Source organism: Bubalus bubalis, chromosome 4, assembly GCF_019923935.1.
Source record: "Bubalus bubalis isolate 160015118507 breed Murrah chromosome 4, NDDB_SH_1, whole genome shotgun sequence".
Lineage (NCBI taxonomy): Eukaryota > Metazoa > Chordata > Mammalia > Artiodactyla > Bovidae > Bubalus > Bubalus bubalis.
This window is the reverse complement of record NC_059160.1, coordinates 9,578,176-9,861,845: the sequence shown is the minus strand read 5'-3', so window position 1 is coordinate 9,861,845 and position 283,670 is coordinate 9,578,176. Positions and strand designations below refer to the sequence as shown.

Sequence of the window (283,670 nt, the reverse complement as noted above, 5' to 3'; positions counted from 1 at the left end):
AACTTATATGCAGAGGACATCATGAGAAATACCGGGCTGAATGAAGCAGACGCTGGAACCAAGATTGCCAGGAGAAATATCAATAGCCTCAGATACGCAGGTGACATCACCCTTATGGAAGAAAGCGAAGAAGAAGTAAAGAGCCTCTTGATGAAAGTGAAAGAGGAGAGTGAAAAAGTTGGCTTAAAGCCCAGTATTCAGAAAACTAAGATCATGGCATCTGGTCCCATCAATGCATGGCAAATAGATGGGGAAACAATGGAAACAGTGATAAACTTTATTTTTTGGTGCTCCAAAATCACTGCAGATGGTGACTACAGCCATGAAATTAAAAGACACTTGCTCCTTGGAAGAGAAGCTATGACCAACCTAGACAGCATATCAAAACGCAGAGACGTTACTTGCCAACAAAGGTCCATCTAATCAAATCTATGGTTTTTCCAGTAGTCATGTATCGATGTGAGAGTTGGACTATAAAGAAAGCTGAGCACTGAAGAACTGATGCTTTAGAACTGTGGTGTTGGAGAAGACTCTTGAGAGTCCCTTGGACTGCAAGGAGATCAAACCAGTCCATCCTAAAGGAAATCAGTCCTGAATATTCATTGGAAGGACTGATGCTGAAGCTGAAACTCCAATACTTTTGGCCACCTGATGCAAATAACTGACTCATTGGAAAAGACCCTGATGCTGGGAAAGATTGAAGGCGGGAGGAGAAGGGGACGGCAGGATGAGATGGTTGGATGGCATCACTGACTCAATGGACATGAGTTTGAGCAGGCTCTGGGAGTTGGTGATGGACAGGGAGGCCTGGTGTGCTGCAGTCCATGGGGTCACAAAGAGTGGGACACGACTGAGCGGCTGAACTGAACTGAACTCTGTGTCATGCCCTATGCCAGATTCTGAGAAATATAACCACGAACAAGCCAGAAGCTAAGCCTGGAGCTTAAACTAAAACTTTGGTGGTCTGCAGAACCCCTGAAGAGACTTTGTTAACATGCAGGTCCCCGGGTCCCATCCCAGACAGGGTGTCAGGGGTCTAATGTGGGACACCGGAATGGGCACTTTTCATCAAGTACTGTCCGATGGAAATAAGTGAAAGTATTCGTTGCTCAGTCCTGTCCAATTCTTTGTGACCCCATGGACTGCAGCACACCAGGCTTCCCTGTCCATGGAACTCTCCAGGCAAGAATACTGGAGTGGGTATATGGGAGCCACAAATACAAGCCAATTTGTCAATTTAAATTTTCTAGTACTAATCATACAATAAGGTGAAAAGAAACAGGTGAAATGTTCTTTACAGAAAATTTTTATTATTTTAATACATAAAATATATTTAATATAGAAATAAAATACTTTAATTACATATTTTATCTAACCCAATATACCCAAAGTATAATTCTTAACATGTAATCAATCATAAAAAATTATAAATCAGATATTTTGTTTTCTTTTTTTAGGTACTAAGTCCTCGAAATCGGGTGTGTGTTTCACATTCACAGCGCTTCTCAACTCCAAGTGTCAAGGACACTGTGGGTCGTGGCTATTACACGGGACAGCGCAGTCGTGACCTAGGCTGGATGCCCGGGGCCACAGGGGGAGCAACGCTGGACTGGATAATGACTGCGAAGAGCACTTAGCAGATCTGGTGCCCCAAACAAAATATGCGCACGAAGACACCTGAGCTCAGATCTCGCCTCCAGCCTTCCGCCCCTTCCTCGCTGCTTGACCTTGACACTGGAAGCTTCACCTCCAGGGCGTAGACCTCTGAGCCTAGAATGGGCGAATAGTGGTGGTGGAGGAGGGTATACTGAGCCGGTGTGCGGCGCCCTCTCAGTGTTGGTGAAAGCGAGGAGTCAAGGATGTGGACAGGTTTGGAGATGGAGACAGGGCGGAGCAGGACTCCAGGGAGATACCCGGGGAGCGATGGACGGGGACTCCCCCACCGTGGGGACTGGAGTGAGGGTTCAAGTTCGCCGGGTGCACTCAGACTGCAGTCCCTGAGGCCACCACGGGGCGGCGCTGTGGGACAGGGACCCTGGGGATGGTGCAGGGACCCCTGGGGCTGGCATGGGGCCAGCGAAAGAGGAGGCGAGAACTGCGTATGAGTAATCACTTCCCCGGGGAGGGGAGGATGGGATCGTTCTGGTTCCCTCTGCAGCAGGAGGGGAAACTGAGGCGAGGACCAGTTCCTTCCCTCACCTTTTGAAAGTCAACCAGCAGCTGCTGTGATGGAAGGAACTCGGGCTTAAGAGTATCGGTGACGTCCCGGCTCTTACCCGACGAGGAACCTTGAATCGCAGGCTGTTCAAGCTGCCAGGGCTGTTTTAACACCTGTAAGACAGTACAGGTGTGATGCCAGTACCTCCCAGCGGAGGAGCAGGACCATTGCAGGTGATGGCTAGAAAGGGGCTTTGCCAACTATCTGATAGGGATCCAGGGTCAACACCTGCACAGGGATTAAAAGGTGAACTTCAAAGGATGAGGGTAAAAAGAACTGCCATGAGCTAAGTACTTAATCTCCTTTCCTTTCTCAAAACAGCCCATGAGGTGGGTACCACTATAGCACCCATGTTACAGATGAGAAAGCTGAGTCTCAGAGACGTGGTGTGGTTTGTCTGGGGTTACACAGCCAGCAGAGCCTGTTCCCTGACTCCCGGGTTCTGTGCTCACATCTGACCAGACATTAGCTGAGGCTGGAGAGGGGGGCCCTCTTCCTGCCCAGCTGTTGTCCTTCATCTCTGGTTCCTGGCTTCCTTCCTCTCTTCTCAGCCTCTCTGGCCTCGCCTTCCCCCTCCCCCGCCCCAGGTTGCCAGTCCCGTGACTAAAACAAGGAGCCTCTCTGTGTCCACAACTCATGTTCACCAGTCAGAGGGGTCCATGCCCCTGGCCGCAGTGGTGGGCTCAGAGGTGGGCATGTGTCTCAAGCCTGGCCAGTGAGGCTGGATTATGGGAGGACTGGAACTATTGGAAGAGGGACTCTGCTTTGCCTGCTGGGCAGTTGTGAGCCTGGGCTTCTGGAAAGGTTGCTTGAGCCTCTGATGTTACTTTTAACCCAGAGGAGCTGACTGACCCATGGCCTTGTGTACTGGGATGCAGCTGAACCATCTCTAGCCTTCTGCCTGCCCCGCCCTGCCCCCACCTCCCATCTATCTCCACCACCTCCCCACCACCCACTCACCAGACCTGGGATCTGAGATGTGGGTCCCCCAAGCCCCTACCTCCACAGGGAAAGTTCTCAGCGCCACACTGACAGGTGAGGCAGGTGAGCTGAGCAAGATATGCAAAGATGCGCAGCTGGTGAGCAGTGAGAGGGGCCACTGGCCGGAATCCCATCAAGGCTTTCATCCTCTTCCCATCTAGCAAACCTCTTGAGCCTCTGCCCAGAGGCTAGTTAAGAGGGTTCAGGGTGTGGCACTGGAGACAGACGCCCACACACCCCTGCACCCCAGGCTCAGATTCCAGCTTCCTCACTCAAAAGTGATCTTGAGCAAATTATTTCACTTCTTTGTGCCTGTTGTCTGCAAAACAAGGGAAACAGTGAAGTTTCCTCGTGTCTCCAGAAACCCTAAACATCCTGCCCATTGGCCACAGTCCCCTCTTTCATGAGACCATGCTTTGCTCCTGCCATCCCTCTGCTTAGATCTCCTTCCAGAGTGACCATGGTGGGGCTAAAAGCATGGCCTCTAAGCACAGGCCACCTGTCACCCAGTCGCACCTGGTGATGAAGGAGAAGGGCACTCTGGTCAGGGGAACTGCAGATGCAAAGGCCCTGAGGCAGGAAACTGCATAGCCCCACGGGGTCTGTGGGGCTGAGTGAGTAAGCTGTGCGTCTGCACTGCTCACTCAGCATCCCGTCTCCCTTGTTTGCCCCCGTGAGAACTTCTGCTCCCCCTAAGATAGGACTGTGGCCACAGGGACCAGACTGAAGGCCCCGGGGGGGCCTCATTGGAAAAATACAACGAAGAACAGGGAGGTCCTGATTCTCATGATGCACCTCTGGAAGAAATGGCATCCAGGCAGCACTGAGACCCTCAATTAAAACTGGAATAATTGGAACCGAGCCAGGAGGAGCAGGCAGCCCAGCCACAGTGGAGGGCCTTGGGTGCCCGGGACAGGGGGAGGTTAGCAGGAGGCAGGAGGGGCCCAAGGGCACAGCTTGGCCGTGCCTGGCAGGATGGGGGGTGGGGAGGGAGGTTGGTGCATGCCCTCGGCAGCCAAACACCCTCGCATGGCGCTCTGGGCCTCTCCACGGAGGAGCTGGAAGCTAAAATAGGACTCTATTTTGGGGGCCCAAGGCAAGCTGGAATCACTTCCCTGCCAGACGGGAGAGGTTGCCGCAGTCTCTCCGAGGCCAGGCTCTCTGTCCAGCAGGAGTGGGGAGGTGTGGGCCTTGGCAGTGGGGTGTGAGGTGGTGGGGGGCTCAGGCTGAGAAGAGGGGAAGACAGTGCTGCTCCAGGGCCTGAGGCATTCGTTTTCTCTCTGTCCTCCTGGTTGCCCTGGGAGAGGGAGCTGGGATGCTCCCCATTTCTCTGAAGAACAGACTGAAGTTCAGAGAGGCCACGTAGCTTGTGCCAGGCCGCTCAGCGGCAGCGCCAGGGGCCCGGATGACGCCTGAGGCTGTGTGCTAACCTCAGCGGTGTACCCAAGCGTGACCTCAACACGCAGAAGGCGAAGCCATGTCCTGAGCACCGACTGCGAGTCCACCCCTCTCCCACGCTAGCTCGGTGACCCCCTGAGCTGCCCCCGGGGACGGAAGCCCCTGTGACCCCCCATTTCACAGGTAGACCTGAGGAGCAGGGTCAGGCCTGGGCTGCCCTGAGTGACTGCGCAACACAGCACAACACGGGCAAGTCCCTTCTCCTCTCCTGGCCTGTCTCCCCATCTGCTCATTTGAAGAGATGGGCTCAAGGTCCGTGTCTCCCAGGGAGGCTGACAGGGAGCCTGGCAGGGGCGCTGGAGGGGCTTTTCCAAGTCTAGCCTCTGCTAGCCTCTGCCACTTCCTGTAAACCCATTTCTGGCCCTTCAGGTCAGGCCCACCTGTCTCCAAGGAGAGAGGAATGGGCAGAATGGTTATTATCAGGTAGCTTTTACAGATGAAGCCCAGGGAGGGCAAGCAGGTGGGCCAGGACAACCCAGAGAGGAAGGGGCGCCGCTGGCCCCTCGCCAAGCCTGCCAGCTCCCATCCTTGCCCTCTCTGCTGCTCCTTCCTGATGCCACTGAGAGCCAGGGCCTTCCTGAGCCAAAGGCTGTGCCCCCGCCTGCCCCCAGCCAGGGTTCTTGGTTGCTGGGGAGTGGGGTGGCAGCAAGGCCATTGCGGGCCCTTTCTCACCCCCATCTCCCCTGCAGAGACCCAGCCAGAAATAGTCCTGTCCATCCTCACCGCGGGTTCCCACCTTGGCCGCTTGCCGTGCTCAGCTGTGCATGTCCTCTCCCGGCTCATCTGTTGGGGAGAGGACTGGAGCCACGCATGCCATGCCTCCCATTTCCCCGTCAGTCACCTGTCCTGCCATCCCCCACCCCCCATCCCTGGCTGAGGCTCCTCTGGCAGCGCCTGGGGTTCCTGCCCATCTCGTTGCTGAGCCCAGAAAGCTGCCCCATCGGGTCCCATTGTCCTGGCCAGCTTCCTTCCCAGCAGCAGCTCACAGGCTGTACTGAGGCCGGGCCCCCTCAGGGCTGCCGCCCTGCCCGCCCGGGTCTGTGGTGTCTTCTCCCTGCCCACTTCCCACCCGGGCCCACTGGCGGCCATGTTCAGCCTCCAAAGGCCTCTCCCATCTCTCACTCCTCTGCTACTAGACCACCCAGGTCTCCCCACGACCTGCAGGGAGAGACCCCTTCATCTGCTGAACTCTCCTCCTCTCCTGGCGCAGCCCCCCGCCACTCCTCGAAGTAGCTGACTCCCCCCACATCCACGGCCCCGCCCCATCTCGCTCTCCTCTCAGCTGGTGTCCACTGTGTTTGGCTCAGGGCCTGAAACACCATCCACCGTGAGGCCAGAAAGCCTGGGTGGAGCCCCGAGCTGCTGCGTGACCATGGGTAAGACACGGGGCCTCCCTCAGCCTCTTCATCTGTGGAATGGGGATAATAACAGCATTGCCCTTCCAGGGCTGATGGGGGGTGGGGTTGTCAGTCAAATGAGAAATCAGAGGTTAAGAGGCTCTGTAACCTGTAAAGCACGGGCGTTTCATTGTGAGGGGTTGCTGAGATTAACTTCAAGTTGTAAAGGGGGTGTGTGCACTGGGTGTGAGGGGCGGATTCACGGCTGGGGTTGGAACGAAGTTGCCGTGACCCCACCCACAGGCTTCAGGGACCAGCATCCGTGTTCCCCGTCTTGATGGTCAGGGAAGAGGCTGGGGTCACACAGCTGCTAAGCGAGGGTTGACACCAGGCCTGTCCCCAGCACTGGTGTCCCGGCAGCAGCTGGGAGTGGGTTTCTTTGTCCCCTCTGGCCTTCTGGTCATTTCCAGCTTGGGTTTTAGTGGCCTCATAGTCCAGCCCCTGTAGGGCCTCAGCAGGGAGTCCAGCCATACAGGGGACCCCAAACTGCCCCCTCACTGGTGCACAGGCTCTTCATCAGCTGCTCTGTTGGTCAGGCTGCCTTGGCCTTTTCCACGGAGCTGCCCCCCCGAGGCTTCTCCTTGAGAACGCCCCTCGGGGAGGGGCTCTCTGCTGGCCTCTCTGCCTCGCTGGATGCAGGCCTGGGGTTTGTCCATCTTGGGGCCCCAGAGCATCCAGCTCCTTCCCCATAGACCCACCAGGCCTCATGTGTGGGGCAGGCCACCATCTGCACCCCCAACACATCCCTGCCCTCCACTCTGACTGAGTGAGGGTCTCCCTGCCGAGCTGGCGCCTCCCTGCCTCCCTTGCTCTGGGCGGCTCTCCGCTTGGCTGTCTGAGTTGCCCTCTGCCTCCCTCTGGCTTGCTCAGAACCTTCCGTTCTCCCGCAGGCCACCTCCCTCGCCCACCATCCCCATGTTTCTCCGTCTCTGACTCTGTCACTGGCTCTCTGTCTGTGTCTCTCCACCTCCCCCACCGCTGTCACAGCTGCTCCCGCATCGCTGTAAAATATGCCCTCCAAACTGTCCACACTCCCTGAACCCTCTCCCACATTCCTGGATCCCTCCTTCAGTCCCTTGGCCCAGGTATTGGCAGGGAGGTCCAGGAGGAGGAGAGGAAGGAGAGGCTTAGACAGCCTGGAAAGAGTTGAGGAAGGGAGATAGCCAGCTGAATCTCTGCTCTGCCAGGCAAGGAAGGTCCCGGAAGCATGAGACACAGGTGCTGGCCTCCAGACCCTCATTCCAGGGACGCCACATCCCAGGAGGAGGTAATCCTAGTGACAGGTGGGGGGTCAGGGGTCTGATTCTGGATTTGGGGCTCTGCACCTGCTTCTCTGTATGGCATCTCAACCCCCCCCCCCGGGCCTGTCTTCCCCCGTCCATGGGGACCAGGGGTCCCTCTTGGCCTCCTTCCCACGGCAGGCACTGTTAGAGCTGAAGCCAGCTCTCAGCCAGGAGGGGCTCTGGCCTACCTGCCCTGTTGCTATGGTACCTGCCGTGCAATGGACAGCTACGGCGACTGTAACCAAGTTTCCCTGGCTGATGTCCCAAGCTTGAGCATGGAGTGTCGGGAATTGCCCAAGGTCCCATTTGGCATTGGTGGCAGGGCCAAGGCCAGAGGCCTCAGGACTCCCAGCCCAGACTTCTCTTCCAGCGCCACAGCCCAAGGCTGAAAGGCAGTGGGCCCAGGCCCCAGCTCCATCTTTCCTGTTTGGTTCAGTGCTAAATCCCTTCTCCTAGACCAGGCTCTTCCTTGCTCGCAGCAGGTGCTCAACAAATGTTTGTTCCACGAAGAAACGGATGAGTGACACAGAAGCCCTCTAAAATCTGCAGTGGCTGGGGCTGATGGCCAGGACCTGGGCAAACGCCTCTGGCTGGGATCCCAAAGGGCTTATGTAGGGATCTTATAACAGATTTGAGGCAGTGAGTGGAGTGAGTTTGGGGGCGGGGGTGCTGGAGGCTACCAGTAATTGGAGGAGGGGGCCAAACTAGACTTGGGTGTCCTCCCAGTTTTGCCAAGTGTCAGTTCTGTCCTTCCCCACCATGTCCCCAAGACCTCCAGCTGTCCTGAAGGATGTCGGAACAGAGCACTAGGTTGTCAGATGTGTCAGGGCCCTGGAGGTCATTAAGTCCAGCGTCTTAACTGTGAAGATGAGGGGAGTGAGCTTCAGAAAATGGAAGAGATTAGCCAGGATCACACGGTAAGTCAGAACCCAAGCTCCTTCTCTAGCCTCCCAGTCCTCACACACTGAGAGCTAAGTGAGCTATCAGGCTTCCCTTTAGTCATGGCTGCCAGGAAGCTCAGAGGTCAGTTTCGCAAACTGTGTCTCGTGTGGTCAGCTCATCAAAATCCTGCCTGGAAAGCAGTTCACATGATTTGGATCCAATAATATGCCCAAGACCACACAGGGCCTGGTCACATATGAAAGTGAAAAGAAAGTGAAAGTGAAGTCGCTCAGTCCTGTCCGACTTTTTGGGACCCCGTGGACTGTAGCCCACCAGGCTCCTCTGTCCAGGGATTCTCCAGGCAAGAATACTGGAGTGGGTTGCCATTTCCTTCTCCAGGGGATCTTCCCAACCAAGGGAGCGAACCCAGGTCTCCCGCATTGCAGGCAGACACTTTAACCTCTGAGCCACCAGGTCACATATGAGATCTCATTTAATCCAAACAGCAAAGCATGTGACATAGATACGAATGGCCCTTTTTAACAGATGAGGAAACAGGTTCAGAGACATAAATCAACTTGCCCAAAGTCACACAGCTGGTAACTGGTAGAGACAGAATTCAAAGCTAGGACCCCCTAGTTCTCATACTCACGATCTTTATAAATATTGACATCAATGCCAGAGCTCTCGGCTCCGTGCCCCGGTGCCAGCGCTGAGTGTGTTGCCAGTCAGTCTTCCGCATCTACTCTCACCCCGTCCACGGGGAGCCCCTTGAGGAGCTTGTGGAGGTGGGGCTTGGTTTTGAAACTCCTCCCCTTTCCAATCCTGGGAGCCCCAGCCCTACACTGTCCTTGTGGAAAGATTCAGGTGCTGGGGGTTTGCATTTTTAGAAAGTCTGGCAAACACAGTCCAGAATTCTGTTAGTGCTTAGCCTAAGCAAACAGCCACAAGAAGGAAAAAAAGTTAAAAAACAAACGAAAAAAAGGCACAAAGATGTTGATCACAGCGTTGTGTATCTTGGAGAAATACTGGAATTCATCCACTTACAGGAGGGAAAGGGAGCCTTGGAAGAAAAGCTGTGACAAACCTAGACAGAGTATTAAAAAGCAGAGACATCACTTTGCCAACAAAGGTCCATATAGTTAAAGCTGGTTTTTCCAGTAGTCCTGTATGAATGTGAGGGTTGGACCATAATGAAGGCTGAGCACCAAAGAATTGATGCCTTTGAACTGTAGTGTTGGAGAAGACTCTTGAGAGTCCCATGGACTGCAAGGAGATCAAACCAGTCAACCCTAAAGGAAATCAACCCTGTATATACACTGGAAGGACTGATGCTGAAACTGAAGCTCCAATACTTTGACCACCTGATGCGAAGAACTGACTCATTGGAAAAGACCCTGAGACTGGGAAAGATTGAGGACAGAAGATGGGGACAGAGGATGAGATGGTTGGATGGCATCACCGACTCGATGGCCATGAGTTTGAGCAAGCTCCAGGAGCTGGTGATGGACAGGGAGGCCTGGTGTGGTGCAGTCCATGGGGTCACCAAGAGTTGGACATGACTGAGCGACTGAACAACAACAACACCCTGTGGTTAGGATTCTGCACTTTCGCTGCTGAGGCCCAATGTTCAATCCCTGGTCAGGGAACCAAGATCCTGTAGACTGCGCATCGCAGTCAAAATAATAAATAAACAGATAAATAAAACCACCAGTATCATCAGCTACACCCTCACCCTGCTAGGGGTTGTCTCAGCAGTGCTGGGCCACAAGGACTCTGTATTAAAAAAAAAAAAGAAGGAAAATGTGTAGAATCCACCAATACCAATAAACACCAGAAAAAGCTACAGTGAGAAAAGCCAGATCCAGGAAGAAGCGGCCAGGGTCACAGCCACGGGAGCTAACTAAGGCCTGACACAGATAGGGCGAGGATTTGACGGGGTCAAACAGCTGAGTTGAATGCCTTCTAGATTCTTTTCTATTTCTCTTTAAGCAGTGTGAGTTCATAAGGAAAATGAGTTGGGTTTTTTTTTGGAAGCTGGCAGGAAGGAAGCAAGCAAAGATGAACCTACAAGAATTAGGCCCCAGTGGTGGGGCTTTTATTTGGGATGCGGGTGGCTGTCAGCTGCGTGAGTGGCACCCTCTTACGCCTTGGCCCCCACCTTGGTTCCCCTTTCTCCCACTTGATGTCCCGCCAAGGCTGTGACTGAAGGAGGGTAGATGGGGGAGAGGCAGGGTCCCCACTCTGGCTCCACAGGAGAGAGAGAGGGGCAGGAGCTAAGGAAGGGCTTGACGGCGCCTCCAAGGCCCCTTCTGTGACTACAAGCTCGTGATAGCTAATGTTCTTACACCCCCAGATTCAGCGATCTCCCCGCACCCCCATTTCAGGGCCGCCAGGAGCTGGGAGTGAAGGAGTGAAGCGAGAGATCAGAGGAGCTGCCTGCTGGGGAGCAGGGGAGGGGAAGGCAGGTGGGAGGGCTGTGAAGGGAGCAGGTGGGAGAGCCAAGGTGAGTCAGCACCGATGGAGCAGCAGGCTTGCAGCCTTGGAGCCTCCCTGCAGCTGTGTGCTCGCCTCTGAGCTCTGGGCTGGCTCCGCTGCGTGCCCCGCCCTCCCCAAGTCCCTGTGCTCCCCACCCCATGTCCTCCACTTTGATACCCCCGAAAGTCCTTGCTGCGGCTCTCGTCAAAACTTGCCTACCCTGTATCACATGCACATCTCAACAGCTACCGGGGCCTTTCGTAAGGAGCCGCTGACATGAGTGTCTGAGCGAAGTGGCCAACCAGTGACGAGGAAGGTGTTTAGGAGGGATCTTGAAGTGCCCCCGTATCGCTCTGGATGGGAGGCCCGCTTAGGGTGGACTGCACACTCTGTCCCCCTGGTCCTTATGGGAGCAGGGCCGGACAACCTCTACCCTGTGTTCCAGGTGGAAGGTACCCGAGTCTGAGGTCCTCTTTAGCTACTGCTGGCTACCCTGGGTGCCAGAGCATCACTGAAATGAAGCAGGCAGGAGGGGATGAGGTCAGTGAGTCCTCCCACAGGCCTGCAGGGCTGGATGGAGGGATGTCACTGGGGTCAGGGAGCGAGACCCTGGGGTGCGCACACCTAGGGCCCTTCTGAGAACATGGGCAGGCGAGCAGCCACACTTGTGTCTGGCTGAGTGGTCCCTGTAGGCCCCTTCAAGGCCCCCAAAGGTCATGGGTGCACTCTGGGAAATCTGGATAGGGACAAAGGAGGAAGAGAGGAAGCCCCTTCCACCCTCTCTTAGCCCGGACCTCAGGAAGAATGGGAGTGAAGGGGAAGCTGGCCCCTGGGCCTCTGACAGGTCTCACCTTGGTTCAGACCAGCCCCTCAGTTCTCTGGGCCTCCATTTCCTCTCTGAGACCAAATCCTTGTCCCACCTACCTTGAAAGGTGTTATGCAAGTAATAAGAGACACTGTGATGCGTTCTTGGGCGCTTGGCCCCCTTTTCTAGGAAAGAGGCCTCAGGGTATTTTCTTAAACTGTTAAAGCATGTGGAATGCACCATGATTTACCCAAATGGCCAACATGAAATGTGACCCTTCACAAAGCAGCCAACCGCCCTTGACAGCAGCTGAGCCTGCCTCCAGTTCCCTGTGTTTCCTGAGAGGATGGGCATCTGTGTAGCAGATTCCTGGGAACAAGGAGGGTGCCCTCTGCTTCCTTGTACCCCGAATGTTGGGCACACAGTTGGCACATACAGTAGACTTAGAGCTGGAAGGAACCCCCAACTCAAAGATTCTGGGATAGACTAGCAGGGATGGCCACAGGTCCACCTGGTGTGTATGCCTTTTGCCAAGGGACTTGACCGTGCTCCCAGAGGATGGAGTCAACTTCCTGCCCTTTGAATCGTGACCTGGATTAGCGAATAAAATGCCATGGAAGTGACGTTATACAAGTTCAAGATTAGACTCAAGAGACCTTGCAGCTGCTGCCTTCACCCTCTTCGACTGCTGCCCCAAGACTCCGTGAAGTGATCTGGTGTAGCCTGTTGAAGGAGGAGAGGCCAATGGAGGAGAACCAAGGCCCCCAGGCCGGCAGTGAGACCTACTGCCCGACACGCGAGTGAGTGAGGACCTTATGGCCTGGCTGACCTCCACGCTAAGCAAGGCTGCTGGAGTGAGCCCACAGAAACAGGAGAGGAGCTCCCACCAGCCCACCCACACAACCTTAGAAAGAATAAACCAGTGTTGTCTATGTTTAGGGTGGCCTGTTACACAGCACAAGCTAACCGAAGCCTGAAGAAGGGAAGAGGCCCATCCAAGGCCCCACAGTGAGGAGAGACCAAGCCCAACTATGACCACGCTTCCCAGCTGCCCCCAGAGCCCTTCCGGCCGCAGTGTCCCGCAGTCAAGCTCATCAGCCCGGCCCTGTGTGTGTGTGTATTTCGAGGGTGTAAACCAAGTAGGCCCTTGCCAATTTCCCCTGAGTTACAAAGGGTTGGCTGACATCCACACAGGATGCCCATCGTCCCTTGAAAGGAGGTATGGTTCATTCCATTCTACAGAGAGTGAAACTGAGGCCAGGAGTTGGTGGGCAACTTGCTGACAGCCACACAGCTTGTTAATAGCAAAGGTCTGACTCAAACCCACTCAGGCCTTCTATGCCCATTTAGGGTCCTTTCCACTGGCTCCCAGAAAGGAGACCAGCAGGTAACAAAGTTCTCTCCAAGGGTCAGTCTCTCAGAAAAGGGCACACACATATACAACTATACAACACACACATACATACCACACACACATACATACACACCATACACACATACACACCACACATATACAACACATACAACACACACATACATATAACACACACATACATACACACCATATACACATACACACCACACATATATAATACACAGATACATACACACCATACACAAATACATATCACACATACACAATACACACATACATACAACACACGCATACATACACACCACACACACATACATACCACACATATACAATACAATACCACACACACATACATATAACACACACATACATACACACCATACACACATACATACAACACATATACAACACACATACCACACACACATACATACACACCATACACACATACATACCACACATATATAATACACAGATACATACACACCATACACAAATACATATCACACATACACAATACACACATACATACAACACATGCATACATACACACCACACATGCATACATACCACACATATACAATACAATACCACACACACATACATATACACCATACATACCACACATATACACACACACCATACACACACACATATGCAGCACACACATGCATACCACACTTACATACACTTCATACACAGAGACACATGACACATACACACACACCCCATACGCACACACATACCACACAGAGACACACATCATGCTGATCTCTCTCTGCCCCTCTTTCTCTCTGTCTCTTCTTCCCAACCCTCCATTTTCAACCAGCCCACCCCTAATGGACCATATACTTTATTAAAAATATATAGTTACAAACTCCATTGTCAATCTGGGCTGGGCCTATGGGCCCAGAGGGACCGCAGGGAGGGATGGCCCTTATCCTGCTCCTTGGGGTCCCACTTCTGCACCCAAACCCAACACTATCCAGGGGCCAAGGCAGCTGGCTCTAAGGGCCTCGAGGGACCAGCCAGCTGGGTGGGGAGGGGGCAGGGTGCCAAGAGAGGGCCTGCACCGCCTGGTCCTGCGGGTACACATGGCAGAAGGTGGATTCGGTGCCTCCATCTTTCCATTTATAGATATTTACAAAAGAAAGTCATGAGCAACAGACCACAGTCATGCAGAAGAAACGCACCCCCCTCCCACCCTCCCAAACTAGCCAGTGGCCCACCCCAGAACCCCAAGATGCCCACCCCCCAACAGTCCAGGCGCCTTCCCCAAGGTTCTGAGAGCAAAGGGGGAATGTCCTTGAAGGGTCGGTGGGGAAAGGGTGGGGGGTCTGGGGTTCCTGAGCTCGCCAGTGGGTAGGTGCTGGGGAATCGAGCCGACCAGACCAAGGGTGTCCTGGCCCTTTCCCAGGCCTGGGTTCTGGAGTCAGTAGGAAGGGCTCTCCCAGTCTTTGAAGCCCCCAGGTCCCTCCAGAAGGTCCGGAGCCAGGGTGAGTTCTGTCCTGAGTGTGGAGGGGGTGTCCTGGCAGCCCACCCCCCAGTGAGGCTCCTGTGGGAAGCAAGAGGGCGGGCTTGGAGGTCAGATGGCGGACTCCCTGCGGTAGGAGATGTTGTCCAGCGGGAGGGTGGCTTGCATGCGCTCCAGATCCAGGTGGCTGCCAAACTCCAGCATCCGGATGATGCCCGCCTCCTCCTTGGAGCCCGCCTCCAGGCCCAGGCCCGCAGCCACAGCGGCAGCGGCCGCAGCCTCCTCCTCCATCTCCTCTTCCTCCTGGCTCATGAGGGCCAGCTCGTTCTCGTAGCAGAAGGCACTGGGCGGGGGCGGCGGGGCGGGCAGCACGGTGATCTTGCTCTCCTGCAGCTCCCGGGCGGAGCAGCAGGGCGTGCCGGCCACCTCGTAGGTCTTGTGGAAGCGCGAGTAGTCCACTTTGTAGTGGCTCTTCTCCTCGAAGACCACGGGCTCAAAGCGGTGGCCCCACAGGATCTCGCTGGCCAGGTAGGAGCTGCGGGCCTGGGTGGTCATGGCCGTGGCCTCCACCATACCCTCCAGGATGACCACGATCTCGAAGTCCTCCGACTCCAGCTCCTCCTTGCCCATGCCATACAGTGGGCTGTCCTCATCGATCTCATGGACAATGATGATGGGCGAAACCAGGAAGATGCGGTCCAGGCCGATGTCGTAGCCCACGTTGAGGTCCCGCTGATCCAGCGGCAGGTACTCGCCCTCCTGGGTCATGTAGGGCTTGATGAGCTGGGCCCGCACGTGGGCCTCCACGATGTGGCTCTTTCGTAGGTTGCCCACGCGCCACATGAGGCAGAGCTTGCCATCGCGCACCGAGATGACGGCGTGGTGGCTGAACAGCAACGTCTGCGCCCGCTTCTTGGGCCGGGCCATCTTGGCCATGATGGTGCCAATCATGAAGGAGTCGATGACACAGCCCACGATGGACTGGACCACCACGGCGATGACCGCCAGCGGGCACTCCTCTGTCACACACCGGAACCCGTAGCCGATGGTCGTCTGCGTCTCCACCGAGAAGAGAAAGGCGCCCAGGAAGCCATTCACATGCATGATGCAGGGCTTGGGGGCCACCGGTGCCGCCCCACTGCCTCCCGCCGGGGCCCCCGCCGCGGCCCCTGCCGGGCTGGCCTCCAGGTCACCGTGGAAGAAGGCGATGCACCAGAAGAGGAGGCCGAAAAACAGCCAGGAGACGAGGAAGGCCGCAGAGAAGATCATGAGCATGTAGCGCCAGCGCGTGTCCACGCAGGTGGTGAAGATGTCCGCCATGTAGCGCTGCGACTTGTTGCTCAGGTTGGCAAAGTAGACGTTGCATTGGCCGTTCTTTTTGACGAAGCGGTTACGGCGTTTCCGCCGGGGCACGTGGGCCTGCCCGTTGCGGCTGTGCCCGTGCATGTCCTGAAGCCGGCGTGGTCACCTGGGAAGACGCAGGGCCTGCAGGGGAGAAGCCAGACACATGAGGTGCCAGGGAGCGAGTGGGTACTATGGGGGACGGCTCTCCAAATGCCCCCAGGGACCCAGGTTCCAGGGTGGCAAGGAACCTGCCCAAAGATGCCCAGGAGGGGAAAAGCCTGGACTAGGACCCAAAGTTTCCTTCACCCCTCGGGCAGAGTGTTAAGATGGTTCTGACAACAGCGAGAAAGTGCCTCTGTGGCCAGCCCAGCTCCAGGGTTGGGGCCTGCTGGACCAGTAGCTGAGGCCAGTGGGATTCAGGTCCGAGTCCCAGCCCTTCCTGCTGCACCCTCTGCCCATCATCCCCCCGCCAGAACCTCCTTTGATTGCTCTTCCTTTTCCTTCCAGGAGCTTCTGGATGCCCATCTCAGCACCGCCCCCCACCGATCATCCCACTGGCCCTGAACAGAGGCTGTTGTGAATGCTCTGGGTCCCGCTCCCCTCCCTGTGTTCAGCCTCTGCCCTTTGGGTCTCTCAAGGGCTGGACATTCCCTTGTCCTGTCCAGTTCAGCAGCCACTGGCCACCTGTGCCTTTTACATTCAGTTAAAATTAAATAAAACATCAGCATCAGTTGCCCAGTTGCACTAGCCACATTTCAAGGGCTCAGTAGCCACGTGTGGCTACTGGCTACCACGCCGGACAGAGCAGGTTCAGCACAGTCCCTTCAATGCAGAAGTTTCTTCTGGATAGCACTGGGACCCACAGCCCCACCTCAGTTCCTATCCTGTCCCCAGACTTGTCGGGAGCTGCGGTGGATGAAGACTCCAAAGTGGTGGTCAAGATGGAAGGAAGGGGAGCTCTGAGTTTTGACCCCCGGGTAGGCATCCCTATTTCATATCACAGGTGAGGGAATGGGGGCTTAGAGAGGAAAAGTGATCTATCCAAGGCCACACAGCAGGTAAGTGGGTCCAGATCCAGGAGTGTCTAACTCTTCAGCCCCCAGGCGCTGTCATTATCACTGAGTTTACTGTGTGGAGACCTGGGGCAGGGTGGAGGGGAGGAGGGAGGCATCATACTACTACTACCTAGCTATGTATATAACTGCAGACAACTCATTTCTCCTCTCTGAGCCTCAGTTTCCTCATCTGTAAAATGGGGATGAAAACACTGCCTCACAGGAACCCAAGGAGACTAGGTGCTCTGTGAAAGCCAGTGCCTCCTGCCTTCCTTCCCGCTTCCCAGGGAGCAGGAGGAAGCTGGTGAGAGGTAGGATTTGCCTGTCAGCGTCCCCAGCTGTTTCAGTGGAGGCGGCCTCTCACCCTGCTGGGTGGTGGGTGTACCAGCTGGCCCATGGAGGGCAGACCCCCCTATCACCTCTGCCTTCCATGGGGCCCCAAGAGAGAGATGGTGTTGTCCAGGGCCCCAGCTGGCTGGCAGGGCTGGGGCTGGGCCCAGGCCCGGGTTCCTAGTAACATTTTGGCCCAGAATTATATAAGGCTGGAAGTTTCTATTTTCTGTTCTATTCTTCTTCCTGATCTAATTGTGCATCTGTGGCAATGTTTATACACTTCCCCGGTTCAGGACAACTCGGTTGCCGCAGCAACCGGTGCGTGCCAACGCTGTAATTTAGAGATCAACGGCTTCAGCGCCTGCCTCTTCCCAGGAGAAACTCCCTCTCTCAGCCCAGGGAGAGCGAGCCCTGCCCCCCCCCCACCCCCACGGTCACCCCACCCTGACTCTGGGTTCATCTCCCTTCCCCCTCTTAAAATGAGCTCCCTGGACCCCCCCAGTCCTGGAAGTCCCAGATCCACCATGTAACTTGGGCAAGTTACTTGACAGCTCTGAACCTCAGTTTCTTCATCTGGAAAATGGGACCAGTGAGACCCATGGGTCTGAAGATCTCACAGGTGATGAATGGGGGTGGGCAATGCCAGTCCTTAAGAGGTCCTGGTTTTAGTTGGGAGTCAGCCCCTCTCTGCTACCCCCCTAGCATCCCAATGGCCAGGGCTCCAGGCGGTAGTTCCAAAGGGATTGGGGGCCAGATGTACCTCCTAGGCTATAAATGGCTTTCAGGGAAGTCTTCCTTCACTAAATATGTCCCTTTTCACCTTGTCTCATCATTGCCAATGCCTCCATGAGCACCACAGAAAGAACCAGAGCCCAAAGGAAGGGTTTCAAGATGAGTGATTTCAAGACCCTCATTTTGGTGTTTCCCTGGTGGCTCAGTGGTAAAGAATCCACCTGCCAGTGTAGGAAACTCAGGTTCGATCCTTGGTCCAGGAAGATCCCACATGCCTCGGAGCAACTAAGCCCCTGCAGCACAACTACTGAGCCTGTGCTCTAGAGCCCGGAAACCGCAACTACTGAGCCCTCGCGCCACAACTACTGAAGCCCATGCACCCTGGAGCCCACGCTCTGCAACAAGAGAAGCCACTGCAACGAGAAGCTGAGCCCTGCAACTAGAAGTAGCCCCTGCTCATCACAACTAGAGAAAAGCTGGGCAGCGGGCAGCAATGAAGACTTAGCACAGCAACCCCCCCCCCAAAAAAAACCCAACAAAACCCTCATTTTACATCTGAGGCAAGGAAGCTCAGAGCTGGGATGAACTTGCTAAGGGTCCCAGAGCAGCTGGGCCAGCCCTGGGCGATCACCTCAATCCCACTCCTGGAAGGTCAAGGTGCTCCTGGAAAGAGGAGCTTCCTCCCTGGAGGGGGTTGGGGTAGGGTGTGGGGTGTGGGAAGAGAGGGCCCCAGTCCAGCCAGGCAGGCCCTGGACCCAGTGGCCACGGCCTTGCAGGATAGAGCTAGAGGGGACAGACAGCAGTGATCTGAGCTTTGGTGGCTGAGGATGGTGGGGCCCAGAGAGAGTGAGAGTCCTGCCCTAGGCCACAACAGGGGCCCTCGGAGCTGCGGGCCTTGTCTGCTGCCCAAAGGGACTGGCCCTGACCTTGGGGATTCCTCTGGTGCTGCAGGAGAGGGCGCTCCCCGCTCCAGCGATGCCCGCTGTTTCCCATCCCTGAGTGGAAGTGACAGGAGTCTCAGTCAAGCCCCAGGAAGAGGCTCCGCTTGTCCCTGCCCCCATGCTCCCCACCCTCTACACTCACATCCTCCACTTCAACGCAGCCCCAGCCCCGCCCTCTAATCAGCCCCGCTTCATCGGCCCCCACCCTCTTATCAGCCCCTCCCTCCCATCAGCTCCGCCCTCTCATAGGCCCCGCCCTCTTATCAGCCCCGCCTTCCCATCAGCTCCACTCTCCCATCAGCCTGGTCCTCCAGCCCCAGCCCCACACGGTAGCCCGGTGGGGACTCTCATCTCCAGGCCCCGCGCCTCCTCTCTCGGTCACAGCACCCCATTTCCCGAGCCCCTGCCCTAGGCTAGGCCCTGGGCCACCCCCGCCGGGTGCATCAGCTCGGGATCAGAAACGTCCACTCCTGGGGGGCTGGGAAAGCAGACACCGAGAGCAGGTGCTGCCCCCAGGCCCGTCACCCTCCACCTCCGGGAGCCGGTGTGTGGCGTGTGCCCCTGAAGACCCTGGGCTGGTGAGAGGCCCAGCCCCTCGTCTGCAGTGACCCGTCCAGATACACCGCTGCCCCGTCACCGCAGCCCCTGCAGGAGCCGGGGTGGGAGCTGGGGCGGGTTGCGCTGTGCTGCCGGCACCAGCATCACCGCAAAGCGAGGAGTCCGACACTTGGCGAGTGCCCGCGGATCACTGAGGCCAGAAGATGGCCAGCTTTTCTGTCCCTCACTTGTCACACGGGTCTTCCTGGCGAAGGCACAAGGGCCAGAGGGAAAAAGTATGAAAGAGAAAGGGCCACAGATCATGGGAGAGAAGCGACGGGCATTGACAATTGGGCACCACCCCCCTCCTATTGAATATAGATACTTTATTAAAAGAGAGAGCAAGAGCCCTGGCTGTTCAGGTGCCTGCACCATGGCTACAGTTAAGTGTACTTTTCTGGAAGGCAGGGAGCTGGACTTACCCACTTGCACCGAATGTAGCTCTTGAGCACGTTCTGGAGAACAGAATTTCCAGAATGGGGGCCCTAAGGGTTGGCCCCCTGGCTGCCTCCCTGGGTGATCTGGGACAAGCCCATCCCCTCCCCGCTGGGTGCTTCCTGCCTTTCCTGTCCTTTATTCTAAGAGTGCAGCCTGCAACATCTTTCGTGGTGAATGTTCTTGCTTTTGGGGAAATGATGGGGATGGGAGATGCTGGTTGCTTTTTTTTTTTTTAATGTAATGTCCTTTCTTGGCAAAGTGGAGCATCGACAATGCTGTGCAAGTTACTTTTTTGAGGGGGTGGTTAAGTTCGCTATGCGGTGAACATCTGGATCCTAGACAACTAGGGAAACTGAGGCTGAGAGCAGGGCTGCAGCACGCGAGTTGGCAGCTGGCAGATACTTGAGCCTCTGGGAGGGAGTGAAGGTGACCAGCAGGGTTGTCAGCTTGCTCTCCTGCCCCTTCCTAGGGAGTTAAGGAGGGCTGGACCCTGCCTGCCAGGGGGTCCGGAGAGGCAGGAGGACCACCGCGCCCCTGTGTCCTCTTACTTTCCTTATGATTTTATGACACTGAATGCTCCCTCCTTGCCCACAACTCCTTTTGCTAAAAAAAAGAGAAGCTGCTAAAGTGGCAGCAGCTCCTGCAGGCTCCAGCAGCCCAGGCAGACTGTGGGGTGAGTCTCCCCACGAGCACCCTGCCCCTCGTGGGAGTCACAGTGGTGTCTGCAGGCACATCATGCAGGCCCTCCGGCCCCAGACAGCAGCAGCAGTGGGTCCTGAGACCCAGGGCAGGGGGGTGCACTCAGCCCCGAGATGCGGGAGGGAGGTGGGGGGGCAGAAGCCTGGATATAGGAAGCCCTTAGCCCAATGGCCCTGGAGAAGAAAATGACAACCCACTCCAGTATTCTTGCTTGGAGAATTTCATGGACAGAGGAGACTGGTGGACTACAGTCCATGGGGTCGCAAAGAGTCAAACACGACCGAGCGACTCACACTAGCCCAACGGCAGGACTGCGGGCATTCCTTTGGTGTCAGTGGAACAACAGAGAGGTGAAGGCTCTGGCCCGCGGTCACACAGCTCAGCGTGGGCCCTGCTGAACCTGCCATCCTTCTCGGTGGCCGCCCTCAGAGAAGGAACACTCTGGAAGTGCCAGCTCTATGCCAGGCGCTGCCTGGTCTCTCTCACTGAAGCATCACTGCAACTCTTTGTTAATTTAACAAGTATTTATTAAGCACCTACCACAGCAACAAGCAGGGCAATTATTTCTCTTCCCAGCTGAAGAATCACAGGCTGGGGGTGGGGTGGGGATGGGGGAGTAGAGATGGGGGTCACACAGCAGACGAGGCAAAACCAGGATTCTGACTCAAGCCTGCTGGCTCCAGGCCCTGGCTCACCCTGATTCCCAGCCTCTGGCCTTCCAATCACCTCTCACGATGCCCTATGCAACCCAGACCGCCTCGCGCCTCTCCCCAGCCCTCCAGGCTCAGCCCGAGCCCCCTGAAGTCTTCTGAGGCTGCACTGCCAGCTGCCAGCCCTGCTTCCTTGCAGCCCCTTGGCCATCACTCAACTTCTCTTCAACTGGATGAAAACATGGGCTGGTTAAAGCCTCACATTTGGGGCTTTAACCAGCACGTTAGGCTCTTGGGCTCAGTTCTGTCAGCCTTCTAGCATGTCTTCTGTGAACCTCAGTTTGCTTATCTGCAAAATGAACATGATGCTAACAATGCCTACCTCACGTATTTAATAAAAACATTGGCTGAGGGGTCAACAGGGCATTGCAGGTAAAACGCAAAGAATGAGATGAGATGAAAATGATGATGACGAGGATGAGGTAAGAACTCTGGCCTGGAAGACCAGAAACCCAGCTTCAAGACCCGGCTCCACCACTAACTGTTCCAGCCAGGGGCTCCTTCTCTCCATTCGTAAGATGGGGGACCGTAATAGCTCTGCGGCAGGAGAGTGGGGAAGAAGGAAATGGAATGAAAGAAGGGCCCAGCACAGTGTCTGTAATTAGGCAGGCGATGGGGTGGGTGCTTCTGAGTCTAAGCAGCCTCCCCCTGTCACGAGCCCTTCTTGGACCTGGAGGGGAGACTGACTCTTCTCCAGAGGGCGAACCCACAGGGCAATGCAGGTGGTGCAGGGCTGGGGTGGGAGGTATAATTTCCCTGGGGGAGGTGGGAGGAATTAACACCACTGTCCCATTTCCCAGCCCTCTGAGGGGCACAGGGCCTTCCTCTACCCCAGCTCTGACTGAGGCCTCTCAGGCCTGGACTATCTGGTTGAGGGATTGGGGGATTGTCCTTTAATCATATACACCCAGGGATTTGGAGGAGGGAAAAGACTTAATGCAGGCAGCTGAGCTCAGTGCCTCCAAGAGTAAGAGGCACTGAGGGCGCAGGAGGGTGTCCTGTCCTGCCCACGGCCCTCTGCAGGCCCCTGTCCTGCTCTGCAGGCCCCCAAGAGGTTGAACTATCTTCTCTTGACGAGTCTTGAGATCCCACACCTTCCCCTTCCCAGGGCAGTGACTCTGACTCTGGAGTCTCTGTGCCATTTTCTGACTGTGTGACCTTGGGAAAGTTACTTAACCTCTCTGGTCCCTGCGAGCCACATCCTTAGATGGGACGAATAGTATGTCTCACTGAAGAGTAAATGGGATCATGCACAGGTGCCCAGCACAGAGTAAGAGGTTGATAAGTGATACAAACAGTCCTTTTCTGAAACTCCATCCCTAGATTTCAGAAGTCCTGCCCTGCAGCCCACCCTGCACCATCACGTGGCCACATCCAACTTTTCTTCCACCAGCACGAGGGAGCAGGTGAATAAGAGCAGTGGCCTCAGACTCTCACAGAGCTGGGCGGGGAGCAGGCTCAGTCCTGTCTGGCACCAGCAGGATCCTTGACCTCTAAGCTTCAGTGTCTTCATTTGCAAAGGAACATAGGAATGCCTACCTTGCAGGGTGGTATCCTGAGGGCCAGAAGCAGATTGTCAACTGTCATAAAAGTGCAGGGCACACTGTGGGGACTCAAGAAATGCTCTTCCTCCCCCACACCTTCTTTGGTACCCCAAAATCCCACTGTACGCGCAGTCCCTCCCTCACTGGGCATGGTGTGACGGATCAAAATCCACACAGAGCAGTTAATACGCACTTGCTCTGGGCGGGCACTGTTCTGAGTGCTTTACTCTGATCAATTCCTGCCGTCCTCACCGTGACCTCAGAGGAAGTTTCCATTTTCAGCCCTACTTTATTTATTTATTTATTTTTAATTTTTTTTTTGGCCACACCTCGTGGCTTGCAGGCTCTTAGTTTCCCGACTAGGAATCAAATCTGTGTCCCCTGCAGTGAAAGCGTGAGTCCTAACCACTGGGCTGCCAGGAAATTCCCTGTCCCTGCTTTAGAAGTAAGAAAACCAAGGCACAGAAAGGTTCCGCAAGTTGCCAAAGGTCACACAGCTCACAAGTGGCAGAGCCAGGATTTGGGCCCAAGCAGTTGATGCCAGCGCACATCCGTTAGACAGTCTGCTCTCCTGGCCTTGGAGTAACGCTGTCACATCAAAAGTCTCTTCCACTTGGTAAGCATTTATCCCTCCTGCCCTTCTTCGTGCCGAGTTCTGTCCAGTTCAGTCTTGTCAGGAAAGGAGAAACTGGGTCAGAGGGCAAGCTGGGGCCAAGATCTGGGTCTCTGACTTCAGGCCTGGCCAGGTCTGAGCAGTGTGGGGCGAACTGGCTCATTCCTCCAGCTCTGCACCCCACCTCTCCCTCCAGCCATTCAGCCATCCGGTGAGCAGGTTTGGAAAGCGAATTCCCCAGAATGTCCAGATGGGCCTTCCGGTCATGGCCAAGTGGCAGGAGGATCCAAGGACCCAGCTCTAACCTGCAGAGATGCCCTCTGCTGAACTGCCGAGGCCTGGCCCCTTCTATGACTGATGGCGGCTCCCTACCCCCAAAGGAACCCCTTCTGTTGGCCAGACAGTCCCACCAAAGAGGCCCCTTAAACACCTTTGTCCTCTTCCTTATAGGAATTTGAAGGCGGATCCCCAAAGGCTTCTCTTTCCCAGAACAACCTCAGCTCCCTCACTAGTAGGGGAGCCAAGGCCTTGCTGTGGCTTCTAGGGACTCTCTCTGCTGCCTGCTCATCCCTCAAGGGCACTCACTCCTACTGCACACTTGCCTCGGTCAGGCACCACGTGGACTCATCCAGCTTCTGGGTAACACATAACCAGCATTTGCCTAGGCGGCAGCCATGGATTATAGCGAGATGCTTGAAGGAAAAGTATGGGGCGATATGAGAAAGAAGACAACGGGCCCTGCTTTGATGGGGGTCCCTGAAGGCCTCGTTGAGAAAATGATGTTTAAAACTGAGACCTGAGGAGTTGGTGGGAGCCAAGACAATCCGGAGAGTTGTGTGTCTGTGTGAAAGGTAGGTGTAGAACATTCCAGAAAGAGAATCTGCAGCAAGACTAGAGAGCAGGAGTGAAGTGAGCCAGAGGAAGGAGAGCTGCCCCAGAGGAGGCCCCGGGGAGCGGGGCGCAGGGCTGTGGAACTCACCCTCATGGTTACGGGAAACGGCAGGCGGTCAGGTTCTGCCTGGTTTGATCCTTTAAACTTTCACATGACATCTTTAAGACAACTAGGGATAAGCAGCCATTATAATAGACCCTTGTGTATCCACCACTGGGCTTCAGAAAAAAAACATCCTCAATATGGCCCCAGTGGCACCCCTGTCCTTGTCTGGCCTCAGAGGCCACCGCTGCCCCAGTGTGCCCGCATACTGGGGGATGAGATGTGCCAGGATGCTGTGTGGGGCACAGTGGAAGCTGGAGGTTGGCAACAGGGCTACTGCTGCTGCCCAGGCGGGCGATGATGGGCAGCTTGGAGCTGCGAGGGTAGTGGCAGTATTGCTCGAGAGAAGTAAACAGGCCGGGTCACATTCTGGACAAAGAGCCCCCAGGCTGTGGGGGTGGGCTACATGGAGGGTAGGGAAGAGGGGTGTCAGGAATAGGTGGTGGTGAGATGCTGAAAGAGGACCAGGTCTAAGGAGCAACAGTTCCCAGTGAGCAGTGGCCTTGGAATGGCCACATGGGGAAGTCCAGGAGACCCATCTGATGGGCACACCTCGGGGAGGTTGTAAGGTGTGAGAGTGGATGAGATCTCCTGGGCAGGAATGCTGGATGAGAAGAGAGGGGGGCTTGAGACCCAGCTCCAAGCATCTCCTGCACGTCAACGAAAACCTGGCTAAGCAGATGGAGGCCAAGAGGCAGAGGGAGGGGAATGTGAGGATAGCGGGGCCCTTGAAGCCAGGAGAAGGGGGGAGGTGAACAGAGTTGACCAGTTGACCAGACCAGCCCAGCCCACCAAAGCCAGTGGCCCCACCTGCCTTCCCCATTGGGACACATTCTCTCTTCCCAGCCAAAAACGGGTGAAGACTCCTCACTGGCAGAGGAGAAGGCAAGGTGCTGGGCAGAGCTGGGGGAGGAGGGGAAGGCAGGGCAGGAGCAGAGGTGACTTTAGGGCAGCCCACGACTGCCCTCCCCACCCCAGCTCCCCAGCCAGGGTGGGGGTGGAGATCCTGGCCAGCCCCTCCCCCATTGTCCCCATGACCAGCCCCTTCTGCATTGTCCCATCCTTGGCTGCTCAGCAAACACATCTCCAGGAGCTGGGGCTGGGCAGGTAGGTCTCTCAGACTTGCGGGAATCGGGGCTGATGCCCCTGGCTCACACAGGATTCCCTGGATTCTCCATGCGGCTCACAGGCCAAACCTGAGAAGAGGTGTGTGTAGCGGGGGTGGGTAAGGGGATCAGAGTTGAGCGCCAGGGGTAATTCGGCAGAGGCCACCCCGGGTGGCTTTGGAGAGCCACAGGACTGCTGGCGACAGTTGTGTGGGCCCTGGGACCAGGGCCACAGACAGGCAGGCACTTGAGGAGCCAGGTGCCGGGTGTGCCTGGCCCAGACTGGAAGCTGCCCAAACAGGATGGCGTGCCACGTAGCCAGGAAAAAAGGAGGGGGAGGCCGGTCAGGAGCAGTGTGGGTCTCTAAGATGTGTTTTTAAGTGAAAAAAAAGGCAACCATGGGGAACACTGAGTATAGTATCTACCATTTGTACAAAAAAGGAGACGGAAGAAATTTATAGATACACATATTTGCTCGTCTGGGCTTGTCTGCGGATGGAGACCCAGGAAACTGGTGACACGGGCTGCCTCCGGGGAGGGGAAGCAGGTGGCTGGGGAAGGGGTGGGAGGAAGAACTCTCACTGTATTCCTGTTTGTGTCTTTTTAATGTTAGAACCGTTTGAATGTATCACCTACAACAACAACAAAAAAGACACATAGAAAACTTTCAAATTAGTGTGTCCATATGTGTAGAAGGGTCATAGCATTCATAAGGTCCTCGAAAGGGACTATGATCCCGGAAGGCGAGAGAACAAACACTTCACTTTGGTGCTGACTGGCCTTGGAAAAACGTCTTAACCTCTCTGAATTGCTTCCATAAAAAGGGGAGGGATAACGCCCACTTCACAGGCATGTTGCAAAGATGAAGAGTGACCTTGGAGGGTAAACGGTTATCAGCTGTGCATAGACGCTTCTTGAAGGGGATGACTTGTCCTCCAGCTCTCTCCACAGCCCCTCACAGCCCCTCCTGAGAGCCCACGGTCTTCCCAGCGGTTCTCATGGAGGCCGCTGGCTCGCCCCTGCCTCCCTCCTCAAGTCTTCCAGGTCTGACGGCCTCTCTCCAGGTCACCCCTCTCCCAGCCTCTCTGTTCAGAACCCACTCAGTGTCCAGGCTCAGCCTCCACTTAAGATACCACCTGGCCCCGATTGCTCTCCTGCTTTGGGGTCAGGAGGCATCACGAACCCAGCACAGCTAAGATGGGAGGATCGCCCCTCACCTGCCTTCCCCATCTCAGTCTGTGACCTCCTGGGGGCCGCTCAGGCATCACACCTTCAACCCTCCCCAAACCCAAGCATCAGGATAACAGCACAATAACCAACATTTAGTGTTTACTCTCCCTAGGGAAGGAAACCACAGACAGAGGAGCCTGTGGCCTGCAGTCCCTGGGGTCGCAAAGAGTTGGACACGACTGAGCGATTAAAACAAGTGTTTACTCTGGGCCAAGCCCTGGAGGCTCCTTTGACCGTCATGACATCCCAGAGTTGGGTGCAGCTATTTTCATTCCCCACTGTCCCCCCAGGAGTTCAGGAGCTGCCCCCAGCGGGTGAACGGAGGGACTGAGACCTGGACTCGGGCCCCACGCTGAGTCCATCCAGCCTGCAGCGCCCTCCCTGCAGCCAGCCACACCCCCGCCGGCAACTCCGTGGGGTCCTCTCTGAGCCTCCTGCCTCCACTCCCCATGCAATCCTGTCTCCGCACGGGCTGAGGACCCACGTCACTCCTCAGCATGAAGCTCTGCTTCTCACCGAGCCCTCCTGCCCTCTGATCTCCCCTCTCCACTCCCACCCTGACCCCACGCCCACGCGGGTCTTCCTTTTTGTCCCTTTGGGTCCGTACATTGGCCGCCCCTTCTGGATAAGATCCTCCGAGACTCCCCGCTCGTACCTTCCTACCATTCCAGTCTTGACTCAAAGGCTGCCTCCTCCGAGAGGTCCCCCAGGTGCTCTCCGTCTGCGTCCTGATCTTCCGCACAGCGTTTGTCTGATCCAAACCTATTTCACCCGCAGTCTTTGCAAGTGCTGAGGGACCTCCACCCTCGGCTTCACCCCGAACCCCAGTGCCTGGCACACAGGGACAATTTATAAACATCCGACGACTGCCAAAACCAAGATAATTTCAGCTTGTCATAATTCCCGTAAAGGACCTAAGGAGGGTGATGTGACAGAACGTGACCAGGAGGAGCTATTTTTGTCACCAGAGTCAGGGAGAACCTCTCAGTGGAGGTGGCCTCTGAGCGGGGACCAGAAGGAGACCTTCCGCAGTGCTGGAGCGGGGCAGGACGTCTGGGGCCTTGGCCTGCGCCTCACGCTCTCATGGAACACTGGCTTCTTTGCAGGTGTCCCCAGGTGTCCTCCCAGTGGGGTGCCCAAGGTCCTAGGCCCAGAAGAGAAGCTCCAAGAACAGAAGCGGGCAGTGGTGGTGTGGGCCACAGGCAGGGTCAGCAGGAGAAAGCGGTAGACAGGCCTCGGAAGGGCCAGAGACAGCAGTAGGAACAGTCCTGCTCATCCACAGCCATGAGGGACTGTCGCTCTCAGAATGCCTACTATGTGCAGGCAAAGAGCTACAAGCTCACCCGTCATTTTTGACCATCTGAGCTGGCTCCTGAGGCCAGACTCTCAGACTCCATTTATTCATTCCTTCATCACCCTAAAAACATGCTGAGCTGGAATGGCAACCGCCCTCCTGCCTGATGCTAAAGCTGAAGCTCCAATACTTTGGCTATCAGATATAAGCGCCAGCTCATTGGAAAAGACCTTGATGCTGGGAAAGATTTAAGGCAGGAGAAGGGGACAACAGAGGATGAGACGGTTAGATGGCATCACCGACTCAATGTTCCTGAGTTTGAGCAAATTCTGGGAGATGGGGAAGGACGGGGAAGCCTGGCGTGCTGCAGTCCATGGGGTCACAAAGAGTTGGACACAACTTAGTGACTCAACAACAACTCCTGCCTGGTGTGTGTCCAACACAGTCCAGTGCCTTCCCTCGGAGGGCACTCTGTGAATTATTGTGGAATGAATAAACATTTATTAAGCAACCTACTGTGTGCGGAGAGAAACAAATGAATACGACAGCACTCTGCTTTGCTGAGTTCTGTGTACAAGTATCTGCAGACAGGAGGAGAGGGTCCTCACGGCCAGAGGGCTTAGAGAGAAGGTCCCCGGAAAGACATGGAGCAAAAGACATTCCCCAAAGGGGAACCAGGGCTGGGCGGGGCAGCAAGTGGGACCTAGGACTCAGGGTGGGATGATTAACCAGGAGGCTCAGGGGCCTGGAGCTAAGTGGGCTACTGAAAAAAGACAGAGAGGTCTGAGGAGAGAAAAGCAGCAATTTTTGGCACGTACATTCTCAGAAACCAAACATCCCAGAAAAAAATAATCTGGACACTCAAGCCTTTCTCAGTGGCGCTTCCAAGATTTCTACACAGAGGAGAAGCTTTCCAACTTTCTGATCAAGACCCAGAGTAAAAGCAAACATACTGTACTTGTTACACAATACGGTCCATATATTTTAAAAGCTGAAATAGGAGCCTCACCCTATTCGCTCAGTTGGTAAAGAGTCTGGCTGCAATGCAGGAGACCTAGGTTCGATCCCTGGGTCGGGATGATCCCCTGGAGAAGGAAATGGCAACCCACTCCGGTATTCTTGCCTGGAGAATCCCATGGCAGAGAAGCCTGGCGGGCTACAGTCTATGGGTTCGCAAGAGTCGGACAAGACTGAGTGACTTGCACGCACAGGAGCATCACAAAGTAATATTTGCCCTCACTACATATAAGTGTTTGAAATCTTTTTATTTCATTAAAAAAAATAATAAGTAGTGGACCCACAAACTCAATTTCACAACCATTAACAGGTCAGGACCTGGACACAGGTTGAAAAGCACAGACCTTCGTGGTGCTTAGGAGCTGTGAATGGTTTGAGACGGGATCTAGAGCTTATCTTGACGCTGTGAGTGACTATTCTTGGGTCGTGGGCTTTTTTCGGGGTCGGGGGCACAACTGTGGGGTGAGTTGTTGGAGGCCAAGGGGGAATATTTGGACAAGACTGTCAGATCCTTACGATTATAGGACCACTGTGCTGTGGCCCAGACAGGAGTGACTTCAGTTCTGGGTCCAATCCCTTCCCCGGTTCTGGGTTAGAACCCACTGCTGTCCCCTACAACAGATGCTAGAGCAGTTGCTTGCCCACCTCCCATGATAGGGATCTCAGCCCCTTCTCAGCAGCTCCCTCGAGTGTGGGGAGTGAGGTTGTGCCAAGCTATTAGGGCAGCTGATGACTAGAAGTCCTTCCCAGGGCTGACTGTCTGTTCTCCCTGTCCCCTGGCCTGTTATCTCAGGGATTCGGGCCAGCTTGAGCACGAGGCTATGGCCTGCTCTCTGCTCCACTTGGGTCCCTCTCCTCCCTGTGGCCCGGCTCCTGCCCTGTGTCTAGGGGGTGGCCCTGGGGCCCAGCCAGAGAGAGGCTCTTTCCAAGGTCAGCTGGCCTCAGGATCTGCAGCTGCACAGCCCAGCGCTGGTGCTCAGCCAGCCCTGCACCCCCACCCAGCAGGTCTGGAGGGCTTAGCGGAGAGATCAGGTGCCGACACTCAACACGGCCAGAGCAGCAGAGCCTGAAGGTGATGGCCGAGGACCTGGAAGTCTGCCAAGAGTGGCCACTGAGTGGGCGGGACACACAGAAGCCCATGTCCACAGCAGGCCAGGTTATACTCCCAGGCTCACGAGATCTCCCTGGTGACCTGCAGGCACAGGGGCGCTAGCCCACCCAACGAGTCAGGGGATGGAGGCTCGGAGGGGTGGAAAAGCTGCTTAAGGCCACACAGCTGCTCAGGGGTACGGTTGGACTTAAACCCAGATTTTCTGTCCCTCACCCACAGGGACCATGGAGGCCAAAGGAGTGCAGCCTCAGGGGGAGCAGGGGAGAGCTGGTCTGCCTCTGGGAGGGGAATAGGCTGGAGTCCTCGGGCCCCAGGGTCAGAGCCAAGGCGACAGGGCCAGGCAGGTAGCAATTAGCTGAACCTTCCAGACACAAGTGGGCTGCACCAGGAGATGGGGAGCTCCGCCTGAAAAGGGTGTGGGGGGCTCTGATGCCCATGCGTGAGTGACTGCAGCTGTGTCTGCCCCCTCCATGTTGCCCACAGCAGGGCCCCTGTAGCTCTGGGCCTGCCACCTCCCTTGGGTGGCCTCATGGAGTTCCCAAATTTCTGACCCCCATCCCATCTGTGCCCCAGGCTGAGTGACACCTTAGCTCTTCCAGGCTGGGGAGGGAGGGCTAAACTCCTCAGGGCTGCAGTGGGAGAAGGGAGGCTCCAACAGGAATGTGGGGTGGGAGTTGGAGAGAAGTTGCCGGGTGGGGTGGGGTGGAGACTTCACTGGGGCATCCCAGATGCCAGATGGTAAAACTTGGTGCCGATTCTGCCTCCAAGACAAGGTTGGGTGAACACCCCTCGGAAGGCCTCAATCTCCCTATCAGTAAAATGGGATCAGCCCCTCCTGGTGGACACAGCCCCTCCTCCTTGGCCTCGCTAAGGTCCTCTCCCATCCTAGTAGCCCGGGTGGGGCTGGGTGGGCACGAGAACAGATGGGGTAGCAAAAGGAAAAAGCCAGGCTCTCCCCCCACTCCACTCCATCACCAGAGGTTGTCCCTTTACACAGAGGAGCAAAGAGAGGTTCCCAGGGGACGTTGACCTGGTGAATGTCACTGGGAACAAGTAAGTGATCGAATCCCAGGCCTACCTGACTTGGGCAAACTTCGCTCAGCTGTACCCACTGTGACAAGGGGGGCTACTGCGCCTGCCCTTCTCTCCCACCTAGGGGTTTTCCCCAGGAGATCAGCTCATCCCCCGCATAGATACAGGGAGCATCTCACGAGACAGGGGGTGTCGGCAGCCCTAGGAGGGGAGAGGCAAAGGAATCAGAAGGAGTCCTGGGCTCTGGTCCAGCCCCAACTCTGTCACCCTCGCTGTGTGACCTTGGGCAAATCACTGTGGTCTCTGGGCTCCCAGCAGAGTGCTAGAGAAAAAACAGACACAGGAGCAGGCCAAGGCTGCAGGGTAAAGGTGAAGAGAGTGGCCTCCATTGTCCAGGGGCTATTTCTGCCCAGCTGCACCCATACTCCACCACATCTTGCCCCTGCCCTTCTGAAGTCCCTCGGACCCCACACCAAGGCCCACCCAAGCAGGCCTAGACCCAAGCTGCTGGGTGATGGGTCACCATGGCAACGCCGACTCCCCACACAGCTCCAGCTGGGGTCTGAACCACCAGGGTCCACCTTTCTTGGTAGCCCCGCTCCTTGACCTGCCAGTGTCCCTCATGGGTGCCTCCCCCTGCTCATGGGCCAGATGTCGCAGCATCTGGAGTAGGGCTGGTCAATGACTGGCCAGGTAGCCACGGGTGCAGGGTGGGGAGGGGATGGGCACAAGGAGAGGATGGAGAGCCCTGGCCGGACAGGGTGCACCGTCCTTCCCTCGGGGGCCAGATGGAGGGGTGAAGGGTGCCTAGAACTGGGGCTGGGTGCATTCCCAGCAGGACAAACAATACATGGTTCTTTCCACCTGTTGGACCTGGAGCAGACTCTACTTTCACTGAGCCTCAGTTTTCTCATCTGGGAAGTGGGAGTGATGGCCTTCACAGGGTGCTGCGGAGGATTAAGTGAGATCACAAACATAAAGTCCAGTGTAGAGCCTGGCACATCTGACTGTGTCCCGCTCCTGCAACTGGACCTCTGGGAAAACCTCTGTCACCCCAGCTGCCATCCATCAGAGCCGTTCACATGTATGAGTGTGTGAGTGAACGGATGTGAGTGTGTGCAAGCGTGTGAAAGTGTGTGTGATAGTGGGCCAGAGAGCACAGGAGTTAGAGGGGGTGTGTGTGTGTTGGGAGGGGATGAGACAGGGGGAAGCATGGGTGGGGGCCCTGGGGGCCGCACCCCAGCGCTCCTCCCACCCGTTTGCCTGGCCTGTGAGTCCTGAACAGAAGCAGTGGTCTGGGAGCCTGGCAAACCCGTTCGGTTTCAAACCGGAGTCTGGTCGCTTTCCATTTGTGTCCAGTCGGCCCCTCCCCCTCGTGGAACCTTAGTTTCCCGGTCTGTGAACAGACAGAATCATCGACGCCCAAGTCAGGTTCAACATGGGGACCAGACAGCGGGCTGCGGGGGCAGAACTGGCCCAGGCCCTTGGGAATGGGGCCGGGGGAACGGGGCGAGACCCAGAGCTAGCTGGAGCGTGAGCTCTCCCGCCCCCTGGCTGCACCCCACCCACCACCCCGGCAGTCTCTTGTGTGCGCGCCTGCAGGAGCGCGCGCGTGCGCGCGCGCGCGTGTGTGACTCAAGGTCTATTCATAGCTGAGCTCCACCAGCTGCAGCGTCACAAGCAGAGGGGCCTCAGCCCATATTATTATTTCAATTACCATCTGAATTAAAAGTTTGAGCAGTGATCAGCCCACGTAGCGAGGAGAAGAGGGAGCAGGAGAAAAATAAAGATGAAAAAGAGAAGAAGGGCTGCACTCCGAGATCCCCCCCACACTCCAAGGAGGACTGAGTGGCTGAGGAGGCTTAAAGGTTATGCCAACCCCCAGGATTCCTGCCTGCCCCTCGCCCGGGGGCCCAGGGTCCTCGTGGGAATGGGAGGAGCATTTCTAGAGGACAGCCCAACCACAGCTACTTTGTGGACACAGATCACCCAGTCCAGATTCTTGACCACCAAGCTCAGAGAGGGTGAAGAACTGATCTAAGGTCACACAGGGAGCCACACCCACGGCTCCTGGCTCCAAGACCCTCTCTCTCAGCAGACAGGTCCCACCCATGGTTTCTCCAGACCTCGCATGTTGTATGCCACCGACAGCTGCGGGCAGCCCCAGGTCAGGACCAGGGAGGACAGAGGTGGACCTGACGCCCCCATTGGCTTCTCTCCCTGCTCCCTTCTCCCTGTTCCCAAGGCTGGCTCCCCCAGCCCAGAACCACGCACGTAGCTCTCTGCCAAACCACCCGCAGTCTGCACCCTCAGCCCCAGACCTCACTCCACCATCAGCCCAACCTTGCCGCCAGTGCAGGGGATGGAGCCCTGGCCCAAATCTAACTGTTCAGTCACCTTTGGGCAGGCCATTTGCTGTCTCTGAGCCTCCGTCTTCCCCTTTGTAAAATGAGTTTTCTTCCTAGGCGCATGTCTATTTCTATATCTTCAGAATGGAGCCCTCAGAGGATCTCTGAGGGGGTGTCATGTTGTGGGGGCGACACGCCATCTCTTGCCAAGCCCCAGCCCAGGGGAGGGACATTTTCCACTCTTCCTCAAGGAAGTCCCAGGGACAGCCCCAGAGAATCGGACTGGCCCGCACTCAAATCCAGGCTCCTCCACTTCCCTGCTGTGTGACCTTGGACAAATCACAGAGACTCTCTGAGCCGTGGCTCCCCCATCTGTAACACGGGGACCTCGGTTCAACATTGTGGGGTTGCTGGGAGGGTTAAATGAGAAGGCTTTTTACAAAGGCTCCTAGCTTGATGTCTGGTGCGACGCTGTTTCTTTCTGGAAGCCGGTAAGTGACGGGGCTGCCTCCCAGCCCCTCCTGGAGACAGCAGAGACCCTGGAGATCTTGGAAATGAGGATGTTATCAACCTTACCCAAAAAGCAGGAGTCACCAGCTCAGGCCCCTGGCAGGTACTCATCTGGTTCTGCCTGAATAGCTCCTGGAATGAAGGGCTCACTACTTCACAAAACATCCACAGAGGCACCTCCAGCTCTGGGAATCTTCTAGAAGGGGCCAGAATCTTCCATCTTAACCCCCAATCCAGCCTGTCTCTGATGGAGACTGCCTGAAACGGGCTTGAAAATTAGTCTGAAAGACAGCTTTTCAAATAGACTAAGCAAGGGATGGGATTAATGGTCAGAGAAGGTGGGAGTGGGACAGCCAAGAAGCAGGCAGGGAGGAGGGAGGGACCAAGGGTCTCTTGGAGCTCCTTAGAGCTCCTGGGTCCTGTCTGGGCTGGGCTCAGCCTTCCACAGGAGGCGTGTGTGTGCCTGTCTGTCTCTCTGCTTGCAGCTGGGGCTGGAAGCCAGCAGCTCTGGGTTCAGGCCCCAGCTCTGCTTCTTCCAACCCCAAACCATCACTGTGACCTTGGTGGGGTTTACTTCCCTCTCTGGGCTTAAGTTTTCATTTTTGCAAAATAAATAAATAAGACTATCAGATCAGTGATGTAAGTGCCAATCCTTCTGTCTGAATTGAAACCCTGTCTTGTCAGTGGCTGCTCAGCTTGCACCCCACCTCCAGGCTGGCGTGCCAGGAGCCATGGGGTCTCCGAGTGTCTGGTTTCAAGCCAGAGACCTTGTCTCTTCCCTCATGCTCCTCTTTCATGTCTAGTACCTTTTTCACATCCAGTGCTTTTGAGGGCTCTATCCCAGCCAGCCCTATTTTACAGGTGAGGAGATGGAGGCCTAGGGAAGTGAAGTCACTTGCTCAAGGTCACAGAGAGCCAAAGTTCAAAACTCCTACTCTGTGACCAAGAGAGCAGCAGGACTCAAGGGCATCTGTTTTCAGGAGAGTCACCAAGATCTCAAATGGCCAATTGTTTTCTATCCAGATGTAGACTCTGCCCAGGGTGGTTGTGTCAGGGGGCTGCCCAAGGTCACACAGGCCAAGCAATGACAGATTGAGGTCCAGAACCCAGGCTCCCTGCCTCCCGGGCCTCACCCTGCCAGGGGGACAGCAACACGGTCTGACCTCCTGCCCTGTTCAGGGATCGCCACGATTAGACCCTCATCCTGCCTCAAGGCCTGGCTTGGTGGCTTCCAGAAGCCCTCAACACCTGAGACTGAGGGGGAAGAGTGAGCAGGAAGACAGGAAAGAAAGTTGAGGGTTGGCCGCTTGCCCCCAGCCCTCTGTCCCTCCCTCTCCTTCTCTCCTCGTGCAGGGGGAGCGGCGCTGATGTAATGCACTCAGCTTTGGTCCCGGTGCCAATCTCAGAAGAGAGACGACAGATTGCGTGAGCCAAATTTGGCATCCTAGGGGGAGAAGCATGAAAAGTGGAGATGTGGAGGAGAGGAGCGAGGAGCCTGGGAGGTGCGGGAGAAGGCCCCCTGCCCAGCAGACCCCCAAATGCCTCCCTCCTTCGACTCCGGCCCCCTCCTCCTCCCTAGCTCAACCTGGGCTCAGGGCCTCCCCTCCTCACTCTGAGGGGCCAGCCTGGCTGCTCCCTGGACCCTCCAGGCCCAGTGCTGCCGGTCCTGCCTGCCCCCCTACCCCCCCACAACACACTGCTCCAGCTCCATTTCCCACCGCCGCTAGTCTCCTGGTTACCATGTTGCTGGTTGTCATGTCGCTTACATGTCCTCGTGACTCAGTGGTCCCCACAGAGGGGCCCCCTCCTCCTCACACCCCCCACAGCACACGCCCCCGCCTCCCCCAGATCCACATTAAGAACCAGCCCGCCCTGTAAGCCTACACAGTTCCTCCTCCCCTTCCCTGTTAGATCCTAAGCTGAGAAATTTTTTCACAGCATCTCCTGAAGCGACTTCATTCTCAGCTCTGCAAATGTCTGTTAAGAACCTACTATGCTCTGGGCTTGTGTCCGCTGCTTCCCAAGACCTGACATAGTCTATAAATCACTCAGCAACCCAGTGAAAGCAGTACCATCAGTACCACTCTCCAGTTGGAGAAACTGAGGCTCAGAGAGGTCAAGCGAGAGGCCCAAGGTCACCCAGCAGAAATTCAAAGCCAGCTCTGTCTGTTCCGAGTCACCCTCAAAACTTTTTATGGGAGAGAAGCTTCTCATTCAAGGGTAACCCAAAGGTTCCTGAGGACTAGCTCCCAAGCCCCAAGTCCCTCCTCTAATTCTGAACACTCCTCTTCTTGGTCAGCCCTATTTCAGGCCATATTCCCCTCTCCTCATTAGCTCTTCATCTTCCCAAAGGTAAAAGGAATCCTCACTCCCAACTGCTCAGTGCGTTCCCCAGCCTGTGAACAGCTCTCAGCTCAGGTGAGTTAAGGCTCCCCCACCCCGACTTGGAGGTCAGTGGGACATGCAGTGGTGTCCTCATTCCACAGATATGGAGGCTGAGGGTCAGGGAGAAGAGGGACTTGTCCACTGTGCTGGCTCCTCAGCTAGCTGAGCTGATTTCTAGGAGCCTGAATGGAGGATATACAAGGCCCACTGCCTGGCATGGAAAACCCCAGAGAAAGCCCATCCTCTCAGTGGAGAACAGAGTAGAATGTTCTAGGTTCGGCCTTCTGATTTGGCTATGGGTCAGCTCAACAGCCAATAGCCTTGGCTCCTGCCATGTTGCACCTCAGCCCTTACCCCACTGCTCTCTTCTAAATTTTGTTCCCTTCATCTTTGTCCAAGCTGGGGCCACAGTTTGGCTCTCAGGCCCCCAAATACTGCTAAGAGCTCCCCCAAATCCCAAAGCCCTGGACGTCACAAGACTGGATGTGGGGGAGAAGCAGAATAGACATTTTACACACACACACACATGCACACATACTCAGCAGTCCAGCTCCTCTCTGAACCTTGCATGGATGACTCTTGGGCCTCCCTCTCTTAGTTCCCCAATACCTCAACCTGCTTCTTGACACCCTTCTGCTCTTGAGGCCCTCACCTGCCAACTTAGCCAGGCTACCCTCCACCTGTCTCTCCCCTACCCCCAAACCCTCCCCATGGTAGAGCCTGGGCTCTGGAAGCAGAAGTGTGATGGAGATGCTGGTGGGGGGAATGCTGGACACTGTCGCGGTTGCAGGGAAGTTTCCCTACTCCAGGGCTCATTCAAACCTCTCTTTCCTGGGGGTTCTCCGTCTGGGCAGGGAAAAGCAGTCTAGCCTCTCTCCACAGCCTGCCTCCCACACTGTGAAACATGAACTGCCTTCTTCCCTGGATACCCGTCCACCCACCCTAGGGTCTTGGGGTCCAAAGTAGGTACTCGAAACACAAGTGGGATTTTGTTCAGGCAGGGCCCTTTGCCAACAGGCTGCAGTTGGGGAGATGGAAAGGAGACGGACCCTTCCCCCCTCCCCCCTTGCCACAAGTCACCTGCCTCGAAACTCCTCCAAACCAGTGTGACAACTGGAGGTGGGTGGAGGCAGAGAAAGGTCATGGCCGGGACAGGAGGTCAAGGCGCCTTTCCCTCACCTCTACCCCCGTTTTCTGGCAGACGCCCAGACCTCGATGCTTCCGACGACGACGACGGATAGAGGACAAAACTCACCAGATCCCGGGGAATCGCCTGACCGCGCTGAACGCGCGCCTGGCAGCGGAAACCCGGGTTAGAGATCAGGTTCAGAGTGAACGGGGCCCGAGCCGCTAGGTCCCGGGACACACAGACACGCACGAGGCCGGACAGACGGACGGACAACGCCAGCGGCGAGCGCGGGCCCGGCTTACCGCGGGGCGCAGGATCCGATGAGTCTCCGGGAGGCAGCGAGCAGGCTCTACATCCCAGGCGCGATCGGGCGGGCGGCGTCCCGGGCGGGGAGAGGGGAGTCCCGGCACCCCCTCCCCGCGAACTCGGCGGGCCGGCCCCGCCCCCCCCCTCCCCAGCTGTCTGTGGGTCTGTCCGTCGGTCCCCGGGTCTCCCGGTCTTCCGGCTGTCCCGCGCCGCTCCCCGCGGGCTGCCCAACTTTTCAGCGCTGCCCTGTGCCGCGCCCTCGGCGCCGCCTCGGCTTCAGCATCGTCGGGCCCCGGGGCCGGGGCTCAGAGCGCAGGGGTCCGGGGACCCATGGCGCTGGCGCCCCCCGCGCCCCCGCCTCGGGCGCCTTCCCTTCGCCGCCCCCACCGTTCTCTCGCTGTCCCCTCCGCGCAGTCGCCCGCCTTGCGCTCGGATCCCTGCCCCGCGGCGCTCGCCTCCAGCCCCTAGACCCCCGCGGCCGGCAGACCCGGGCTCCGCCGCCACCTCCCCGCCGCGCGCTGGTCTCTGTCCCTCCCGATCTCTGCCGCCCCCTGGGTCTCTCTCCCCGCGGGTCCCGGTCTCCGTCTCCGTCGCCCTCCCAGTCTGCTCCCTGCCGTCCTCCACCCCTGCCCGGTCTCTCCCTTGCGTGTCTCTCTCTCTCTGTCTCGCTCGGGGTCTCTGTCTGTCTCTCTCTCTCCCTCCCACTCTCGCTGCGGCCCCCTGCGCTCTCGGACCCAGGCCCCCGTCGCCTGCGCCCGGTCCCCGGCCCGCCCGCCCGGGAGCCCGAGCTCCCGCCGCCCGCGGCGCGCCGAGAACTCCCAACTCGCGGCACCCGCTCCGCTTTGCGAGACTTTCGCCCCTCCTCACACGTGACCCGCGCCCCACTGCGGAGGCCGCGCCCCCCACCCTCCCAGCCCTGGAGCCCCGGGCGGCCCGCGGGGCCCGGCCCTGCCCCTTTCCCCTCCGCCTAACCGGGCATCACACCCCGGTCCCAACCGCCCGCCGGCTGGGACCGAGCCCGGGCTGGGGGGCCGCGCGGTCCGCTCCTGCCCGAGATCCTGCCCGGGTTTTCCTCCTCGCTCCAGGAGCGCTCCTCCCGGAGCCCATTCCGATAATCCGCTCCCGGGTTTTTTCGTCCCCCTCACCCCTCTATGGGCAGGTGGAGAGGGTTCCTTCGTGCAGCGAAGGGACTGTGGGTGGGAGAGGGTCGGTACCCGGCTCTGTGGCGCCGGGCCGCCCCTCTCTGCGGTCCCCTTACGCTCCTGAAGGACGAGCAATTAAGGACCCTACACACCCCGCTCCCGTCGTCAGAGGTGTGACCCTGCTGGAACGACCCTCACAATCAGCTGGGTAGTACCGCCCCGTCTTACAGACAGGGAGACTGAGGATCAGAGAGGGTCACAAGCTTGCCCAAGGTCACCCAGAGGTGGACCAAACCCCAGGCTCTCTTTCTCTGCATCCCCATTACCCCAGAGTGTCTCTAAAAGGGAAGATCGCGCGTTCTCGCCCTGAGTAGCGCCAAGGTTTGGGCCCCACACTCGACGTGGGGCGAAGACCACAGCGCTTCGTAGTCTCTGGCTAGTCAGCCACTTCCATGGCCTTTCTGTCACCTCACTCCAACACTCTCAGGATGCAGGAGGTTGGAAGAGGCAGGGTAGGAGGATGAGAGAATGCCTGCAGTTAGACAGCCAGAAGGACTTCCCTGGGAGCCTGGACATCTCTGACTGGCCCCAGTTAAAAGACAGAGACTGAGGCACCCCAACGCCAGACTGAGAACTTATTGAATACGAAATCTCTGGCTCCTCCTTCAAGCCGATTCTCTGAAGTTGCGCCAGCCACGGGAACCAGAGCACTTGGACCACCATGACGGTTTCCAATCCCCGCAGACCCTCCCCACCTGAAAGCATCCAGTCCCGACTCCTCCATGTGGTATACAGACAGGTCCCACCTTATCCCACACCCCAGATACCCACACATACATCCTGGTTCCTATGGATTCCAGAACACACCAGATGCCTCCACACCTCTCTGCCTTTGCACATGCTGTTCTTCCTGCCTGAAATGCCCTGAGAATTCCTGTAGTTGCCCAGTGCAGCCTCCACGCCGCCTCCCCTAGGAAGGCCTCCTGCTGCCCTCAGCAGAAGTCACCCATCACCTCTTCATTCACTCATCCAGCACTGGGCACAGGTTTGGTTCTTGTTAAGTGGGCTTGGGAGTCAGGCCAACCTGGGCTCAACAGCACCTAGGAGCTGCATGAGCTTGAGCAAATTTTTGTATTTAACCTGTCTGTAAAATGAGCACCCTCACCATTGTGAGGACCTCACAGTCACAGATCAGGTGAGGTGGATGCACTAGAAATGCACAGCTCATAGTAGGTGCTCAATAAACAGGACCATCCCTTCTCGGTCCTCCCTTCAGCCCCATGCAGAGCTCCGTAGCGCATGGCCCATCCCATGCCCCGTGTCCTCATTACCCTGCTGTGCCCTCCCAGGCAGGCAACTAGGACCCATGTCCCATGGGAATGAGTCTTTGATGTGTGAATGGCTGGGGAACTCAGGCAGCCTGAATGCTGGGTCAGCGGCCATGTGTGCCTGGTACCTTTTCATGAATTGAAAGTGGGAGATGGTGCAGGTGAGACAAATGGCCTGTGGTCTCTTCACCTGGCCAGAGGCTTAGCCTGATTGCTGCCTTGGGAGTGAGGGGTTCAGGGGAAGGAAGAGGAGTGGGAAAGAGGGGGAGATGGGGACAAGGGTATCTTTAGACCTAGAGCGTCTGTTTTCCTGGGATCGAACCCAGTGCTAGGCCTCTGGGTGGCAGCTTAAGGAGAAAGTGGGGACTCAGGGGTAGTGACTTCAGCGAGAGGGGAGGAGGAGGCCTGGTGGCTGTGAGTCACAGGGGTTGAGAGGAAACCTCTGGTGATGGTCCACTTGCTAGGCCTGGGGCTGCAGTCTGTGGCCTCCACTGCTCATCTCCTGTAAGGAGCAGAGTCCTGTGGAGGCTTAGGGTGGGCTGAGGGGAAGTGCGGAGAGGCTGAAAGGGGACCTCCGGGCAGGGAGAGCTTTACAGACCCCAGAGAAGAGTCTCTTCAGCATCACCCACTTCCCTGTGACTCTAAACAACTCACCTCGCCTCTTTGGGCCTCAAAGTCCTCACATGTAAAGCAGGGAGGATAATATCCACTTGAAGGGGCTATTCTGAGGATGATTAAAGACTAAAGAAGAATTTTCCCTTTTTGCATAGAGGGCCGGGGCAGGGGTGGGGAGTTGGGGGGAGGCTTGAGAGACAGAGGCTGCAGGGGGTAGGCTTGGGTGTCAGAAGCTGGGTGACCCTGGGCAAGTTGCTTGTCCTCACTGGACCTCAGAGGCCTCAATCCGTCATGGAGCAATCTGGCCTGGGGTCCCAAAGGGTAAATAGGCTTTGTCATGATGCTGGGAAAGACTGAAGGCAGGAGGAGAAGGGGACGACAGAGGATGAGATGGTTGGATGGCATCACTGACTTAGTGGACATGAGTTTGAACAAGCTCTGGCAGTTGGTGATGGACAGGGAACCCTGGCGTGCTGCAGTCCATGGGGTCGCAAAAAGTCTGACACGACTCAGTGAACTGAACGCAGAAGCAAGCCTCCTTTGAGTGCCCGTCATCAGCCAGCCCTGCTCTGGGTCTTCACGAGTGTTGTCTCATGTGAGCTCTACGACACAGCACTTGTTACCAGTGGGGAAACTGAGGCATGTGGCCTGGCCCTGGGTGGCGAGGAACTACTCTCTGCAAGGGTGAGACTTGCTCTGAAGTCTGATGGGAATGATAGTAAAAACCTTCATTCATCTGTACATTTTGCCAAAGCTTCCTGCCCATTCTCTATTCTCCCATTTGACCCTGATAACAACTCTCTGAGGTGGAGACTCTGACTACCCCGAGTTCACAGGTGAGAAACCTGGAGAGAGGAAGTGGCTTGCCTGGGGTTGCTCAGGGTGTTAGCAACTGTCTGAGCCACGATTGGAACCTTCTCCTATTTTCTGGGGAAAGGTCATCCCAGGCCAGCAGAGCACCCACTAACCAACTCACTCTGGGAGCCCAACCAGGGCTCCCTGGTTCAACAGGAGCCCTGAGAGCTTGTGCAGAGAGCTAGGTGGACTGGAGGGGAAGGGAACTTGGGCCAAGCAGCTGGGACAGCTGGGGAGGGGAGGGAAAAGTCTACCTCGAAATAGCAGAGTCATATTGTCCAGAAATTTTCACCTAGAGAGTTTCTTAAAGTCAGACAAGCCCATTCTACAGATGGGGTAAACTGAGGAAGCCCAGCTGCTTAGATTAAAAAATCACCTCAGGACACAGCTGGCCTGTCTTAGGGCTCTAAAGCCCCAGCAGTCCTAAGGGGTGAGGACCAGAAGTGGGGAAAGGGACATTGGGGGTTCATCCTAGCAAGCTGTGCCCTGGGAACAGAGGACTGCAGGGGTCTCTGCCACCCTCCACTCCCACCCTCACCCACCCCCCAGCACTCACTAGTCACCAGGGTGGAATATTTTAGCACCTATAGAAAAACCGCCACAGACGGCCGTGGCAGCTGTTGCTAAGGAGACGCTCCCAAAATAGCCCCCCTCCGCCAACCTTTCCCGCTGCTGCTCCTGCTGTGGGGAGGGGAGGAGGCCAGGCAGAGAGGGGGTGGCACATGAGTCCTGGCCCTAGGTTCACTCACCTACCCTTTGCCCCCGGTGCCCACACTGGTCAAAGCCCCGGGCAAGCTCAAGACCTGGACAGCCACAGGTCTGCAGCAAGGGCAAGAGCAAGCAGAAGCATGCCTGTGGTCGCAGCCACAGTGCTTAGCTAGGAGAAGGTCACCCAGATGAAGGGAGATGGAACAGACAGTCCCTGCACCCAGGACCCCCGACACACTTGCACAATCACAGACCTCACAGTTTCACACACCCACTTGCGCACACCACAAGTACAAAACCCACAAATGTCCACCTAAATGTGCATACACAGCATCAAAGACATAAATAGATGCATGGGTAAACACATATGCCACAAATACACAACACACACCTGCAAGCACATACCACACAGCCCTAAATACACACATTTACATATGCACACTCAAATACACATCCCAAGTACACGCACACACACACACACACTCACACCCCAACATATGCACGCTGGGCACATGTGTACACATACACACATATACACCAAAATATATATTTATAGCCTCACAGCACATGAATACACAACTGTCCAAACACACCCGGCGTGAGGCGTTCAAGGGCACTAAGGATTGTAGTCCCGGGTTCTGTTCTGGGACCTCAAACGTTCTGGAACCTCCAGATGTCCTCCTGTAGTGGAGAACCCCTGTAATCCAGCCGCAAGGTGGAAGATTAGGAGGGTGGGTGGAGGGTGATGTCTCTGTGAACCCCTTTAAATGGACAGTCTGGGGACCAAAGGATCCCTGGTATCTGGGAGATCTCAGAGCCCATTTCTTAGGAAGCAGAAAATGGGGGCAGGGAACTCTCACCTGCAGACTGGAAATCTCCGGGCATGGAGAGTTCCGGGCCCCAACTCCACGTGCAGCTGGCTGCCACCCAGGCTGTGGTTGGGGCTGGGGTGATGATAAGCAGAAGGCAGTAGGTTAGCGATGGTCATGGTCCTTGACACACGCAAAGCTCTTCAGAGTTTATAACACCTTTACACCCCTTATTTCACATACTTGGTAGCAGCTATGCTGAGATGGTGATATTGTCCCCATCTCCGAGACCCAGACAAGAGAGGGGACCACAGAACAGGTCACTAGCAGAGTCGAACCAGACCCCAAGGAGATGCCGGCACACAGCCCTATGTGCCATCCATTTGGCTGCCAGACACAAGCTGGAAAGCAGGCCACCAGGGTGCTGTGCTTGGCTTTGCCCCTAATTTGCTCTATGATATAGGGGAGTAGTCAAGCCCTCCATCTCCCCACCTGGAAAGCCGAGAAGGAATCCCTAGGGATGGATGAGTTCAAGCAGCAGTTTACGGCCAGGGCCAGGGCTGGGGAGTGGAGCTTGCCGGATGCCCTCGGAATACCAGCGCAAGGACAAAGGGCGCGGAGTCTCTCCCCTCCGCCCTTGGCCAGCCGCCCTCTCCCTCCAGTCTCGCTCCGTGGCTCCCGTTCCGTGATCCGGGCTCCGGGGCTTCGGTGGCACCTCGTCACTCGGGAGACGCTGCGAGAGCGGCTTGCGGTTGCCTTGGGAACCTCGCCCAGGCCCTGGTGCGCGGTGCACGACTCCCGGCTCAGAGCTCTTTGCCTGCGCCGCGCGTGGAGATTGGCCTTGGGACTCTCCGAAAGACACCTGTCGCCAGCGGCGAAGAAGGGGGCATCGCGGCCAGGGCTGGTTTCTTTTACTTTTACTTTAGGTGTAATTAACAAACGGTAATACATGCATCTCAAGTGTACAGCTCAAAACCCATGTAACCACCACTCGGATCTAGATACAGAACACTTCCAGCGCCCCAGAAGGCATCCTCGGGCGAGAGGTTACCAATGATACTCTTTTTTGCACTTCTCAGGGAATAAATCAGAGAGGGAGTGATCGCTTCCCGAGAACATGACATTTCCGTGTTTTCTCCTAGCTCTGCTTTGCCTCGTTGGGCTTCGGTGTCCTGTAAACGGGACTCGGGGCTGGCGTTTGTTGCGTGGTTTATTTCTTGCAAAGAGCTTTAGAAACCTAGCTGACTTTGACCCTGATATTTACCCTCTGAAGTCAGTACTTGGTTTACACTCAAATGACCGATGAGAACACTACGGCTTGGAGAAATGAAACAAACTGCCCAAATTCAGACAGCTCATAAATAGTGGAGCTTGAAAAATCTTAGTTCCCCCACCGGGAATCGAACCCCGTGCCCCTCGCAATGAAAGCATGGAGTCTTAACCACTTGACCTCCGGGGAAGTCCCATCCCCTCTCTTCCCACGCCCTGCTCCAACCCATTCATTGACCTTTTAAAGAGTGCTACAAATAAAATACATTGGGAGAGTAAGTGGTATCAGACACATGTCTGCACCTTTGCACCTGTAGTTCTTTCTACTTGGGACTGTACTCTCTTCCCCCTGGCTTTGTCCTGAAGGCAAGCTCCTACTCATCCTTCAGAGCCCACTCTGGCATTCTCTGAAAGCCTTCCTAACTGCAGTTCTGCCTCCTGACTCCCCCCAGCCCAGGGTAATTACTCTCTCCTCTGTGCCATATCCAGCCCTGCACAGGCTCCTGGCCCCCACGGCGCCCCAGGGGCTCCTTAGGTCTACACCTACAACAGCCGGCAAGGCACCTGGCACACAGCTGGTCTTCAATAAATGTGCTTGGGACTGAAAGTGGAGGAGAGGTTTTGGAAACTTGGTTTCCCGCCCTGTAAAAATGGGGTGCACACTAGTTCCTACAGAGTGTCACTCAAAATATATTGAGCAGAGTGGGAAAGGGGGGAACTTCTGAAACACCTACTTGGGAAAAGCTCATTCTTTCCACTGGGGGCGGAGGAGCGCCCACTCATTGCCAAGAACAGAAAAGCCATAGTGGCCCCCAGGAACTCAAAGAGAGTCCCAGGAGCCCAGACCCATAGCTTCCTCTTCTTTCCAGGGTGCTACCCAGCTGGAGGCAGCTGATTAGGTGGCCGGGCTTCCTCATGATTGCGATTTTCACCTTACATCCACACAGAATTTGAGACAGCTGGCAGGATATTCAATACAGTGGTGCAATGTACCAAAAGGCTAGGACCAGGAAGGAAAAAAAATCTGTATATACATTTTTCCCTCTATCATTGAACAACTCCCCCATTCTCTCTCCCATAAATCTGACTTTGAAAGCATACAATCTGCTTTCAGGAAAGCAAGGAAAAAAGAATCATTATCCTTTGAACTGAAGGAAATTTCCCTCTTGGCTTCCCCTCCATTTCATTCCTAGAGCAGACAAACTTCAGGTGTCAGGAAAAGTGAGGCTTAGAGGGTGAGGGACTTGTCAGGAGCCCCCCAGCATCCGGGAGAGATAGGTCTGATGGTGCAGGTGGTCGGAGTGCCGGCATGGGCTAGAGACAGAGGGGGTAAAATGAGGAGGGGGTTTTCCCTGTGCTTCATGGGGAGCTTTGAAAAATGCTCCACCTTGAAGATGGGGTAGGTATGAAAAAGGTGGTGCCGATTACTAAAGCCAGAGTGATAGAACTTTGGGGAGAAGAGGTCTATGTGACCTGTGGGAGCAAGAGACAAGTTTGAGCCTCAGTTTTCTCATCTGTAAAATGGGAGTGATGAGCTCCCTGTCCTGAGACATAGGGGGGTATCAGTTTCATAGGGAAACTGGGAAGACTAGCTGTAAGGAGGACCAAGTAACCAGTTAGCAATACTTCTTACTCTTCTTCTTTTTAATATTTTATTTATTTGGTTGTGCTGAGTTTTAATTGCGGCATGTGGGATAGATCCCAGACCAGGGATGGAACCCAGGCTCCCTGCACTGGGAGCGTGGAGCCTTAGCTACCAGACCACCAGGGAATCCCCAGTCAGCAATACTTCTATCTTCATTATTCCCATTAACAGATGGGAAAGTGAAGGCCCAGGGAGGAGACACGGCAGGCTCAAGGCCACTGTGGCAGGCCCAGGACAAACCCTTGGCCCTGGGACCACCCAACCTGAGTTCTTCTCCTTCCACCACCACGATGGTCCCTCCTCAGACTTCCTCTGGCTGGGGCCAGTTCCCCTGTGGTCCCCCTGGAGAAAGAGAGGAGGATTCGAGCCCGTTCCAGCCCCCGCTGGCAGTTGGGGCTGCTTCTCAGGAGGACAGATGTTTCACCAAATGGCAAATGCACGTGCTTTTCCCTGGCTTGGGGAGGAGGTGGGCGCCTAGAAGGAGATGCCAGCTGGTTGGGCAGAGAGAACCGTAGCCACACCTGAGGTATTTAAATAGCCACCGCCTTCTCTGGGGCGGGGAGGCATCTGGGCAGGGTTTGGGGGGACCAGGGAACACAGCAGCCCATTCAGAACCCGTCACAGCCCTGGGATGAGTGCCTGGTTCTTCCTCCCACAGGAACTTGAACCACACAGCTCACTTTGCTGGGTCTCGATAGCCTTTACCTGCAAAGCGAGGCTTTAAAACCTGCTTCAGAAGGTGACTGTTGAGGCCAAACTGAGAGAACCTAATATGCCTGACCCATGCCTGGTACCCAGTACCCAGTAAGTGCTCAATACTTGATGGTTATCCTCACCAGGGCAGGAGTCCCCACAGAGCATCCTTGACAAATGGGCACCCCCGCCCCACCCTGCATGCTTACCTCTGGTGACAGGGGGCTCATCCCCTCCTATGACAACCCATAGTGTAATGTAAGGATTTAATTGCATGAACACTGGAATCAGACTGTGTGTGGGAATCCGGGCGCCACTATTCAGTGTCTGTGTGATGTTAAGCAAATTGCTTAACCTCTCTGTGCCTCAGTGTTCCCGGTGTAGAATGGGAATTATAGTACCTCCTTCTTAGTTTTGCTTAGATCAGTGCTTCTCGAACTTTCGTGTGCACACACATCACCCAGGGTTGCTGTTTAACAGCAGATTCTGATTCAGTGGGTCTGAGGTGGGGCCGGAGATTCCGCAGTCCCAACAGGCAATACAGATGCTGCTGGTCCTTGGACCACATTTTGAGTCTCGAAGGACCGCTGTGGCCTGGAGGCATGTGAAGGGGCCGTGGGAGTGTCGCAAGTAGAGAAGTGACACATTTAATCAGGGCAGAGCCCCTCTGGCTGGCTGTGATGGGGGAAGGGGCAGAGACGAAGTCAGTAATTTAGGGAGAGGTCGAGGTCCTGAGCAGGAAAACGGTCTACAGGGGTCAAAAGCGGGGAGCACATGTGATCCACTACTACAGATGCAGAGACCAAGGCCCAGAGAGGGTGGCCGGTCTACTCAGGAGGAGCACTGACAGGGCTCCTCCCCTCCATTGGCCCTTCACCCTTCACCCTCCCAACTTGCTGGCCCGCCGCCCTCTGGAGTCTCTCCTGGCCTGTGCTCCTGTTTGACATCTTGTCACACCAAGAAGAGGGAGACGCTAGTGAGGATCCTGCATCTCCCTGAGCATCTTCCATGCTCACCATCATCCCATTTTACAGATGAAACAACTGAGGCCAAGAGAAGGAAAGCCTCTCAGCGTCCTGGCTGGAACCGAGGCCCACCTGACTCCCAACCAGAGGGTCTGGTTACCGTTGTTCAACAGGTCAGGTCAGGACAAGGTGGCTCCTGAAAGGAACAGGTGAGAGGAAGGGGAAACTGGCTCCAGCTCTTCTCCCCACGGGAGGGGGAAGGAGTTCAAACTGCAGGCTGATGATGACCATAGCAGTGGGTCACCCGTTTCTGGGGGGCTTCCAACCTGCTAAGCCCATGCCAAGCAGTGGCACGCAGGACCCCACTTCACCCCAGAACGGGTCTTCTGAGCTCTGTGTACAGATGAGGGAACCAAGGCAGAAAGAGGGGCCCAGTGGCTCGCCCACGGTCACCCTCCGTTCCAAGTAGGGGAGGCAGGGGCCCGGACTCCGGGGGGACCCCTCTCAGGGGTGTCGGCGGGGTGGGACGTGGCAGGCACCCCGTGGACACAGAGCGGCCCGGGGCTGTAGTCGGCGAGCCCAGGCCGGAAGCCCCCCGGCCCGCGGGACGGCCCGCCCCAGGAGCCGAGGCGCTGGGCTGGGCCGGGAGGCGGGATCTCGGGCGGCGGCGCTTCCTGGCTCCCTGGCACGGCCGCCGGCCCGGCCACGTCACCGCCCGGCCAAGAGCACGCTGGCGGAGCGGCCGCGCCCGGACGGGAGCGCGGAGCTCGGGGGCGCAGGACCCACAGGCCGGGGCCGGGGCCGGGGCCGGGGCCGGGGACGTGGCAGCCGCCTCGCCCGCCAGAAAAGTTTCCCAGGAGTTGGCTGCGCGCGGGCCGGACCATGAACGTGTTTCGGATCCTCGGCGACCTGAGCCATCTCCTGGCCATGATCCTGCTTCTGGGGAAGATTTGGAGGTCCAAGTGCTGCGCGGGTGAGGGCGCGCGTCCCGAGCAGGAGGTGGGGGCGTCTCGGACGGGAGGTGGGGACCGGGGGCGGAGGAGGGGGGCAGCCCCACGCCCCTGCTGCAAGGCTGGAGGGGAAGAGGCTCCTGAATGTCTCTGCAGGGTGGGGACTTCGGCTTGGGGGTGCTTGAAACTGTCTTCGCACAGCTTAGCTTCCAAAGAAAATGTACAATTGTACCGTATCAGAGGAAACGGACCCGTGCAGGTAATGGAGGGTTGCCTCCCTCCCTCCCCCACCACTTGGCATGGCCACTGGTGGTTGGAAGGGGGGGATAGAGAGGAGGTGACACCCCCTTTGCTGCCCAGGAGCAGCACCGCTTGGGGCCCCTTGTGCCCTCTACCCTCACTCAGGCCCGAGGTGGGGAATGGGAGGTTGGGGCGAAGGAGGTGAACACACAGGAAGGGGCTCCAGACTCTCAGGGTCTTCTCTTGCCCTCCCCTTCCCCCTCTCCCCTCTCCCCTGCCCCCTGTCAGACATCCCCCCATCCCACCCCCACCCCCCAGCTGGGCCCTTTCCTTGTGATGTGGCAGGAGAGGCATCAGCTAGGCCCACTTGGGCACAGAGCTGCCCATGAGCAGAAGCCCAGAGAGGGTGGGAGGGGGTCCCCCTTTTGCCCAGCAGTCTGGCGGCCCCGCTAGGGGGTCAGAGATGTTTCAGTTTCAGGACTGGACCGGTGGTGGCCAAACAGACCCAGTGCATTAAGAGGCTGCCTGAGCGGCCTGCAGCCATCTTTGTCCACTGGTGTCCTGGAGGCGCCTGCCCTGTGCTTGGCGCTGGGGTGAGGGCCTACAGAGAAGGGCACGGACTCCTCGTGGGGGCCAGCGAGGCAGGGAGTGGACCCCTGAAGGCTTCATGGAGGGAGCAGCTCTGTGCTGCTCTGTCCTGGAAGACAGGCAGCCTGGCACACAGGAAGGGCTTGTGGTGTCACAGATGGCAGGGCATGTCCTGGAAACGGGGAGCAGCCTGTCTTCAGGGTGGTCCTGGGGGGAGACCAGTCCGCGGGCGGAGGACATCGGTCGGATGTGAAAGGGCCTTGTCTGCTGAAGGCTAGGGAGTTGGGACTGGGAGTCAAGGAAAGTTTGGAGCAGGGGAGGGGGCTTGTAAGGGGACTCTGGAAGCTGTGGGAGAGGCTGAAAGAGCAGCATTGAAGCAGGAGGGAAGGGGTTGGGGGTAAGAGGCGGGTGCTGTGAGTGTCATTGCAGAGGGAGTGATTCCAGACCTGGAGGCCTTTTGGGTTTGGGGTCTCCAGGGAGATAGGCACTCACAGGTTGGTTCTCAGGTTCCCACTTACGGGAAGTGGGCCAGGAATGCTGAGAGAGGCTCCAGTGAGGGGCAGAATCTAGCCTGGACCTGTCCCTGTGGGGAAGGGTCTTGGACAGGATGAGCCACCATGACCAGGAGAGGGCGCTGTTCCCCACCCGCTCTTCCAGGCACCTGGGATAGAAGCCCGCCACACAGGCAGAGATCCTGGCCTGGTGGGGCTGAATTTAGAGGTGGGAGGCCGTCAGCCAGCAACAGTGGTAGCAACCAACTAAATTATATGGTTTGTCAGAGATGCTGAGTGGCTCAATGGTAAAGAATCTGCCTGCAATGCAGGAGATCTCTGAGTCAGGAAGATCCCCTGGAGAAGGAAATGGCAACCCACTCCAGTATTCTTGCCTGGAGAATCCCGTGGACAGAGGAGCCTGGCAGGCTACAGTTCATGGGGTCGCAAAGAGTCAGAAACGACTGAGCGACTAAACAACAGCAATGGGAAAAGCAAAGGGCGGATGAGCGGGAGGGCCCTTGTGTGTGTGGAGAGGGATCAGCACAGGTCTGGTTGGGAACAGAGGAGGTGAGCGCCTCCCCCAGGAGCAGGCCTGGGTGACACCCCAGTGACCCAGCCCCAAAGGCAGGAGACTGGCACTTCATTCGCACTCTGCCACTGACTCCTTGTGTGACCTGGGGCCTCAGTTGTCTTTATCTGTCAAAGGGTAGGAGGTCTGCACCTGGTCAGTGGGTCCCCCAAGGGACTCTGGCCAGGTCCAGGCTCCTGTTCTCCTCTCCATCCTGAGGTCTCTGTGTGTGGTTTGCTTTGGTGGAAATTATTCACTGGTTTTTAAAGAGTGTGGAAAACGCCAGGGTTTCCAAAATGCTAGGGAAAATGTGAGTGAAGCCCAGGGGCCTGGCAGGCTGGGGATGGAAAGAGTGGAGGAGTGGAAAGAAGCTATGTGGGGGGATAGCCTTGTGTCATCCAGTAGAGCCTCCTACTGGACCCTCCTGAATGCAGTTGAGGCCCCCCGCACTGGCCAGACCTAAGTGCGGGCTCTGGGAGGTGGTGTAGAGAGTCTCAGCCCGACCCGTCCCAGTTACTGCCTCCTGGACTCCACCCCCTCCCCCAGAGGGCTCCTTCCCCTGCAGCCAGGCCCCCTGCCAACCCCCCAAGAAGACACTTGTATTCCACATTGAATCCTAGTTAGGCCTCACGTCAGTCCATTTTACAGATGCCAAGTGTGAGACTCAGGCTTGCCATGCTGGTAGGAAAGCTGGCACATGGACCCAGAGCCCTCCAAACTGTGAGGGGCTTCAGCAGTGTTCATCCTCAGGCATTAAAATTGTCCCCCCACCTTCCCCAGAATGAATGCCTCCCACCAGAGGGATCATTAGAAAAGGTACCAATCAGGTGTACGAAGGAGTCAAACCCTGAATCAGGTAATGACACTTCTGGGTGTCCAGCTACCCAGCCAACCCATCACCTTTAGAGTGAAGTCCAGAGATGAGGGGACAAAGGTGAAAGAGATTCAAGGATGGCTCTTGGTTTTCTGGCTTGAACATGGAGGGAATGGTGATGGCATTTATGAAGGACAGAAGACAGGAGAAGGAGGGGATTCAGGGGGAGATGGTGGGCTTCGCCAGGCAGAAATATGTAGGTCAGAAAACCAAGGAGAGTCTGGAGCTGCAGAGTCCCTCATGCGTGGGATGGGATAAAGGGATAGAGGGAGAAGAGAGCTCACCCTCTGAGGATTAGGGTTTGAGGAGGACAGGAGCAGCCAGGGGAGGTGAGAAGCTGGCAGTGTGGGCAGTGGCAGAAACCTGGAGAAGGGTGTGGTTGGAATAGATGGAGTGCCCCAATGACTCTTGAAGAGCTGGGTGAGTGAGGACAGAGTTGATGTTTGGCTGCAGAAACGTGGGCATCATGGACCATAGGAGTGGGTTGGTGATGGACCCAGACCGCTGTGGGTTTAACGGGGCGAGAGAAACGGGAGGCAGGGCAGCTGCTCGCTTCACCCTGGAACCACCTCCATGACCATGTATCAAAAGTGGCCAAAAGTTGACCAAGGAGCATGATGGCTAAATGCAGCCTCAAATCCTGGATTGGCATCTGGAACAGGAAAAGGGCATGAATAGGCAAACGTGAAATCTGAATAAAGTCTGGAGTTTAGTCAACGGTGCTCTGTGCTGTGCTTAGTCACGCAGTCATGTCCAACTCTTTGCGACCCTATAGACTGTAGCCCGCCAGGCTCCTCTGTCCATGGGGATTCTCCATGCAGGAATACTGGAGTGGATTGCCATGCCCTCCCCCAGAGGATCTTCCCAACCTAGGGATTGAACCCAGGTTTCCCACATTGCAGGCAGATTCTTTACCATCTGAGCCACCAGAGAAGCCCAAGAATACGGGAGTGGGTAGTCTGTCCCTTCTCCAGGGAATCTTTCCAACCCAGGAATCAAAAGGGTCTCCTGCATTGAAGGTGGCTTCTTTACCAGCTGAGCTACCCAGCTCACTGTTGGTGGTCTGTCGCTTCTCCAGGGGATCCTTCTGACTCAGGAATCGAACCAGGGTCTCCTGCATTGAAGGTGGATTCTTTACCAGCTGAGCTACCCACTCACTATTGGTGGTCTGTCCCTTCTCCAGGGGATCTTTCTGACCCAGGAATCGAACCAGGGTCTCCTGCATTGAAGGTGGCTTCTTTACCAGCTGAGCTACCCAGCTCACTATTGGGATACCCCAATAGTGCTCTACTGATACCAGTTTCTTAGTTTGGCAAATGTTCGGTTAGAATAGGAAACAGGAGTCCAGAATGGCGGTGGCTACAAGATAAGGAAGGGAAAAGTCCTCGAAAATAGAACAAAGGAAGGTCCGAGGATCGGAGTGAGGACCTCAGGTACAACAAACAACACTCCTGGCTAGCCCAATTTACATAGGGCAGGCCCACAGGGAGAAAAAACATATAAAAAGAGGAGCCAAAGGGCCGGGGGTCTCTCTCTCCTGCGTGCTGGGGCGCTCTTCTCTTGGCGTCTTTGGGTCTACATGCCCTCACACCTCGAGGATGGTTTTTCTTGCTATTTTCTAAATAAAATAGAGCTGTAACACAGAGCTTTAACACTGATTTGTCTAAGAGCTATAACATGGTCTGTTCGAGACCCGAGAGCTGTGACATGCCGAGGGCTTTAATGTCCATCACTCCAATCACTCTGTGATGTCATTCTGTGACAAGACAGAACCAAGGAGCATACGCTCGCCTGACATCATGCAAGGTGTTAACATTAGGGGAAGCCGGGTGAAGGGTATATGGGGCCTCTCTATACTGTCTACAACTCTTCTGTAAATCTAAAATTATTTCAAAATAAAAAGTTCAAAAAGGAAAGAGACCAAAGGAGATGAGAAAATAGCATGGTAAGTAGGAACCCAGTTTTGTGGGTTTGAGCGTCCATTACATGTTGTATATGTTGTGTATGTGTTGTGTATGTGTATGTGTGTATGTGTGTGCCAACCAAGATCTGGAAGGTTACACATGCAGGCTTTGTGACTCAGAAGACTGCTGTTTTTAAATTTACATTTCTGTGTATAGTTCCCCAGGTGGCTCACTGGTAAAGAATCTGCCTGCCAACTCGGCTCGGGTTCAGTCCCAGGGTCAGGAATATCCCCTGGAGAAGGGGACTGTAGCCTACTCCAGTATTCTTGCCTGGGAGATCCTATGGACGGAGGAGATGGGCAGGCTACAGCCCATAGAGTCGCAAAGAGTCAGACACAACTTATCGACTGACCGTGTATTACCTGGTTTTTGTTTTACAAAGAGTAAAAATAGTTGTAACTTTTATAACTAGAAAAAAAACCTTTTTTACTCAAAATTTGGAAACATGAAATAGAATGCTCCCTGGCCCTGTGCCTTCCTCCACCTGCTGTGGTCTCCCTGATGAGTCAGCCCCTTGTAGAGCCAGTCAGCTGTTCCACAAAAAATGGAGCTTGGGGGCCCGTCAGTGGAACGATGGAGGTGGAATGAAGAGAAGCCTTGACACCTCTCCTCTCAAGCCCGACTCCAACCACCCCTACACCCTACCCAGAGCAGGAACTGAGGCAGGCACGTGCGGGGGCCGTGGGAACTCGGTGTCCATGTCTCTGTTTGGAGACTGGGTGACAGATTACAGTCTGGTGAGAGGATAGATTCAAGTGATCAATGGGAAGGAGTGTTTCCTGACCCTCGGGGGTGCCAGTGCCCTGGACAGGGTGTCACCACTAAGCGGGCACTCTGGAGGCCTTTCCAGCTCAGGCTCTGGGCTTCTGGAGTGTGTGTGAGCCTGAGAGCCTGGATTCTTATTGTCTCTTGTCCCTATCCAACCGCAGGCATCTCTGGGAAGAGCCAGATCCTTTTCGCTCTCGTCTTTACCACCAGGTACCTGGACCTGTTCACCAACTTCATCTCCATCTACAACACAGTAATGAAGGTGAGGGGGATGGGCAGCCATGGTGGGGGGCCTGCTGAGCACCCCCAGATGGTGAGACAGTTTATGCTTGGGGACTCAGGCTGGGGAACCAGCCAGACCTAGGTTTGATTCCTGGTTTTGCTGTTAGTAGCTATGGGGCCTGGGCTTGGGCAAGGCTGCTGGCCTCTGTGTACCTTGGTTTCCTCCTCTGCAAAATGAAGATCGTTATACTTGCCTCAGAGGGTTTTGTTGTGAAAATTAAACAAGGTAATGCCTGTAAATATACAATAGCTATCGTATATTAAAAACTCAATAAAAACTATTACAATGGTTAAAAAATAAGCAAAAAAGGAAACACGATGCTGTGAGCTTTCAGAGAGCTTATTGGTCCATTTATCTGACAAATATTTATTGAGCACCTACTGTGAGCTAAGAGGGCTTCCCAAGTGGCCCAGTGGTGAAAAATCCTCCTGTCAGTGCAGGAGACACAAGAAACACAGGTTCAATCTCTGATCTCCAAGAAGATCCCCTGGAGTTGGAAATGGCAACCTACTCCAGTAGGTTGCCTGGAGAATCCCATGAACAGAGGAGCCTGGTGGGCTACAATCCACAGGGTAAAAGAGCACACAACTGAGCAACTGAGCATGCATGTGAGAAATACAAGACACCCGTACTCATAGAACCTACAATATAACTGGGGAGACAGATAATGAAACAAGTAAGAAAAACTGGCTAGGGAGAAGGCTATGTAAATAATTAAAATGGGATGCTGTTTCCTTTTAATTATAAAGACAAAAAGTTTTAAAAGCAGAGTTACATGATAGAGAATGACTAGGAAGCTATTTGGAAAAGACCCTGATGTTGGGAAAGATTGAGGGCAGGAGAAGAAGAGGCTAACAGAGGATAGGATGGTTGGATGGCATCACCGACTCGATGGACATGAGTTTGAGCAAGCTCCGGGAGTTGGTGATGGATAGGGAAGCCTGGCGTGCTGCAGCCCATGGGGTCACAGAGTCGGACACGACTGAGTGACTCCACTGAGGGAGCTATTTAGAGAGTGTGGTCAAGAAGGGCCTCTCCAAAGAGGGGATGTGTAAACTGAGATTTGAATGACACAGGAAACAAAGCTCAGAGGAAGACATTTCCAACCAGAAGGAATAGCTGGTGCAAAGACCCCCCAAGACAGGAACAAGCTTGATGTACTCAAAGGGCAGACAGAAGGCAGACTCGGTGGGAGATCAGCAGGCGAGGGCTGCCTGCTGGTGGTGGGGATGCCGACAGAGGGCTGGGTGAGGGCAGATGGTGCAGGTGAACCATTTGGATTCCGTTTTGCAGTGGGAAGCTGTTGCTTTGAAGTTTGGTCCTATTTTACAGAAGGAGAAACTGAACATCTTTCAGCCCTGGGTCATAGCTGTGAGGTTGTGTTGGAGTGAGACATTTTCTGAGGCTTTAACCAATCATCCAACACAATTTAGTGGAAAGAGCCCAGATTTCAGAGTCAGTAAAATGGGAGGTAACTGGATGCTGGTAGCAGAGATGTGGGTTATTTTAATAAGGTTAGGATTTATTTTTACAGCACTCATAAAACAAAATCTGGAAGTGGGTAGTCTAAGCCTGGAATGGCAGCTCCTTTTAACTTTCTGCTCTGCCAGCTTAAGTGTGACCAGTACTTGAGTTTGTTACCCATGCAGTTGCTCAGAAGGGCCCTATGCTTGGTTTAATACTTTGCTTTTGCCATTTTGAAATTCTTATTTTTTAACAAGAAGCCTTGAAAATGATATAGCTAGCCTGAATGTGATATCTATCCTTAAGGTTGCCTCAGGGTCACAAAATAGGTACTAGAGCTCCTACCATCACATCACATTTGGGATAGGAAGGAGGAGGAAGGGGAAAAAGAGCAATAGGGTGCCTGCCAGCTGGGTAAGCCCTTTTCATAGAGCTTTCCAGTGACTTCCATCTGCATGTCACTGACCATCCTTATCTGCAAAGGAGGCTGGAATATGTGGTTTTTAGTTGGGCACATTGTCTAATAGGAGTCCTGTTTTTAAGGTAAAAAAGCTACATGGGCAGAATCCTAACAATCTTGCCGGGCTATTGTGACGATAACATGGGAATCTATGTAATATACCTAGCTCCCAGAAGATATTTAACTAAAAGTGAGTTCTCTTTCTCCATATCAGAGATGTCTTTTTGGGATTCTGGGCATCTTGTTCCTAGAATTGGTAGAATGGAGGATGCTCTTACTTGTGGTGTGTTGAACTCAGTGTGAACGTCAATCCGAGATCCTGAAATTGCTGTTTACTTAAATCCAACACGGAAGTAAGCAAACACTGCCCGCTTAGTTAATTTCTCTTCCCAAGGGTTTGACTTGGGCAGTCCTGGCGGGAACTGTAGACCCGGCCCTTGCCATGGCTGAATGAGGTCTAGTCTTCAAAGAGGCCAGTTTCCAAATGTGTGAAATGAAGAAGTGATCTCTTTCATTGATTCATTCACTCATTCCAACATTTGTTTGGGGCCCTGAGTTAGATTCAGAGGCAGACAGGGCATGGACCGTCTTAGGGAATCTTCTCTCCAAGGGGAGACAGGCTGGTCCATAGACATTTACAGAACATGTGATCACAAGCAGCGATGAGTCTTGTTCCATGGGGGTATGGTGACACAGAGCACATGTGCCTCATTCTGTAAGAACAAGGCTTTGAGGAAATAACCTGAGTTTTTAAGTGCAAACACTTTTCTAGGCCAGTGTGGTCCTGGACCACCAGCAGCAGTATCACATAGGAACATGCTAGAAATGCAAAATTCTCAGGCCTACTCAGACCCACTAAGTGAAACCCCCCCTGCCCCTGAGGGTAGGGGCAGGGGCAGCCCTCTATATTTTGATGCACATTCAGGTTTGAGAGCCTCTGGCCTAGATTAGAGGCCAATTATAAAACCATTATATGCTGGAGGACAGCTACTCTAGTTAGTAAAAGAGCACTTTTCTGAAGCATTGATTATCACCTGATTCAAGGAATTTTAGTCTTTGTAGAAGTATGCTCTCAATTCACTGATGCAGACCTAAGAACTTGAGGCTTTAAAAGAGCCCTGGAACGCTACTGCTAAATCACTTGACAAAGACCAGTTCTCTCTTTTTTTTTGCCTAATGCTCCACAGTGAGAGGACACCTGGGCACCTCAGGGTCATCATGGTAGCAACTATCAGTCCCAGTTAGAAGCATGGAGTCACTTAACAAAAAGACCATTAGCTTCAGATTCAATTCAGAAATTGCAAACACACTTCACCTTTTCCAACTGAAGGCAGAATATGCGTGCTCAGGTTTGGTAGGTCCCAACTCAGGCAGCAGTACATGAACCGTGAACTTGCAGATGTTCAAATTGGATTAAGAAAAGGCAGAGGAACCAGAGATCAAATTGCTAACATCTGTAGGATCATTGAAAAAGCAAGAGAGTTCCAGAAAAACACCTACTTCTGCTTTATTGACTATGCCAAAGCCTCTGTGTGATCACAACAAACTGTGGAAAATTCTTCAAGAGATGGGAATACCAAACCACCTGACTTGTCTCCTGAGAAATCTGAATGCAGGTCAAGAAACAACAGTTAGAACTGGATATGAAACACCAGACTGGTTCCAAATTGGGAAAGGAGTATGTCAAGGCTATATATTGTCACCCTGCTTATTTAACTTATATGCAGAGTACATCATGCAAAATGCTGGGCTGGATGAAGCACAAGCTGGAATCAAGATTGCTGGGAGAACTATCAATAACCTCAGATATGCAGATGACACCACCTTTATGGCAGAACTAAAGAAGAACTAAAGAGCCTCTTGATGAAAGTGAAAGAGGAGAGTGAAAAAGTTGGCTTAAAACTCGGCATTCAGAAAACTAAGATCATGGCATCCGGTCCCATCACTTCATGGCAAATAGATGGGGAAACAATGGAAGCAATAAGAGACTTTATCTTTTGGGGCTCCAAAATCACTGCAGATGGTGACTGCAACCATGAAATTAAAAGACGCTTGCTCCTTGGAAGAAAAACTATGACCAACCTAGACAGCATATTAAAAAGCAGAGACATTACTTTGCCAACAAAGGTCCATCTAGTCAAAGTTATGGTTTTTCCAGTAGTCATATATGGATGTGAGAGTTGGACTGTAAAGAAAGCTGAGTGCCCAAGAATTGATGCTTTTTAACTATGGTATTGGAGAAGACTCTTTGCGAGTCCCCAGCAAGGCGATCCAACCAGTCCACCCTAAAGGAAATCAGTCCTGAATATTCATTGGAAGGACTGATGCTGAAGCTGAAACTCCCAATACTTTGGCCACCTGATGCAAAGAATTGACTCATTGGAAAAGACCCTGATGCTGGGAAAGATTGGAGGTGGGAGAAGAAGGGAACGACAGAGGATGAGATGGTTAGATGGCATCACCGACTCAATGGACACGAGTTTGAGTAAACTCTGGGAGCTGGTGATGGACAGGGAGGCCTGGCTTGCTGCAGTCCATGGGGTCACAAAGTCAGACACAACTGAGTGACTGAATTTAGGGTAACTTTGAAGCCCCAAAAGTAGGTTGGGAAAATGACTTCATTGATTCCCATGTGTCTGTCTCCCTTTTCAGATGGTTTTTCTCCTCTGCGCCTATGTCACAGTGTACATGATCTATGGGAAATTTCGGAAAACGTTTGACAGTGAGAATGATACATTCCGCCTGGAGTTTCTTCTGGTCCCTGTCATTGGCCTTTCCTTCCTTGAGAACTACAGTTTCACTCCTCTGGAGGTAAGGGAAGGGACCCAGAGTACTCATTTCCAAAGGTAAACACATTCCCTAAAACCCTCACCTTGGTAACATCAGAGCTGGCTTTCTACAACTGTGGCCGTTACTTGTTATTTTAGAAATTACCAATAAGCTATCCACAGTGCTCTTCTTAAAAATAGGCATGTCTAAGTAGTCGTGTTCATAAACAAAGCAGGCATCACAGTACCACGTAAGGCTGAAACCCTCTGTTCAACAGGTGATTAATGGATACTAAAGCACAGTTCAGACTGTTTTCAACTCAGTAGGTCTGGCCTCTGACTCAAGAATCTGTGGGGCAATGAGCATCTGAGGTGATTCTGATACTGATGTTCATGGACTGTATTTTGAGAAACCATAGGCTCAATTAAGGCGAGTTTATATGATAGAATTTATATGATAAATTTATACATATATGTATATGTAACATATATACATTTATATGAGATAGAATTCTACAACAATTAAAAATTGTTCCATAGCAACATTCATACTGTTCTGGAAAAAGCAGTACACTTGAATCTTTTATTTTTTTACTCTCAAAGGGGTTGAATGACACACTGATGATAATATTTAAAAATTTCAAGAACATGATTCTGGGAGTTCCCTGACCATCTGATGGTTGGGGTTCCAGGCTTTCACTGCCTGTGGCCTTGGTTCAATCTCTGGTCCTGCAAGCTGTGTGGAGTGGCTATTAAGTAAATAAAACCTGAAAAAATGGTGAAATAGTTATCTTTAAACTGGTTTTGCGTCACTATATTCTCACCAATAAACATTGTTTTGGTAACTAAAGGTGGCCCCTTCTTGATCAGCCTCCTCTGGATCCTTCTCTTTGGCTCAGATCCTCTGGACTTTCTCCATCTACCTGGAATCAGTGGCCATCCTGCCCCAGCTCTTCATGATCAGCAAGACTGGAGAGGCCGAGACCATTACTACTCACTATCTGTTCTTTCTTGGCCTATACCGGGCTCTCTACCTGGCTAACTGGATTAGGCGATACCAGACTGAGAATTTCTATGACCAAATTGCAGTGGTGTCTGGAGTAGTACAAACCATCTTCTACTGTGACTTCTTCTACTTGTATGTGACCAAAGGTAGGTGCTGGGAAACGTGTCACTGGCATCAGCTCAGGATTAACGATCCACTCGATGTTCGAGGGGATATGGAAGTGAACCCAGGCAAGTCTGTGTGCTTCATGGTGCTTACATTCTAACGCAAAAGACAAATGTTTTCAGGAAACTAAGTGCTATGAAAAAATATAGACCAATAATCCTATTTTTATACACCGTGTGCATGGAAGACAGCTGTGAGATGACATCTGACACTTAGGTTAGGGCAATAAAGGACAAACATTGATCCATTTCTAAGTTTGTAAGCCCCAAGGCAGAAACCAGCCTGGCATGATACAAGACTAAAAGGCTAGTACGGTGAGAGGTATCAATCCAGAGTAGGGTCTCCGTTAAGTCAGGGTAAAACATTCACAATGCATTCTAATCACAGATAGCAGCAACTGGATCATATGAAAACCAGTTGCTGTGTAGGATAAAAGGCAGCCAAAGCAGGGAGATATGGGCAGTTGCAATTGCCCAGGAGGTGGTCATCAGTGGAGATGGGGACATTTCTCAAGAGTGTAGCTGATGAAAACCGTTGATGTGCTGTGAGATGTGAAACAGAGTTAAGGACAAGTGCTAGATTCACAGCCTACCAAAAGAGGGGGTGGTGGTATGTGTCCAAGGGGGAGTCAGTCTATCTGTAGTCAACCTGCAGTGGCATCTTCCCTGCAAAAAGGGCATTAGATACTAAGGTCATACAAATTGTAAAGGAGTCCTTTCATGAAAAATTCTAATTTCAGCTTAATTTTCTTCTAGTCCTTAAAGGAAAGAAGTTAAGTCTTCCAATGCCAATTTGAAGGCCATCAGAGATGTTCTACACCCTAACAAGAACACAAAGCAAACCATCTGACGTGCTCTCCTGGGCCATTTAGACACAACTGACGCCAGAGAAATACTTCATGTGGAATTTAGCAAAGCACTGATCCTTCTATTTCCTCGTCACTATCTCCCTTAAATTATAGAGGTAATTAAAATGGGCCAATCATGCAAGTATGGTACATCCTCACAATGTCAACTGAACCATCAAGCAAACCTTAGAATGGATGGAGTCAACTACTGTTCCCTGGAGTGAGACTCATGCTAACGAACAGCCAATCCCCATCTGGAAATACACCCTACTGTGTATGAGTCAAAAGCCCCAAATGAGTATACTGTTGTGGTGAACTTGTACTTTCCAGGTAGGAGACCATCATGCTTAGGGAGTCAAGATACAAAGGTGTCACCAACAGGTGGGAAATATTATGAGCAAACACCCCAGGCTTTTTACCTACTAGGTATTGTCTTGATGGTTTGTGACTCAAATTTTTTTCACATTAAGACCAATTAATCCCACCTCCCTTTCACAGTTTTAGGTGCTAAGGTGTCAAGTCAATTGAACATGGTCTTGAAGCAAATAAAAATAAGAGACTATCATTAGGTTACACCTTTTTTTAAGCAATAAAAATCTCACACCTTATTGTCAACAGTGTTTTATTTATACCTACAAAAGAAACAAGATGGTATCAAAAGTACAATTTACAAACTAAGAATAGTAACATAAGCTCTTAGCATCCTGTGCCTGAACATCACACATCTACAAATCTTTCAAGTCTTAACGCAACAGGAATGTGTTCAGAGACCAGCAAGGACATAAATAGACAGCACTGATCCCAAGCAAAAGCCACCAACCTTTTAGATGAGAGAAGTCCACACAATTAATTGTTAGGGAGCAATGGGGAGAAGCAGCCCCACAGCTTAATGCAGAACTAACTCCTTCCCCTAGATGAGTTTGTCATGACTGCAATTATTAGCATCAAATGAGAATTCTTCTGCTCATGTTCTGAAGCAAAGGCAGAACCTGAATCATGAGTGGCAGACACAAAGGCAGAAGACTTCACTCTGGAGCTATATAGGAAAAGCTCAGTAATACTAAGATCTTAGCTGTGCTCAGGCCACAACAGCTTTTGAGTTTCGGGATATGCTGTTATTTTGTCTTTATCATAACAATCCCTGGTGGAAAAAGGGAAGCAAGCAGACCAAATACTTAACTGCCTGTTTGCCCCAAGACCTTTCTCACAAAGGGATGCTTTCAGACTTACAAGAGAGGACACCCCCGTGGTGGCACCTTTGTGTTAAAAATCAGATTTTGGTGTATAAAAAAAACGTCTACAGTGGACTCGTCAGTGCTGAGACATACTTCTCTCGCAGGGAGACACTCTGGTGTGAAGCACAGAGAAGAGCTGCCGTTGCTTCTCCTGTGCCTACCACCCTCCCTCAGCCTCGACTTCCATGAGGAGGAGAAAGAGAAGTTAGGAAAGAGGAAAGTAGGGGAAAAAAAGATGTCAAGTTCTCACATGCATGTATTTCAGCTTACGCTGACAACCTACCTGTATGTTGCACATTCAACCACACTTTTCAGTACCCCTCAGAAACAATCCCTTCTCTCTCCCTGAAGAGTTTTAAGAGGAAAACAAAGACCTCAAACATTTAGATATTTTGATCTTACAAACCAGTAAGCACTCTCAGGCCTAAGCCAAAGAATGCAATGAAGCCTTCCCCTTTTAACTACACCATCAACAATACTGATAACACCAATAAAAAATTAACACTCCCACACTGGATATGAAGAGATTTCTGAAGCTGTCTGATCTCCTTGTCCTCTTTACAGTGAAACCAAGAGCAGAAATTTCTTTCCAGGCCCATCTGCTATAGGAAGTCTCTGTAAAACAGTTGGTATTACTACAAAAGGGACAATCTCACCTACCTTTCAGGTGGAGGAAAAGTAAAAGGACTTGGGCTTTAGTCCTCTAACTTTTCTTAAGCACTACCTACCTGTAAAAAGCTGAGTGTGAAAGGATGCTGAGGAAAATTTGCATCCAAAGGCTGTTACAAACCACTGAAGAGAACACAGTATGAAGACAATAAGAATTCTTTCTCAATAAACCCTTTAGACCCTTCAAGATAACTTGGCCAAAGGGATGAGTAGCCAATAGAGTTGCTGTTACTCTAGCTCTACAAATACTGGGTTTAAAAAGAAAATTTGCCCACTGACTATATTGTTTATAATTAAACGTAGTTCTTACACTGCAGGTGAATGCATATTTAACCGGTTAATAAATTTCCAATGAGCATTTATGTTCATTCTGCTCACAGCAGCTGTCTGGTTAGGAAGATGTATTTCAGATGGTCCCTGGTCATGGGGAAAAAAAACAGGCAGCTTCCACCCAGATGCTGAGACACTACATTTAACCACTGCAATAAACATTTGGGTTTTTAAAGATACACTTAAAAAACCTCTTTATCTCAGCAATTTAATTTCTAACCTGACAATTAGTTGTTTCAGTACTTGGGAAGGGGGAAGGCAGAATGTAAAGGAGACAAAGCCAATTAGGATTTTTCTTTAAACTATCAAATGCACTTAGAAAGCAATCAGCCAAAATGACAATGGGAAAGCACTGTCTTAAAAACTCATCAGGCCTAAGGAACCTTGTTCCAGCTTGAAAAAGACCAAAGGAAAAAAAAAATATACAGAAAATGTGTAGGGAACTCCCTCTTGGTTTTCTATCCCAGTACGAGAGCAATTTAAAGCACAGGCGCCATCTTCTGCAGAGTTCAACCCTCCATCCCCCACCCCAAACTCAGGACAAAAAAAAAGGGGGGGGGCTCCCACAAAAGGGCCTAATACCTTACTTTTTCTTTTAAGATGAAAAATAGCTCAAATATCCTCAACATGCAAGAAGTTGGGGGGAAAACCTCTTCCAGTCGGCTATACATACATATATATACTTTTACAAAATCTGTTATTACAGACTGGATCATTTTGGCAGGCAGAAGAAACCTGGCAGTGTATCCTAACTAATTTGCATGAAAGACAAATCACAATGGTTGGGGAAAAAATTATAAAAGAGAAAGAAAAAGGGAAGAGAAAAATAGGAAAAGATAGCGTTCCTTTAAATGTAGTTAAGTCTGCACAAGTCACTACCACTTGAGTGGCTTCATTTACGTGAAGGAGGGGGAGGAGGAGGAGGAGGGGGGTATTGGTAGGCAGTCTGCCCCATGTAACCTATCATATTAGTAGCTCCTGGAGGTTGTGCAAACTGCTGTGACATCAGTGGCTGTGGCTGCTGCCCAGACCGGCCTATCCCACTAAACTGCTGGCTAGAGCTCTGTGAACTTCTCCCAGTTGAGGTGGTGCTACTGGCCCCGTAAGTGCCAGCGCCATATTCTTGGGCTGTGTAACCACTGGTGCCATAAGCAGCTGCCCCATAGGTGCCTTGACCATAGGTGTATTGGCCTGCTTGTGCTCCAAAGGCAGAATTTGGACTTCCATAGCCACTGCCGTTAGCATAACCGGCTCTATCGGTTTCACCACGATCCCGATAGCTTGTCGAGTCTCTCCGGCCACCATCTTTGACCCCTCGAAGCCTCCGGTCACACTCATCCTGATACATCAAATTGGGATTGTTGGCTGAAGAAGTGGTCCGGTATCGAGAACGGCCGCCTGATGAAGACACAAGAATTTTCAACGCCAGATATATGATCCAAACATAACCACATGTAAAAATGTTACTAGATACGAAAGTATTCAATATTCTTTCTTGATCTTTAGCTAAATCAGCTTCCAAATAACTACTTTAAAAATATAATTTGATTCTTTAAGAAGACACCTTCAAAGAATGGTAAACATTAAAGGATATTTAACTTTTCATCTTTTGCCTTTTTTTTGAGGATTACCAAGAAACACACACTTAAAAATGTAGGGAAAATGGTAAGGATGATTTAAAAACAAAAAACCCCCAAGCAGCTAGGTTCATATGACTAAAAAGGAATCCTCTACTAGTGTACAATGGTTCTCAAATGTTACTTTCCAGACCTTAATTGCATCAGAGTAACCTCTCAAGCTTTAGGGTTTTGAAAAGTTCAGGTTCCTAGTTCAATTCCAAGCCCACTTAAAAAAAAAGTCTGTACTTTTAAAAACTTCTAAGGGAATCTTGATGTAGAGCTTCAACATATAGTAAGCTGAGGGAAAGGGCATGAAACACAGATCCTAGCTAGTATATTTCACAACTGTCCAATTCAGATCCAGTAACTATGCCTATATGACATTACTCATTTCTCCATATGGAAAACTCAAAACTTACATACTACCTAAGGCTATGACAGTCACTCAGACCTCTTACTGTCTTACTCAAGAGATTATGAACAATTATTAAGCAACGTAACATTAACCCCCACTGGATTAACAACAAACAAGGCACAATGAACACCAAAAAGATACCTTGGCAGTACCTGGAAAACTCCAGGACTTACCCTTACCCCCTCCTCCGCCGCCTCCTCTGTGGTCCACCAGCTGCATCAATTTTGGATTGATAGCCTGATTAGCCTCTTCTAGCACTTTGATCAACTCTCGGGCCTGCTTTAGGTTCCCTGGGGTAAAGAAGGTGTAGGCAGTGCCCTTGTTGGTGCTACGGGCTGTTCGGCCAATACGGTGCACATAATCCTCTGAGCTGTTTGGATAGTCATAGTTGATCACAAACTTGACATCTTCCACATCTTCAAAGCCAACGATGAGTCAGTGTGTAGGTTGATGTGGCAGGGAAAGAGAAGGTAAAGGACATGCCAACAACAGGTGGGAAGCACGAATGCAGATGACAGCAAGAGGAGAGAAGACTAAGTTAGTGACCACTCTAAACAGGAACAAAAAAGACTCATCCCAACAGAGTAAAAGAGGATTAATGATGCTTGGACATGCAGAGAAAGCATCAGCTGTAAAATCCTAAGGGAATCCCATTCAACCATTCAAACTCCTGCCTCTTTCATATTTTAACCAACATTACTGACAGGAGTTGTACCAAATTCCAGTTCCATCTTTTTCAAAACTGGAATGTTTAAGGTGATACCACCATTAAGCTACAAGGCCAAATCACTTCTACTCTGTTGGGAGAGCCTGGCAAAAATCTACCAGTAATATAACAAACTTACCTTTAAACCAGTCACAGAGCAAAATGAAAACAAAAAACAAAAAAACAAAAACTTCATATACTTTATTACTATATTTACATGGAAACTTAAGATTTTTAGATTAAGAAATTTTTGCTTATATTAAAAAAAGACAAAACTGATCAGAGCCAAAGTTAAATACACTTATTTTCCTTTGCAGAAACATCCAAATTATCTTTCTTCTTTCAATTACCACAAGAGCACATTACACTAAAATTTCACTGTACTACCAAGCCCAGCTCTTGCCAAATGAGTTTTTTTCTCAACTCAAGGTTACTTCAACTCAGTCCTTACTTCAATTATCAAAGATTATCTACATAACCTGGAAAATCAAATAGCCAAAGAGTGTGGGAAAACATCATGAAACCTTGAGACACAAGTTTAATGTTCTGTCCACTGCTGGGAATTGAACTGAACAACCTCCTAAAGTTTTAAGTATGTAAATGTTAGTGTAATGCTTCCAACTAAATGTATATTTTTACCTACTTAAACAAACAAATTTAAGAATATAACAAAGAATCCTAATGTTTTGTGGAAAAAAATCTGCATTTTACAAAGAATATTCAGAAAATATCCTAGATAAAACACAGATTTTTGTGATATAAATAATTAAAAAACATTCTCTGTTTGTTACCAGACCGATGCACACTCCCTCCTCCTTTGGGAAACCGCTGCAGCCGATCCCGTCTCTTTGCCTTTTATTTTTGGCGGCCTCCTTTCGAAAACTCCGCCTTCTGACACGGGACCACTGGAGCGCGGGGAGCATGCATCAAGGGTCCGTGGCAGTGAGAAGTCCCCACACACGCTCGCTCTGTGAACTGGCTTAGATGCTTCTCTGTAGCCCCATTTGGTTGCCAAGCGCCGGAGAACCTGGGTTCGGGTAAAAATTTCAGGTCCTCCAACGCCTCCCCCAAGGATAATTGGGGTGATTGTAGAAAAAAATAATTAATAAAAAAAATGTAAGTTACATCCAAAGGGTCAGACTGCATCTATTGCCCAGACTGGATTAATTTCAGGGGAAAGGGGAGATGATTAAAAAAAAAAAAAATTCAGCTGCTGTTAAAAGGCCTGTGAAGAAAGGGGCATTAGGTCTGTTTCTTATTACAATAAAGGCTCCTCAGTCTTTACTGACCCCTAAAGTCCTGAAATCACACCAGAAAGACGAGAAGGCAGTTATCACAGGGGGCAGCGTGAGTCTCCGGCTAGGGATGATGATGTAACAAAAGGAAAACAAAAATTTACAGGGCCAGGATGGATGTGAGATGGGGGAAGTGGGGAATTATGCTCCACGATCGCATCTTCAGAGCTAGAATGCTCCTTAGTCAGTCTCATTGTGTATGACCACAGGCAGCAGAGCAGGCTGAATTACTGCACTGGACGCAGATTTGTGCTTTCCTACCAGAAAGCACTGGGGACTGGAGTCAACAGTTCAGGTACTAACACTTGGGAGTATTTGTGGAGAGGTTCAATGGGGGGCAGATATGGTGCAAGTTCTTCATACTAGAAAGGTGTCTTGTACGTGCACACACACAGCAGGCTAAGGGCATGTACGAGCAAGTGCGGAATCTGGCTTTCTACAGTCTAGCCTGCCCTCATGTTATTTGTGCACTGTCACAATATTACCTTGGTGGCTTTAGAGAAGATGCTGTTGCAGAGTAAGAAATCAAAAGTTAATGTTTTAGCCAGCTGCCTAGGGTAACAACTTTTTGGGTGACAAGCCCTATGACATGGCCTGAATCTCCAATCACTAATTGGGAGGGACTGAGACTAGCCAATAGGCTCATCTAGAGCTGCTTCCGGCCAATGTAGATTTGCCTCGGCCATGTACTGAGTGATCTGCAGCTGCTATCAAAGCTTCTGTTAAAAAACAAAACAAAATAAATTCAATACTTTTAGCTTAACAGTGTGCAGTTTAAACAAAAAAAAAGGAAAAATTAAAAATATCCCATTGGAAGGGGAATAAATAGGATGACTATTATAAAGATGACTAGGATGACTATTATATCCTGAGGACGACTATTATAAAATTATGGGAATCAGAGAACTTACCTGAAGGGAATATTTAAGAGGCCATCGCTCGACAGGAAGTGAAAAAAGGCCTGGTGACTCAGCTGAAAATTGCACCCCTGTCTATGAGGTAGAAGCCTTCACTTTCCAGGATCTTGTAGGACCTTGGTCAGCATTCTGCCATTTTGGTGGGTTTCCCCTTTCGATTTTTACAAGGCAGCAAACAAAGGGGCCCAAAACAAGCACTGATGTTGAGTAACAAGAAACAGACTCAGATACGTTCCCTCTCCCCTCTCTTGGATGAGTGGGGGTGGGATGAAGAGTCTAAGTTATTCTAATGGCAGCCAATTGATTTGGTTTAGAAATGCAGGGGGACATGGAACAAATATTTTAAATTGTCTAGGCAAGATGCACAAAGAAGCTACCAGCACATAGCAAGCCTGTTTAAAAACCACCATCACTGAAAGCTTTTATGTAAACTGCTTTCAGGCTTCAGCCTCTTCTCCCAACAGGCCCAAGTTCTAACCGCACAGATCCAGACATGACCTCAGAGGGTAGAGACAATTTTTCAGTCATGGCTGCAAGTCACCACCTCTGAAGGAGGGAATACGATGAGTGCAATGTATAAAAAGCCTTCATTACTTTTGTAATCTAGTTCAAATACTTGCTTGATGTTGAATATCATAGGGAATATGGTTGCTTCTCGCCTTACTCAGCAAGAAATATGTCAATAATTTAAAAATATCTTTGTAATAGAAATACTCTTGTCATTTTTTAAAATTAAGTTTTGAATTACACCTATTTTTCTCAGAAAGGGCTAAAGTACCACAAAATATCTCTGCATAAAATCATAATGGGTTTAAACTCCAGAACATCAGCTTCAGATTAAGATCTTAAATTGGAAGACAGCAAGCACATCAATGATATAAGTATGGGTGGGAAGAGGGGATAACTGAGTGCTCATGATAATTTTACTTCAGTAAATTAAATTGGGCAAAGCAGATTTAATTGCTGAAAGGTTTATCATATTTATAGATTTACTAAATCCCAAGAATATATTAGCATTCATGGAATTGTACCTCCACAGATATATTCGTAGAGGGGAAAAAAGTAACTGAAGAAACTAGCTTCTAGTAGCTAGGTTCAATCAGGCTCATTCTATTCACCCAGAAAATAGAATAAAATCAGGAAGAAGTTGAGCTGTTCAACTGAATGTCTCCTCTCCCTCCAACTGTTTAAATAGTCATGCCTAGGCCTTGCTGCAGACCAAAGCCTGTTTGTTAGGAGCAGGAAGAGACTTTGAAAATAAAAAGAAAATAAAAAACAAACAAAAAAACCCACCAAGGTTTAAAAAAAAAAATGTGGGGGGTGGGGGGAAATCACGTACTTTGTATGTAAGTCTTCTCTTTTAAATATTTATCTAAACACATGTATATGCAACTCTAATGTGAAATGACAAGCAAATCTTTAAACCAAAAGATACATATACCATTGACAGAGACACCTATCTATACAAACCTAGCCCACGGGAGGCTACATCTGTGGCAATGAGAATGGGAGCCTTTCCAGAACGGAACTCTGCAAAACAAGGATGATATCATGAAAACCAAGTTATAAAATCAGAGGTATGTGATATATCTTAAAAAGTGACCAAATAAACATTCCCAGCTCTCTGGCCTTTTCTACTATGTTAAAATTTCAAGTAATGGTGTCAGAACATACCAAGCTCTTTTAAATTGAAAGTTAATAGTAATTCTTTTGAAAATATTTATTATATTCACCATTAGCTGAGAAGCAATAGATGAAAAAGTTACCTAACAATGAAGTTAACATTAAAATGGTGGGGCAGTTTGTAACAAAATTAACATGAGTTGGAATTTTTCTTCTCTTAAATTGTGACAGCAAAGTAATCTCCCAAATAAAACCAGAAGTCGAGGTAGGGGAAGGCATAGAGAAAGGGAGAGGAAGTTTAAAAGACATGAAATCAAAGGGGAAACCATAGCTTTGGCCTGTGAAATAATAGAATATATTATATAGAAATAAAATATACATTTCATGTATATATATATTCATACATGTAGGTCTATCTATAGGTCTCTACCCTCAGTTCCTGGCACTGAGCTCCTAAAACCCTCATGAAACACAGATGCTAAGAGAATCTTTTATTCTAATACTTAAAAGCCTTTGACCCTGATACCTGAACAAAGAGTTCCTAAATCCCTCAATTTCCTGGGTGATAAGAGATCTCTTCTAACGAAATGACACTTGATGGGCTCCAGAATAGCTCCCGGACATAAGTTGGTCACCAGAAAGACCAAGCCATGATTGGAGAAGTTTGGAACTTTGAGCCCCACTCTCAATCCTCAGAGGAGATGAGAGGAGATGGAGACTGAGTTAACACGATGAAGCCTCCATTAAAATTTCCGGGAGCTTCCAGGCCACTGTATGTATCTATAAAGGCAAGAACTTTTTAGATAGAGTGGTTTAAGTGGTGAAAAAGTAGTATAAAGACCCAGCATTACCGACATTAAAAGTACAGTGGAGATGACAAAAATGCTCCCAATATTCAAAAAACCAGGGCAGAGCTAGGCAAACTCTGGTCTAAGGATCAAATGCGGCACAAAGCCCATTTCTGCAATAAAGTTTTGCTGGAACACAGCCAGGCTCTTTTTATATAATGTCTATGGCTATATTTGTGCTGCAATAGCAGCTAACAGTTGTGACACAAACCACTATAAAATCTGTAAAGCCAAAAATATTTACTACCTGGCTCTTTACAGAATGTTTGTCAATCCCTGAAATACACTGTAAGGACAATGCTTAGTTTTGAACTCACCGTTAAGTACCCAATCTCTTTCTGGTTGACTCTTGTCTCCATGGATACACATAGCTGGCCAACTGTCAGAAGAAAAAAGCCAAGTACATATTAGGAATTATTGAAATATTATACAACATTAACAGTACCAATTTACAAATTCCTACTGAATTATAAAATCCGAGGCAAATTAATTACATCAGTGCTGCACTTACCCATCTCTGCGCATCCTTCGAGTGAGGTCATCACAGCGTCTCTTTGTCTCTACAAATATTATGGTTTTATTTTCCTTTTCAGCCATTATTTCTTCCATAAGTTGGATTAACCTGAAAACAACACAAAACAATGAAGTCATCTAGAGAAGACCTCCTTATACATTACGCAGAAGCTATGTTTCCAGTATCAACCCTTCAAAGTTTTAGTATCTTCTTTTCAAATTACTTTCAATACAGCTGGGAATTATCAGAGCTGGTCAAATTTAAGAATCCAGAATTCCTGCCTTTAACCTCAATGCTCTGAAAACATACATAATGGATTGTTGGAAAACAATGCTTTTCATGTGTTCAAGGCTAGGCAATACTGGCTTCTATGAATAACACTTTAATTTTAGAAGATTATTAGAGGAAAAGTTTTATCAGCATTATCAAAACAGTGAAATCTCTCATACTTGTGGTCTTTTTCACTTTCCATGCAGACGTCCACAATCTGGAGGATGTTGTGGTTGGCACTCAACTCCAGATTGCCTACGTTGATCTGGGTGTAATCACGAAGGAAATCCTCTGCCAGCTGTCTTACTTCTTTTGGCCAGGTGGCACTCCACATTAATGTCTGCCTATCAGGCTATCAGGAAAAGAAAGACTTTCTTTTAGATTAAGGAACCACTATAGGCAAAGGATATTAAAAAAACGTTAAGCTTTACACACCCTGATTTGGTCAACAATTTTACGAATCTGGGGCTCAAAGCCCATATCAAGCATTCTGTCAGCTTCATCCAGTACAAGGTAAGTACATCGGCGAAGATTTGTCTTTCCTGACTCCAGGAAATCTATCAGGCGTCCAGGAGTAGCTATACAGATCTCAACACCTGTAAAACAAAACCAAAGATCTATTCAACTAAGAATTCTTTAAATGCTGTTCAAACTTCAGCAAGTACCTAGAAAAAAACATGATGTAACAAGAATTTATGTATAAAAACCCCATTAAATCTCTAGCCACACTGGACTTTCCTAAAATAGCATTTTAACCATATTTGAGAATTTCTAAGCTACTAAAATACTGATCCCCCCCACCCCGCCAGAATCCACTATTTTCCTCTTCAATTTCATTTACAAAACCTGGTAAAATGAAACTAAAAATTCTTAAATGCTCTTTTTTCCCTACCTCTCTCCAAATCTCGAATCTGGGGACCTTTAGGAGCACCTCCATAGATGCAAGTGCTCTTCAATCTGGAACATTTGCCATAGTCATCAGCCACTTGCTGTACTTGCTGGGCAAGCTCTCTGGTAGGAGCCAGAACTAGACACTAAAGCAAACAAATCATTTGAGACACCACTCCAAGTTTAAGGGGAACAAAAAAAAGTACAAAAAGGTTATTTAATTCTCTATTGTCTAATCTGGGGTAGGGGCCTGGGAAGGCAGCAGGTGTAAGATATTGCACTGTAATGTGGCTAAAAATTATATCCCTAACATCTTACAGAAAAACCTGAATGAATCTTTTGGTCAATCCAATTTGAGAACTAATACTTGCCATGTGGTATGATGGTTGATTTTTGACACGATTCATTAATATGTGCTACGTAAGTAGATTTATAGACTATATTACCTAGTTTTAACTAAACAACTCACAAAATGAGTAAGTAGCTACAATATTCCTGTAACAAAACCAGTCCCAAAAACAAGTCCCAAACTTTATTTAAATACCAGAACAAGAAAAGAGCAGAGCTGACATTTTCCTGACATCTAGTTTAAGCTCTTGGCCAGGCAAATCTGGCAAAAACAAGGTTGATTTATACACAATGTGACAAGAAGTTGTCAAATAAAATTAAGACACTTTGAAACAGGAATCATATATGCTGGTAACAGTAACTCTCACTTGGTATATCAATCCATTAGACATTAGTTAATGATAATATTGCTAACTCCATTAGGCATATGAAATACATTACATATTACTTAATGAAAAGTTAATGCACTACTTCTTGTTGTGAATCATTAAGACATACTGTATAATGTACATACTTATAAACATATAGTGAGTGCAAGCTCTATTAAAAAAATGTTAAGAAAGTGCATTCAAAATGTTTGAAGACCACTACTGAAAGCTTACAGTAAATAGTAAATAGCATTAACTGAAAATGATCAAACCAGAAAATGGTGCTGCTCAAAAGCATTTACAAAAGCATTACTTAAACACAAAAAATACACATCCCAAACCTGACTTATATCCACAGAGCAAGAATCTCATTTTACACCTTTGTATCCCTCATAGTATCAATGGGCAATTAAGCAATGCATCTGTATTTAATGCACAGAAAATGCCTACATATGAAGGTAACAGGCACAGTAGTTAAAAGTAAGACTGATTCAAATTCAAGCTCAGCAATTTAATTACTGTCTGACCCTGGGCAAGTCACTTAATTGCTTTGTGCATAAGATTTACCAGTAGGACAATATTTCCTCCAGATATGGAAGGTGGGGTTGAGAATGAAATCTGAAAACACATGTAAAGTACAGTGCCTGAAACATAATAATAAACTGTAGTTATTTTTTGAAGTATAAACAAACTGAAACACACTTACAATTGGGCCATCTCCTCTTTCCAAGTAAGGCTGGTGGTTAATATGAACAATTGCAGGTAGCAAATACTGGAGGAGAAAAGAAGGACAGTCTTACACCAAAACTAAGCCATTATAGTAACTGTTCTAAGTTATCACAGTAATTGATAATGTCTAAGTAAAACCAGGAAAGGGAAAACAGAATTCACATCTCTTACACATATATGCAATGCAAATGTGAACATAAAATGCTTCCACATATTTCAGATACTTAATATTACTTCTACTATCTGAATTAGAATTTTAAGCATTGAGAATACATATAATATTTACAATAGTAAAATAAGTAACCACAATATAAAAAGTCTTCCCTTGCGGGTTACATACCGCCAACGTCTTCCCAGAGCCAGTCTGAGCAATGCCCACCATATCCCGGCCACTAAGAGCCAAGGGAAATCCCTGGCACTGAATTGGAGTTGGTTCTGTAAAGTGCTGATCCATCAACACATCCATTACGTATTCTGTACAAGAACAGATATTATTGCTTTTAGGTAAAACTAAGAAGTGAACCTACAGCCAAAAGAAATTATAAAAACTTGTTACGCTCACCAAAGCCAAGAATTATCCAGCTTTACATCTCTCCAAGAGAAACAGTCGTTTTGTCTTCAGTTACTGAAATTCAGTTATTTGACCTGCTGACTACTTCTCAAGAAGGCTACTGCCATAGTCATCTACCCTTATTCTCGAAAACTTGAAAACCATTGGTCTAAAGTATCTAAGGTACAAGGCATAGGTACCTAGTAGCCATTAGATACTGTTTATCTAATCCAAATTTTATCCAGGTAGAAAGCAATTTTATTTTGCTATTTTTCTAAAACGTAGAGGCAAAACCCCAAGGAAAGATGAAAACCAAATTAAAAAAAAACCTTGCAAAAGACCCAAAAAACTCCTAAATTGAGAACACATGAGCATTAAAAAGGCAACCCCGCCCCCTCAAAAAAAAACGAAGAACTTTTGTGAAAGGTTTCTATTTGTCTTTTCAACAAAATCCTGAGCTGGGTCAAAACCTCTAAATAACTTACGACCACAGTGACCATTCAAGCTAAATTAACAATTAATATCCCAGACTGAAAAGCACTTACGTGGGAAGTTAGCATGATGGAAGGCAAACACAGGTTTAGGACAAACATCTCCCCCTCTCACTGTAATCTCTTTCTTTCGGCGTAATTCATCAACCTCATACTATTTAAGAAACAAAGTAAGACAAATCAGTAACCAATTTATTCTAAACGCGCAAAACTTTATGTTCTAATATAGCATAACAATTATCAAATTCACAATTACAATGGAAAATATGTTTAACACTTCTTACAGTGCTTTTCATGTATGTTCAACTTTCTAAGTCAACGAAGCAGGCAGTAAGTTTCATTTTCCACACGAGAACAGTTAACTCAGAAAGATAAAATATAACCAACAACATATGAGAATCAAGTGCTTTCTCTTACGAGTATCAGCTTTCCTAAGAACCAAAGGAAAAGCCCCACCACACCAGAATAAAAAATACAAGAGTAAACTTTGTATATAAATATATGAGTAAACTTTGGGTAGTTTATCTACTTGATTCATTACTGTATGTGAAGAAAAGGTAAATAAATACCGCCCCTCAAACTTACTGGAGTCAGTCTTGCCACTTCTGGATGTTCGACATAAAAATTCTTCTCAAACTTGGGGAGCTCACTCAAATCCCACTTCTTTTTACGCAGACGCTCCCCAGGATTACCAAATTTCTTTGGGGGAAGGCCACCACCACCTCTTGCTCCAAATCTAGAAACATCAAAATTTTCAGTTTATTAGTATTTTTAAAGCAAATATCTCAGGTGCCATAAAAACATGCAAAAAGATGCAACTCTTAAGATACTACCAGCCCCCTCCAAAAAAATATTTGTGTAGAGTACTTAAAACAGTATCTGGCATAGTAAACAGTACAAATTGGCATAATTGTATTCATTCAACAAATAGTTACTGGGTATCAACTATAAACCAGGTACTGTTTTAAGTGGTGCTAAAAATACTAAGGTGAACAGAAATCGCTACTCTTACGTAATATTCAGAAATGAAGCTAAGTAAGGACATTAAGTTTAAATTAGGGCAAAACTGTGGACAGGTAGAAAAAGTTATCTGAGGTCTTTAAAACAATTTAAAAATCATTCTTTTTGCTTTATCTTGCTTTCACAACAGACAAATTCAACTGGAATACAAATATGGCCATTAGCCAAACTCGAAATGTTCTGTTTCCTACAAAGAATCCTAAGATTAAGATGGTCTTCAATTCTGTATTTCAACCTACTAAAGTGTAGGACATTGTTTTGGTGTACAAATATACAATGTTTCCATCCCATTTCCTTACTCCTGAAAACACTACACCAAATTTAATTCTCCTTTTCTACTCTAACTCACTCATAACATCTTCTTGCAAGTGGTTCCACTAATCAACAGGCAGTAGATGTAGTAACCATTCAATTTCAAGGCATGTCCATTTCCTGGAACTCAAAATGCTCTTAAAATTTCTTGGCTTAAAGAGCCAACTAGATATTTCTCTATAGACAAATATACAAAGACTGATGGAAGGTAATTTTATTGGGACCATTAAGTATTTAATTCAAAAAGACAGAACTTGGCAGATTCCATTTATATTACTGTTGATCAATACCAATCAACACCTTCAATACGTCCTCAGGCTTAAGACCAAATTGGAGGCTGACCCCTCCTCCTCTCTCCCTTTTAGGTGAAGCAACCAGCACAATTCTATCAATAAATAAGGTTCTCTACAAATAAAAAAGCCAAGTCTCTAAACTGTCAGTCTTGTAAAGAAAAATGACCAAAGATGTGGTTCTTCAGAAAAGACCCTAATGCTGGGAAAGATCCAAGGCAGTCCAGAGGGGAGGGAGAGGATGAGATGGTTGGATAGCACCACTGATTCAATGGCCTTGACCTGAGCAAACTCTGGGAGATAGTGAGGACAGGGAAGCCTGGTGTGCTGCAGTCCACAGTGCTGCAGAGAGTCAGACACAATTTGGTGACTGAACAACAAATGTGGTTCCTAAAAAATGCCCATTTCAATGCTGCTGCTGCACTTCAATATTACTCAGATCTTAAAATAACAACCTAGAAGAAAACAGAACTTTTGAAAAAAATGTCCAAGACGTATTCAAGATAGCTGTTATTTTTCAAAGTTTTTCCTTTTTCCCTTTTGCCTTGGCTATTTAACCAAGACAAATCATCCTTCTCTAAAGATATACTGTAATTTGAAACATGGGATTCTTAAAAAATACACTTTCTACCACCTTTATAAGGTTGACTACAATATCCAAGAGAGCCTTTCCTCTTGTAGAACCTGAGTGCATTTGTATAATCATTTAAATATCCACATATCCTAACCCCTTGCATACTATGCTGCTCCTTAATGTTTTTGAGTATTAATTTTCATTTGCAATAAATGCCAGTCTCAAAGATTTACACATTAACACGCAGAATTATGTACAATGCATTTGGACTGTACATGTACATACACTACCTCACTCATTCCCCTTTCAAAATAATACATTTCAGCTCTGTAAAGTTAAGAACAACAGCAATTCAAGTAACAAAAGAAATTTCATAGTAAAGGGGGAGTTAGGGCACACTTATGAAAGTGCCATTTTGTTTGAAACATTATTTCTTGTCTTTTCTTAGTATCTGATACTTAAGAGTCAATATGGGATAAACTAAGTATGGATCAGCAATTCACTTTTTCTGCTTTTCAAGTAATAAACCTTATATTAAAGCATATACATGGTAAATATAAAACATCCATGGTAAAGAAATAATATTATCCGTACTTTGGTAGCTTCTATGTGCCTATCTCAAGTTTAGAATCCCCATACCAATGAGTACCTCGAATTTTAGCTATTCCCTTGTATTCTGGTTTTGTCATCTGTTGGTTTACTTACGTTATCCTTCTAGAACACCTTGTATTTTTACTTAATATTATGCCTGTGAATCACACATGCTGATATAAATTTTTCTTTTTCACTGCTTTACTGTATTTTATGGAACGAATTTATCCTGACATTTGAGCTGTTTCTAATATTCTGTCATAGACAACACTGTTATAAACATGGATACCGAAGAACATGTACAAGGGTTTTTCTAGGCCTATGAGTCTAGGGTATAAAGCTTGAGAGGAATTCTGGGTCATTTTCATTTTACTAGGAAACATTAAGTTTTTTTTCCTAAGTGGTTGTATTGAAATTCACTATAACTTTGGCTATACTGTGAAACACTAAGCAAACATTCCACTTATAGTCTTCTGAATTTAAAGCTAAAATCAAGTATTTCCTTTCCGAACCAAGTGTAAGTCAAAATAATCCTTTTTATTTAGTAAGTGAAAGTCGCTCAGTCGTGTCCGACTTTGCGATCCCATGGACTATACAGTCCACGGAATTCTCCAGGCCAGAATACTGGAGTGCTAGCTAGCCTTTCCCTTCTCCAGGGGACCTTCCCAAGCTAGGGATCAAACCCAGGTCTCCCGCATTGCAGGCGGATTCTTTACCAGCTGAGCCACAGTAAATCAAATAATAATTGAGGAGCGTGTGACTATTAGGTCTGGTAGTTGTGTATTTGAACCACAAAAGACAAAAATATTTGGCGAAAACAGCTTTAACAGGATGCCTACTACTATCTCAATTCTGGGGAACAATGCAATTACTATCCCCACCTTCGGACGAGAAAATCTGCTCACAAAGGTTCAGGATCTTGCCCAAGGTCACACACACACACAATCTATATATATTAAGATGTGGCGTCCCCAAAATTTTTATCCATAGATAAAACTTTTTTTAAAGCGACTTTTTCGATTAAGAGGAACCTTAAGATTTGAATCTCAGTATCTGGGAGGACTTCACGTTTAATCCTGTTAACTTCCAGTAACCGTAGCATTACTAGATCAAAAAATTTCAAGTTAGACCAAGACGTTAATAGTTCAGGCCAATTAGAGAAAAAAGACAGAAACGTTAAAACAAACAAAAAACTCCTCCCTCCCGCCAAACGACAGTTTTAGACAGAAAATAATTTCAGCAAATGTCGCTGGCATTCCAATGGCTTCCTTCGAGTTAAAGTACAACTAAACGTAATTTTAAAATATTTTAAAATCTACAAGTCCGCTTCTTAAAAGTCTCTAGTTTCGAACCAGGTTTCCAGTTCTATAAACAGGGAAGCCATTTGCCGTTAAAAGACTTTCCCAGGGTTCTCTCTCAGCAAGAACATCCGCATTTCACGATGAACACTAGCCTTGGAGAGATCAAATGACTTGCTCAAATCCGCCGGGCTCGAAAGCCGGGAAACTGAGGAGGCCCGGGCTGGGTCGGCGGCGGCCAGAGCTCTGCGGGACTGAGGCCCGGCCGCGCCGCGCCACGACGACCATCCGCAAGAGGGGCTGGGGCGTCGCCAAGCCGCCGCCCCCTCCCCCCACCGCCCTGCCAGCGACCCGGGGGCCCAGGCCCACCAGAGGCCCGCGCACTAAACTGCTATTAAGTCCCGGGTCGCCTCGCCTCCCAGTCGGGAGCTTCGCTCTTAGGCCTGCAGTCAGCTCCCCAGTCTTCCGCTTGACCGCAGGCTGCGGTCTCCCCAGGAAGCAACCTCCTCCCCGCCCCCCGCGCACACAAGGCCTTTCCTCTCCTCCTCCCCCCTTACCCTCCACGGTCACGATCCCGGTCCCGGTCCCCAAAGCCGCCTCCGCGCATGGTCCCAAACGGATAGAGATCTGGGAGCGGGGCACGGATGGCCGGGCTCGGGAGGGCCTGCGGCTCCGGTCTGGTGACGACCGATGGCGGCGGCGCCTCCGCTGTTGGGGCGGCGGCAGGCGCGGCGCTCTCTCGCTCCGACGCGCTGTCTCCCGTCGCAGACGCCACCGTCGCCGCCTCTCTCGTCGGAGACGGTAGCAAAACACAGAGAATCGGGGTTATAAAAGCAGTGGGTAGGTTTGGCTACGCTCAAACCCGGCAGTGCCGCGGCTTAGGCGTCTCCTTCCTTACCAGCGACTGCACAAAATGGCGGCCGGCGCTGAGACTGCTCCAGCTTAACGCTACGTACGTCGGAGCCGATACGTAAACAGCGTCTCGGAATAGCCTGAGGGCTTCGCGGAGTACTACGGGTATTCTTGGAACCGTTTTACGTCAATTTCGGAGACGGGCGCACTTCGCGGTCTGTAGCAGAAAAACAAAGTACGGATTGGGCGTAGAGTTCTCGCGCCTCCTGAACCAGAACTAGGGGTGGGGAGGGGATGGGGAGAGCGACGTAACATTCTTGGCGTCCTTAGCCGGCCCACTATTGCGAAGATGCGCAGTGTGCGTAACGCATTCTGTTTAGAGAATAGAGGATTTTGCCGGGTTCCGACGCGAGACGGAATCAGGGCCTGCTCGTATAAATCGGTCTGCAGAGACAATAACCGTCCTCCATATTGCAGGCGTCAACTTTCAGGGTTTCTAGGTGCTAAAATCCGAGGACCGTCTTCAGGGACCCTGGCCGGCGCTCCTAGACGGTCTTGCCAGCCCTCTGGCCCCGTCGCCCCGGACCTGGCGAGACTAGCCGCGCGCCCCGGCGCCATTTCCTATCAGTTGCCTCTCAGCGCTGTCGTCGGCGGCCATGATGGAGGCGCCTGGTCGGTTGTTAGCGGGAGTTGGTCAGGCGCCGAGGTCTTAGCTCAGTTAGACCGCTATCCCACGCTTCGTTCACAGTGAAGTGCATTTTGTGAACAGAATATTTACGTTGTTCCCGGCTGGGCACGGTTGACTTAACAAAGAGCTGAAATGTGGGTGGAGCCCCGCTTATAAGGTAGACGCTGAGGCCCCTGGGCCGACTTTAAATGGCGCTGCCTCAGGAGATTGGTTACTGGCTCTTCGCGCTCTGCCCAGAGGAAAAGATTTAGTTTAAAAGTGGTGGTCTTCAGACACTAAAAAGATGAAGGCATAAGTACATGTTTTTAAACAGGAAACAGGCTAGACTGCCTTCTCAATTCCATCTAAGCTGACTTCCTTCTCCCTGCTTCCTTCTCTAATTTCACTTTTAAAGTCTCACAAGCTTGGCCAGACGGCTTCACAGGATTGTCAGCTGCTACGGCCCTTGTGGAGTAACTTGTTGAAGGATTCTTATTTCTACATGTGGTGAAGCCCCCATTTGGGGGGTTGAGTGGGGTCTCCTACTCTTATGAGTGATTTCCCAAATTGTTAGAGAAGTAGCATAAGAAAAGAGCTTCCCAGGTGGCACTGGTGGTGAAGAACCCGCCTGCCAATGCAGACATAAGAAATGCGGGTGGGATCCCTGGGTTGGGAAGATCACCTGGAGAAGGCAACCCACTCCAGTATTCTTGCCTGGAGAATCCCATGGACAGAGGAGCCTGGTGGCTACAGCCCATGGGGCTGCAAAGAGTTGGACTCAACTTGAAGCGACTTAGCAGGCAGTAGCAACCAACATGAGGGAAGGAGTTTCCTGACCTGCGAGAAGACGTCACTTAGGCTGTAAGGAAAATGGACAGTCATGGATTTACTGGACCAAGTGTTGAAGGTCTAATGGTCCACACACTGTGCCAGCTACTGTGGCACAGCAGTGAACAAATGAGTTCCCGCACCTGTGCCCTTAACACTCTAGAGGGGAGAGAGACAAATACCAGGCAATTGCTAACTAAAACAAAAATTTAAAGCATAGAAAAGGGATAGTGTTGGGGGGAGGGGGGACGGAGCGATGTATACTTGTAAGAGTGTTTACATGGGCTGTCTTGAGAAGGCCTTCGTGATCAAATGACATTTTAAAAGAATTTATTTTTATTTTTGGCTGCACTGCGTCTTCATTGTTGGCACATGGGCTTTCTCTAGTTGACTCAAGTGGAGCTACTCTCTAGTTGCCCTGGGAGGGCTTACTTGCTCCATGAGCGTGTGGCATGTGGGATGTTAGTGTCCCCTGTATTGCAAGGGGGATTCTTAACCACTGGGCCACCAGGGAAGTCCCATTATGTATAGTCTTTTCTAAAATTGATATGACTGAGAAATTTTTAAAAAATTACACCCTTCCACTTTACAAACAAAAATATTTCTCTTCTACTCACAATCTCAGAGGTGACAAATAGAAGGACAATTAGAAACCCTAATATTGTGAAAAGAGTAATGACTTCGTAACATATCCTTTTGCAAATCAGAATTCTGGTTCTTAGTTTTCAACAATAGAGGAGGACTACAGGGAATTTTCAGCTGATCCTTTAGTTTCTTAACAGATTACTGGATTTCTGCCCTATAACTTGGAAGATCAAATAATTGAGGGCCATTACCATAACAAAACTCTTTACAATCCCACCTACTAAATTGTGTGACCAAAGTTTCTCAGCTCTTAATGGCTGTAGAAAGAAAAAAATTGTCAAGATAATATTTTTCCATGGATACAGGAGCTACTATTTTTAGTCTATCTTATTAAAAGAGGCATTTCCATTAAAAAATTTACTTCCTGTTTAATAGTTATTAAGGTTGTCATATATTGCTTTGCTTAATTGCATTTCAATAATTGCAATAACAATCCAAAAGAAATTTTTATACACAGAGAAAATGAAATGATGAATAAGACATTTGATATGAAACTACAGTATAAAATTCTAGAAAGAAAATAGGATTTCAAAGAGAAAAAGGAACCATATATTAATAAAATGTTCAACTCTTTAACTTTTTGTCACGTGGCATGCAGGATCCTAGTTTCCCAAACCAGGGATGGAAACTGTCCCCTGTGGTGGAAGGCTGGAATCAACCACTGGACCACCAGTTCAGTTCAGTTCATTCAGTTGGTTCCCATTCTTTTCGACCCCGTGGACCGCAGCATGCCAGGCCTCCCTGTCCATCACCAACTCCCAGAGTCCACTTAAACTCACGTCCATTGAGTTGGTGATGCCATCCAACCATCTCATCCTCTGTCATCCCCTTCTCCTCCCACCTTCAATCTTTCCCAGCATCAGGGTCTTTTCAAATGAGTCAGCTCTTCACATCAGGTGGCCCAAAGTATTGGGGTTTCAGCTTAAACATCAGTCCTTCCAATGAATATTCAGGACTGATTTCCTTTAGGATGGACTGGTTGGATCTTCTTGAACTCCAAGGGACTCTCAAGAGTCTTCTCCAACACCACAGTTCAAAAGCATCAATTCTTTGACGCTCAGCTTTCTTTATAGTCCAACTCTCACATCCATACATGACCACTGGAAAAACCATAGCCTTGACTAGATGAACCTTTGTTGACAAAGTAATGTCTCTGCTTTTTATATGCTATTTAGGTTAGTCATAACTTTCCTTCCAAGGAGTAAGCGTCTTTTAATTTCATGGCTGCAGTCACCATCTGCAGTGCCTTTGGAGTCCCAAAAATAAAGTCAGCCACTGTTTCCACTGTTTCCCCATCTATGTGCCATGAAGTGATGGGACCAGATGCCGAGATCTTAGTTTTCTGAATGTTGAGCTTTAAGCCAACTTTTTCACTCTCCTCTTTCACTTTCATCAAGAGGCTCTTTAGTTTTTCTTCACTTTCTGCCATAAGGGTGGTGTCATCTTCATATCTGAGGTTATTGATATTTCTCCCAGCAATCTTGATTCCAGCTTGTGCTTCTTCCAGCCCAGCATTTCTCATGATGTACTCTGCATATAAATTAAATAAGCAGGGTGACAATATACAGCCTTGGCATACTCCTTTCCTGATTTGGAACCAGTCTGTTGTTCCATGTCCAGTTCTAACTGTTGTTTCCTGACCTGCATACAGGTTTCTCAAGAGGCAGGTCAAGTGGTCTGGTATTCCCATCTCTTGAAGACTCTTCCACAGTTTTTTGTGATCCACACAGTCAAAGGCTTTGGCATAATCAGTAAAGCAGAAATAGATGTTTTTCTGGAACTCTCGTTTTTTCGATGATCCAACAGATATTGGCAATTTGATCTCTGGTTCCTCTGCCTTTTCTAAAACCAGCTTGAACATCTGGAAGTTCATGGTTCATGTATTATTGAAGCCTGGCTTGGAGAATTTTGAGCATTACTTTACTAGCATGTGAGATGAGTGCAATTGTGCAGTAATTTAAACATTCTTTGGCACTGCCTTTCTTTAGGACTGGAATGAAAACTGAACTTTTCCAGTCCTGTGGCCACTGTTGAGTTTTCCAAATTTGCTGGTATATTGAATGCAGCACTTTCACAGCATCATCTTTTAGGATTTGAATTAGCTCAACTGTAATTCCATCACCTCCACTAGCTTTGTTCGTAGTGATGCTTTCTAAGGCCCACTTGACTTCACACTCCAGGATGTCTGACTCTAGGTGAGTGATCACACCATTGTGATTATTTGAGTTGTGAAGATCTTTTTTGTACACTTCTTCTGTGTATTCTTGCCACCTCTTCTTATATCTCCTGCTTCTGTTAGGTCCATACCATTTCTATCCTTTATTGAGGCCATCTTTGCATGAAATGTTCTCTTGGTATCACTAATTTTCTTGAAGAGACCTCTAGTCTTTCCCATTCTATCGTCTTCCTCTATTTCTTTGTACTGATCACTGAGGAAGGCTTTCTTATCTCTCCTTGCTATTCTTTGAAACTCTGCATTTAAATGGACATATCTTTTCCTTTTCTCCTTTGCTTTTCGCTTTGCTTCTTTTCACAGCCATTTTGCTTTTTTGCATTTCTTTTTCTTGGGGATGGTCTTGATCCCTGTCACCTGTACAATGTCACGAACTTCCGTCTATGGTTCATAACGCACCCTGTCTATTGCAACTGGAGGTCTCAGTGCCGCCTGAGTTTCTGTCTTTCTAGTCAGACCTCCATGTCACAGTCTCCTTTCCAGTGTATCCAGGATCTGAGGGTCAGCTGAAAGTGAAAGTGAAGTCGCTCAGTCGTGTCCGACTCTGCGACCCCATGGATGGTAGCCTACCAGGCTCCGCCGTCCATGGGATTTTCCAGGCAAGAATACTGGAGTGGGCTGCCATTTCTTTCTCCAGGGTAGCTTTCCAAACCAGGGATTGAACCAGGGTCTCCTGCATTGCAGACAGACGCTTTACCATCTGAGCCACCAGGGAAGCCCAAGGGTCAGCTGCTACTGCTAAGTCACTTCAGTTGTGTCCGACTCTGTGCGACCCCATAGACAGCAGCCCACCAGGCTCCCCCATCCTTGGGATTCTCCAGGCAAGAACACTGGAGTGGGTTGCCATTTCCTTCTCCAATGCATGAATGTGAAAAGTGAAAGTGAAGTCGCTCAGTCGTGTCGGACCCTCAGCGACCCCATGGACTGCAGCCCTCCAGGCTCCTCCGTCCATGGGATTTTCCAGGCAAGAGTACTGGAGTGGGTTGCCTTACTGACTCTAAATAGCAGGGAGGGAACACAGCTCCACCCATCAACAGAATATTGGATTAAAGACTTACTGAGCATGGCCCCACCCATCAGAACAAGACCCAGTTTTCCCCTCAGTCAGTCTCTCCCATCAGGAAGCTTCCATAAGCCTCTTATCCTTCTTCATCAGCAGGCAGATAGACTGAAAACCACAATCACAGAAAACTAGTCTAACTAATCAATCACATGGACCACAGCCTTGGCTAACTCAATGAAACTATGAGCCATGCCATGTAGGGCCACCCAAGACAGACGGGTCATGGTGGAGAGTTCTGACAAAATGTGGCCCACTGGAGAAGGGAATGGCAAACCACTTCAGTATTCTTGCCTTGAGAACCCCATGGACAGTATGAAAAGGACCACCATGGAAGTTCCTTATTCATGTATTTTTAAAGCATGATGTTGGTATCAAACTGCGTGGTATTTAAATTCCATTGGCCACCTGATGCGAAGAACTGACACATTGGAAAATACCCTGATGATGGGAAAGATTGAAGGCAGGAGGAGAAGGGGACAACACAAGATGAGATGGTTGGATGGCATCACCGACTCGATGGACATGAGTTTGAGCAAGCTCCGGGAAATGATGATGGACAGGGAAGCCTTGGCGTGATGCAGTCCATGGGGTTGCAAAGAGTTGGACATGATTGAACTGGGATGCATTTAAAAGAGTGATATGACAGCTTCATTTAAAAATGTTAATGTTTCAGTGTATCAAATTACATCCTTTAAAACAATTTAAACTGATAATTTTAAAAGTTTAGGCAGCAACCTATTTTTTCAGAATTTTTTTAGCGACTATAATTTGAAGGCCATTAATCTAAAAAAGCGAACCCAGACCAGGTAGGGCCTGAGGGAGCTGGAGAGCCATGCTCCATCTAAAGCAGCTGCTTTACTGTTCAGCCAATTATTGCCAAGCAGAAATTTAGGCACAGAGTTGTTGATTATTAACGAATTGAATGTGTCTGTAAGTGACTTCTGTATTAGAGAGGCATAGAAGAATGGAATCCCAGGTGTTTTTCAGTTTTGCTAGTCTGTAAGTGTCTTGTTTCCTATGACCTGAAGACCCAGCTTTAGCTCCACAGTCTGACATTCAGGGCTTCCAAATTCCACCTCCAACCTCTCATCACCTCCTTGCTTTAACAAATCTCTATTCTCTACTCCCCACCCCACCCCCCGCATTTCCCCCCAACCTCTGTGATTATTTTTTTGTTAATCCCTCTAGAGGCATGCAAATAGGAAAACTCAAGGTTCACTTCTGCCCCCTCCCCCCACCTTGGAATCTTAGCTATGTGATCTCCTGTCCTGTGGCACTTAGACACATTAATCACCACCTGAAAATGGTATTTTTTTCTGTTCTCTTTATAGATAATGGGGGCAGCTGTTCAGTTCCTCCCCTCAACACACAGCACACACACTAGCTGAAAAAGAGTGTACAGACTGTACAGTAGCTCACTAGGGGTGAAACAGAATTAAAGAGAATGACTCAGAGAATAACAGTATTAATACATCTTGAAAGCTTTAAATAAGAAAGGGGGATTATAATTAACAAGGTGTGACAAATACTACATTCACATACAAATATTTGGCACTTATCTTTGGGAAAGCACAGGATGCTACATCCACAGTGCCCTTTGCCTCAGCACATGGACCTTTCTAATTAGTGTGGGAGAAGAAAATATTATTTGATGACAAAAAATTGTTATAGTTCCCTAGCAGCCTTCTAAGTTAGGGAATCCTAATGGCTGAAGCCTCTTTGGTTTGTTGAATATAAATGAATTTAAAGATGGTGTTGCCTTTTGCCTTCTGAGATGGCCCACACTGTCTGTGGGGCATGTTTCTCCCAAGGCCATTCTTGCCTTTTGACATAGATCCATTCTATCTATGGAATGTCTGTCTCCCTAAGTAAATACACAGATACACTTCTTACCTCTCACTTTGTATCTCACTGATTCTCTATGAGATGAGATATATGCCTACTGAGCTTCGGTCCTGAGACCAGATGGTTCTTATTTTAATTTCTTAAAGACGGGTTTTGATGAACTTCAGACTCCAGGTGGATGATGTTCTTTCTTCTAATCTCTTGGTTCTAGAATCTGATCCTGGTTTGAAACTGAGCAGGACCCTGTAGGGCTCCCAGGAACTAAGGCCCTCACCTAGGTGGAGGATGGCAACTTCAAGCTTAGCCCAAAATTCCTGGAACATCATCCTGCTACCTCCTCACCAGTCAGAAGAAAGTCACCCACCCTGCAGTCCTCACCTCAAATTTCACCTAAAAACTTCTCCCCCAAAACCATCGGGGAATTTGGAGTTTTTCAACATGAGCCACCTGTTCTCCTTGCTTGGGCCTGAAATAAAGCTTTCTATGCTCCAAAAATAAAAAGCAAAATAAAAGACAGTGTTAAATGATGGGAATGGGAGAGTAAAATCTGAGAAGCCAGAAAAAGTAAAAAAGTTTTGTATGGGCAAAGTGGGGGAAGAAACAATAAGATAATGACTTCACCTTCAATAATTGTTGTTTAGTCGCTCAGTTGTGTCCGACTCTTTGCAACCCCATGGACTGCAGTACACCAGGCTTCCCTGTCCTTCACTATCTCTTGGAGTTTGCTCAAAGTCATATCCATTGAGTCAGCAATGCCATCCAACCATCTCATCCTCTGTCGTCCCCTTCTCCTCCTGCCTTTAATCTTTCCCAGCATCAGGGTCTTTTCTAATGAGTCGGCTCTTCACATCAGGTTGCCAGCATATTGGAGCTTCAGCCTCAGTCCTTCCAATGAATATTCAGGATTGATTTTCTTCAGGATTGACAGATTTGATCTCCTTGCTGTCCAAGGGACTCTCAAGAGTCTTCTCCAGTACCAATTTGAAAACATCAATTCTTTGGTGCTCCGCCTTCTTTATGGTCCAACTCCCACATCCATACATGACTACTGGAAAAACCAGAGCTTATACAGACCTTTGTCAGCAAAGTGATGTCGCTACTTTTACTGTCTAGATTTGTCATAGCTTTCCTTCCAAGGAGCAAGTGTCTTAATTTCATGGCTGACAACAACATCGGCAGTGATTTTGGAACCCAAGAAAATAAAGCCTTTCACTGTTTCCATTGTTTCCCCATCTATTTGCCATGAAGTGATGGGACCGGATGCCATGATCTTAGTTTTTTTGAGTTCTAAGCCAGCTTCACTCTCCTGTTTCACCCTCCTCAGGAGGCTCTTTAGTTCTTCTTCACTTTCTGCCATTAAAGTGGTATCATATGCATATCTGAGGTTGTTGGTATTTCTCCTGGCAATCTTGATTCCAGCTTGTTATTCATCCAGCCTGGCATTTCGCATGAAATGGGCTCAAGAGGGCTCAAGAGTTAAAGATCAGACCTGCCAGTTAGACTATGCCTGCTGGTGCCTGGGAGGCCCTGAGAGTCTCTTGAACTATATAGAAGGGTCTTGTCTTTGCTGGGAAATACAGACAAGTCTTTTTCCTTGAAGAAAACCAAGGTGATTGAGATTCCTGGTTTGCTTCTGACAAGCATAAGGAGGAAAGTCAGTCCTCAAAGGCTGGAGGGAAGGAGTGCATGCTAAGTTGCTTCAGTTGTGGCTGACTTTTTGTGACCCTGATTGTAGCCTATCAGGGTCTTCTGTCCATGGGATTCTCCAGGCAAGAATACTGGCGTGGGTTGCCATGCCCTCCTCCAGGGGATCTTCCCCACTCGGGGATTGAACCTGCATCTCTTATATCTCCTTCATTGGCAGGCGGGTTCTTTACCACTAGTGCCACCTGGGAAACCTAGAGGGAGGGAGTAGGTAAATGCTGAAATACAGACCAAATTCAGTAGATGAGCAAGAGTTAGAGAGGTGGATTCATGTTTTTAATAGATTACTCTGTGTTGCCCAGATAGATACAGCAGTGTTGAAAAGATATGGAGCCAAGTGGAGAGTCAGGGAGGAAAGTTGGCAACATCCTTCTAAGAAACAGAATGGAAAGGAAGAAAATTGACCCCAAAGTATATAATTATGTTACAGTCAATTGTATTCTAGAAATAGACTTAATAATATGAAGAAAAATAAACTGGCATCAACAATTAGAACATAAGGACAAAGACAGTGAAAACGTCAATAGGTCAGTTAAACACCAACTGGTGTCTCTAAGATATTAATGAGAAGGAAAACTCTGGTATTTACATAATTTTGATCACAAAGGCAAAATATAATTTGCACACACTTAGAGGAAAACCAACTAGCATTAGGGTTATCTTTGATAAAAGACTGTACCAAACAAGGACATCAATCCCAAATAAACACACAGCCCTACCTGATCTGGAGGTGGTTCATATTGGTACTGGGTGGAAATCAGTTGGAGTCGAAAGAAGGGGCTTTTGCTTTTATATACATATGTAATTCTAGACATGTTTGAGAATTTATGGAAGTGCTGCAGTCCTGTTGTTTCCCTTTAAAATGACTCCTGCTCAGAGTAATTAAGGGGACTTTCCTGGTAGCTCAGTGGTAAAGAACACGCCTGCCAATGCAGGAGACTCGAATTCGATCCCTTGGTCAGGAAGATGCCCTGGAGAAGGAAATGGCAATCCACTCTAGTACTCTTGCCTGGAGAATCCCATGAACAGAGAGGAGCCTGGTGGGCTACAGTCCATGGGGTCACAAAGAGTCAGACATCACCGAGTGAGCACACATGCACTTCATGCTGCTGCTAAGTCGCTTCAGTTATGTCCGACTCTGTGCGACCCCATAGAATGCAGCCCACCAGGCTCCCCCATCCCTGGGATTCTCCAGGCAAGAACAGTGGAGTGGGTTGCCATTTCCTTCTCCGATGCATGAAAGTGAAAAGTGAAAGTGAAGTTGCTCAGTCATGTCCGACACATAGCGACCCCATGGACTGCAGCCCACCAGGCTCCTCCATCCATGGGATTTTCCAGGCTAGAGTACTGGAGTGGGGTGCCATTGCCTTCTCCGGAAAATATACATATAAATGAATGAAGATCAATGTAATGGGCTACCAGAAGCCATTAATAATTCAAATTTTATGTCCAAGCAGCCTTATTCTGAATCTGTGTCCATCAAGCATATTTAGCTTCATATGAATTTGTTCATTGAGGCAATGGGCTGGCTGTTCAGGTCAATATTCACATCTGGTCTGCTTGACATTATATTCTACTCTTCAGTGTCACTGGCGTCCTGGTATACTCTCCCTGGCAGCTTGTGTGTTTAGTCAGGTTGAAGTTAATTTCTCTAGAAATTAACCAGTACCAGGGCACTAAATCAGAGAAGGCACTGGCGACCCACTCCAGTACTCTTGCCTGGAATATCCCATGGACAGAGGAGCCTGGTGGGCTGCAGTCCATGGGGTCGCTGAGGGTCGGACACGACTGAGCGACTTCACTTTCACTTTTCACTTTCATGCATTGGAGAAGGAAATGGCAACCCACTCCAGTGTTCTTGCCTGGAGAATCCCAGGGACGAGGGAGCCTGGTGGGCTGCCGTCTATGGGGTCGCACAGAGTCGGACACAACTGACACGACTTAGCAGCAGCAGCAGCAGCAGCAGCGGCGGCGGGGCACTAAATGGGCTTCCCTGGTAGCTTAGCTGGTAAAGAATCTGCCTGCAGTGCAGGAGACCCCAGTTCGATTCCTGGGTTGGGAAGATTCCCTGGAGAAGGGATAGGCTACCCACTCCAGTATTCTTGGACTTCCCTGGTGGCTCAGACAGTAAAGAAACTGCCTGCAATGCTGGAGACCTTGGTTTGATCCCTGGGTTGGGAAGATGCCCTGGGGGAGGGCATGGCAACCCACTCCAGTATTTTTGCCTGCAGAATCCCCATGAACAGAGGAGCCTGGCAGGCTGCAGTCCATGGGGTTGCAAAGAGTTGGACACAACTGAAGTGACTCAGCATGCATGCACCCAGGGCACTAAACATACTGAAGATGAACACTGAAGGCCTGACCCTGAGGCATGGAACATTCACCACCATATGAAATCTCCTGGGAAAAAAATCCAACTAGCTTTTCCAAGTTAAAACCCCTCTCTCTGGGCCTGCCTTCAGACATCCATAGTCTTTAAAATGTTATTTAGATATTGAAGTCATGAGTTTCTATTTAACTTTCCAAGAGTTTGTCTCACATCCCTGACCATATTGTAAGTTCTTGAAGACAAATGCCCCATCCCAAAGGGCTCAAAACAGTACCCTGTAGAAGACTACTGTACTGATGACCTCCAAGAAAGCACATTTCCTGGTATTCAAGCCCTGGTGTAATCCCCTCCTACAATGACTCTGGACCTCTTGTGTGATTTGCTTTGGCGAATGAGACAGTAACAAGCATAAGGCAAGTAGAGGCTTGCTAAGCATGTGCCCTTTTGGAACCCAGTTGCCATGTAAAGCAGCTCAGGCTAGACTACTGAATGATGACAGAAGTCTCACTTTTTCAACCGTCCCCACGAAGATACCAGGTATACAGGCAAAGCCATCTTAGACCCTCTAGCCAAACCACAAGCTGAATGCAACTGTATGGGTGAGCTATTTCCTTGCTCCTGAAAGAATACCTTGCCTTTTTCTAGATGTTTTCAAGTTAGGATGTGAAGGCAGAACTTCCATAGTCATGTTCTGACCAAAGTGGGGCTTTTAGAGCCCTATAACCATATGAGGGGAAGTGAAAAGAAAGAACATGAACCCTTGATGATATTATAGAGTTGCTGAATTAACTAACATAGCAGTTGGTTGACTTCTGCACTTTTTATTATAAGAGATGGCATATTTCCTCATTGTTTAGGCTACTTTCAGTTGGGTTTTCTGTTACTTGCAGCTGAGGGCATTCTAACTGATATACTCCTCAACCAGCTTTACTGGTACAAGTATAGAACTCCTGAAGTGCTCTGCCTTGTATATAGTAATAGACATTTGAGAAATTTGTCATTGCTGAGAAAGTAAAAGAAGATTTTGTGGTAGAAACTGGTAGTTGCTTACCAATAGCCATTTTCTTTCCTCCTTAATTATAGAACTACGATTTTCAGCTGGGGATACTGCTGCTTACAACAAAAGACAGTATTTCCCACGCCTTTGTATATTGATAAAGCCATATGACTGAGTTCAGGCCAATGAGATGTAAGCAAAAGTGTTGTGTTGGGAGAGGGCTTCATAGGAGCTGACTCAGCTGGAAAGGACCCTTTTTGGCCCTTTTACCTTTCATTTTTATTTCCCCAACTTGATTTCTCTGACCCTAGTTCCAGTATTATCTTAAGCTATGAGCTGACGCTGAAAATGGAAGCCAAGAGCAGGATGGAAGCAGAAAGCCTGGAGTCCTGATTACAAAGTAGAGCCACTGTAATAGTTCTGGACTTGCCTGGCTTCAGATTTCTGTCTACGAGAGAAAAATAAACCTTGGTTTTGTTTAAGATACAATTATTTTGGGTTCAGTCAAGTAAAATTCTGACTAATAGTCTTATCAACAATTTTCCTTTTAAAATATTGAAGACTGGTATAGAAGAGTATATGAATAATGAGGAATCATCCACCTGAGTGTTAAGTAAGCCCTTCCTGGCTTTCTTTTTTTCCAGTCCCCTGAAGCAGCATTTGGGTGTCACCTTGGTTGGAGTTCTAGATTGCAAATGATAGAATCCAACTCTGACTAGTAAAGCAAAGACAAATTTATCAGAAGGGCATTAGGAGTCACTGAATTGTCAAGAGGCTGGAGAACTACCATAGGAAAGGACAGGAGTCTAAATAGCTGTGTAGTTCAGGAGTCAGAAGCCTGCAGTCTAGTCGCAGGACAGCTTGTTCAGGTCAGTGCCACTGCTGCCAGCCTTCCTGCCCTTTCTGTCACCGCATGTATTAGTGACCTCTAATCCACGCTCTCATCCTTGTGACTGTTGCTCAGTATCTGATGTCTCAGGATAGACTACATGAATTGGGAAGAGGTGACTAAAAGAAAAGCAGAGTGTTATTATGATGGATAAATGAAAATTGTGCAACCAAACAGTGATAAACATTCACCATATCCAACAAGCCTGAGTCAGGTGAAGGAGACAGCTGGCTGAAACTTGGTGTCTAAGGTTCTGATCTCTCTCCTCTTCATGAAAGATTTCCCTTTTCTGAGTCTGGTGTATCGTATTCCCTATTTTTGGCTTGACCACCCTATTCTGATCTCCTAGCTTTCTGTCCTTGTTTTCCTTTGTTCTTTATTTCAAACTCTTCATCTTCTAAATATATACTAGGTTTCCCCAGATCTTGCCTTCCATGTTTCTGACTAGCAGGTATTGAGTTCAGGTTGTATCTAGTGCATCCTGGTGTTTGACCATTAACTGTGTCTGATTCTTACCATTACTTCATTGTGTCCACCTTAAAATTTATATGTTGAAGTCCTAACCCCAATTCATCAGTGTGTGACCTTATTTAGAAATAGGGTCATTGTAGATGTAATTAGTTAAGCTGAGGTCTTACTGGATTAGGGTGGGCCTCTAATCCATTATGACTGGTATACTTATAAAAAGAGGAAATTTGGACAAAAAGACAGGCACACAGGAAAAAAACCCATGTGACGATGAAGGCAGAAATCAGTGTGATTCTTCTACAAGTCAAAGAATACTGAAAATTATCAGAAGCTAGGGGAGACGCATGGAACAGATTCTCCTCACAGCCCTGAGAAGGAACCAATCTTGACCTTGGCCTTCTAGCGTCTAGAACTGTGAGACAATAATTTCTGTTGTTTAGACTTATGGTTGCTGGGGGGGGGGGGGGGGGACAGTTAGGGAGTTTAGGATGGTCATGCACACATTGCTGTATTTCAAACAGATAATTTACAAGGCCCTATTATAGCGCATGGAACTGTGCTCAGTGTTATGTGGCAGCCTGGATGGCAGAGAGGTTTGGGGGAGAATGGATACATGTATATGTATGGCTGAGTCCTTTTGCTGTTCACTTGAAACCATCACAGCATTGTTAATCAGCTATACTGCAATACAAAATAAAAAGTTCAAAAACAATAATTTCTGTTAAGCCATCTAAGTTTGTGGTGCTTTATTATGGCAGCCTTAGCAAAATAATAGAAACCTACCCTCCCAGGTAAAGTTCCTAGTCTTTATTTGATACTTCTTTATTTGTATTCATGATACAAACATAATCTCCTCTCATAGGTTAAAGAAATTTGTCAAGTCACCTGTGACTCTGCCTTCTCTTCCTCTCTTTATATTCAGTCTCACACTAAATCTTAACTACCTTTTTTGAACTGTCTATCCATTTCATTGCTACCACCCCAGGCCCATTCTTTATCACCTAACAATTAATTTTTCATAACTGTTTCCTAAATTAGCTCCCTGATGCCAGCATTATTTCCCTTATCTGTTTTCCACATCTCTATCAAATTACTCTTCCAACTCTCCATGCCAACAGCCTCCAATCAGAACATACCTGAAGCCTTTCCTTCTTTCCTCTATAAAGCCTTCCCATTCCTCTGCCTGCCTTTGAATCTCTACCAAAAGCAAATAAGGTCACAGACTCTGGCTGTAGCAACTCTGAATAAATAGCCTCTGTTCTCATTTGGTGGTTTTTGCTTGTTTTCACAGAATAAATAATCCATGGAGGAAAAAGGCATGCCTTTTCTAGTGGGATGTAAGTCTAGAGTTACAAGCAGCATTTTGGCTACTTACTATGTGGGGAGAGCCTGAGAAAGAACAATAGCAGCATGAAAATGAGCAGAGGCAGAGAGAAATGTCCTGAGGATTCTGTTAGAAATCTTGGCTCCAGCCGTGGATGGCTAAGGTCATCACCTCTACTTCTGGATTTTTCAGTCTCTTGAGCCAATGAATTCATGTCTTGCATTTGCTAGTTTGAGTTTCTGTGGCTTGCAATCAAAATAGTCCTGTCCAACAGCATCTCTTTTTTGCCCCTTGGAATAAGAAGCCAAAGTTATTTCTATAGAAAGATGGAGAAGGAAGACTGGAAAGACTTAATACTTTGGTCACTGGTGACAAAGAGAACCTGGCCTAGAAAAGTTCAGTGGGCACTGCACAATCTGCTATGCCTTCCCAAAGTTGGGCCCCAAGGTTATAGGCTTTTTCTTTTTAGTGCACATTCACATGCTTAGCTACTGTTCTCTAAACCAGTACATATAAGAGTGGCTGGATCCAGAGAGGTTTCCAGCCTTAGCCATGTGCCACACTGAAACCAGCCTTTCCCACAGAACCGTAGGTTTCCACCTCTATACCAATGGGTAAAGTCTTCTTTTCTGGGGGTATTCAGCTTAACTTAGAAAATTTTCCTGAATTTCAAATCTTAAGAGATTTATTTCCTGTCCTACCAAGAAAGCTCTGGGCTCCTAAACAGATTAGTCCATTTCCTCTCCAAGGATTGGCATACCAAGGAATCTCTTGGAAATGCTCAGTTTTTATCAAGTAGTAAAACCTTCCCCCGCTCAGGAAAAGTGTGCATTTATATTTGCACACTAAAAAAAGGCCAAAAAGTGACTTTGCAAAAATATAAAATGACTTTAACTTCTGCTTACTCAGAGGAGCAGCTTCTGAGATTTAAAAATAATAGTAAAATTTAAAAGTTCTTATTTCCCAGTACTTCACACTATAAACAATTTCTGCTTGCCAAGTTGGTCTCTGTTCCTAAATCCTAGCTTTTATACCTCTGCATATGCTATCCCACAGCTTAACTGTTCTTCCCCCACTTCTGAAATCACAGAATCCAAAGTACTTTTTAATCATTTGCTCTCTCATTCTTTCATAAACATTAGGAGTTTCTTTTAACTAGTATATACATTCTTTTGAGGGCAGGAACCATACTTCTTTTGTAGATTGTTTAGACTTAACATTCACTTGGTGAGTGAATGATTTAATGTATAATCAAATACCTTTTGTAACAAATGGTACTTTTAGCACTTGAATTCTCATACAAGTGGATGCAACGTAAGAAATTAAACCTTTTTGAGACCTATAAAGATTGTCAGTGTAAATATTATTAGTTTTAATTTATAAATATTTTTATTATACATACATTTTGAAAACCAGATTTTATTTTTAACACTTAGAAAAAACAATATTTTTACACATTTATAAAATTAGTATACAAAATTTTACATTTCAATTAACCTTAGTATTTTAAAAAAGATTTTGAATTCTCTTCTAAAATATAAGTCACACTATATTGACCACCTAAAACTGAAAAGATCCTAATTACCTTTGCTTTTATCTTCCCAATCAGAAGTACATTTTTAAAAAATAATTTCAATTTGTCTAAAAGTCAAATGATTTAAAAATTTAGCTTAATTTAATGTTTCATTTCTGTTGCTGAAATTGTGAATGTACAGTTGGATATCATAAATAAAAAAGCTTTTCTGTGTGTGTCCTGCAAACATTCCTCCCTCCTTTGTAAGTTTATTCACTTCTGTGTTCATAGGGAAGTTGCAGGAGAAGGGGACATTTCTGAGCTCTTAGACTTTCCATCTGCTTAGTGGCTCACTTTGAAAAGCTAAAGTGAGGTAATGCCTCCCTAATTCTCAAAACATTTATTCATTCATATACATATTTATATTCCTGAACTGACATATAATGTATAGTTATTATAAATCAGAGACTTTTAAAATAAATATGAGTTAAATCTCTTCTGCTGACTTTCCATTAGTAACACATGAAAAAAAACCAAACTCTTACTTCAAGATCTGAAATTTAAGACTGCTTTTCCATTTCTTCAGCTCCTAATAAGCACTAAGAAGCAATCTGCATCAATTCGCCACCTACTCCTTGGCATCCCCAATTCCTCCAGCAGTTATTGTGAAGGTGGCTTCATTTTCAGGCATCTCAGGGCTAACAGAATACAAGGGAACAGAAGTTTATAAAAAGCTCTATTGCTATAAATACTGTATTCATGTCACAGGCATCATATTCCTATTAGTCTGAGTCTCCTGAGACATGTGAGTTGGTACAGCTAAATGTGGATTGCAGAATTTATCTACAAGTATTATCAACTGTCACAAACATTTATAGAATAACTTCTATATAATAACTTCTAAGGTTCTGGATGTCAAGAAAAATTACCCTAAACTTGGAAATAGGCAACAGGGATAACTGTGTGTTCTTACAGTGCACTATCAGGCATTGTGCAGAAGACCTTTAGGGGTTTACTGATTCTAAATGGTATGTACCTCATACAGCTCAATAACAAAAAAACAACCCAACTGAAAAATGGGCAGGAGACCTAAATAGACATTTCTCCAAAGAAGACATATAGACAGCCAATAGGCACATGAAAAGATGCTCATCATCGCTAATTATCAAAGAAATGCAAATCAAAACTACATTGAGGTACCACCTCACAGTGGTCGAAATGTCCATCATTAAAAAGTCTACAAATAACAAATGCTGGAGGGGATTTGGAGAAAAGGGTACCCACCTACATTGTTGGTGGGAATGTAAATTGGTACAGCCACTATGGAAAACAGTATGGAGGTTCCTTTGTTTTTTGGCGGTTCCTTGAAAAACTAAAAACAGAGTTGCCATATGATCCTGTAATCCCAATCCCGGGCATATATCCAGACAATACCATAATTCAAAAAGAGACATGCACCTCTATGTTCATAGCAGCATTATTTATGATAGTCTAGACATGGAAACAACCCAATGTCTATTGACAAATGAATGTATATATATGTGTGTGTGTATGTTTATGTCATATACATGTACACAATGGAATATTACTCACATAAAAAAATAAAATAATGCTATATGCAGCAACATGGGTGGATTTAGAGATTATCATACTAAGCAAAGTAAATCAAAAAGAGAAAGACAAATACTTATACGTGGAAACTAAAATAAGACACAAATGAACATACATATGAAACAAAACAGACCCACAGATAGAACAGACTTGTGGCTGCCAAGGCAGGGTGGGGAAGGGAAGGATTGAGAGTTTGGGATTAACAGACGCAAACTATTATACCTAAAATGAATAAACAACAAAGTTCTTCCTCATAGCACAGGGAACTATATTCAATATCCTGTAATGAACTATGATGGAAATGAATATGAAAAAGAATACATATATATGTATACCAGAATCACTTTTACAGCAAAAATTAATGTAACACTGTAAATCACCTATACTTCAATAAAATTTTAAAAAATACTAAAATAAATGGGTGTGCATCTTTCCATGACTAATGTAGGGAAAAACCGTGAAAGACTTTGAAATGAACTAAAAGATTACTGAGTACCTTCAGTGGAAAAAGAGGTTGCCTAACACATCCTTCCAGGTTATACAAATCTATGAGGATTCCATGGTTTTCGTTATCTTTGAGCTATTTTACAACTCCATGAGCTGCAGAAAACTATGAGTAACACAAATTATTCTTGTCCATAGAAATGTAAATTATGTGAAGAGGAACATAATTGATTATTGTCCTATGGATATTAACCCATTTTTATCAATTTAGAATTCATTTCAGCATTACTTATATGACTGCATCTGTGTGTTAATTTGATTTTTCCTTTGATCTGGTTATAAAATCTTACTGGTTCCTGCATGACTTACTGAGTTAAATATGATCTTTGACATTTTATATTTGTACGAGTCATGATTACAAGCTCTTTATTTTTTTACCCCCCATTACATGCTCTTTTAAATTTTACATTTTATTTTACAACTCTATAGGAGTAGAGATTTATTTGTAGAAAACCGATAGCAGTGCAAATTATTCTTATTATGCCAGTCTATAACAATGGAAATGAATTTTCACTGTGTAGAGAAACAATAGGTTTCTCCCCAGTAGAAACGACAACTTTAAATGTTATAACTTATTGCCTGGCAGGGTATTAACCAGTTTTGCATCTATTAGCAAATTTATTTCTTCACTGAACTGACCAACTACATAAATCTCTGTTCCTCAAATTATCCTTTAAATCAGTGGTTTCTTCATTAATTGAGATGAAGAAAATCTCTAACACTTGTCCATCTTATGTTGATTTACAGAAAGTGATGTTTTTAATTTTTTTAACTCTTTGAAAATCAGACTTTAGTAAGTACTAGACCCCACAGAATTTATAAAATTGAGACAGCCTTTACTCTCAAGATGAAGAAAGAAATGGTAATCCACTCTAGTATTCCTGCCTGGAGAATCCCAAGCACAGAGGAGCCTGGCAGGCTACAGTCCATGGGGTTGCAAAGAGTTGGACATGACTGAAGTGACTTAGAATGGATGCGTGCATTACTCTCAAGAAGCCTAAAAGGTAAACTATGCAAAGTAAGCTAAGTTCCTTCAAGTCAGTATATGTTATAGAACTCTAAGGAAAGAAGTTATGCAGGCTAGGTTACTCAGGAAAGGTCTCATAGATTATAAAGGACTTCATAGGGGCCTGTGAGGCAGAAATGGGGGTATTCCATTTCTAGCATGAATTAAGAATAGGGCCATTCATGTAGTGCTCTGTAAAGCAGTGTAGAGATGGGTTTTTATTCTGACTCAAGATGGGGAGCTATTGGAGGGTTTTAAACAGAGGATAGATATGACGTGACTTGGTGTTATAAAGGATCATTCTGGCGTCTATGTTTAAAATAGACTCTAGAGGGGCAATGGTAACCTAACTACCTGGGACCTTGGTTTTCTCATGTGTTGTTATTGTTGTTTAGTCCCTGTGTCCAACTCTTTTGGAAACCTATGGACTGTAGCTAGCCAGGCTTCTCTGTCCATGGGATTTCACAGACAAGAATATTGGGAGCAGGTTGCCATTTTCTTCTTCAGGGGACCTTCCCAATCCAGGGATCAAACCTGTGTCTCCTGCATTGGCAGGTGGGTTCTTTACCACTGAGCTACCAGGGAAGCCCTTCCTCATGTGTAAATGGAGATAATAATCTCCATTTGGCACAAGGCCTAGCACACAGAACCCACTCAGTTAAGTGTTAGCTAGCATTGTTATTGTTTTTAGCTTCATGATCTTCTCTATCAAAATGTTTTTTTCTAAAGTCAAGGAGAATTCTTTGTGAGAAATCTTTAGGAATCATAAAGAAGGAAGTACAAGCTGCACAGAAAACTATTTTGACATTTTAAGTTCTGATCTGGTTTTGCTATTTTTATTCAAATTTATGGATATTTGACATAATTAACTTCTATGATAATTTTAATTATCCTTTGTTGAGTCTGCAGAACCCTAGTGTTCTCTTAGGACTGTAAAAATGGCAGGGGTTATTTGTTCCTAAAAGTTTAGAAGACTTGATTAAATATACAAATGATTGAACATGTAGATGGAGTTCATTCATTTGTTAATTCAACAAAGAGTTATTGAGCTCTTACTAGATGCCAAGTACCATGCTAACTGCTTGGTACTCACAATCATTGTAGTGAGGGAGATGTACATGTAATTGGCTGATTACAATTCAGAGTGAAAAAATAGTTGGGAAACTTTTAAGCACAGCAATCTGTCCAAGATATAAACCAAGAAATTTTAGTAAAAAGATGAAACAATCCTACTCTCTACTTAATTCAACAAAGTTCATTTGTAACAAATTTCTAGAGATTGCTGAAGCTCCACAAAACATAGCACTTGCATATGTATCATACTCTATGAGGACCAGTGATGAAAAGTGAAATGGTCTGAATAAAAACCACATAAAGGGACTTCTCTGGTGGTGCAGTGGATAAAAATCCACCTGCCAATACAGGGGACAAGAGTTCAATCCCTGGTCTGGGAATATTCATGCCACAGAGCAACTAAGCCTGTGCACAACTTCTGAGCCCATGCTCTAGGGCCTATGAGCCGCAACTCCTGAAGCCCAAGCGCCCTAGAGGCTGTGCTCCACTACAAGAGAAGCCACCACAATGAGAAGCCAGAGCACCATAACGAAGAGTAGCCCCTGCTTGCTGCAACAGAGAAAGCCCGTGTGCAGCCATGAAGACACAGTGCAGCCAAAACAAAACAAAACAAAACACCCAGATAGATATGGGAACTGATTATTTAATGTTTAATATTTTAAATTACAATACAAAATAAGTACTATGATTCATAGCTAAAGCCAGATTAAGAGCTCATGTGATTTCTTTCGGCTGATTTTTTCCTCCCTAGGGTTAAGAGTTATTACAAACCTTTACCTTGTTGCCCAAGACTGGCTAATCAGTCACTCACAAATATTGTGCCTCTGTTATGTCTGAGGCACTAAGAATACAGTGGTAAGCAAGAGAATAGTGTCCTTGTCCTCAGGGTATTTACTGTCTAGTGGGGATGATATACATAAATCATTACCAATGGAACGCAAGCTTCATGAAGGCAGAGTCTTGTCTTTTTGTTTGGTTCACTGCTCTGTCCCCAGAATGGACAACAGCTGAAGTGTAATACGTTTCTCTGTAAAAACCCACTAAGTTTGTAACTGTTTTCTTGTACTGTTTGATTTTATTGATTTTCTTACCATGTACATCAATTACCTTGTCAAAGTTTGTTCATATATTTGCATGTGTTTATATATTGTATCAGTTCAGTTCAGTTCAGTCGCTCAGTCGTGTCCGACTCTTTGTGACCCCATGAATAGCAGCACGCCAGGCCTCCCTGTCCATTACCAACTCCCGGAGTTCACCCAAACCCACACCCATCGAGTCGATGGACTCGATGCCCCCAATCCCTCCCAGCATCAGAGTCTTTTCCAATGAGTCAACTCTTCACATGAGGTGGCCAAAGTACTGGAGTTTCAGCTTTAGCATCATTCCTTCCAAAGAACACCCAGGACTGATCTCCTTTAGAATGGACTGGTTGGATCTCCTGCAGTCCATGGGACTCTCAAGAGTCTTCTCCAACACCATAGTTCAAAAGCATCAATTCTTTGGGGTTCAGCTTTCTTCACATTCCAACTCTCACATCCATACACGACCACTGGAAAAACCATAGCCTTGACTAGACGGACCTCTGTTGGCAAAGTAATGTCTCTGATTTTTAATATGCTATCTAGGTTGGTCATAACTTTCCTTCCAAGGAGTAAGTGTCTTTTAATTTCATGGTTGCAATTACCATCTGCAGTGATTTTGAAGCCCAAAAAAATAAAGTCTAACACTGTTTCCACTGTTTCCCCATCTATTTCCCATGAAGTGATGGGACCAGATGCCATGATCTTACATGAAAGTAAAAGTCACTCAGTCGTGTCCAACTCTTTGCAACCCCATGGACTATACAGTCCATGGAATTCTCCAGGCCAGAATACTGGAGTGGGTAGCCTTTCCCTTCTCCAAGGGATCTTCCCAACCCAGGGATAGAACCCAGGTCTCCCACATTGCAGGCAGATTCTTTACCAGCTGAGCCACCAGGGAACCCCAAGAATACTGGAGTAGGTAGCCTTTCCCTTCTCCAGGGGATCTTCCCGACTCAGGAATCGAACCAGGGTCTCCTGCATTACAGGCGGATTCTTTTCCAATTGAGTTATCAGGGAAGCCCATGATATATATATATATATATATATATATTTATATTTATATAAAATACATGCATGTACATATGTACATACATGTGAAGAGCTGACTCATGGGAAAAGATCCTGATACTGGGAAAGACTGAAGACAAAAGGACAAGGCAGCAGCAGAGGATGAGATGGTTAGATAGCAATGGACATGAATATGACTCAATGGACATGAATTTGAGCAAACTCCAGGAGACAGTGGAAGACAGAGAAGCCTGGGGTGCTACAGTCCATGTGGTCACAAAGACTGGTACATGACTTAGCAACTGAACAACAACAAAAATATATGTACATCAACCCATATGCATATACATACATACTCATGTATGACTCCTTTTGAATTTGGACAGAAAACCCCAATGGCTTCAGTCTCCATAGGAGAAGCTGAAGGTGACATGACCCTCCAGCACGTTCCAGCACCATCTTTGCAGCGAGAGACAGGAGAGGGATAAGATGTACTATGCAAACATTACAGGAAATGACAGGTTATTGCTTTTTTTAACAACAAAAGCACCAGTCTTCTTCCATGCTACATACTTGCAAATCTTGAAAAATTCCATAAAAATCTTTAGTCCCAGCCCCATGCCAGGCTCTTGTTTTGCAGTTCATCTCTAAGTGGCCAAAATATTAGCTTTCTCACTCTAAAGATTGTTTTCTTATTCTCTCCATTTATTGGCTTCAGGGGCTCAAGGAACTCTCTCAGGTCAGAGAGAGGCAAGAGCTGGAGCTGGAGTCCTGAAGCCCAGCAACCCTACCAGCTGGGCGACAGCATCCTAGGTGTTGAAGTCCAGCTCCAACAGCACCCCCATGCCCACCAGCCTCAGGGCTGAAACAAGTGCTCAGAACCAAGGGCTGCTCCTTCCAGCTCAGCCTTTCCAGACCCAGTCAAAGGTATGTCTACTGATGAACAGTTGCAGGAAGGGTAAAGGTCCCCTCCCCCGCCAACCCTTCAGAGATAACAAAACAGATAGGCAAAAATGGGGGAGGTCCACAGAGAAGGGTCAGCAGCAATGCTCAGGAAGGGGCGAGCAATGCCTCCTCAATTCAAATCGCTTTAGGTTTACTACTGGTAAAATCTAAGCTTATAACTATTAATTAAATAAGTAAGTACTGTGAAAGAATATATGGTGTAATATAGAGTATTAGCCTAGACTGTAAGGGTCAGGGAAATGTTCCTTGAGGAAGTGCTGTTTAAATTGAAACCTGAAAAGAAAACTAGCAGAAAGAAGAACATCCCTATAACATGATGCACTTTTCCTGCATTTACCTCACTTAAAGTGAAAATCAATTATTTCATTACCTAGCTTTACTGTAAGATTTGGAAGGTCAGGAACCAAGTTTTATTTGTCAACAAAATCCCTGAATCCCTAGAACCTAGTACATATTAGGAACTTCCCAATGAATTTAATACTTTTTGAGAAGGAAATCCAAGCATGTAGGGTCTGCCCTTGGAATAATTATAGCCTCTCTGGAGAAGTAATTCTATATAACATCATATGCACAAGAATCTAATTAAGAGTAAAAAAATATTTACCTGTCGTAAATCTTGGCAATTCTCAGTTCTCCTCTTCCTTTTCGCAAGCTTATTCTTGTTGTTGAAGCATGAGCCAGAATGTGTCCCCCAATGGGTTTTTTGGGGTCTGCTTGAAAACTGAATTAACAGAACACTTTTCAGGTTTCATCATATGAACTATATACAAAAATACCTGCGATTACAAGGCATTCTCTATGGAGAATGGCAAGGGATAAATAAGAAATAAGAAATACCCAACCCTTCTGCATGATGCTCTGATGTAAATGAGAGCATACTGAGAACCTCTTGGAAGCCTTCAATGTTATACGGTTCTGAATTTGAGAAGAGTGTCAGAAATATATTTATTGCTGATGTCTAATGTTTATTCTAAAATAGGATACAGGAAAGATAAGCTCTTACTATGATCATATGGATTCCAAAATAAATTATGATTACAAGGTCATTACAAATACTGACACTCTTGAGAGAGAGATATACTTACTAGGGGATGAACACTCATTTCCAAAGAGAGATGATTTTGAATGAACAAAATGGGAAATAAATGATACGATCTGCAAAAGTGCTAAGAAATCAAAATAGGAAAGATAACATGGGGAGAAAATGTCCTAAAAATAACTCATAATGTAAGAGGTTATACTTATTTAAAACAAAGTACAACACAGCACAATAAATAGCCTTAGCTCTAGAGAATATCAAACGAATTCAAATTTTACTTGTTCCATCAAAGTGTTCAGGATTCTGTGTAGAATTTCATGGGGAATTTATGGCTCTTGACTTTTCTTGTAAGTTACCAACACTTTAATAATTTAATAAAAGATATAAACTCTTCCCCAGAAAAATGCACAAATGTACACATACAAAAATTTTCATGTAAGTTTAGGAGATTCATAGTTCCTTTCTGCTCTGGTGTGGACAGGTATTAACAATAATAGTAATAACCAAGATTTATTGAGTCCTTACTCTGTGGCAGACACTCTTCTAGCTCATCTAATTATTTTCCTTTGCTGGGATTCCATATTTAGTAAATAATTTTGGATTAAAATTTGGATTCTGCCTACAGAATCCAAGGTCTGTAGGTTTGCCCACAAAGAGAGAATACCCTGGTCATAAGAACCTCAAATGAAGTTACATTTTTCTTTATCAGTAAACGGGCCCTCTGATCTTTCATTGAGTCTCATAAATTTGATTAATGTGAGTCTGCCCCTAAGAAATGGATTTGTTCTCAGTGAATGACCAAATCAATCCTCTGTAAGGGTAAGGGCCCTGAACTCTGGTCAACTCAACAGGGTGATGGACACATCCTTCCAAAGCCTATCCAATGACAGCATGCTAACCTTTCCCCTGGCATATACAGCTTTAATGTTCTATGTGGCATAAGAGATTTAGAGTTAGACCTGAGTTCAAATTTTGGCTTACCAGCCAGCCATATGACCTCAGGAAACTTGTTATTCATTCTCAATGTCTGTTTCTTGATTTTAAATGGAGAATAATAACTGTATGTAACTGGTACAGTAGTTGTAAGAATAAAATGAAATAATTTAGATAAGGCAGTAACCCAGTAACTGAAATTATTATCTGCTTTCCTAATTCTGACTCACTATCTATGTTACCTTGGGCTAATTATTTACCTTTATGAATCTGTTTCTTTAACTGTAAAATGGGAACCAAAAAAGCCTCTTACTTTTTAGGGCGGTTGTGAAGATTCAAGACGTATTTATTTTTTTTTTTTTTCAAGACGTATTTAATACAACTCATGAGGAGCCTACTACATGCCAGGAACAGTGCCAGATCATTTATAAAGCATTAGCTTTACCCTTCCAGTAATCTCGGCACACAAAAGACACTCAATAAATGGAGACTATTATTATTTAACTAAATGATTTCGTTACATGTCACTGAAAGAGTGACATGTAAATCAAGTAATTTTTCTTCAAGTTTCTTTGAACTTCTTGAGTGTTCTAGCAATTATAAACATGTCTTGAGGTAAAGTGCAAGAAGGTATAATACCATTCCACATTCATTTAGAGGGCTTTAATTTACTTCTATTTCTGACCAAGTGAAAACAGCTTCAGAAAGCCACCCACATCCTTCCTTTAGCCTATTCTCTTATTTCCCTGTCTTCTATATTATCTTTTCTTCTTTTCTCCCTTTCTCAGGGGATGGGGGAGTATGATGAGAAGGAGGAAGAGACAGGGGTAGATATTTGGAATAGAGAGGCCAAGAAAAATTGTTTCATTATCCTGCTCTTGCTGAACAGGATACAGCATGTTATATCGTTGACGGCAAGACAAAGAATCTCCTGATCTTTCAACTTCAAATCAGGGTGCAGGGAGCATAGGATTATGGTGATGGTAGGGCAGGTGGTATTTTTCTGGGATGAAATAGGAAAAACAGCACAGTGAGACTAAAAGAGCATCAGTGTTGCAGTTAGATACCTAGGTTTAAATTCTGGCTCCTGTTTTTTAACTGTGTGATTGACCAAGTAGGCACTCTAAGCCTTGGTTTCCTCCTTTATAAATTAGGAATAACAACAGTGTCGACCTCAAATACTGGCTGGAGTGGAGACCTTGAGGGGTCCAGGCAAGGGCAAACATGAGAGAAAACTGGTACTCCTGGTACTTTTGACTGCTAAGGGGCAAGCTTAAAGATGGGATTTTTTAGAAGGAGTCCTTTGAGAGACTGAGTGAACATGTCCAAAAGTGAGGAGGATGTTTTGAGATTAGAGGAAGATAAAGAGAGAAGTGTACTGCCAAAAGAGCGGAATTTTGGCAAAAAAAAAAAAAAGGAATGGCTTTAAAAGATACAGTATGTGTAAGTAGTTTTGTTAAATAACCCCACCCACTATTTCCTCTCAAACTATGCAGAAAAATCCACACATTTAAAAAAATTTTGAAGACAGAATTCTGGGTTTTGGGTGGTGAGATGGGGAGAAATGTGGCAATATTCTGAGACTGGCTTCATAGAATAGGGAAGTCTAGGAGGCAAGCCAGGGCTTCTTTGGTAGCTCAGCTGGTAAAGAATCTACCTATAATGCAGGAGACCCCGATTCAATTCCTGGGTTGGGAAGATCCCCTGGAGAAGGGATAGGCTACCCACTCCAGTATTCTTGGGCTTCCCTGGTGGCTCAGACAGTAAAGAATCCGTCTGCAATGCGGGAGACCTGGGTTTGATCCCTGGGTTGGGAAGATGCCCTGGGGGAGGGCATGGCAACTAGCTCCAGTATTCTTGCCTGGAGAACCCCCATGGACAGAGGAGCCTGGTGGGCCATAGTCCACAGGGTCGCAAAAGTTGGACATGACTGAGGGACTAAGCACAGCACAGTAGGCGAGCTTTGAAGGGGTGATATGAGAATTATATGAGATGATAAGTGAAAGCATTTGGAACATGGTGAGCAACCAATGAATATAAGTGCTCTTAATTTTGAGGGAGAGGAAAGTAAAATTCAAATACTTTAAATGTTTCACAAGGTCAGCATGCTAGTGATCTTGGCTTAATGTTTTTTCTCTACCATATTGTCTCTTCAGTTCAGTTCAGTCCCTCAGTCGTGTCCGACTCCTTGCGACCCCATGAACCGCAGCACACCAGGCCTCCCTGTCCATCACCAACTCCCAGAGTCCACCCAAACCCAAGTCCATCAAGTCAGTGATGCCATCCAACCATCTCATCCTTTGTCGTCCCCTTCTCCTCCTGCCCTCAATCATTTATACTAATGATGTAGAATCAGTAAGTGACATCCTTAAAGAATAAACTGCACATTTACAGGACTGCAAACATTCTAACATGACTTTCTGTTTTAGGGAAACAAATACACAAATGAAGTAGGGGGACATCAAGGTCTTATTTGTTGCTTATCTGATTATTTGCTGTGGTATGGAGCTTCACAGGCTGATACTTTGACTATTTCCAGGCCTTTACCAACTGGATCATTCTAGTCCTAAAATCTGTATCTGTGAGCCTTATCTAGGAATTACTGCTCTGCTGTATCATATGGCAGCTCCTCGCCTCTGTAATTTTGTTCCTTTTTAATACAATGTGCCATCGAGTATAATGCATGGGATATAAGCCTCAATTATTGTCAGTGTACTTGGGGACTCATACCAATTATAGTGATATTTCTCTGACAGGCTCCAGAAGAGCTGCAGCTTGGAGTTCCTTAATACTGAGAAACAAAGATATTTTCTTTATGGAAAGTATTCTAATAGCATTTGGAATTCTTTAGTTTAAAATTTCTTTTTTAATTTAGTTGTGGCAATTTATGTGCTTTACAGCACATCCATTTAATTTATATTGCCATAATATTAATACATTTTAGAATATACTAATTATAGTGAAACTTGTTTCTGTATAACCTGGCTAGGTAGAGGAGATGCTATTTCAAAGCAGATTCACCAAGCAAAAATACTAGCCTTTGTTACTTTCTTTGGCTCTTTACCTAGCTTCCTTCATTACAAATTTCCTCTGCTCTCTGACTCTTCAATTATTTCCTTTCTGTCACCTCTCTATTTTTCTCTTACTGGAGTCAATTCAAAATGATTTGATTCTCTTTGAAACTTTTTACAAATATAAGAAAAAGAATCCTATCTGACCTAATTTCCACAGACTTCTTTTGCCTTCTAACTCTAGATCGACAGTTTTGGCCTCTTCAATGTTCCCTCCCAACACCTGAAGAAAGAACATTGTTCTTTAACTTGTACTGTTTTATTTGAATGCAACCCACTTCCTCCCTCTGAGCCAATGAGTCATTTTCTCTTTTTAAAGTGAGCCTTAAAAATCTTCCATTTCTCTTCAGCTTAAAATTATTTTCTGTGAAGTACTTTATGTCCTGTGTATGAAAGACATCACATAAAACAGAGATTGCCCTAACCCCTCAAGGACTACAGTCTTTGCATGGCATTTCAAGACTTTAAAATTTAAATTAAATGGACATCATGTATTTTGTTTTTCCCTAATGGAGGCACATAGTCTTGTTTGTTCACTAGTGAATTCCCAGAATCTTGTTACATAGTATATTCTCAATAAATATATATTGAATGAATTAATAATTTCTCTCTCCCCAGTCATTTTAACATGCTTGGACTTTCCTGGTGGTCCAGTGGTTAGGACTCCACACATCCACTGCAGGGGGCTCAGGTTCAGTCCCTTGTTAAGGAGCCAAGACCCCGCATGCCTCAAGGTGAGGCCAAAAAAAATGACCAAACCAAAAAAAAATGTGCTTAAAACCTTTCATGTAGTTAAAACTTCACATTGGAATCTCTTGTAATTAAGTAGAAAATAAAATGGTACTGAAAAGTGAGAGCTATATCAAACTGCAGAAGATGCAGCAACACTCTTAGGATGAGTTCAGAAAATGCCTAAAGAGAGATACATTCATTTCAGAACAATTTTCAGAATTTACAATATTATATCAAATATCTTCTTATATATATCAATGATTGATTTATCTGCTAACAAATGACATACTGACTCAGTTTTAAAGTAACAGAACTTTGTGTTGCACCCAGTAATAATTGATTTAAACAAGAATCTCCAATAGGGACTTCTCTGGTGGTCCAGTGACTAGGATTTTGTGCTCTTAACTCAGCGAGCCTGGGTTTGATCTCTCATTAGGGAACTAGATCCTATATGTTGCAACTAAGAGCTCACACGCCCAGTGAAGATGGAAGATCCTGTGTGCCTCAACTAAGACCCAGGGAAGTCTCAACTAAGACCCAGTGCAGCCAATAAATCAATAAATAATTAAAAAACGAAAGAATCTCCAATAGATGCTAAAATCAATGGGTGCGGAACATGATACTTACGTAAGTCTCAAAGTATCACCCCAGAAATTACTTAATAATTACCAAGGGAAAAAGGTTTTTTACAATGGAGAAATCTTGTGAACACCATCTTAATCACATGATCAAACTTAACATCAGTAATAATGGGACAAACTGAAAGAGTGTGCCTCTTGATATGATATATGGAAAAGGTCATAACATCACTTATGTAGTTTTCCTGCCAAATGTGTTTAACTTTTTAAATAATGAGAAAAAAATAAACTCCACATTGAGAGACATTCTGAAAAACAACTGGCCTGTGCTCTTCAAAAATGTCACATGCTCCCAACGCAGGCAGCATGGGCTTGATGACCCTGTGTGCAGCATGGTGCGACAAAAACATCAACGTCACAAAAAACAAACAAAAGTTGAGGAGCTGTTCTGATTAATGGAAACTAAAGAGACATGACAAGTACATGGAATGCATGTTCCTTCAAACTACAAATGCTATTATTGGAACAAGTGGAGACACTTGAATATAACTGCATATTAGACAACTAGTACACCAGTATTAAATTAGCACCCTGACTGTGCTAATTATGTTGTAGTTATGTACAGGAATGTTCTTCTTCATAGAAGAGATATGCTGAAGTTTAAGAAGTGAGGTGTCGTGATGTCTGCAAATAATTCTCAATAATTCAGGGAAAAAACTCTCAAAGGGTTCACAAAACATATACATACATATATAAGCCTGTGTACATATGTAGTATATAGAGAGATTTTACATACACATGCACACACACAAACACATAGAAAAAATATGACAAAATGTTAACAACTGATGAACCTAGGCAAATGATGATATTTATGTATTTATTGTGCTAGTCTTGCAACTTTTCTCTGGCTAAAAATTATTATAAATAAAAAGTCATTGAAAAGATCTTTAAAAAAGCAATACATAGATTCAGGGTTATTTTGATTGCTTATCCAGATACATACTGCTCAAAATTTTTGATGGTGGCAACTAACCTTTCTTAGAATTCTGTTTCACTAGACTACTTTCACTCTCCTTGTCTTTCTATTCACTGCCATCTTTCAAGAAGAGGCATCAATATGTATGTTATGTGCACAATACGTCAACAAAAAATGAATATTTCCAGCATGGACTGGCATGGACTGAAATTCTGTTTCTTCAAATAGGAGACTTCTCTCATAGGACCTCTTACAAATATACCCCATATATATATATGGGGTACATCCTGTAGAGAGCCTGCTTTTTTGTTTTCAGGCTAACAGCTTATCGGTGCAACAAAAACCATTCATGTATTTTTGGTGAGAGAAGTCTCCACATCATTTCCTGCACATAATAAATGTCACCCCCCCGCCCCCATAAGAAACCATTCATGTATCTTGTATATGTTTTTATTTCCAAGATTTTTTATTGTTCTCCAATATCCTTTTAATCTTAGACAAAAAAGAACCCCAACTATCTCTGAAAATAGTTAAAATATTGCTTTGTTTTATAAAGAACTAGAGACAAATAGATCTGGATAACAAATAAGTGATATTTACAATTATGAAGTAATATGCACTGTGCAAAATATGATTTGTGACAGATTTGTGCCCATATCAAGACTGATCATTTTGGAATTATTTCCTATTCTACACTCTAAACCCTTTTTTTCCCACTCAATAACCTCAGATATGCAGATGACACCACCCTTATGCAGAAAGTGAAGAGGAACTAAAAAGCCTCTTGATGAGACTGAAAGAGGAGAGTGAAAAAGTTGGCTTAGAGCTCAACATTCAGAAAACGAAGATTATGGCATCTGGTTCCATCACTTCATGGGAAATAGATGGGGAAACAGTGGAAACAGTATCAGATTTTATTTTTGGGGGCTCCAAAATCACTGCAGATGGTCACTGCAGCCATGAAATTAAAAGATGCTTACTTGGAAGAAAAGTTATGACCAACCTAGATAGCATATTGAAAAGCAGAGATATTACTTTGCCAACAAAGGTCTGTTTAGTCAAGGCTATGGTTTTCCCAGTGGTCATGTATGGATGCGAGAGTTGGACTGTGAAGAAAGCTGAATGCCGAAGAATTGATGCTTTTGAACTGTGGTGTTGGAGAAGACTCTTGAGAGTCCCTTGGACTGCAAGGAGGTCCAACCAGTCTATTCTAAAGGAGATCAGCCCTGGGTGTTCTTTGGAAGGAATGATGCTAAAGCTGAAACTCCAGTACTTTGGCCACCTCATGTGAAGAGTTGACTCATTGGAAGACTCTGATGCTGGGAGGGATTGGTGGCAGGAGGAGAAGGGGACGACAGAGGATGAGATGGCTGGATGGCATCACCGACTCAATGGACGTGAGTTTGAGTAAACTCCAGGAGATGGTGATGGACAGGGAGGCCTGGCGTGCTGCGATTCACGGGATCGCAAAGAGTTGGACACGACTGAGCAACTGAACTGAACCGAACCCTTTTGATATTAACTTTTGTGAAATACAAAACCAGAATATTGGGGCTTACGTCATAGTTGCTCCTGGGTCAGCAGTCATTTGATTGGTCACAAACACAGCTACGTTATATTCTGCATCAAGAAATAAAATTAAGAAACTAAGAGAATGGCAATATAAGTTAAAAGTTCATTGCTTAGATTTCAGAGTTTAGAAACACTGTGCTGTGAAATTTCTTTGATAAACAAGATTACATTCCTGTTTTTTCACTGTTAACATAAAGTTATTGTTATATTATTTAGGTACCTTATTGTTTTAGAATCAGTATTTCTGGTTTTAAAAAAGTGTTGTAAAAGATAAAAGGAAATTTTATCTTTTAAAAGACAGATTGTCTCCTGACATTATTCTGAGCTTCTCTGCAAAGCTTATCTAGCAAACAGTCACAGATGCTATTCTGATATCACCATTTATTTTAAACATCTACCTTCTGAGATTTTTTGGAGTCGTGACAACATCTGGGCCAGTTTTTGCTGCCGTTCAGCCAACTCCCCACGACCACTGAAATCCACTCGGAAAAGTGCCATTATTGAATCAATGATCTGTGCAAAATTAATGTAAAAATAAATAATGCATTTGGAAATGGAAGTTAATTTGAACTGGAGTCAACAGAAGAAAGATAATATGCTAAATAGCTGCAGATTGAACAGTATTTAAAAGCTTGTACCAGTAGCTTAAAGATGCCAGCTTCTTCATGGAACTTTGCTGCTACATAATCAAGCAGCTCCATCTGATGTTCACCTGATGGGAAATGCAGTGGGAAAATGTTATAAAAGCTAGAAGAAGCAGGGACTAAGATTATGTATGCCCTTGGAACTCGGCAAAAGAGAGCCCCTGAAGGATTTCTTAATTATGACTTTATTAAATATGGTAGCATACATACCAAATGATACCTTATCCAAAAGAATGTTACTTTTCATTTCAAAGACATAGAATAAGAAATAATTTGAGAGCATTTCAATGTCTAAGGACTTAGATAATAAAATCTGTGGACTGACTAAATAAATCTGGAGAAAAGTAAAACAGAAAGAGAAAAGAATAATGTCAAAATAAAGTATCGCTCAAATAATACATCAATGCTGCCAACCTTAAAACAGCCTAAGCATCCAATTGCATGGGGTTCTTACTAGTATATGCACGTGCATAAAGTACATTGTCCAGGACTGCATTATGGTCTACATTGAAGCGATCAGCAATGTCCCGAAGGCGATCTGGACGGCTGGAGTATGCCAGATTAAGGATCCAATAAATCAATTCCAAAAAGTTTAGACAACAACTACAAACAATAATGCTCTAAGTAAGTGAGAGGCAAAACACTCTACCTGCATAGGTATTCTGAGGATGCTAATAATCACCTAAAATCTATATCAGACTTTATTTTTCCTAAGCGTCTTAATTAGGTAGTAATAACAGTGATAGAAATAATGAGACAGTAATGAATTTAAATATTAAATTATCTAATCTAAACAACAACCTTGGAAGTGAGTTGTTATGGCCTATATTACATTTTACAAATGAGGACACTGACAGAGATTAGGCAAATAACTCAGAGGTAGGCAGCAAATCAGTTATAAGAGAAAAACTAGAAATTAAGATTTGTGAACCTCTTTTGTTCTCAGTTCTATAAAAATAGATCTCTTCTATGAAGATAATATCACTGAATTATAATTCAAGTCACTTCAAAGTGAATTAATTCACTCACGTTCCTCACTTGTTCAACACACAACAGTTTAATAGACCACTAATCACATGTTGCCAATAAAGGATAAATTTGACTACATGAACCAAAGGTTCAAAAAAGTCACTTTAAGGGTACAGAAAGGAATTATCACCATATAGTTTTTCATTTATTTCAGGTTTAAAATCCACTTTCTTCTAAAGGAGTTTTAATAACATTCTGAAATTAGTAAATTCATAGAGGGGACAAATTTGGTGTACCTGGAAAGGTATTCTGGAAGATGCTAATAATCACTTATATCTATCTAGACTATAAAGAGTATTAATAAACATCTTTTTAGGTCTTTGGTGACCCCAATATTTTCTAAAATGACTTAAGATAAAATGCATGTCCATGGACTCATTTCACTTTGTTTATAGTATTTGTGTTAATACTGATCATACTATGCTGTGCTGTGCTTGGTTGCTCAGTCATGTCTGACTCTCTGTGATTCCATGGACTGCAGCCTGCCAGGCTCCTCTGTTCATGGGGATTCTCCACTCAAGAATACTGGAGTGGGTTGCCATGCCCTCCTCTAGGGGATCTTCCCAACTCAGGGATCAAACCCAGGTCTCCCGCATTACACGCAGTTTCTTTACCGTCTGAGCCACCAGGGAAGCCCAAAAATACTGGAGTGGGCCGCTTATCCCTTCTCCAGGGGATCTTCCCTACCCAGGGACCGAACTGTGGTCTCCTGCATTGTAGGTGGATTCTTTACCAGCTGAGCTACCAGGGAAGCTTATAAGTAACTATAAAGCAAGGACCATGTATAACCTTATTTGTTGACACTTGGAACTAGTTCAGTAAGTGTTGAACTGTCTTTAGGATTTCCCAGTCATGCTGCTAATGCTGCTGCTAAGTTGCTTCAGTCGTGTCCGACTCTGTGTGACCCCATAGACGGCAGCCCACTAGGCTCCCCCATCCCTGGGATTCTCCAGGCAAGAACACTGGAGTGGGTTGCCATTTCCTTCTCCAATGCATGAAAGTGAAAAGTGAAAGTGTAGTCGCTCAGTCGTGTCCGACCCTCAGCGACCCCATGGACTGCAGCCTTCCAGGCTCCTCCGTTCATGGGATTCTCCAGGCAAGAGTACTGGAGTGGGGTGCCATTGCCTTCTCAGTCCCAGTCATCCTACAGCATTATATATGTTTTCTTCAGAGCTACAATGACAGCCACTAAAATCTTCTACTGCTGCTGAGTATACTCAGATGTTATTGGTAGACAAGTCAAAGAAGACAAGGAATTGGAAGAGATAAAAAAGTTTTTTCTCACTATGTCAGTTTTTATAAAACCAGGTGACTATATAACCAGGAATGTAAAGTTGGGTTTACGCTAAAGGGAAGTTCAAACCAATTTACAAATGTTTTTTAGCAGATCAGCATATGGAATTATCAGCATATTAACCAATTACCAGTTCAAGGCACTACGGAGGATTTAAGGAGTCATAAGATAATTTATGCCATAAGTAAGTGTAAAATATAATTATGTAGGCAAAATATAAGCACATAAAAAGAAAAATATCAAGATAGAGCAGTATACATGTAAGAGACACTGAAAGAACGACAACATTTCACTTGGGCCCTTGTACATCCTTGTTCCCCTGCATTCCCTCTTACACATGACCTGGCTCTTAGCTGTTTCTACCATTCTGGATAAAATCCAAATTGCCAAACAGTGGCAGATATTCTTCAAGAACAATTCCTCCCTCTCAAAGAACCACATTTAATCAACTATTTCTGAAACTAGCTGAACTCCAGCTGAGCAACTCTTGCTTCAGTCCTATTGTTAAAAGGAATGTCTTCTGAACCTGATAGCTCCTCAAACTGTTATTTCTTCTTCTATTTATTGGTTAATTACACACTACTCAATTCCTTACTGTTTATTTGCAACAAGCTTCCATCATCTTTCTTTACTGCAAATGGTCTCTTGGACTCCTAATTGCAAATCTCAGTGATCTTTCTCAGTTTACACCCTCTCTCTGTGTGGAACCCCTTTTCTTCTTTAAAAAAAATTTTTTTTTGGCTTCATGGGGTCTTAGTTGTGGCAGGCAGGTTCTTTTGTTGTGGCAAGGGCTTAGTTGCCCAGGACATGTGGGATCTTAGTTCTCTGACCAGGGATGGAACCCACATCCTCTGCCTTGAAAGGCAGATTCTTAACCACAGTCCATGGAATCACAAAGAATCGGACACAACTAAGTGATTAACACATACACATGTATACATATGTATGTATATGGGCTTCCCTGTCAGTGGTAAAGAATCTACCTGCTAATGTGGGAGATGCAAGTTCAGTCCCTGGGCTGGAAAGATCCCCTGGAGAAGGAAATGGCAAGCCACTCCAGGATTCTTACCTGAGAAATCCCATGGGCAGAGGAACCTGGTGGGCTATAAACCACGGGGTCACAAGAGTTGGACACAACTTAGTGACTAAACAATCACAACAATATACGTGTAACTCATTGGAAAAGACTCTGATGCTGGGAGGGATTGGGGGCAGGAGGAGAAGGGGACGACAGAGGATGAGATGGCTGGATGGCATCACTGACTCGATGGACGTGTGTCTGGGTGAACTCCGGGAGTTGGTGAAGGGCAGGGAGGCCTGGCGTGCTGCGATTCATGGGGTTGCAAAGAGTTGGACACGACTGAGCGACTGATCTGATCTGATATATACATATGTGTGTGTATGTGTGTGTACACATATATATATAAAACTGGGTCACTTTCCTGTATACCTGAAACTAACATGACATTGTAAATCAACTCTATGTCAATAAAAAAAAAAATACACAATTCTTAAAAAGATTTAAGAGGAAAAAAGTGACTTGAGAACTCAACTAGCAACTGTTTCCCCTTGTTTTTTTTTCATTATTATTGGTTTACAGGATAGTTATAAAAATGACATATTTCAAACAAATTCTCTTTTATAGTAATAGTACTATATCACACTATTATGTTTGCAATTTGCATAAATAAAAGGGTTACAAAGTATTTTCTGTATCGATGAAAATAATCTTTCCTCCTGAGTAGCCACCTGCTCCTGGAAGTTGAGCTGTCACTAGGAAGCAATTAAAAATTAATTAATATTAACAAGAGTGAATAAACTCTGTACAAATGGATATACAAATTAACATGGGATTTATTCTGGTTGCAACTCTCTAGCCATCTAGCAAATAATAGTTTCTAAATAGCATGCTATATTTTTATATTACTAACCAGTGGTAAAATTATAAGTATTCTTCCAGCATAACAGTAATTCAGCAAAGAATGTCAGTATCTTTCACAATGGGAGATAGTCATGAAATTTAGTTCTCCTAAAGAACAGAAGTAGAATAACAAGGTCCTAATACATAGGACAAGGGACTATATTTAATATCCTGCAATAAACCATAATAGAAAAGAAGGTATATATGTGCATAAATGAGCCACTTTGCTGTACAGCAGAGATTGGCACAACATAGTAAATCAACCATATTTTAATAAAAATTTTTTTAAAAAGAACAGAGGTAGAATTTAAATATTACTTCCTCCCTATAAGAAATAATCACAAATATAATTTATGCTATGTAACTCATTTAAGTAACTTTTCAATTAATGTATGCATAATTTTAAATGTATTTTCTTTATATGTAGTATTAACACTAAGGAATTATTTTACATTAAGCACACACATTATTTCATTTATTTTTCAAAACAATCCTAAAATGGCCCTAGAATTATTCCTATTTTACTGATGGGGAAAATCTGAAAGGTGAAGCAACTTAACCAAGGTCATGCAGCTATTAAGGGTAGAGCTATTTGGATTCCAGAATCCCCTTACTAAACACCCATTTTCCTTCTACTTAGATCTAAGAAATACAGTACAATGACTTTATGTAAAAGGAGATATTTTTGCTTATTTTAAGTCTTTTTTAGTTCCACCCTTACTCTATGGAAAGTAAGGAATTCTAAAGCCTCAATAGATTCTGTGATATTCTTATAAACATGATATACACAAGACAGAATAAGAAAAATTGAGGCCATGAACAAATACCTCTCTCCACCAACACATTCATATATCCATTTACCTCCTCCCTATTTCCATTCAGGTGTTCAGGGTGCAGCACATACAACATGGCCTCACGTATCACACATTCACAGACCAGCTCTGGTATTTGTATAACCGTGGGGAGTTAAGTAATCTCTCTGAGTTTTAGATTCCTTGCAAGTTTGTTCAGATTACATGAGATTATATAAAGTACCAGGCACAAAGTAGATTAGTAAGTAATGGCTATGATTATTATTGTCATTGCTACCATTGTTGTTATATATCCTTACCACAGAGGGTATGAGAGAGTTGGGTTTTTCCAGTTCGAAATTCTGTGAAACAGGGAAAAAAATAGTTAAGAGTTAGATTATTTTAATAAAGACTAGATATGGTCTTAAAGTATGGTTTCCTTTTCCAACTGTCAAATCTCATACACGAAGTGCCTCTATGTCATGAATGGATTCTACATATATGAATACCAGTAATAAAAACAACTTTTTAAAGATTTTCTTTTTCAAAACTGTCCTTTAGATGATCAGTTCAGTTCAGTTCAGTTGCTCAGTCGTGTCCCACTCTTTGCGACCCCATGAATCGAAGCACGCCAGGCCTCCCTGTCCATCACCATCTCCTGGAGTTCACTCAAACTCACGTCCATCAAGTCGGTGATGTCATCCAGCCATCTCATCCTCTGTCGTCCCCTTCTTCTCCTGCCCCCAGTCCCCCCCAGCATCAGAGTCTTTTCCAATGAGTCAACTCTTCACATGAGGTGGCCAAAGTACTGGAGTTTCAGCTTTAACATCATTCCTTCCAAAGAACACCCAGGACTGATGTCCTTTAGAATGGACTGGTTGGATCTCCTTGCAGTCCAAGAGTCTTCTCCAACACCACAGTTCAAAAGCATCAATTCTTCGGCATTCAGCTTTCTTCACAGTCCAACTCTTGCATCCATACATGACCACTGGAAAAACCATAGCCTTGACCAGACGGACCTTTGTAGGCAATGTAATGTCTCTGCTTTTCAATATGCTATCTAGGTTGGTCATAACTTTTCTTCCAAGGAGTAAGTGTCTTTTAATTTCATGGCTGCAGTCACCATCTGCAGTGATTTTAGAGCCCCAAAAAATAAAGTCTGACACTGTTTCCACTGTTTCCCCATCTATTTCCCATGAAGTGATGGAACCAGATGCCATAATCTTCGTTTTCTGAATGTTGAGCTTTAAGCCAACTTTTTCACTCTCCTTTTTCACTTTCATCAAGAGGCTTTTTAGTTCCTCTTCATTTTCTGCCATAAAACCCAAATTTTTCTTAGGAATAATCATATAAATGAAAGTGTAAGACTCCACCACAGCAAAGAGAGCCTGGAGTTTTCCCACTGATCTGAGATCCTCAAGGGGAATACCAGGGTGATCCTCAAATTGGTGATATCTCCTAGCTACCAACAAAAGCAAATACTCTCTAGAGAAAAACATCCCCACTATACCAATTTAGGCCTACTGAACTTCAACAGATTAAAATTAAGAAATATGTTCACAAATATCAATAAACACACAAGAAGGTAAGTCATTCAAGTGGGTTTCCCAGGTGGCTCAGTGCTAAAGAATCTGCCTGCAATGCAGGAAATGCAGTTCAATCCCTGGGCGGGGAAGATCCCTTGGAGAAGGAAATGGTAACCATTCCAGTATTCTTGCCTGCGAACTCCCACAGACAGAGGAGCCTGGCGAGTTATAGTCCTTGGGGTCGCAAAGAGTTGGACATGATTTAGCAACCAAACAACAAGCCATTAAGACTGGGAGTCAATAGAAATAAACAAAAATTTATTTTTCCAAGTCAGCAGAAACATCAACACTGAACAAACAAACAAAAAAACAGATTTGGTTCTCTGAGGACAGAAAATAATGGAACTGTCAGGAGCAGTACATAAAATACCTATGCATGGATTTCTTTTTGGCTGCACCACGAGGCTTGTGGGATTGTAGTTCCCCAAGCAGGGATCAAACTCAGGCCCTAGAAGTGAGAATGCAGTCCTGACCCCTGGACTGCCAGGGAATTTCCAACTTTTTTTTTTAATAGAGGATACAACAAAGAGAAAAATCTCTATGTTCCTGAAATATGCATTTCTTAAAAATATTAATAAGATCAGTCTCATTATACAACTACTTTCTGAAGATATGAGAGGAAAAAATTTTCTTCTATAGGAATCAGAGATAAAAGATGAAAAATGTCAATAAAATTCATCTGTTAATGTTGGAAAATATTTTAATTGTAGCCCAGAAAGATCTTGCATTATGATAACTGATATTTCATCATAAGTTCCAAATCAGATATAATTTATCACTGATATGGGTGTGTATACATACATATATTTTTCATATAACAAAATATTAAGCTTTTACCTACCTCCAAAAGCTTCTGTGATTGCCATGCTTTCAATTCCACCTCCTAGCAACTTACTAGAAATAGAAAGTAAGCTTCAGTAACAGGAACAGAAATAGAAATATCAAGAAAGGAGAAAGTGCTAATATCATTGGTATTATTTCTATCTATGTACCTGATGCGAAGAACCAACTCATTAGAAAAGACCCTGATGCTGGGAAAGATTAAAGGTGGGAGGAGAAGGGGATGGCAGAGGATGAGATGGTTGGATGGCATCACTGACGCAATGGACATGAGTTTGAGTAGGCTCTGGGAGCTGGTGATGAACAGGGAAGCCTAGTGTGCTGCAGTCCATGGGGTCCCAAAGAGTCGGACACGACTGAGAGACTGAACTGAACTGAACTGATCTATGTGTCTTTCTATCCATCCAAGATAAACACACACTCTTGGCTGAACAAATGGCTTCCCACCTGCTTAGATCACCGGTTATACTGTGCATGGGTAGGGGGATCAACAAAACAATCTATAAGTCCTGCTGTTCCCACTCCTGTCTACCAACAGGAAATGAACTATGTAGGCCTTATATTTCATTATTCTTTAGAATTGAACTGAGGTTTGAATAAATGGTTTTAGTTATTAATTGGGTTTTTCATACTGTGCTGGGACTATGTTTCTAAAAGTCAACCAAATATCCAAATTTTTTAAAGTACTGAAAAACATGAAAAATAGATATTAGGAGAATCCAGTGATTGTCACCATGATTGACGTATCTCACACAAGCCAAATTCTATGAAGAACACGTCAGAATAGAAAATATTCAAAGATGTGATAGGTACTGCTAGCAGTTAGAAAAATAACTGTCAGATTTTGACAGCATGTACTTAATTGGTAACTCAGTGATTTAGTGCATTTGATATATATTCCTGATATGAAAAGACCTAAAGTTAAATAATCTCATTCATTCATTTAATACAACAAATATTAACTATAGTAATTGCCCTAAGATCTGGTAGGAGCACTTTAAAAATCTTTGTAGTTTGTATTAGCATGACTTTTGGGACATGGTCACAGATCAGACAGAGCTCTAAGAGATATGGATAATTTAACAGATGTACATTTACATAGTTTGAGAGTAACTTAAATGTAAATTGAAGCAATGTTAGAAGTTGGCCACAAATTTAGTGAGAGCTGTGGACTTCAATGAGAAAAAGAAAAAAATCTAGATAGTGACTCGCATAAACTGAATCTAAAGGACATGCTGGAGAGACCACTCAATTTGAAAGGCATATTTAGAGATTCTATATTTAGAATTTATTTAGATTTTTATTTAGAGATTCTATAAGTCTACCAATTATTAAAGGAAGTTTTACTTGTCCTTCTTCATCTTGAGAAAAACCACCCTAAAACTTTGGCTTAGAGAAATTTTAGAGAAATGGCTATAGCCCTGGAAAATCTAAGACAAAATTTCTGGTGGATATTCTGAAAAAATGAACCCCTAATTCAACTGAAAGTGTACCCCAAATTGCTTGGGATAGCATAACTAATTGTTCCCTTGGGAAACTGAGGAAAATTTAGTATTAGGAATAGAAATAGTGCTTTTAACTCTTGAAAGATTTTAAAATAGAGACAAAAATCAAACTCATAGATTACTATTTTCATATTAAATTTGGGAATAAACTGTGCATATTTGGTACTTGAAAACTCTCATAGTTTGAGAATTTGACATTTTTATAACATAACACATTAGCCTGTAATTGATTAAATGACATAAACCTGCAACTTCTAAGTTGATAGCTAACTTTATACACAGTATTTGAACATTTAAGAGTGTCTAAGACTCACTATACTTATGTTTAATTTATTAAATTTATAGGGGCTTCCCTAGTGGCTCAGATCATAAAGAATCTGCCTGCAATGCATTAAATTTATAAGACATTCAAGTAATTGAAAAGATTTTAGTAATTATACAAGCAAAGTTCTGAGGAGAAATATAATAAATTTATAAATATAAGTTAAAATATTCAAGGAAATTAAGTTAACCATATTAGAAAAGTTCCTTAAAATTTGTCAAATTTATAAATGGGCTTGCAGCTTAAGAAAAAATATATTAAGTAATAATATTTACTGCTGCCGCTGCTTAGTCACTTTAGCTGTGTCTGACTTTGTGCGACCCTATGGACTGCAGCGTGCCAGGCTCCTCCGTCCATGGGATTCCCTAGGCAAGAGTACTAGAGACTGCCTTCCTCCAGGGGATATTCCTGACCCAGGGATCGAATCCAGGTCTCCTACATTGCAGCAGGCAGTCTTTACCACTGAGCCACAAAGGAAGCCCTGATAATATATAAATAATAATGTATATTACTTAATAATATATAAGTAATATATAGAGTAATAATTTCTCAAAGCCAAATTTTAAAATTTTTATTTGTTTGTTCTGGCTGCGCTGGGTCTTTGTTGCTGCACGTGGGCTTTCTCTAGTTGCAGTGAGTGGGGCTACTCTCTAGTATTTTTGGTGCTCCGGCTTCTCATTGCAGTGGCTTTCTTGTTGCAAAGCTTTGGCTCTAGAGCATGCAGACTCAGCAGTTGTGGTGCATGGACTTAGCTGACCCGTGTCATACAGGATCTTCCTGGTCCAGGGATCAAACATGTGTCCCCTGCACTGGTAGGCAGGTTTCTTAACCACTGGGCCACCAAGGAAGTCCAGCCAGATGATTCTTAAACCATGATGTGGTAGAACAACTGGAGAATATCAAGTCATCATTTGAATCAAATTATTTTGATCACCCTGACTTGGACCAATTTGTCTTTTTAAAAAAATATTTATTCATTTTGGTTGTGTTGGGTCTTAGCTGTGGCACGTGGGCTCTTCTCACAGTGTGCAGGCCGCATGTGGGATCTTGGTTCCCCAATCAGGAATCAAACCCATGTCCCCTGCTTTGGAAGTTGTATTCTTAACCCTGGACCACCAGGAAAGTACCTGACCAATTAGTCTTGGAGCAAGATTTCCCAAAGACTCTTCCTTAGCTGTTATTTGAACAAAAGGTCCTGTGATTTTAAAAATTTGAGGCAATGCTAGGTTAAACAGGTGTTTTACTTCACTGTAGGAATTCAGACCCTTTAATAAAATGTATAAATCTCCGAGAAATACAGTTTATTGCACTTCCCCAACATATTTTACTATTTGCTTATTCAGTCAATTAGTTATTCCACAAATATTTACTGAACATCTAGTTTGTGCCAGAGATTGCTTTATGCACTTGGAGTAATGTGTCTATGTGCTCAGTGCTCAGCTGGGTCTGACTGGAGTAAAGCAGTGAACAAAAGAGACAGATCCATCACTTTGTGGAGCTTACATTCTAATGAGAAAACAGACAATACACATAGGTAAGTAAAATATGTGGTATGTCAGATGTTATTAAATGGTATGAATAAAAATTAGATCTGGAAAGGGGATAAAAGACGCAGAGGATGAAGGTAGGAAGTTTTCAAATAAATTTTCAAAGAAAATGATCACAGAAGGCCCATGTGAGTTAGCAAAGACCTGAAAAATCTGACAGCAAGCCATGTACATAATGAGGAAAGAGTGTTCCAGGCAGAGGGAATGCTAAGTGCAAATGCCCTGAGGTTGGAGTGTGTCTGTCCTTTTCTAGGAATAGCAAAAAAATTAGCCCAGTTGGTACACAGTAAACCAGAAGACAAATAAGAGCTTAGATTTGAGATTAGGGAGGATTTTTGGCTTTTGCTCTGAGTGAGCCTGGGAAGTCATTAAGGTGTTTTGGACAGAAGAGTATTATGATCTGATCTATGTTTTAAAAACATTATTCAGGGGCTTCCCTGATGGCTCAGTGGTAAAGAATCCTCCTGCCAATGCAGGAGACATGGACGAGTTCAATCTGCGGTCCAGGAAGATCCCACATACCACAGCGCAACTAAGCCCTGGTGCCACCACTGTTGAGCCTACGCTCTAGATCCCTGGAAGCGCAACTACTGAGCTCTCGTGCCACCACTACTGAGGCCCATGAGCCCTAGAGCCTGTGCTCTGCAACAAGAAAGACCACCGTAATGAGAAGCCTGTGCACTGCAATGAAGAGTAGCCCCTGCTCCCAGCAACTAGAGAAAAGCCCGCCCAGCAATGAAAACCCAGCACAGCCAAAAATAAATAAATAAAATTATATAAAAAAATTTATCCTGCCTTCTATGTGAAGAATAAATGGTAGGGGCAAGGTCTAAAGGAAGGAAGCTAGTTAAAATAATTATTATTATCAATAATCCAGAACAGATATTAATAGATGGTTTAGGCCAGATCAGAGGCACCAAAGGAGAAGGTTGTGAGAAGTAATTAAATTCACATTTTTTTCTCCCTCTCTGTACACATATAGATACAAACAGGAAAAATATACATATAAACTTTGTATTATGAAAAATTTCAAACATAAACAAAAGTAGACAAAAAACATTATAATAATGAACTATCATGTACCTCAGCCTCAACAGTTATCAACCATGAACTCATGGCCAAAATTTTTTCCATATAAACTGCCAACCACTTACCTCCCTTTTCATATTACTTTAAGCAGATATTAGGCAACATATCAATTCATCCTAAATATTTCAGTAGGTATCTCTACAAGATGAAGACTCTTATTTTTAATATAACTGCATTACCATATCACATCTAAAAAATTGGTAATTTCTTAATATCAACTATCTATTAAGTGTTCAATTTTCAGTCTCATATGTCTTACTTCCTGTAGTGTGTTTGCATTAGGATCCAAAATAAGATCTACGTATTGAGATTAAGTGACATGTCTTTTAAATGCCTTTTACTCTCTAGGTCTTCTCCCTGAGTCCACCTCTTTTCTATTCTTTATAATTTATTTGTTGAAGAAACTGGTTGGTTTATTCTAAATATATTTGAAGACAGAGCAGATAGGATTTGTTAATAGATTAGAGTTAGCATGTGAGGGGGTAAAAAAGGCACCAAGGATGACACTAAGGTTTCAGACCTGAGGATTAGGAAAGAGATCTGAGCTGAGGGAGATTTTAGGAGGAGCAAATCTGGGGCAAATATTAGAAATTTGATTTGGGACCTGTGACGTCTGAGTTGCTTAGCAGACATTCAAATGGGGAGGCATATTTGACTATGAAACTCTTTTTTTTTCTTGGAGCTTTTGTGAGGTCAAGGTTTTGAGGAATACTTTGAGGAAATACTGCTTTGTTCAAATTGCTCTTGGAAACTTCTCTAACTTATGAAATAGTAATTCTGCCTACTAAGGCAGGGAAAAAAACACACACACACCGTAGTCAACTTGCATTGGGAAGATGGTGACTATGTCTTAGGAATCATAAGATGGTAAAAAAAAAAAAAAAGGTGGGGAGGAGTTAAAACTGCTGATGCTGAAAAGCAAAACCAACATTGGATTATTTCCTCTAAAATATTCACTCTAACAACTGAATTTTAAAAAATATTTCTTTGGTTGTGTCGGGTCTCAATTGACCCTCAATGGAGCGTGCAGGTTCTTTTAATTGGTTGCGGTATATGGGCTCTAATTCCCTGAGGAGGGGTGGAACCTGAGCCCCTGGCTCCCATGCATTGGGAGTTCGCAGTCTTAGCCACTGGACCACCAGAGGAGTCCCTAACAACTGATCTTTAAGGAAAACCAAAAGTGAAATGGAATTTCCTTGATCAATAGAGAATAAAAAGGAAATGAAAAGTTAAACTGATTTCTTTAATGGCTTATTAATTAATACAGACTGATTCAGAAACTACTTATACTTTGAGTCTGAATTTCTTGTAAAAAAGGTAATCCCATTTTTACAAGCAGTCTAAAATTTATTTGCTTCAGTTGCTGTTTGAGGGGGAAAAAAAAATTCTGCAAAGTAAGAAGCTATTTCTATTGTTTATAGTCAAAATAACAACTCAGATAGAGGAAAAGAAATGTAGTATTCCAAAGACTGTGCTTAGTGCTTATAAAAAAATATGAATACATACTCAAATTCCTGGCTCCCAGTGGTGATATGGAAAACCATCTTCCTCTTCTCACTATACTCAAATGCAGTCAAGAATCCTGGTTCCTACAGAAAGACAAAAGGAAAGGTTCAAAAAAGATATAAGATGAATATCTTAATTTCAAATGCTGCCAAAAACTATATACTTGATTGCCGGGAGCCGGCATATTGCATATTGAGTGCATATTGCATATTGAGTGAGGATCTGTAATAGCTCAACTGGAATTCTATCACTGCCGGGAGCCAGCGTGAGCACTCCGCCCATGACAAAGGTCATGAGGAAGGAGGCTCGGCATACGCAAAGGCGGGATCGAGCCTCAGGAGTCCCCCTGGAAATTCTCGAGCATCTACCCCCAAAACCAGAGTCTGCCTACTTTCTGCTTTGTGCTTTCACCTACACCTCTGACTTTACGGGGGGCTGTCCCCCACTACCTCTCTCTGAAAAAAGAGTTAGCTCACAGCTCCAGTTAATAATTCCTGGATGTGACAGTGTTTCAACCTACAAACTCCTTTGGAAATCCTCTAGCCTGCCTGAATAGGTTTTTCCGGCCACATGTGATTGTTCAGAGCCTCCCAACTGTGAGAGGCAGGAGATGTTCTAAACTGCCTAAACACAGATTCCTTTGAGCAGTTAAAAGATTGATTAGAAAATGTATTGGTGAAGGGTTTTTCACTTGTTGGGCCAATGTTTGCTGCTAAGTCTCCATACTCCTTACCTACTGTGTCCTTGGCAGTGTATTGATTGATATAATGGGTGTATAGAAATGTAAAATGCAGCTTTGTTCAATGCTTTTTGGAAGGCTGGCGCCTGACTTTGGAATAATCACCTTTAGAGAAAGATAAGTTTCTTAAAATGTTAACAGGCCTCCGGGCCAGAAGATGATGTCTATCACCTGAACTTTTGCATATGATAAGTTTACAGGAAAAAAGCCTGGCTTGCTGCATGACTCTACCCCTTCCCCCATTATCCTCTATGCATAACTTAAGGTATAAAAACTACTTTGGAAAATAAAGTGCGGGCCTTGTTCACTGAAACTTGGTCTCCCCATGTCATTCTTCCCTTTAACTTCCGGCTGAGCGTCCATCTGGAGCGTGGATGTCCTCTGCGACCATTTATTTGCCTGGGCTTCTAAGACCCACTCGAGAAGGTGTCTAAGGTGGGGCACCTTCCGCTATTCGAGAGGGCGCCTGCGGCCTCCGTGGTCAGAGCTAACCTGGTGTCACGGGTTATATTGATTTTCCGCGTAAACCAAGCCACTCAGCTTCTTTTCTCCACTGAATTTTCCTACTGAGCTATCCTTATTTCAGCCGCTTTTCTCCACTGAATTGCCTCACTGAGCTATCCTTATTCTATTATTCTTTAAATCTTTGATAAATATTTATAAATAAATAAGTCGCCGACGCCGTCCCCGCTTCGAATACCCTGGATCAGCCGGGGCTGGACCCCGGCAGGTGGCGCCCGAACAGGGACATTCGAAGGTAGGTCCCCAACCCTTTCCCCCAGTGTTGAATTTTAGGGACGGATAGGACCCCACTCAGGGTGCCGCGGACCCCCCTGTAGGATAGACAGGGTGAGTAGGAGTGGGAAGTGTTGAAAGTGTTAAAGAGTTAAGAGTCAGAGAGAAAAAACGGTTTCTGAAGTTAAAAGGCCAAAAAAAAGCCTCATCTTTTAAAAGCTAAAAGCTTTATCTTCTATTATACTTAATTTTCTGACATGGGTAACACTGAAACTAAGAATGACAACTCTTTATACAAGTAATCTTGAAACTGTTAAAGAGGCTACTGTTAATTTAGATACTTGGGTGAAGGTAAAAAACAACTAAAAACTTATCCTATAAATATGATTAAAAATGTTCTGGACCCTCGTCATGAGGCTGTGGGATAGCCTACGGGAGAGGCTATAGCGGTGCATGGTAGTGGGTCTCCACCTTCTGCGCAGATCATATTTTCTGCCATTGACAAAAAAAAAAAAAAAGGAGGGAGACTGTGCTCTACCTCCCGACAAAGGAGAGGGCTTACAGGACGCTGCGGCCGGGCGCCCTGGCGAGCCCCCTCCCCCTCTACACAAACCTTTAAAAATTTATCCAACAATTTCTGATTTAAGGAGACTACCCCACCTCCGCTTGCACCTCCCAGGGCCTAAGAATTCCCCAGTTTACATCCAAAGTCTCCCAGACAATTGCCTAAGGCTGAAAAAGATAAAAAAGATTTCTTTTAAACAAAGGAGCTTTTAAAAAATACACAATATACAGAGCCTGCTCATTGCAGAAAACCCCCTCAGGGGGGCCTCACCCAAGCGAAAAAAAAAAAAAAAAAGGAAAGAAAAATAAAAAGAAAAAAGAAAAAAAAAGTGAAAAAAAAAAAAAAGGAAAGAAAATAGAAAAAGATCTAGAAAAAGAGCTAAAGAGTGAAAAGGAGAGGAACAGAGAAGGAAGGAATCAGGGAATACATCAAGATAGAAAAAGGAAGTTAAAAAAGGAGATACAAAGAAAAAGATAAAAAAAAAATTAAGGAAGAGAAGAGGGTAAAGAGAAAGAAACGAAGGAAAGAAGGGTAGCGAAAAAAAAAAGGGTGAGAAAAAAGTGAGAAAGACAGGAAGAGAGAGAGAAAGACAGTAAGAGACGCTTTGACCAGGTGCCCTGGCGAGCTCCCTCCCGCTCTACGCAAACCTTTAAAAAACAAAAAACTTATCCACCACTTTCTGATTTAAGGCCATCGCCGCCGCCTCCGTTTGCGCCTTCTAGGGCCCAAGAGTTCCCCGCTTTGCCCCCAAAGCCTCTCAAAGTGTTACCTAAGCCTGAAGAAGATAAAAAGTTTTTAAACAGTGGAGCTTTTAAAACAGACTGCACAATATGCGGAGTGTGCTCCTTGGAGAAAACCCCCTCAGGGGGGTCTCACCCAGGCTAAGGGGATTTAGCAACAATATTAACCCCTGACAAGCCGGTTGCTCCGATTCCAATGGGAGTGGCTGGCCCCCTGCCTGAGGGCATTGTAGGACTTGTGCTAGGGCGTAGCTCGCTTTCTTTTCAAGAAATTTTGGTGTATGGTGTGGTAGATTCTGATTATATTGGAGAAATTAAAGTTTTGATCTCGCCGCTTACCAAAACTGTGCAAATTAATAAAGGTCTAAGAATAACAGTTTTTGCTTTTACCTTATCAGACAGGAAAAAATTTGACTTCTCAAGCTAAGAGCCACAGAGCGTTTAGATCTAGTGATCTAGCCTTTTGGGTGCAGGAAATTACAGCTCCAAGGCCTTTAAAAGATCTTTTAATTCAAAAAAGTAAAATCTCAGGGCTATTAGACACAGGAACAGACGTCTCTTAACATTTCTGGGAAAGACGGACCCAGCTCCTGGCCAACACATACTACTGAAAATGAGTTGGTGGGATTAGAAAAAGCGGAGTGGGAATGCTATAGAGAAAAAGGTGAGAGAGCGTTTAAAGCCTTGAAGAGTAGTGAGTTCCCCGTTGCTAGAAGTATTCAAGCAAAGATTAGATGGTTACTTGTCATATAAAAAGCTATAGACCAGATTTAGTTTACAAAATGATAATTGGAGAAGCTTATAAAGATGTTGTGTAACACCTCTTTACTTGCTTCTCATATTTAGGTGCCAAAAGTTTTAAAAATTGATAATGCCCATTTGAAGATTGTTTACTAACTTTAAATGATTTCCAAAAATTATTAGGGGACATTAATTGGATACGCCCACATTTAAAACTGACTACTGCAGATTTAAAGCCTTTGATTACTTAAAAAGCAATCCTAATTCCAGTTCTAAGAGAAAGTTGACTAAATGAGACAGTCAGCTCTTGTTAAAGTAGATGAGACTTTAAATGATCAGTTAATTAGGATTAATATTACCAAAAGATGAGATTAAACTATTCTTGCCACAAAACATACACCTACAAGGCGCTTGAGACAAAAAGGCCCATTGGTTCCATCTATCAGTGACCCCAAGAAAAATAGTTTTATCTTTTCCCAGCTTGGTGACACAATTAATTATAAAAGGAGGAAAAAAGAAGTGTAGAACTTTTTAGAAAACAAGTAACAAATATAATAATTTCACTCAATAAGGATCAACTGCAAGTCTTTTACAAAATAGTGATGATTGACAAGTTGCCTGATAGATTTCAGGAGTCAAATTTTGTTTCATTTGCCCTCAAGCCCCCACAGTAGTTAAAAGTTCAAAAATGTTAAATTGGAAGTTTGAAGATACCTGTGGAACTTTCCAACCCTATGTAGTTCCTATGCTCCCCTTTACCCTATGGGGGAGGGACGTGCTGTCTCAAATAGGAGATACTCAGAAAAAGGTTTTCTCAATTTCTTAGTCATCAACAGGCGATACAATTAACAATACTTTATATGTTGTTATAAATACATAATATAAATATATTTGCATAATTACAGTTTGCCTAATTAGGTATGGGTATAAATAAAATATAATAAAGGTATACCTAATTCTATTTATAGATCTATACTTGATTAATTTGTATATAAATTAATATGTATACTATATATATACATATTATATATATACTGTATAATTAAATATGTATTACAGTAATATAATGTGTGAGTGGCTGATATTAATTGGTATGGATTGATGTACTGTGATATATGTTCTATATACTGTATTATTATATATGTGTGACATGTATTATTGCAGTGCATTGGTTTGTGTTGGTTGGTATTAGCTGTGTACGTATTGTATTGCTGTAATATATATATTAATATATTAATTATAAAGATTAATTCAAGTATATCGATTTATATATATTATATGGTAACAAGTATAAACTATATAAATACATTTTGCATTTAGGTATATCTGTATACTAAAATGAGATAAGGAGGTTATACGTTTATTTTTTAAATTTATACAAAGACCTAAACTAAACATTAGACCTAAATTAACATATCTTTAAATTCATGTTGTTAAAATGTAAATTTTAAAAATTAAAAAATTAAATTGACAACTGCTTGACAATTCCTTTGCCATAAAACCCCCATAGGTGTAATTGGGGAAGCCAGACAAAAAATTGGTTTTATGGCAAAACGGCTCCCTAGAGTGGGTCCATCTTCCCGCTCAAACTAAAAAAGTAGCGGCTTCTTATCCAAGATTGATAGCTACTTTGATATTAAAGGAAAAAAGCGGAACATTGAATTATTTGGTAAAGAGCCATCAGAAATTGTAATTCCATATAATAAAGAACAACTTGATGTGCTTCTAATGTTTGAAAATTGGCAGATTGCTATAGGAAACTATTTTGGTCAAAATTTTTGCATCATTTACCTTCACATGTTTTGTTGAATTTTATATCCAGACATCCAGTTAATTTTCCTGTCAGATATAAACAATCTCCTGTTCCAAATGTTCAAATAGTTTTTACTGATGGGTCAACAAATGGTAAAGCCTTCATAGTTACTAAAAATCACCAAAAAGTTTTAAAAACACAAAAAACTTCAGCTAAAAGAGCTGAAATAACAGCAGTCATAGAGGCTTTTGCTATGTTTGCAGATGAGGAATTTAATCTTTACTCTGATTCTCAGTATGTGGTCAGGCTGTTTACACACATTGAGACTGCGGTCCTGCCTGAAAATAAAACTACCATATTTCATTTGTTAACTAAGTTACAGCAACAAATTTGGAAAAGAAATAAAATATTTTTCATTGGACATATTCGGGCTCATTCCAGATTGCCCGGCCCTTTAAATGCCTTTAATGATTTGGCTGACTTGTTAACCAGAAATACAGTGGCTACTGTGATTGAGGAGGCCAGAGCCTCTCACTCACTTCATCATCAATACGCTACTGCCTTAAGGTATCAATTCCAAATTCCCAGAGAGACTGCTCGAGAGATTGTACATTCTTACTTACACTGCCCCACTGTTTATAATAGTCTACCTATGGGAGTTAATCCTCATGGTCTCAAACCTAACGTACTCTGACAAATAGATGTAACTCATGTTTCTTCATTTGGAAAACTGTCTTTTGTTCATGTAACTGTAAATACCTTTTCTCACGTTATTATTACAACTGCTTGTACCGGAGAGGCAGGTAAAGATGTGATACAACATCTCTTTACTTGTTTTTCATATTTGGGCCTGCCAAAAGCTTTGAAAACTGACAATGCTCCTGCTTACACTTCTAAGTCTTTTCAAAAATTTTGTATAAAGTTTCAAATTAAACATAATACAGGCATCCCTTATTACCCACAGGGACAAGCCATTGTTGAAAGAGCGCATCAAACATTAAAAATCCAAATTCAAAAACTAAAAGAAGGGGAGTTTAAGTATAGTTCTCCCCATCATATCTTGCAACATGCTCTTTTCGTAATAAATATTTTAAATACTGATTTCAGCCAGAACTATTGCAATGCTTCGTCATTGGTGCCTGGAACAATTAAATGCAAAACCATTAGTCAAATGGAAGGCCCTCTCAGGACAATGGAAGGGTCCTGACCCATTATTAACTATCGGTCGAGGATGTGCGTGTATTTTTCCACAGAATGCAGATTCTCCAATTTAGACAGGCTGATTCGCCGTGTTGCAGACCCCCAGACATCCAGTTCACCCATTGCTTCGATCACAAAAGAGGAGCCCGCCAGAAGGGGAGGCAAGATAAACATCGAGATCCCGGTGGGACTGACGGGGCTGCTGCAGCCCGAACTCCAACCAGAAAATAATTCTACTATTCTGTTTTGGCTTGTCTACCCTCTTCTTATGTTTTTCTCTTTACCAATGATTCTGGAAAACTTAATGTACATGTGACTTTAAACTGGTGGACCCAATGTAGTGACCTGTGAACAATGTATGCTCTCATCTTGTTTAAACCCTCAATATAATGTTTGCTCCTTTGTAGTGTTACAATGTCCACCTTATCTTATAATGTAACCACTTATTGATATAACTATAGTCTTGCTGTATTACAACAACTTCAGGATTTAATGCGATTGTGACGGTTTGTGGGCTTACTTATTTTAGGAATATCAGCTTTAATAACTGCAATTACTTCTGTTACTGTGGCAGCAATATCATTGACTCAACAAGTACATACTGCCCAATATGTTGATACCATGTCTAAAAATGTTTCACTAACTCTAGCAACACAGGAAGCTATAGATAGGAAATTAGAGATGAGAGTAGGACGCCTTAGAAGAGGCAATAATGCATATTGGGACTGATTTACAGGCTTTAAAAGTGAAAATGGCTCTGTCTTGCCACGCTGATTACCGGTGGATACGCGTGACATCTTTAAAGGTAAATGAGACAGATTATGAATGGGAAAAAATCAAAAATCATATCTCAGGTGTTTGGAACAGCTCTGACATTGGCCTGGACTTAGGGAAACTTCATAATCAAATACAGACCCTGAAACACTCTTGACTGGATTTTACCGCAGCTAATGACTTTTTTCACACCTTCTCTAACTTTTATTTCTGGAAAAAACATTCTGTCTAATCTTCTCATAATCATTCTTCCTTGTATTGTCAGGATTCTTCGACAAAACATTCAGAAGCTCGCGACTGAGCTGCATCTGGCTGTTTTAAGAAATAAAAAAGGGGGAGATGCCGGGAGCCGGCATATTGCATATTGAGTGCATATTGCATATTGAGTGAGGATCTGTAATAGCTCAACTGGAATTCTATCACTGCCGGGAGCCAGCGTGAGCACTCCGCCCATGACAAAGGTCATGAGGAAGGAGGCTCGGCATACGCAAAGGCGGGATCGAGCCTCAGGAGTCCCCCTGGAAATTCTCGAGCATCTACCCCCAAAACCAGAGTCTGCCTACTTTCTGCTTTGTGCTTTCACCTACACCTCTGACTTTACGGGGGGCTGTCCCCCACTACCTCTCTCTGAAAAAAGAGTTAGCTCACAGCTCCAGTTAATAATTCCTGGATGTGACAGTGTTTCAACCTACAAACTCCTTTGGAAATCCTCTAGCCTGCCTGAATAGGTTTTTCCGGCCACATGTGATTGTTCAGAGCCTCCCAACTGTGAGAGGCAGGAGATGTTCTAAACTGCCTAAACACAGATTCCTTTGAGCAGTTAAAAGATTGATTAGAAAATGTATTGGTGAAGGGTTTTTCACTTGTTGGGCCAATGTTTGCTGCTAAGTCTCCATACTCCTTACCTACTGTGTCCTTGGCAGTGTATTGATTGATATAATGGGTGTATAGAAATGTAAAATGCAGCTTTGTTCAATGCTTTTTGGAAGGCTGGCGCCTGACTTTGGAATAATCACCTTTAGAGAAAGATAAGTTTCTTAAAATGTTAACAGGCCTCCGGGCCAGAAGATGATGTCTATCACCTGAACTTTTGCATATGATAAGTTTACAGGAAAAAAGCCTGGCTTGCTGCATGACTCTACCCCTTCCCCCATTATCCTCTATGCATAACTTAAGGTATAAAAACTACTTTGGAAAATAAAGTGCGGGCCTTGTTCACTGAAACTTGGTCTCCCCATGTCATTCTTCCCTTTAACTTCCGGCTGAGCGTCCATCTGGAGCGTGGATGTCCTCTGCGACCATTTATTTGCCTGGGCTTCTAAGACCCACTCGAGAAGGTGTCTAAGGTGGGGCACCTTCCGCTATTCGAGAGGGCGCCTGCGGCCTCCGTGGTCAGAGCTAACCTGGTGTCACGGGTTATATTGATTTTCCGCGTAAACCAAGCCACTCAGCTTCTTTTCTCCACTGAATTTTCCTACTGAGCTATCCTTATTTCAGCCGCTTTTCTCCACTGAATTGCCTCACTGAGCTATCCTTATTCTATTATTCTTTAAATCTTTGATAAATATTTATAAATAAATAAGTCGCCGACGCCGTCCCCGCTTCGAATACCCTGGATCAGCCGGGGCTGGACCCCGGCACTTGATTCTTGGTCATCATTTGCTATAAGCTACAGTTCATTTGTCTTTGAAGGCAGCACAAGATCATGGTTAAGAACACAGGCTCTTGAGTCACCTTACCAAGGTTCAAACTACGTCTCTAACACTTATTAGTTGTGTAATGTGTGGTAAACTACTTAATCATGCTGTACTTTGGCTTCCTCTTTTGGGTCAAATGGGATACTAATAGTATCTCTCTCATAGGGAAGCTGTAAAGGTTAAATGAGATACATTTATGGCATAAAGCAGACTCGTACTTTACTAAGTGATTCAGTTGATTTCATTCAATGAGGCTGGCCCTCTGTGTTCTTTATTAGCCACTCCAGATAATTCTGATACATACCACTGTACTATGAAATTAACTTTCTGTTTCGTCTCTCCCTCTATATCTCAATCTCTTTCTCTAAGAAAAAACAGTTTCAGTTAAGAGAGGATTAGACTGTTGGTGCATTAGTGGGTACACGAGAAGGAGAAAGATTCTTCTCTTTGGTAACAGAACTACTTTCCAAAGGAAAGAAGACTAATGCTTTGAGCTATAAAGGAGAAGTTTAAATCCCAAACCCTGGGTACTGCACTAGGGCTTCATTAGACACCCTGGCAGTTACAGAACTGCCTTGTGGGTATACAGCCCAAGAGTACTCAGAACATAGAGCAACTGAGTTGTGTTCAGACCAGTTCAGTTGTGTCCTCTCCAAGTTCAGGACCACACTGACACTTGCATCTGGAAGGAAACAGGTACCTGTTGGTGAAGAGAGTTTCTAGGACTTGGTGAGAATGAGACTCTCTTATACACATGTAGAAAAGGAGAAGCCTGCTCTTCTGCAAAGAGAGGCTTTGGCCTTTCTGCACATTCTTATTCCCAGAGGTGCTGCCTCCAGTGGCCCCCAAAAGTGCTACACAAAAACTTGGGTCAAAGGCATGTGCTTCTGCTTGGAGCCATCGGCGGCATAGGTCTCTTATGGTCTATGGGCCCAGGTACAAAGTACAGGTTTCACTTAGCTTTATGCTCAGGTGCCTCAATGAGCACATTCTTGGTCACATCTATCTCAACTGCACAAATGGAGACCCAGCCACTGTTGGTCTTTTTCAAATGCAATGTTCTCTTATCAAATGCCTATACCAGCAGAGAGCAATTTCTTTGGTGCTGAGTGCTTCACAACAGCCATATATACAATGTTTGAGGAGATAATACAAAAAAATAAGGAGGAAGAAGGTAAAAAAATATGAAAAGGAGGGAGTCCCTGGTAGTTCAGTGGTTGGGATTTGGTACTCTCACTGCTGGGAGCCTGGGTTTGATCCCAGGTCATGGAACTAAGATCTTGCAAGCAGCACATCCTGGACAAAAAAAGAAAAAGAAAAGAAGGAAAGGCAGAGGCACAGAAAAGGGAAAAGTGATATAAAAGGAGACAAAAATAAAAGGTTTTGTAAAAAATGATTGCCTTAATAGTTTTCCTGGTCTCTTAACCTCTGTCTCATTTTTTTTCAGAAATTATTGCTTTGAAACTTACATGATGAAAAGTTAACATGGGGCATATAATGTATGGTGATGCACAGGAACTCACAGTTCTCACAATAGTTTCTAGTGTACATAATGAAAAAGGCTACAAAGATTCCCAGAGCCCATTTAAGCTAAAACAACAAAGAATGGATTTTGCTTACAATAAGCTTGTTGGCTGCTTCTTTAATCTTGTCCACTTTCGCTTCTGAGAGTCCTTTGACATTGCACAGGGCTCTTCTTGTTGTCATCTGTATCCCTTTGATGGTACAGATGCCTACTGACTTCAGTTTCTTAATGTCAGCCACATTCTGTAAGTAAAAGAATGGGTGCAGCAGATTGAGAAAATGCCAGCCTGAAAGGCTCCCCTACTATGTCATGTGCTTTCATGTCCATCTACTTCCATTATGATGCCAATTTTACACAGGCAGCCAGGTGGAACCCACCCACCATGTAGCCAAATGTTCTGGAAATATCTGAGTAGAACATACCCAGCATGCTGCCAAATGTTCTGGCTGTGCCCTGATTTCCCAAGAATGTTAGTGAGACCATGGCAATGTAACAAGGAATTCAAAAGAAGAGTCTGTTGGTAGAAAAGCTAACAAATTTATCACACATTCACCCCCTCAGTTCAGCTCCTTCTTTCTACAGAACTTCATTACCAGTATGTTCTTTAAAAATCTTTTAAGATTTTTTTCTTTACCCTTGGAGAATGCAAATAACTACATAACCAAAAAACCAGCATTTTCTCTTGCTCCAACTTTCTAAATTCAACTGAAAGAGAGTAAATGTGAGGACTTCAAAGGGTAGTGTCAGAGAAGTTTTACTGTCAACTGATTGCTACTGAAATTCATCTAGCTTGTTACTTAAAGTCTGGATTTCTGTCATCACCGACTCGATGGACATGAGTTTGCGTGAACTCTGGGAGTTGGTGATGGACAGGGAGGCCTGACGTGCTGCAGTTCATGGGGTCGCAAAGAGTCGGACATGACTGAGCGACTGAACTGAACTGAACTGTATTTACTCTAATCACATGACACAGAAAGTAAATTTTCAGTAGATAGCTCTGAATGCCTCCCGTTGGACCAGCGGTTCTCAACTGTGGGCAATTTTGCCCCCTGGGGACACCTAAAAATATCTGAAGAAATTTTTGATTGTCACAACCCGAGGGTTGCTGCTGACATAGAGTAAGTGGTTAGGAATCAGGGATGCTACTAAACACCCTACAATGCGCAGGACAGCCACCTCAACAAGAAAGAATTGCCTGGTCCCAAATGCCAATAGAGTCAAGGCTCAGAAACTCTCAAAGGGACAATTTCACAGAGTCTTGAAAAAATACTTACAATTCCATGTTTTTGTAACAGGTCAATGTCTTGAAACAAAGATTCCTAAAGGAGATGGAACAGAAAAAAAAGAGTGTTCATTCTTCATATCCAACTGTTTCACATATTTTAAAGACTTAATTCAGCATTATGAGTCACTTCAAAACGCCTCAAATTCCGCTTCTCTAGACAAATTGAGGTAGGATCAATAATACTTTTTCAAACATATTGTTGCATACTTAAAAGCAGTGCCAACACTGAAAGCACTAGGAAGCCCAATATGGTACTCAGCCCCCTGCAGTGGAAGCACAGGCTCCTAACCACTGACCCACCGGGGAATTCCAACAGTCTCTCCAAACTTTTTAAGACCTTAATCCAAAAGAGTGGAACAACACAAGCTATTTTTAAATATGTTTTCTCAGTCTTCTATACCAGACCTTGAACTCCTTCCTCTGCTATTTGGTACCAATATGGCCATACCAATTGTTAAATTATTAAAATACTTTCATGCCAGCTGCTAAGTAGCTAATCTTAGCTCCCCTTGCCAAACAAGTTGTCACATATTTGTAATAGTGCCTCTCTCCAGAACTGTTTTATTTCTAATAAATAAAAATAGTAGTTAAGTTTCTAAAAGTAGTAGTTAACAGAGAAGGAACTCCATTTTTGTAGAATGAATGAATATCTATGTATCTTTCAACGTTCTAGGCATACGTCTTCATCTTGGAATCCCAGTTCTTCCAGCACAACTTGATCCTCCTTCATATTGAAGGGTGAACAGCAGAAAAATAATCAATTCTGGAAAAACAAGAAATATTAATAAGTTGTCACAGATCATATAGTACAAAATCCTTTACCCATAGAATTTTTTATTTCATTTCAGTCATCAAGGACCAGAAAGATAATTAGACAAATATTAGAGCCCCATGAGCCACAACTACTGAGCCCAAGCACCACAATACTAAAGCCCGTGCGCCCAGGGCCCGGCTTCACACAAAAGAAACCACTGAAATGAGAAGCTTGCCCACAGCAACTAGAATAGCCCCTGCTGCCCACAACTGGAGAAGAACAGCAAATAGGAAGACCCAGAGCAGCCATACACCTTTTTTTTTTTTTCAAGAAAAAATAGTTTGGAATAACTAGGCTGCTGCTGCTGCTGCTAAGTCGCTTCAGTCGTGTCCGACTCTGTGCAACCCCATAGACGGCAGCCCACCAGGCTCCCCATCCCTGGGATTCTCCAGGCAAGAACACTGGAGTGGGTTGCCATTTCCTTCTCCAATGCATGAAACTGAAAAGTGAAAGTGAAATTGCTCAGTCGTGTCCAACTCATAGGGACCCCATGGACTGCAGCCTACCAGGCTCTTCCATCCATGGGATTTTCCAGGCACGAGTACCAGAGTGGGGTGCCACTGCCTTCTCCATAACTAGGCTGGCCTATCTTATTTCTCCTAAGCCTGTGGCATTATTTCTTTTTTCTGGTGTGGTATGTGTGGGTGACGGGACTGCTGCTGCTGCTACTGCTAAGTCGCTTCAGTCGTGTCTGACTCTGTGCGACCCCGTAGACAGCAGCCCACCAGGCTTCCCCGTCCCTGGGATTCTCCAGGCAAGAACACTGGAGTGGGTTGCCATTTCCTTCCCCAGTGGGTGAGGGGACTAGTTTAATTTATTTCCTCAAAAATGGCCACACTGTATCTTTTGATACAGTATCATCTTTTGATTTCCTATAGCACAGTTAATCATGAATAACAATATCTTTTTCGTTGTCTTGGAAGGTTATTTAGAAGTAGAATCTTAGAATTAAATATTGATATTAAACTTCCATATTTGTTAACAGTCTAAGAACTTTGACCTTAAGTCTTCTTTGCATCCTCCCTGGCACCTAGAACTTAAGTCTATTCTCAATAAAAAGATATTATTTTTCTCATGTACGAGGACTCCCTTCTGCTTTGGAATGATGAGGAGCTCTCTTGTAACATATTTTTTTTGTTTCATAAAACATTAGATGTATTTCATTTTATAATATTAACTAGCTTCATGATTTTAAGGTTTAAAATTATGGTGGATAGTCCATAGAGACACAAAAGAGTCCGACATGACTTAGCAACTAAACAACAATAATCTAGTATTTTAATGATAAAATATTAGGGCCAATAAGCAGATAAAGCCTTTGTTCTAAGTCAGGAATCTACAAGGCATGACTGTGTTCGTTAGAAAATGTGGTCCAAATAATCAGTTTTGCTCTATTTCATCTCCTCACTGAACACCAAACTAAGTTGGGGCCCAGCTCAGTAGGGAACAAACTTCGGAGGCAGAAGTAGGGTCGTTATCACCTAGTACAAGAAAGTATTCGAGGCAAACGAGGAGACAATGTAAACGGAATCTTCTGGAATGCGGTCCCTCACTCAAGACAGCTAATCATATACATGATAACCCCAAATTCTGTGACTGTTCTTTCTTTCTTAATAAAAAGATTGTTCTCCATCTTTCTCAGATAGCAGTTGATGGAATGAACAGTTGGATCTAAAGTAGGGCTCCCAAACACCTTGGCTTAAGGCGCCAGAAGCGGTCCCTTACCGTGGCGAGCGCGGTCCAAGTCACCCTCCCCGCCTCCCCGCCCCCCGGCCATTTTCCTGACACCGGATTCCCTCATAAGGGGCCCGAGGAGGCCTCTTCAAGACTTAGGTCCGACTTGGTTTAAAATAAGGCTTCTGGAAATCCCTCAAGAGCACTCGACAGGGTGGGGATGGGAGTCGAAAAGCACAAAGCCACCAGCCTGGGCCCAGCAACGACCGTCGAGCACGGCCTCAGAAAGGAAGCCCCCACTTCCCCTCACATTCTTCACCCGCCTTCCCCTATTGCCATAAACACCACTCGTACCCACAGTCTCCCCCGGGTTCTCAAGGTATTCGAATCCCGCCCCCGGCCGGGGCTTTCTAGTCCCTCAGGGATTCTGATTCCGAACCAGAACGCTGAGACACGCGTCCAACACGTCGCAGACCAATAGGTTTGGCGCCAAACTGCTAGTCTGGGCTCGCGCCTGGAGTGGGCGGGGCCAGGACGGGGCGGGGCGAAGATTGAGAGGCGGGGCCCTAGACTTGGAGAAGATCAGAGGTGCCGGGCCGTGGGAGGGTCTCGAGGGAAATCCTCCAGGAGCCGCGAAAGAACCTGTGTGGGTGTCGCGCTGCGGTGAGGGAGCGACACTGAGGTGCAGAGAGTGCGCAGAGGAGAGGCGCTTTGGTGGAGCGGAGGCTGGGGCGTCTCTAGAGCGGAGGGAGATGCTGAGGTCAGGAACGGACTCTGAAAGGCGGCCCTGAGGCGATGCATCGAAATTAGGGGGTATTCATGGGAAATAGATGAGGAAACAGTGGCAGACTTTATTTTTGGGGGCTCCAAAATCACTGCAGATGGTGATTGCAGCCATGAAATTAAAAGACGCTTACTCCTTGGAAGGAAAGTTATGACCAATCTAGACAGCATATTCAAAAGCAGAGACATTACTTTGCCAACATAGTCGAGGCTATGGTTTTTCCGGTGGTCATGTATGGATGTGAGAGTTAGACTGTGAAGAAAGCTGAGCGCCGAAGAATTGATGCTGTTGAACTATGGTGTTGAGAGTCCCTTGGACTGCAAGGAGATCCAACCACTCCGTTCTTAAGGAGATCAGTCCTGGGTGTTTATTGGAAGGACTGATGCTAAAGCTGAAACTCCAGTACTTTGGCCACCTCATGCGAAGAGTTGACTCACTGGAAAAGACTCTGATGCTAGGAGGGATTGGGGGCAGGAGGAGAAGGGGGCGACAGAGGATGAGATGGCTGGATGGCATCACCGACTCGATGGACATGGGTTTGGGTGAACTCCGGGAGTTGGTGATGGACAGGGAGGCCTGGCGTGCTGCGATTCATGGGGTCGCAAAGAGTCGGACACGACTGAGCGACTTAACTGAACTGAACTGAACTGAGGTGGGCGCTGAGGTGAAAACAAGCTGCAGTGAGAGAGAAGGCCCTTAAGGTGTGGCCGTGTTCTGAGATGAAGAGAGGCCACTGGAAAGGGGTCAGGAGGTGGAAGACTGTGAGGCAGGGGAAGGGTGCTAAGCAGCGGTGACTGACGTGGTGACAGGTGACGTGCAGAATACTTAATCAGGATACTCGGGTTAGGAGGTCGAATATGGCGGGGGCGGGGGTGTGTGGTTCTCCCTACTCAAGGCTTTTCTTTTCACTCCAAGTTTTTCATATCTGGCTTCATAATCTGTACCTAATACCTCAGTCAGTGTTCCTAATTTCTCTTTCTCTGTGACTCTCATCATTTACCACTCTAGTCTGTGAGTGAGGCACCCAAGGCCCATTCAGGATGGAGAGTAATATTTCTTCCTCTTAACTTGAAATTTTAAGTAGCCAACAGAAGCCAAACATATTTTGGTCCAGCTTTTAAACAGAAATTTTAGGCCAGCCTTCATGCCAGCAAAGCTGTCTCTGGCAGCATCATACTCCTCCCCTTAAATGGAGACTGACCGTTGAGGAGTCATGAAACATTTCAAAGAGCATCTGTTGAGGTAGAGGCTGTGATGTGTCTTGGATGAGTATCTGTACAAATAGTTCTTTGGGTTCAAGACCTAGTACAGGGTGACCCTTTTTCTTCAGTGTCTGAATCATTCTTTGCTGGAATAAATAGCAAAAAAATTCCACAATAGCAGTTGGCATTTTGTAGGACTACCCACCCCCCCCTCCCCCGACCCCTGCTCCGACCCAGGTGGTCTGTTTAAAGTGCCAACAAATGACTGCCATAGTTCTTCAAAATCTGTTATTTTCCAGAAACATAACCTGTTCAGGTTAAATGGAAACTAATGCCCATTTTTTAGATGAACTGGATGGTCATAATAGGCTTTCACCTTGGGCCTCACCTAAAATAATTATAGTAACTTTTGAGCAACTTGTTAGATGGAGACATCAACTGTACAGAAGAGCTGCAAAGAGCACAGCAAGATCATTTAGGGAAATATAACATATGTAGTTTAGTGTAGTGACAGCTGGGAGAGAGAAATGTTCATAATATTTGAAGGTTGTGTGCAGTACACTTAAAGAAACTAAAATGAACTTGGTAATGACAAATTGGTGAAGTGAGTATAAAAATCTTGTTTGAATAGGATATTGATGGCTATATACAACTAAAAAATTATTTTTAAAAAATCCAAAACCCTGGGGTGGTTAAAAAGTACACTTGAAAATCTTTTCACTCAAATCAGGACAAGAAAAAAACAAACAAAAAAAGACTAGTCTTTAATATCTTACAAAAATTCTGAATATAATGAAGGTGGTATTTCAAATTTGTGAGGAAATGAATTCAGTGAATGGTGTTGGAACAAACTAGGTAGTCATCTGGAAGAAAAATAAAATTGGAACCATATTTCATGCCTTATACTAAAATAAATTCCAAATGGATCAAGAAATTAAGTCTGAAAAATAAAAGTGCTAGAAGAAAGCATGAGACAAAATGTTACTATCTCAGAGTAAGAAAAGTCTTTTTAAGTATGACATAAAACTTAGAAGCCATAAAAAACTTATAAGAATTACTAAATCCTTCATGGCAGAATGCTACTTTCCTATCCTAGATACAAAGCATGGCAAACCAAGGCTTTGTGTCAATTAGTAACCAAACAGTAATTGTGTCAATTAGCTTTTCCAGTTTCTCAAATAAGTTTAGCAAGTCCGGGAGCTCTCCATAAAATTTTAAAAATTTGTGTCATTTTATGATACTCTAAGAAACAGAACAAAAAGTGGAATTACAGGGCAACCTGAATTTTAAACCATTACACTGTACTGCCCCTCTGTGGACAACCACCTTATAATCAAATAAAGTTATATAATTCCACCATGTACGGTTAAGTTTCTCCAAACTGGTGCCTCTAGATGTGTGTATTCTTGGTTTCAAGAGCTCAAATTTGAAAAATGTTTTAGTAGAGAACTAAAGAATGAAGAGTCATTACAAAAAGAGAATGTCATTGGGTATATCTCCTTTTAAATTAGCATTTATTTTAAAAAATGTTTATTGAATCCCTACTATTTGACAAGGGCTTCGCAGGTGGCTCAGCAGTAGAGAATCCGCCTGCCAATGCAAGAGATGTGGATTCGATCCCTGGGTTGGGAAGATCCCCTGGAGAAGGAAATGCAACCCACTGCAGTATTCTTGCCTGGGAAATCCCATGGACAGAGGAGCCTGGTGGGCTACAGTTCATGTGGTCGCAAAGAGTTGGACACTACTGAGCAACTAAGCGCATGCACACGCGTGCACACACACACACACTATTTGTCAGACACTGTGCTAGGTGCTGGGTGCCAGAGATTCAATAATAAACAAAATAAAAACTCTAGTGTGGGTTATAGATAAGTTTATAGGCAATTACAGTAGCAAATATACACATACATACATATCAGTCATTTGAGGCTTTCTCATTTATTTAGATTTCTCTCCAAATTTGAAAAGCTTCCAACTGTGGCACACAGCTGCCCAGAGAGGCATGCTTGTGACCATTTATTTAACTAACATTTATTAAACACAGCTTGGACCCAGCTCTCTGCTGGATATGAAGATAAAGACAGGTCTTTGCTCTCAAGGAGAAATGAGTCTAGTAGGGAAGATAGATATAGAAAGAGATAATGACAAACAGGGTGAGGTGAGAGGGATTTTAGATACAGATGGGAGCCATGTAGACCTCTCCATGGAAGATCCTCATAGAGGTGGTGACCCTTTATTTGGGACTGAAATAATAAGGGATTTTCCAGCTGGGCAGGGGTAAGGGCACAGGGAACACAGAGGCTTATTTAGGGAGCTGCAAATTGTTTTGCTGGAGTGAAAGATACTAGGAAAAAAGGAACTCTCCGAAAACAAAGGTAGCATTTGTTGATAGCTAACATATCACTTAACTGCTTTCCACAGATGAACATATCCACATCATACATAGATAGCATGAGGTAGGAACTATTGTTATCTCTATTTACAGATGATGGAACTGAGGTATCACAAGGTTAAGTAACTTGCCCAAGGCTTACTGTCTGGCTCCTGTGTTCAGGCTCTCAGCCAATATGCTAAATGAGTATATGGCTGACTTGTATATTGATATATGTGATTCAATTTTCCATTTAGAGAAGTATGATATAAGCACAAACAGGCATGGCAACTAGGCCCAAATTACAGTCCAGTCCAGTCATCTATAAGATATCTGGTCTTGGGGAAAATTTATTTAAACATCTTTGTGCTTTTTTTCCCTCATCTGAAAACCAAGAATAGTATTAGTCTTGAGTTGGTATGAGAATTAGTGGGTTAATATACTTGAAGTATTTGGGCTGCTATGTGAAAAATGGAGTTAGGGGAGAGGGCAAAGAGAATACTTCAGAGAATACTGTAAAAGTCCAAGCCAGGGGTAATGGTGGTTTCAACCAAGAAAGTCCTCAGTTTGAAAATGGGGAAAATTTTACTTCATTCACATCTACTTCATGAGAGAAGACAAAATAACCTGTAAAAATACATTTAAAAGTACAAGTCCCCAGCAATGCCTTTACTGTTTTTAAGTAAAATGTTACATCCCCATCACTCAGCTTCAACAATTTTCAACATATGACCAGCCTTGTTTCACTTATACTTCTGTCCACTTCCTCCCTTTCATATGGTTTTTTTAAGGAAATTCTATATGTCATATTATTTCATCTGTAAATTAAATGCATATCCATAACACCATTATCACACCACCAAAATACTAATTTTTAATATCAAATATCCAGACAGCATTCAAATAACCAATTGTCAAAACAGAGACACAGATGTAGAGAATGGACGTATGGATACCAGGAGGGGAAGGGGATGGGTGGGATGAACTGGGAGATTGGGATTGGCATATATACACTACTATGTATAAAAGAGATAACTAATGAGAACTTAACTAATGGGAAAAAATGGAAACACTGGCAGATTTTATTTTCTTGGACTCCAAAATCACTATGGACAGTAACTACAACCATGAAATTAAAAAGATGCTTGCTCCTTGGAAGAAAAGGTATGACAAACCTAGCGTGCGTGCATGCGAAGTCACTTCAGTCATGTCTGACTCTTTGCAATCCCATGGACTGTAGCCCACCAGGCTCCTCTGTCCATGGGATTCTCCGGGCAAGAATACTGGAGTGGGTTGTCATGCCCTTCTCCAGGGGATCTTCTTGACCCAGGAATCGAACCTATGTCTCTTATGTTTCCTGCATTGGCAAGTGGGTTCTTTACCACTAGCACCACCTCACCTGGAAATCCCTGACAAACCTAGACAGCATATTAAAAGCAGAGACATCACTTTGCTGACAAAGATCGGTATAGTCAAAGCTATGGTTTTTCCAGTAGTCATGTATCAATGTGAGAGTTGGACTACAATGAAGGCAGAGTGCCAAAGAATTAATGCTTTCAAACTGCGGTGCTGGAGAAGACTCCTGAGAGTTCCTTAGACAGCAAGGAGATCAAACCAGTCAATCCTAAAGGAAATTAACCCTGAAATTCATTGGAAGGACTGATGCTGAAGCTGAAATTCCAATATTTTGGCCACCTGATGTGAAGAACTGACTCATTGGAAAAGCCCCTGATGCTGGAAAAGATTGAAGGCAGGAGGAGAAGGGGATGACAGAGGATGAGATGGTTGGATGGCATCACCGACTTGATGGACATGAGTTTGAGCAAGCTCCGGGAGTTGGTGATGGACAGGGAGCCTTGGCGTGCTGCAGTCCATGGGGTCGCAGAGTCCGACAAGGCTGAGGGACTGAACTGAAACTGAAACTGACAGTTCATATGGGAATGGCATGATAAATACTGATTTGTTTCCTTTATTTGCTAGTTTTCAAAATAACAAACTGGTCCCCTAGCATCTTTCAACAGTGACCAATTATTTTTTTTAAGTAATGATATGAATATGTGGGTGAAAACATGTTTGACATGCTTCAGTCCATGACTATTATTATTAAACTCAGATGGTCTTATCTTTAGCCAATGGGATTCTAAGTTGGCTATCGAGGCTTTCTAACAGGACTCTCATCTTTGGTAGCTTCCTTGCTATCTAGTATGGTGATGTTCCAAGTTCATTTCATGTTTTTCCTGCCCTAGACCGGGAACAAGACAATTCTTCAAGGATCCCTGTATCCTTTTAGTGCAAATAGTATTTCAAAACCACAGTCTAGTTCATCACTACTGGGTTAGTCTTCATTTCCAAGTCATTTTAATAGACAGAGTTAGTTGTTTTTTTTTTTTTTAATGCTTTAAGGAGATATAAATGATATACAAGAAACTGAACATATTTAAAGTCTGTGAATCCCTCAGCACAATGAAGACAGTGAACATAACCACCATCCCCAAAAGTTTTCTTGGGCCCCTTTGTAATTTCTTCCTCCTCTCCTCCTCTACCCTCTTTAGCCACTTCTATACTCATTCCTTAGGCAACTATTTGTTTGTTTTTAAAGATAGGGCTTCCCTGGTGATTCAGGTGGTAAAGAATTTGCCTACAGTGCAGGATACCCAGGTTCCATCCCTGGATCAGGAAGATTCCCTGGAGAAGGGAATGGCTACCCACTCCAATATTCTTGCCTGGAGAATTCCATGAACAGAGGGATCTGGTAGGTTACAGTCCATCAGGTCACAAAGAGTTGGTCTGAGCAACTAACAGTAACTAAAGATAAAATATATCCTTAATTCATAATCAATTCAAACTCAGGACCATAGGATTTTAACTTCATTTCTTCTAGCTTAACATCTGATTTTCCTTACTTCCATGCTGTAGGAATGACAGAATGGGGGTATCACACAATTACTCATTTGCTTTATTCCATATTATAGCTGCTGCTAAGTCGCTTCAGTCATGTCTGACTCTGTGCAACCCCATAGACGGCAGCCCGCCAGGCTCCGCCATCCCTGGGATTCTCCAGGAAAGAACACTGGAGTGGGTTGCCATTTCCTTCTCCAATGCATGAAAGTGAAAAGTGAAAGTGAAGTCACTCAGTCGTGTCCAACTCTTCCCGATCCCATGGACTACAGCCCACCAGGCCCTCCGTCCATGGGATTTTCCAGGCAAGAGTACTGGAGTGCGGTGCCATTGCCTTCTCCGATATTATAGCTGCTCCTGCTGCTGCTGCTAAGTTGCTTCAGTCGTGTCTGACTCTGTGCGACCCCATAGACGGCAGCCCACCAGGCTCCCCCGTCCCTGGGCTTCTCCAGGCAAGAATACTGGAGTGGGTTGCCATTTCCTTCTCCAGTGCAGGAAAGTGAAAGTGAATTCGCTGAGTCGGGTCCAACTCTTCACGACCCTGTGGACTAGCCCTACCAGGCTCCTCTGTCCATAGGATTTCCCAGGCAAGAGTACTGGAGTGGGTTGCCATTGCCTTCTCCAGATATTATAGCTAGTGCTTCTTAAATGTTCCCTTTGGCGCTTTATCCCCTCCCCCCTTTATAAAGGGTGTGAAGAATTCTTCACCACAATTTTCCCTTCTAATATTTACAAAGAGTAGAGACAGATCTTCTCATCTTGAACTGCCAAGAGGCCTATGGTTGAGTCCTCAGTAACTTCCGGAAGGGGTCCAAGCAGGCATGATCTGGGACCCAAGCTGTACAAAGGATTATCCTGAAAGACATGTCCTGGCTTCCATGTTCAACATGTCCTGGCTTCCATGTTCAACATGTCCTGGTTTCAGGAGAAGAGTATACCTTTTAACAGTAATGATAATAACAAACAATAATAGTTGGTAGCAATTATCATGTGAAACATGCTAAGCCAGGAACTTTGCATAAATTATCTCATTTAACCAACACAACACTACCTTCCTAGGCAGACATTCCTTTTCTGCATTCAAGAAGACAAATTCAGAAAAGTCAAGTCACAAAAGCTACTAGGCCTAAGGTCATAAATCTACTATGATGCAGAACAGGGATACAAAGTTCTGAATTTTCTGGGTCCAATCCTTGAGCTCTTCCCCTTTACCCTTCTTCCATTCCTTTACCTGGGTAATATTCTCCAAGGGGGTTACCTAGAATCACACTCAAGTTCAAGTGAAGATGTTAGATACTAAAGTGGTTTTGCTTAGAAAATTCCTTCATGGTTTGTCCAGGAATCTTCTCCGGGCTCATGTCTCCTAGAGCCCCTCACATACTTCCTTGACCTCCTGCCATGTTAGTTGCTGCGTCTGAGTCTTTGCCTCTGCTGCTCCCGACTGGGTCGGGAAGATCCCCTGGAGAAGGGAATGGCAACCCACTCCAGTATCTTGCCTGGAAAATCCTATGGACAGCGGAGCCTGGAGGGCTGCAGTTCACGGGGTCACAAAGAATTAAGACATGACTTAGCAACTGAACACACACGTACATGTTTGTCTTGTGTTTAGCTTAATGCTTGGCACAGAATAAACAGTAAGCTGGTAGCCATTATTATTACAAAGAAAGTGAAAGTGTTAGTTGCTCAGCTGTCTCTTTGCGACCCCATGAACTGTAGCCCTCCAGGCTCCTCTGTCCATGGAATTCTCTGGACAAGAATACTGGAGTACTTTGCCATTCCTTTCTCCAAGGGATCTTCCTGACTCAGGGATAGAACCCAGGTCTCCCTCATTGCAGGTGGATTCTTTACCATCTGAGCTACCACTTAATATTGTTAGCTATATAAGTAAAATAATGGGTAAGAGAGTAAATGCATGAGTAAATGTAGTGACCTAAGGAAAAATCTCCCCTCTCCTGCTTTTCACTCAACCTAGGAAAAACTATAGTGGAATCTTTCCCCTATCCTGGGAATATTTATTTCTATTTCTCAGTCTTTGGCCACAAGTTTCTTTTTCTCCTGTTTTTGTTCTCCTACTAGCAGGAATGTCAGAAATTTTGTAGTAGCTTCCAAGTTCCTACAGGGAAGAGACTTCATCAGTGCTTGATGGTGAGAAGGAAGAGTCAGTCAAATTCTGTTTCCATTCTCCATCCCTCTCTTCCTTTTCCTTCCTGTGGGGGAAACAAAAAAGACATTAACAAAAATTGGCTCAAAACTTCAGTGTGATCTCTTCAAAGGTTTCACTAGAATCTTGATAAGTATTGACAGAAAAAGTTTACAAATCAGCCAAAATACTGGAAATAGCAAATAACTGAAGCAGAGTGCTGAACACATGGCAATGACTCCCTCATTCATCTTCTAAGTATTGACTGAGGATCCGTTGGATGCTAGGCCCTGGAGGGAAAAAAAAAGTCATCTAGGGCAGTATTCCTGATCTCAAGGACAAATCTCAATCTATGGACAAGCAAATCTGTGACTAGAATATACTATGTTCTGTGGTATGTGATCAGGAAAGCACAGGACAATACCCCCAGTGGGTAAATCAGGGAAGACTTCCTGGAGGTGATGTCTGAGCTGGGTTTTAAGGGTTACTGAGGGGTTAGCTGGATTAAGAAGTAAGGGTGAAAAGCTGTAAACTGAAAGGGTGGGGGAGGGATAGAATGGGAGTTTGGGATTACCAGATATAAACTATTACACATAAAATGAATAAATGACAAAGTCCTACTGTATAGCACAGGGGACTATATTCAATATCCTGAGATAAACTGTAGTGGAAAGAATATAAAAAAGAATTTATTTTGATGTATAACTGAATCACTTTTCTGTACAGTAGAAATTAACACAACATTGTAATTCAACTACACTTCAATTTAAAAAAAGAAGTAATTGAAAGATAGTCTTGTCTGAGGGAATAACAATAACATTGGTGAATTAGATTAGTTGGCTTTTTGTATTTCTGAGAATCTAATCTGGATATCAGAAAGAATGCTAATGAGTCACCATTGAATTTACAGGATTCTGTGGTTCAAACAGGTGGGCCTCAAGCTAAACTATTATTTTTAAAATGTGAAGGAAGGAAGGAAAATTTCCTTCCCGGTTTGAAGGAAAACTTTCAACTAGAAGGTTGAAAGTTTTCCTTCATTAAATTGCTCAAATCATTATGCTTTGGTTTCTTTATCTCTGAAATGGAGAGTATAACACATCTATCTGTGGTAGAGATGGTTATTTAACAACTCATCATCCACTCTCCCTTTTCACTTTAGCAATGGAGCCAGTTTTTGTTTAAGATGGTAATGTACCCAGATTTAAAAAACAAACAAACAACCCATTTCCCAGTCTCCTTTGAAGCCAACATCACCATGTGACTAATATCTGGCCCTTGAAATAAATCGGTAATGTTATATGATATTTCCAAGGAGGTTATTAAAAAGGGAGAAGTTAAAAGAAATTGACTACACATGGGCATGAGGGATCTTTCTAGGGTGATGAAAAAGTTCTAAAGCTAAATTGCAGTAATTGTTGCAAATCTCTGTAAATTTACTAAAATCACTGAACTGCACTGGCAAAGTGGGCAAATGTTATGCTAAGTTGTACCTCATTAATATTATAAAATCATAATCATTTTTATTTTAATAAAAGAACATTTTAAATATTTTTAAACAATATTTATTAAAAATAAAGAAATTGCTGTAGCCATACATTCACGTTCTAGCAGTGAGATGGAAGTGGAAATGTTGTTTGGGACTTCTGGAAACGCTCCTTAAAAGAGAATGTGGCTATAGATTAAAAGTAAATGAATGGAGAAAAATACACCATGCTAATACTGATCAGAAGAGAGCAAGGGTAACTATACTAATTTCAGACAGAGCAGATTCAAAAGCAAAAAAAGTTATCAGGGATAAAGAAGGACATTATATAATGATAAAGCAGTCAATTCTCCAAGAAGACATAACAATTCTTAATGTGTATGCTCCTAACAAAGCAGCATCAAGCTACACAAGGGAAAAACTGCTTGAAAACAAGGACAAATAGGTGACTCCACTATCATAGTCAGAGACTTCAACACTCCTCTAATCGGAAATGGACAGATCCAGCAGGCAGATAATCAGTAAGGACATACTTGAGCTCAACAATACCAATAATCAACTGGATGTAACTGACATCTATAGTCTACATCACCCCCAAACAGCAGATTATACAGTCTCTGAAAGCTCACATGTAACATTCACCAAGACAGACCAAATTCTGGGCCCCAAAAATATACCTAAACAAATCTGAAAAAAAGATAAATCACATTATGCCTGCTCTCAGACCAAGAAGGAATCAAACTGGAAATCAATAGCAGAGAGAGAGAGCTGGAAAATCCCCAAATACTTGGAGATTAAACAATATACTTCTAAACAACACATAGGTCAAAGAAAACTCAAGAGAAATTGCTATAAAACTCATTAAATCCTCCTGGGTTAGGACACACAGTTTCGAGGGCAGGAGCCTACTGTGTCCCCACTTCACCTGGCAAAACAATAAGTCTCTTCTTTTCTACTTCATCCAAAACTCTGTCTCTGAGGTTCGATTCGGCACTGGTGTTCAGAGACTGAGCTTTTGGCATCACCATCAGAGACTTTTATGAGGCTTACTTAGTTTATGGAGGCTGGGAGAGGGTGTCTCTCTTTCTTTCAGGTCATACACTATAAAGACATAGGCTTGGGGCTGTTCTTGGCGCTCTTTCTTTCAAGGGCAGCTCAGTTCAGTCGCTCAGTTGTGTCTCACTCTTTGCGACCCCATGAACCGCAGCACGCCAGGCCTCCCTGTTCATCACCAACTCCTCGTATTTACCCAAACTCATGTCCATTGAGTCGGTGATGCCATCCAACCATCTCATCCTCTGTCGTCCTCTTCTCCTCCTGCCCTCAATCTTTCCCAGCATCAGGGTCTTTTCTTTCAAGGGCAGAGGTAGCTTGAAAAGCAAGCCCCCACACAGGAACAGAGGGTCACAAAAGAAAGGGAGACGACTCCCTTGGTGATCCAGTGGACAAGAATCTGCTTGCCAATATACGTGACTCCCGTTGGATCTCTGGTCCAGGAAGATCTCACATGCCTCAGGGCAACTAAGCCCAAGAGCTACGAGCCACGAGCCACGTCTATCACAACTACTGAGCCGCCCCCACCCCTGCTCTCTAGAGCCTGCAAGCACCGCAACTAATGAATCCCATGTGCCCTAGAGCCCACGCTCTGCAACAAAAGAAGCCACCACAGTGAGAAGCCCTTGCACTGCAATGAAGAGTAGCCCCTGCTCACTGCAGCTAGAGAAAGCCCACGTGCAGCAACAAAGACCCAGTAAAGCCTACGTAAATAAATAAAAAAAATTTTTTTAAGAAACAAAGAAAAGGAAAGAATCTGAAAAAATCTTTGAGCCCTCAGGTCTATTGTACCTACAGCCAGTCTGTCTGTGGCCTTTCCAGTTACAAAAACCATGAGATTTTCCTTCCACTCAAGCAGGTTTGAGTTGGTTTTGTGGTACTTGCAACCTAAGAGCTCTGACTCAAACAGTTCATAAAGTACAAGTATTTGGCATAGAGGAAGTACAAGGTCATTGGTAGCCCTTACAGTTACCCCTAATAATAATAAAAATAAAGTGAGAATTGAGTGATTAACATATAAAAGTGAGTGGACTTTTATAATATAAAAGTATTATATATATATATTTTTCCATGTATTAAGAATTCCTACAATGTTCACATTTCTACTTTTCCTATGGTCTTTGTTCAAACAAACCTCAAAATAAACTCAGTCTCCCTCTGATATCTTCTTCTAGATTTCTTTTCAGGAGTGTCGTCAAGGAAGGTTGAAGCCTGGATGAACACATGGTTTGCCTTTTTTTTGTCTCTCTCTCTTTGATTAATATTCTTCACCTCCCTGTGGGGAAATCACAAAGACACATGGAAAAAGACTAAAGAGTCAGCATTATCTTTTTACTCTTTACTCTATCTTCACATGAAAAAGTGGCAGATATTTACAAATTCATTTATTACATCTGTCGAGAGCAACTGACTGAAGCAGAAATTTGGCCACACAACAGCAACTCAGTCACCAAGCTCCTGCTCTGTGCTGGGAGTCATACAACCCTGGGGGGTACAGAGAAATAAGACATTGTCCCTGACTCAGTGGAATGTACTCAAATTATCAAGAGAGGTGAGGAAAACCAACCATCTGAGAGAAAGCTGAAGCATGAACTTGAGGCAAGCGGAATTCAGTTTGGGGTTCTGCCGTTTGCTGTGTGTCCTTGAGCAAGTTACTTAACCTCTCCTCGCTAGTGTACTCATCTCAACATGGTAATAATAGAACCGAGTATAATGTTGAGGATAAATTGAGTTACCATAGGTCCAGCGATTAGCACAGGGCCTGGTAGTAATATACAGGAAGTGTTCAGTAAATGTCACTTTCTGCTACTTCTATTATGATAGGAGAAGGTTCTCAATGGAATTGGGAAGTATACCAGCTGACCTTTGAAAGGTGAGTAGACCTCTGTTCAATGAAGAAACAAGTTATGGACATTCAAGGTAGTCAAAATAGCAATAAAAATATATTCAAATGAATTAAGATGTGTCATATACGTCTCTGCTGCTATGGAATAGATGTAAAAAGACTGGTAGTAAGAAACTACTGTTGACCTTGGCCTGAACCGGTGATTATTCCAACGTCTTTCCCCAAGTCAAGAGAAAAAAATCATGTTGACACAACATTCTCACTTTTGGCATCCTCTTTTCCTAACCTTCTGAAGCCAGCTTCTGCTTGCAGTGGAGAGACAAACAAGCAGCAAACCGCACTTGTCTTTGTTGTGATGATATTTTCTAACAGGAAAACTTGGACATAAATCCTTGATAGTATTTTCTACTGGAGAAAGGAAATGGCAACCCACTCCACTATTCTTGCCTGGAAGAGTCCATGGACAGAGAAGCCTGGTGGGCTACAGTCCATGGGGTCACAGAGTCAGACATGACTGAACAACTGAGCAGTATTTCCTATATTGTCATTTCTTGGGATTTTGAAGCCTAAACATGTCTTGTTGTTGAGTTGCTAAGTCATGTCCAACAATTTTGCGATCCCACAGACTGTAGCATGTCAGACTCCTCTGTCCATGGAACTTCCCAAGCAAGAATACTGGAGTGGGTTGCCATTTTCTTCTCCAATACCTGTCTTAGGTGCCTATTTTCCACTAGTAAGAGCATCTTTAGCTTGTATGACAGGATCATATGTCGAAACATTTCATAAAATTCTGCAAAGGGTGTTTTGAATTGCAGGTGCTTGGCCCCCATACAAGTTTAAGGATCATGGCTCTGACTCACAAGGAAACTAAGTTCTGCAGCAGCAATTGCTCCTGCTCTTTCATTGCAGCACCAACAGCATGTGCTAACTAGGTTCTTCCTCCACCTAAAGCAGAGATCCCTGCAAGATAGCTCCTGGATTGCCTTTTCTAAGGAACACTGCTCTAGGCCTCCCCAGTAGCAAACTCTCCAACTCCAAGACCTGGTGCTGCTTTGGATCCTGCAGTTTTCAGGGAATGAGGTCACCTGTATTACCTCTAAGAGCCGTCATTTGCTGAGCACTTCCTGTGAGCCAGGTACCAACCTAGACATCTCCTTTAACCCACACAACTCCTCTGTTAGTAGTGTCCTTGTTTTACAGATGGGGTATCCAAGACTCACATGGGCTAAATGATGGACCTAATTCATAGAGAGGGTGAGACAGAGCTGTACCTGCAGCTTCTGTCCACCTTCAATGCCAGTGCTCCAAACGGATATGCTACATTACAGATGCTGTGCTTAGTCACTCAGTCACGTACGACTCTGCAACCCAGTGGACTGCAGCCCGTCAGGCTCCTCTGTCCTTGGGAATTCTCCAGGCGAGAATACTAGAGTGGGTTGCCATGCTCTCCCTCCAGGGGATCTTCCCAACCCAGGGATCGAACCCAGGTCTCCCACATTGCAGGCAGATTCTTTACTGACTGAGCCACAAGGGAGGCACATTAGGGGAACAAGTGGTAATTGACATCCCTGAAGAGTCCTAACCCACCTACAACTAATATTCCACATGGGCATTTGTCATCTTCCATTACTGTTATGGAATAACAATAAAGACTGTTCAAAAATTTAAACATATATAAAGAAAGTTGTATAATTAACATCATTTACCCATTATCTTGGTTCAAAAGTTATCAATATGAAGTCAATCTTGATTCATCTATTATCTCCTTTGCTTCCCTGTCCCCATGCCAAATGATTTAATTTAAGGCAAATCCTAGACACTGTGTCATTTCAGCCATAAATACTTCATGATATATCTCTTTAGGACAAAACTCTTTAAAAAATAACTACAAAATTATTATAATATCTTTAAGAAAGAACACTCTAATAAAAGAAATTTCTTAATATCACTTAAAACCAGGTCAATGTTCAAATTTCCCCAGTTATCTCGTAATTGAGATAATTATCTCAACTGGTTGATTTAAGTCAGGATCCAAACAATGTTTTGATTAATATATCTCTCCAGTGTCTTCTAAACAACAACAGCTCCTCCTCCCTCCTTTTCTATTTTCCTTGCTTTTTATGTGCTGAAGAAACCAGTTTATGTGTCCTCTAGAATTTCCTATTCCAGATTCACCAATTGCACCCCTGGAGATACAGATATATGTGCCCAGGAAAAAAGACTGCATAAATTTATAGAAAAATATTGGCAATGTGAGTGTGTACCTATAGGTGTTTTTCCAGGTTCTTTGTTTTCATTGTGCACAAATGTTTTTGTAGTCAGAAAAAAAATAACTTGTAAAAAAAAGACCTGGTCTCTGTTATTGTGGAATTTACATTCTGAATGCATGGGTTACAGGGCTGGACCCCAGTTACAAATTAGTGTGACATGCTGCAATAGACAAATGCTGAAACCACGCCTCTTTCCCTTGAAGGCCCCTTAAATACCTGAGGAAGTTGTCCTGCAGCTCCTTCAGGTACTCGTCAAAATAATTCCACTCACTCCAGTGTAGCCAGTTCAGCTGGTGGAAGTTTTCCCTCCGCTTCTTCATGTTGCTTAGTGTCAGGTTGATGACCTCAGCGTAGGTCAGGGTGGACTCAGTGGCTTTCATGTCAAGGAAAACCCCACACCATCAGCTGGTATTGACTCAGCTTTGTTGGTGGGATATGTCCAGGGCATGGGGAGCAGGGAGGGGAGATGCCCAAGTGGGAAAACTGACCCGCTTCTAGAAACCTGAGCAGGAAACCCTCCATGGCCTTGATTGTGGCCTGCTTGGGAAAGAAAAAGCCTAACCTCTCCATGGTTCGGCCACTCTCCCATCTTTAATAAAGTCCTTCTCCCCTCCTGCTGATGGAAGGGCTGTGTGCTATGCTCAGTCGGTAAGCTGTGTCTGATCCTTTGCAACCCCATGGACTGTAGCCCGCCAGGCTCCTCTGTCCATGGGATTTCCCAGACAAGAATACTGGAGCAGGTTGCCATTTCGTTCTCCAGGGGATCTTCCTGACCCAGGGATTGAACCCACATCTCTTGCATCTCATGCATAAGCAGGCAGATTTATTTTTTACCACTGCATCACCTAGGAAGCTCCTGGAAGGCCTAGAAGTTCTTATTTTAGACTATCATCTAAAATTCTTACCCTATTATCAAAGTGGTGAATAGAAAGGGATTCCAACTTTCCTTTCCTTTCAGGGTCAATTCTGATTCCCTATCTCATGTTTGTATTAATATGTTGAAAAGTTCTCTCTACCTTCCCCTCCCTTCCACCCTTTCTGAACTGGTCAGAATCTCAGTTTCACTCATCATGAGCTGTGGGACATCAGACAATGTATGTCGCCCTCTGTGCCTCCATTGCCATATCTATAAAATAGGGATAATAATACCTACCTCAGAGAAGGCAATGGCACCCCACTCCAGTACTCCTGCCTGGAAAACCCCATGAATGGAGGAGCCTGGTGGGCTGCAGTCCATGGGGTCGCTAAGAGTCGGACACGACTGAGCGACTTCACTTTCACTTTTCACTTTCATGCATTGGAGAAGGAAATGGCAACCCACTCCAGTGTTCTTGCCTGGTGAATCCCAGGGACGGCGGAGCCTGGTGGGCTGCCGTCTATGGGGTCACACAGAGTCGGACACCACTGCAGCGACTTAGCAGCAGCAGTTGCTGTTAATGATAATGATGGTTACTACTTTTTTTAGTACCAGCTCTATGCCATTTAATCCTGGTCACAACACTATTGATTTGGTGTGACTATCCTCATTTTAGGAATGAGTTGATAAAGATACTGAGCTTAGAGTTGAAGGTGTGCACATGAGATCTTGAAGCCAGTGGGCTACCGAACTGGGACTCAAATCCAGGGCTGGGTATCCCCAACCCAGGCTCCTTCTACTACACTACACTGTCCTTACAGAACAATGAGGTGATATAAGGGAAAGCATTTTATAAATAACAAAGTACTATGCTGACAGGTAACATTCATTCAATCGCTTGTTACCTGCCAGGCGCTGTACCTTTCTCTACATTACAACCCTATGAGGCAGGTACTGTTATCCCCATTTTATAGGTGAAAAAATGAGGCTCAGAGAGAAGCTGGAACTTGTCTAAGATCACTCAGCTGGTAAGCAGTTGAGTTGGTTCCTGAATCCGGGTCTATTTGATCCCATGTTCTGACCCTCTATGGAAACTGCTAAGACTCAGATGCCAACACGTATCACACCCATTTTCTTAAGATCTGGGGTTTGACCATATCTTTAGGATAAATGTCAATGGGGCCAGGAATTTGCTAATGGGTCTTGAGGAGGGGTGTGTGTGTGTGTGAGGAGGATGCTAGAAGAAACACACACCTACACACCAAAATTCCTGATCAATATATACTGTGGGGTCAGTGAGCATCTGGGAGGCATTAGTAAATTGCAAAGTATGTTAGAGTCGCTAAGTAGCCCATTCTTTATGGTAGATAGGAAGAGATTTTACACACAGGGAAATCTAACTTGCCCAGGGTCCCACACAGCATGAGGCAGGTTTTGAATTAAATTGAGCAGGATTCTGACCCATAGGCATGTATCAATGGTCACCCTTGATCGGTCCCTACTATGTGTCAGGTGCTGTGCTAAGGGTTGGATGTGTCTCTCTTCACCCTTGCTTCTGGAAGGGGAAGCAGGGATCTGGAGTGATGTGTGTCTAACCCACGGTGGAAAGGATATGAGGTGGTCTTGGTTCTTTCTCTCCGGACCATCAACACGTCTTGGCCATGCTGCTGCAGGGTGGAGTAGTTCAGGAGGAAGTACACAATCAGAGGGCTCTTCCCATAAATGTTGAAGAGGTTTGGAGTCAGCGGAGGGCTTTTGCAGGCAGGGTAAGACTGAGTAGGAAAGACAGAGGAGTACAATAAAGGAAATGGCAACCCACTCCAGTGTTCTTGCCTGGAGAATCCCAGGGACGGGGGAGCCTGGTGCGCAGCTGTCTCTGGGGTCGCACAGAGTCGGACACGACTGAAGTGACTTAGCAGCCATTTTTACAGTATATATTAAGAAATGTAAAAGTACTCATATCTTTTATCTAGGAACTCATTTTAGGATGCTATCCTAAGGAAAATTACCCACAAGCAAAAAAGACTTACGCACTACGATGTTTACTGCAGTGATAATTAGTACAGCAGAAGACTGGAATAATCTAAATGTTCAAGGAGATGTTGATATCTCTACCCAAAGGAATAGTATGTCACTATTAAAATGTTTACTAAGAGTTGGTACTAAAATATGGTTTCAGATGCAATAGTAATTTTAAAAATCAAGATACAAAATTAGGTAGATAATATTACGTATATTGTATGAAATAAATATAATTATATGAAATAAATCAACCAAAAAAAGATAGATGAGAGAATAGAAGCCTAGTTCCTAAAATGTTAGCAACTCACTCAGCAAATATATACTGGGTGACTACTATGTACACACACTGATCTAGACACTGGCATATCAGCCGATAAGACGACACATTCCAGCCCTAAAGGGCTTGTACTATAGTTGAGAGGAAAACAATAAACTAATCAATAAGTAAGAGTGTGCATGATACTACAGAATAATAAGGGCTTCAGGTAAGAGTCAAGCAGAGCAAGGGGTGTGGGTGGTGGTATGGGAGCCTGGGGAGGAACGGAATCTTTTCCATGGGGTGGTCAGGGAGGGCTGCCTTGAGGAGGAGCGATCCTGGCAGACTCTGAACAATGGAAGGAAGATCTGTGCAATGTTCCAGGCAAAGGGGACAGCAAATGCAAGAGAACCCCAAGACAGACAGGAGCTCGGTGTGGCTGAGGGATGGAAAACAGGCCCGCGTGGCTCAAAAGAGAACAAATGATGAAGCTGAAGAAGGAGTGGGGTCTCCAGGCCACAGAAAGGAGTTAGAATTTTCTAAGTGTGACTGAAGCCACTGGGAAGGTTTTGAGCTGGGTCACAACATGATCTGATTAATTTTTTTCTAAAGATCCCTTTAACTGATGTGTGGAGAAATGACTGCAGTGGGTGAGCATGGAGGCAAGAAGAGCACTTAGGAGGCCTCGACAGTGGTTCGGTTAGTGCTGGGGCTGGGGCTGGGTAGTTGGGAGACAGGTGAGAAGTGATTATACTGTATCATATAATTTGTGATTATACTGTAAAAGCAGAAATGGCAGGATTTATTAATGGAGTCAAAGTAGGTGTGAGAAAGAGGGGAGTCAATGATGACTCTAAAGGGTTAGGTACCAGTTGCCCAGCTGGGAAAGTCTAGGGAAGAAAAGGTTGACAGAGTAGAACAATCAAGAGGCCTGTTTGGGATGTTCTGTGTTTGAGATGCTGAATAGAGATGAGGAAAGAGAACAGGCAGGGGCTGACAGTGATTTGTTTTCTTTCCTTATATTCCTCTGCCTTTTCTCCAAAATGTCTGTAGTGATTGTGTACTACTTTTGTTATTTTTTTTTAATACCTTTTATTTTGAAGAAGTGGTTATAATTTAACCAGACAAAAACTCTGTCATGAATAAACACTGTAGCAGCACCTAACCACATTATTCTCTAATCCTATTTACTTTGTTTTATTTTACTTTATTTTTTAATTAAAAAAACATATGTATTTATTTACTAAATATTTGGCTGCACCAGGTCTCAGTTGCGGTGTGTTCTTTTAGTTTAGTTGCAGCATACGGGATCTTTTTTAGCCGTTGCATGTGGGATCTTTAGTTGGAGCACGTGGAATCTAGTTCCCCAACCAGGGACCAGACCTGGGCCCCCTGCATTTGGCGGGTGGAGACTTAGCCCCTGGAGTGCCAGGGAAGTCCCTATTCCTATTCATTTTAATTGCTTCAATGAGATTTCCTTTATCTAGAGCAGGCTCTCTCCACCTTGGCACTTAGCCATTTGGGGCCAGATAATTCTTTGCTGTGGGAGACTGTCCTGGGCACTGTAGAATGCTGAGTGGCATCCCTGGTCTCCATGTAATAGATACTAGTAGTACTCTGCCCCCACCACCCCCAGTTGGGACAACCAGAAATGCCTCCAGACATGGCCAAATGTCTCCTGGGGGGCAAAACGGCCCCCAGTTGGGAATCACTACTCTTTAGCAAGATTCCACTGGGATCACAGAAACTTGGAGTCAGAAGGGAACTCAAGGATCATTTAGTCCCATAATTCCTAAAGCCCCATCTCCCAGCGAGGGCCAGTCTGTGCCATTATGAAATAGCAACCCAGTATTCCAGTAATCTTGCCTGGAGAATTCCATGGACAGAGGAGCCTGGTGGGCTACAGTCCATAGGGTCACAAGTAACTTCACACACATGCACACTTATTTGGCTATGCTGGGTATTTGTTTCAGCATGCTCTGAGCATCAATTTCCTCACTAATAAACTAAAGAATAGCAGGACTAATTGTTTCAAAGGATTGTGACAGTAAAATAAAATATGTTGTATGCACAGGTTTAGTATGGTGGTGGTGGTGGTGGTTTAGTTGCTAAGTCGTGTCTGACTCCTGCGACCCCATGGACAGTAGCTTGCCAGGCACCTCTGTCCATGAGATTCTCTAAGCAAGAATACTGGAATGGGTTGCCATTTCCTTCTCCATAGGTTTAGTATAATGCCTGACATATAGTAAGTATTTATTACGTGTTAATTATCATCACTACCTCAGATAAACCTCATAAGACCACCAGGACCTAGGAATTATTGCTCACGTTTTATAGAGTAGGAAACGGAGGCCCAGGGTTCTCTTTGCATTACACCCAGGCTCCTGAGTTTCAAGCAAATAATTTAAATCTGGAGAAATCCAGGCTAAATGCTCACCCAAACTTGTGCCCACTTTCGTCAATAATTATCTGCAGGAGATTTCCTTACTGTATTAACCGAGTCTACAATCAGAAACACCCCAGTTTTTACTCTGACATTTTCACAGACCTAAATTTTCTAGCCAGAACTCCTAGCACCTTTTAAGCCATCTCTACTATGCAACTTGCAATCACGTGCTCACCTGCTTAGGAACCATACTCTCAAGCTCTCTTGCTGCTGAAATCCTCTTGACTTGTTTTGTGGGTCTCCTCAAAACCAGAGTCTGATAGGTATGCTCTGTCAGTACAATATTAGCAAAAAATGATCGATAGAATTGTCAGCTATGATGAGAAAAGGAAACAAGAATTTAAATGACTGTGGATTTCTTATCAGACCATTGAGACCAGAGGCTGTGGAACAACATTGAAAAGTACAGAAAGAAAAGAACTGTCAACCCAGAATTCTATATCCAGAAAAAATATCCTTCAAAAATGAAGGTGAAATAAAGACATTATCAGAAGAAAGAAAACCAAGAGAACGAATTGCCAGCAGGCCTATTTTAAATGGAGGATTTTTTTTGGTGGGAGGAGGGGATGTAAGAAGGAAAAGGATTCCAGAGGGAAACCTGGAACTTCAGAAATGAAGGAAAAGCAACAGGAACTGTAAATACCTGGTTATCTATCATAAGTACAATACATACAGTAAATATAGAATATAAATAATAAATATATGATATATATTGTGAACCTATCTGGTTCTTTATAGTAAATATAATACGGTATTTTTCTCCTCTTACATTCTTTAAAATGTGTACGATGATCACTTTGGAATGCTGCATGGCAGTTCCTCAAAATGCTAAACATACGACCCAGCAATTCCACCCTTGGTATACATATACCCAAGAGAAATGAAAACATATATCTACACGAAAAACTTGCATATGAATGTTCACAGCAGCATTATTTATAATAGTTACAAAGTACAAATAACTCAAACAGAAAAAAATAAAATCACTATATCTAAAACAGTTGTGGAATGCTTAGTGTTGAGAAGAAACTCTGTAGCATTTTTCATATTAGAAAAAGGGGTTTCATTTCTACTCAGCTCAAAATATTTTCTAATTTCCTTTAATTCTTCCTCTTTGACTCATAGGTCTACATGAATTAAATATATATGTAGATTTGGGGGACTTGCAAAGTCTCCCACAAATATTTACCTCTATTTGGAGCCCCCTCTAGACCTCTCAATGAGTGGCCCTCAAGTTTGAGGGTATTTTTAATGGTTTTACTGAGATATAATTTACATACCTCTTTGTACCTCCCTTTCTCCATCAAGAAAAAAGATTGCTTAACTTTTCAAATACTGATGACGTGTGAAATAATCTAGAATGATACTTAAGAGTTTATGTTCTAACAGTTTTCTTAGGTTCTGTATTTGTCTATTTGGGATCCATTAATTACAGGGCCAAACTAATGACCAAAGTTGATTACATCTCCCGCATGACCAGAGGCCATGTCTGAATCACCTTCTTTATCTAACTCTCACAGTTCAGTTCAGTTCAGTTGCTCAGTTGTGTCCAACTCTTTGTGACCCCATGGACTGCAGCATGCCAGGCTTCCCTGTCCATCACCAACTCCCAGAGCTTACTCAAATTCATGTCTATAGAGTCAGTGATGCCATCCAGCCATCTCATCCTCTGTCATCCCCTTCTCTTCGTGTTTTCAATCTTTCCCAGCATCAGGATCTTTTCCAATGAGTCAGTTCTTCGCATCAGATGGTCAAAGTATTGGAGTTTCAGCTTCAGCATCAATCCTTCCAATGAATATTCAAGACTGATTTCCTTTAGGATGGACTGGTTGGATCTCCTTGCAGTCCAAGGGACTCTCAAGAGTCTTCTCCAACACCACAGTTCAAAAGTGTCAATTCTTTGATGCTAAGCTTTCTTTATAGTCCAACTCTCACATCCATACATGACTACTGGAAAACCATAGCTTTGACTAGACGGACCTTTGTTGGCAAAGTAATGTCTCTGCTTTTTAATATGTTGTCTAGGTTGGTCATAGCTTTTCTTCCAAGGAGCAAGCATCTAACTCTCACACCAAGCCAATATTTCTCCTGACTTAAATCATCCTGGTCCAGGTGTCAGACAACTAGGGACAACCTTTATGCCCTAAAGCCCACCAGAATTATTCAATATAGCCAATCCTATGCTGTTTACACTGTCATATCTGGCCTTTCCTAAGGAAATTCCAGTGGCTGTGGCCTATGCCTTCCCCTTACTCCCTTCTGCCTCCTGACAACACTGGAGCTTCCTCCTATAGCCCTGCATGGCAAGCTATGCCTCCCATTTCTAGAACTGAGAATATGAAGGTTTTTTTTAATGGCACTGACCTATGTAGTCACTTAGTCACCTTTGTGTTGGGTTGGCCAAAAGGTTCATTTAGGTTTTTCTACACTATCTTACAGAAAAACCCAAATGAACTTTTTGGCCCACCCAATAAATTAACACCCAGGCACAAACAGGTTTCTAACTCGATAAATTCTATTTTCTGATGGGGGAGAGGAGCAGTAATCATCTCTTAGGTTTCTTTTTCCAGTGCCGTCAATCTCTCTTCCCCACAGATATCAACACTGTGCTGAACTCATTATTACAAAAGTGGAACTTAATTAGTGATAACTGAACTGAAAAGACAATTATGTCTTCTCCTAAGATGTTACCTACTTCCAAGACCCAAGGCTAGAATCATTAGTGTAAATGAGGACAGCAGATTAGGTTTTAAAAAAACAACAAGAAAGTAGGGTTTTGAAGATAATAACTAAATCATTAACCCTTTGGGCGGTTAATGTACCTTTTGGGCCATCCGCTGAATTTTTCTGGGCAGAACTGGCTCTCTCATTGCTTGAATTCACATCAGCAGACTCCAGGAGAGAGAAAACACACACAAAAATCACAGAAGAACAAATTTAGTAAAACTGGTAGTGAGAGGAATACAAAAAGTATGCATGCCATTTCTTAGGTATCTTTCATTGTTCTCAGCAAAGGCATGTAAGGGAGACCTTTCAGGCACAGCTCAACAACTCAGCCCTCCATCCTGGGAGCATGGGGAAAAGAGATGTAGAAAAACACGTGAGCTGGGGCCTGAGGCAGACTGGGGTTCTACTCTCTGCCCTGTCACAATGCCCTGTGATCTTGGGCAAGTCAATGAACGTCTTGATTGCCTCGGTTTCCTCACAGGGTTCTTAAGGGGATTAAGTCAGCTAACGAATGCAAAGCGCAGTTGTTGCTCATGGTTGAAGTGCTCTGCAGACATTGCATGGTTGTTTATGCAATCACTCACCACACCTCCTTCAGAAGATATTTCATTGAGCAACTACTAATGTGTCTGGCACTGAGCCAAACCTGAAACCTAGTCCCTGCTGAGAGGAGCTACAAGTCTAGCAGGGACGATAATACAAAACCACAGTTATGCTAAGGTAATTGGAAAGTACCACTTGTTTGTTACAGAGGTAATACAACCCGGCATTAGGTTTGCACATGAGTGACAGAGACTTGAAATTAATAGTGATTCAATGTCTCTCCCATATAACAGTCTGAAGGTAGGCAATTCAGGGTTTATACATTATTTATCCTGTGATAAATCTTAGGGACTCTGACTTCTTCCAGCTCTATTCCACTTTTCCTAAGATAGGACCTTCATTCTTAGGGTCCAAGATGGCAACTAGAGCTCCAGTCATCACATTCACATTCCAAGCAGAATAGAGAAAAGGACAAAGAGATGAAGGAATCTTCCTTTTTTTCTAGGAAGACTCGCAGAAACTGCCACATGGCACATCTGTTTATATCTCATTAACTGGATTTTAGTCACATGGCTACACATGGATGGAAGGAAGGGAAGGAAATGTAACCTTTTCTTTACAGGTTTTCTCTCTTTTTAAAAAATTATGTTATGTGTGTTATGTATTTGACTGCACCTGTTCTTAGTTGCAGCATGCGGGATCCTTAGTTCCTGCATGTGGGATCTAGTTTCCTGATCAGGGATCGAAACCCGGCTCCCCTGCATGAGGAATGCAGAGTTTTAGCCACTGGACCACCCGGGAAGTCACTCTCTTTTCTACAGGGGGAAGAAACTACAAATATTGGGAAACAGCTGATAATCTGTCACAAGCAGGACCAGCAGAGTATTCTAGGAAGCCCCAGTGGGAATGCTTGATTCTGTTTGGGGCAGAGTTGGAGGGCTTCCAAGGAGAGAAGACATTTTCGTTCTGTCTTTAAAGACGAGTAGGAGTTTGGCAGTCTTAAACAGATGGCCCACCAAGTGGCAGACAAACAGCCCTCCAGCCTCAACAATCATCACTTTGCTTTTACATAAATATGATATTTGAATGGGAAGAAGAAAGCTGAAAGGACTTCCCATCCACCATGCAGCTGGTTGTCCAACAGCAGCTGCGTTTTGCAGTGTCTAAGTGGTTACTCGGATTTGTTAGAGAAAAGACACTCCCAGAGCTCAGTGAAGCATCACACTCATTGATTACAGGCTTCAGAGAGCTCTGTCATGGAGTGGAGAATAGTCACAAGGAGATGGACTTGGTTGAAGTTATTGCTGCTGCTAAGTCACTTCAGTTGTGTCTGATTCTGTGCGACCCCATAGATGGCAGCCCACCAGGCTCCCCCGTCCCTGGGATTCTTCAGGCAAGAACACTGGAGTGGGTTGCCATGAAGTCATTAGACCCTCGCATTTGTTGGAGAGGCAGTAGGATGATGCAGAAAGAGCTCAGATTAACAGCTTTCTACATCAGCTGAAGTTAGTCATGTGGCCTGGGGCAAGTTTTCACCAGTTTCAGTCTATTTCTCCTTTTGTTAGATAAAGATAATAATGACCTACCATGCAGGGATGCTGTAAATGCTAGGATAGGATACACACAAAGAAAATTCGCACATGGTGGACTCTCCAAATTACCTTCCCACCCACTCTCATGTGTTCTGATCAGCAACCCCTTCTCTGAGCATGTGAGGCATGTTGTTGGGATGGGGGAGTAAATTAAGACTCCTCTGGGACCCCCCTCCCACCGCAGCACAGTGGAGATGGGACCGTTCCGCCCTGTAACCTTGCCACTCAGATTCTGAACTGAAGGCTTAGCTGTGATGGAACAGAGCAGCAGGGAGACCAGCTTTTGAGCCACTGTTGACACTCAATCTGGGGATGCCCAGAAATGTCTGAGAGGGACGTGGGCTTGGCCGATCTGGAATCAGCAGGTACAGGAATGAGCGTCAGGTATTTGGGTCATTATTGTTAAATGACCCTTATGTACCTCTGCTCTGGAACTTGAGGAAATTCTGGTTAAAATGAGAAAACATTCTGACAGGACATGGCTAGACAACAATTTGTGGGACTGCACCTCTCCCTGGACTGAATCTTTAAGAATTACTACGAATCATGGGCTTCCCTGGTGGTTCAGCAGTTAAGAATCTGCCTGCCAATGCAAGGGACATGGGTTCAATCCCTGGTCCAGGAAGAACCCACATGCTGCAGGGCAACTACACCCGTGCGCCACAACTATTAAACCTGTGCTCTAGAGCCTGGAAGCCACAGCTACTGAAGCCCTTGAGCCCGGAGCCCGTGCTCCACAAGAGGAGTCCCAGTTCGCAGCAATTAGAGAAAGCCTGTGAGCAACAAAAATCCAATGCAGCCAAAAATAAAATTAACTAATTTAAAAAATACCAGCCATGATGCCCATTTCACAAACGAGAACACAAAGGCTCAGATTTGCTCTAGAACTGATAAAGCGATCTACCTGATAGGTGGCCTCACCTAGACGAAAATTTAGCTCTTCTGAACCAAGCCTAGTATGTCTTCCCGCCTTGGCCTATGGCTCCACAGTGGTCACTCACTTGTAGTTTCCATATTTTGTCACAGGGTAGAAATTGTTTCTTTCCGTAACCCTGGCCTGTCCTTCAGTCTAGCCTAGTATGTTTCACTACCTATGTGGCATCTCCACTTGCACCTCTCACAGGCATCTTATTAACAACTTCAAAACTGAACTCTTGATAGTCTCCTACCCCAGACCCTACACTTTCCATCTCACAAACCCCACACACTGCTCAGCTGCTTAAGCCACACACTGGGACACATCCTTGACTCCTCCCTTTCCTTCTTATCCACCCCACTCCCAAAGCCATCCATTAGCACGTCCTGAAAGATCAAAATCCCCAAAACACACTCTAGGCCTCTGCTTCTTGCCTCCTGCTGTCACTGCCTCTTCCTTGAAAGTGAAAGTCGCTCAGTTGTGTCCAACTCTTTGCGACCCCATGGACTAGTCCATGGACTTCTCCAGGCCAGAATACTGGAGTGGGTAGCCTTTCCCATCTCCAGGGGATCTTCCCAACCCAGGGATCGAACCCAGGTCTCCCACATTGCAGGCGGATTCTTTACCAGCAGAGCCACAAGGGAAGCCCTTAGACAACTACAAAAGCCTCCTAACTGGTGTCCTGTCTCCTCCCTTCATTATATTCTCCATCTTCAGAAGACAGTGTGATCTTTTAAAAATAGAAATCAGATGTCATTCCCCTATTTGAGCGCATTCCTGTAGCACTGAAATTATATCCATACACCATACTGTGGCTGAGCCAACACTCCAGGATATAGCCCCTGCCACTTTTCCAGGATCAATTCCTGCCCCTCTTCCATACTCACACTGGGGCTACAGGATCACTGGCCTTCTCCCCGTTCCCTGAATATATTAACTCCCCACTTTTGCTTCAGGGCCTTTGCACATGCTGTTCTCATTTCCTGGAAGGTTCTTTCATTCACTTTTCTAACGGCTAGCTCCTTCTCGTCCTTTGTTTCTCGACTCAAATAGCACATCCTGGATGTGTCATTTGTCACACGTTCTCGATGTACTCCATGAGCTTCCCTGGTGGCTCAGACTGTAAAGAATCTGCCTCAATGAGGGAGACCTGGGTTTGATCCCTGGGTTGGGATGATCTCCTGGAGAAGGGAATGCAACCCACTCCAGTATTCTTGCCTGAGAATTCCATGGACAGAAGAGCCTGGTGGGCTACCGTCCATGGGGTCGCAAAGAGTTAACTGGACAGAACTGAGTCACTAACACTTTCATTTTTTTTCTCTCCATGTACATAAGACCCAGGCCCCAAAGTAAGTGAAAGACTTGAGCTACACTCCCAGCTTCTTTTGTGGCTGAGCGCAGACATTTTACCTAGGCTCTCGCCCTCAGATGCAACGCACCTGCCTGAGACTTTAAGCTGGAAATGGGCAACGTGAGGAAGTGAGGAACCAAGCAGACTTTAGCTTCTGGAAAGACTCTAACAGGAGCAACTGGCTTTTCAAGGAAAGAAGAGTGGAGTTCCAAGCATTAGTCCCCACTATCGGTCAGCGCACATCATTCTTGGTGGCACGGCCTCTGAAACTAATGCCCTGGCCCATCCTGGGAACCGTGTACCACTAATACTCTTTACTATAGCACTAATACTAATTATGGGATTGGGGGCAGGAGGAGAAGGGGACAACAGAGGATGAGATGGCTGGATGGCATCACCGACTCGATGGACACAAGTTTGGGTAAACTCCGGGAGCTGGTGATGGACAGGGAGGCCTGGTGTGCTGCGATTCATAGGGTCGCCAAAGAGTCAGACACGACTGAGCGACTGAACTGAACTGAACTGAATACTAATTATATTACTATTATTCCACTAATACTAGTACCACTAATACTCTTTATTATATTCTTCCTGTTTAAAGCAGCTGGATTAGCTTCCGTTGTTTGCAAATAAGAACTACGATGATGACTCCTCCTTATAAAGGTCTTATTTGACTATTCTCCCATATTTATTAAGTGAACAAGTGACTCAGTCTCTAATAGGTAGGAGCCCTTATTTATAGCTGAGCCTCACAGGGGAAGCCAGATACATAGTTAGAAGCTTTTTTATTCCCACTCTGCAAATTCGCAACATTAAGCTGGAATAGGGCACGCCACAGGGTAAGACTCAAAACCTGCCGCTCGTCGGTTCAACTGTGGACTCCCAGACAGATTGCTGCCACTGAAAAGCACATTTTGAACACAGCCAACTATCTCCCCGAGCAGATGGGAAAGCGTGTCTGCTAAAAACAAGAGAGAAGCTCTGTCCCCACCGTGGAATTCAATGACTCCCTCCATTCTGGTTTGCCCAGTAAAACTTCAGCTGCTTTTAAGGTTGGAAAGCTTTTGATTATTTCTATTTCTGGGGCAGAAAATGGACTCTCTTAGCCGGGTTTCTGAAATAACTGTCAGAAGATTCTATGTATTCCAGTACAAAGAAAATACATTTGCTTGACACAGTTGTGACAGGCAGCCCAAAAACACTGAATAATATTTTCTTCTCGGTCTGGGAGTGACAGCTGCCCTCCACAGTGCCTGTTCTGTCTGTACTTCTGGAGGCTGACATTTATACCGTGTGTGCATGCTCAGTTGTACTCTTTTTGACTCTGCGATCCCATGGACTGTAGCCTGCCGGGCTCCTCTGTCCATGGACTTTCCCAGGCTAGATTACTGGAGTGCGTTGTCATTTCCTACTCCAGGGGATCTTCCCAACTCAGGGATTGAACCTGAGTCTCCTGTGTCTCCCACATCGGCAGGCAGATTCTTTACCACTGAGCCACCTGGGAAGCCTCCTGACATGTATAGAGCAGTGGGAGACCTGGGTTCGATCCCTGGGTTGGGAAGATTCCCTGGAGGAGGGCATGGTAATCCACTCCAGTATTCTTGCCTGGAGAATCCCCATGAACAGAGGAGTCTAGTGGGCTACAGTCCATGGGGTTGCAAAGAGTCAGACACAACTGAGTGACTAAGCACATTATATGCTAAGCAGAGGCTGAAGAGTTGACATAGATGACCTCCTCTGTGAAGTCAAGAGATGATTGTTGAGTATCTTCTTTGTGCTCAGTCTATTCCAGGAGCTTGAGATAGAAGAGGGATAAAGGAAAAGAGGTCCTGTTCTCATAGAGTTTATATTCTAATAGGGGGAGACAGATACTGAACAACATATAAATCCTGCAGGAAGAATAGCAGGGGGCTTCCCTGGCAGTCCAGTCGTTAAGACTCTGCATTTCCAATGCAGGAGGTGCGAGTTCGATCCCTACTGGGGAACTAGGAATCACACATGTCATGCAGACAAGAAAAAAAAAAGACTAGCAGGGAGCATGATATGTACTGTGTGGGGAATCACAGGCAATATGATAACAGTGACTAGGGAGCCAGGGACACTGCTAAGGTAATGACAGCAAGTTGGAATCTGAAGGGCAAGAAGGAGCCAGCCCTTTCCCTCAGGAGCCTTGAGGGAAGCACGTTCCAGGTAAAGGCGACAGCTGGTGACCCAACTGGACACAGGCCTGGAGTGTCCCAGAGGCAGAAGGAAGTGCAGCGAGGGAATGGAAGTGAGGAGGCAGGAGAGAGAGGTGGAGGTGGCTGGATTCTGCAGAGCATTTCAGGCTGGGTTCAGGGGACTGGGGGCACTGGAGAAGCTGGTGAGGTTTAAGCCAGGAACCTCAGCCAGTGTGTGTCTGAAAAAGGTCACTCTGGTTGTTGTGTGGAGAGGAGCTGGGGCTAAGAGTGAAAGAACAGAGCTCAAGAAGAGGCCACGGCCATGGGCCAGGAGAGGAGGGTCGCGCGGGTTGGGAGTCAGGGCTCGTCTCCCCAGGCCCCTGCTTTGCTAAGTTGAGGGCCTCCTGGGAAAGCCAACAGGGCAGTTGGACAGATCAGATGAATCCCGAGAGTGGCCAGGGTATGGAGGGAGATTTGGGCGTTACTGGCATGCAGGAAGCCAGCAGACCGTGCTCGCTTCGGCAGCATATACACTAAAGTTGGAACAATACAGAGAAGCTTAGCATGGGCCCTGCGCAAGGATGACATGCAAATTCATGAAGCATTCCATATTTTTCAGACATAAAGAACAGACTTTTGGACTCAGTGGGAGAAGAAGAGGGTGGGCGGGATGATTTGAGAGAATAGATAGCATTGAAACATATACATCACCATATGTAAAATAGACTGCCAGTGGGAGTTTGATGTATGACGCAGGGCACCCAAAGCTGGTGCTCTGTGACAGCCTGAAGGGATGGGGTGGGGAGGCAGGTGGGAGGAGGGTGTTCAGGATGGAGGGGACACATGAATGCATATGGCCACTTCATATTGATGTATGGCAAAAACCATCACAATACTGTAATTATCATCCAATTAAAATAAATAAATACATTTTAAAAAAGAAAAGAAAGCCACCAGACCAGACGAAATCACCTGGAAAGGATATCTAGATAGAGAGGGAAGGGGCCAGGACAAAGCTGACTGATGAGATGGGGAGCTAGCAAGAAAGACAAGAGGAGGGGCAGCCGGCCGGAGAGGAAGACACTCGAAAAGTCTGATAACAAAGAAGCTAAGAGAAAAAAGGATTTCAAGGAGATGAGAGCAACCAGCCATGTGAAACAGACCAGAAGAGGGAACAGACTGGGGGCCAGGCCAAGTTGGCCAGAGCAGGTGCAGAGGAGCACAGCAGGCAGGAACCATGGGGTGGCTGAGGAAGAGATGCGGGGGCAAACGAGTCTTTCAGGAAATTCTGTGGGACAGGCAGCAAGAAACGGGGGTGCGGAGACAAAGTGGGTTTTCTCTGTAAAGGCAACAGATGCTAGAGGACTGTTCAACGATGGGAGTGAACCAACAGACTGAGGCGAGGGGGTGGGAGGGTTGAGGGGGGAACGATGCTGCAAAAAGATGGTGCCAAGTGCAGGAGTGGAAGCTGAGTGGTGAGGTCCAAGTACAAGGGCGAGGGCCCTTCCTGCTAGACAGCAGACTGCGAGGGTACACATGGGGGCAGGTGGTCTTGGGGCAGGCAGGCGAGGGCCTTCCTACTGACTGCTGCTTCTTTTTTTTTTTTTTTTCTATTTTTCTGGTTAGGCCCTGTGGCAGGCATGCAGGATCTTAGTTCCCTGACCAGGGATCGAACCTCTGCCCCTTCTGAGGCCTGGAAGGCTGAGAGAGAGGACAGTGTTTAGGGTCGATGGGGACAGGATAATGTAATTAGATTTGTGTTTTGAAAAACTTGAAGGGGTACGAGAGCCTAGGCAGACGGGAGCTTCCTGCAGTAGCAAAGGGAGCTCAAACTGGGGTGTTGGAAGTGGAAGGCAGAGGGGTGGTGGTGCCCAGCGCTACACAGGAGGGAAGAAGAACCAGGAGGAGAGGAGCAAGGAGGTGTCGGGAGGATGTCCAGGCTATAGGAAGAGATGAGGGTCACCAAGGAGGAGAAGATACAAAGATACGTGTGCTGCAGCCTACACTGGAAGATGGCTTCCTTTCCTCTCTCCTCCCAATCCCGGCACTTCCAGCTGCCCTTTAGCGCCCCCACTAATCCCTGCAGACCTGAGGACCCAGATGCAGGGCTGCTCCCTGAGATGACGGAGCAAGGAGTGCAGAGATGTGCAACCAACCAGAAGTCACTGAAGCTTAGGAGGCTCCAAAGGTCTGGGTGTGGGCCTCACTTACGTGATGGCAGCAGGTCCTCCTGTTTTGAGTGGCTTTCCAGACAGAGTGCCTCCTCGCAGTGAGGAAAGACATGTCTCTTCCTAGGGAAGAGGAAAGAAAGTAGTTCATCAGTTCCTTCTTGTCTTGAGGGTGACACCAGAGCAGGAGCTCTGAGACAGCCCCTCCCTGGAGGCTACGAAAGTGAGAGTCACTCAGTCAGGTCCGACTCCTGTGACTTCATGGACTGTAGCCTGCCAGGCTCCTCCGTCCATGGGGTTCTCCAGGCAAGAATACTGCAGTGGTTAGTCATTCCCTTCTCCAGGGATCTCCCCCACCCAGGGATCGAATCCTGGTCTCCCTCATTGCAGGAAGAGTCTTTCTGAGCCATCAGGGAAGCCCTGGAGGCTACAACAGCAGCAAGAGGACTGGCATGAGGCAACCCAGAGCCTCTCTGTCATTCCACCTGCTGAGTGACCTCGGGCAAATTACCTAACATGTTTGATCCTGTGAAAGGGTGCGAATACTAACTACTCCAAAGGACTGACGAGCCAATTAAAGGAAATAATGTCTGCAAAGGGTAAACAGGGCAAGCACTCAACTCACAAGAAGAAAACAAAAAGCATTGGCTTTAAAAGACAAACAAAAACTCAGAACCTTGCAATGAATTGAATAAATGAATTGAAATGAATAAAATCTTGAACTAAACACTTAAAAGAGTAACAACCTATCCAATTCTTAAGATGTTAAATTTAATATTCACTGAAATGTCATTAAATGTGAAGACAATTTCCAGGTGAGATTTTTTTTCTTTTTACTTTGAAATTCCTGGGTGTCCACGATGTCTGCTGGAGGCTAGTTTAAGGTACATGAGAGCAAGCCTTGAGAGAGAACCACGTCCGAGGATTTCAGTATTAAGGTCCCTCCCTGCCCAGACTAGGGGCTTCCCAGGTGGCCCTAGTGGTAAAGAAACCTGCCTGCCAATGCAGGTTAGACGTAAGAGACAACGGTTCCATCCCTGGGTCAGGAAGATCCCTTGGAGAAGGGAATGGCAATCCACTCGAGTAGTCTTGCCTGGAGAATCCCATGGACAGAGGAGCCTGGAGGGCTACAGTCATAGGGTCGCACAGAGCTGGACCCGACTGGAGCGACTTAGCACAGCACAGCACAGCAACTGCCTGGACTAGGTGGTAGCTGGATGTGGCAGCGGGCACTGGGGATGGTAGTCCCTAGCTTGCTCCTTACCCTTCAGCAGTCTTCTTCTCTGCAACATTAATTCTTCTCTCCGGAACCTCTCTGGGTCCAGTTTTGAGTAGTCCCAGCTGTTATAGCTGTGTGGGCAAGGATATATACCTGAGAAGGAGTTAAGAGTGATCATGAAAACTGCTGCAGAAGAGGAAGGGAGGCAGGGAACAGAAGAGTGAGGCCCCTGAGATACCCCTGCTGGTCCTGGGGGGACTGGGCTTCCAGCATGAGCCCCCCCGACCCCGCCATGCTGGCCTTGTAGCCTGGCACGAGCCACTTCCTCTCCGTGAGACTGGTTTCTTCATTTGGAGAATGGAGATGTGAGGCCAACCCTGCCCTCCCGACAGTGTGAGGGTCAGATCTCAGTGCTGCATGTGTTAAAAGGACTGGGAATTATGTGAGGTGAAGGATGTGTTAACTAATCTGCTTGTGGTAAAAACTTCACAACATATACGTGCATCAAATCTTCACACTGTACACCTTAGACTTCCAGAATGTCATGTGTCAATTATATCTCAGTAAAGCTGGGGGAAATTTTCTTCCCTGACACAAATGACTCAGGGGGCCTAGACTGCTTATAAAACAATGTAGCTGATGCTAACCATCTGCTTCCCTGGAATTTTGGTACATGATAGACAGAGGTGCCTACATGAGCAGTCCCCAGTAAAAACCTTGGGCACTGTTTCTCCAATGGGCGTCTGGGCAGAACCATCACACATGTGTGGCTACATGTTCATTGCATCGGGATGAGGGGCTCTGCATCAATGGGAGGAGGAAGCCTGCACATGAATTCCTTCAAACTCTGCCTGTCTGTCCCCTTAGGATCTGGTTATGTATCCTCACTCCATTGCAATAATAAATCTTAGCTATAAATACAACTGTATGCTGAGATCTGTGAGTTTGACCACATCTCCTGACGTGGAAGTGATCCTCAACAAAGGAGGAAATGTAAAAAGTGCTTACTTAGCACAGCACTCAGTCCACAGGGGACTTCTCAGCTTTCAGTGACTTTAGAAGATGCCTGGGTTGAGATAAGGCGAGTGAGGAAGGAGACTGAAAAATAGTTGAAAAGCAAATGTGAAACTGGCACTGTGTGTGCTGCAGGGAGAGACAACCCTTGGTCACGTGGGGTCACACTGGGGGTGGAAGGTAGGGCTATCTGGCCAGCACACGGCAGGGGGTTCCTGGGTCCACCTACCTACAGCACATGGTTAATGGGCAGGACTGCTGAAACCTGCTCCCTGCAGATGCAGCCAGGGGCAAAGGGGGATGAGGACTGTCTCAGACTGCTTGAGGAAGCAGGCTCATGGGTATTCCTTGGGATCTAACTGCACACTTTACTTTCCTGATTGTCAAGGAGAGAAAAGGACAAATGGCTCAGTGAGGAGGTGTGATGGCAAATAGGAATCCACCTGGGCTCTGGTGGAAGACGTGTATCTTGGAATGGCTTTTCCAGGAGAAAGCAGCCCCCTCTCACCTGAAATCCACAGGCTCATCGTGTTACAGATGTCAGACTTGAACTCGTGCGTGTTGAACCAGGACTGAGGGAAGCAGCAGCAGAAGCTGGTGTACAGGGCTTTACTCAGAAGCGATGGCAACCTCTGGGGGCAAAAGGAGCCCAGGCAATGTTCTGGACATTTCCACACCCAGAAAAGAGCCCCTGACTTCAGAAAGGACCTGTGATAAAACGCTCTACCTGACACTGTGCTACCTTCCTGATCACATGCTTGGCATTCGTGCTCAGTTGCTTCAGTTGTGTCTGACTCTCTGCGACCCCGTGGACTGTAGCCTGCCCGGCTCCTGTGTCCATGGGATTCTCCAGGCAAGAATACTGGAGTGGATTACCTTCTCCTTCCAGGGGATCTTCCTGCCCCAGGGATCGAATCCACATCTCTTATGTCTTCTGCATTGGAAAGTGGGTTCTTTACCACTAGTGCCACCTGGGAAGTCCCACGAGGGGAGCAATTTCCATCTGCAGCTGCCACGTATCTAGGTGGACCCCTTATCCTACGTGGAGACCACACCTCAAACATCGTGCTGTGTTGCCCAGTAACCTTCCTCTCCTCCAGTTCCTCTGCACGTGGTCTGTGGCTCAGCCCTTTCTACCACCTGGTCAAAGAGTAGCTCAAAGATGACAAGTACATTTGACATACCCATATCTTGCTCCATCCCAGAGATAATATTAAGTCTTACTTACTGAGTTTTTTTACGTGCACAAGTGGTACTGTTGTTTCTTTTCAGCTACGTTTAGGCTCAAATTATACATTTATATCTGGCTTTATTCATTTAACATCATAACATAAATACTTCCCCAGGTTATTATAAACTCTTTGGAATTTTTTTTCCAAAAGTGACCTTCATAATATTGTATGAGTGGCCATTTCAAAATTTACTTAAACATGACAAGATATTGTCATGTTTCTTAGACTTTGCATTACAAATTATGCAGAGTAATTATATTTATTTATGAAGTTAGCTCAGTATCTGGCACATATTAGGCAGTTTAAAATTTGTTGAATGTATGAATGAAAGCAGCTTTTACTATTTATTAGGTTATGACTTGCATTAGATGGTATAATAATAGTAATCATGGCAGCTATTATATCCTGGGGGCCCATCAAGTGCTGGGTGATATGTCAGATGTCTTACAATCTCCTTTAATCCTTAGGACAACTTGGTGAGAGAGGCATTATTAATATTATCCCCATTTTATGGATGATGAGACGGAGACACAGACAGCCTAAGTGTGTTGTTAAGCAGACGCTTTATCAGTATAAGCACCTTTCAGCACATCTGTATCAATTCACTTTCCACTCAGACTGTCCAAGGGAAATCCTTATATCCTTCATAATCCTGGGAGTGACACCTTTTAATCTATGCAATCTAGTAGGTAAAAAGGAGAATTGGATGATTATTGTTTTAATTTATATTTTTGATTGTTGTCAAAGATGAACTTTTTCCCCATTTGTATTTCTTCGCTAGTCAATTTCTGGCTTATGTCCTTTGTCCATTGGTCCATTTTTCCTACCGATTTGTAAGACTTCTTTATGTTGTGTGGCATATATGCTAACAGTATTTTTGCAATAATTTCTTATTTGCCTCTTTGCAGTAATTTAAACAATTTATATATTAATAGGTAAATCAGTCTTTTATGGTTATTCCCTTGGGGTCATATTTAGAAAGTCCTTCCCCATCCTCAAATCCTCAAATCATATAAATGTTCACTTATATTTTCTTCTAGCAACCCTTTTAGTGTATATAAATATACACACACACATATACATACATGCTGTTGTTCAGTCACTAAGTTGTGTTCAACTCTTTGTGGCCCCATGGACTGTAGTCTACCAGTCTCCTCGGTCCATGGGATTACCCGGGCAAGAATACTGGAGTGACTTGCCATTTCCTTCTCCAGGGGATCTTCCTGACCCAGGAACTGAACCCATGTCTTCTGCTTGGCAGGTGGATTCTTTAACACTGAGCCACCTGGGAATCCCACATATATACATATACACATATATAAAAAGTATATATGTATATTCATAATTTTGAAATCACATATTTAAATACTATAGAAATAAATAAAATAGAGAAGGAAGTTTCTTATAACCTCATTCCCTGAGTTTTCCTGGATCAGGAAGATCCCCTGGAGAAGGGAATGGCAACCCACTCCAGTATTCTTGGCTAGAGAATCCCATGGACTGAGGAGCCTGGTGGGCGACAGTCCATGGGGTCAAAAACAGTCAGATACGACTGAGGAACTAACACTTTCACTTTCATTCCCTAGAGATGAGCATTGCTATGAGTTTGGCAAATATTTTTCCAGACTTTTTTCCCACTCATAGGCACACATACATATACATATACTTTTTATAGTATGGAGTTGTATAAGTTCCTTTGTTTTTCACTTAAATATATCATCATATCTTCCCAATCAGTATATATAGAGCTACCTTATTTTTTGTAACTGCTGCATTCAGCTCAGTTCAGTCACTCAGTCGTGTCCAACTCTTTGTGACCCAATGAGCTGCAGCATGCCAGGCCTCCCTATCCATCACCAACTCCCAGAGCCGACCCAAACTCATGTCCATTGGTGATGCCATCCAACCATCTCATCCTCTGTTGTTCCCTTCTCCTCCTGCCCTCAATCTTTCCCAACATCAGGGTCTTTTCCAATGAGTCAGCTCTTCCCATCAGGTGGCCAAGGTATTGGAGTTTCAGCTTCAACATCAGCCCTTCCAATGAACACCCAGGACTGATCTCCTTTAGAATGGACTAGTTGGATCTCCTTGCAGTCCAAGGGACTCTCAAGAGTCTTCTCAACACCACAGTTCAAAAGCATCAATTCTTCAGCACTCAGCTTTCTTTATAGTCCAACTCTCATGTCCATACATGACTACTGGAAAAACCATAGCCTTAACTAGATGGACCTTTGTTGGCAAAGTAATGTGTCTGCTTTTTAATATGCTGTCTAGGTTGGTCATAGCTTTCCTTCCAAGGAGTAAGCGTCTTTTAATTTCATGGCTGCAATCACCATCTGCAGTGATTTTGGAGCCCAAAAAAATAAAGTCTCTCACTGCTGCATTACAAGTCAGTATATGAAACTATCAGGCTTCCCAGGTGGCTCAGTGGGTAAAGAATCTGCCTGCAATGCAGGAGATGCAGGAGACGTGGGTTTAATCCCTGGGATGGGAAGATTCCCCTAGAGGAGGGCATGTCAATCCACTCCAGTATTCTTGCCTCGAGAATCCCAAGGACAGAGGAGCCTGGTGGGCTACAGTCCATTGAGTTGCAAAGAGCCAGACTCGACTGAAGCAACTTAGCATGCATGCATATGAAGGAAGATACCACAGCTTACTACTAATTACTTTCTTATGGAAAGAATGTTAAGGGCATTAACCTGGAATGAGCAGTGAATAGCTATCTAAGATGATTTGTTTTTCCTAAATAGTGGTTGATGCTCACTTTTAAGAGAGCCTCTTCGTAATGGGTCCTGGATTCACAAAACAAAAGAAAAGCATAGTTCTGGGCTATCCGGTCGAACAGCTTGCTCTGGACCTCCTTCTTTGGCTACAAATAGAGAAGGAATTACAAGAATTACTAGTTGAAACAGTCAAGGGCTGAGAACCTTAACTAAGTGTTTCTCTCATTTTTAGGAATCTTAGTCGCAAGGTATTTAATTTCATATTATTTATGAAATGCTATACTAATTTGCTTTAGGATCTACAGAATATGTACAGAGAGGCAGGGTGTTGAGAAAAGCACCCGAAACTCTGAGCCAGGAGGTCCTGACTTTGCTCTCTGCCCTGCCCTTGACCAGCCACATGACGAGGCCAGTTCCTAAAGCTCAGGGTTGCTGCAGGCGTGGGGCAATGTTTCCAGCCCAAGGTGTCTGATGAAGGCATGGGTGGGGAAGGATGAGGGTGACAGATGAGGCATGGTCCATGTGTGGTCTGTGGAATCAGAGGGGCTGATAACCCATGTTAAAGAGGCCGGGGTTTAAAAAAAAAAAAAAGAGGCTGGGGTTTGTCCCACAGAAAAATAAGCAAGGAAGAGAAGCAACCAGGTTTGCATTTACCTGGTACCTTTCATGAAAGATCCACCAGAAGCTATCCAGCCACATAGCTCTTACAGAAGGGGAAGAGAGAAACTTCTCTAATTCTCTACCTGAACAGAAAGACTGGAAAAGAAACACAATCCATGTTAGTATTGCTTATTTATTTATTTATTCTTTGAAATTTACCTGGAGCTACAGCCAGATTCATAATCATCTCCACTCAAACCCTTCCTTTCCACCCATATTCTATGGCTTGTTATTGTTATTAATCACACCACCTCCCCGCCAATCATCTTTGGAGTCAAAATACTTTGGGGTCAACTTAGAAAAAGAAAAAAAAACCTAGAGCCTGTTATACAGAGTTAAGAAAGTCAGAAAGAGAAAAACAAATATCATATATTAATGCGTATATATGGAATCTAGAAAAATGATCTTGATGAACCTACTTGCAGGGCAGGAATAGAGACACAGACGTAGAGCACAGACCTGTGACACAGAGGGGCAGGGAGAAGAGGGTACGCACTCAGAGAGCAGCACTGACATATATACACTCCCACGTGTAAAACAGGCAATGGGGAGCTGCCGGATAACACAGGGAGCTGAGCTCGGTGCTCTGTGACTACCTGGAGGGGCGGGATGTGGGGAGCGGGAGAGAGGCTCAGGAAGGAGGGTAACAGTTGCCATGTATCTCGCACTGGCCCATGCCATTCATTCCTTATCTCAGTTTTTCACCATCTGTCTCTGTGGTTGCTGCTGAACGATGAAACTGTTATCCCCAATGTATAGAAGAGGGAAGTGAGGATTGAAAGGTTAGAATTCTTGCCTAAGCTTATACAGTTGGGGAGGCTCAAAAGCAGGCAGCCTAGGACTTCCCTGGTGCTTCCAATACAGGGGGCGTGGGTTCAATCCCTGGTTGGGGAACTAAGAATCTCACATGCCACATATCGCGGCCAAAAAAAAGCAAAAAGCAGGCAGCCTGGCCCCAGAGATAGTGCACGGGCTGCCTCTCCTCTTACCATTTGGAGGAACAGAGTGTGTCCCGGATGCAAAGGGAAAGACTTCTTGGCAGTCCCTTCAGGCCTCCGGAAGCTGCGAGCAGAGTGCATAAGCAAGCCACCCTTGGTGGCAAAGAGCGCTCTGAGCCCTGCTCTCAGTTCAGTCCTCTCTGCTATTCCTGTCTCCTTGGAGAGGCGGGACAGTCAGAGGAGTGGAAAGCGCAGACTGACACCGCGCTGCCTGGATTCTCGCCCAGCTCTTACACTAATTGGCTGTAGGGCCCTGACCAATGGTATTGAATCTGTCTGTGCTCATCTGGGAAATGGAGATGGTGACGACAGTCTTGACCTCCAGAACGGCTGTGAGGGTTCACGGAGTGAACTCATGGTCTAGGGGTGGCCACCAGGTTCTCTGAGCCAGAGGCAAAGCTGGCTGTTGAAGGCATAGGGAGGGATGGAGGAGAAGATTTGAGGAGGCAAATAAATTTGGCATGGCCCCCAAGCAGGATGGAAGAGGGTCCTTTTAAAGGCAGGGCACAAATCTTTCTTGGGTTTCCTGGGAGCCAAAGAAAAGCAGGAGCCAGCATCAGATATAAGACTAAAAGCATTCCATGAAATGCAGTTTTTCTTGGGATTAAGGTCTAAGGAAAACATTTCCCAGGGGACCTGAGAAATGGGACGTTAGTTAGCACGGCAGTCGCCATCCTGGGGGCACCCACACAGCACGTGGAATGAGAGCTCAGGTTCCAGAGAGGGTCAGTGGGCCTGTCAAGGGTACAAGGACGGGGAGAAGGTGGCACAGGAACAGTGGATCCAGGAAACACACCATCCATTTTCCATGTCGTTCTTCCTCTTTTAAAGTTTAGAAAAAGGAAGAAGAAAAAACTACAGTCTTGTATACCTGAAACTAACACAACATTGTAAATCAACTATATTGCAATAAAGAAAGAAAAAAACTACCATGTTATCACTCAGAGAATGCTGGTGCTATCTCTTAATGGTTTCACCCCAGATATTCCTGTGTGCTGACATAATAACATTGTACTGCAGAGTTTTACATACTGATGTTTTTCATTTAACGTCATTTAATGTCATAGCACAGTATGTTAGAATACACTCTTTATAAATACTCATTAGAGTGGCAAAGTAGTCCACGATATATAAACCAAAAATGACTGTACTGATGTTCTGTCATTAAACTTTTCTAATAACATTGATAAATAAAAATGATCATTTTTTGAGAAGCTATGCCTAAGTGCTGTGTTGTGTGCTTATGTACATTATTTAATTTTACAATAATACTTCAAGGTAGAGGCTACTGTTATTGCTATTTACAGAAGAATAAACGAGAGTGCAGAGAGCTACTTAATCTCCAAGATGTACTGCCTTCCAGGTCCTTGTTATCACAAAAACCACGTAGTAAACATCTTTGAGTGCCTGCTGCTCCTTCACCTCTCTGCGAAAGAAGGCAGGGGATCCAGGACCTGGTCCCAGGGTGACCACTGCCTGCCCTGGGCACCAGCACCTGGTGAAAGGCAGCCATCCGCTTAGTGACCACAGTCCATGCTGGAGCCTGGCACTGGAGAGCCAGCAACCACCCCTGTCATACTGGACAGTGACTGGCCTAAACAGATCATTGTTCTTAGGAAGTCAGCTTGCAAGAGGGAACAGAGGTAGAGACACAGCCGAGGGCAGCAGGGAAAAAATCATGAAGAGGAGGAGAAGGCAGAGAAAGGATAGGGAGAGAGGGAGGAGGGACAGAGTGAGATGCGGATGTGTTTTGAAGCAGTGAGAAGTACAGACAGAAGAGACTGAAAAGCTGGGTGCCAGGAATGGGGGGGTAGTTAGTTAGGAGCTGAGGAGTCAATGGCCATAGCTGTTTTGGGGACCCTGGGGCTGTGCAGTTGTGAGGGGCATTGAGGCACAGCTGGAAGATGGCTGAGACAATTTTCTGGGCCTCTTCCCCTTTCAACCCCTGCTCACAACTATCCCTCAGCTCTGAGGGGCCAGCATTGTCTAACACACACACAAGTTCTTCTGGGCCTTAGAATACTCCCTTTCTTCCTTTCCTGTGGCTCAGCTGGGAAAGAATCTGCCTGCAATGCAGGAGACCTGGGTTCGATTCCAGGATTGGGAAGATCCCCTGGAGAAGGGAATGGCTACCCACTCCAGTATTCTGGCCTGGAGAATTCCATGGACTTTAGAGTCCGTGGGGTTGCAAAGAGTCGGACACGACTGAGTGACTTTCACTTTAACTTTTCTCCTTCCTAAGGAACCCGGCTCTCCAAGCTGGTGACTCACCCCAAGGGCTAACCGTGGGGCAAGTACATATTCTGACTACTGTCTAATTAAGAAAAAAATTAAGGTTACCCATATACAACCTAGTGACTGACAAAGGAACACATGCATCACTAATTAACATGTATTACAAGGGTGTGACCTCAAAACGCCACACTAATAGGTCATGCGATCAGCACGATTAGGAGCCCAGAGCACTGGGAGAAGGGATGTCGGTTTCATCGTCCGTCTAATCTCAGCTCAGTTACTTGCAAACTGTGTGGCCCTCAGCAGCTTACCTGCCAGACTCAATTCCCTGGGGTGTAAGACTGGGACAGCGGTGTGTCCCGTGCAGGTGGGCGGCCCAGAGGGCTCTCTCTTCTTACCTTGCCGCTAAGGGGGTTTTTCTCAGCCAGGATCACGTTGCCCACCAAGTCACAGAAGTTCACCCCATTTGGAAGATTGTTTGGCCTAGAGTCATCAAAGGATGGGTACTGGTACAGCTCTGCCAGGAGATTTTTATCTGCTGTTTTCTAAAGACAAAAACAGAATATGAAAATGGGGTCCCTCATTTTGACAGCTTAAAACAACACAATATCTTCTCCTTTTTATCATGGAGATAATATTAACAATCTTAGAGAATGTTGAAGAAAATGAGAGTGCGTGCGTGATCCCAGCAGTTCTTATCCAACAGATATTTACATTATTTCTATTTTCCTTTCAGGCTTTGAGCACATGTATACAAATATGTATGTGTTACTTCATTTTACGATACATATATGCATACACGCTTTTATGTCTTGCTTTATCCCCTTAGATTTTTCACATTGTCTCATTGTCTTCAAATTTATCATATTAAGTAGTATATCTTGTTAAGATGTGCTATAATTTAATTAACTACTCACAGATGAGTTCAAATTAGTATTGTTACTAACTGGGACCATATGGTTCACCTCTTTGATGTCATTTACTTGGCATGAATTTCTCAAAATGGCACTATTAGGGTCAAAGGATATGACCACCCCACCTTTATGGTTCTTAACATATATCATTAAATGGATTTTAGGATAAAAATATGATATAAAAATGTAAAAATACAAAAAAGTAGGAAGAGAGATCAATAACCATAACCCAAAGGCACCTCCTGGAAACGTTCTGAGGGACTGAGCTCCTCTGTAACTGGGCGATGGCCTTGGCAATGGAGAACCAAGTGACTAACTGCATTGACTCTGAGTCAGATGTCAGCTCCCCCGTGTACTGCTGTGCCGCTCTGGACAGGACCTTTAGACCTGCTCGGCCACCATCATGGGTCGTGTGACAGTTTCGATGTAGACCCACAACCATCGGGCTCTATGCTGTGTGGGAATTTTCCAGGCTATAAGGTGAAAAAAGAGTAACATATCCTCTAGCATTTAAAGGCTTGAATACACATGAGCTGGGTAGTTTAGAGGGAGCTTAGGAGGATCTTGCCTCCCAGAGAGCGCTAGTGGTAAAGAACCGGCCTGCCAATGCAGGAGTCAAGAGGCAGGTTTGATCCTTGGGTCTGGAAGATCCCCTGGAGGAGGAAAAGACAACTGATTTCTTGCCAGGGAAATCCCAAGGACAGAGGAGCCTGGCAGGCTACAGGCTCAATGGGGTCGCAGAGAGTCAGACACAACTGAAGCGACAGCACTTAGGAGGATCTTATCTGGGGCGGCTATGAGATGGAGCCAGAGTGCTACTGGAGAGGCCGCTGAGAGAGCAAGACCCCAGGCGTGGGTATCTGAGCCAGAGGCAGGGGGCTCTGTTACCAGCAAGCTGCATGACGCTGGACGGGTCCTCTGACTGCTCCTGTCAGCTCCCTGGGATGTCTGCAGGGACCCACAAAACCCCCCCTGCTGTGGGAATGCAACCCTGGGAGCTCTGTGGCATGGTGGCTCTGTGTGAACTGAAGCTGAACTCATTGTTTCTAAGGATAAACAGCTTCTAAGTTCTAAAAATAAATGGACAACTGACCTCTGGAATCCTCTTGATTCTACCTTTTTGAGGTGTTAAGAGAAATTCTAAAGTTATTAAAATACATTGGTGTTGTTCAGTCACCAAGTTGTGTCTGACTCTCTGTGATGCCATGGACTGCAGCATGCCAGGCCTCCCTGTTCCTCGTCATTTCCTGGAGTTTGCCCAAGTTCATGTCCATTGAATTGGACGTTAAGATAGGTTAAGATTTTCTAAAACAGGTACTCTGCCATTTTCCTACACAATCACCATCCAGGTGCCAAGGGGCCTTTCCCTGGGAATAAAATGTAGTTCAGGCCCAGCAGAAACCGACCCAGCAAGAGATCCCTTACCCTTTTGATAACGAAAGATTTGACATTCCTGAATTCTGAGCCCTTGCAAATATACGGTGATTTTCCTTCGCTCTTTTCTGCAGGAGAATGAAAGAAGAGAAATAGGATGTAACCACGGGGTCTGCCCACGGCTGTGTGGTAATCATACCTGTGATTTTTCATTCATCCTGAGCAGCCAGATGGCATAACGCACTATTAATTTGCCTGAGTTGCTGACTTGCTAAGACTCCCCTCCTTATCTGGTCAGACTGCTTTTGAGCTCAGAGAAGCAGTCAGGATGAGCAGGTAAAACATGGGTTTCGAAGTCAGTCTGGGACGAATCTAAGACCTGCGGTGGACAAGCCTTGTGGTTCTCGGCAAGTGGTTCCCTTACCTTCTCTCAAGTATAAAACACGTTTGAAGGCACCTGCCTCACAGGTAGGGGGTGTTAGGAAGCTTTAACAAGGGGATCCTTATGAAAACACCTGGTGCAAGGTGTCCCCCAGCAGGTCGTCTTGAGATGGCATTGTCCCTCCTTCCTTGCCTGATGCCAAGAAGTGAGATTAAAGGCTCTCTCAGAAGAGGCCAGAGATACTCTCACCTGAAACTCCGGACTCCTACTCAATTACATTTTACACACTAAAAAAAATCCAAACCCCACAAAAACACCATCAAATCTACAGGAAAGGAGTTTTGCCTCTGTCTGCCAAGCCGCCGCGACTTCGCTCTCTTTTTAAAGCCTTCTTCTCCATCTCATATTTCTCAATTGCCTTCAAAAACCAAAAAAGAAAAGAGGTTTTAGGGTTTTAGTGAAAATCTGAGGGGAGGGCAGGGGTCAGGAACTAGGCCACTTCTCCTGCCAGTGTGCAAAAGGCCTGGAGCAAAGTTTCTGGCAGGGCCCTGCTGTCTCCCCGCTAGGTGGTAGGGCCTTGGTGGCCATGTGTGTCACTGGCCTCATCCCCCTGAGGATCACCACCGCTATGTCCCCCACCCCCACCTTCTCCCACGCGGCCCCTCCTCCTGGCCACACTCCCGAGGAAGACAGGAAGGAAGCCTGGAGCAGGCTTCCAATCATGGCTCCACAGGTGACAAGCTGCTGTTTAACCTCTGTACAGAAGGATAATAACACCTACCTCCCAGTGCTCTTATAAGGCTGAGATACTACTATAAAGAATCTGATGCGTTTTAAAACACTAGCACTCCATAGGCTTTCAGATAGGAGCTGCTTAATAAAGAGTAACTATTATTATTATTATTAATCATCACCATACCCCAACTTCTCAAGAGATTTCTCTTGATCTCTGATTCCTCCTCCCCACTCCCCCAGCCCTGATAAAAGGGAGGAAGGAAAAACAAATGTCAGTGACCCAACAAGCTGCATTGACTGTCAACCAGCCCAGGGCTAAGCTGGGATAATGAAGTTAATTAACCAAGTATGATTCTGTGTCTTTGCCCTCAAGGAATTTCCAGTCTATTCAGAGAACCAAATCAACATACATGGGACAATTAAGTCTTAAACATTTAGGATTCAAACGAGTGGGATCAGTATGGGCTGGAGCAGAGAGGACTGGCCAGAAAAGGTCGGGTAAGAGTGTTGGGGATAAGGGAGGAGGCAGCTCTCCTTAGCTTGATAAACCGTGAGATGCTTCTCCAGCCTCCCGCCACCTTCCTCCTGAACTGGCAGCCCCCGCCTGCGAGATGAGCTAAAGGTACTAGAATGTGTGCAGGTGTGTAGGCCTGTCGGGGAAGGAGTCACACTGATAAGTCTTTGCACCAACACTGTTGCCCCAATCACGTGCATCAGAGAAGGCACGATGGATGAATGAATCGGATGGGTGAGTGTCAACGTGACAATACAGCCATGCCTCTGCCACCCACCAGGATGTCACTGTAGCTGACACTGGCAGGGCCCAGAAGGATGCACAAGATTTCCACAGCGAAAGAACAGAAAGGAACTTTGAATCCTGGGGGAAAAGTAAGTTTTAGGGCAAAAAATAATGAGACCTGAGTTTGCATTTGAGATGACAGAAGGACCTACAGGTAGGGCTGTTCCATAGGAAGCAACTCCCAAACCTGGCTGGCGACCAGCCTCGCTGGGGAATTATTCAGATGTACGGATTTATTAGAGATGTTTATTCAGTTCTGAAAATTCAGTGGAAGGACTGATGCTGAAGATGAAGCTCCAATACTTTGGCCACCTGATGAGAACTGACTCATTAGGAAAGACCCTGGTGCTGGGAAAGATTGAAGGCAGGAGAAGGGGATGACAGAAGATGAGATGGTTGTATGGCATCACTGACTCGATGGACATGAGTTTGAGCAGGCTCTAGGAGTTGGTGATGGACAGGGAAGCCTGGCATGCTGCAGTCCATGGGGTCGCAAAGAGTTGGATACAACTGAGCGACCGAACTGAACTGATTCCTTATTGGAATAAATATCATTCCTTATTGGGTTTTGAACTGTTTATTTATTGTGGCTCTGAATTGGTCTCTATTTAAATTTTTAAAACCATAAATATTTTACATGGTACAAAATCAAACACAGTAAGAAGTCTCCTTCCTACTGCTCACTCAAGATTCTTAGTTTCTTGCATAGCTTTCTAGAGGTTTTCTAGAGGTATTCTGTACTGATTTAGATGAGAGCATACACGGCACACAGGTCTGCACCTGGCCCTTTTCACTTTTAGTTTTTCAAAAAGCTCCCAGGGGAGTCTGATGATCAGTTAGGTTTAGGTATCACTGCTCTAGATAACTAGGAATCTGAGACTGAAATATAGGTGAAAAGCTCAAATTTGCAAACATATCCTTCATTCCACAAATATTTCCTGAGCATCTACTAAAAGTCAGACACTGGGCCAGTGTTGAAGATGCAGCCATGAGCATCAAAGCCCGTCTCTGTCCTCCGAGGGCTCAGAGACTAGCGGGGAGAAGCCAGTGACTGCGAGGTGACCAGGTAATCAGTGCTATTGAGGGTGGGGGACAGGTGTCAGGAGTGCACCCTGAAGGGGCACCTACACTGGTCTCGGGGTGGAGGGTGCAGGGAAGGCCTTTTCAGAGGCTGTGGCCTGTAGGCAGAGGAAGGTATGCCCTACTCCCTACTCTGGGAGTGAATGGTGAAGCTGCAATGGTGAGTGTACAAGCTCCCGAGGGAAGGAGACTGGAAAGAAGAGCTAGGCAAGTTCATGGCCAGAGACTGGAGGAGAAACCCACACTCAGGGTGTGGGAGAAGGAATAGAAACAGGACATGGCTAGGGTTAAAGCAGGCAGGGGGGTCTGGATCTCAGAAGGAGATGGCTCACTTACTACACATCTACTGAACACTTTTTGTGCATCTGGTACTGTGCCAGATGCCCTCTGGTTGGGCAGCGTGGAGCCTGGAGACACTAGTCTGGCTCAGATGCTGATGTGGGAGGAGCAGTCCCATGGTCAAGGCTGATGTATAAAGGTCAGGGCACACTGCGGTCAACAGAGGTTGGGCAGGGTCACCAGGGGAGGGCTCTGGTGGCAGCAGGCAGTCAGCGCCTGCCAGGTCTGATAGGCTGCCTGGACAGAGGAGCAGAAAGGACAAAGCCCCCCTTCCTCCAGGTCATGTGAGGACCCACAGTTGCTCCTGCCAGCCCCGTCCTGGTTCTGACTGGCAGTGAAGAACGCCGAGAAGCTGTGCCAATGCTGGGCAGCCTTGAAAAGTCACCAGATCCTGCTACTGGAAGGATAATATTCATGTTCCTAGCTCTAAAATTATCAAAACAACCCCACAGAACTGACATATAAATATAGTCTTGTTGTAAAATACCCAAACATTTACAGACATACTTGGAGTAATAACTTTACTCATCTTCCATCCCATTCCCTTTCCAGAACTGACTCCATTTGGCATGTATCCGTCCAGACTCTTTCCCTACACATTCACACATATAATGTCCTTCCTGAGAGCCAGGCACCATCTAAGGGTTTTTGAGAGTCTTAACTCATCTATTAAGATGAGTCAGACCATAGAGAAAGCTGAGTGCTGAAGAATTGATGCTTTTGAACTGTGGTGTTGAAGAAGACTGACTCTTGAGAGTCCCTTGGACTGCAAGGAGATCCAGCCAGACCATCCTAAAGGAGATCAGTCCTGAATATTCACTGGAAGGACTGATATTGAAGCTGAAACTCCAATACTTTGGCCACCTGATACATTGAAAAAACTCTGATGCTGGGGAAGATTGAAGGCAGGAGAAGGGGATGACAGAGGATGAGATGGTTGGATGGCATCACCAACACGATGGAGATGAGTTTGAGTAAACTCTGGGAATTGGTGATGGACAGGGAAGCCTGGCGTGCTGCAGTCCATGGGGTGGCAAAGAGCCAGACACGACTGAGCAACTGAACTTACTTACTTAACTCATCTAATTCTTGCATATATAATAATACATCTATGAAGTAGATATAGTATCAATGTTATCATCATTTTACAAGACACTGAGACTCATAGAGGCTCAATAGTTTACCTAATGTCAGAATGTGACAGAACAGTACAGCAGCGGGAATTCAAACTCTGACAATCTTATTCTAAGCCTCTGGAGCTACATACACCCTCATGCACATGTACAGAGCACACATACAGAGACAGAGTGCTTTCGAACTTAAACAAAATTGTTCCAAATAGTGTGTGTGTGTATTTTGCTTTTATTCACAATTCAATTCTAGGCTCTGCTCGACACGGGGGTAAGGGAGAACTGAAGCTCGTGGTCTCCTTCCAGCTTCAGTAAAGAGTGGCTTAACCTCTGTGAAAGGCAACCTGACTGTATCCATCAAAATTTTAAATTTCACTTCCAGGGCTCTATCTGGCAGAAATACGTGCAAACGAGTCCCAAGATACATGTACAAAAATATTCACATGTTTACTATGATGAAAATGCCACTGAAATAAGGAATAGGGAAGAGTCAAATTGATTTTGCCATAGCCAAATCCTATATAAAAAAATAGGACTTTTATATAGATAAAAATAAAAATTTATGCATTTAAAGAAACATGTCTTTAAGACTTCTATTGTGCAAACGTGCTTTCAAATTAATAAAGGGGTCCCTAGAGTCCTTTCTTCCTGGAAGCCTTACCTTAGCACTCAAAACTCACCAGGCCGTGCACCAGCGGGTTGGGACTCAGATCCGCGTCAGCAATCACCTGGTTCACCTGCTGAATGGAGCCAACCAGGCACACTGGGAGGTGGGCCTGTTAAGGAAACTTTCTGGGTGATGATTACACACAAACAGAACAGGCTGGGGAAGCCCGGCCAGGGCAGCAGCTCACTGCCTTTCCCGTGCTTTTTCCCCACTCCATTATTTTCTCTGCAAACATTCACACTTCTTTTATCTTGCCTTAAATGAGCTGCTTTAAAAATTGTAAACAAAAATTAACCATATTCTGGACGCCTTGAAAAGCAGAAAAAGAATAACCCATTATGCTACCACCCTGACAACTTACTAGGCTCTGGGGAGACCTCCTTCTAGCAGTATTACATACATACCTTTCACATAATTATAATATCAGTGTATGCCTGTGTTAGTTACTACTCTGACTTCTCTCCCACTCATTATTACTATCATTTTCCATAATCTTTGTAATATTTTAAATGGCAGTATACAAATTCATTTAGAGAATGCATCTTAATAGACTTAACTGTCCCTTGGCTATTGAATATTTAAGCTGTTTATATTTTTTGCAACTATAAATCACGCTGTGATGCACACAGTCACACGGAGAGCTGTTTCCTTATTTGGGATTATTCCTTTAAGAGAGATTTTCAGGTGAAGGATGCCTGGGTCCAAGGGCATCTCGATCTTGTTTATCACTGTTGAAATCTCTGCTCAGTTTGACGGCCCCTCTTATTACCCTCTCTACGTTTGCATTTCTTTCTGTCGTGGTCTCAAGTGGTCTAGGATACATCCTTTGTAAAAGCCCCATAATCCATCACTCCTCACAGCCTTCACATAAAGCCAGGCTCACTGTTACTTCCATTACCCTCAAGTGTTCTTACAAATTGGAGGACACTTGACAAATGAAGATGCCAAGGAGAGACATGACAAATCATAGGGAGTGAAATGGATTGCTTAGGTTGTGATGAGTGTGGGATTAAGAAGAGAGAGGGCACATTAGAAAAAGGCCCAGGAAAGTGAGACCTTGAAGCAGATCCTCATGGGATCGTTTGTGCTCATCTTGAGAAGGGTTTCGGAGAGGCCCGGAAAGTGAGGTGATGCAGAGAGATACACGCAGCTTGGCTGGCAGGAGCATGACTCGAAGGTAAGTGAGCTATATAGAAAATGGAAAGACAGACTTATTTATAACCCAAGATGGTCTCTATTTGCTGCATGAGTTTTATGGTCCCCCAGAGACGGGATTCTGTGGGTCCCTGAGACACAAGGTTCAGGGTCAGAAGTGAGATCCGGATCAATGAGGCCAGAGTCAGAGAAGAAAGATTCTGGTAGTGTCTGGATGATGCCAGAAGGGCAAAGTCTGGCCCAGGTAGAGGTGCTGGCAGGTTAGAAAGGTCAAATGGAGTTATTTTTTTTAATTCTTTGTTGAATGTGCTGCAATATTGCTTCTGTGTTCTGTTTTGGTTTTTGGCAGTGAGGCACGTGGGATTTTAGCTCTTCGACCAGGGATCGAACCACACCCCCTGCAATGAAAGGTGAAGTCCCAACCACTAGACCACCAGGGAAGTCCCCCAGACGGAGTTTTAAAAAGAAAGAAAGAAAAGAAGAGAAAGAAAGGGAATTCCCTAGCAGCCCAGTGGTTAGGACTTGGCACACTCTCACTGCCGTGTGTGCCTGGTTTCAATCCCTAGTCGGGGAACTAAGATCCTGCAAGTCACATGATGTGCACAGCCAAAAACAAATACAATTTTTTTTAAAGAAAAAAAAGCTGAGTACTCAGCTAACTGGTCTGAGGGCAGAGGCTTGGACTGTAACTTCGTTTCTAAGTTTAATTCTTTGGAAGGTAGAAGGGAAAGGAGACAATGGGGAAAAAAGAGTATTTTTTTTCCCTCTTCTTCCCCACCTTTTCAACAAATATTTCCAGTATGTCTTCCTTTGGTGCTATTTCTGCTCTATCTTAGTAAAACCAACTCAAGTCAAACACTCCTTCGCAGCCTCAAATTCTTTTAGAGGATAGGTGGGGCTTAAATAACTGAAGAAAATCAACAAACACATAAGAAACCAGTTAGTAAGTGATGTATGATAGAGCCCACGTCATGCCTCTGTGCGGGTGTGTGTTGTCTCCATTGCAGACAAGGATACAGGGCACATTGTCCTTCAGGTTCTTCCTCATGGCATCCTTTAGCGCGTTCTGCGCAATCAGGGAAACACCCAGAGGCTCATCCAGCGGCACCATGGGCAAAGCAGTGAAGTTGATGACCTCCAACCTCCTGAAGTGAGCCATGGTCCGCTTCCTTGCACACTGACCAACAGTTAAGTTTCCACTTTTAAGAGCCTCTCATTCCCCCACTATGGTCTTGTTCTCTGTTCAACCAGCCTCCTGGAAATCAGAAATAAGCACAGAACCAACCTAGAAAGCTCAACCATGTTCATCTCGCAAGCAGGGCTGATGGCGAGGCACATGCCGCCATACAACATGGGAAATAAAGACTTATTAGAGAAACCCATTCTTTTTTTTTTCTTTCCTTCTTTTGTTTTTATTGGAATAGAGTTGATTTACAATGTTGTGTTAGTTTCTGCTGTACAGCAAAGTGAATCAGTTTTATATCTGTTCTTTTTTAGATTCTTTTCTCATATAGGTCATTACAGAGTAGAGTCCCCTGTGCTACAGAGTAGATCCCTATTAGTTCTCTATTTTACATACACGTGTGTGCACGCTTCTCAAGAGATACACATAACCTTTGAGTTGTGCAGGAAGTGAGGTCCCCACGCAGGTGCAGCATTGTAACTTCAGGCTGAACACAAGATGCCTGGAGCGTGCGTGTTAAGTCGCTTCAGTCACATTTGACTCTTTGTGACTGCATGGACTAAGGCCTGCCAGGCTCCTCTGCCCATGGGATTCTCCAGGCAAGAATACTGGAGTGGGTTACCATTTCCTTCTCCAGGGGATCTTCCTGACCCAGGGATCAAACCTGAATTTCCTGCCTTAGCGGGTGGATTCTCTACCACTGCGCCACCATATTTTTTTATCTTAGGGGTGTCGTATATTCCACTGTATATATGTACCACGTTCCTAACTGAAAACTTCAAGGCATATACACTTTTGCTTTCTACCTGCCGATCCTCACCATCACCCTCTGATGAAAATTATCCTAATTTTAAAATAAAGAGACTAGGAAATTCCCTGGTGGTCCAATGGTTAGGTCTCAATGCTCTCACTACCAGGGGCCCAAGTTCAACCCCTGGCTGGGGAACTAAGATCCTGAAAGCAACACAGCAAGGCCAAAAAAATAAACAAAAGGAGACAGTTGTTGTTGTTTAGTCACTAAGTCATGCCCAACTCTTTTGTGACCCCATGAACTGTAGCTTGCCAAGATCCTCTGTCCATGGGATTTCCCAGGCAAGAATACGGAAGTCGGTTGCCATTTTCTTCTCTAGGGGATCTTCCCAACTGAGGGGTCGAACCCTCGTCTCCTGGATTGGCAGGTGAATTCTTTACCACTGAGCCACCCGGGAAGCCCAAGGGAGACCAGAGTGCTGAAAAGACTGGAGCTCCAGACCATCCAGCAAGCCAGATTTCAAACTAGAAATGCAGTCAAATCTCTTTGCCTTTCTAAGCCTCACCTATAGTCAGAGATGTGGATTAGGTTGCTAGGACCCTCTTCAGCTCTCAGATACTGGGCTTCTATGACGCTGGGGTGGGCCGTCCATCCCCTCCGCATGAGGCTCCTGATAGACCCGAGGCTTTCTGCTCCCTCTCCAGTGGCCCCATCACTACTTCTCCTCCTGGATTTGGAATGTGGTGGCCAGACTGCTCTCAGGATCCTTGCTTACTGGCCAGGAGGAATTTATCACTACCATCTGTGGGTCCTCCCTGTCTAGAGCCTGGGGGTATAGGCCTGGTTATAATGAAGTAAAAGATGCAGATCTGCCCTCAAGAAGCTCATACATAATGGAAAGAGAAAAGGTATAGTTCAATGAAAAAAAAAATAACCAGGTGCCCTTTCACCACAGTCTCCTTTCCTCTCCTTTGGTTCCTGCCTTCTGCTCTGCTCTCTTCCCCACAGCCAGCCATCCTATACGCCTGCTGCACTCAGCTTCTTCCTGGTCCCTGCTATGCTGTGTGCTCTATGCCTTTGTACATGCTGCTGCCCCCATTCAATCAGCCCAGGTGATATATCTTTTAGAAAACCTTCTTGAATTATTCCAGGCCATTAGTACCACACCTTCTGCGTGAAGGCCAGGATTCTGCTTGCAACGATTACAGCACTTACAATCCTGAACTAGAATTTGCTTCCGCATCTTTCTTCATTAGGCAAATTACCCTCTAGGAAGTAGGTTCAGTCGATATTTGATTCCTTTTTTTTTTTTTTACATTTTATTTACTTAGGTGCACTGGGTCTTAGTTGGAGCATGCGGGAGGTTTTGGTCGTGACATGCAACTCTTAGCTGCAGCATGTGGGATCTAGCTCTCCAACCAGAGATCGAACCCAGGCTCCCTCCATTGGGAGATCAGAGTTTTAGCCACTGGACCACCAGGGACGTTCCCTGAGTCCCTTTCTAACTCATCACATTTCTTTTTGGGCCAAAGAGGTTATCCATTTGGGTTGCCCCAAGTCAGCTGGATTGTAGGAAAGGTTGGCCCAGGCCAATACTCTGCTCCTAGCCTTTAGCCAGAGAAGGCAATGGCACCCCACTCCAGTACTCTTGCCTGGAAAATCCCATGGATGGAGGAGTCTGGTAGGCTGCAGTCCATGAGGTCGCTAAGAGTCGGACATGACTGAGCGACTTCACTTTCACTTTTCACTTACATGCACTGGAGAAGGAAATGGCAACCCACTCCAGTGTTCTTGCCTGGAGAATCCCCGGGACGGGGAAGCTGGGTGGGCTGCCGTCTATAGGGTTGCACAGAGTCAGACAGGACTGAAGTGACTTAGCAGCAGCAGCAGCAGCAGCCTTTAGCCATACAGCGCTTCTGAGTTTTCTTCCACACCCCTGCCCCAACATGAACTGGAAAATTAAACACATTCTCTGAAAAGCCAGGCTTAGGGGGACTCTGTTAAGAAGCCTCTTGCTTTCGTTTAACATTTCATTGGAAGGACTGATGTTGAAGCTGAAACTCCAATACTTTGGCCACCTCATGCGAAGAGATGACTCATTGGAAAAGACCCTGATGCTGGGAAGGATTGAGAGCAGGAGGAGAAGGGAACAACAGAGGATGAGATAGTTGCATGGCATCACTGACTCAATGCACATGAGTATGGGTAGTCTCTGGGAGTTGGTGATGGACGGGGAGGCCTGGCATGCTGCAGTTCATGGGGTCGCCAAGAGTCGGACATGACTGAGCGACTGAAGTGACTGACTCACATCTAATGGGAGAACTGAATATTATGCTTCTTAAGAGAAACATTTAAAATTCTGTTCCTTTCTGAATTTTTCATCATACTATTTTAGGATAAGTATTCTCTGAAGCATGATAAGTTTTTACTGTCATTACTTGGGGAGAAAAAGAGGATGGGGAGAACACTAACTTCATTGAATATCTACCCTGTGTCCAGGACTGTGCTGTATATTAGGGGCAGATGAGTGGAAGAATAAAAAAACATTCTGCCTTCATGGAGCACATATTCTTGCACACGAGATTTGAAAGTCCTTTGATTAAAGTTAAATGTTTTAACTTAAACATGTTTAGTTAAAACAATGCTGAGGTTGTAGTCAGGCAGACTTTTCTTCAGTTTAACCTTCAGTCATTAAATGACTACCTACTGACTGCCCAACAGAACCAACAATTCATTCTTACTGGGGGACAGGATGGTGAACTAAATTAGACTTGATCCCTGCCCTAATGGAGCTTATGTCAACTAGAGGTGACAAGTGCTAATTAATTATGTGCTAGTGCTAAGCTGCTTTCGGTCATCTCGGACTCTTTGCGACCCCATGGACTGTAGCTCACCAGGCTCCTCTGTCCATGGGATTCTCCAGGCAAGAATACTGGAGTAGGTTGCCATTTCCTTCTCCAGGGGATCTTCCCGACCCAGGGATTGAACCCACGTCTCTTTGGTCTACTGCATTGGCGGGCCGGTTCTTTACCACTAGTGCCACCTGGTAAGCATGAATTATAACTGACCACTGCTCCCACTCCAGTATTCTTGCCTGGAAAATCCCATGGACACAGGAACCTGGTGGGCTACAGCCCATGGGGTCACAAAGGAGTCAGCACGACTTAGCGACTGAGCACACGCGCTATTTCAAAGGGAAGGACACAGTGTTGTGAGAGACGGCATAATAGTGGAGATCGACCTAGTCAAGGTGTCACAACTTGGAGGAAGAGCAGGAGTTACTTAGATAAGTGAGGAAGGGAAACACCATCCAAGCAGAGGGGCACAGAGTAGAAGGACAGGAGAAGTCTAGACCTGTGCATCACAGAAGCCACGAGCCACATGTGACACCTGAGTCCTTGGAATTTGGTTAGTGTGACCAAACTACTAAAATCTTAAAAAAAAATTATTTATCTGGCTGTGCCAGGTTTTAGCTGCAGCCCACGGGATCTTTGATCTTCCTTGTGGCACGTGGGACCTTTTAGCTGCACCATGAGAACTCCTTGCTTCGGCACATGGGATCTAGTTCCCTGAACAGGGATCAAACCTGGGCCCCCTGGATTGGGAGCGTGGAGTCTTAGCCACCAGACCACCAGGGAAGTCCTAACATCTTAATTTTAGCTAATTAAAATTTAAAACCTAAAGCAGAATAAAGTAAAAAATATTGATTGTAGGTTGAAATGATCATATTTGGGACATATGAATGAAAATAAACATTATTCATAGTAATAGCACCTGATTTTCTAAAGAATTTTTTAAAAATATGGCTCTGAGAAAATTCTAAATTATGTATGTGGCCCACATTATGTTTCCATTGGATGGTGCTGGGTTAGACCAGGCAGTTTGGTTCCAGGACATGGAACTTTCCCCTTTTCAATGAAGTAAGGTATAGTTGGAAGAAAATTGTACTTGGAGCCAGAGACCCATGGGTCCTGCCCCTCCCTCATTGGTTGGATGACCTGGTGCATTCACTAGGCACCCAGTAAATATCCCTTGAATGAGCCCGAGTTTCTTCGTTTATCAAATGGAATGTTTATCAAACACACACTGTTAGGATTTTAGGAGATCTGGAGTAGTTCTCTGCACCCCGCTCACGGTGCGACCTTGAAGAGGCCCCTGGCCTCAGTCTCCCCTACCTGTCAAAGCCGACGAGAGATGGGGCATGGGAAGTCAGGGTCATGGTCTGTGTCTGTTCATCTTACCTGAAGACTGCAGGCGGAATCCGCGGAACTCGGCGGTGCCGATTCCGCCACGGGGCCCTCGGGGGACCCTGTGAAGTTCTGGATGGGACACCCGAGACCTGTTGGCCCCCACATCCACCAGGGAGGGGTACCCTTTGTTTTGTGATCTGGGAAGAGGAAGAGGAGGAGGGACGTCTGGGAGAGGCCCATTTTGCTGCTGTAAGTCCTGACGTTCTCCCGGCAACGCGGGCCACGGCCGGCACCTGCACCCTTTCTCACAACAATGGGGGGCATCGCGAACTTCGCCGGCATCCGTGACACGCCGTTACCATGGCGACGGTCCCCGTAGGCGGGGGAAAGACCAGACCAAGGGGTTTTCGGGGAGACTGAGTGTGGTTTCTCGACCTTGCCTATAGCTCAAGTGACTCCAGAAGACACTGCCTCTGTGGAGTCTATTAAGTATGTCAAGAGCCGTCCTCATGAGTTTCTTGCGCTTCGCGTAGGCTCGCGATGGGGACCGCACGGCGCCGGGTACCCCCAAATCTCTCGGTGGTAGAATCCGGCGGGGCTGAGCCCGCGCATGCGCGTAGCGGCCGGGCGACACCCGCGCTCTCTCTAGCCGCAGTTGACTGGGCCTCTGGTGGGTACCAGGCGGGAGGTCGGGGGTTTGCTTGGAACCCCCGACTTTAGGGCACGTCAGGTACGTCTCTCAGCCCGGCATCGCCCGAGGGTCCGAGAAAGGGTGGGACACCGGCGTTCCCCAGGGGACCTAGGGCCTCCCGACAGCTGGAGCGACCGGAGGACGCGGAGCAGGGGGCGGGGGCCGGGTTCTCCGCAGGCGGTGCACCGCATCTATCGTAGTGTGTTTCCTCCTTTGTAAATTGTGGTAGTAATTCCCCTCGTAGGTCGGCGATGAAGGTAATTAACGAGAGCGCGCGAATGAACGCTCTCTGCGGTTAACAGCCCTGCGAGGTGGCCATGTACCTGCGTGGCACGTTCTTGCTTGGCTCTGAAGTCTTTGAGATTCTGATGAAAGCTAGAGACTTCTTTCTCACTTTCTTGTTAGATTAAAAGAAGATACTGTATTTTATGGCCCATTGCAAACGGTAAAGCATTGCATAGTGAAGAAGTGATTACGATCATCAGCACAGAGGCGTAGACCTTATTTGAAGCCCAGTTCCACCGCCTTCCCACGGCGTGACTGGAGGCACATTACTTAACTTCTCTAAGCCTCAGTTTTCTGATCTGTAGATGGGAAAAAACTACTTGATCTTCTTCCATCAGGCCGGAATACTGGAGTGGGTAGCCTATCCCTTCTCCAGTGGATCTTACCAACCCAGGAATCCAACCAGGGTCTCCTGCTTTGCAGGCAGATTCTTTACCAACTGAGCTAGCAGGGAAGCCCTGACTGTAAATAAAGAAGCCTGGGGCTCAGAGAAGTAAGTGCAGGAGCCCAGTGGGGGTGAACAGAAGAGCGACGGATGGAACCCAGATGCTCTCCATTTGCTTCCTTTGTGCTGAGCCCTCTCCAGGGAATTTCACTGGAAAGAGGGCTGCCTGGGGCCAGGGGTAGAGCTGGTACCTCTTGGTCCACACTCATGTTCCAGAATCTCAGGGTCTCAGCCGGAGTTGTTTGTGGTTGAGTGGATCTGACTTAAAAGTTAGTCCAGACCCTTCCTTTTCCTTGTCTGTAATATATTGATGATGGGCATTGGTTTAAGTGTTACGAGAATTAGTGAGGTCATGGGTGAAGTGCCCTTGTGAACACATTATTTACCAGAGAGGTTTTGCTTCCTGAATGTTATTGACCGGAGATGTATTCACTTCCATAACAAATCGCCGGCCATAGGCATTAGATTCTGCAAAAGTCCACCCAGTCAGCAATAAGTTAAAACCTGGAAGACTAAAGTAGCTTGGCCAAGGTTTAGCCGGCAACTGAGAGGTAGAACTGGGCCTAGAACTTGGCCTGTTGTGTCCAGGTACTATGCTCAATCTTAGTGTTCTTAGCACCACCGTGGGCTTAGCACGAACAACTTGGCTTATTTTTCCTTCTTCAGATGTCTCCAGGTGCTGGGAGGGGCAGGGACTGCTTCTTATCTGTTTTTTTTGTACATTAGTTTGGTTTGTTTTCATAAGTTACATGTGAATATTATCATTGTAATAATTCATTAAATCCACAAACATATTTCTTTACTGTAACTTTATATTGTAACATGAAATTGCCACTATTTGGCCATTTTGGGTGTTTTTTTAACCTTTAGAATGGCAAATTCAGGGATTAGGGTGGCAGAACAGGGGTTAGGATTCCATGCTCTCACTGCCAGGGGCCCAGGTTCTATCCCTGGTGGGAAAGTAAGATCCCGACACAGCTAAAAAAATTAAAATTAAAAAAAATCTGTTTAAAAAATGGCAAATTCAGTTAAGTCAGCCATCCTACTTCCTTTCCCAGATTTAACCGCTGTGTGCAGTTTGGTGTTTATCCTTCCAAATCTTTTTTATTTAGAGACCTATATTTTGCTTTTTTTTTTTTCCTTTTGTCTTCTCATGTGGGATTATAATATATACATTGTTCTGTTGCTTGCTTGTTTTTTTTTTTTGGTCATGCCATTGGCATAGGGAATCTTTGTTCCCCGATCAGAGATCAAACTCATGCCTTCTGAATTGGAAGTGTGTAGTCTTAACCACCAGACCACCAGGGAAGTCCCTATCACTTGCTTTCTTAACGATAGAGTGTGTTGGATTTCTTTTCAAGTAAGTACACGTATGACTGTCTCTTTGTTTTTACTTACTATCTAGTGTTCCCTTATGGACTTCCCCAGTATTATTTGGCTATACCAACCATTCGTAGACCTTTTGCATTATTTCTTATTTTTGACTGCTACCAACAACAGAGAATATTTGTGTGAACATGTCCAATTCTTTCTGGAGGATAAATTTTTACAAGTAGATTCGCTGGCCGAAAACTATGCACCTGAAAAACTTTCCTAGGTTTTCCCTAATGGAAAAAATGATAGCATCTTATGTTTCCACCAAGAGTATCTTTGTCTCCATACCTTCACCAACATGGTATTATTAATCTCTTAAATGTTGCCAACATGATGGATGAAAATGCTTCTTTTTATGATGTACCCCACCAGTTATTAATACAAGGATAATTTGGTATACATGTTTAGCCAACTGACCATGGCTATGAACCTTGGGAAAACTGGATAACTTCTTCGAGCCCTAGTTTTCTAATTTCTAATATGGACAGGAAAATTACCTTATGGGATTCCTGCAAGGGATAAAAGAAATATATGAACTGTCCCCAGCATTGGGTCCAACTTCTCATGGATACTCAAGAAGTGATATTAGTTAGTTTTTATTATGACCTTTTCTTTTTTGGGTTAAAATCGTTCTCCCTGGATATTCCTATTTCATTCCTGTTCTGCCCTCTGTGGACATAAGAGTAATTGTCCTCCCTCTTCCATGCTTTTTCTTTTCTCCTGCAGAAACAATGCCAGGGCCTTCCACGGTGTTTGGATGACATAGTAGCACAGCTTCAAAGACCTTCAGCATCTCGGTCCCCACTGCTATCCCACTCACCATCAAGATGGAAGCATTCTGGTTTGTCCAAGTCCTAAAGTGTGGTGCCCCAGCCCAAATGCCATCTCTCGGGCTGTGGGTCTACCACTGGTTTTTGGAGGACTGTTGCTTTACAATGTTGTGTTGGTTTCTGCACAACACTGTGAATCAGCCATAAGTATGCATATGTTCCCCTCTCTCTGGAACCTCCCTCCCACCCCCACCCCATCTCAGCCCTCTAGGTTGTCACAGAACGCTGGGTTGAGCTGTGTTATATAGCAGCTTCCCACTAGTTATCTTTTTTATGTATGGTAATGCATGTGTTTCATGCCACTCTCTCAATTTGTCTCATCTCCTTCCTCCACTGTGTCCACAACTCTGTTTTCTATCTCTGTGTTTTTAATCACAAACACACACCAGTAAAACTCATGAGCACACACCTGTAAATGTCTTATGTATTTTATTTGTAAGTCATATGTACCTATACTTCTATACATATATGTATATCTATATTGTAAAGCTTCTAAAGAAGCTTCTAAACTTTTGTCATTAATTTTACTGATATTAATTTCTACATCACTGAAAACAGTACAAAGTTTTTTCTTTGTGTTCTTATTGAATATATGTCTTGCTAATTGTGATGAAAACCTACTATTAGTTATTTTTTAATAATAGCTGACATAAAGCCTTGTTTCAAGTAGTCTGGAGAAGTACCCTCTCTTTTTGGCCAATTTCTTGCTAGATATGATAAACTCATTACTGTTTTTATCTCATAATGTGGTGAAGGAAGAGTTTATCCCTGGGAGGAGGAAAGGTGAGAGTTCTGCTGCTTTCTTTTTGCTCATTTGTGCCTTCATTATTGTTCTCGTCATTCTACGGTTTCTTAGAGGGAATCTTGTTAAGCTATCTGTGTATCATACATTAAAATTGGGCTTCTTTGGTAGCCCATATGGTAAAGAGTCTGCCTGCAATGCAGGAGACCAGGGTTCGATCCCTGGGTTGGGAAGATCCCCTGGAGAACAGACTGGCAACCCACTCCAGTATTCTTGCCTGGAGAATTCCATGGACAGAGGAGCCTGGTGGGCTATAGTCTAGGGGGCTGCAAAGAGTCGGACACCACTGAGTAAATCACACGCACGCAATACAGGGAAAGAAATGAACCGTGGCCCTGCATCTCACCACATACAAAAGTTAATTGCAGATGAGTGGCTGTCCTAAATGTGAAAGCTGAAAGAAGAAAACTTCCAAAAGTTAATGTGGGAAAATATCATGACCTTAGGGTAGGCAAAAATTTCTGAAATAAAAACCACTAATCCTTAAAAAAATTTAATAAGTCAGATCCCATTAAAATTGAGAACTTCTTTAATCAGAAAGAAACCAATAAGCAAGCAAAAAGACAAGTTCCCAGAAAAAGGCTTTTATTTATTTAAAATAGAGTGTGTGTAAAAGCTGTTGCCCCAGTTGTGAGTCTTAGCAGTGTCCAGGAGTAAGGATCTCATGCCTTTTGTTGTTCAGTCACTCAGTCGTGTCCAACTCTTTGCTACCCTACAAACTATATAGCATACCAGGCTTCCCTGTCCTTCACTGTCTCCCAGAGTGTGCTCAAACTCATGTCCATTGAGTTGATGATGCCATCCAACCATCTCATCCTCTGACACCCCCTTCTCTTCCTGCCCTCAATCTTTCCCAGCATCAGGGTCTTTTTCCAATGAGTCGGCTCTTTGCATCAGGTGGCCAAAGTATTGGAGCTTCATCGTCAGTCCTCCCAATGAATATTTAGGGTTGATATCCTTACTGTCCAAAGGACTCTCTTGAGAGTCCTTCTAGTGCCTTGGTCTAGTCTATAAATCTAGTGATACCAGTTTTTAACAAAACGTAAGACCAGCCAGTTAGGCACTTGCCTGTGGTTGACATAGACTAGTCACACAGACCTGTGTTCAAATATCAGCTCCCACTTAGGCCCTTAGTCTTTCTAAACCTCATCTGTCAGATGTGTACACTCAGAGGAGCTGAACCAAGGGCGGTTGTGAGGACTGAGATGTTGCCAAGGTTTGGGCGTGCTGCCTAGCACATCATGAGCACTCAGCACAGGGGAGCTGTCACCAGGATAGTTAATGGTCACGACAGAATGTGTGTTTTATGTGATTGCAGGACAGGGGCACAAGGGCACAATCCAACTCTTTGTACCCCTTGACTTTTTCTGACCCTGGGAGAAGGGAGCATTGACCTTTCCTTCATCAGGCTGAAGATGCCTCTCTTTGGAAGTACGTTTAGTCCGAAGAAGACGCCCCCTCGGAAGTCGGCCTCTCTCTCCAACCTGCATAATGTGAGTATCAGCAGTGGTGTGCAGTGTGAACAGAGCCTCGAGCCTGGCCTCTTATGGGAAGTGTGGTCCTCCAGAGGCATCCTCGTGGGAGGGTATCCTTTTAATTCATATGATTGCTATTGCTGAAAACATGTCTTAGCTCCTATTTGGAAATTCTTATCAGAGCTGTTCAAGAACCATAAAAGACAGTCGTTCTCATTATGATTTTGGGGACCAAAAGATCTTATCCAGTTTGACTTCAGTTGATTCCCAAGACTTGGCCAGGAATCAGTTTTTTAGTCATGTCTGAGAACAAATTCATTCTCAAAGGATGATGTTTTGCCAACATTAAAAAACATTCAAACGGATTTGCCACAGCTCCAAAGGCAGTTTCCAAGCTCCTCCAGGGTAGAGGGTTTGCATTCATTTCTGTGTATCCAGTACCAGCCCTGGCCCATGGTGGGCACTCAGTGAGCTGTAGAAACATCGAAAAACACATTAAAGAACAGCTGCTACCACTAATTGGGACTTAGCATTTTATGCCTTTTCCAGGACATATGTAGCTCCATAGGAAGCAAGTGATGGCTCAGGCTTACATTTAAAAAGATTTTTCACTTGACAAAAAATTTACAGTGAGACTTCTTAAACTGCCAAGTGCTCTATAGATATGAAATAATTCAGTTTGCAAATTTCATATATAGATTTTCTAGAAAACACTTGTTATATACAGCAGTACTTTTCTTTTATAGTTTAAAAGTTTTTTGGTACCTTATTTAATTTTCTGACTTTATTTGAAAAAAATATTATTAAATGTGCCGAGTTATGATTAGAGAAAAAGAAATGAGATGAGTTGTTGGGGGGGTCACATAGTCGGGGATTCCCATGTGGCACAAGGGTAAAGAACCTGCCTGCCAATTCAGGAGACCCAGGTTCTATCCCTGGGTCAGGAAGATCCTCTGGAGGAGGAAATGGCAACCCACTCCAGTATTTGCCAGAAAAATCCATGGACAGAGGAGCCTGGCAGGCTACAGTTGGTGGGGTCGCAGAGTCTGATGCAGCTGAGTGCATGCAGGGGGTCTCACAGCTAGCAGAAGAGGTGCTGGACCACAAGCCTGTGTACTCTGGCTGCCTGATGCCAGCATGAATGTCTCACCCACAGTTGGACCGGTCAACGCGGGAGGTGGAACTGGGCCTTGACTACGGAACCCCCACCATGAACCTGGCCGGGCAGAGCCTGAAGTTTGAAAATGGCCAGTGGATAGCAGGTGGGCTGCATTTCCTGCCGTTTTGCCCCAGCAAGATGGTGGAGAGCAGCCATCACTTGGTGACCGCTGGTTGTGCCCCTTCTGCCAGAGACGGGGATTAGTGGAGGTGTGGACCGGAGGGAGGCTCAGCGCCTGCGGAGACGGAACCAGCAGCTAGAAGAAGAGAACAACCTCTTGCGGCTGAAGGTGGACATCCTGCTGGACATGGTGAGGAGGGCAGCCAGGGGGCGATGCCTTGGCTTTCCCTGGGCAGCTTCACCACGAGTCATTTCGGCCGGCCCACACTCTCGAGTGCCAGCTTGCCCAGGCACAGTGCTCTGAATCCAAAGATACGAGACCAAGGTAGACACAGTCCCCACCCTCCAGGGCTCAGTCTAACTGAGAGAAGGACAGTAAACATGGTGACAGTCCTCAGGGTAAGGACAGAGATTGGAGTCTTGTCCAGGCCTGGCATCCGCAAAGGGGAGAGAGAGTGTCATCTGTCCAGTCAGGAGCCCATCAGGGGAAGGGATATGTAAGGAAAGATAAAGGGAGGCATGGCGGCCGGAAGGCATTCAGGAGTGAAGGACAGTCTGCTCCTGGCTAGGCAGGGACCCGCACCAAGCAGCCATTAGCCAGAGCCTGGCGAAGACCTGCAGAGAGCCACACTGCCCGTTGGCATCGGTTTCTTGTGGCTTTTAAAACAGCCTGTTGAACATAGAGGTGTATGTGAAGGTTCACCGAGAGGCAGGAGAGCACCCTGTCGTAGTTAAGAGCATGTGTCTGTAGCTAAACTGCCTGGGTCCCTGACCCAGCTTTGCCCCTGGCTCTGTGACTTCAGACAAGTTACTTAACTACTCTGTGTGAAGAAGCTTAGTGTCTTCAGCAGTAAAATGGGCCAGAAAAGAGGATCCATCTCATTACTGAGTTAATACAAGTAAAGCTCTGGGAATAGCATCTGGCTCGGGAAGTACAGCTCTTCTTTTCACAGTCAGCTGACCTCTGGAGTCTGTGTCTCTCCATCCCTGTCTGCAGCGTCTTCCACCCTCTCCTCCAGAGACAATTGAGGGATCCTGATGAGGGGAGTGGCATTCTTTTTCAGCCATTTTTATGTGAGCCATGACTCAGAGGCAACTTAGTCCTTTAGCCTTGAAATCACCAATATCTGTGCTTTGCATCCCCTGAAACCTGGTGTCCTTAACACAGTGAGTGCCACACAATCCTAGGTGATCAAAAGTGGTGAGAGAATGGATGGTGAATGTTCTGCAAGCACTTGAGGCCCTGGGTCATCAGGAGGTTACTCTCTGCCCAGTTACAAAGGGGTTCCCATCATGGAGGCGCCGGCAACGTTAGAGAAACGCCAGGGGGCCTCTACCAGCGCACAGGGCTGACCTTGCCAACCTGAGTCATGGCCGTGAAACGTCCCTGTCGCTTAATGGTTTGCTGTTCTTCTTCCAGCTCTCAGAGACCACTGCTGAATCCCACTTAATGGAGAAAGAGCTGGATGAACTGAAAAGCGTCAGCAGGCGGAGAAAATGAAGACCCCCAAAGACATCTGTCCAGAGAACAGGGGGAAACCCATTCATCAGAAGAGGGGAATGTGGTTGAGGGTATTTTTAGCCAAACGGAGGGATCAAGTCCCAGGAGAGAGCATCATATAATGGGGTCAGAAGGCACCGGCCCCCTTGGGTTGGGGGTAGGAAGGTGACCGCAGTGGATTCCAGGCCAGTCCTGTGCTTCACGGCAGGGGAGACCTCCCCGGGGAGGCCTGGGAGTGACGGAAGCCTTTGGGTTTTCTCCAGTCACTTAACACCCAGAATGCCCATGGCCCAGGCTCACCCTCCTGGGACGGAGGTCATCCCATTATCCCCTCACATCGGTGTTTGAGGTGTGGTGCCCTCTCGTTAGGAGGGTCTCAGATGAGAGGCTGTCCTGGTTCTCTTCCTTCCAGCCCATCCTCTAGCTCCTTTAAAGAACACTCATTTCCCCCAGATCCACAACCTCCTCTGGCTTCAGCATCTCGGCAGCCAGCAGCCAGCCTTCCATGGCAACACTATATTTTTGTGCTACTTTCCTCTTTACCCTACTTTTTAAAATTAAATGATGTTATCTAATCTCTGTGGCCAAAGTGACTGAAAAAAAGAAGCCTTAGTTCCCGAGGAAGTGAGTTATGGAGGCTGGGTTCTAATCCTGGGATGCGCCATCCGCTAGGTGTGGGGGGGATGTCCCCATCACAAGAGAAGCATTCCAGCTTCCTGGGCCTCAGCAGAGGCTGAGCTGGAGCAAAAACGGTCACTCTGCCCAGATCCCCTGCCTTCTTCTTTCCGGGTGTTGGGACTCGTCTGGACCTGGCAGAGACTGAGTGGTTGGGATAGAGGGCTGGCTTCCCCAAGTGGGAGTTTGTACCCTTAGAGGGAGCTGGGCTTCTCTGGCTGGTGGAGGGAGCCAGCCAAAGTCAACAAGAGGGAGTCCTGCTTCCAAAGTCCAGGGGGAAGGCCCTGGGGGCAGGACATGGAGCTCCAGGCTTTAGACTGGCGATGGCTACTGACGTCAGCTGTCTCTGGACGCCTGTTACCCACCTGGACAGGGCTTTGGATCTTGCTTAGACTCTCTTTTGCTCCTCAGCTCAGCCCTGCAGAGCAGGGCATATCAGTCTGCATGCTTGTTGGCAGATAAGGAACCAAACTCCAGAGGTTTCAAAAGCTGGTCTGGGATCAGAGCGGAAATGTGGGAGCTTGTGATCCACAGCCCACAGTGAAAGAGGGGAGCTGGTGAGGGGCTTCCTCATGTAGTCCATCCTCAGGGCCAGCTCCCTGTGGGGTAGATAGAGAAGCCCCAGCTCATAATCTTCCTTCCTGGTGCAGGAGAGACTAACTTAGAAGACACTGAGAAAGGATACTGAATGAGACTGCAAGTTTTCACGTGCAAATAATAGGAGCAATGGAGAGTTTGCCTATTCCTCAACCAGTGTCTTTAGCAACCATTTACTGTGCACCCTGGATGCTAGACATCTGTAGACAGTGGGTCAATGGTCTTATGATGGTTCAGCTTACAATGTTTTGACTTTCAGTTCAGTTCAGTTCAGTCGCTCAGTCATGTCCGACTCTTTGCGACCCCATGAATCACAGCATGCCAGGTCTCCCTGTCCATCACCAACTCCCGGAGTTCACTCAGACTCACGTCCATCAAGTCAATGATGCCATCCAGCCATCTCATCCTCTGTCATCCCCTTCTCCTCCTGCCACCAATCCCTCCCAGCATCAGAGTCTTTTCCAATGAGTCAACTCTTTGCATGAGGTGGCCAAAATGCTGGAGTTTCAGCTTTAGCATCATTCCTTTCAATGAACACCCAGGACTGATCTCCTTTAGAATGGACTGGTTGGATCTCCTTGCAGTCCAAGGGACTCTCTTCTTAGAATGGCGCAAAAGTGATACACATTTAGTATAAACTGTATTTTGACTTATTTTTCCAGGCTAGCAAAATGCTAGCAAAATGGATATTTATTGGAAGAACTGAAGCTGAAGCTCCAATACTTTGGCTACCTAATGTGAAGAGCCAACTGAATGGAAAAGACCCTGCTGCCAGGAAAGACTGAAAGTGAAAGGATAAAGAGGTGGCAGAGGATGAGAAGGCTGAGATAGGTTTATTGGGACATAAACCAAAGAAGGGCTATGTTTCTAATTCTTATGAAAAATTCTCATGTTTGTTATCATCATCCCCTGCTTTTAGATGAAGAAACAAGCTCAGCAAGATGACCCAGCTAGAAGGGAAGGATCCAGGTCTGAGAGCTTTGGAATCAGGAGGGGCGTGTATCATGGTCCCAGTGATGTGGGTCCTGGTTCCCTCTGCACCACCATGGGCACCTGAGGGGGATTCAGCCGTGTGGAACAGCTCTGCAGTGAGGAAGCGCTTGTATTTAGGGTGAGGGGGGAAGCAAACCATTGGTGAGTTTCACTAGAGGAACGCCAATTGACTTTTATTTAACAAAAAAAAAAATCTCTCTGGCTTCCCTGTGTGTGAGAACAGATGGAAGAGGGCAAGGCTGGGGCCAGAGAGGTGGCAGTTTAGGAGAAGTGGTCAGATTCTAGGCTGGGACTGAAGCTGGAGCCACCAGTGTTTGCTGATGGATGTGTTGTGTGAGCTGAGTCTAAGGATAAGTCAAGAAGATGAGGATTTAGCTCTTAGCCCCTACCTTTCTCCATCTCCATTTTCCTAGTATTGTAATGTCACACTTTGATTAAGCAGTATTCATTGTTCACATGATACCTACCTTAATACTGTTATAGATGAGATTTAGACTGTACTGTTTATTATCTTTGGGCACAAAGGATAAGTCAAGGATAATGAAAATCTGTAAGAAATGGGAAAAACAATCAGCCGTATCTCACTACGATAAAGCTTTTTGGTTCCCCCCCGCCACGCACACACACACACACACACACACACACACACACACACTGAAATGCTATGTGGTTTGGGAATTCCCTGGTAGTTCCATGGTTAGGACTCTGCATTCACTGCTGAGGGCCTGGGTTCAATTCCTGGTCAAGGAACTAAGATCTTCAAGCCATGCAGTGTGGCCAAAAAAAAAAAAAAAAAAATGCTGTATACCTTCAAGATCTTACCTTTTTGTCAGATACATCTATCAGATGCTGGCTAAAGTGCTTCCTCCTCCAAGCTTTATTGACCAAATCTACTACTTTGGGGGCACCCAAGTAAGTAGTGCTGTCTACTTAGTGTTTGCCATCATTTGTAATTGCTGCAACCGTCTCGTAAATTTCTGAGCTGAGTGTCATTAGGGAAGAACTGTTACTGAAGAGCTGAGATAGAAAGTTCTGTGGGTATGAGGGAGGGAGAGCAAAAAACCAGAGAAGGGGTTTCCCTGGTGGTCCAGTGGTTAAGAATCCACTTGCCAATGCAGGGGACACAGGTTTGATCCCTGCTCTGGGAGGATCCCCCGTGTCTCATGGCAACTAAGCCAGCCCTCTAGAGCCTGTGGTCCACACAAGAGAAGCTACCACAACGGGAAGCCCATGCACCTCAACAGAGAGTAGCTCACTCTCACTGCTGCTAGACAAAGCCTCGAAGCAGCAATGAAGACCCAGCACAGCCAAAAATAAAGAAATGGTAAAAAAAAAAAAAAAAATTACAGCTTGAGGCCTAATAACGGGATCCATATACATAATTGTACACATATGGGCTGATGTGTATGGTTTCTTGGGAGAGGGTAGTTAGAACTTTTGTAAAATTCTCAAAGGGATCTATGTCCCACACTGAACCAAACCAAATTAGGAACTACTGTATTGCCAGTTTCACATTCTGATACGAGAAAAACAGAAAAGGTGGAAACTATAGAGTTGAGGGATAGGGGATAAGAGGAGCTGGGGGCACGGTCCTAGAACACTTCAGCTCCATCCAGATGGCAGAGTCACCCTTGTACCCAGCGTGGGACATCACCCCTCGCTTGATGGCACCCGCAGCTTGTCCCTCCACAGAGGCTCTGGGCTGCCATCGGTCTTCTCGTGTGTCTCCTCTGCTGCCATGGAGCCATTGCTCCTTAAGACAATCAATGACGCTTTCCCTCCTTCCTCCCCAGCAACTCCTCCTTGAATTCACTGTTGGGTTGGGGAAAGAAGATGCCCTTCCCTACCCCTGACACTTTTAGGGGGATTTTTGGAGGATAGTTCTGATTTTTTTTTGTTATTCTGATATTTTGGCTTTTAATTAAAAAGTTTTTATGTGGCAAAACACATAACATAAAAATTACCATCTTAGCTATTTTAAAGCACAGTTAAATCATATTAATACATTCACTGTATTGTACAACCATCACCATCATCAGGAACTGAACCTGCGCCCCGCACCGCCCCCCCCCGCCCCCCAGTGGAAGCACAGTCTTAACCACTGGACCACCTGGGAAGTCCCCTATTATCGGGTTTTGTGGGGTTTTGTTTTTTTGTTTTTAGATTTTATTTTTATATATTTATTTATTTTGGCTGCATTGGGTCTTCATTGTGGTACACCAACTCAGTAGTTGCAGTATGTGAGATCTTAGTTCTCTGACCAGGGATCAAACCTTGGCTTCCTGTACTGGGAGCACAGAGTTGTAGCCACTGGACCACTAGGGAAGTCCCGTAAGGCCCATATTATGGACAGTTTACACAATCCAGATCAATGGGTCATCATTGCATTTTATGAGATTAAGAAGGAAGATTATCTAGACTTCCCTGGGGGTCCAGTGGTTTAAGTCTTTGCTCTTCCACTGCAGAGGGCACAGGTTCGATCCCTGGTCTGGGAACTAAGATCCCACGTGGCTCAAGGCCAAAAATAAAACAATAGAAACTTTTTTAAAAAAGGAAGCCTACCTCCTAAAGAGTTGTGACCCTTGATGAGATTAAGAAGGAATATCTAGGAAGTCCCCAGGCAGTCTATCTATCTCCCAAGGAGGTCTCCCAAACCAGTCAGCCCTAAAGGAAATCAACCCTGAACATTCATTGCAAGGGTTGATGCTGGAGCTAAAGCTCCAATATGTGGCCACCTGACTCGAAGAGCCAACTCTTTGGAAAAGACCCCGATGCTGGGAAAGATTGAGGGCAGGAGAAGAAGGGGACAACAGAGGATGAGATGGTTGGATGGCATCACCGACTCAATCAACATGAATTTGAGCAAACTCTAGGAGAGTGGAGGACAGAGAAGCCTAGTGTGCTGCAGACCATGGGGTCGGACATGCAGAGTCAGACAGGACTTAGCAACTAAGCAGCAGCAACAAGGAAGTCTAGTTAAAACAGAGTCACAATACATGCTAAAGGGGAGGGAGGAGGCCCCAAAGGCAAAGGAGGATTTTATGTTTAAATTTTTCTTATCTTTCTATAGTATGAATTTTATTTCATCAGAGTCAATGATATCTGTAGATTCCACACAAAATGGCCTTCTCAACCCTTCAAGAGTATTGGTCTTCTAGCATTTTTTTGAAAGAACCTGTAGAAGAAATCAGATGCCATTGCTAAGTTGCTTCAGTTGTGTCCAACTCTGTGCAACCCTATGGACTGTATTCTGCCAGTTTCCTCTGTCCATGGGATTCTCCAGGCAAGAATACTGGAGTGGGTTGCTATGCCCTCCTCCAGGGGATCTTCCTGACCCAGAACCTCAGTTTCATGCATTACAGGTGGATTCTTTACCACTGAGCCACTGGGGAAACACCGGGTTCAGCTGCACATTGCTTAAGCCAATACTCAGAGACAAGTCTTGGTTGGAAAGGAAAGGTGGCTTTATTCAAGAGGCCAACAACTTGGGGAGAAGCAGGCTCATGTCCAAAGCCAACTCTGAAATTCTGCTGACCATAACAGTTTTTAAAGGGAGAGTCATTTGGGGAGGGGATCAGTCTTCCTTATCTTCCATCATGTGCAGACTTTCTCCTGATTGGTTGGTGGTGAGGTAACGGGGTGATTCTCCAGGAATCTTGTGTTCAGCCTGAGGTTACAATCCTCCTCCTGCATGGGGACCTGAATTCCTGCATAATTCAAAGGCTAGGTATATCTCTTGAGTCCCCATCCCTCCATGCCCTAATATGAAAGAAGGATTGGGACTGTCCAGTCCTGAGAGTCTATGGTTCCACAGTCAGTTGGCTAAAGAGGTATATTAAATTACCCTTATGTTAATAACTTTTTGGGCACGTTATAAAAAGAAGAATTTTCATCCATTGTATAGACAAAAAATTAAAATTTGGAGAATTTGGAGAAAAAGATACTTCCATTTATTATTATGAAAGTATGCTGCTGCTGCTGCTAAGTTGCTTCAGTCAAGTCCGACTCTGTGGGACCCCATAGACGGCAGCCCACCAGGCTCCCCTGTCCCTGGGATTCTCCAGGCAAGAACACTGGAATGGGCTGCCATTTCCTTCTCCAGTGCATGAAAGTGAAAAGTGAAAGTGAAGTCGCTCAGTCCCGTCTGACTCTTCTCGACCCCATGGACTGCAGCCTACCAGGCTCTTCCGTCCATGGGATTTTCCAGACTAGATGCTGGAGTGGGTTGCCATTGCCTTCTCCGTGTGAAAGTATATGATACTGTAATTCTGAGAGCAATTACCTGATACCTAGCAAAATTTTAAATGTTCACACTTTTTGGCTGGATGCCATGATCTTAATTTTTTGTTTTTTCCAGTAGTCATGTGCAGATGTGAGAGCTGGATGATAAAAAAGGCTGAGCGCTGAAAAATTGATGCTTTTGAACTGTGGTGCTGGAGAAGACTCTTGAGAGTCCGTTGGACTGCAAGGAGATCCAACCAGTCCATCCTAAAAGAAATCAACCCTGGATATTCATTGGAAGGACTGAAGCTAAAGCTCCAATACTTTGGCCACCTGATGTGAAGAACTGACTCACTGGAAAAGACCCTAATGCTGGGAAAGACTCAAGGCGGGGAGAGAAGGGGACGACAGATGATGAGATGAGACTATCACCGACTGGATGGACATGAGTTTGAGCAAGCTCCAGGAGTTGGTGATGGACAGGGACGCCTGGAGTGCTGCAGTCCATGGGGTTGCAAAGAGTCAGACATGATTGAGTGAACAACTTTTTGACCAGGAAACCCACTTCTAGAAATCCATCCTTCAGGAATACTTGCAGCAACCCTGTGCTGTGCCTCGATCTCATTTCTAAAATGGGGGAAATAGCACCTGTAGGTTGATCTGAGGATTAAATGAGCACCCCCAAACACCCACCTTCGCACACAAATGATGTCTGATACTTGAGTGTTAACTCACCTTTATGTTAATACATTGAGATTGTTAACTTCACGTTTTCCCAGAAGACCAATAAATCTCCAGCTCTCTAATTTACTCCCACCAAATACAGCCCTCAGGGAAAGGAAACTGGATTCAGTTCAGTTCAGTCGCTCAGTCGTGTCCGACTCTTTGCAACCCCATGAATCACAGCACGCCAGGGCTCCCTGTCCATCACCAACTCCCGGAGTTCACTCAGACTCACGTCCATCGAGTCAGTGATGCCATCCAGCCATCTCATCCTCTGTCTCCCCTTCTCCTCCTACCCCCAATCCCTCCCAGCATTAGAGTCTTTTCCAATGAGTCAATTCTTCGCATGAGGTGGCCAAAGTACTGGAGTTTCAGCTTTAGCATCATTCCTTCCAAAGAACACCCAGGACTGATCTCCTTTAGAATGGACTGGTTGGATCTCCTTGTAGTCCAAGGGACTCTCAAGAGTCTTCTCCAACACCACAGTTCAAAAGCATCAATTCTTCAGTGCTCAGCCTTCTTCACAGTCCAACTCTCACATCCATACATGACCACTGGAAAAACCATAAGCCTTGACTAGATGGACCTTTGTTGGCAAAGTAATGTCTCTGCTTTTGAATATGCCATCTAGGTTGGTCATAACTTTCCTTCCAAGGAGTAAGCGTCTTTTAATTTCATGGCTGCAATCACCATCTGCAGTGATTTTGGAGCCCAGAAAAATAAAGTCCGACACTGTTTCCACTGTTTCCCCATCTATTTCCCATGAAGTGATGGGACCAGATGCCATGATCTTTGTTTTCTGAATGTTGAGATTTAAGCCAACTTTTTCACTCTCCTCTTTCACTTTCATCAAGAGGCTTTTGAGTTCCTCTTCACTTTCTGCCATAAGAGTGGTGTCATCTGCATATCTGAGGTTATTGATATTTCTCCCAGCAATCTTGATTCCAGCTTGTGCTTCTTCCAGCCCAGCATTTCTCATGATGTACTCTGCGTAGAAGTTAAATAAGCAGGGTGACAATATACAGCTTTGACGTACTCCTTTTCCTATTTGGAATCAGTCTGTTGTTCCATGTCCAGTTCTAACTGTTGCTTCCTGACCTCCATACAGGTTTCCTAAGAGGCAGGTCAGGTGGTCTGGTATTCCCATCTCTTTCAGAATTTTCCACAGTTTATTGTGATCCACACGTCAAAGGCTTTGGCATAGTCAATAAAGCAGAAATAGATGTTTTTCTGGAACTCTTTTGCTTTTTCGATCATCCAGCGGATGTTGGCAATTTGATCTCTGGTTCCTCTGCCTTTTCTAAAACCAGCTTGAACATCAGGAAGTTCACGGTTCACATATTGCTGAAGCCTGGCTTGGAGAATTTTGAGCATTACTTTACTAGCGTGTGAGATGAGTGCAATTGTGTGGCAGATTGAGCATTCTTTGGCATTGCCTTTCTTTGGGATGGGAATGAAAACTGACCTTTTCCAGTACTGTGGCCACTGCTGAGTTTTCCAAATTTGCTGGCATATTGAGTGCAGCACTTTCACAGCATCATCTTTCAGGATTTGAAAGAGCTCAACTGGAATTCCATCACCTCCACTAGCTTTGTTCGTAGTGATGCTTTCTAAGGTCCACTTGACTTCACATTCCAGGCTGTCTGGCTCTAGGTGAGTAATCACACCATTGTGATTATCTGGGTCGTGAAGATCCTTTTTGTACAGTTCTTCTGTGTATGCTTGCCACCTCTTCTTAATATCTTCTGCTTCTGTCAGGTCCATACCATTTCTGTCCTTTATGGAGCCCATCTTTGCATGAAATGTTCCCTTGGTATCTCTAATTTTCTTGAAGAGATCTCTGCTAAGTCACTTCAGTCGTGTTCGACTCTGTGCGACCCCATAGACGGCAGCCCACCAGGCTCCCCCGTCCCTGGGATTCTCCAGGAAAGAACACTGGAGTGGGTTGCCATTTCCTTCTCCAATGCATGAATGTGAAAAGTGAAAGTGCAGTCGCTCAGCCCTGGCTGACTCTTCGCGACCGCATGGACTGTAGCCTACCAGGCTCCTCCGTCCATAGGATTTTCCAGGCAAGAGTACTGGAGTGGGGTGCCATTGCCTTCTCCGTGAAATGATTTCTAGTCTTTCCCATTCTGTTGTTTTCCTCTATTTCTTTGCATTGATCGCTGAGGAAGGCTTTCTTATCTCTCCTTGCTATTCTTTGGAATTCTGCATTCAGATGCTTATATCTTTCCTTTTCTCATTTGCTTTTCGCTTCTCTTCTTTTCACAGCTATTTGTAAGGCCTCCCCAGACAGCCATTTTTCTTTCTAGTGTTGGCCTAAGTGTGATATACCAACTTGATGGACATGAGTTTGGGTAAACTCCAAGAGTTGGTGATGGACAGGGAGGCCTGGAGTGCTGCGATTCATGGGGTCGCAAAGAGTCGGACACGACTGAACGACTGAACTGAACTGAAGTGTTATCTGGGAGGCTTGTTATTAATAAAATGCAGATTCCCAGGCTCACCCTAAGTCCACTGAACAGAATTACCGCGGGCACACCCGACTCTCTGCCTTAACAAGTTTTCCAGTTGTGTCACGTTCCCGTCTGCCTTTTGAAGGCCAGTGAAGCATCACTGACTCGATGGACGTGAGTCTGAGTGAACTCCAGGAGTTGGTGATGGACAGGGAGGGCTGGCGTGCTGCGATTCATGGGGTCGCAGAGTCGGACACGACTGAGCGACTGAACTGAACTGACTGAACTGAAGTCAATCCGCCAGAGGGCGGCGCTCTTCCCCAGTCCGCCAAGCTCCGGCTCCCGGAAGAGCGGCTCTATCCACCGTCGTCGCTGCACTCGCCTCTTCTTTTTCGCTTCCGGTGCCCCCTCACAGCCATGGCTGCCGCCGCCGCCGGCCCTGGGGCGCCTCTGTCCGCAGACGAATTGCTTCCGAAAGGCGATGCCGAGAAGCCTGAGGAGGAGCTGGAGGAGGAAGACGACGAGGAGGTACTGAGCGCCCCAGGGCAGAGAGGGGCTGGGAGGTGTGGGCAGGGAGTGGGGGTGTGGGATCCGCGTGCTGCGGAATCTGGACGAAGGCGCGTCGCGGAGCCTGGAGAGGTCCCAGCGGAGGCGTCTCCTGGAGGCGGGGTAAGGCCCTGCTTGGACCGGGGTGTCCCGGCGTCGAGGGGTGGTTGCCGCAGCTTCGGCCCATATCCACGCCTCCTCTACCACAGCTGGATGAAACCCTATCGGAGAGACTGTGGGGTCTGACGGAGATGTTCCCGGAGAGGGTCCGGTCGGCGGCTGGAGCCACTTTTGATCTCTCCCTCTTCGTGGCTCAAAAAATGTACAGGTAAGGGACAAGGGCCAAGACATTGGGATGTGCCTGGCGTGACCGAGGTGCCCTGAATGAACACGGGCTTTGGAAACAGCAGACCTGGGTTGGAGGCCACCTCGATCACTGAGTGACCTTGGATTGGTGCCACTTTAACCTTTCTTGGTCTTGATTTTCTCTTCTGTAAAGTGAGGCTTCTTATCGGGTGGGGGTCATTGTGAGGATCAGATTATGTGTAATAAAAGCAGCATTGTGAGAACTCAGTTCAGACTCTTCTTATTAAATGTACAGCCCCCAGAACTGCTCCTCCTGTTTGTGGCAGGAGTATGGTGCAGGGGTTGGGTAGAACGTGTTTATCAAAAACATCAATGTGTGCAGGGTGAGAGGTTTGGTTACTAGTTCGTTCTTGGGGAAGCTGTCTTGTCTTTGTCTCGCCGTCACACTCATGCTCCCTGTGCAGGTTTTCCAGGGCAGCCTTGTGGATTGGAACCACTTCCTTCATGATCCTGGTTCTTCCGGTCGTCTTTGAAACTGAGAAGTTGCAGATGGAGCAACAGCAGCAGCTGCAGCAACGGCAGGTGAGCCCAGAGCCTGGGCTTTTTGCCAATAGTGGCGACACAAGTTTGTTTATTCCTCCAGCACCTAGGTAGGGCAGCTAATGTGCCATGCAGGATTGGGATCTTGGCTCAAGCCCTTTGGGTACCATTTTCGCAACATTGTTTTCATAGACTTTGTCTGCCCAGACAGGTATGATGAAAATGAGACCCTTGGGTCTGTACAATGCCTTACACCCCTCCTTTTCTTTTCCAGATACTTCTAGGGCCTAATACAGGGCTGTCAGGAGGAATGCCGGGGGCTCTACCTTCACTTCCTGGAAAAATCTAGATTGCTACTGCTATATTTGACCTGTCTTGGTGGGAAGAAGTTTGAAAATTCAATAGTGTTTGAACTGCTGATTATTGGATTTTTTTTTTTTTTTTAAACTTTGGCACATGGCTCTATAAACCTGGTGGCGGGAATTCTCCCCACATTGGCTCATGGAGAGACTCCTCACTTGCAGCTGTGCCCTCCACTGTCCTGACTTATTTCTTCTCTCCTCGATGCTGATACCAGAGAGCAGCAACGCAGACGGTTACTCCAGCTCTGGCCACCCACCCCCCTCACTAAATTACTCCTGGTGGAAGATTTCACTATTCTCTTGCTGGGGTGGGAACTGATGCCGTGGAGAAGGATATGCTCCTGACCGTTAATAGAATGGAGATGTTGGGGAGGGATGTGCACACAAGATAAAATACAAAATGCATTAATTACAGCTCTGCTGCAAAGCAGCCACTGTGAATTTCTGTGTATGTTGGAAAAGATGGAGGGAGGGCTGGCGGCTTCAGCCACAAGATGGGGACTGGAGGACAGAGCAGGAGCTCATTTCCTCCAATATTTCGGCTGTTAGGCTTGTGTGTATGTGTGTCTAAAAAGGAAAAGTCAGTGCTCACATTTTGTATTTAAATATTAAAAAAAAAAAGATTCCAAGAAAAAAATGTCTTCCAAGTGCTTGTGATACATACCTGGAAATTACTTGGACCATTTTAGCAGGACAAAGAAGGCTGCCCCTCATGTTTTCTCTCACCTAAGCCAGCAGCACCATTTAATACTGATTGACCCTTTAAGGCCAAAAAGGTAAAAAATTCCTCTTTGTCCAAGAACCTTTCTGAGTTGCAGCAGTCACTTTCAGGTCTGGCAACAGAAGACTGGGCTCATGTACTTGCAGTCTACGATGACGTTGTTTCAGTCACTAAGTCGTGTCTGACTCTTTGCGACCCCATGGACTGTAGCCCGCCAGGCTCCTCTACCCATGGGATTTCCCAGGCAAGAATACTGGAGTGGGTTGCCAGGATCTTCCTGACCCAGGCATTGTAACTGCATTGACAGGCGGATTCTTTACCACCGAGCCACCTGGAGAATTCTCTAGGTTCAGTAGTTAGGACTTTGCACTTCCACTGCACGGGGTACAGGTTTGATCCCTGGTCAGGAAACTAAGATTCCACATGGCCATGCAGCAAATCCCCCCCCCAAAAAATTATAAAGGACTTGTAAAGAATGACAGTATTGATTTCTAGTCTGGGAATAGGAAGGTAGCCAAGTACATCTTGGGTTTGTTCTTTTTTAAAAAATACAGTTAACCCTTGAAAAATAAAGGGTTGGGGGGACTAACCTTCCACGCAATCAAGTCTGTGCAGTTCTTTTTTCAGGGGCCCTATGTGGGTCTGCAGTTCCACCCCAGGTTGTGGTACTGCAGTCTTCATTGAAAACATTTCATGTCTCGAGTGGACCCGCACAGTTCAAACCTGTGCTGTTTGAGGATCAACTGTAATCGCTGATGAGCTCTTAATACTGAATCCAGCTGTAGCTCTATCTTTGAACTCTGTAGTTTTTCCACTTAACATACATTTTTATTGGCATTGTGCTAGTAACAATACTAAGCCTTTCATGTGGGTTGCTGGAACCTTATTATACAATTTAGGAGGTGGTAGTATTCTCATTTTACAGAAGAAAACAGTCCCAGAAAGGTTAAAATGATCTGCTCCAGGCTGAACAGAAAATGCCTGATCTGAATTCAAATCTAGACAGCCCCACTTAGAATCCTGCAATGTACTTGATGCTGGGGCCTCCCAGGCCCTCTTGAACTACTACTTGTTAATCAGGGAAAAATATATCACTTGTCAGTAAAGAAAACTTGTACTTAGATGAAGGTTAGGGTTCTTCATATTGTGGAGCCTAGTTTTTTAAGTTAAATTGAGAAATGTCTTAGACTTCTTTTGAATCAAGTCGTACTCGGTGAATCTTTTGTCTGGATTTTTGAAGTGAGAGGTTTGACCAAAGCAAAGTATGTCTCTAAAAGAGGACTTAGAGCAGTTGTGAATGCCTTTTAAAGCTAAAGTTCACTTTTTAAAATGTACATAGTTACAGAATTCAGACGTGAAATTTATGTATGGAGTTTTCCATTTTTAATATTTGGTTAAACAAAATACATCTTTTGTAAACAAACCCAGCACAAGGCCAACAAAAAGGAATAAAAGCAAGAAAAAACAAAAAGCCTAGGGTTGCCCCTTACTGGGCATCAGGGTCAGGCCTGCCCACTTCCTTAAAGGAAGTGGGGCTTTCTGCCCTTGGGCATCAGCATAGGTCCCTGTTCCTAAGCACCAGAATTGGATATGAACAGAGGAACCAGCCCTGAAATGGTTAAGCGTCTTTGCATATCCCATTGGCTTATGGACTCCAAGTGCATGAGGACTCCTTTGAAGTGCTGTCTGCACAGGCCCAAGCAGACTGGTGGCGAGGAGTTTCCTCCTCCTCCCAGGAGATGGCTTACATCACTGACCGTGCCAATGGACCCAAGGTCCTGCTTGTGACAGTCAGCAAGGTTGGCTGTAACTTCTGGCTGGTGGTGGTTGGAATGTCATTGTGAAGGGGTGACGAGCTCCCTGTGGTGCCAAGCAGGTCTGGTGTAGAAAATGGTGCAGAAGAGACTGCGGCCACTTGCTGAGAGGGTGAAACGCAGTAGTTACTTGGTGGCCTCTGTTACTCAGCGTTAAAAAAATGGCCTTGTGGGATTGAAGACACATGTGCAGAAAAAGTGCTGGTGTAAACATGCACTCCAGTCACAGTGGGGAGAAAGCCTCAGCTTCATCCCGTTAAGCTTGCTCAGGCTGGACATGCAAGCCCAGGCTGGCTCTGCTGCTGGAGAGGAGTCTGGCCAGTGGGGCAGCTCTCAGATCTGCCAAGACCACTGATCTGTGAAGGGCTGAACAGGCCACCCCTGCCTGCCCCCCTGCCTTGAGACCACCACGGCCCCTTTGGTGACAGGCGGTGTAGTCTAACACTTCTCCTGTTTTCCAAAGTTACCAGGAGAAAAGTGGCCTACAGCTCTTTAAAGAGGTAGGGGGGGTCAATTCTCAGTTGATCTGTAAAGGAAACTCCAGAGATGACAAACCCAGGTCCTAAGCAGAATGCACATATCTACCCAACGAGAGGGCGCTGCTTCTGGTCACCAGAGTGACTCCAAGCCTAAGACTTCTACTAATTTGAGCTGCTCCAAATCTCTGAGGGCTTAGCTTCACAATACTTCCCTTGCCCAACACTGTCTCAAACTAGTAGAATTTGATGGTAAAGGCAGTCTTATTTTTTTCTGATTTTGCCGGGGTGGGTCAGCTGGGAAAACTGCCCTTTGGCCTGTCTTGTGTCCCCAAACCTTCTAAACCAGTGCAGTGAAGTGGCAGGGACGAAGCTGGAGTGAGGCAGACAGGCTGTCCGTGCCTGTCCCCAGCCTGGCTCTGGCCACATCCTCTTAGGTATCTAGCTCACCCTGTCATGTTAGAATATTGCAGAACCATCCGGCATGAAATATTAGAGAACTTTTCATTATCAAACTTCAAGGATGACCATAAACCACTCTTAAAAATGGGGTCAGGGTGGCATTGAGGGCTGGAGACAGCATGCTGTGTGGCTGCTGAAGCTCTGGAGATGGTTTCCTGAGAGGCCTTCCTGCTCTGAGGCCTTCAAGCCAGTCCCATGGGCTTTGTCTGGACTGTGTTCAAATTCACCGGCTGCCAGTGAAGGGGACGGGGAGGCAGCGTCCCCCGGGGGTCAGAGCAGCAGTGAACTCCAGCAGAGCCTCTGCCAAGCCCTCACAGAAGCCGGGAGAGGCAGGTGAGACCCACCTTCCTTCTCTCTAAAATAAAACCAAGGTCTCCACAGCTTGCCCTAAGCACACAGAGCTCCTGCTTTCCTTTTCCAGGAGCGAGTAACGCTGGTTGGTTCTTCTAACAGTCCACGTGTCTGTCCTATTGCACTGTCAAATCAGAGGGGAAAAAAACCCGATGAGATGTTTGGGGAAGTGGCAAGGGCAGACCCACGGTAGAGGCCACAGCACATCACGGAGGATTTCAGGGGGCTGAAGTGCCGGGAGGCTGGGTAGGACTGCATCACACATCAGCCCTCCAACTCTGATGGGCCTCCACCTCTTCTGGTACCACCAGCAGGAGTTCACAGTTCTTTCCTCGCAAATGATGTTTTAGAAACTTCCTACAGGAAAAAAAGGGTAGATGAAAGAGAAAATGAAATGCTAGTAAAATTGCAGATGCCAGTCTTGGGGCCACATGTTCACTGGCAGGCAGTAACCTTGTTATTTATACCCTTGGCAGTCCTGAACACAGTCTAGTCGTCTTGTTCTTGGGGCACTCCACGTTTGGTTACCTCTCAATCTTTCCAGTTAAGTTTCCAATCTGAACTTTTGCTCATCCTCATATGTTATTGCCAACAGTAGCCAGTTCTGTGAGGAAGAGAGCCCCAGGTATTCTAAAGAACTTCTAATTGTAAAAAAAAAAAAAAAAGAAAAGGTTTCTTCTTTGGTCCTGAGAAAATTTAGCCCTCTGTGGCCCAAATGTCTGTCTTCCCTTCTCCGAACTGGCAGCTATACTGTCACAACTGTCTAAGTTGGAGAATGTTACAAGGGCAGTCCCACCAAACCAGAAAGCCAGCATCCAAGGTAATGGCACTTCTCTACCAGGGGACTTAACATCCTCTGGGGCCATGGAAGATTCAGGTCTTTTAAATCTAAGACCCTATGATTCTAAGTAACAACAGGGAGAGGATCCACAGAGCTAGGAATTTCACTTGCCTTGTCAAATACCCAAAGGTAAGTTCAACCTGCCACTACACCAGCCACACAGGTACCTGAGCTCGCTCTTGCCTCCAATCCATTCGGGCATCTTCAGTTTGGAGTCGAGGTTGTAGTAGGCACCTCCCACCTCTCGAACACAGATCCAGTGCTGCCTTTTGAGTGGCAGCTTCAGGGGACCCCAGCACAGGCTGGAGGGCAGGTTCATGATGAAGCCCATAACGTTTGTGAGAGCAATGGCGCCAACATCCCTGCAGAACAGAAACAGAGTCAGGCTCCACGGTGTCAGCCAACTCCCCAGGATTCCCCGGCTGTAGCCCCACCCCTGGCTTCCTTTCCAGCTGAGCGTCAGATCCCTTCAAGTCAAGCCTGGTTCGATTACCTGCGCTTGTCCCACCAAACAGCTTCATAGCCTTTGGTCTGAAGTGCTGCCATAATGACGTTCACATCGTAGTTCCCATTTCCCAGCATGCTCTTCTTGTGGGGGGTCACCATGGTGTTTGGCGACAACCTGCAAATGCGACAGGAGGGAAGCTGAGATTGGCTGGCCAGCCCAAGCCCTCCTGGCCCCACACTGGCAGGGACAGAAGACACTTTACACCACTGCCCCTGGAAGCCTGTTGCCGTCCACTCAAGTTAATGTAACCAGTTTTTTACTAAAGTATTTTGTAGTCTGGGCTCCTGCTGTCCTAGGGATTTATCCTTTGATGCAAAACAGTAATTCAGCAGTGGTGGCACCTATCTGGCTGCCATTTAGAAAGTGCATCTATAGTGAATTCAATGGATATAAAGAAAGAAACCTCTCATTTATGAAATCCCCAGATTTCCCTTTTCTGAATTTTCTTTGCTGATCTTCCTGCTTTGATACAGCCTTTTTTAACATTAGAAAATAGTATTTGATATTTTGATTTGCATGGGTAGTATCCGTCATTAGTTTTATTTTTTACAATTTAAATGCTTTCTATTTAAGGCCTGCATACTTGGTAATTATTAATTATTAAATAAAGGCCTACACACAGGTAACATCAATGTATCAACTGGGGCCCCAGGGAAAGTGATTAAAAACCGTATTAACCTGAAATGCATGAACCACCTAAGGGTATTCCAAATATACACGTGTGTGAAATACTGGAATTTGAAAGAAAATACACCAACTGAAAAAATATTTTTGCCACCAGACAAGCAAAACTCAACTGCAGTCTGGTTCGCCCGCTGGCTTTAAGCCATCTTTGGGTCAGGCCTCTTTAGCCACTCCTCCATCTTCAGATAAGGTCAGTTCTGGAGGCATTTCCGATCCTATTAATTTGCTTTCGCAGGCCGCGCAGGTCAGGACCTGCGGAAAGGCAGGGGCAGCACACCTCTCACCCCAAGGAAACGTCATGAGTTCCTCAGGAATACAGGTGGAGAGCGGCTATCTACGAGGCTGCTAACTGCCATCTCCAGAAGAGAATCAGATCTTGCAGTCAACTCTAAAAACTTAAGAGATCTTAGACTCTACACACAGCAACCATACCGGTATTTTTCCAACATACTCTTGCCACTGCTTAAAGCCTCCAAGGCTCCCAAAGCACTTAAATAGATCTAAATGACACTGGCAGGTCTGTAAGACCCTTAGGATTCTGCTGACCTCATCACTACCTCGCAGCACAAAGACCTTCTGTCTACTACCTGGACACACAAGCTCTTTCTCTTTCGGGCCTCTGCACTCACTGTCTCCAATGTCTGGAATGTTCTTCCCCTACATCTCCACTCGGCCTGCTCCTCATCATGTGGGTCTCAAGTGTTACTGCCCTAGAGACCTTTTCTGACCGGCCAACCTTAACTTTCTCCCAGTCATTTCCTCTTACATCCACCTGCTCCAATTTAATTACAGCCCAGGTTACTACTGGACATGTTTTCTGACTTGCCTGTGGGCTAATAAGAGGAAAGGCCAGCCAAGTCCCTTGGCTTGGGTCTAAAATGTAGCTTGATAGGATAAAGGCTCTGGGATAAAGGCTTTCAGTGCATTCTTGGGCACTTAGATCAAATGAGAAAGCCTATGGAAGAAAGCCTATCTCAAGATATATCAAATTGCTTTCCTTCACCAACTTTTCAATAGCATCTCGACCTTCAGTGAAGTCTCCAGCCAGTAGATGCATGAAGGTCCCAGTAGAGAAACTGCCAAGTCTTCCACCTCTTTTACCACCTAACTCCCTACCAGGCTTGAACCTTAGTGCTGTGCTGTCCCCTCAGTGTGTTCCCAAAGGATCACAGAAGGTGCTCTATACAGTAGCTGAATGAATCAAGGAAACAGGTTTCCTGCAGGATTCCTTGAAGCCCCTAAAATGCTAATATTTACCTTGAGTCTCCAGGAGACAGGGGTTGGGGGTGGGGTTTGGGGAGGGTGGGTAGTAAAATGTTTCAGTTCCCAAACATCCTTGACTGCAGTTTTTTGAAGTGCATCTTGGAGGACTAGAGTTTCCAAGGGCGTCTTCCCCTTGTCCTACATCTTCTATGTCAGATTCAAATCCTTGCCTGTCTATTCCTACTCTCTCCCCCTAACTGGAGGCCCCTCGTATCACACCTGGATATTTTGAAACAGGTTCCTAAATTGACCTCCGTGCTTCTAAACACTCCTTCCACCTACTCAGCCTGTATGTTCCTGCCACATTCACCAAAGTGTCATTTCAATTACGTAAGAGCTGCCGATGGAGCCAGTCGCCTCGTTGGCCAGCTCTAACCCTCGCAGCCCCACTTGATGTGCTTTTCCCTTTCACTAGGCTTGGTGTACTTCAGGTACCATGGCCATGTGGCCTCTCTTCTTTAGCCTCATCTTGGTTCCGAGCTAAATCCTAAAGCTTTTTCAAGTTCCACCTAACACCCAACTTTTTCCATGAAACCCTTCTTGACTCCAATGTAGTAGGAAAAAAGAGAGTGATCTAAGGACCACACATATTTGAGTTCACATCCAAGCAGCATCAGTATCAATTTTGAGACTTAATCTCCACACCTGTTAGCTTACCTGTAAATATGGGAACTATTCCTATCTTATAGGACCATTGAAGAATTCAGTTATTTCACACTTGTCCAATGAAATAGCCGATGAACGAGTGGCTAAATAAATGCCCAAAGTGAAGGGGTGACTGTATCTCTCATAGCTGGGCACTAGCAACTGAATAACCATGTGTTTGCCAAACCAATCAATATAGGAAAGGCCAAGAATGGTTTCCATCTCAATCCTAGAGGAGAGGTCATTTGAGTAAGTGGAATCCAGGGACTTCCCTGGTGGCCCAGTGGTTTAGACTCTGTGCTTCCTGTGCAGGAGCATGGGTTCAATCCCTGGTTGGGAAACTAAGCTGCCGCAGGCTGGGTGCAGCCAAAAAAAAAAAAGATAAAAAATTTTTTGAAGAAGTGGGATCTATCCATTGTGCCCATTAAACCAGTACTTGTTTCTACTTTAACAATAATCAGGTGCCCACTGTGTTAGCTACTTTTAAGAGATTTATCACGTAATCCTTCCAACAATCTTGAGATTAGCCCCACAGTGTAAACAAGGAAGCTGAGGTACAGAGGTCAGGGTGGCTTGTACAGTCATATACAGCTAGTAAGTAGCAGAGCTAGGAATCCACCTCTAAACCTAAAGCTACACTCAACAGTCTCATGGATACCTCAATACCTGCTCCCGCTGAATCCCATGGGAATTCTACTCTGTCTCAGTGGAATGTTTCCTTGAGATTCCGCAGCAAACTCCTGTTAAAGACTGTCTTAATAACTTCCATAGGGATTCTGCACTATACACTAGCCTCTCATTCTCGTCACCAAGGCAGATGTAAGAGCCATGAGATGTGGAGTCATCCACAAGTGAAAAGATGGGTTCTGTGTTTGTCGAAGGTGATGTTTCAGGTTTCAATGAAAAGGAGATGCGGAAACATTTCATCAAGATTCACTTCTCTCAATTTTTTCCTTTTTATCAGTTCTGAAGAGGTATGACCTTAGAAAATATGGTTTGGGACCTCCTAACTGTTTTTAAATTTTTACATACATAAAGCACAGATTACAGGGCCAGGCACACCAAAGGATTCTGTAGGTGGTGGCGATGAGCAGGAGTCTGCCTGGCTCTTGGATAAGAAAATTTAAATCTCTAGAGGTTAACACTCAACAACACGTTTTCTCAGTTTACAACCACCATACCTTTAAATGTGGCTCCTTCCTTTAAATGTGTGCTCAGGGACTTTTTAATGGGGGGGCGGGGTGTAGAAGGGCTTCTCTGTGGTACAGGATGTTCACCAGTATCTATAATCCCTTATAGTTTGATCTTTTCTCCAATTTCAGTTGTTCATCCTTTCCAACAACCTCTCTGCTATTGCTACAATCGTGACCACTATCTTCAAATCCTGACTGAGCCTGTCACACCTGACTGTCTCTTCCCTGTTCCTGTGTTGCTGTCATTAGCTTAGTCCTTTCCAAATCCCTATTCATTTCCATTTCTACCATGAGTCATCTCATACCCGCAACTGCACTGAAACTCCACCCTGCTTTTGTATTTCTTCTACCTGGCTAGAATTCAACTACAAGGATGAACTTCCTCTCAAAAAATGGCATTAATCAAAAACTTTTCCCCATTTCTACCATTATCAACATCTTCAAAACAGCACAGAACTTTAGATCTGGGAATTTTAAATTATCTAGTTAACATTACTGTCAACATTACTCTTTTCTGTTAAGATCCAAACAGGTTATCTTTTTCCCTTTAAACTGCTCTAAATTCCAAAGTTCTAATTCACTTAAATCTATTCTCAAGCTGGGTCAATGTACAGTTCTGAGCTGTATTACTTCTCTGTGGCTAAGTTTTGTTCAGCTTGCTTTCTTTACAGTGCCGAGTGGTGCCTGGCATACTGCAGGCAGCTAGTAAATGTTTGCTTAAAAAATTCCATCCTCTCTCCCTCACCTCTTCTCCCCCCCCCCCCCCCGCCCCCCCATCCCTTTCACACTTCTTTGTTTCTGTGTATCCACACAGAATCTTCCCATGTTAAATACTCTGTACAGAATGCCACCTCTGGAGTGGTAAGGTACAAATATTCTCGTATTTACATGGATATTTACATCATGCTGACAGGTAACTGGAGAATGCAGTACAACTTGCTAAAGCTTCAAAAGCCAGAACAGAACTTTGGTTCTATGTGAGTTTAGCAAATATTTAGCATTCTTTCAATCGGGGAAAACACAGCTGAAAGAGTCCTGCTATTATCCACGAACAGCTTATAATCACAGTCCACATCTTCAGAGCCAGGCCCAACTTCCTAGAAGGGTGAGCAGCTACTGACAATATAATTGCTCCGACACCCCTTCCCAATATTCAGGAAGGAGCAGGGTAGTTAGGAAAGCAGGTCCTCCATTCACAAAGCCTGGGTCCAAATCCTGCAATTAATAGGTCTGTGTTCCCTCAACTGGAAAAATCAGAAGTAACAGGATCTACCTTGTAAGATGGGTGTCAGAAGCAAGTTAACACAAGGAAAGCAGTCAGAACAGTGCTCTGCACAGAGTGAGCGCACATCTGTGTTAGTGAGTATCATCATGTTGACCCGGGCCAAATGTATCCGTGAAAAACTTCTGAATGGACACACAGAATCTTGTACTTGACTTTTGCTAGTTCAGTGAAACTGGGTAAATTGCTTAAGGTGAATTCTGGTTTCCTAGGATCACTCCTAGCACATTCAAGCATTCAGGGTCTTATCCTTCTCCCTAGTCTTCGATTAGGAAATAATTTGCAAATATTCAATCAGGAGTAGAAGATGTATTAATGGCTGGCCAAATGGAAGCAGTCTAAAGGACTGGCCTCCAGCAATCTGAGACAAATTATCTCATCTCCCAGGGCCCTGTTTCCTGAAGAGTTCATTCTACTTGCCAGGTAATGGCTATAATGCAAAGGACACATTTGCCCTGCTAAGGCATTACTATGGTTATTATTGACCTTGGAAAATAATTACCCTCATTGTAACTTTGTCAGCACACCAAGATTAACATTCTTTTAAAAGAGGGCCTATGGTTCTTTTAGGGTAAATGGTCCATACCTATGCTTCAAAAATCACCCCAGATAGGTTGCTCTCAACTGTAATTCAGGCCCTCCTGGGGCCATAATTTCATCTCTGAATGGAGTCAGAGAAGGATCTTCTGTAAATGCCAACATGCACTGCTTGAAGAATTCCTGAGCTTTCTCCGCACTTGAGAACTGAGCAGGATAACTCTTTAGAAGCTGGAGTAGTGAGACAGGCTCACTGCCAAAGTTGCTATGGACTGCAGACATGCTGCTCATCCAGACACTGCCAAACCATTTCTCAAACTCTTTGAGAGAAAAGTTTTAAAACATCAAAGCTGAGAGAAAAATGCTGAACTTCTATCAACCTGTCTTGGTAGCACTTTGCTAAGTAGATAAGAAAGGCCATCTGGAATGAAGTAGAAAGGGGAGGGGACCTAGAGTCAGCTTCAAATTATAGCTTTGCTACTTCAAAGCTGTTTGGACATTACCTGACCTTTCCTTCTCTTTCTTTATCAGTAAAATAGAGACAGTAAATCGACTAACAGAGCTAAACAAAACACCATATAAAAAGCACCAAGGCCAGCACATGGCTTCACAGAGAAGCTGAGTATTGTGCAAGAACTTTCTTATGGAACCCACAACATTTCAACTCTGATGACAGGTGATTGAGTGTGTACCTATCTGGTTCCCCTTCTAGACTCTTAAACTCCTTGAGGGCAGGACTTGAGTGGCATTAATATCACCGTGGTCAAAAGCACAGGAACAAACCTGGATTTAAGCTTGGCTTCATCTCGTTATGTTACCTTGGGCAAATTACTGAACTCCTCTGAGCCCTGTCTTTATCCACAAAATGGAAACAATTACAATTCCAATGGACTGTAGAGGGGACCACTTGAGATAACACCACTGAGGCTCTTAGCACTGACCCTCGCCCACTGGAGGTGCTCAGTAAATGGTCCTGATTATTCTCTTTCCCATTCCTGTGTCCCTTACACCTGCTAACAGCATCTAGCTAATAAGACCTGTTAGTTTGAAGGTTTATGCAGCAGAGAAGTTGCCCCATGCACAGAAATTCAGAAAGAGCAAAAACTATATGTATAAAGACCTGAACGAGAAGGGGAGTTCCCTACCTCTGGAAAATCTCTTGCAGCGTTTCCCGGGTGAAGGCATTGCTGTCCTGGAAGACGTTATTGAGGGCGTGCAGAGCACAGAGCTCCCTGCGCTGTTTCTCATGGTAGATTTGTGGGGGTGCTGCCTGGGGCAGCTCCAATGATTCAGATTTGACCTTGTCTCCTTTCCATGGCACGCAACTCATGTTTTTCCTTTTAGGTTCCAGAGAGGGTTAAAAACACCCCACCCTTCCCTCCTGAGGAGGAATGTAGGCTTCTCAGTCTTTTGAGAATTCCTGAGGTCCACCTTACTTTCTGGTGTCCATAATTTATGCTTTGTCACGGGGAGAAAAAAAGGTTGGACTCAAAAGGAAAAATAATCCCTCTCTTCTCAACAAAAAATTAACTTTTGGATTAGTGTATTTCACCGCCACTGTCAAAGTGCAGAAGTTTTAAAAAACCATGTAAAATCAAAGACCTTGTTTTCCTTCTTCCACCCCCTCCAAAAACACCCAACGATTTTCTTGTTGTATTTTCTCTCTGCAAATGCCAACCAGGCCTCAAGGCAGGACGACCGAATGGAATCGGTCACATCGCTCCTTTTCTTCCATTTCTTTGGAACCACGAAGTCACTGGCTCGGGAAACAAGGCCTAAGCGGCGGATAAAACGCAAATTTCGAGCAGCTAACGAGGGCTGGCCGGCGTGGGTTCGCGGGCCCTGCTGCGGCCTCGGGGGAGGCTCTCCATCCTCTCGGGTGCGGCGGGACCTCGAGAGGCCGAGGCGGACGCAGCTCCTTAGGAAAGCGCGAACTCTCACCCTCTCGACGCGGCCCTACGGAGAAGACAACTCCTGTCAGCTCCGGCGGTCGTGCGGGCCACCGCGGAGGATCGGGCTGCCCCGGGAAGCGGCGCGGCGGGTCCGGCCCCAGCCCCAGCCCCAGCCCCAGGGAAGGTCCTTCGCGGCGACGCGCAGGCCAGTCAGGGGTGGGGCCGGACAGCTCGCCTCGCTCTCGGGGGCCTGGGCCCACCCAGCTCGTAGCCCCCACCCCAACCTCCCCCCCCGTCACGTGAGTGCAAAAACCGAGCCGCCCTCCCGCCGCTCCCCTAACCCCGGTCCCCGTGCGGCCCGGACAGCCTGCTGCCGCGCCGCCGCTCGCCCTCTCACCGCTGCGGACCGCCACCTGGAGCTGCGGGCCGCCACCTGGGCCGCGCTCCGGGCGGGCGGGCAGGGGAGCGCACGCACCTGAGCCCGACGTCAGCGGTCCCCGCCCGGCGCGTGCTCCGGAAACGCCCTCCTGCGCCGTTTCCCAGCTCCCGCCCCGACGCGGCGTCACGTCTGACGTCAGCGTGACGCCAGCGGCGCCGGCTTCTGGGCCGCAGCACTGGTCCCGTTAACAGGGTGCGGGCTGCGATGGGTCTCCTAGGGGTGCGGGGTTGGGAGCTCGGCGGCCGCGGCAGCCTTGGCGGCGGCGCTACCTCACCGTAGGAAGAGCTAAGTGCCGGGTTCCTCGGCTGTGTGCCTTCCGGGGCTGGGCTGGCCAGGCGGCCCGGCGAGTCCCGCCCCGGTGCCTGTTCCGCCCTTCGCTTCCCCGTCCCTCCCCTGGGCGTCGGCTCTGTTCCAGGGCGGCGACCCGACCCGCGGCTGCACTTTAGCGGCTCTTCCCACCCGTCCGCTCTCTCTGACCGTGCTTTTGGGGCTGACTGCTTGCGCGAACCCGGACTAGTCTTACCTGCGCCGACCGTTTTATGTTTATCTAGCACGCCGTTTACCAGGTTATTTCATAGCACTTTACTGACGCGGACGGGCGCAGATTTTCTTGGTTAGTGGGCCCGACCGCCGTCACTTTCCAGGAGCTCCTGCGTGCTATGTTCCTTGCTACGAGCCGAGTTTGAAGTGGTATACAGCCCTATTTCAGTTCCTTGTTGTCGAATTTTGGCTTGCTACTCACAGACCACCGTCCTTTTGCCTCAGGTTCCCGTCTGGTCCATGGTGGCGGCCGTAGAGTTTTCCTCTGAATTTTCTCTAGGTCTATCTTGAGAGCAGTGTGTGTATCAGGAAGATGAATTCAGTCTCGCATGAATCTCCGCCGCCCGCTTTTTTTTTCTTTTTGAATTTTTTGTTCAGAAAGTTCGAAAAACAGTAAAAAAAAAACAAAAAACGATTCGGTCATTTCTTTAATTCTGCTTCAACAGAACTCACTGTTAAAACACAAAGTTCAATTGAGTAAATTTGAAAATCTAATTGAGTTATTAAACAACTCATGTATCTGGCAGCACCCCAGCTAGTAAATAGAAAGGTGCTCCTAGAAGCTGTGCAAAATGAAAGGTTTTTAATAGAAGAAAGTGGATTGTATCGCTGGAAGGGCACATCCCCTTATAGGAAGGCAAGTGTTTTATCAGGCAGATTAGTTCAGTAGTGATTAGTTAAAGATGCTACGCAATTTAGCTAGGTGTTAAATCTTGGCTGGGCTTAACGCAAGTGATATCTTCCCAGATGGTTCGGTGGTAAAAAATCTGCCTCCAGATTTTGGAGGCACTCCAAATTTGCACTCCAGTGCAAGAGAGGCAAGAACGAGGTCTGGGTTTTGAGCTCTGTGCCAGGAAGATTCCCTGGAGTAAGAAATGGCAACCCACTCCAGTATTCTTGCCTGGAAGATTTCGAGGACAGGAGCCTGGTGGGCTACAGTTCATAGGGTCACAAAGACATGTGACGGAGCACGCACCAACAAGTGACTGTACAGACTAGCACTTAGCAGGTTGTGTGCCTGCCTGTGTGGTTGGGAGTCCTCTGCCCTGATTGACACAACTTTTGAATTTTTTATAATGTGTAACCCACCTAAGGATTAAAGTTATATTTGCAAAAGATTCGTTATTGAGGCTTGCAAGCATTGTTCTAAGTGCTTTACTTATATTAGTTGATTTACTGTGAACTATCCTGTTAAGTTCATACTTCTCCTTGTGCTGACAACTGAAGCACAGATTAATTTGTTTGAGGTCACATAGCTAGTAAGTAGTGGACCTAGGATTTGAACCTAGGTTCTAACCTGTCTTCAGAAAAAGGATGTAAACATGATAAGGAAGTCCTTCTCTAAAATGTGATTTCAGATTCTTAAAGAAGTACCTCCTTGGACTTCCCTGGTGATCCAGTGGTTAAGAATTTGGCTTGCAATGCAGGGGACACCAGTTGGATCCCTGGTCTGGGAAGATCCCACGTGCTGCAGGGCAGATAAGTCTGTGAGCTGCAACTACTGCAGCTGGTGCTCCACATCAGGAGAAGCCACGGCAACGGGAAGCCTGTGCACTGCAACCAGAGGAAGCCTGAGAGCAGCAGTGGAGACACAGCACAGTTCAGTTCAGTTCAGTCGCTCAGTCGTGTCCGACTCTTTGTGACCCCATGAATCGCAGCATGCCAGGCCTCCCTGTCCATCACCAACTCCCGGAGTTCACTCAAACTCACGTCCATCGAGTCGGTGATGCCATCCAGCCATCTCATCCTCTGTCGTCCCCTTCTCCTCCTGCCCCCAATCCCTCCCAGCATCAGAGTCTTTTCACATGAGTCAGCTCTTCGCATGAGGTGGCCAAAGTACTGGAGTTTCAGCTTTAGCATCATTCCCTCCAAAAAAATCCCAGGGCTGATCTCCTTCAGAATGGACTGGTTGGATCTCCTTGCAGTCCAAGGGACTCTCAAGAGTCTTCTCCAACACAACAGTTCAAAAGCATCCATTCTTCGGTGCTCAGCCTTCTTCACAGTCCAACTCTCACAACCATACATGACCACAGGAAAAACCATAGCCTTGACTAGACGGACCTTTGTTGGCAAAGTAATGTCTCTGCTTTTGAATATGCTATCTAGGTTGGTCATAACTTTCCTTCCAAGGAGTAAGCGTCTTTTAATTTCATGGCTGCAGTCACCATCTGCAGTGATTTTGGAGCCCAGAATAATAAAGTCTGACACTGTTTCCACTGTTTCCCCATCTATTTCCCATGAAGTGATGGGACTGGATGCCATGATCTTAGTTTTCTGAATGTTGAGCTTTAAGCCGACTTTTTCACTCTCCTCTTTCACTTTCATCAAGAGGCTTTTGGGTTCCTCTTCACTTTCTGCCATAAGGGTGGTGTCATTTGCATATCTGAGGTTATTGATATTTCTCCCAGCAATCCTGATTCCAACTTGTGTTTCTTCCAGTCCAGCGTTTCTCATGATGTACTCTGCATAGAAGTTAAATAAACAGGGTGACAATATACAACCTTGACGCACTCCTTTTCCTATTTGGAACTAGTCTGTTGTTCCATGTCCAGTTCTAACTGTTGCTTCCTGACCTGCATACAGATTTCTCAAGAGGCAAATCAGGTGGTCTGGTATTTCCATCTCTTTCAGAATTTTCCACAGTTTATTGTGATCCACACAGTCAAAGACTTTGGCATAGTCAATAAAGCAGAAATAGATGTTTTTTCTGGAACTCTCTTGCTTTTTCCATGATCCAGTGGATGTTGGCAATTTGATCTCTGGTTCCTCTGCCTTTTCTAAAACCAGCTTGAACATCAGGAAGTTCACGGTTCACGTATTGCTGAAGCCTGGCTTGGAGAATTTTGAGCATTATTTTACTAGCATGTGAGATGAGTGCAATTGTGCGGTAGTTTAATGGTGAGCAATTTCTCCGGAAGAAAAAAACTGATCAAAACCTTTGGATTTGGATGACTTCTTGTTCCAGATTCCCAGCTGTATTTGTACAGATTTGGTTGCAAACAGGAACAAGAATTGTCTCTTAACTCTCAAGTAGAGCCTTGGAACTGAAGGCTCTTTGGAACTCGGTCTCTTGCTCACTAAACTTTGTGTTTTCAGACCCCTAAACCTGGGTATGTTATCTTCTCAACTCAAATGGCTGCTCTTGCTTGCTTGCTGCCTGGGACGAGTGGCCGTGGCCAGCATCATTAGAGTTTGACTAATCCCTAACTTCAAGCTTTTCAGTCTTTTGGAAGAAGAATTCAAGACAGTAGAACTGGTATTGATAGTGTTTTGAGTTGGAGTTTTCCACAGCTGATGACACTGGAAGAATCTCCCATAGGAAGCTACCTTAGCAGACACTAGAGTTTCGCCTTTCAGTTTACACATGTGGTGAGGTACTTTTGGCTTCTGTTTGAGCTGGTTGCCTCATTTTGGTCGTGTAATTGCTTTCTCCGCAGAGACAATGAATGGGGAATTCTCCCTAAGGTCAGCATTTAATTAATTGCCGCGCTCTGGCTGCTATAGTACTCCAGGCATCGATCTTATTAAAATTGCCTGGAGATTGCCAGCAGGTTGAAAATCCGTCTTCTGTGACAGCCTGGAGTCATTGAGTTGAGTGGGAGGTGCCTTGCTCAGTTTACAATCTCCGTGGGCGCGGGACTTATCCGAAGACTGGATTGGGCCTTTCCCCTGTCTATCATCGGAAGGCTCTCCGCCCCCGACAATCTTACTGCAGGATTTGGAAGCTGAGCACCGCCTTTGAAATCTAGGGGAGTGATGGGCGGTAAGTGTATTTCTCTCCTTATTGGTTGGCTGATGTGTCAGTCGTACACCGCTCTGCTACCATTGGCGGGAAGGCTCCAGGCCGGTAGCGTGGACACTGTGCTGCCCACTTGAAAGCTACGATCAAGGCGCGTGACGTCCCAGACTTTTGTTGTTGGGCTTTGGGCCTCATTAATTATTCATTAGGTACTTGAACGAGCTGTAGCGATTGGTGGCCGAGAGGGCCGGTCAATTGTTTCTTAGCTAGAGATACGTGTCACCCTCTACGCGGCGGGAGAAGTTTCGCATAAATTATTCTGATAAGGTTTTGGGGGCGTGACCGCGCATAGATTAGGCAAATAAGCTGAGGAGGGAGGGGAGGCCGGCTACGAATTAGCCTAAGTTATTAAAGATGGCGGCGGAGCGGAGTCGCTCCCCGATGGAGTCGCCGGTCCCGGCCTCTATGTTCGCCCCCGAGCCCAGCTCTCCGGGGGCGGCCAGAGCCGCTGCGGCTGCCGCCCGGCTCCACGGGGGCTTCGACTCGGACTGCAGCGAGGACGGCGAGGCGCTCAACGGCGAACCGGAGCTGGACCTCACCAGCAAGGTAGGCCCCGGGCGCCGGCGGCTGAGGGGACAGGGCACTGAGGGGGAACCGGGCGGTGGGCTGAGCCGTCTCTGGGGCGACGGCGGGGGCGGGAGGGGCCAAGCCCGCCCACCTGTAAGTGCGGGACGCGCGGCGGGCTCCCGGGCTAGGGGCGGCTCCGGCTGCCTGCGGGCACCGCCGTCCTTCTCTGGTGGCGCCCACCCGGCCTCCCCGCCGTCCGGCTCCCGCCGAGATCACAACCCCTCGGCTCCGCCACGTGGAACGCGGGCGCCCGACGCCGGCAGCTGGCCGCGCAGTGGCGGTCCCCACGCGGTGCCGCCTCCCCGGAACATCGAGAGGGACTCTCTCCGTGGACTGTCCACGGCAGCCGAGGGTCGAAGGTGGCTCTGGTAGGGCGAGCGCGGGAGGATCAGGTAGTCCAAGGGGGGGCCGGGAGGCAGCTGCGGCTCTTCCTGGTGTCGAGAAAGGCAATATTAAGTAGTCACTCAGTCAAGAATGTCTCCTTTAGAAATCCACCCAAAACAAAAGTGAAAGATGGGCATGACCCATAGTTTCGTCTTCTGGGAATGGAACCTTATCTTGTATGACTGGAATAATGAAGGACGTTTTAGATCGTGTTTTCTGAGCTTTTGCGAAGGTGGGCAGGATTTTAAGGGCTCAACCTTCTGCTTGGCGTTGGTGGGGGCGGGGATAAATAATTAAGTATAATTTGGGACTGGCGTTTTGAAGGTTCCTAACGTTGCTAAAGGAAAGAATGCTAGCTTGGGAGTCGGACTAGGCTGGGTTCCCTTTTCTGCCCTGCCAGTTAAAAAGGCTCTGTGACCTTGGGAAAGTGTCTTAACCTCTCAGTTCTCCAGCTTTATCATCTTTTTTTAGTACAAATACGTAGTAAAAATGAGAAACGTATGTAAGAAATCTACTACACTGCCGGTTACTTACTATTCAGTAAATGTTTGAAGGGAATTGAAGGAACTGATGATTCTCTGTGCAGATTAAATAGCAGCTGATGCAAGACAGCACACCCATCCCACCTCCTACCTGTTGTTGGATACTAACAATAGAGATGTTTAATGAGTTTTGAAAAGATTTGTGATTTTTTAGTCTGTGGTGACAAAACTTCATGAAACTTGATCTAAACTGGAGAGAACTTTCTTGAAACCAACAGCTCTCTCCCTCTAGTCTCCACTGAGCGCTTAGAAGCCAGCACTCCAGCTTAGCACAGGGTCCTCTCTGGTGCCTCTAATGCCATAATGAGGCTGGCCAGGTTCAAAGAGAGGGTGATCAGGGGAAGTGTATGAGGCAATGGGACACAATGCAGAAGACCCAGCACCTAGGTTCAAAGTACAGGCTCTGATGAGTCAACTCAGGAAATTGTAAGAGATGCACTTGACTTGGAAGCAGATGAACTAGATGTCAGTTCATGGCCAAGGTGCTGAAGAAGCCTGAAAACAGTGGGAAATGGCCCAGCAGAGTTGCAAACAGATTTATTTCCTGACCAACTTATTTAATGTTCTAGGGTAGGGAGGTGTGTCTTCATCATGAAGCTGAGGAAGTCTTTCTCATTATTTTAAAGACACTATGTAAATTAATATTGATGATATTGAAAAAAACTGATGTGATGAGAGAGAAGAGATAGGTTAAATAGACTGATTCCTGAGGGAAAGATTAGAAGCTGTAAGTGTATATATTTGCCATAGTTAAATGTGGGGATGGACATAAGACTCTGAGAGCTTCCAAAGAGAGAGAGAATTAGTGAATTGCAGTATCTAGTTTCATTTAGGAATGACTGGGTGGAGAAAACTGTAATTACCACTTATTGAGCTGTGGAGTGGATGCTTTACATGTTATCTTATTTGGTCTTTACAGTGGCCCTAGGAGGTAGGTAATAGTATCTCCGTTTTGTAGACTAAAAAAAACTGAGACTCAGAGGTTAAGTTCTTTGTCCAAGGTCACATATGACAGTTAGAGAATGGGATTTGACATGCCTGTTGGTAAACAGCCTCCCCAAATAAACGGTTGATATTTTAATGTTATTGGCAGAAATTCACAAAATGATGGTGTTGATACCCATCTTAGAGGTAAAGGTGTTTTGTTGATAAAGATAAATCTTGCAGCAGTTTTTACTGCCCATTCCTAAATAATCAAGATAGCCAAGGCAAGATGGAACAGAATTCTTATGTTGTTATGGGAACCATTGGCCTTGGATGGAGAGCATGGTAGTATATGAGATCCCTGTCCTGTGAATTGCAAGCTGCAGGTAGAAGACCTTGGCATGTAGGTGTAAAGCACTGCTCATTAATTTCTGCCTACAATGCCACATTGTCAGTCCCTGTGGCTCCTGCCCCTCGTGTTAAGCAGCAGGAGGCAGGCTGCTCACACCCTCTTTTCTGTGGATTGGGGTTCGAACAAACTCATAAGGCCTTGAGCTCAAAGGCTATTTGAGGAGAGGCAAAGAGGCCATGAGAGGGCTGCGAAGCTAGTTTAGATCAGGGCGCAGTGGGGTTCAGTCAGGGTCTTTGGTCAGGCTATTGATCTGCTTTGGCTGTGGTGCTCTTCTAGTAAGTGTGGTCCTAAGGCTGTTGGTTTCTCTTCTAGCTGGTTCTAGTGAGCCCTACATCAGAGCAGTATGACAGCCTACTTCGGCAAATGTGGGAGAGGATGGACGAGGGATGCGGAGAGACCATATATGTCATTGGGCAGGGATCAGGTGAGCATAGTTTTCCTTTCACTTTATATTTAAAAACATTATTTAGAGCACATTTTCCCTCTCTTACCAACTTTTCCTGTTCGTGTGTCTCAGTTGCAGTGATTCTTTAGTGTCTGCAGAACTGTTTGGGAGAATGTGAAAGTACAACGTGATAATGTTAATTCCCACCTTAGTGGTCCTAATGTGCTTGACTTTAAAGATTCACTTTCCAAGAGATTTTACAGAAGCTTCGTTTCTGCTTCCAGTACCCTGCATTTGCATAAGGTGTGATGAAGCACAGAGCAAGGAAACTTCTTGTCTGAGATAATAGAGTAAGTCACAATTAGGTCTAGAATTAAGTCTTCCCTAGGTAGTTCTAGGTCTTCCCCTCCAAGTCTGATTTACCAATCCCATTGCTGCTTGTTGCCTGCTTAGCAGAGAACCTCTGTGATACTTCTTGATGTCAGCAAGAAAAGGACATCCAGAATTCTCTCTTCAGCAAGGCTGCCTTGCCCTGGTCCACACTGACCATTCAGTGGGAATAGCTGTGAGATCCTATCACATATGTAGGCTTGTTGCCATTCTGGAAGAGACTTGTTATTGCCCTCTAGCCCTCTTATTCCACTTTAGGGGCCCATTGTTTTAGAGGAAGGCCATCCCCCTGACAGAATCCCAGATTATATCCTGGGCTTCCCACCCCCGGTCATTGCTAGTTTATACTCTCAATGCAAAGCCTGCTTACTTTTACCTTCATTTAGACATTATCTTTGCTAAAATGGCAGCTGGGCTTGTTTAACAGTTATCAGTTTAGCCTGTACTAGATCTTGTCTGTGGTCTTTGCAAGTTTAAGTAGGCCTCCATGCATCGTTAAAGGACTAATTCTCTTCACTGAATGTAGCTTTTTATAAAGACAGGTAATAATTCTTTTACAGTGTGAGTCTAAGATGGTAGAAATCTCAAAATCAGTTTTGAACTGTTTGACAAATATCTATTAAGTATCCTTCTAAGGTCTTGATACTGTTGCAAAACACTGGATACTTATAATCTGTCCTCTGTCCTGAGAAGGAAAGATGGCATATACATAATTAACTTAGTAGAAAACAGCATTTAGAAATGCTGCAAAATTGACGCAAGGAAGAAGGGTTTGATCTCCCAATACTGCTCTGCCTTCCTTTGAAATGTTTCTCATGTTTATCCTTTCCTTTCTGTCTTTGCTGCCACCTCCCCAGTTCCAGGTCTTATCACTTTAAAGAAGGCATGGTGAGAGAGATAGGCAAAGCAGGAGGTTCATGTCGAGAGAGAGATGGTCAGCATTGTCAAGTATTACAGAGACAGCAGGGAGAGTTAGGTTCAGAAAAAGCCATTCCATTTGGTGACTAGGGGTTCATTGGTAGCCTTTTGAAAAGCCTTTGTGTCACATCTGGCCTGCTGTAATAGGATGAACCACTCAAAGATCACTTCAAACATATAAAATTGAAGAAAACCACATCTAGGTCAATTCTGACAAGTCTTGGGACTGGTTGTTGAAGATGCAGATTCTTAAAGCTCAGTTGAGTTCAACTCTGCGACCCATGGACCCTAGCCAGCCAGGCTCCTCTGTCCATCAAATTCTCCAGGCCAGAATACTGGAGTGGGTGGCCATTCCCTACTCCAGAGGATCTGCCCAACCCAGGGATTGAATCCAGAGAAGGAAATGGCAACCCACTCCAGTGTTCTTGCCTGGAGAATCCCAGGGACGGGGGAGCCTGGTGGGCTGCCGTCCACTGGGTCGCACAGAGTCGGACACGACTGAAGCGACTTAGCAGCAGCAGCAGCAGCTCCTGCATTGCAGGCGGATTCTTTACGGTTGGAGCCACCAGGGAAGCCCTGTAAAGCCCCCACTGCTCCCTTATTCTTTAATATGAACTCTTAGTGAACTTTACCAGACCTTGATGGCTCACAGTTAATTAACCCTCCCATGGCAAAGCATAAGAACAAACATTCATTAACATGTATCTTACACACCCAAGCATTATCTTGGCATCTACCAATTGGATACTATTAGATTCATAGTGACTCCTCTTGCCTGGAGAATCCCAGGGACGGGGGAGCCTGGTGGGCTCCTGTCTATGGGGTCGCACAGTCGGACACGACTGAAGTGACTTAGCAGTAGCAGAAAAAGATTACAACTAGTTAAACAAGTTCAACTTCAAATGGAAGACTGAACTAGATGCAGAGCCCCAGGGGTCAGCTTCATCTGTATTTGGTGCTTCCCCTCTGTTTACTGCTTCCTTCATCTGTAAAATGGGGCTAATGGTACCACCACCCGCACCGCCACCCCCACCTCAGAGAAATTTGTATAGATAAATTAGGTTATTAAAAAATTCTAAGCAGGGTGGAGGATTGTGCTCTTTAAATATACATTCTTAAGACTGATATTAAAAGGAGGCACCATGATTAGTTAGTTCAAGTTCTGTAGTTAGGTCAGGTTCTGGAACCTGGCAGGTCTGAGTTTGCCTTACGGGTTCTTTCCCTTGCCTTAAAATGGAGATAATAATAGAATCTAGCCCGTGGTGTCATGGTGAGGATTAACACTTGGCATATAGTAAGCACTATATAAATGCTTAGCTAGTATTAGTAGTTAGTCATTTTTTAAAGGTTCCAGGTTATACTGATTTACCATGAGATCTCTTTCAAAAAGAACCTTGTTCATTCCTCAAATATTAAATCATGACTTTCTAAGAACTAAGTACTGCATTAAAAGTTCAGGAAATGTGGGAGGAGTATTATAAGTTTGTGGCAGGGTCAGAGAAGGCTTAAAAGTCTTTCTGAAGGAGGAGGTGCCCGATGAGTGAATTCTAAACGATGAGTAGGAGTTTCCTAGATGAGTGGAAGCAGTAGTTAGTGAGCCAAGAAAGCCACAAGCACAGAGGCATGGAGGCATTGTGATTGTGGAGTTTTTGGTGGATCAGAGGTGATTCAGTAAAGTGGCAATGAGGGTGAGATTGGGAGTGTCAGGAAGGGACACTGGACAGGTAGTCAGGGCCCAGCTCTGCGAGTCTTTGAATGCCACACCAAAGCGTTTAGACTTGTACCCTAAAAGTATGGGGACCCCCTGCTGCATGTTGAGCAGGAGGGTGAGTCAGGAAGCAGGACTGAAATCTGGCTCGCTTCCCGCGAGGCTTAATATGTGGCCCTTAGTGATTGGACCTCTGACTTTTCTCCTTGGCTTTTTTTCCACTCCTACCAAGTGAGGACATGCTGGAGAAGGCTGATGTGACTGGGGGTATTTTCAGTCACAGAATACTGGGAGCCCTGGATGGATAGCTGGGAGCCCTGGATGGATAGGTGACGCTATTGATTGCCTCCTGGTGTGAGATAGAACCTGAAAGCATTACTTTTCAATGTAACAGAAGCAGAAAAGGTTGGATAGAGTTTGGGGATCTGGCCAGAATGGCAAGGCAGCCAGCCTTCTCTCAGGAACAGTTCCAAGCCCTTCTCTACTCTAGAGGATTTCCAGAGCTTAGTTGGCCATGCATTTAGAAGCTCCTTGACCCAACTGCTCCCTCTTTGCTCATTTGTTTTAGCATTTTGCAGACATTTGCGGACTTGGTATAGGAAAGGCACCCCTCATGGAGTGTCCAGGGATATTTGAGATACGGTCCTTATCCTCGAGATGCTTGCGTATAGTGAGTGAAGACACATCCAAAACACTATTCGTGGTAAATTTCATAAGGGAGCAGAATGGGTAGGCTTTTGACAAGTGAAGATGTGCTGATTGGCTTTCCAGGGTAGGAAATACATGAGCAAAGGTGTGGAGCTGGCAGAGTGCAGAAAACATGGGGGATGGTGACTGGGCCATCTGCACTGGAACAGAATATAGGAGGGCAGGATGGGAAAGGCGTGGAGTAAATGATGGACACCTCTAAGGAATTAGAACTGGACACTGCTGGACCTGGGGAGCCCTTCCAAGGTTTTGACTTGAAAGTGACAATGTCAGAGCTGTGTATTGTCTAGGAACTCGAGCTTGTGCATCTATGCAGGATGGGTTGGAGGAAACAGATGGGATTTGTTAAGACCAGTTAGGGATCTTGTGATGATTCAGGTAAATAAGGGCCTGAATCAGGCTGGTGACATTGGACTGGCAAAGAAAGGAGAGCAGGAACAAGGAAAGCTAGACTTGGCAGGACTAGAGAGATGAGTGTTAATCTTGGGTGACTGGAAGGATAGTGGTGTCATCAGAAACAGGGAAGGCAGGAGGAGGAACTGGTCTGGCATTAAGGGGAGCCGTTGCCAAAGGAACAGGCTCTAGGTGTGGAATCAGAAGACCCATGGCCCCTCTGCTCCCTCCCAGCTCTGAGACCTCTGGGTTCTGTGTACCCCAATACTAAATGGGAACAGTAGTATCTAACTCATAGGGCTACAGGGAGGACTGAAATGCTTTGTTAATGCTGTTAGTTTTTGCGCTGTTGTTTAAAAAGGGAGTGGATAGAGCTCTGGGAAGAGGACTAGTTATGAATGTTTTTTTTAGTTTTCAAATGACAGTGGAAGCCATAGAATATCCAGATAGTCGAGGGGAATGTTCAAGGATAGAGAAGAGGGCCACTGACCAACTACTGAAAAAGGCTGGCATCTAGGGGCAGGAGCAGGAAGAGACAGGAAAGGAGATAGAAGGAGGAACCAGAGGGTGGGAGGTGAAGCAGGAGAATCTGGGGGACTTCCCTTATGCTCTAGTGGTCAAGGCTTCGAGCTCCCAGTGCAGGGGGCACTGGTTTGATCCCTGGTTGGGAAACTAATCCCACATGTGGCAAGGCATGGCCAAAAGTAAATAAATAAAAAGAAAAACAGAGTTCGGGTTATAGGCGAGCAGAGTGGGAGTGAGGTGCTTCAGTCAACAGAGGGACGGTGTCCAGTGGCGTTGACTCTGCAGGGCTTGAGAAAAGGACTTTGGATGAGGGGGTAGAAGGTGTCTGCTGACTTGAAAGCCAGTTTTTTTCCAGAGGCATCAGATCAGTGAGTAGGTGGTGAGGAGGTGCAGTCACCAAGTGTCCTCTGGCGGGGATGGCAGCACGATACATTTGCTGGGCGCAGGGGGAGAGGTGGATCTCCTTTAGTTTAGGAATGGCTTGAACTTGTTTGTAAGGGGAGATGTGGAAGCGGATGAGAGGAGCTGCAGGGTCTTGGGAGGCAGAAAAGAAAAGAGGTGGGGCACATGCTGCGGGTGAGCCCAGGGAAGGAGCAGGGGTGCTCTCGGGGAGACAGGCTGGAGGAAAGCGGAGGCAGCTACTGTGGGAATTAAGTGTGACTCTGTGTGGGAAGCACCTGACCAGATTGTCAGACAGTAGGCACTCCATAAATTACTGGTTGATTGGTCCTTCCTCCCTCATCCTAAGCTCAGACTCAGTTTTTCCAGCTCCTTGCTGGACATTTCACCTAAGCCACCTCCATGAAAAATCTGTCCCTAAAGCTGTTCGTAAATTCTCTCCCCATTTTCCTGTGTCTCCTGTCCTTGTCATCTCTTGACTGTATTATTAGAATTCCTTCCTAAACTTGGCTCCCTGTTTCTGGTCTCTCGCTTGCCAGCACACACTTTACACTGCTGCTCAAGAGATCTTTCTATCCCACAGTGATCTGATCATGTTACTCCCCCGTGTAACCACCAAGGCTTCCCTCCCTGGTATATGTGTGTGTTGCTGCTGTGTGATGTTCACCTGCCTGACCATTTCCACCTGTCACGTGGTCTCCCGCCACTTGACATCCTGCTCCCCAGCACACCAAGCTGCTTCTTGGTCCCTGAATGTGCCGTGATCTGCCGGGCTCCATGCTTTGCTCTGCTGCCTATCATGTCTTCCCTCCTTTCTCTGCAGGCCTGTTTTTCATGTTTGGAGTTCCAGCTTGAAGTCAGCACCCTGCAAAGCTGTGTTCAGCTTCCCTAGGCAATGCTAGTTGCTCATGCTTTACATTCTCTTTGTACTGTTCTGTAGTACAGTACTCAAGCAGTATGGCAATTAATTAATTTCCTGTCTCTCCCGGCTGGGCTGTGAACCCGCCAAGGGCACCTGTATTCCCAGTACCCAGCATGAGACTTGGCATGAAACCTGGGAGAGTCTCCGTGATTACCATTGAAGGAATTAATGACTGCCCTGCTTAATGGGGAAGCCCTGTTACTTATGAACTCCACACGTGCCCGAGTGTCAGAAGTGTCAGGTAGAGAGAGAGCCATGTCCTGCAGTGCCCAGGGTGGGGCCCTGGTGACGGGTGGTTAACTGGCTGTCTTGGTGGCAGCTGATGTGTGGACTCTTGTCACCAGATGGGACTGAGTACGGGCTGAGTGAAGCTGACATGGAGGCCTCCTACGCCACCGTGAAGAGCATGGCAGAGCAGATAGAGGCTGATGTCATCCTCCTGCGGGAGCGGCAAGAGGCCGGGGGCCGTGTGCGCGATTACCTGGTCCGAAAACGAGTAGGAGACAATGACTTCCTGGAAGTCAGGTGAGGGGCCCTGAACAGTTCCAAGTCTCCTGCAGCATGACCTTGGGGTCCCGGGCACCACAGAGAATGGTGATTGAGCCTTTGACACCGGGCACACTCACTTCATCCTTTTGCTTCCTGAGGCCTGAAAAGAGTGTCCAGTGACATCAATGGCTCCATTCTATGTTTCCATACTTTTTCATCTTTAAATCCTCCCATTTGGAAAGAGTGGGAGGGAGGCCAGCCCTGCGTTCTGTGGCCACTTTGTGGGGGTACTTGCTGTCCCCTCAGCCTGGGAGGCTAGAAACCAGGGTCATGGAGGAGAGCATCGTGTGCCCCTCTTGGCTTTAGGGCTCCTGTCGGGGAGCTCAGTTCCTCCTGAGTAACATTTTAGTCCCTGGGTACAGCTCCAAGAGCATTCCCAACGTGCTCACCCATGACTCAAAGGAGCAGAGAACTGGAGAGGCTCAGGGGTGAGCCCGTCCCTACAGGTCCAGTTGCTGGAGTTCACTTCACTCACCTACGAACTCTCACTCACCCACCAACTCTCACACAAATGTATGGGTTTGTGTACACGCAGGGTAGCAGTCGTGGGCAATGTGGATGCTGGCAAAAGCACGCTTCTGGGGGTCCTGACACACGGGGAGCTGGACAATGGGCGAGGCTTTGCCCGCCAGAAACTCTTCCGCCACAAACATGAGATTGAGTCGGGTCGCACCAGTAGCGTGGGCAACGACATTCTGGGCTTTGACAGTGAAGGAAATGTGGTAAATAAGCCAGACAGCCACGGCGGCAGCCTGGAGTGGACAAAGATCTGTGAGAAATCCACTAAGGTGATTACCTTCATCGACTTGGCCGGCCATGAGAAGTACCTGAAGACCACTGTCTTTGGCATGACCGGCCATTTGCCTGACTTCTGCATGCTCATGGTAAGTGAGGTGCTGCTGAGGAGGGCGGGGGGCTTCGGCTCGGCTCCTGGGATGTGGTGGTATGCAGGTGTTTACAATTGTTCTGAGACAGGAGCCTTTTGGTTTAGGGCCTTGAAACCGGATAAGAACGACAAGTGTTGCAAGGGTGCCCGGTCTTCTCAAGGGTGTACCTTGATCTTTCTGCTAGGTGAGGCCAGGAAGAGATCCTCGAAGAGAAACCAGGGTGTCATCTGCAGACCTCTCTTATTTTTCAGAGAGGTGTAGAGGAGGCTTCTCCCGGGGCGTTTCTTACTACCTTCTGAAAGGAAACACCTCTGGAAGGTGTTTCCTCCTAGGGTCGGGCTATTTTTGAGGTGATATTGGGCAGCACTCTCAGAGATGGGGCAGCCTGGGGACGAAGTGGAGGCGAGAGCACGGACAGCCACTGAGGGGCTAGTAGGTGGTCTCTTCTGAGCCTGGGACTGGTGTCCGCCTCTCCCAGCTACTTGTTGAGAGGCTTCTGTGTGCCTGGCATTGTGCCAGGCCTGAAAATAGAGCTGTGAACAGGCTGTCCTGAGCGCCCATAGAGCTCACAGTCTGGTGGGAATAGACTTTTCAGCACCTCACCACGTGGATAAACTGAAGAGGGAAGGGAGCAGAGGCTTCTGGGCTGGATCACGTTGTGAATCCCGCAGTTGGGTCTCTTGGATCTTCCTGGCCAGAGGGTAGGAGTCTGTGAGGCCCACAGCCTTGGTCACGACTTCACAGCTTTCACAGAGTGCAAGCAAGCTGGTTTTCCTTTGGCAAATCCTTCTCAAAGCCCTTCCCCATTTCCCAGTCCCTCCAGCTGCCTGTATTAATAAGTATAGTAAATGAAAGCATCTGTTCAGCACAAACTTGATCAAGTTGCCCAGTAAACAGGTTCTCGGGCACATTCTCTCCAGACTGGAGAGCAAAGAGAGGCAGAGCATATGTGTGAACACTAGTCAGCTCTCTGCCCAAGGTTCTTAGGATCTCAGTGTGGTTTCATCTCCTGTATCTTTGGACGTTGCAGAGGACCCTTACCAACCTTGACTGGCCAAGGAAAGCTGCTCTTCCCGAAGGGGTTTTAGAGGAAGAGCGTAGAGTGTATTTGGGGCAGTTGATGGATTAAAATTAAGGGTATAGAAATCAGTTTAAAATGAGTGTTTTTCTAACTGAGCTACAGTTAGCTAGTGTCAGTCACTTTGTGACCCTATAGGCTATAGCCCTGCAGCCTCCTCTGTCCGTGGGATTTTCTGGACAGGAATACCAGAGTGGGTTGCCATTTCCTTCTCCAGGGAATCTCCCCAACCCAGGAATCAAACCTGGGTCTCCCACATGGCTACAGTGATCAGTGGACATGTCTTCACCCCAGATGAGATGTTATATATTATTTAACTTTTAGGTCAGGAGCTAAATACTAAAAATCTCTGTAGAAAACAATGAAATACTTGATTATTGTTTCATGGCAGTCAATTTCAAAAAAAAAAACAAAAACCAAAACCTTGAAAATACAGAGACAGCAGAGAGAGAGCATTCTCATATCCCTCTTGGAAGAAGAGAAGCAGGTCTGGGTAGGTTAGGAAAGGTGGTGGGAGGGATGGGAAGATTTAGGAGGAAGATGGTAGAGAGGTCGTGGTGTAGTCAGAGGGAACGTGTGTGGGACATCTGTGTTGGTGGGGTGATAGCTCCCCTGGGAACTGTGATGACCAGTGAGAGCATCACTTAAAAACACTCTGGAATGTATGAAGGCCTGTATAAATATGTCATGGCAATTTTAACCTTATTTTGTTTTAGTGAGTAATACATGCATATGGTACAAAAATTAAAAGGTACCTAAGGACTTTAGAGGCTTTCCACTTTAGAGTGAGAAGTCTCTCTCCTGCCTCTGTTCCGTTTTCTCCGGAGGCAACCAGTACAGCCAATTTCTTATACATCCTCTAGAGATATTTTGTAATCATACCAGCAAACGTGTGTATATTGAAAGTAGATTATATTATAGACATCGTGACTCTTCACCCCAAATGCCTCTCACAGGTCCTAAAATACTTCAGTGCACAGTCTGCTACTGTTTTTACACCCAAGAAGATGAACAAGAGTGCACTAATATCATACAGTATATAGTCTAAAAGTGTTTACATTATCTCAGATGTTCCCTGGGATGTCTTATAGCTGGTTTTTTTCAAACAGTGATCTAATCACCACTCTTATACCACCTTGCTTTTCTCCCCTTCAAACATATCTTAGAGAGTACCCCATATCAGTGGAGAGGAATTTCCTCTTTCTTTTGCAGGCACACTTGTGCATGTGCATTAATTCATGTAACTGGCCTTTATGATACTTGGAAATGTTTATTATAGGAAGGAATGACAACAGTAGTAACAGCGGCTCTTGCCTGAAGGCCTAATCCCTGCTAGTTCCGTGTGGCCCTTTAACACGTTTGCTTATTTAAACCTCAAGTGAACCCTTTAAAGTGAATATTATTCTCCTCCCATTTTATACATAGGGTAACTGGGGGCCAGGGATGTTAAACTGAATCCACTTTGATGACTCTGGACAGTTCTTTTCCCAGACTGAGTTTGTCTTTTTTTTAATTGCCTCCAAGTCTCAGATTTTGACAGGCCATCTTGTTATATGGGAGGTTAAAGTGGTCTGTGCCCAGCCCAGCTTTCAGCTACAGCTGTTTGGTTTCTGGCCAAAGACTTGCGGCCCCTGTGTTCTGTTCTGATAGTAGCCTCAAAGATGAGAGTGCTCTCTTCCCTCAGCCTTCTTTGAGCCCCTGTGCCCACCAGCAGCACTTTCTGTGCCCCTTGTCCTGATAGTCCTTTCTGTGTTGGGGCAGGTGGGCAGCAACGCTGGCATCGTAGGGATGACCAAGGAGCACCTGGGCTTGGCGTTGGCCCTCAACGTGCCTGTGTTTGTGGTGGTCACCAAGATTGACATGTGTCCTGCCAACATCCTACAAGGTAAGTGCAGGCGGCAGCAGTCTGTGGCACAGTCACCCACGGTGGCTCCTTGGTGGTCTGCAGCCTGGGATCTTCTGCTTCCTTGTACTGTGCGTAGACCTTGGCCTGAATGTCCACCAGCCCAGAGACTTCTGCTTCCTCCCTGTTTGGCTCTTGGTCTGAGCACAGCCTGGAGTTACCTCCTGCTCATTGTTCCTTCTAGTTACAAATGCAGGATCCTTGAAGGCCCTAATCTGGCATCTCTTTTCAGATGGTTCTAGGCAGAAGGGGTTGGGTTTTACCATCTAAGCTGGGCATATATGGAGACATTTGGGCAGAGTCTGATGGTCTTTTGCAACCAAAGGCTTCAAAACAAAGTTGCAAGACTAGGCTAGAGATGGTGGGAGAGAAGGATCCTTCTGGAGGGCCTCATAAGGGATTCTGCAGGTGTCTAAACATCCAGAGATCCTCTTGTCAGATGAATTTTTTCCCAGGAAACAGAGCATTCTGGGAACAACACTGTCCTTCTCATGGACCCCCAAGTCACTTGCGTATAGGATGTGAGTCTTCTAGAGACTCTGGAGAAACCTGACAGGTTTCAGACCTGTGGCCTGAGCACACACTCCCCATCAGTCTCCTCCTACTCTGGCAAGCATTCACCCAGTTTTGGCCCTCCTTCTCTTCTCCAGGCATTATGGCATTTAACACTGTGCATCTGTCTGTCTCTTGCTGCGTCAATAATGAGTGGACCTGTCTTGCCTTGGAAGCCTGGCCAAAGAGAAGGCTGTGTCCCCCTAATTTTGTTCCATTTCACCCTTTAAGAAACCCTGAAGCTGTTGCAGCGCCTGCTGAAGTCACCAGGCTGCCGGAAGATCCCTGTGCTGGTGCAGAGCAAGGATGATGTGATTGTTACAGCCTCCAACTTCAGCTCTGAGAGGTAATGGGTAGGGAGCAGTCTCTTGGGCACAGACACAGAGATTGGTTGAAATAGATGATTCTGCTCTCAGCGGTGTTGCTCAGGGGCTGTATGAGGTGACCCAGATTGTGAGGTGCTGGCCTCACTGAAGTTGGAGTACTAGCTGAGACTTCAGTGTCCTTATCTGTGAAATGGATATTATCTTCTTCATAGGGCTCTTGTAAGTGTTGACAATGATGTATGTAAAGCACTTAGCACTGCGCGTGGCTGATGTTTGATAGATACACAGCCATTTTTATAACTGTTTCTATTGACTTTTTTTTTTTAACATTTTATTTTTTTTTTTAATTTTTATTTCTATTGACTTTTAAAATAAATATATTTTATTTATTTGGCTGCACTGGGTCTTAGTTGCAGCATTCCGGATCTAGTTCCCTGACCAGAGATCAAACCCAGGCCCCCTGTATTGGGAGTGCAGAGTCTTAGCCACTGGACCACCAGGGAAGTCCCTAATTTTTTTTATACTGTTGTTTCTCAAAAGCTCTCTAATCACAGATGAGTTTTGGCATTTACTCATTAGCATGTCCTTTGATTCTAAAAATATATATATATATTTTTGGCCGTGCTGGATGACTTTTGGGCTCTTAGTTCTCTGACCACAATTGAACCCAGGCCAGCAGTGAAAGTGGTTGACTGCCAGGGAATTCCTTGATTCCATAAATATTTATTGGATGTTTGTTCTGTGCTGGGCTTTTCATTTAGGCACTGAGGACTCAGAGTTGACTTGGGCACAGTCCTTGTCTTCAGGGTGGTCGGCTCCTTGGTCAAAGATAGTCTCTTGGTAGTAGTGAATTTTGTTGACTCCACTTCTTCTCCCGTGGTCTTGGGGCTGTTTGCTCCAGGACCCAGAGCAGCCCGACATTTTGGCCTTTCTCTCTGCCCTACCTCTGTCTTTAGTACCACCAGTTGGCCAGCAGAGGGGGTACGTTTCAGTTGGCCCCATTTCAGTTCATTCATTTTGTTGAGTGCCTGTTCTGTACAGTCCTTATTCTAGATGTAGCAAACGTGTAATTCCTGATCTTGAGAAGTTTGATTAACCATGGATAGCAGATAGGCAGGAAACTATTATATATAGAATGGATAAGTAGCAAGGGTCTACTGTGTAGCATATTCAGTATCCTATGACAAACCATAATGGAAAAGAATATAGAAAAGAATATATATATTGGATATATACGTAGGTGTATAACTGAGTCACTTTACAGAAAAATTTAGCACTGTAAATCAACTACTATATTATATTTCAGTGTTTTTTTTTTTTTTTAAAGTTTTCTGAAAGTCGGAGTCAAGGGTACCCATCTGGGAAGGATTCTCTGGAAGGAGGCGGCATTAGAGATGGGCTATTCATACTGAATACAGTTCCCTGATGAGAGGATTTAGTAGTTGGATAAGAGGGAAGGAGTCCAGGCAGGCAGATTAGAGTGAACAAGTGCATGGGAATGAAAAAAGCTTTGAGGAGAAGGGAGGATTCGCCAGTCCAGCTGGAATACAGGACTCTGAGAGAAATAAACTGATAGGGGTGTCGGGAGGAAGGATTCCGGCTGGTATCTCATCAGTGGAGAGTTGGTTAAGGGTTTAAGGATGTGTGCTGTAAGAAGAAGGGGTACTCACGAGCTCCCGGAATAGGGCAGTGGTGCCAAGACAAGAGAGGAGGGGACAGATTTCAGGGACAAAATGGTGTAAGGAGACGAGGCCTCAGGCACGGGTTGGTGGGCTAGGCGGGGCCTGGGAGGCCAGTGACGGCGTGGTGGGGGCACCCTCAGTCACGGCAGCCGTGTCTGAGGCCTCCTGCTGCTCCTCCCTGCTCAGGCAGGCGCTCACCACGGGTGCGCCTTTCTTCCTCTGTCTCCACACCGCACCCCCACCAGGATGTGCCCGATATTCCAAATCTCCAACGTCACAGGTGAGAACCTCGACCTGCTCAAGATGTTCCTCAACCTGCTCTCCCCTCGCACCAGCTACCGGGAGGAGGAGCCTGCCGAGTTTCAGATTGACGACACCTACTCCGTCCCGGTGCGTGCGTTTCAGTGGGCCGAACAGGGCTGGGGCGCTGAGCGGTGCTTCTCCGGGGCTGTTGGGGCCAGCTTGTGCTGCGGATGGACTCACTGGGCTGGGGTCTTCTCGGCAGGGTGTGGGGACCGTGGTGTCTGGGACGACACTGAGGGGCCTGATCAAGCTGAACGACACGCTGCTGCTGGGCCCAGATCCCTTGGGTAACTTCCTGTCGATTGCTGTCAAATCCATCCATCGCAAGCGCATGCCTGTCAAGGAGGTGCGCGGGGGCCAGACTGCCTCCTTCGCACTGAAGAAGGTGAGTGTGGAGAGAGCTGCAAGCTCCCTCGGGCTCTGCGTCACGCTGGGCTCTGACTCATCTCCAGCTCTCAACAGCTGCTCTGCAAGGCAGGGAGTGCTGACCTCACTTTTACAGATGAGGAAACTGAGGCTCAGAGAGCCTGAGTGACTTGTCAGGGGAGCATACTGGGACTTGAACCCAGGCCTGCGGCCTCCTGAGCTCTGTTCCTCCACACAGTGTCTGGCCGTGGTACCCTGCACCAGGGGTGAGGTCAGCTGGGGGCCTGTCTGCTGTGCAGAGGGTCTTTCTACCCGGGGCTATTGAGGTCTCTTGCAGATTCTCTTGCCATTCAGCTTTCAGTTCCTGGGGCAGGGGACTGGGGTGACTGCTGGCTCCTGGGTCACCCACTTTTCCCACCAAACAAATTAACCAGCAAGGCCAGACTTTCTACTTTCCATCAGTCGTATTGTGCTTACCCTATTTCTCCCACTTGAGTACTTGCCTATCTTTGCCCTTTTGCCACTCACTTAATTCTAGCCCATCCACAAGGTCTGGCTGAAATGACACTTTCTGACTGAAGTCTTGCCTGATCCCCCCCAGTAACTCCCCCCTGACAGAGCCCTAAAGTCTGCCTGGGACAGTCTGCCCTAGAAAGCTGGTGGTTCAGCGCAATGAGAGGTCAAGGCCCTGTTGGTCCCAGTTCTCAGAGGGACTCCTGCCCCGCCACACCAGGGCATGAAGCCACAGGGCATTACTGTCCCTGAGGTCTGGGGTTCCCTCTTGTTTTCAGATCAAGCGCTCATCCATCCGGAAGGGCATGGTGATGGTTTCTCCACGCCTGAATCCCCAAGCTTCCTGGGAGTTTGAGGCCGAGATCCTGGTCCTTCACCACCCCACCACAATCAGCCCGCGGTACCAGGCAATGGGTAGGTGTCAAAGGGCACTGCCAGCCGGAAGTCCCCGGCTCCAGCAGCCCTCACCCCAAAGTTTCAGCTGCAGCCAAGAGTCAGGTCTCTGTCCTGTTTAGTGACGCCATCCCCTCTGTTCCACCTACAAGCTGTAGCCTGTGGTCTGTTCATTCTTGCAAACACTAACCGAGCGCTGGCTCTGCGCTGGGCACTGGAGCTCGGACCTGCCCTCAGGGACCTCACACTCAGTCCTTTAGCAGACGTCTGCCAAGCACTGCTGTGTGCCAGGCAGTGATGCTAAGGTGCTGGGGGACAAAGACAAGATGGGTGAGGGCACTGCCATCAAGAAGCCCAAAGTCCAGAGAAGGCATGCATACCAGCAGAGTGCCTGTGTTCAAGAACTAGGACGGTGGGTCCAGGGACCAGCGGGGTCTATTAACTGGAGGACAGTGGGAGAGTGTGAGGCAGGATCAATCTGAGAGCAGGCCTCCAGCTCACTTAGCCACACTTGGCCCCTCCAGGTTTAGCCTGCCACATAGCTCGAGCATGGTTCATGGTTTCACTCACTGCCTCCCCTGCCCTGAGGCCCCTGGGTGGCTCAGGCCTCTGCTGACCTCCTGGCTCCCTTGGCAGTGCACTGTGGGAGCATCAGGCAGACGGCCACCATCCTGAGCATGGATAAGGACTGTCTGCGCACTGGGGACAAGGCCACCGTTCATTTCCGCTTCATCAAGACCCCTGAGTACCTGCACATAGACCAGCGGCTGGTGTTCCGGGAAGGCCGCACCAAGGCCGTGGGCACCATCACTAAGGTATGGCCGGGCAGACCACCTTGCCTGCCTGCAGGAAGTGCCGGGGGCTTCCAGTTCTAGCCTGTGAGCATAGCATGCTCTTCTCGAGAAGCCCTGTGAAATCTTACCAAATGCCATCTGCTCTGCTGCCCTGAGGGGCATCCCTAGACCTCCTGTCCTTCTGGGCTTTGGTGGCGACCCCGGTGGAGAGAAGGTGGGGTTGAGGCATGGCAGTCGTCAGTAGGAGAGAATGGTGGGAGAATTTCCTGGCCTAGGCAGGGTCAGCTTCTGAGAAGCTGGGCACAGGCTCCAGTGGCCTGGCTGGGGCAGTGCCCTTACAGTAGTGGGTCCAGTTGGAATGAGTGCTGGCCAGCATTGGGGCATAGGCTCAAGCTCTTTGTGTCCTGGAGCCCGCCTCATGCCCCCTGCAGACTTTATCCGTGGCCTTGAGTAGGGGCCCTTGAGAAAGTGGTCTGATCCCTGCTCCATAGAGCCTGTCTGAGATCTTGGAATCAGGCTCAGGCTTGCTTTCTTTCCAGAATGGCCTTAGGGCCATTCGTGTGACCCTGGGCCTGAAGTGTGTGTTGGGGAGAGGGGAGGATCGTGTCCTTGAAGGCCCCCTTGCTTCGGACTGGCTGAGGGTTGGGCTGAAGCTACTAGCACGTGCTCTAGTGCCCTTGGGGGTGCAGCCGGGCCTGTTCCCTGCTTTGAGATTGAACTGGGATCATCAGGGAAGGCTCTGAGTCAGTGCTTCCTGGGTGGTAGCTCTTAAGAATTCTGATGGCAGCACTCCAAATGCTTCCAGCTCCTGGAGACTCACTTGGTCTCTTTGGGAAGCCTGAAATGAAAACTTGCCCCAGACTTTTGTTCCATGAGCAGCAGGAGATACAGTTGATGCTCAGGGCAGGCTGGACCCCCTGCCTGGGAGCTGAGCTGAGTAGCAGATGCTGGGGTTCACAGATTGTGGGAAGAGCAGCCAGGGTGGGGAACAGCCTGGAAGCCTTCTGGGCTGGGTGGAGACCGCTGAGACATTGGCCCCGACCATGGCAGCCCGAGTGCACTGAGGGGAGAGGGCATCTTGCCACCTTCCAGCCCCTTCCTGCCTCGCCCAGGCCCTCCAGGCCAGGGGTGGGAGGTCCCTGGGACCTCGGGCTGGGGCGGGAGCAGTTGAGCCCATGTCACGGCTGGCAACTCCAGTCTCACTCCCACCCCCTTGGTTCTGGCAGCTCCTGCAGACCACCAACAACTCCCCAATGAACTCCAAGCCCCAGCAGATTAAAATGCAATCAACGAAAAAGGGTCCCCTGCCCAAAAGAGAAGAGGGGGGCCCCTCTGGAGGGCCCACAGTGGGGGGCCCCCCACCAGGAGATGAAGCTTGCTCCCTAGGGGCCACCCAGCTGGCTGCATCCAGCAGTCTCCAGCCACAGGTGAGTGCTTCCCCGGCCAGTCCAGCCCCTGACCACCTCAGGCGGGCGGGGGCGAGAGTTGGGTGTGGAGGTGACTCACAGAAGAGCCCAGGCAGCCTTTGCCAGCCTGCCGTGTCCTTGAGTTCCTCGGTGGGTGTTTCCCACACTCCAGGCCTGTAAGTGTTCTCCAAGTGGGAGCTTTTGGTCTCTTAAGGTAGTGTTTTTCAAACTTGAGATGTGGCCTACGTAAAGTCAACTTAATGAGTCAGACCAGCATTTAGTTTTAATGAAATAGAATTTAAAAATGTCAGACTTTCCCTGTTACAATAAGAGCGAGTGGTGTGTGTGTAAGAATACAAGTGATGTGTGCACACTGCAGCCACGGGTGTCCGAAAGATGCTGCCTTCAAGGGTCCTTCTGGGCCCCTTCCCCGACGTGACGTGAGGGGTGGGTGGCCTCGGGCCCCGGTCAGTGTGGCTCTCACTCAGAACCTCTGGCCAGCTCTGGGCCCTGGAGTCGTCTCCTGGCACCCCCACATTGCTCCTTTCCAGAGTCTTCCCTGACTCCTCTCTGGAGAGAGAGCTTCTGCCTGGACCCCTCCTTCCTGCTCTCCCCCCACCCTCCTGTCGAGTCTCCTCTCTGCAACCTTTGCACGCTTTCCCTTTGCACCTGTCAGCGGTGGCACGTGTTTGCTCCTGCCCCCTGTGTGCCCCCTGAACTGCTCCTCACACCCTAATCACTGGGACCCACCGCCTGCGAGGAAGGCAGGGTGGGCGCCGGCTCCATCTCAGACAGCCGCTCGCTCAAGGGCGGCCCCCGCTTCCCACGGCCCCTCTGTGCCCTGTGCTGCCCCGGGCCCAGCGGGCCACCGCTTCTCAAGCTCCTCCTTCTCTCTTTCAGCCCAAGCCCAGCAGTGGGGGCCGGCGACGGGGGGGCCAGCGTCACAAGGTGAAGTCCCAGGGGGCCTGCATGACTCCCGCCAGCGGCTGCTGAGTCTCCCCGGCCCACCTCCGCCACCCGAGGGAACCTAGTGCTCTGGCCCCGGCTCCGCCAGAGGGACCAGAGCAGCCCTGGCGCCACTCGCCATCCCCCGGCCGCACCCGGAGCCTCATCATTCCCCCCACCCCCATTTTCCAGGGGGGCTATAATTTATAAGCTGAGGAAGGTGGCCAGACTTCCAGAGAGGACTGGCCATCTCCCACCCTCCTCCCTGCCTTCTTCCTCACTCACACCTCTTTTGTACATCCGGGCCCTTAGTTTTTATTCTTTTTATTATATATCTATCTCTCTATCTAGTGTGCGTGTGGTTGTGTGTGGGGATGTGTGTCTGAGGTGCAGGAGTGCGGCCGTTCAGGGCCCTGGGCGTTTTTCTTCTTTTTCCTCTGTGGCTGGCCACCGGCCTCCAGGAGCTAGCTGGCTGCCTGTCCGTGCGTCCGTCTGTGTGTGTCTGTGCGAACCTTCTGGGGCTGTCGGGCTGACGCGCCCTGCCTCCCCTTCCCTGTGTCCATTCTCTGCACCTGGAGCCGCCTCGGGGCTGCGGGCGTCCAGGTGGGAGTGTCTGCTGGTACTGGAGTCCTCCTTCCGGCTCTTGGGGATCTTAGCAGAGCCAAGAGTGGTGGTTCCCTAGTCTCTTTCTCCCTCTTGTTCCCCTTGAACCCCCAAAAAGTTAATGCCAAAAGCTCTTAAGCTGTAACCTGTAGATGTGTGGAGGGTATTGGCGATTGGATTGTAGGGTCCTCCTTCCCCCATCTCTGACCCTCGCCCTTGACCTAGACAGCTGATGGCTTTTCTTGCCCCTCCGAGACAATCTTCTGTTTGCCTAGCTGACTGGGGTGACCCCTCCTTGGCCGATTCTGTCACGGTAGAGGCTCTCGCCTTGTCCTTCCCATGGCTGCCTCCTGCCTGGACCTGGACTCTGAGTCTTGTTGAGCCTCGGGCCACTGAGGACCAGGATTGGGGGCTGCCTGCTCAGGCTCACACTCAGCAGCCCATCTTTTTGGTGGGGGTGCCGGCTGTTCCTCTGAGCCAGGCAGGGTCAGAACCCCTCCTTGCCCACATCGCCCCAGCGTGGCTGCTACAGGAACACAAGAGTGAAGGGCCCGAGCCCCAGATTGGGAAGCTCTAATTGGAGTACAGGGAGGGCAGGTAGGAGGTATTAACAAGATTCTTCCAGACCCATCTTAAGAGTATTAAGCCCTCAGGAAGAATCATTGCCTGGGGTGGGAGTGGTGTTGCCCAGGCCAGAGGGCAACATGGGCCCCGAACCAGCCTGGCCTGAGCTGTGGACTAAGCCCTCACTTCAGGGTGGACTTGTGGGCAGAGCTGTGTTCTTTCTCTAGCCTGGGACACCCACCTACCTGGCTGGGTCCTTCCTCAGCCTCACCTCCCCTCTGTCCCCAACCCTTCACCACTCCTCCTGCGTCCAGACCACTGGTCCCCTCTCCTCCCCTCCTTCTAACTATTTCTAGTTACCACTTACCTGTGGCCATGGACCGACCAGACCAGCACACAAAATAAAAGTTTGTTCCAAGTTGACGGTGTCGTGTTCCCTGCCCAGCCCCTCCAGGTGGAGGTGCTGCCACGGGGACCTCCATTGCTTTGCCTGCCCTGGAGCCCCGGCCGCAGGCGGGGTCTGTAGGAGCCCAGTCTCCTGCCAGGCAGGCGTGGCTTCAAGAACCCAGGCTTCTCGGCCAGCAATGACCCAGGACCAGCTGGCATCCTCTGAACCTCAGCTTCCTCATCCACAGCGAGAGAGGTGAATGCCTGCATCAGGTTGTGAGGATTCAGCGAGAGAAGGAGCATGAGGTCCCGATGTGCCCAGCATGTGGGAGGTACCCGGTGAGTGGTCACCGCGTGGCTTCTCACCCACGCTGGCTCCCAAGTCCATAGCAGAGTCCACAAGCTGGGTCACAGGCTCCAAAGGAGAAATGTGGCACGGACTCGGCTCTGCTGTGCGGCTGGGACCGTGCCAGGCATTTCCCTCGCTTCATATTCTTTGACATTCGCAGCTACCATCTGTGAGGGAGGTGGCGCTAATGACATCTTTCCAGTTAAGGAGAACTCGGAGCAGTTCCCCCAGCCCCCAGCCATTCCGGTCACCCGCTCCAACATGTCCTCTGGCCGGCCCTGGTTCCTTTGTCTGCTGGCTGTTTCCCCTTTGCTTTTTTGACTCTGGTTTTGCTTAGAGGGGCCCTGCCCAGTGGTGCCTTCATAGTGGGAGTTCCAGGTGGAGTAGCAACGCCTGCTCTCGGTTCCCATGGCAGGTGCTGTGGAATTTCATGTGGGACCTTGAAACAGGCAGAACCACATTTGGTTGGCTGTCTCTTGCGTCTGTGAACATAACCACTTCCTTTACATTTAGACGCTATGGCTTCCACCCTGGCCTCTGCCTTCACTCAGGTCAGTCTTATCTCTGTGGTCACCGGGCCCCCACCTGCTAGCCAGGGGACTGACGGCAGCATTTTACTGTCGTTGGCTGGGACTGCAACGGTCCTGTATGAGTCTCAGCCCTACGCACTGTCTATTTGGAACAAACCACCAGCCCTTTCATAGCTGATGAAGAAAAGTTGTTAATCCAGTCATCTTAAATGGCAAATCCTGACCTTCTGCAATGCAGTTAGCATGTATGGCCTTTTTGAATTCATCCAGGCCCGCTGTTCTGGCCTCCTGACTTCCCCAGCACCAGAATAAGGTAACAGGAACATGCCATGGTGCAGGGAAGAGTAGGTTTGACTGGGATCATGAGACGGACCATGGAGAAGATGGCCAGGTGCCATGGTCAGGATGAGACATATGTTGAGTCCAGATGGGGAACCACCCCTGGCAGGCTGTACCATGAAGGACTCATGAGATTTGAATATGTACAGACAGGCCCCAGAGGGCATGAGCGGAGGCCCTTAGCTCTGTATGTGGTCGGTTCCAGAGACCATTTACTGGTGCTGCTTAGGGATGTGGCCTTTGTTGAAAAATGGTGGTAAATACAGTGCCGGTGTTAAGTGAGACAGGAGGCAATGAAGCAAGCGGCTGCTGAGCAGTGCGCCCTGGGACTGGCTCTGTCCAGGTGTGGAGAGCTGAGGGCTTGAGCAACTGGCCCAAAGCCTTGGGCCTGGCTGTGGATCCCACCCGGCACCCTCTCCTATAGCAGTTCACCCCCAGCTCCTCCCTGCTGACTTGTTCCTGCCTTTATTTTCTCAGCTGTGATGGGGCCCAGCCCTGGGCCAGGTGCCATGGTCAGGATGAGGCGTATGTTGAGTCCAGATGGGGAACCACCCCTGTCACCTGGAGCTGCTCATTGGAGGCACTGAATCTGGGGAGATACATGCAGGCAAGGGCCAGGACCTGCTCCCCGGAACTTGCAAGAGTCTGACTCTTCAGGGGACCTACCTCGTCCCATCCCAACACAGGTACAAGGGACAAGGGTCTAACTCCTGTGGAGGGGGATTGCGACATCAACGTAGACGAGCTGAGTCAAGTGGGTCACTCCTATCTCCTGCTCCACTGAGAGATGCAGGACAAGCCTCCTGCTTCCCGGTGGACATCAGTGGTAGCTAATAAAGCCACCTCCCTTTCTCCTGCCACCGTCAAACCCAGGAGTCACCAGAACAGGGCCAGCCTCGGGTCCCATCTCCCATCACAGCTGAGAAGCCTGGGTTTCTAAAGGTTAGGTTTCTAAAGCTTAGGAGGTAAGCCTTTGCGACATTGTTTTGGCTAAGAATCCTTTCTCTTTTTCCCAAGAGCAGAGTCCCATGCAATGGCCAGATAAGAACCACACCACACACTCCATTAACCCTGGGCATAATTTATTTTTTGCATAGGCATAAATTAGAATCTGGAGATAAAAAAAAAATTAAGAACCAATAGTGCAGCATTTGTGACAGGAGAGCGCAAACAAAACCTGGTTGTCTGGAGGCAGGGGCTGGTGCTGGAACACACAGGGGTCTGTGGGGCCTCTCCTTTGTTCCAGCCACATCTCGGAACTCTTCCAAGGGCACCCACCTACACAGCAGCCCTTCCTGCCCCCTCCCCACAGGCCACAATGAACCACAGAGTCAGAACCAGTGCCCCAGACCCCTCTTGGCAGCCAGGTTACAAGGAACTGCATTCACCCAAGGCCCCACAGAACGGGGCTAGAAATCAAGCCCTTAGCTTCTCGGTTAAAAAAACAAGACCTTGAAAAATATATACACAATAGAGCAGGGCCTGCTGGGTCCAAAAGCTCCCACCTCAGCCCCGCCTCCTTAGCCAACCCCACCCCCACCCCCACCCCGACTGCTCCCCATAGAAAATGAGTCAGAATAGAAACAATGAAGCAAGAGCTGAATGAGCCCCCCAGGGATGGCTTAGGATCAGGGGCCTTATAGGGTGGGGCAGGGCCAACAGTCTACACCACCCCACCCCAGCAACACCCTGAATGTCACTCTCATCGTGTCACTGGGCCACCACAAGAGCCCAGGGAGCTCCATGAACACTGCTGGCTGCCCCCAAAGACAGGTTTGGACACCTACACCCTGGGGGAACGTGGCAAGCTTGCTCTGGGGACTAGGTGGGCCTGAGCAGGAGAGGGGAGCAGAGCGGGCCCTAGTCCCAGCATCAGGAGAGAGAAGACAACTGCTGTCCCCAGCAGAGAGGCTCCTAGAGGCTCCCAGGAGCCAGACCCTCCAGGGTACAAGAAGCCCCTGGCCCACCCTGACCCAGGACACACACAGTGTGCAGAAGCCCTTCAGGAATGCTGTGGGCCTTGGCTGAGGGCACTGGTGTCTGGAGGAGCCCAGCCGCCCTCTCCCAGGAGCTTCGTGCCTGGGGACCAGTTCCGACCTGCACCCTGAGCACCCTCCTCACTGAGGGAGGGGGCACAGCCCAGCTGCCCCAGGCCCTAGCCTGTCTCACCCACAGCTTTGGCACCTGCTTCATCTGCGCAGCTCCCGAGGTGTCAGTCCCTCACACAGGCCAAGGGCAGGCAGGTCTGGTCCACCTTTGCTGGACCACGGGCATCACCCCGCTCTTCCCGCCTCAGTTCCCCACAACATGCTACATATATACACCCTCCCAGGAGGGAGAAGACGCCCAGTGCTTGGCACGCGGAGAGCGAAGAAGGAAGAGCGAGAATGGAGCCTGCTGACTGCTCAAGCCGCCCGTGGCACAGGAAAACCCCACATGTTCTTTCATCTCCACTGCGCCAGGGCTCCTTTCTTGCTCCTGGAAGTCAGTGCGCTTCAAGCGTGTGCGGGGAGTTGGGGGTGCTGCGCACCTAACCCCAGAGAGGGGGCATGGCCGGCAGCAGCACAGAGAAAGCCTAGTGGGCGGGCTCCCCATGCACCCTGAAGCGGTAGATGCAGGTGTACTCGGGGTGGCCCCAGTTAGTCAGGATGCGCAGCTCCACCACCTGATACGTGGCCATTTTAGGATCCTGCAGAGAGAGAAGCAAAGGCTAAGAATTCGCAGACTGGAGGGGAGACGGCCATACCCAGGGCCAGACACCCTCTCCCTCAGGCCTCTGCAGAGAAACCAGACTTCAAAAATCTGTCTTCAGGCCCTGGAACAGAGTTTCCAGCGGGTGGGCCAAGAAGCCCCAGAGGCTTCCGAGGTCCTGCAGGGGCCGAGAATGCACGTTAAGGCTGCGTGAAGCACCCACGGCCACAGAAACACCACCTTACAACTGAACATGAGCACGATGCATCCTGAACTGGGAAAAACTCACAGGAGCTCCTTTTGACCATGAGCAGGACTACCTTTTAGGAGAGTCTGATATATGCTGATGTTGAAAAAGAATTCCTTCACCATGAATTAAGCAGAGTTTCTTTTTTTTGTCAAGTTCCCATCAAGCCTCTGTCCTGTACGCTCGTTTTCAGCTACGAGCTGAAATTCTCTGGCCTGGCAGCCAGGCCTGCCTCTCCTCCCGCCTCGGCCCCTCCCCCACCTCACCCAGTTTCCCGCACTTGGACTCCTCTGGGGTGGCTCTCAGGTCACCTGGGCTGGAGACTGGGAAGCTATTTCTGACAAGGGCCTAGGAGACCGATGTCCACTCAGGTTGAGCCAAGAGGCCCCTGTCTGAGACCCAGCCAGGCTGTGCCGCGTGACACCCTGCCAGGCCACAGCCTCACTCAAGACACCTGCCCTCACAGCTTCCCCAACCTCCCCAACCTTGAAGGGCCCTGCCCTACGCCGCTTGGACGTTTTCTGTTTCATATCTCAGGCTGTGGGGGGGGCCGGGCTGTGGCTTCTCACTTGGGACTCAGTGCCTGGCACGGGGTAAGTACTCAGAAAACATCTGGCGAAGGGATGGGAAAGTAAGCACGTCACCTCTGTGAGCAGACCCAAAGCTCCTTACCTGGAAGTAAAACGTCTGAATGGGCTCCCCATCCTGGTCATAGGTGAACTGGCCAAGGGGCGTCCCTTCCTGCTGCAGGTCCTCATCGAGCCCCTGCGGAGGGAGGGAGGACCCTGCCCTTAGCTGCGGGACCCCAGGGAGGAAGGCCTTCCCTCCTGGCTCCCCCTGGTCCCCTGCCATCTGGCAGGGCAGGGACTGGCCTCCTTGGGGACTGCAGGGGTCCTGAGCTCTGGACACAGGGCTGCTGTGTGATCTGTGACAAGTCGCTTAACATCTTAGGCCTCCCGTTGTTTTTCCTCTGCAGCCTGAGGCAGAAACACTGAACTGCCATTTCCCACCTTGGCACTGTCTTCCACATCTATGCCCTGCCCCCAGCCAAAGAATGACCCTAGCTGTATCCTTGATAGAGACCCCCAGCCCCACAGCCCTCAGGAGGGATACTCACAAAGATGGCAAAGTCCTTGGGGGCACTGGAGATGGTGCTGTTGGGTGACAAGGATTTGGGCACATGCTCTAAGGTGACAGCCGTGGGGCGGATGCGGGCAGAAAGGCGAACCACAGCAAAGCCCTGGGGCCCCTGGAAGGCCCAGCAGTTGCCTGGGTGCACGTCTGGCTGGAGGGGAAAAAGGCGGGTCAGCACATGGCAGGTGGCAAAGACAGCCTGCCCCAAGCGCAGCTCTTTATGACCCAGGGTGGGACAGCCACAGAGGCGAAACAGGGCGCTCAGGGCCCCACCTGGAGAATGACTCGGGGAGACTGGGAGTGGTACCACAGGGGGATGCCGAAGAGGCTGAGGAGGGCCGTCTTGGTCTCGTAGGTCTCAGAGCATCGAGTACTGATGACACTGGCCCCTGAGACAGGAAAGAAAAGCAGGGTGGGCGCCTGGGGCTGGACACTAGTAGGGGAGGGAGACCCAGGCAGTGGGCTCAGCTGCCAGCCAAGGGAGGCTGAAGAGGGACTACTGTCCCTCAGGACAGGTCTTTACATCTGACCCAGACCACAGAGCAGAGTAAGCATCAGCCCCGCCCCGGTGAAGGATGGCGCTCAGTGTATCCTGCCTTCTCCCACAGTCACTCGCCTTTGTGGTGAGTTCTGGGTTGGCTGATTTCTGCTGACCTCAAGCCCTGCTTGCTAAGCACCATGGCTGCCCCGGCAGATGCCAGGGGACCTGTCAGTGTGGGGCAAGGGGGCCCAGCAAAGGGAGGCGAGCTAGACACACCTCCCGACTCCAGAGCGTAGTCCACCATCCCAATGCGGTCCTCGCTGTAGCGCTTCAGAGCCTGGGTTACGATACGGTGCACCTGCTGAAACAGGCGCCAGCGCAGCTGTGATGGGGACGCCGACCATCCATCTCTGCCCCACTGTCGGGCCAGAGACCCGCAGACCGAGCCCCTGACGCCTGCACCACCCTGGTGTCCAGACACACGTGGCACTTCCCCAGGCGTACCCCTGCCCCCTCACACCAGCCCCAAAACAAACACTGGAGGCTTCTGCATGTTACTTAGGTCCTGGAACCTGCCAGGGAGCTGGCTGGGTGGGACTGCAGCTCTATGGCTCCCAGGAGGAGAGCACTGTGTGTGGGGGGGGGTCCAGGAACAGAGTCCTCACCTCCTCGGTCACCCCAATCACGCCTTCCCTCTGCAGCGTCAGCCCCAGGCTGGCTACGGCCTCCCTTGCTGACTTGCCCTGCATCTCGGCCACGTGGACGAGGATCCTGCTCTCCAGGTCCCGCAGCTGAGCTTCCATCTCCTCTCGCTGAAGGAGCCCAGTGCGGGTTCCCCCACCTCGAAGAAGGAACTGACTGACCCAGGCAGGGAACTGAGACTCCACCTAGGAACCAAAACAAGGTCTCACTCTGGGAGGCTCACCAGGAAGGTGGAAGCTGCCATCGCAGGGGCCTGGAGTGGGGGGTTGGGGGCGGCACCTGGCTTGGGTCGAGAGGCCAGGCAGTGAGTACAGGCCCCTCTGTAGTCACTCCAGTGAAGGGAGGGCTGGCACGTGCCTGCTCAGGCCACAGGGGGGAAGGAGGAACAACCCTCCATATTATTATCAGTGAGAAAACGGGAAGAACTTCCATCAAAGAAAGCCAGCATCTGTGCCCAGAGCAGGGGTAGGAGGCACTCTGCCTCGCAGACTCCCAGGACCAGCGCAGAGGAGGGGTATTCCCGGGGAACCCAGAGGGTTCCAACTCACATCGTCCCGCACAGCCTGGAGCTGCTGGGGCAGCAGCCCCACCTGGTCCTCCACCGAGCTCTGCTTCAGGGTCAGGGCTGCCAGCTCCTGCCGCAGGCCTGCCAGCTGGCCCTCCAGCCGCCCCAGCTCCTTCATGGCGTTCTCCTGGAAGGACTCCTGGGTCATCCTACTCCCAAACAGAAGAGTAAGTCGTGGGTCTCCAGTGAGGGGTAAGGCTATGCTGAGGCAAATGAGAGGATCCCCTAGTTGGCACCTGATATACATGAGTGTGAGGCCTGCTCTCGGGGGTTCTAAACTGAGGCCGTAGAACACAGCTCTGGTGCCTACGTTTGGCCTGCATATCCCAAGGAGCTAGTTATTATCCTGCTTCCCTCCTAAGCCCAGATCCAGAATTCACTGCCTCAGCTCTCACATCCTCCACCAGTATGGACGTCTGGGACATGGGGAGGCAGCCGGCATGAGGCTGCACAGAAAAGATGGTGCATCTATAAATGAGTCCAGGAATCCCGATTATCCAGCAGTGCCCACGATCCCCTACCCCAACCGCCACTGCCCCTCGAGGACAGGCTCTGAGCAGATGGTCCTGAGCCAGGTTTCCACCATCTCCTTCTCAGCCTGGGACACAGAACTCTGCTCTGGGTTTCTGCCCTCTAGTCCTGTCTGGAGGTGGGAATGGGGAGGCTGGAGATGAGCAAGCCTAGGACAGACGGAAGTGCCCATTACCTTTGCCACTCTGACTTCAGCTGCTGGAGTTGAGCCTCAGATTCCTATAAGCAGGAAAAAGGCACCAATTCAAGGACTGTCAGCCTCACAGCAATCAGTCTCCCAGAGCAGGATCTGTTCCTTTTGGGGTCTCTCTGCTTAACCACATCCCCACCCCAGAGCCTCCTGGCTGTTTCAGCAAATGTCAAACTGCCCTCCCAGTTGATGTCCTGATGCGAGCCTCACCCCATAACTGTTGTGCTCAGGCGTTCAGCTGTTCACTCATTCATTCAGCATGTTATACCCAGCACAACAGGCCACTTGAAAGTAGCCCTTCCTGTCCTCTGGCACACTCCCAGGGGGTCTTTACAGAGTGTTCCAGCCCAGGGGGATTCAGTTTAAGCAGGAGACTACACATCCTTCTCCCCATTCTATGTCTAAGCAGACCCTTTGGGGCCAAGGTGTCTCAGCCCAAGAAGAGATGATGAATTGGATCAAGCCCCAAGCTCACCAACCTGTGAGGCCTGGAAAATCTTCTTGAAAAGGTCTTCTGAGTCCTGTTGATGCTCTGATCTCAGGGTGACCAGCTCTTCCTATCACGTATAGGAGAGAGGCTGAGGATTCTAGTGAGCTGTGCTCAAAGGGCCACTTAAAACCAGTAAGTGGTGTAACTGGAATTCAAACCAGGCCTATTTGATTGCAAACTTCAGCTCCTAACCTTTCTGCTACAGTGCCTTTCTGGAAACACGCAAGACTCCTCTCGGTCTTAACTGCACACCTGCGTGGTATGCCACACCTACATGGGCACTGTGCCAGATGCACTACAACCTCTTGTTGTCAACACCAGGGACGGGGCAGACAGGAGAGCCTCCGTTGCAAAGAGGAGGAAAGTGAGGCTTAGAGAAGGTAACTGCCAAGTGGCAGAGCCGTCTGACCCTGAAATGACAACACCTGCGGTCTCCCTCATGTCAGGGAGTATGGGGCCTCACCCCCTCCACCCCACACAGAGGGTTGGAAGGCTCCTCAGCTCCTGTCCCCCACCTGGATCCGAGCAGCAGTGTCCCTGCGGAGGTCCTCCTTCAGGGCAGCCTCACGGCGGCTCACCAGCCCCTCCAGGAGCGCCAGGGTGTCCTCGTGGCTCAGGCCACCGCCTCCGCCTCCCTGCCCGCCAGCCCCCTGCTGCAGCTCCAGGCGCTCCAGCCGCATGGCCTCCTTTTGCCAGCTGGACGAGAACTCAGCAGCAAGAGCGTCCAGGCGCCGCTCCAGCGTGTATACCCGGGACAGAATGCGCTGCTCGGCCTGGCAGGGCGGGGAGGGAAAAGCCACAGAGGTGAGGCACTCATGACAACAGAGCTTCCTAAAGAGAAACGGAAGGAAGTCCCAGAAACACACAGCCTGTCGAGTCGATTAAAAGGCAGGAGCCTACTGGGAACAGAGGTTGGGCTTTCAACTTTCAAAAATTCCATTTTTAAACTAGGCAGTATTTGTATGACTCAAGAAGCAAGCAGCAAAGTCAAGGTCCTAACCTCTGCCCCATCCACCCAGAGCCCTGACCATCAACCTTCCTAGGCAACTATTTTTTAATGCAGATGAAAGTAAATACAAAGATAGATTCATCCTTTACTTCCCCCATTTTACAGAAAAGCTGGTCCTAAAACGGAACTGTCTTTACTAGTGATTAAAAAAAAGTTAAAGATGCCACAACACATTATTTTGTGAAATAATAACATCACGGTCAGGAAAGTACTATCCACCAAAATAAATGGTTAAAAATGTGCTGCCAAGTTAAATTCAGCAGGATGCAAGCAAAGTTCACGTAACAGTAATTAGAGGACAAAGAGTTTTACATCTTCCTTGCAGAGCCCAGAACCTATACACACCCAGCGCTGTTGTCTATGCACTCACCACCCCTGCCACCTTGGACCCCAGGCCTCTTGAGGGCATGGCCTGGGCCTGATCCCTCTTTAGTCTCTGACAGGATGCAGAAAATGGCCACTGTCCTGCCCTCTTCCCCACACCTGCACCCTCTGCAATGTGGCTTCCCAGGTGCTCCCATGAGAGGTGGAGTTTCTTCCCCACCCCCCCCACCCCCCCCCCCCCTGAATCTGGCCACCAGAATGTAGCAGAAGTAAACCTAGTCCTTGAAGTCTGGCCTGACTCCACCCTCCTGGAACCCTGCCCGGTTGCTGTGAGAGCAAGCCCAGGCTAGCTGGCCGGACATCGAAGGTACAGCCCGGCCAGGCCAGGCCTAGACCAGCCACCCCTGCTGATCCACCAGTCCACCATGGATGCTCTAGTCGAGGGGGCCTAGCCAAGATCAGCTGCCCTTGCTCAGACCAGAAAAGCTACCTAGAGGACCTGTGGATTCACAAGATAGTCCAATGCTGGCACTTTTCTTTTTGGCCACACTGCCGCTTGCGGGCTTTTAATTCCCTGACCAGGGATCAACCCCGTGTCCCCTGCAGTGGAAGCGCAGAGCCTTAACCACTGGACTTAACCACTGGACTGCTGCAGGTGACCCTCCAGTGCTGGTAATCTTAAGGCCCTGATTTTGGTGGTAGCAGGTAACAGACCAGGACATTACCCGACTCCCAGAAGGTACTCAGTAAATATTTGTGATACTGTATTAAAAAGGAAGAAAGCAATTTGATTTCTTTTCCTTCTGTTTTCTGTGCTTCTTAGGATGCAAACTAACTTTAGGACAGGTCTGAGTCACATTTAAGTGCAGGCAAAACTCCCCCCCGCAGCCCCTGCACCATGAACAGTAGAGAAAGGAAGGTGTCCTAGGACACAGGCAGCATCTCATCCGCTGGGAGTGTGAGGAATGAGGGCAAGGAATGTGATGGCAAATGCAGGCCGACAGCGGTGGGGAGGGGCGGGTGCTGCGACCCTAAGATGCTCACCTGGACATGTGGGGAGGAGTCTCTGGACTCCCACACCTCACGCTGCCCAATGCTCCCCTTCGAGGCCCACCAGGAGACCACAGTGGGGTGGAGCGTCTGCAGCCCAAAGGGATAGAAGTACCAGGCTCCTGCACACAGAGGAGAGGTTAGTTACTGGGGCCGGGGCCCAGCGAGGAGGCACACACCAGGGAGCACGGCAGGTTCACAAGCAGCGCTCGTCACTAGCCTATCTCACTCATGGGAGCCTCACTCCTGTCGAAGGTGGTACAAGGGATGGAGGTTCCCCCACTGAGGCAGCAACCTCCACCTGATGATCACAGAATATAAGCATTCTCACATCCCCTCAGGAATCCTCATCTTTCCATAGATGGTAAGGCTTGCAGGAAATCGCTGGAAGCTGAGGACTGTCCAGGGATGGAACCCAGAGGCCCTGAGGTGCTTCTCAATTCAGACTGTACAGCAGAATCACCTAGGGAGCTTCTCCAACAGCGTCTGGCCCCACCTGGCAGGGAGTGAGCTTGCTGGCTTGGGCAGATCCCCCTGCAATGAGTTTTAAAAGCTTCCCAGGTGACTCGAATGGTTGGCCATCGTTGAGCCATCACTGGAACAGAATCCACCTGCTCAGAGAGGCTGCCTGTGGCCCCAGAACAGAGCACAAGGCTGCCACACACAGACATATTGCTTTAGGAGCCACCTGTTTTTACTCCTGAGCTATGCGTGTGCATGTATGTGAGTGTACAAGTACGCATGGCGGTGACAGCGCCTGGAGAAGTCATACTGGCGGTGGGGCCTCCAGCCTGGTAAGATGCCACGCTTGCCACACAACTGTTGGCCTCGAGCAGGTGCAATGGAAAGCACGTGACCACAGGGCTTTAAGTCAGACCCTCTGGACAGGCCTTTGCTTACTGCCCTCCCTGAGCTGGTCACTCCACCCCTCTGCCTTTCAGACTTTCTATGTGCATCTCCTCATGAGGCCGTGATGACCTTGGCTCCACCAACCCCATGAGGGGATGGTGAAACAAACGGAGATAACATGAGGGAATATGCTTCCTGAACATAACGCTGTATGATCATAAAGTGATTAAAATTGTTTTAAGAGTGATACCCAGTTTCCACTGAATAGGAACAAGCTGTTCTTATAAAAGCAAGGGAATCAACAATTGGAAAGATGTCCCGCTGCTGCTGCTAAGTCGCTTCAGTCATGTCCGACTCTGTGCGACCCCAGAGATGGCAGCCCACCAGGCTCCCCCGTCCCTGGGATTCTCCAGGCAAGAACACTGGAGTGGGTTGCCATTTCCTTCTAACAATGCATGAAAGTGAAAAGTGAAAGTGAAGTCGCTCAGTCGTGTCCGACTCCTAGTGACCCCATGGACTACAGCCTACCAGGCTCCTCCATCCATGGGATTTTCCAGGCAAGAGTACTGGAGTGGGGTGCCATTGCCTTCTCCGAAAGATGTCCTACTTTGGTATAAATTAAAGAAATACAACTTTAGTAGATGCTAAAAAAATAAACAAAATAATAATAATAAAAAATAATAATAATCTAAAAAATAATAATAATAAAGCATGGTCTTTAGTTATAAATTGGTAACTTTGAGCCTGGGGCCACAGGGGACGCTCATAGTAAAGTGTTACGATTATAACTGTAAAAAATTGTGAAAGTTCAATGATAGAGATCAGGACAACGTGGAGCATCTTGCAAATGAAATGTAATTTATTATCTTGGTGCAAAAAAGTGCCCTTACTTCTCTTTCCTACTTCATTGTTTTGATCTTAAAGACAGCTGAAGCCTTACTGGAGTAATAACTCATTTACCCACGCTACACCCTGATTTGGAATGGAGGGAAAGTGAGTGCTAATGACGTGTCAGAGTCCCTGCCTTTTACCCCAGCACTCCTGTAACGGGGCATCTTCTGGCCCCGTGGCTTCCAAGGATGCTCTAGACATGCCAGGCAGTCCAACAGAGCCACCCAAACCCACAAGATCGGCGGGTTGGGGCATTGCCCCTTCCATCTGCTGATCACCAGAGGGCCCAGGACAGCCAGACAGGATGTTGCCCAGGCTTGATCCAACCCCGCCTTGTCTTTCTGCTTACTGTAGCTTTTCAGTGTCCCTCCAGTTTTCACATTTCTGCTCAGCGCCACCCTCGGCACATGCTCTGCCTGCCCGTCTGGCTCACCAGCGCTGGCTCCACAAGGACAGTCCTCCCTTCCCAGTGACAGTGGGCGACTCACCATAGGTCAGGCCGGTCAGAAGCAGCAGCAGCAAGAGGAACCACAGGAACGTCTTCAGGGATGAGAAGCGTCTGGACCACAGGAGGGGAGAAAGGGCGGGCGGAGGGGTCAAGAGGCCTCCAGGGCCTCTGGGTGCCCTCAGGGAGTCCCTAGAGTGCTGAGCTACAGTCGGAGGGGACACCCTTAAGCCTCGCATCTTGCCAGGGCCAGACTGGATGCTGAGAGCTTTACCTGCAGAGCTTGGAGTGATGCGGACAGTTCTGACTCTGAATTGTATTGATGTTATTAAAAACAAATCCTGGGGTCCTTGAATAACCTAAAACTCTTATACATAGAGGTCTTATAGGCAAGCAAATATAGAAGAAAAAAGAAGTTAATTCCTTAAACAGACAATGTTTCTTTCAGAAAAATGAGGAGCCTTTTTTGGTGACACAAATTCATCCTTGCTCGTCTTTTCAGCATAGTTGGCTGCCCACTCCAACCAGGTTTAGGGCCAGAGGGACCCTAACCTTCTGGTTCAGTGTTCCTTCCTCTGCCCAAGGACCAGCTCCCCAAATCTGGCTCTGCTGGGTCAGGGACTTGGGGAACAGACCCACAGATCCTCAGGCCGCACCTGTTCATGGCAGGTTCCCATGAACGCAACATGGGAAACCCTGGGGGCCAAGAGTACCGCGCCCTCGATGCCGGGAAACACAACTTGCCGGCTAGAGCCTAAGGCCTGGCCCGTGGGAGTAAGGCCGAGCTTGTCCGAGACTCTGAAGTGGCTGGGCTGGTGTTTAGCAGGAAGTACCCGAGAAGAAACAAGAACCCGTGTTCTGGAACGCTCCCTGATGAGCTATCAATTCTAGGAGCAAAACCTGACCCTGCGTCCCACCCTCTGTCAGGCAGAGCCGAGCTTTGGGCGTCCACCCCACGCTCTCTAATACAAGCAGCAAATACTGGGGAAAAACCCTTCAGAGAAACGATCGCGTACAGGTTTAGATGCTTTACTGGCCACCCCCGTGCCCAGGGCCTTCTGATTCCTTGTCAGTTTCGCTCACCTGGTTAAAACGAAGACGTCAAGGAGGGAGGCGGCTGTGGTCAGGCGGTACCAGGTGGTGCCGATCCACCAATAGAGGAGCCCGAAGAGCCGGCCTGGAAGAGGGCCCGTGGAGCCCAAGTGCCACCCTGAACCATCGGCTTGCAGGTCTCTCCCCGCGGCCCTCCCTGCCCCGACCCCAACCCTGACAGCCAGTGCACCTCTGTCCTGTCCCACGCCTCCCAGTTCCCATCATCCCACCCACCCGCCCGTGCTGCCAATGCCCTCCATCCCGCTTCCAAGCAAGGGTGTTCCCGTGGCTCTCGGCTCCCAGCGATTATTCTGGAACAAGCTTCTCCCAGTGGCGCTACAGTTTCTGTAACGGAGTTGGATGCCCAACCACAGAAAGATAGGCGAAAGTAACTGCCGGAGAAAACGGACGACCGTGCACAGAGCAGTCCGCACCCACCTGGAGAGGTGACCACCATCCAGAGCAGAGAGCCCGCCCGGGAGACAGCATTCCGTAGCCGTGACCCTGAACCCCGGTGGTCTGTCTCCAAGTAGCCTGCGGAGGGGTGGGGGTGGGGGGGTAGAGAGAACAGCTCAGTTGTCTTCATGCTTTCATTTTTTTTTAACTGGTGTTTTTTTTGGCTGCACCATGTGGCATGTGGGATCTTAACTCCCCAACCAGGGGTGGAGCCCACGCCCACTGCGGTAGAAGCGCAGAGTCCTAACCACTGTCCTCCTCCTTAAGAGCCCTGGAATATGGAAGACGGTCACTGTCTGCTCCTCGGGCCTGTGAGCTGAGACCATGTGTCACTCTCCTTCATGTCCCCGGCTGACTCAGGCTGGCAGGCAGCAGGTCAGTAAATGCTGTTGGAGTGACGTGCTCGGCTCCCAACGTTCTATTTCCCTCGAACTCCTGTCTGCTTCCCTCTGCTTCCCAGCAGTCCCTCAAGCCACTCAGAACTGGACTAAGGAATCAAGCACCTCCTGTGTGTGAAGGCTCACGCTAAACACTTGCTGGAAACATCAAAACAAGGGGACTGGCCACAGGCTGCTCAGGGCCTCGTGGAGCCTGGCCATCGCAGCCCAGCAATGTCCAGCACCACCCCCAGCCTGGCTCGGGTACCACGGTGGCCCAGCAGCGACCCCCAGCCAGACATGAGTGCTCTCCCAAGCTGTCAGGGCACCCTCCCCGGCTTCCCAAAGGCCTGGGAACCTGGCGGAGCATCTCCCCAAGCCTGGGGAAGGAGGACGTCGCCTACCTACGTAGTCATCCTCGGAGGAGTAGCCCGAGGAGGACCCGAGGAAGTCCTCAGAGAGCTTGTTCTCTGGGAGCCCGTTGGCCTTGCTGCTGTCGGTGCCGCCTGTGCCTCTCCTCCTCCTCACCCGCAGGTCCTCACCTGCGGAGGGAAGAACTCGGGGTTCTCCTGGGGCAGGTGCTCCAAGGAGGGAGGTGGTGTGCTTGGGGACACCCTGAGGAGCATCTCTGATGGGCAGATGGAATCTACTCTGAGCCCCTCCTGAGCTCGAGTCCAAGGAAGGGTGAGCCAGGACCCGCCCCTCTGTCTCCTAAATCTGGAGCAGACACGTGGCTACTTCATCATCTGGAAGGACCTGGGAGTTAAGACACCTGGCTGCTCTCCCCAGGATTTCCAAAGGTGGGGCACCCCTCTTCTGGACCAGCAGTGGTTAGGGAACCCCCTGCGGGAGGGTGGGGGTAGATTTTGAACCATAAATTTCCAAAGGAAGCCAAGGCCCCGGAGGAGGGTTGCGGATACTCACTCCAGTAGGGTTCGTCGAGGAGGGAGTTCCTGGTGAGGGAGGCGGCGATGGAGGCGGCCCGCGGGCTGCCGATGTAGGACTCCCTGACCATGGACTCGCTGTAGTAGGAGGTGTGTGTGTCCGAGGAGGGGCCTAGCTGTGGCGCTGGGGAGAGGCGCTTCAAGTTGTTGGTTTTCTTCTTCAAGGTCCTGTGGGAGGTCAGCCAGGAGGGGAGAGGCCAGAGCAGGCAGGTGAGCCGGCCTGGAATGCTCTGCCCTCCTATGGTGAGTGGCGTGGGGAGGTGGGGGTCGGGTGGGTAGCTGTGTTGCTAAGCAACTAACAACCCCCATCTGCTGACTGTCTGCCACGCAAAGCAGGTACTTTCCGTGCTCCCATTATCTCTAAATCTCACAAGCAGTTAGGTAAGATCAGTGAGGGAGTCAGGATTCAAATCCAGGTCTCGAACTTCAAAGCCCCAGCGTTCTTTCATGCTTCCTGATGGATTAGTCGTTTCTGCCACTCACTGAAAACCCAGACAAAGCCGACCTGGCCTCGGAGAGCTACTCAAAGCCTCCTCGGGGGGCTGTCATCTGAGCCTTACGCCTGCCAGGGGGCAGGATGAGAGGAAGGTACGCTTGCCTTAGCTCACGTCCCAGGTGCCCTTGAACTTGTTCATGTCCTCAGCTGCTTCACTGGCCTTACTGAGGCCCTACAGATGGATGGATGGTGAGGCAGGCGGCTATGGGTCTGGCACAGCCATCCACAGCAGAAGGGGTTCCTGTGAGCCCAGCACTCGGTTTTGGGGTTTCCGGCCTGGCTTATGCTTGAAACTGCCTCTCCTCACTTCCTGTTCTCTGAATATGAGACAGCCCAGCTTAGAGAGAAGAAACAGCACTGGGCCCTGGCACCCTCGGAGGTGTGGCTGACCGGACATGGGCAAGGCCTGGTCTCTGCCCACGGAAGTCACAAAGGCAAGAGGCAGCACGGTGAAGGGCCCAAGACATCTGCTCGGTGGGTCGGGGGACCCATGCAGGCTGGGGGTGGAGGTGAGCCCCTACCTGAGAGGGCTGTCCTTAAACAGGGTGCTCTGACTCCCCATCACTGAGCTCCCTCCGCTGCTGCTGCTGCCGCCATCATCGTCACCCTGGGAGGAGTAGCGCGTTAGGCGCTGGCTTCGCCGAGACATGATGAGATGGGCGGGGGGGACCCTTCCCCTGAAGGGAGTCTGGGGAGAGAAAGGCGGCCAGGTGAGGCTTGGGGCTGCTTTCAGCCCCTCCCAGGGGCCGGCGTGGCAGGGGAGGGGAGGAGAGGAAAGACAAGACACAGCCTCCCAGTGAACACACACCCCTCTGTATTCAACCAAAGAGCTTGACATGTGGGCGAGACCTGGCGTTGATTAAGCATCCCCGCCCCGCCCACCTGCAGCCCTCTGCACTCTGCCAGCCTCTTTCAAAACAGGTTCATAGGATTTCCAAACTTCCAGATTATTGGATGCTGAGCTCCAGAATTGGGCCTTCTGCAACTTCTGACACGAGGCGGAGCTCGTAGCTAGGTAGGCTACAGGTGCTAAATAAACACCGCTCATCACTGCTGCCCTGCACAGACTCTCCAGTCCAGCCATCTTACTGGGCTGCCCAGTCCCTAAAGCTGTGCCCGTTCTTGTTCTAGCTTGTTTCCCTTAAGTGGGACGTGCATTCCTTTCTTTGTAGCTGTATCCATTGATTCACAGCCCCAGTCAAACTCTGACTCCAGAAAACCTTTCCATGGTAACCCCCACCTACATCTGCTGGAGCCTGCGTGCCTAGCCTAATAGTGATTACTGGCCTGCAACATCAGTGCCTCTTGATATGATGCTGATGGTGGTGAAAAAATACTCGGTTAACTGCCTCCTGGGTACGGGGCTCCTGACATACTCATCTCTGATCCTTATGATCAAGGGAAGTATCACCGCTCCCACTGTACAGGGGGGAACCTGGGGGCACTGAGAGGATCAGTAACCTGACCACAGATCAGTGGCCCAGGCTGTAAGTGACAGAGGCAGAGGGTGTGCTACGCTGGGGCCTGGGTATTTCCATTCCACCAGGAAGTTTTCAAGTTGTTTCAGAAAGGTGTTGCTGTGTCCCCAACGAGAGTCTTACATAGCCTCCATTATGTTCAGAGGGCTTCCCTGATAGCTCAGTTGGTAAAGAATCAGCCTGCAGTGCAGGAGACCCTGGTTCGATTCCTGGGTCGGGAAAATCTGCTAGAGAAGGGATAGGCTACCTACTCCAGTATTCTTGGGCTTCCCTGGTGGCTCAGCTGGTAAAGAATCCGCCCGCAATGCAGGAGACCTGGTTCGACCCCTGGGTTGGGACGATCCCCTGGAGAAGGGAAAGGGTACCCACTCCAGTGTTCTGGCCTGGAGAATTCCATGGACTGTATAGTTCACGTGGCTGCAAAGAGTCCAACACGACTGAGTGACTTTAAAAAAAAATTATGTTCAGAACAGGCTGTGGACAGAGCTGTTACATTACAAATATTGGTTAACAAACTAACAAAACAGGCCGGTGGAGCAGCTGTGTGAGATTACTGTCAGTCTCTACCAGCCAGACCAGTCACCACAGTGGGTGGAAACCAAGGCTCTGGGACGAGGCCAAGGTGAAAAGACCTGGCAAAAGGCGGCATTCTACAACACAGGGGGATTAATAAACCTTTCAGCTCTAGAAACCCAAATTCAGAATCTCTGATAAACCGCGTGAGCACTCTAAACATGGTGCCTTTGTTGGCCTGTGTTACAAAGTCACTGTTACACTTTGGCCCTAGTAGTACTTGTGACTTGTTATCACTTCTAATATTCCTGGTTGATACTTTTTTTTAAGCTGTGCTCCGTCTCTGTTGCTGCAGCCGCGCGGGCTTCTCATTGCAGTGGCTTCTCTTGTTGCAGAGGGCTGGTGCATGGGCTTAGCTGCTCTGGCATGTGGAATCTTCCTGGATCAGGGAGAGAACCCATGTCTCCTGCCTTGGCAGGTGGATGCTTCACCACTGAGCCACCATGGAAGCCCCTCCTGGTTGATACTTAAATTACTACTTCTCTGGGTTGTGTGGTGGCCATAGGCTCTAACACATCCCAACTCACTATGGAAACCGGGAGATCTAGTTGGTCTGGCTAGAGAATTCTACAAAGTTCTCTTCTGGAACATAAGCAGTCTCATGTCTTGGGACTTATTGGTGTCCTCACAGGTAGGATGCTCACCTGGCATCGTCCCTGGTTTAAGCCGAGGCTGGTAAAGGGACCGACTGGTAGTAGCCACAGCAGGAAGTTGGCCTGGGTCCTTTTCTATATTCAACTCCTTATAAGGTAATTCCACCCCCACTACTACCCTCCCTACCTGAAAGCTCCAGATGCCCACACAGGCACAGGCTCCTCCTCTTAACCCTGCCCTGATAAAGTTGATGAAGCTTTTGCCCTGGGGCAGGAACAAAGCAAAGTGTTAATATAAAACTCAGGCTGCTGTTGGCAAGAATATAAAGAAATATGTAGATGGAGAGGTGCGTGTGTGTTGGGGCTGGGGGAGGGGTTGCTGAAAACCATCAGCAATGCACACCCTCCCAGAGGGGTGCCTTTTCGTCTTTCTCCTAGGGTTCTGCTATCACAAAACAGTTTATAACTGCTAACACAAAACTGAGCCTGGGTTTCACAAGATGAAAAAGGTCAAGGCTCTGTCCTCCAAAACAAAACAAGAGGTGAGCCTCTAGGAGCTCAAATCTTTTGCATATCAGAAGACACCGCCCCGGCAACACACACACAGTTAAGATATCCTCAAATAAAACATCCCTCCCCACTTTTGAGCTGACCACATCCTTTTTTCAACGTCACCTTTCCCGCCCTCATCACAAACTTATATGGCAGTATCCAGCCACTCTTCGGACTTAACCTAGATCTTGGCATCCTCCGCCTGACGTTTTCACACCGCATTCCCTCGTGGGATGGGCAAACCGCTCCAGGTGCTAACTCTCTTCTCCCTTCATGCCCTACTGGCTGAATCTGCGGGAGATTTTTCTTTCTTTCTCTCTCTCTCTCTTTTTTTTTTAACCAACCACGCGCCTGTCCCTGCCTCTCTGCTCTAAGTAACACTCCCGCCCCCTATTTGTTTGCCTTTTTTTTTTTTTTTTTTAGAACTGAACAAAATGGGCCTCCTCCCTATTCCCAGAGTTCTGACAGGCGGCGCAAGAAGCAGAGAACTGCCAGTCCCTAGAAACTGCCGAACTGGCACGAAAACGCAGGCACCGGCCTGGGCCGGTTTGGACAGCCGGGTCTCCGCTTCCCTCCTCCCGGGGAGGTTTGGCCCGGGGAAGTCCCGCCCGGAGACATCCGCCATTTGGACCGACCAGTGGGGTGGCCAGTCCCGGAGGCAGGGGCCCGGCGGCGGCGGCGATGAGTCAGGACGGCCTTGGCGCTTGGCCCTTCTCGACTGGCCCAGGGGCATGCTCCGGGCGGGGCTGCAGCCTGGCCCAGCTTGGCTGGAGAGGAAGAACCAGGCCTGGGCAGCTCGGCTCTGGCCGGTGTGGTCTGACGATGACCCCGGGGTCAGGCCGGCCCGGGACCCGCGGGGAAGGGGGCGAGGCCGGCCCATCACCCTCGCCCGGCGCGCCCGCCCATCAGAGGCCCACGGCCGGCTGTTACCTGCCTCCGCCGCTGCTCCGTACAAGGCCGGGGGCTTCCGAGGCCCGCCGCGCCGCCCCCGCTTACCGCGTCGGAGTCCGGGGAGCGGCGGTCGGCGCGGGGACCCGGGGCGCTCGGGGAGAGGAGGCAGGCGGGCTGGCAGGCGGACAATGCGGCCCGCGCTGAACTGCGCTGCGCGAGTGGGGCCGGACGGCGCGCGCGTGGCCGAGTGTGTATGTGTGCGCCTGTCAGTCAACGCTGACAGGCCGCAACCCATTGGCCAGACTCCGCCTGCGTCACCGCCCACTGCCACCGCCCATTGTGCGGTTTGAACACAAAGGCCCCCGGCTCGCCCCGCCCGCCGCGTGGGCCCAGCGGGCGAGGCAGAACCAGACCAGAATCCGCGCGTGGGAGGCGCGGGTGAGGGCGGTGCGATCCCTCCCTGCTGGGGTACTCGGCTGAAGCCAGCCTGACTGCGCACTTGACTCTGGGTCTGGTGGCTGAAAACACCTGAGACCTCTCCTAGCGCCGCCTCGCGCGCCTCACCCCACCCGCGATCTTCTGCGTCCCAGTGCTCCGCAAGCTGACTACATAGGGCCGGGGTGCCAGGACCTTAAAGGCATTGAGGAGGGCACGAGGAAGTGGGGAGCAGGGGACATGACCCCTGATGGCCTAGGGCCCACCTGGAGGGGTAGCAGTAGTTAGCCCTTAAGGGACCGCCCCCTCCCCTAAAAAAATGATTGTTGGAGGCTTATGCGTAATTGTTCGCTTAGGTATAACACTTACAAAAAAAAAAAAAGCATGTCTGGAAACAGGTTTGTAGAGTTTTTAAGTGATTTGCTTAAAGTCACACAGCTTGAAAAGGGCAAAATTGAGATTAGAAGATTCAATGAAATTTCATGGCAGAAGCTTCCCCCCCCCCCCCCCCACTTTAAGGAGGACACTTGCCCCAGTTGGTGCTGAGAAGGCAAGACAGGCTATCTATTCCTATGCCCTACTCAGATCTGCTTGTGGAATAAGCGCTTGATAGATACTGAGTGAATAATAAATACACTGCCTGACTCCAAGGGTCCAGGGCCCTGGTTCCCCACGAGCCAGCTGTACAGGCACAGAGAGGGCCCCACTTGGGAGAAGCACTTCCTGTGCTAAGAGAAGGTGAAATGGTGTTATTTCACTTTTAAAGTGCCGAGAGGAAGAGACTCAAAGTGACGAAATCCGGACAGGAAGATGCTGGGGGCAGAGGACTGAGGAAATGTGAAACCCTTGTGCTCAGTCGGCTCCAGGCAAAGATGAGCGCCGCCCACCCCCCCCCCTCCCCCCGGCCCATCCCTGGGTCTCCACTGGCCCACCTGGAAAAGTGTCACCTGCACTAACGGCCCATTGAAGACCACAGTGCTTGCTTCTGGGGTTAAGACTTCGAGCTTCCTGAAGACAAGGGCTGGCTCTGGTCTGAGTATCTGGTGAACATGGGGTGAGTTAAATGAGAATTCAAATCAGATTTAGAGTCAGCATCCAATAGGGGAGAGGGCCCCCTCTTGACACCTTGTCCTCCCCAAGGTGCTGGAGTTTCCATATCCTGCCACCTCCATTGCACACCCTGCTTCACTTCTCTCCAGGGATCCTGGCAGAAGGACTCCCTTCCCAGGATATGCTGGTTTATAAAGCGAGAGGCCGTGTGCCGTCCACTGGCCACAGGAGAGGGCCATGCCCACAGGCTGGCTAGAGGCAGCCCTGACTAAACTATGTTGACTCTATGGGCCTGTAGTAGGTGAACCATGGGCCCCAAAGATATTAGGTTCTAATCCTTAGCTCCTGTGAATGTTACCGCACATGGTTAGTCTTTGCAGATGCAATTAAATGGAAGGATTTTGAGATGGGGAGATTATCCTGGATTATCAAGGTGAATCCTAAATGCAATCACCAGTGTCCTTTGAAGAGAGAGGCAGAGGAGAAGAGGAGAGGGCGGTGCGGCCACGGAAGCAGAAATCGGAGTGTGTGGCTACAAGACAAGGAATGCTGGCAGACACCAGATGCCAGGAGAAGCCAGGGACGGAATCACTCCTCGAGCCTCCAACTGGAACAAGGCCCTACTGATCATGACTTTGGTCCAGTGATTTTTTTTTTTAATTAATTAATTTATTTGGCTGAGCCAGGCCTTAGTTTCGGCCCTCAGAGTCTCGACCTTCACTGCGACACGTGGATCTTTAGCTGCAGCATGCAAACTGTTAGTCGCAGCGTATGCGATCTATTAATGTTTCCCTGACCACAGATCGGACCCAGGCCCCCTGCTTGGGGAGCACGAAGTCTTAGCCACTGCAGTCCAATAATTTTGATTTTGGACTTCTGGTTTTCTCAACTATGAGAGGACAAATCTCTATTGCTTTAAGTCACCGAATTTGTGGTCGTTTGTTACGGCAGGAACAGAAACGTAATAAGGGCCCCTGGAAAGCCCCTGGGCTTGTCATTCAAGGCCCCCATGGTTGTGCCAGGCTCCTCCCTCGGTCCTGACTGTCCTCTCTGATGGGATCTGTTCAGACTGGGCAGTCACACACAGCCCTGTCTCCACGTTTCTGCTGCCCCTGCCTCTCTGCCCTCTTTTCCTTCAGCAATGCTCTGCCCTTCCAGACTCCCCTCTGTCCGGCTGCCACTCATTTGTCCAGTCTTCTCCTAACACCCTTCTCTCTTTTTCACGGCTCTCTTCTGGTTCCTCCTTTCTCTATCATCATTTCACAAACAGTGGCAGGGTGGAAGTGGCTGGCTTTGCCCCCGCTAGAACAGGTTCTTGGCGGCTGAAAAATGTGGCTGCTACCATGGGGCCACGTGGTGGTTTCTCCATTGCTAGCCACTTCTGATTCAGTGGCCCCTTCCTTCATTAAAAAAAAAAATAAGTTATATTTTACAACCACATGAGTAGAAAGATGACTCTAATCTAGACTTGATGCATTAGTAAGTATCCATTTTTATTATACTCAATTTTCTTCTGGTTTTAAAAGAAATGAAAACATTTCTGTGGGCCCCCGAAGGACCCTGTGTCCTGGGCGCTGAGCCCGCTCTGCTTCATGGGGAAGTTGGCTCTGTGCTGGAGAGACTGAGGAATATAGCTCAGTGAGAAGGACCCAGACCCCTGCCTCTGCCTGACAGAAGATCCCCTTCTCCAGAGGATATTCCCAACCCAGGATCGAACCCAGGTCACCTACATTGCAGGCAGATTCCTTACCATCTGAGCTACGAGGAAAACTCTGCCCTGGACTAGACTCTGGCCAAAGGCAGCAGGTAGGCGCGATCTACAGCCCTCGGTCTAGGCTGGGTGTACCGCTTGCCTGCTTTCTGTCTGCTCTGGGAGCCACTTCACCTCTTGTTCGTAAAATGCAAATAACTGTCCTGTCTGTCATGTCTGGCTGTGTGACCCAGGACAAATCACCAAGGTTCCCTGACCCCTGTTTCCTCAGGTGTGAGGTCAGCGAGGAGAGGCGCTGCTTCAGCATAAAGGGCTTTTGCCATGATGGTCTTTGGGAGATGAAGGGAGAAAGAAGGGTTGATCCTGGACTCAGAGTCAAATTGGGCTTCCCTGGTAGCTCAGTGGCAAAGAATCCACCTGCAATGCAGGAGAGGCAGGAGACTCAGATTTGATCCCTGGGTCAGGAAGATCCCCTGGAGGAAGAAATGGCAACCTACTCCAGTATTCTCACCTGGAGAATCCCATGGACAGAGGGGTGGGGTGGGCTTACAGCCCATAGGGTCACAAAGAGTCAGACGCAACTGAGCTTGCTTGCTTGCAAAGTCAAATCAGGTAGCTTTTCTGTGCTTCCATAAGCCTGGCTTCCCCGACTTATACCCTCACATGATGGCTGGATGAGCCCTCTCCCTGTCTGCCTCCCACTGGACTCCTGACCCTTGTGCCAGGACGGGTCCTGGTAGGCGCTCATACACTTGTGTCAGATTCACACACTTCAGCCACCTCCCTGCAGCCAAGGCTCCTCTATACCTTCCTCCTGGCCATCACACCCATCAGCTGCCAAGGTGGTGGCGTCTGTCATTTAAGCATCACAGGCAGAGTAGCCTCAGTAGGGGCGGGGACTGGGCAGGTGCCGGGGACCAGCCCCGGCTGATCCAGGGTATTCGAAGGAGAGACGGCTAGGCGAGGGTCAGGGAATAACTGCTTAATTACACTTTAATTAAGGATACAAAGAGTAATAGAATAAGGATAGCTCAGTGAAGAAATTCAGTGGAGAAAAGCGGCTGAAATAAGGATAGCTCAGTAGGAAAATTCAGTGGAGAAAAGAAGCTGAGTGGCTTGGTTTACGCGGAAAATCAATATAACCCGTGACACCAGGTTAGCTCTGACCACGGAGGCCGCAGGCGCCCTCTCGAATAGCGGAAGGTGCCCCACCTTAGACACCTTCTCGAGTGGGTCTTAGAAGCCCAGGCAAATAAATGGTCGCAGAGGACATCCACGCTCCAGATGGACGCTCAGCCGGAAGTTAAAGGGAAGAATGACATGGGGAGACCAAGTTTCAGTGAACAAGGCC

At 47.2% G+C, this 283,670-nt stretch overlaps 10 protein-coding genes, 1 long non-coding RNA gene and 1 other non-coding gene across 35 annotated transcripts; 5 read left to right on the top strand and 7 right to left on the bottom strand.

Annotated features, from left to right (window-relative positions):
• Positions 1–1,457: 1,457 nt before the first annotated feature.
• Positions 1,458–4,023, bottom strand: LOC123333059. Its single transcript, XR_006550231.2, has 3 exons — positions 3,219–4,023; positions 2,200–2,331; positions 1,458–1,770 (listed from the first exon to the last, which is right to left on the bottom strand). It is a non-coding gene; the product is annotated as an uncharacterized LOC123333059 (long non-coding RNA).
• Positions 4,024–13,714: 9,691 nt separating this feature from the next.
• On the bottom strand, positions 13,715–38,273 carry KCNJ4 (potassium inwardly rectifying channel subfamily J member 4). Of its 2 annotated transcripts, none has more exons than XM_006071333.4 (2): positions 37,816–38,273; positions 13,715–15,836 (listed from the first exon to the last, which is right to left on the bottom strand). In XM_006071333.4, exon 2 carries the CDS (start codon positions 15,795–15,797, stop codon positions 14,463–14,465), a length of 1,335 nt encoding a protein of 444 aa, XP_006071395.1. In that variant the 5' UTR covers positions 15,798–15,836; positions 37,816–38,273; the 3' UTR covers positions 13,715–14,462. The 2 variants fall into 2 exon arrangements, with proteins under 2 accessions (XP_006071395.1, XP_006071394.1); XM_006071332.4 differs by lacking the exon at positions 37,816–38,273 and adding an exon at positions 27,343–27,523.
• A 10,272-nt stretch (positions 38,274–48,545) lies between these two features.
• Positions 48,546–61,895, top strand: KDELR3 (KDEL endoplasmic reticulum protein retention receptor 3). Its single transcript, XM_006071329.4, has 5 exons — positions 48,546–48,821; positions 54,456–54,556; positions 59,154–59,312; positions 60,169–60,421; positions 61,196–61,895. The coding sequence occupies exons 1-5, from the start codon at positions 48,731–48,733 to the stop codon at positions 61,234–61,236; spliced, it is 645 nt and encodes a 214-aa protein (XP_006071391.1). The 5' UTR covers positions 48,546–48,730; the 3' UTR covers positions 61,237–61,895.
• Positions 61,893–80,097, bottom strand: DDX17 (DEAD-box helicase 17). Of its 2 annotated transcripts, none has more exons than XM_006071330.4 (13): positions 79,745–80,097; positions 75,688–75,838; positions 75,157–75,256; positions 74,402–74,535; positions 74,039–74,104; positions 72,621–72,762; positions 72,164–72,324; positions 71,908–72,080; positions 71,456–71,566; positions 71,262–71,323; positions 69,944–70,003; positions 65,729–65,971; positions 61,893–64,919 (listed from the first exon to the last, which is right to left on the bottom strand). In XM_006071330.4, exons 1-13 carry the CDS (start codon positions 79,792–79,794, stop codon positions 64,414–64,416), a joined length of 1,959 nt encoding a protein of 652 aa, XP_006071392.1. In that variant the 5' UTR covers positions 79,795–80,097; the 3' UTR covers positions 61,893–64,413. The 2 variants fall into 2 exon arrangements, with proteins under 2 accessions (XP_006071392.1, XP_006071393.1); XM_006071331.4 differs by having other exon boundaries at positions 65,735–65,971.
• A 17,013-nt stretch (positions 80,098–97,110) lies between these two features.
• On the bottom strand, positions 97,111–141,501 carry DMC1 (DNA meiotic recombinase 1). Its single transcript, XM_006071328.4, has 14 exons — positions 141,370–141,501; positions 139,207–139,290; positions 138,517–138,561; positions 137,338–137,484; positions 126,774–126,856; positions 120,806–120,858; positions 118,699–118,740; positions 117,367–117,439; positions 113,798–113,889; positions 113,338–113,411; positions 113,098–113,212; positions 112,687–112,747; positions 104,400–104,516; positions 97,111–97,242 (listed from the first exon to the last, which is right to left on the bottom strand). Exons 2-14 carry the CDS (start codon positions 139,255–139,257, stop codon positions 97,173–97,175), a joined length of 1,023 nt encoding a protein of 340 aa, XP_006071390.2. The 5' UTR covers positions 139,258–139,290; positions 141,370–141,501; the 3' UTR covers positions 97,111–97,172.
• An 8,546-nt stretch (positions 141,502–150,047) lies between these two features.
• Positions 150,048–199,361, bottom strand: FAM227A (family with sequence similarity 227 member A). The gene is made up of 17 exons (XM_006071325.3): positions 198,930–199,361; positions 193,772–194,009; positions 191,613–191,695; positions 187,195–187,267; positions 186,519–186,595; positions 184,578–184,724; positions 180,941–181,042; positions 180,328–180,432; positions 176,840–176,963; positions 175,363–175,470; positions 174,142–174,221; positions 165,465–165,534; positions 162,818–162,912; positions 159,533–159,690; positions 157,279–157,431; positions 154,082–154,222; positions 150,048–150,477 (listed from the first exon to the last, which is right to left on the bottom strand). Exons 2-17 carry the CDS (start codon positions 193,911–193,913, stop codon positions 150,384–150,386), a joined length of 1,752 nt encoding a protein of 583 aa, XP_006071387.3. The 5' UTR covers positions 193,914–194,009; positions 198,930–199,361; the 3' UTR covers positions 150,048–150,383.
• LOC112584750 lies at positions 172,440–172,546 on the top strand. Its single transcript, XR_003109158.1, has one exon. It is a non-coding gene; the product is annotated as a U6 spliceosomal RNA (small nuclear RNA).
• Positions 199,362–199,459: 98 nt separating the features above from the next.
• On the top strand, positions 199,460–208,135 carry CBY1 (chibby family member 1, beta catenin antagonist). 7 transcript variants are annotated; one of them, XM_006071318.4, is made up of 6 exons: positions 199,460–199,608; positions 202,400–202,514; positions 204,714–204,798; positions 205,937–206,042; positions 206,131–206,249; positions 207,480–208,135. In XM_006071318.4, the coding sequence occupies exons 2-6, from the start codon at positions 202,501–202,503 to the stop codon at positions 207,558–207,560; spliced, it is 405 nt and encodes a 134-aa protein (XP_006071380.1). In that variant the 5' UTR covers positions 199,460–199,608; positions 202,400–202,500; the 3' UTR covers positions 207,561–208,135. The 7 variants fall into 7 exon arrangements, with proteins under 7 accessions (XP_006071380.1, XP_006071384.1, XP_006071386.1 ...); XM_025282853.3 differs by lacking the exon at positions 199,460–199,608 and adding an exon at positions 203,259–203,286; XM_006071322.4 differs by lacking the exon at positions 202,400–202,514 and having other exon boundaries at positions 199,481–199,548; positions 204,624–204,798.
• Positions 208,136–217,616: 9,481 nt separating this feature from the next.
• On the top strand, positions 217,617–219,393 carry TOMM22 (translocase of outer mitochondrial membrane 22). Its single transcript, XM_006071317.4, has 4 exons — positions 217,617–217,753; positions 217,981–218,099; positions 218,542–218,659; positions 218,892–219,393. Exons 1-4 carry the CDS (start codon positions 217,643–217,645, stop codon positions 218,964–218,966), a joined length of 423 nt encoding a protein of 140 aa, XP_006071379.1. The 5' UTR covers positions 217,617–217,642; the 3' UTR covers positions 218,967–219,393.
• A 1,667-nt stretch (positions 219,394–221,060) lies between these two features.
• On the bottom strand, positions 221,061–232,546 carry JOSD1 (Josephin domain containing 1). 3 transcript variants are annotated; one of them, XM_006071316.4, is made up of 5 exons: positions 232,124–232,546; positions 230,902–231,712; positions 224,138–224,266; positions 223,812–224,006; positions 221,061–223,160 (listed from the first exon to the last, which is right to left on the bottom strand). In XM_006071316.4, exons 2-5 carry the CDS (start codon positions 231,084–231,086, stop codon positions 223,061–223,063), a joined length of 609 nt encoding a protein of 202 aa, XP_006071378.1. In that variant the 5' UTR covers positions 231,087–231,712; positions 232,124–232,546; the 3' UTR covers positions 221,061–223,060. The 3 variants fall into 3 exon arrangements, with proteins under 3 accessions (XP_006071378.1, XP_025138633.1, XP_044796799.1); XM_025282848.3 differs by having other exon boundaries at positions 232,046–232,171; XM_044940864.2 differs by lacking the exon at positions 232,124–232,546 and adding an exon at positions 231,990–232,092.
• Positions 232,547–236,560: 4,014 nt separating this feature from the next.
• On the top strand, positions 236,561–263,138 carry GTPBP1 (GTP binding protein 1). Of its 6 annotated transcripts, XR_006550326.2 has the most exons (14): positions 236,565–236,972; positions 239,568–239,679; positions 245,948–246,128; positions 246,688–247,036; positions 249,879–250,002; positions 250,804–250,918; positions 252,826–252,970; positions 253,086–253,268; positions 254,041–254,176; positions 254,792–254,970; positions 256,176–256,376; positions 259,103–259,193; positions 259,619–259,754; positions 260,550–263,138. XR_006550326.2 is itself a non-coding variant. In XM_006071308.4 (12 exons), exons 1-12 carry the CDS (start codon positions 236,781–236,783, stop codon positions 258,991–258,993), a joined length of 1,998 nt encoding a protein of 665 aa, XP_006071370.1. In that variant the 5' UTR covers positions 236,561–236,780; the 3' UTR covers positions 258,994–259,096. The 6 variants fall into 6 exon arrangements, 3 of the variants coding, with proteins under 3 accessions (XP_006071370.1, XP_006071369.1, XP_006071372.1); XR_328697.4 differs by lacking the exon at positions 259,619–259,754; XR_328698.4 differs by having other exon boundaries at positions 259,619–263,138.
• Positions 261,138–279,402, bottom strand: SUN2 (Sad1 and UNC84 domain containing 2). 9 transcript variants are annotated; one of them, XM_044940858.2, is made up of 19 exons: positions 279,167–279,398; positions 275,558–275,724; positions 274,521–274,708; positions 274,001–274,138; positions 273,202–273,297; positions 272,755–272,848; positions 271,946–272,053; positions 271,715–271,785; positions 269,481–269,608; positions 267,619–267,876; positions 267,093–267,170; positions 266,599–266,642; positions 265,876–266,041; positions 265,291–265,512; positions 264,902–264,983; positions 264,418–264,533; positions 264,128–264,295; positions 263,683–263,775; positions 261,138–262,761 (listed from the first exon to the last, which is right to left on the bottom strand). In XM_044940858.2, the coding sequence occupies exons 2-19, from the start codon at positions 275,683–275,685 to the stop codon at positions 262,648–262,650; spliced, it is 2,292 nt and encodes a 763-aa protein (XP_044796793.2). In that variant the 5' UTR covers positions 275,686–275,724; positions 279,167–279,398; the 3' UTR covers positions 261,138–262,647. The 9 variants fall into 9 exon arrangements, 7 of the variants coding, with proteins under 7 accessions (XP_044796793.2, XP_044796792.2, XP_044796798.2 ...); XM_044940857.2 differs by having other exon boundaries at positions 264,902–264,986; positions 279,167–279,397; XM_044940863.2 differs by having other exon boundaries at positions 264,902–264,986; positions 279,229–279,361.
• Between the last annotated feature and the right edge of the window lie 4,268 nt (positions 279,403–283,670).

Coding starts and splice junctions, on each gene's coding strand:
- JOSD1 (XM_006071316.4), bottom strand. CDS start 231,086: ATGAGTTGCGTGCCATGGAAAGGAGACAAGGTCAAATCTGAATCATTG. Junction 224,007..224,137: donor GTTTGGTGGGACAAGCGCAG/GTAATCGAACCA, acceptor TCTGTTCTGCAG/GGATGTTGGCGCCATTGCTC. Junction 223,161..223,811: donor GGAGGCAAGAGCGAGCTCAG/GTACCTGTGTGG, acceptor TTTTTCCTGTAG/GAAGTTTCTAAAACATCATT.
- TOMM22 (XM_006071317.4), top strand. CDS start 217,643: ATGGCTGCCGCCGCCGCCGGCCCTGGGGCGCCTCTGTCCGCAGACGAA. Junction 218,100..218,541: donor GTGGCTCAAAAAATGTACAG/GTAAGGGACAAG, acceptor CTCCCTGTGCAG/GTTTTCCAGGGCAGCCTTGT. Junction 218,660..218,891: donor AGCAGCTGCAGCAACGGCAG/GTGAGCCCAGAG, acceptor TTTCTTTTCCAG/ATACTTCTAGGGCCTAATAC.
- KCNJ4 (XM_006071333.4), bottom strand. CDS start 15,797: ATGCACGGGCACAGCCGCAACGGGCAGGCCCACGTGCCCCGGCGGAAA.
- CBY1 (XM_006071318.4), top strand. Junction 204,799..205,936: donor CTCTCTCCAACCTGCATAAT/GTGAGTATCAGC, acceptor TCTCACCCACAG/TTGGACCGGTCAACGCGGGA. Junction 206,043..206,130: donor AAATGGCCAGTGGATAGCAG/GTGGGCTGCATT, acceptor CCCTTCTGCCAG/AGACGGGGATTAGTGGAGGT.
- DMC1 (XM_006071328.4), bottom strand. CDS start 139,257: ATGAAGGAGGATCAAGTTGTGCTGGAAGAACTGGGATTCCAAGATGAA. Junction 120,859..126,773: donor ACTGGGAGCCAGGAATTTGA/GTATGTATTCAT, acceptor TTCTATTTCTAG/TAAGTTGCTAGGAGGTGGAA. Junction 97,243..104,399: donor ATTGCCAAGATTTACGACAG/GTAAATATTTTT, acceptor GTATTCTGTTAG/CCCTGAGATGCCTGAAAATG.
- SUN2 (XM_044940857.2), bottom strand. CDS start 275,685: ATGTCTCGGCGAAGCCAGCGCCTAACGCGCTACTCCTCCCAGGGTGAC. Junction 269,609..271,714: donor TCTGACCGGCCTGACCTATG/GTGAGTCGCCCA, acceptor CTCTGTGTGCAG/GAGCCTGGTACTTCTATCCC. Junction 266,643..267,092: donor AGATTTTCCAGGCCTCACAG/GTTGGTGAGCTT, acceptor TCCTGCTTATAG/GAATCTGAGGCTCAACTCCA.
- GTPBP1 (XM_006071307.4), top strand. CDS start 236,781: ATGGCGGCGGAGCGGAGTCGCTCCCCGATGGAGTCGCCGGTCCCGGCC. Junction 250,003..250,803: donor TCCTGCCAACATCCTACAAG/GTAAGTGCAGGC, acceptor TCACCCTTTAAG/AAACCCTGAAGCTGTTGCAG. Junction 252,971..253,085: donor ACGACACCTACTCCGTCCCG/GTGCGTGCGTTT, acceptor TCTTCTCGGCAG/GGTGTGGGGACCGTGGTGTC.
- DDX17 (XM_006071330.4), bottom strand. CDS start 79,794: ATGCGCGGAGGCGGCTTTGGGGACCGGGACCGGGATCGTGACCGTGGA. Junction 74,105..74,401: donor GCTCTGGGAAGACGTTGGCG/GTATGTAACCCG, acceptor TTTCTCCTCCAG/TATTTGCTACCTGCAATTGT. Junction 71,324..71,455: donor CGAAGGATGCGCAGAGATGG/GTAAGTGCAGCA, acceptor TTCTTCTGACAG/TTGGCCAGCTATGTGTATCC.
- KDELR3 (XM_006071329.4), top strand. CDS start 48,731: ATGAACGTGTTTCGGATCCTCGGCGACCTGAGCCATCTCCTGGCCATG. Junction 48,822..54,455: donor GAGGTCCAAGTGCTGCGCGG/GTGAGGGCGCGC, acceptor ATCCAACCGCAG/GCATCTCTGGGAAGAGCCAG. Junction 59,313..60,168: donor ACAGTTTCACTCCTCTGGAG/GTAAGGGAAGGG, acceptor TCTTTGGCTCAG/ATCCTCTGGACTTTCTCCAT.
- FAM227A (XM_006071325.3), bottom strand. CDS start 193,913: ATGGCTCACTTCAGGAGGTTGGAGGTCATCAACTTCACTGCTTTGCCC. Junction 175,471..176,839: donor GATGAGCCTGTGGATTTCAG/GTGAGAGGGGGC, acceptor ACTCCTTCTCAG/GTATATATCCTTGCCCACAC. Junction 154,223..157,278: donor CTGCAGGACAACTTCCTCAG/GTATTTAAGGGG, acceptor ATTTCCCCACAG/GGAGGTGAAGAATATTAATC.